The 269,820-nt window shown below is 41.9% G+C and overlaps 6 protein-coding genes and 2 long non-coding RNA genes across 11 annotated transcripts; 3 read left to right on the forward strand and 5 right to left on the reverse strand.

The window, feature by feature from the left end:
• Window positions 1-2,296: 2,296 nt before the first annotated feature.
• Window positions 2,297-179,517, reverse strand: LOC135490654 (NADH dehydrogenase [ubiquinone] 1 alpha subcomplex assembly factor 3-like). Of its 4 annotated transcripts, none has more exons than XM_064775964.1 (8): window positions 179,439-179,517; window positions 144,663-144,861; window positions 121,522-121,588; window positions 110,102-110,202; window positions 97,030-97,051; window positions 96,573-96,712; window positions 96,343-96,444; window positions 62,291-63,678 (listed from the first exon to the last, which is right to left on the reverse strand). In XM_064775964.1, exons 1-8 carry the CDS (start codon window positions 179,498-179,500, stop codon window positions 63,337-63,339), a joined length of 1,035 nt encoding a protein of 344 aa, XP_064632034.1. In that variant the 5' UTR covers window positions 179,501-179,517; the 3' UTR covers window positions 62,291-63,336. The 4 variants fall into 4 exon arrangements, with proteins under 4 accessions (XP_064632033.1, XP_064632034.1, XP_064632035.1 ...); XM_064775965.1 differs by lacking the exon at window positions 62,291-63,678 and adding an exon at window positions 82,751-83,365; XM_064775967.1 differs by lacking the exon at window positions 62,291-63,678 and adding an exon at window positions 83,867-83,975.
• Window positions 17,197-18,832, forward strand: LOC135491571 (uncharacterized). The gene is made up of 4 exons (XR_010447849.1): window positions 17,197-17,337; window positions 18,009-18,144; window positions 18,267-18,347; window positions 18,577-18,832. It is a non-coding gene; the product is annotated as an uncharacterized LOC135491571 (long non-coding RNA).
• Window positions 147,484-150,537, reverse strand: LOC135491361 (uncharacterized). The gene is made up of 5 exons (XM_064777169.1): window positions 150,451-150,537; window positions 149,616-149,727; window positions 148,876-149,124; window positions 148,281-148,560; window positions 147,484-147,975 (listed from the first exon to the last, which is right to left on the reverse strand). The coding sequence occupies exons 3-5, from the start codon at window positions 148,923-148,925 to the stop codon at window positions 147,619-147,621; spliced, it is 687 nt and encodes a 228-aa protein (XP_064633239.1). The 5' UTR covers window positions 148,926-149,124; window positions 149,616-149,727; window positions 150,451-150,537; the 3' UTR covers window positions 147,484-147,618.
• Window positions 151,459-153,479, reverse strand: LOC135491756 (uncharacterized). The gene is made up of 4 exons (XR_010447874.1): window positions 153,296-153,479; window positions 152,870-152,964; window positions 152,373-152,495; window positions 151,459-151,819 (listed from the first exon to the last, which is right to left on the reverse strand). It is a non-coding gene; the product is annotated as an uncharacterized LOC135491756 (long non-coding RNA).
• A 3,572-nt stretch (window positions 179,518-183,089) lies between the features above and the next one.
• LOC135490656 (uncharacterized) lies at window positions 183,090-185,021 on the reverse strand. The gene is made up of 3 exons (XM_064775969.1): window positions 184,106-185,021; window positions 183,971-183,988; window positions 183,090-183,516 (listed from the first exon to the last, which is right to left on the reverse strand). Exons 1-3 carry the CDS (start codon window positions 184,327-184,329, stop codon window positions 183,093-183,095), a joined length of 666 nt encoding a protein of 221 aa, XP_064632039.1. The 5' UTR covers window positions 184,330-185,021; the 3' UTR covers window positions 183,090-183,092.
• Window positions 185,022-244,038: 59,017 nt separating this feature from the next.
• On the reverse strand, window positions 244,039-245,127 carry LOC135491062 (uncharacterized). The gene has a single exon (XM_064776709.1). It carries the CDS (start codon window positions 245,125-245,127, stop codon window positions 244,039-244,041), a length of 1,089 nt encoding a protein of 362 aa, XP_064632779.1.
• Window positions 245,128-251,232: 6,105 nt separating this feature from the next.
• Window positions 251,233-251,910, forward strand: LOC135491065 (uncharacterized). The gene has a single exon (XM_064776711.1). The coding sequence runs from the start codon at window positions 251,233-251,235 to the stop codon at window positions 251,908-251,910; it is 678 nt and encodes a 225-aa protein (XP_064632781.1).
• Window positions 251,911-253,009: 1,099 nt separating this feature from the next.
• LOC135491067 (uncharacterized) lies at window positions 253,010-256,159 on the forward strand. Its single transcript, XM_064776712.1, has one exon. The coding sequence runs from the start codon at window positions 253,010-253,012 to the stop codon at window positions 256,157-256,159; it is 3,150 nt and encodes a 1,049-aa protein (XP_064632782.1).
• Window positions 256,160-269,820: the final 13,661 nt, after the last annotated feature.

The raw sequence follows: 269,820 nt of genomic DNA on the forward strand, positions 1-269,820 counted from the left end.
TGTCAATGTTCATGTCTTTTATCCACTACGTGGAAGGCATTGGCATTGCCCATGAAAAGGGAGTCAATTATCAGCTGTGGCTGTTCTTTCTAATGTTCGCCTGCCACCAGTAAAATCGGCCTATTCATTTGGACTTAGTCATTTTACGATTCAGCCGCGCTCGGTTAAGTGGGAGAAGACGGTATTTATCATTTGAACATAAATAGTCTTCGGAATAAAATTGATCAACTAGAAGCTCAAGATCACCAACCAGATATAATCGCTTTGACTGCCAAGCTTGATGATTCCGTAGCGGTTGATGATATCTTGATTGAGGGTTATAGTAATACCATTCATCGTAAAGATCTTGTATTAGGTAGAGGTGGGATTTGTGTCTATTTTAAAGAGTTTATCAATTGTGAGAGATTAGTACATTTTGAAAATGACGAGCTTGAGGTGTTATGGTGTAAGATTGTTTATAAAAACTGGTTTTGTATTCTTGGTACAGTTTATCGTAACCCCGCCCTGCGAGTCGAGTACTGGGATAGACTGAACAATAACATTAGTAATGTCGTAGACGTGTATGGTTCAAATAACATCATTATTGTAGGGGACCTAAATGAGGACTTGTTAAACCCTAATTTGAGACATCTGAAAAATACTATATCTATGTTCGCTCTGACCCAACTTGTTACAGAGTACTTAACTGGTAGAATCTGGCGGAAGTCACCAGCTAATATGAAAGTTTCCCGCCGAATTCTTTGTCATTAGACATGATATCTTGTAGAGTGCGGTTCAGTGCCTCGAGAAGGTTTCTGTGACTCATGGGTGCTTCATCCCAGATCAAGGTCCGTGCCATTTGAAGGAGACGGCCGTTTGCATCTCTGGGCGAAATGTTGCATGTTGAATGTTCCATTGGTGGGATGGGCAATTTGAATATGGAGTGGGCGGTTCTGCCAAGTTTCAAGACAGTTGCAGCAATACCTGAGGATGCGGTTGCTAGTGCATTAGCATTGTTCTTTCTGACATATGATGTCACAACATTCAAGAGAAAAGTTTTCCCGGTTCCTCCGGGAGCATCGACAAACACCAGTCTTCCTGAGTTACTGTAGATTTTGTTTTTTATCTTGGTGAAGGCAGCAGTCTGGTCGAAATTCAGTTTTTCGATGTTTTGGGTGAACGTTTCATTTGCATTTGGATCCATTTCGTCCGATGCAAGGTCGAGTTGGTCTCGTTTACTGGAATCAGCAGGAGGCAAGTTGTAGTCGGTTGATGTGCAGCCGTGTTGTTGAATTCTGTCATCCGGGTCACATAGCATGTCATTCGTACTTGCTTGTGAAAGGTGTTCTCTTGTTAGGCCTTGCTTTCTGCGGCGGTAATTGAAGTCAGCGGAGAGTTCAACGATAAATTTGTCATACAGACTGAGGGGTTCAGCGGGTTGGCAAACGAGGAGGATAGTGGTGAGCAAATTTCGTAAATATGGTGGGGTTTTGACTTCAGCTGCCTCTGTCATACACAGGAACACTTCATTGTCATCTTCAAGGAGATTGAGGGCTTGGCAGGCCTGCTGGAATGTTTGGCACTGAATACTGTTGACTGTTCGGAGATCCTTGTAGCTGGTAGCGCCGCTTTTGTGGTGCAGAAGAAGTCGAAGGTAGAACGTTTCATCTTATTTGGGATGAACTGATATGATTCGTCCAATCATTTTGGGCACAGTTTGTGTCGTTCTGGCTCTTTTTTTCCAAGATTTGGCTTTATTGTCCCACGTGTAGTGCTCAGGGAAGTTGCAGTACAGTACATTTCGGGCATTTGTGTCAGCTACCAGCTACAAGGATCTCCGAACAGTCAACAGTATTTGCGGAGAAGAAGGCAGTAAGCTTCGCAATGGATGCTTTCTCTAGAGCTTGTTAGGCATTGTTTGGATCAAAGACAACTTGTTGTTGATTTGGTAGATGAACCGGCAATTGATCCACAGTTGGTGAACGGTCTTGTAAATTAAAGCCTAGGATTCTCCATGCTGCCTCTGAGGCACCTATGAACCAGCATTGTTCTTAACGATTGACTTCATCCAATTGCTGCTAGTGGTCAGTGGGATTTTGTGTGTCGAAGGTGACAGTTGCTTGGTCTGAGCCTTTATAGATATATTTGTAAAGGTAGTGCCGAATTGCTTGATGTTGAGGTGAAAGCCATCGGTTCCAAATGGGAGCAGGAGAGGATAGGTAAGCGGGTCATAACTGCGATGAGTGTCTGTGAAGTACTGCAGCACTTGTCCTGTTGATGGCTCTCTGAAGGAGGAGACTATTGTTATTTTGTTCGTTGCAGATGGTTCATTTAGAAGGAGGATTGCGACCTCGGTGCTAGTTGGGAGGTTAAAATGGCGAGAGTGTTCTCCATCTGGGCGTTTGTCAGCATGAATTCCGATATTTATATCATTGGGAACTACTCCTTTGTATATGAGTAGTCTTTGTCCTGGGTATTGAGGAAGGACTGTAGATATGTGTTTGGGGAATTCTTCAACGTCTGCAGTAATGTTCGGTATATTGACGTTTCTGTTTCCAAGTGTGAAGGTTCTGGTGACATTGCTTGGAGGCGTTGCGTAATTTGATGCTGGGGATCATAGAAATAGGTCTGCAGTGACACTGGGGTTGATCCTGAGGAATGCCTTGGAGGACCAATGATTCAATAGACAACACCACTTATTCTCTAGTTTGCAATACCACCTGGGATGGTGGCATTTGTTGTTTTAATGGTAGCCATGGTCATGTTGTTGTTGAACTTACGAATATTGGTACAGAAATACTTGGCTGTAGTTGACTGATTTGTGAGGAGTTCGAAGAGTGGTCGAGGTGGTTGGGGAATAAGAGGGAGTGTGACTTTGCCAGTACAGCAACATAGGCCGAATGTTGGATTGCACATTGAACCTCCTGAATGTTCTTTTAACCACATTAAAGCCTGGCAATGTTGGCACATGGTTTGCATGAGACCACACGTGTGTGTTGTGGAACTGGTCGTGTGTACTGATGAATGTGGTCAATATCATACATTCGGGCAATTTTGAAAAGTTTTGGTAGTTTCTGCTGTTGAAGGAGTGTTTGTATCGTTGTGCGAGCATTTTGTTGCAGAGTATTATTCGATGCAGTGCTTGGCTGGGGTGCAGTTTCTGTTTCATTCGTTCTGTTGCGCTGCCTTCTTTGCCTGTGTTGTTTGGCATTATGTTGGCGGGTGGCTTCTTGGTGTTCTTGAGTTTGCTGTGCTCTGCTTCGTCTCTGTGCAGCTGCATTAGATTCTCAGCGGCGTTGTTGATGTTGTTCTGGAGTGAGGTCTCTAACTCTTTGCATTGTTGAACAGTTTCTCTGAGATATATTCCCTGAAGTGAGGAAATAAAGAAGAATGAGTAATTGTTTTTTATAGTGACATTTATTAAGACATGTGGGAGTAATTATGGTGTTGCATATTGCACTGGTTTTAAAGTGAGCAGTTATGGTAGTGAGAAAAATTATTGATTACAGTGATTCGACTGGTTATATAGGTTTTTCTTTGAAACTTTGCAGTTCTGGGTTATATTGCACTGGTTGAACAGTCAGCAGTAAAAATAATTATAGAGAAGTGAGTATCTGTCAGCAGTGATGTCAGTGGATATTAGTAAGTATTTATGAACGCCAACGGCCACCCACAAGTCCCCACATACGCAGTAAGTCAATACGTCAGAGTAAAATCCTTAACCCTTTCAGTGCTGGCCCTATATACCCCCAGAGTGCTGAGCCATTTTTGGGCTTTTTATAGGCCTTTTGGAAAACTCCTCCTGTGTGAAAACTAGCAAAGATACCATGGAAAAACACATATGGTTGTGTTGGCAACTTGATGGACTTTCACTTTTTGGCAGTTTTCGGGATCTAAATTTAATCACATGGTCATGTGACCTGCTGGCATCTTGGATTAGATGTGTTGATGTAATTTTGTAATAAAATTTGGTTGAAAGAATATTTTTAGTCCGTTTTTCTTGCTGTTTCTTTTATAACAGTTGGCCCCAGATGTCCTCTTCACATTTTTGAAGAAAAAATTCAGAAAAAATTCAAATTTTTCAGAAAAAGTGAACTTTATTGAAAAAAAGTCAAAACTGCAAAAAGACCAAAATTTTCAGAAAATGGCTATTATGTCAGTCTCTCAGTATTTCTATATTATGGAAGCTATTCCAATGCTGTTTTACACATCTACATGATGTCTACTGATCAAAGTGATCAAATAAATTCTAATGACGTCATGACGTCATAATAACATGAATAGTTTGTTCAGCAAATTGCTTCAAATCTACTTTGAGAAATCTAATTTCGTGTGATATTCTTCAAAACAGCCCTCTTCAATGTGAAGTCCTGGCTCATTTGGGCACGTTTTGCAAATCCAAGTGGTCCTGGGTTTGTCTGCCATTGTTTCAGCGAATTCGCGGTCAGAAGTCAAGTTTAGAACACCTCTGCCATCTATAGGGAAACGTTGGAACTCCATTTGAGTGACTGAATCAATGCGAGGAACCATCTCCCAGTTTAGTTTGGCCATCAAATCCTAGATGGCGGTCGGGAGTTTTGTGTTTCAAATGGAATTTGCGACCCGTCGCCCGGCGACAGTCACACAGATTGCGAAGAAGTTTTTTACCGTTGCCCGGCGACGGTCACGCACTGAAAGGGTTAATGGACAAGACAATGCGATATACATTACACAAGGAATACCTCACCAAATATATCGACAAACAAATGATCCCAACCGGACTCCTTATTAAAATAACACCATCTTTATGCCAAGAAAATGAGGAGTTCGTTCATCACTCGGACTCGGACTTAATTCTCCAAGAAACGTCATCACGCCTTATGACCTTACTACTACGTAACATCAGCGAAGCCATCACTCAACTTACGATGGACACAGCCAAAGCAAACCTCCAGCAATCGATCAATGCAACGCTCTATGTCAGATGCATAGCCTGGATTGAAGGGACAATCAACTTCAGAAAACTGGATAACCTGAATCGCAAAGAACGCAAATTCAATGATCAGCTGACCACAGTAACAACCGAAGCAACACCGTCCACATCCTCAAACGACACAACTCGAACACGCAACCGGTCCAGAGAACGTCCAAGTGAACGCAGACGCAGTAGTAACCGCAAACAACAATAAAAAAACGCCAGAGGAACCCCCCAAGAGACAAGACGACGCCGATCCAACTCCAGACAAAGGAATCAAGGGAACCGACAGAACCGCCGACCACAAACAGACAACAACAGGATTCCACGAGGGCCGCAGAACCAGCTAAATCAGCCGCGAAGACAATACCAACAACGACCGGTAAGTCTGAATAATAGCCCTACAGAGGCATTATCAAAATTTGTCGACCATCATTTTAGACCATTGGTCCTAGAGACAACCACATATTTAAAGGACACTACGGACTTTATCAACAAACTTAACACTGTTGATCTCGGACCACAAAATCCAGACAAACCCAAACCACTTCTGGTAACCCTAGATGTCACCTCCTTATATACCAACATCCCCCATGATGAAAGCCTGGTTGCAGTGAGAGAACATCTCAACACCAGACAACAATGCACCATTCCAACAGACACCCTAACGGATGTTGCTGAACTCGTACTTAAAACCAATAACTTCAGTTTCAATAACAAACACTATCTACAAAAATCAGGCACAGCCATGGGCACATCCATGGCCCCATCGTATGCCAACCTGTTTCTGGCTAAATGGGAATCAGATTTCTGGAATCCTCGTACCGACAAACCCCTAATGCATGTCAGATTTATTGACGACATCTTCGTGATTTGGCCACACGGCAGAGACAAACTAGATCAAACTATACGACATCATCCCACCATAAAATACGTGGCTAACATTAGTGAAAACTCAGTAGATTTCCTAGACGTCACTGTTAGTATTGGGGACCACAACAACATAGAAACTTCCCTTTTCACTAAACCCACAGATTGTCATAGCTATTTGGTCTCAACCTCGTGTCATCCAGACCACACCAAAAAAGGTATTGCATACAGTCAAGCAATCAGAATTCGCCGAATCTGCTCACGTATTGAAGACTATGACCAGCATAGCAAACGTCTCATTAGGATGCTGCATGTCAGAGGACACAAGATGAACAACCTCAATGAAGCCATAGCTAAAGCCAGATCTCTAGACAGAGACATTTACTGCAAAAACAATCCACAGCTACCAGTAGAGACACTGTCATTCCTCTAGTCACAACGTACAATCCAGCACTTCCGAATCTACGAGAAATAGTCAACAAACACTGGGATGTCCTGGAAAGCTCTGATAAACTTAGGACTGCCCTTAATTCTGCCAAACCACTTATCAGTCACCGTAGATGCAAAAACGAGACATTCTCACAGGAGCCGAAATCAAAGAGAAAAAACTGTGTAGACCTAACATTGGCACAACCAATGAGTTAGAAAGGCAAATCCTCCTACCTTTCGCACCCCCACTTACAAAAGGCAGCAACAATAGCAAATGCGCCAACTGCAAATATATGCAGAAATCAAACTCTGTCACCAGTAGAGTCACCGGTAAAAAACATTATGTTAAACAAAACATAACATGTAACTCAGAAAGGGTCACTTACCTCATTGAATGTGCCAAGTGTAAATACCAATAAGTGGGCCAGACAAAAAGGACACTCAAAACCCAAATGAACGAACACCGCTCTGGTATATACAATTAGAAACCCACATCTATTGGCTCGCACTTTAATAGTAGTAATCACTCTATTAAAGACCTTCGTATCTATGGACTTGAAAAGTTACCTCAAACGAAAAATGAGAGAACTTATGAACTAGAAAATCATCTGGTAGCCAGAGAATCATATTGGATCTATATCGTGCGAACAGCTCGTCCCCTTGGTCTAAATGTCATGGACCAACTAGTATCAGTCATCGAATGAACATTTCTCGGATGCCTGTCATCTTTACCTACCTCTGTACATGGCGTGGAGTTACTTTCATTTCATATTTTTATGTAATTCGTAAAATTATCCCTTCCCTTTGTAACTCGCTGCATCATTTACTTGAACCACCATTTTCCTTTCTAGTACGCACATCAAGAGCCTCCTATCAGCCGAGATTACACACTATATTTCTAGGAAGCCACACCCCGGTCAAACCTCAGCCAATAGAATTACATGTAAATAACTACAGACCCGAACACGTTATGAGGTCGCGATTGGCTTTTTTAGGACATAGCGTAAACTACAATCTCTTTTCACAGCAGTATATAACTTGGTTGATCAATTTATTATGTCACTCATTGAGAGAGTGCCAAGAACACGAAATGTCTGAGAAAAAAGATTGTTGCAGTTGTTTTATTTTCACATACACAGTAAGTATTTATGATGCCGTGGTAGCTTCGTAGGAGATGTGGTCATCATTGCTGGAGATGTCACTGGATGTTGGATGTTAGTCTTTATCTAATTTGTCTATGGCAGCATCGCATGAGATGTTGTCCTCATTGCTGGTGTCATCATCATTAAAGCTTGAGCTGAGGTAGTTGGTACATCTTCTTGGAGGTTTGGCTTGGTCATGGCTTCGTTGAGGTCTTTGCTGGGTTTGTCATTGTTGTTGCTGTCTGTAGCTGGGTTATGCCTTATTTTGGCACTGGGTTGAATGGTTGCGTTGTCTGGGGTTGGCTCGATTGATGACTGGCTCATTACTGCATCATCAATATCTGAATCCTCGAAATAATAAAGTTGTTTCGGCTTTTTCGGAGGTGGTGGGGTGGATGCAGGTGAATTGCTGATATGTGCAGTTGTTGGTGTCTTGGGAGAGAAGCGGTTTGATGGAGTGGAAGTTGAAGCAGGACTTGGACGTGCAGGCGATGGGTGGGGTGATGATGCAAGGCAAAGGTGAGCGTGGGACTGTAGCTGCAGATTGACGTTTTGCATTTTTTGCAACTGTGAATTGGAAGCACAGTTCTTTACGTAAATTGGCAGCATGGCTGGATAGTGCGCTAACATCCTGGAGCAGGTTACGCGGGAGGTCATGAACTACGGAGTCAGTGGTACGAACACCATCAAGGATATTTACGTGGAGGCTGCTTAGTTTGTCGTGAATTTTCGTTTCTAACTTCGACAAGGCAGTCGAAATAGTGGTTGCAAGAACGTGTGGAGGCGGTTTCTTTAAGATCAAAAGAAATTGTTTTGCACATTTGTTAGCATTTTATGCAGGTAAGTGATGCAATATGGTACTTTATGATGAAGAATAAAGTAATTTATGAGTATTGCAGACATGACAAATGTCCGCGGATTCGGATACAGGTTGCACGAAAAAAAAGGAAAAGAAAAAGGTTAACAAATTTTTTGGTTTGTTGAAAAATGACCTGGAGGTCTCATGTCTGTGGATATAGGTGACGTGACTACCCTACAGTGTTAAAAAATATTATAGAAAAGTACCTGAGTGCGTGCTTGACCCATTGATGCTTTTAACTTCGTAGTCTCTGAAATGCTTTCAACTTTGTGGTATCTGAAAAAATAAGTTTAAAGGTGACTGATTAAGCATGGTTACTTTCAACTTGATGAGCAACGGCAAAAGTATTTGTGTTTAATAGTTAGCGTGCACGCACGCCAGATGACAGCTATGGATGACCAGTCTTTGGGTTTGACCATTTTTGGGCAAAATGTGGAGCACCAGAAAATAGGTAGGTGGTTTTTGTAACTTTGGTGCCCAAATGGTGGTGTGTCACTGTTCAATATTACCAACTGTTACTTATCACTAGTAGCATTTTCAGCTTCATTAATTACAGCAAGGCACTGAATACTTAGTATTATTATTATTGTAATTATCATTATTATTATTATTATTATTACCTGAATGCCAGATGACGCGCTGTGGGATGATTCGTGTGCAGGAATTTGACCAACGGTGTCCAGAATGAGAATATCTGAAAAAATAATGTTATGTCAGTGTACACAGTTGCGGGAAATCCTAAGAATCCTGTACCCACTGTAGACCGAGAAATTTGTGCTATTCGCACGTTTTAATTAAAACACCCAGGAAAATATCCTGGTGCATGTACATTCAGTGTGCAACGCCAAATGCATGTGTACATACAGTTTACGGTGTGGTAATGGCAACTTTCCCGGTGTTTTTTCACTTGACTGCATAATGTACATGCTACATGCATGTGTGTACATTACGTGCAGATACAGTGCGCAATGTACATGGCACATGCACTTGCAACATGCATGTGTACATACAGTATACATTTTGCTAATGGAGTTTTTGCATTGAACCCGAGGACTGCGCTCCACTGCATAATATACACGCCACATGCATGCGTACAGCGGGACATGTATGCATGCGTACAGCGCTATTGCAGTCCACTGTGTGATATACAGTGCACATATAGTATGTGTACAGTGTATTGAACTATCGCCGAACCGCATTCAGGCCCGACGTAGCGTTGATGGTAGTGGATGCTTCATGTATTCATGGTATTGGCACACAATATTTGTAGTGTAATATTGAACAAGAGGCCCAAGGGCCTGGCGCTCAGCTGGATGACCTAATAACATAGGACTGAGGGTGTAAAGTAGTAAATATCAGCTTTATACTACTGTTTGAAGGTCACGAGAACACGTCATACTACTAAGATTTCCAATGCAGAGCTGCCAGCTGGATGAAATATGATTGAACTAATCAGCCATGGTATGCAAATATTACAGGAGGCAACGGAAGATATCCCTAAGTTCAGTATGTTGTATCGGTAGCTTGGTATCAGGCTGTTTCGCTACATTGCCAGTTCGCTACAAGTCGTTTCGCTACATGTGGCGGTCGTTTCGCTACATGGTAGGTCGTTTCGCTACATGGGTGGAGTCGTTTCGCTACATGGATGTAGTCATTATTTTTACTCTATTTTACCCTACTATAATTCCCGATGGTGACTACAAATTTATTATAGCACAGTTTGCCGGTAAAAAAACGCACTTCGAATGGGCCAGTAACCTCATAGACATCCATTCGCGTTGGCTCGCTCAATTACGTACTTATTATTGATTGACAGGGGTCATTCAAACGCACTTCACCGCAGATTTGGAGGCCTTTGCAAGGCCTTCGCGTTGGCTCGCTCGTCTCCACCCATGTAGCGACCCATGTAGCGACCCATGTCCTCCATGTAGCGAAACGACCATACCCATCATGTAGCGAAACGACTCCACCCATGTAACGAAACGACCTACCATGTAGCGAAACGGCCGCCACATTTAGCGAAACGACTTGTAGCGAACTGGCAATGTAGCGAAACGACAGTAATTCGGTAGCTTTACAGAAAAGAAGTGTCAGAGAGGATGAGACTTCTCCATGGACAACTGTGGTATGTCCAGGCTTGGTTGTACAGCACAAGGATACAAAATGCTGTCTGTAATTGAGAGGTATCCTGATTTAACAGAGGTCAAAATAAATAGAAATGACCAGTTTGGGATTAACACCACTGTCTTTTTTTGATAAGGTAGAGATTACAGGAGTCAACAAAATTAATTTTATTGAGAGAAATTGACCTGTTCTGCAGGTGATTGGAATTTACAATACAAAGGGTCGTTTTCATATTTGAAAATCCCTTCATAATCAAGGGCTACCTCTGACTAAAACAGCATCCATAAACAATAGACCACCAATTTGACCCCAGCTCCTAACTGCGGGAAAACCCAAGTCCAGCAACCAAAAGTACCAAAAATACATTTTTGTTTACATTTGAACTGCACACATGCGTTTGTTTACAATTTCCCGCGAAATCTCGAAAATCAGGTGACCTGCAATCATGGATTGAAAATAACATTTATCTGGGTTCAGCAGGTCAGCAGGTATACCGGCTGTTCCAATCATCCCCCTACAGCCAGCTGTTCAAAAGGTAATGTTATTCACCCCACAGGGAGTGCAGGTAATTGATTAAGCCCCTGCATAACTTAACAGCAATGGCTTGGCTTCTGTGAGTGGTAAGGAGAATTGACAGTGTCCGATTAAAAATCCCTCATTTCTGCTCCGCTGAAGTAAATTTTTGAATAAAACCAAGACGTTGCATCAGGGTAAGGTGTCACCACCATTCAGTCAAAATTTCAAGGCGATCCAACGCCTCTAAGTGTGACTTTATTCGTCCCCCTTCTAATATTATTATATAGAAGCTTTAGACCAGCGATGACGTCATTTCTGGTGATTCCCTCGTTGTCCAATGAACGCTTTTTAAAGTGTGCCATTTGGCATGCATTAGCATGCAATGTATTTTATCAGCGCTGACAATTGCCGAACAGAATGCCGTAGCTCCGTCAATTTGCAATCAATTTTTATGGGAGTAACATTATTGTGTTGCTTAAAACGTCTACTTTTTACTCATGTTAGAATCGTAGTACTAAAAACTAATATGCAAACAGAATCATGCCGATTCACTGCACATACTGTGGGAATTCTCCACTTCAAAATACATCGCGAACAGAGCGTGCACTTCCGATATCGTTTTCACAGAATTGTGGCCAAATTTTCAAGAACTAATTTCTGAAAGTATTCCTTTAAGACCTTATGACTACCCACTGAAAGGAACTAGTGATAATATCGCCTACTTGACTACTTTTTAGCAGAAAATTGGTTACTTGTTGCAAAATCAATCTTCCATCTTTACACTGGTCACAGTGGCAATGCTGAAATATAGCCTGGTTCCCTGGCCAATTCAATGCGCAGAATACAACTGCGCAACTATACGTCATAACCCGGGCTTTTGAATCGTCAAAAAATCTGTCAAATGTGCCTGTAGCGCCAACTGGCGGTGAAAACTAAACTAATTCCATTACAAGTCAAAATGAAAAATTATTATAAAATATTCGGCCAGATTTGAAAACAATATTTCCTCTGTGGCCCGAGGTATAAAGGAAAGAAGTTTAAACTTCCCGATGACCTCATTCGCCGAATGTAGGTCGGATCGCGCTGATTTTTGGTTTCTGAGTTCCCCTTGGGCTAATCCTAATTTAGCAGCGTCAACAAAGTGCCTTGGTCTTACGGTTACAAAATGCCCAAAATTGACATGGAAGGATGGCAGGAAGGACGGACACCATTCCCTTAGTAATATTACCAGCTTCGCTGACTTTGTCAGCTGAGCTAAAAAGTTACCATTATCCCCAGGCATTTATTTTGCAAAACACAAAAATGAAAACGCTCACGCGGTACAGGAAGGCAGTACCAACTACTCGGGCGGCAAAATCCACTGACGGAAACATGGTCAACGGGCGTAATTTCACAGCCCGCAGGATGTTGACTTAAGCTTATGCAAAAATATACAAAGGCCTACGGGCAAATATCAGGACCAGTACTGAATTGGCGAAGATTAGGGCAGAGTTTGACCAAGCTGTCTGGTGCTGCTGCTGTGGGTGACGTCACTGCTCAATGCCGATAGTGCTGACGGTCACGAAACATGCCCGCGTTTTATAGTATAGATGTGTGGTCAGCTATATAATATGGCTATATAATATTTGGCGGAGAAATTCGGCACAACCTGTATTCTTACCCCTATCTCGTATCCTGTCAGTTTTTTCATCTCGGTGGCCAGATCGTCAACTGAATAAGACGTCAGTGGATATTTGCGTGATATGCTCACCAGTTGTTCGTCTTCAATATCTTCCTCTATGTCCATTAAACGCATCACTACAGGGAGCATGTCCCTTCCCTTTAGTGAGTGGCTCTCCTTCACCCAAACAAACAGGGGCAAATTGCATGCCATTACGCTAGATGTCGCTGTGCCTCTGCGAAAAAAACAACCAGACGAGTGAGGCCGGCAGGCGTCTTCCACCAAGTTTTATACAGCTTATTAATTGGATCCGAACATCTACTATATCGGCCTAGGCCTAGTATTGTGGCTGAATACACCCTCATCTTGGTTCCTGAGTTACATCATTCTGTTGCCTATACATGACTGCCTTCACACAATCATGGCTTGGCCTTGCCGGCTGTATAGAAAAGTTCGGTTATTAATCCTTTAGACACCATTTTTGGGTGTGAGACGAACCAACCAAAGAAAATTGATTTTATTGTTTGTTTCTACCTAGAAATTGCCTGACAAAACTTGCCAGTGCCCGTAATCGGTAATTTGAATACTGAGCTGACTTCTTTGACTTTTTCATGTATACAGGACCCGTCTTAGCGGTTTGCTGTCAACTGCAGCACCGGGGATACATATGTAACTGTCGTGACCTTGTACATGTACCTCTATCCCCAGACACATAGCATAAAGTGGATCTGTTCTGGCCCACATAGCAGGGATACGACCGGTCTATCTCTCAGAGATGCTGCCAAAACTATCACCGCCATACGTTTGTCTCAGATCCCAACACAGAGACTGTCCCAGAGCACATAGCCGGGACGCCGCCTATCTCCAGTAGGTTCTACTGAGATTACCATCACACACATCCGTCTCAGATCACATAGCAGAGACTGCCCCAGAACACATAGCAGGGACACGGCCTATCTCCAGTAGGTTCTACTGAGATTACCGTCATACACATCCGTCTCAGATCACATAGCAGAGACTGCCCCAGAACACATAGCAGGGACACGGCCTATCTCCATTAGGCTCTACTGAGATTACCGTCACACAGATCCGTCTCAGATCACATAGCAGAGACTGCCCCAGAACACATAGCAGGGACACGGCCTATCTCCAGTAGGTTCTACTGAGATTACCGTCACACACATCCGTCTCAGATCACGTAGCAGAGACTGCCCCAGAACACATAGCAGGGACCGGCCTCTCTCAAGCAGAACCTACTGAGATTACCGTCATTGTCACCCCTGTCCAAGATCACAACGCCGGGACCCGCTCAAACATTGCCTAGCAGTCGTGGTGTACACCAGTGCATAGGCCCTCGACCGACGTTCCAAAACAAACTGAGCGGGATCTGATCAGGACATCACATGCACATGACATAACACCACTTTGGAAATGTTAGCATTCAAGTTTGGAGCAGGCCCTCAAAAATCAGTATTTCCTCCAAAAGGGTTCAGAACTGGCTGACGATTAGCTTGTCCTCAATTTGCATCATTGGCAGCTTGTCTTTGGTTAGCTGGATGTGCCCTTTGTTGGCCACTACCACCTCCTTGACCTCTGCCCCGACCTCAACCTATAGCAAGTGGTACAGCTGGCGCTCCACTCTGCTGACCCCCTCCACGCATCCTGATCCTACCCCTGGCTTGACCTTGACCAAGACCCCTTGGAGCAGGAGTCAGCTACGATCAGAGTCAGGAATACTCGACCATTGTATACAACCATTGTCACTGTCTGAACTATGCCCACAAATTTTTCCTCGCTGACGTATTCGTCCTCCTCGCTGACGTACTCGTCCTAAACCCTGCCCTCCACCCCTTATGACAGGCTGGTCATCACCAGAACCCTCAGAAGAAACATAGTCACTTAGATCACCATTGGTGACGTCACAGGGATAACCGACGACGACTCACCAACAGGGTTGAGACGTCAAGACGTAAGGACAATCCAACGATACTTTTTCTGAATTGATGATACGTCCGTCACAACGGTCTTACCATTGGACAAGGCAGCACACAAAACCTACGTTCACAAATTCTATCTAAATTTTGCTGCTTGAGAGGTCTTTAACAGGACTTCCATGGATCTTCTGGATACACCATCCACCACTGAGGCCGCCGCACACACTATGGGTGAATCCACTGCCCATATCACGAACTGCGACCAAGAAAAAGACACTGTTCCACCCAGAACAACTCTTAGTGCAACGGGAGAAACAACCAAAGCCAGGCGCCTCCAGCCGGTCGAACGTGACCCCTCTGATTTCGAACCCATCGAGATCTTGAGGGATGCCCATCAATCGCTCAGTGATTTTCACACACCCCTCCACAGTAGCACAAGCCTGAGTGCCGCACCACCGGTTGCCAGCACCTCAGCGGCCACCCCGACAATTGTCATTTCGCCACCCACGGCAGATGTAGATAAAGATACCGACGTGGATGCCAAACTGTCAAAGAAGAGATCACGAACAGACCTATCTGAACAGCCTTCTCTGACCAAGACCAAGAGCAAGCACCCCATCAGGGAGGATGCTTTACCTCTTTGAAAGTGGGCCCGAAATAGCCTTTCGACCTTTGCGAAAGCCTCCTCAAGGGCCCACAGCCTAAGGCAGCTGGCGGATGAAGACAACCCACCCGCCTGGTCCCTGGGCCTAGATCGCCCACCACCATTCCTCGTCCCAGTCTCCACCAGGGTAGTGGACTCTAAAAGACAACACGCAGTGAGCCTTCTACGCATTCACGCTGATGAACTCACCGAAAAAGCCTCTATGGACGCCTCAAGGGGAGACGCTCTGTCCGAACCATTAGAACCATATATGGCGAGGACGTTGATGGCTTTAACCTAGCTATTACTCTCCTGAATTCACTGATCGCATCAGACAAGGCTGAAGTCAGAGAAGTGATTCAACGCAGGATGAAGTCACAGACGCGCCTCACCAACGATCAGACACACCAGACTTCAAAGTTGGTTTTTCAAGACGGGCCGGTCCAGAGAGATTACAACAACCAGAGGACCGGTCATCAGCCCCAAGCTACACCAGCTGCAACAGGCAGGAACAACAACAGAACTCAAAGGAGATCATGATCACCACACCTTGGACAGCAAGCACAACAAAGACAACGCCAGACGGCCCAACCACGCCCCAGGCAAAGACCCATCTCCCCTCGACCCAACAGACCGGGGGGAAGAAGGGACTCTCAGTTACAGCTTTCCGCACGAGAAGAAGCTCTAATCAAGGCCTTCAGGTAGTGAAAATCTACACCAATTTATCACATACAAATGTAAATAATAACAGTGACACATTAAACACAAGGGGAACATCCACCCCCAAAGGTTCATCTGAGTATGTTATCAATTTGTCAGACATCTCTCTCACTCCAGCCCAGGAGACAATCCTGAGAGAAGGTCTAAATGTTTGCCTCACACCAGGCGAACCTGATTTCGGAGAACTCTTCAAGGACTTGGATAAATTTCACGTCAGTCTCTGACGCAGGACATTTTTCAATGAAAGTGACCCTGATTTAGACCAAGCCCCAAACCTGGATGACAACACTCTGGAATGCAAGTTCAAACTACCATCCAAATGGAACCCCCCAGGCCCCCCGGATCTAGAGGCTATCATTAGAACCAATGAAAATCACTTCGACCGGATCCCTCTCAATTCACCCCTTCCAACAACCTTACGGCTGCTGAAAGGGAAGCATTGACCCAACTTAAGGCAATGCCTCAGATTGTTATCAAACTCGCAGACAAAGGCTCTTCATTGGAATCATAAACAGAAAAGATTATATCTTGGAAGCTGAACGCCAACTGTCAAACCGGACACACCACCGGCCTACGACAGAGAATCTCACCGATACTCATGCGGACAATGTCACATCCTTCCTTAAAGACATGCTGCAAACAGGGGAAATCACACAGAAAATGTTTGATTACCTAGCCCCAGTGAAACCCAAAAACACCCGAATTCTACCTACTGCTAAAAATCCATAAAGGGATCCTACCACCACCAGGTCGACCCATCATGTCGGCCAATGATTGCCCGACAGAATGCATCTCGCAGCTAGCCGACCATTCAACCATTGGTTAAAACAACCAAATCATATATTAACCCTTTGAGTGCCGGGCCACTTATGTAACCCGTGTGCCGGGGTTTTTTAGGGAAAAATAGGCTTTTTTCGATTTTATGGCAATATGGCAAAATAGACCCTATATTGTAAAGGTTATTACATAGGGATGAATATGCAAATTAGAAATTGAGGGGTTCAGGCGCAAAACCCCGTAAACGCCATTCCTATGAAAAATGAGATAGCTGTACCAATGTACAGCTTTTGGCATGTAGATGACGTTAGTCAAATCATATTGTTGCAAAATCCCGTAACACAGCTGTTTCAGCTAAGCCTAAACATGACATCGAAATAAACCATTCTGCCTACTAGCCTGCTGCCCAACGATTGGTCCATGCAAAAAGCCTGTTAACCGCTATGTAAACATTGTCGCCAATACACATCTCACACATTATCGCAATACCCATTCAGCCAAAGGGTTAATGCATTGGCATCGTTCAAACATCAGCGCGCTTCTGTACACGTGCTCGAATTAGATACGACGGTTTTCATTTGCTCATAAGTTGTGTCACATGACCATTCACCCGGCTTGAAAATTTCATGAAATTTGGACCAAAATTAACGAAACAGTGGCGATTTCCATGTTTTTTATCGATTTTTCGACAAGTTACAGATTTCGGAATTCTTCAAGACTAGATAGCCGGGTAGGCATAATATCATATATCATAAATACCCCGGCTGTTTTGCATAACTCATTTCAGTTTCGTACAGAATCGTGCGTTTATTCTGAAATTTCTCAAACTTTGATCTGCTCAAATTCAAAATGGCCGACTTGCAGACGGAGATTGAGATGGGGTGCCAAGTTCATCGTACAACATCGAATTCCCTTGATCGTTATTTAGCAAAACGAGTTACTTCCAGTATTCATTTAAATCTTTACTTTTAAAATATATATCTATTTTATGTTAGTTTGCTGTCTATTCATGCAGAAAATGCATTTGAAAAACAAATGTCTAAAAATAGTTGAGTTTTGAAGTTCGATGGTCGGGTCTATTTTGGTGAAAGGGGTACAGCATGGGTAATAGTACAATAATAAGTCATGATCGTGCTTATGAACAAGCCATGAGTTAGCATATACCATAGTTTATGTTGAAAATATCTTTACAGATGTAATTGATAAATATAGTCTTTAAGAATTCGCCAAATATAGAAAAGTTCTTGGTATATTATCCACCTGTTAGCAAAATGAACTCGCCCATTGACCCACATTCCAGTTTGTTGTGGTATTTTTGTACAGGTTGATGCCAAAACAGTGCCTTTTGTTGACTGGTAAACATTCCTTCAGTTACTAAAATTCCTTTTTCTTTAATTTCAGCTGGTTGCATGGTGTGTACTGCAGATAACTTCTCGACTTAATCCGGCTGATGTGATGCTTTAGTTGATTCGAGAGGCTACATGTATATAGGCCCAGTACGTCGACATCATTGATCCGGCAGTGAACAAGATAAGTGGTAAGTTAACGATGTTTCCCTTCATCTATGTATTCACAAACAGATGATTGAAATAATTATACTGTATCCCCGTAGGCTTTGTATGCATGTATTCTATTCTAATAAATTACTCTTTATTTCAGGTTCAGCCTCCAAGATGTGTCACCAGAAATGCAACCGACATTATAGACAGGCGTGATTACTACTCTGATTTTGGACTGATGGTAAGTTCCGAGGCTATTTTGATTGCAATTAAATATTATTTGAATCTACATTGAAATAGAAGTGGACATCTGTAGGATACTTCCTTTCTTTCTCTAGATTCAACACTGGTCAGTGTCAGAATTGAATTAGAATAGAAGCTGTGTCTGTTGGAGCCACCCCCAGTTACCCCCCCCCCCCTCCCCCATTTAGCCACTGCCATTATGTTTACACTCGCCTTTACAATTCCAGGTATACTCGTCTTCAAAATGGACCTGACTAGGAATGATGATGGTGACTTCCCTCCTCAGAAAAAAGCTCGGTTGGATTCGAAAGTTGATGCAGGCGGTCATTAGCGATATTTCGGTCGTAAACGCAAGAAGTCCAAGAAATCCACTGACAAATCAGGAAAACGTATATTCAATGTCGGCGACACGTGTTTGTTCAGATTGGACTCAAACGTTTATCTTGGAACCGTTCTTAGTCAAGTTGATGAACATCATTTCCAAATTGAGGACTATACATGAACAGTGCGCACCTTCATTTGTCTGTCACTTTGATTAAAAGAAAGTTAAAGTTGAAACTTCTATAGCAAGGAATATGAAGATGTGAACTTTGTATAATTATTTTTTGAATGTATGAGTCTATTGAATGTAAATTAAATGCATATTGTGAATAATTAATATAATAATAATAATATTGTGTACATTGAAATCATGACTTTTAATTTTTGTGTACTGGTACTGCCTTGATATGTTGTCCTCTGCGACTGTTGTCTCATCTCTCGGAATAACAAGACCCCAAGCTGGATGAGACACCTACATCCCCTGCATATAAAAGATAGGTTGTGACATAATGTCCTCTGTGACTGTTGTCTCATCTCTCTTAATAACAAGGCCTCAAGCGGGATGAGACAACTACATCCCTTGCCTATGATAATAAAGGTTGTAACATATAATGTCCTCTGTGACTGTTGTCTCATCTCTCTTAATAACAAGGCCTCAAGCTGGATGAGACAACTACATCCCTTGCCTATGATAATAAAGGTTGTGACATGTCCCTGGTGACTGTTGTCTCAACTTCACTCCCGGAATTACAAGACCCCAAGCTGGATGAGACACCCGTTGTCCTGCCTATGATATCATAGGTTGTGACCTGTCGATTTTTGCAACTAACTGTCTCATCTTGGTAGGCCTACAATAGGACACATTTGTCCTGCCTATATTATACTATAGGTTAAGACCTGTTCTTTGCGACTATTTGTCTCATTTGTGTACAACAGGGCACCAATCTTTCATACCACAACATAAGTAATGGGCATGGCATTTTCAAATGACGACCATTCTTCACAACGAATAACGAAGTAGGCCCTTTTAAAATGCCTTTTATTTGTCTTTGCCTGAGTGCAAACCTAATCTAATCACAGCCATACAAAGCTATGTTATATGCAGAATATTAAAATGCTTTTTACAGAAGAATTGGTATCTGGGCTGAAACATAATAGAGGTGCAAACAATCATCAATATTTTTACAGAAAAACTCCATCAAAGTCATCTTTTATACACTACACAGTGCAGGCCCAGGCCTATCCAAGATGGCAGCCGGAATATAATACACAAAGCTTGGTTCAGGTCAAGTTGGTTCTAATAACCGCATGCAATCTTAATTACTACTAACACAATTAAGGGGCATACATGGGTGGATTCAGGCCTTTTATGTAATCCTTAAGCGGTTGGGGTGAGGAACTGGGTTGTTTATTGGGGTAGCAATTAACACCTTCATGCCAGCACCTCCCTAAAAAGCGGCGTCTGGTGCCGTCTGATTAAACTTGCGTTTCTATTCTAGCTGAAACAGCTGTGGTAAGTCCCATCGTAAATGCCTACCTTAAACCCAGTTTGTTTGCAAAACCCAGTAAACGCCACCACCATATTGGTGCAGAAACACGTAAGTCCCTGAAAGCCAATCACTGATGAACTGCATGTCACATGACGCACAAAATGGCGGCGCCCACGTTCGCAAGGCTTTCGCTGTAGAATAGCATTTTTTGTCAATTTCTGCTGAATTTACGCAAAATTAAGATGAATAAATTGGATTTTAAAAGTTTGGCTTTATGGGAGGCATTGAATTAAATTGTGCAGAAATTTTCTGAGGTACCCAGTACTGATTTCATTCACTTATCACAGCAGGATGGCTTGGCCTCCCAAGTGACGGACAGTCGGTAGTTTCTGGTCTATAGACTCCTGGCAAAAAACACTAACATTCAAAACTATTCACAGACAGGAATTTGCTCTTTTATTAATCCAATTTGAGTAAATTGCTAACTGTGTTGTGTTCTGTTACATTTTCATGCATATTTTTCCAGTGCTAGGTTTTGCAAACACAGATTTTTTGGACTTACTGAATTATGCAAAAATAGCGCATTTGGACTTACAGAGTTTTGCCGCCAATATCAATCAAAATTGCTTAATAACTACTTTTTATAATAAAGGTTAATTTTTTAAATTCTGGCCTTTTGTTTACCAACCAATAAACTATTTGATTACAATGAGAGTAAACCAGTTACCAATGAACCTACTCCCAAACAAAAATTCTTGTTTTAAAACTATAGGGGTATTATGGACTTACTGGGTTTTGCGCCTGAACCCCTCAATTACCTATATGACGTCAAAAATCGCGGGAAACTTGAAAAACTGAACAAAATGTGTTTTTTCACGCAATAAACTTTATTTATTGTCACCATATTGTCACCATTGGTTCATAAACAGTGTCCAGCTACTCCTAGTATCTTATTTTCGTATGGTAGGCCCTGAAACATTCACCCATGTGTAGTCCAGGTATGGACGGGCAATCAGCGCAATGATAGCGAACATCTCTTCGGTGACCCGCTTTGGTGCAGACTCTACAGCGTTTCTGTGGACGTGCCTTCCTGCCTGTTTGAGGAATCTCTTCAATGAAATGTCTTCCCGTCAGCCGAATAATGTTTTCCGCCAGAGGGTCAGCGTCTGCTGCAGTATCGATGTTCTTGAGAAGACCCCTATTGAACAGCAGACCTCCAACCACCTAGAAAAAAATGGAAATTATCAGGATTGATCCAAACAAAAAGTATACATGGAAATTTGGGATCCTTTTCATGGAACTTACATCATGAACAAAGACCAGGAAGGGCACTTTCTTGACCTGCTTGCAATAGAGAACGTATGCATTCACCATCGTGAGTTGCAGGAGGTACACTGCCAATTTCTTATACCACTTGAGAGACCGTCTGGCCATGTTGTAGGGGTGTATCAACTGAAAAGAAGAAATAGAGAAATTGAAATGAAACTGGGAATAGTGGAAAGAATTTGTAACAAACCAGACTCATGGAACATCATACCTGACTTGTCTTGTCCACACCACCCATGAACTGGTTGTAGGTGTTGATGGCGACTGGTTTATCTCTCATCTCGTTACGAAGACCTATCTTCCGAACTTGCATCACATTCTCAGCATGGAAGTTTGACAGGAACAGAACATCTTTGGAATCCTTGTACTTGATGGCAAGAAGTTGGTCATTCCGTAGTGCAGCAGTGTGATGTAGTTCAACGCGTCTTGCAATGAGTTTCTTAGGAAAGCCAGTGATGTTCTTCCTAGCAGTACTGCATGCGTTCGTTTGGTTCTCATGAAGGTGCTTCAGGAGCTGGGGAGTCAAGTAGTAATTGCCAGTATGGAGTTCATACCCCAAGCCAAGGAATCGCTGCATCATATCAAGCACAAGAGTTTCAGTCTTTGACCAAACCACTTCTTCAAGCATCCCTTGGCCTGTGTAGATCCTGAATCGGTAGGTATAATCGTTGTCCTCGAAAAAATGAACACCTTTATCCTGAACCGTGTTCGTTTAGAGTGGATGAACTGCTTGAAAGAGAGCTGTTCTTTCCAAAGGACCATTGCTTCATCCAAAGACATGTGTTGGCCTGCTACATAGGGGGTTTGGAACTTCTCAAACATATGGTCAATGAATGGGCGCAGTTTATGCAGACGGTCATAATCTGGATTGTCCCTTGGTAGTGCAATGTCATTGTCATTCAGGTGGAAGAGCTTGATTATGATCTGATATCTGTTCCTCAGCATGACATGATCCAGTCATAAACTCGAGACTTGCGTTTCAGAGGAGTAGGAGGGTTACGAATGTAATCACTTGCGTTTCAGAGGAGTAGGAGGGTTACGAATGTAATCATCTGCGTATTTGTTTGTCTGTGTAATAATGTGGTTGATCAGACCATCATCAAGGTAGAGCTTGAAGTATTCGACTGCCTTGAAGTCGGTAGTGTCATCAAGAACCTCAGCAGCCGTTCTGAAGGGGTGAACAACGGGCACCGTATTATTCGCATCAACCCAATGTGCGTCTGCCATGTGCAAGTCAGTCATAACATTAGCCCGGCAATCCCTCTGCATCCTAGTGACATTCCCGCCACCACCGCGTGGACGACCACGACCTCTTTGTCCTCCTGCTTGACCTCGTCCACGTCCTCGCCCCCTGCTCCACAACCACGACCTCTGCCAGCTTGAGCCTGCTGCTGAAAATTACCAGCACTATCAGAGTCATTACCACTAGAGCCATGGTCATCACTTCCAACTTCAGACGTATCAGCATCAGTGTGTAAATTGCATTGCTCCCACGTTACTTTATAGTACCAGTACAATTTACCTGTTATCAACTCCTCCTAAGATTGCGTCTATTGATTCATTATTGTGTAATGCTTGTGTTAAAGGTGTAACTAGTGTTCTGGTTTTGAGCATACATTGTACAATAAAGCACTTCTCCAAAGGCAACCGTAGTGTTCGGTTCAGTCTGTGCATGTGCTGGTGTATTAGGCCGATACGCCAACACGGCAAACCCTCCAAAGATCTCTTCATGGTGCCGTGACTATAAACGTTCCTGAACAAGATGCCGCCGAAAATAGTTGACAAGGATTTAGAAACATTGCGGAACAAACGAACTAGCGCTCGAAGGAAATTCACGAGAACTGCAAACTCCGTCAAAGATGTCGTGAATAAGGTCGATGCAACTCACGCGGATGTCGCCAGGGTCAAGGCAGCAGTCGTTGTCATGAAAGACGTGATTGCGGAGCTGCAGGGCCTTGATTCGGGCATCGAGATGAAGCTGTTAGTGGATGACCCAACTGCTGCTGTAGAGGACACTGATGAAGCATCAGACCTTCTCATGGAAAACCAGCTGAAGATCACCACGGATTTTGTCACAACGGAAACATCTAAATCGAAACCTACCCCAACCAAATCTACGTCATCAACGGATAGCAAGTCAAAGTTGCCGAAATTATCGTTGCACAAATTCGACGGAACGTTGACGGACTGGTTGTCGTTTTGGGAGTGATTTGAAGCTGAAATCGATAGACACTTGGACCTGTCAGACATCAATCGGTTTGACTATTTGTATGGATATTTCAGGGACAGGCATTGGACACAGTACGTGCGATTATTCCATCATCCGACAACTATGGAGTACTCAAAGAAACGTTGAAAGATAATTTTGGTAAAAACAAGAAAATCATTCGAGCGCACGTGCTGAGGTTGTTTCACTTGCAGAAACCTCAAATGTCGGGAGGTAGCCTAAGGAAGTACTACAATGACGTTATGACAGATTTACGGAGTCTCAGAATGCTAAAGATCGACGTGAATTCTTCAGCACCGTTGCTGATACCCATCATCGAGGAAAAACTCCCCGAGTCGTGTACACGGGGATATAGCGGATATTGATCGCAGTGATCATTTCAATTTAGACGGATTTTTGGAGGCATTCAAGAGACAAGTCGAGCGCTACGAGGAGGAGTCAACTGCACAAGTTTTAAGTCTCAGCGTACACACGAGGCCTAGCCTATTAGACACGCCAACGGAGGACACTGCACAAACTGTTGGGGCATTCGCGGGATTTACTTCCCCAATGTGCGCCATTTGTAATTCTAGTTATCACAACACTTTCCAGTGCACGTTACAACCGAAAGTCAAGAGACAATTGATTCAATCTAGGAATTTGTGCAGACAGCTCAGCTCGGCATTGTGACGTCAGAAGGACTCATCGAGATTCCTGTTTTGATCATGAATCGGGAGATCATAGCACCAATAGTTCAACATGGGTGGGAGAAGTGTTTGTCTCTCCCATACTTGAGTGGCATAGACTTGGCTGACGATTTAACCGACGAGTTGTTCGGGGTAGACGTGTTAGTAGGAGTAAACTGTGCGTGGCAGTTCATGAAGGGACAATGTGTGAGCGGTAACGGACCAGTAGCACAATTGTCAAACTTGGGAGCCTTGTTGGTTGGGCCCATAAATGTGGGTAGCCAAGCGCGTCAGACAGCTGGGGAAAGCACGTCATGTGTTTGTACATCTCGTCTGCAGGAGCGTGAATCTATGGAGCCAATGGACTGCGAATCAATGTCAAACCGCGAGCTGGACAAGAGAATGAATATTATGTTCACGTCTGGTGAATTGGGTGCGAACGATGACGTCAATCTTGATATCAATGAGAAATTCAAGGAGAGTTATGCGGCAAAAATCGAATACAGGGATGAACAATATCACGTACCGCTGCCTTGGAAAGAGGATCTGAAAGAATTGCCGTCGAACCTTGGATGTGCAAACGTCGTTTGAAACAGGTGACTGATCGCTCACATAAGCTTGAACTCTCTGACGCGTACAGTAACGTCATTAAAGAACACTTGAGCAAAGGATATACCGAGGTAGTTCCGGACAGTGAACACCCCTGGAGTGAGGATAATTCACATTTTCTTGCACATTTCTTCGTTCTGAAGGACTCACAAACTACGCCGCTGCGTGTGGTTTTGCCGCCAATGCCGGGAGTGTCAGCTTGAACGACTGTCTTGAAATGGGGCCATGCATGTTACGCAATTTGCATGATCTGTTGATTCAGTTCAGGACTCGCCAGTTCGGAATAGTAGCAGATATCGCCAGAGCGTTTCTATCGATCAAGCTTCTCGAACAGGATAGGAATTACGGCAAGTTCCTTTGGTACAGGAATCATGATCCAACTCAGGACATTGTGGTATATCGTTGTACTACAGTAATGTTTGGAAACACGTCATCGCCATTTTCACTTGGGATCATGTTGGATAAACATCTTGGATCGTACAATACCGATACGGCACATGACCTAGCGAAAAAAATGTACATGGACAATCTCGTCACTTGCAAAGTTTCGGAATCCTAAGTCGTGCGGTACTACTATGAGTCACGTGGTGAAATGTGTGATGGTGGATTCGATCTGAGGCAATGGCTGACAAATTTGCCTGACTTGTCCCGGATTATTGACGCTGAAGGTACGGGTACGAAAACCAAATCAATCAGTGTGGTTGGCCTCTTGTGGAACGCGGAGCGTGACGTCATAGGCTTTCCACAGAAAAACGTGTCGCCGGGAGAATCTGACAAGATCACGAAGCGTGTGGCATTGTCTGGCGCGTGCTCAATGTGTGATCCACTAGGACTAGTGTCGCCAGTTGTGGTCACTCCTTTGATTGGGACGTTGAGCTGCCTGAAGAGAAAGCTGAACAATGGAGATCTATTGCTGCGGACCGGAGTAGTATTTCTGAGATCGAGTACACTCGTTGGAATAGGATAGACAATGAACGCGCCGTACAGTTGCATGCGTTCTGCGACAGCAGCTTACGCGCAATGGGAACTGTGTGCTACCTACGTCAGGTACTTGTTGGCTCTAAAAGTAAAGTGGTTGGACGAAAGTCTAAGGCCACAATACCGCAATTAGAGCTATCGGCCGTGGTGATGAACGCTCGTTACGCAAGTCACATTGCAGATACTCTGTCAGCAGATTATCCTACACTGCAGTTGTACCATTGAACTGATTCTCAGATTGGATTACATTGGCTCAATTCCACTAAGGAATTGAAACGTCCAACTGTAAACAAAGTTGCAACGATCAAGGACTTGACACTCGCGGAAAACTGGCGTCACGTGGGCAGTACCGAAAATCCAGCGGATTTAGTTTCACACGGATGCTCAGTGGACACTTTGAAAACATCAAAGTTGTGGAATACGGGACCCATGTGGTTAACGTCATAGCCGGTTTGGAATCCGTGGAACGGCAGCGTCGCGGGGGATATTGTCGCGGCTGCTGCAACTGAGGTGAAAACGGTCACTTGTCACGTGGAGGTCGGCAGAATCGACAAAATTCTTAACGGGAAGCTCTTCAGTCATTTGGAACGTCTACTAAGCACAACCGTGTACGTCATGCGGTTAGCTGGCTTGTCGAAAATTCGTGGAGTTCCGACAGCTGACGAATTGGTACGCGCTGATCTATTGTGGATTCAGTCAATGCAGTCAGAACACTATTCGTACGAGTTGGATTACCTCATTAGGAAACGTGACGGAAAACCAGTCGGTCAATGTCCTGCTATTGTTCGGCAACTCAATCTTGTGCTAGACGATCGTGGATTACTTCGTGGTGCGGGTCGCTTGGGGAAAACCCTCATGCCGCTATTGTTGCCTAGAAAGTGTTTCTTTACAAAGCTTGTGATTAGCCGCGCTCACGCTCAGGCCATGCATATGAGCCTTGGCGCAACCATTGTCATAATCAGACGACAGTATTGGATTCCCCCAATCAGGGCCAAAGTTCGCGATTATGTTCGCAAGTGCGTTGTCTGTAAACTTGTCTTGGGACCCCCGTACGTGCTGCCACCATCACCAGATCTCCCAGACTACAGGATTGATACGTGAAAGCCGTTCAAGAACGCTGGAATAGACTTTACCGGAAGTCTGTTAGTGAAAGAGTATGGCGTACAGGACCCTAGAAAGGTGTACATCACGTTGTTCACTTGTCTTGGTACACGTTGCGTAAATCTTGAGATTGTGACTGATATGTCGGTATCTGCCCATTTCGCCTTAACCTTATTCGCCTTATCCAATTTTGCCTTCTCCCATTTAGCCTTTTCCTAACTTGCCTTTTCTCAATTCGCCTTCTACGATTTTGCCATCGTCTTATCTCGCCTTTGTTCCAATTGGCCTTCTTCCTAACTCGCCTTCCTCTCATCTTGCCTCATCCTAGTTTGCCTTTTCTTATTTCGCCTTTGTCCTATTCTGCCTTGGTTCCATCCTGCCTTATCTCATCTTGCCTTTTCTTGATTGACCTTTGTGTCAATTCGCCTTCTTCCCATTTTGCCTTCTCCCATTTTGCCATATCTCACCTCGCCTTTTATTAATCCGCCTTCGTTAAGCAAGGGGTCTATTATTCGCAGGGGGGGGGGGCAGTGTTTTGAGTAGTTTAATGATTCTGTTCAAAAAAACTTTGGGACTTGTATTATCTCATGCTAAGTTATAGCATTGCTGTGAATGAAGAAAATCAAACGTACCAAAACCATCTAAAGGGAACACTGCTTGGGACGTTCTTGAGAGCTAACTCGTTCTGTGAGAAGGCCTCATAATTCCCCAATGATCAAAGGAATACATCTTCCAGATTGCTGGATTTGAGTAGGCCTATTGACCATAGTCCATAATAAAGAACTTCAGAAGCACTCACACTTTGAATGATCAATAAAATACTTAGCACCCCCATCCCTCCTATATAGTACCAGGTCACAAGTCTTACTCATCAAAGAATGCCAAAACACTATGCCAAAATATTTCCATGAAAGACTTGGAAAACTCTAAGATTTGACAAACATGGGTAAAGATACTAAGTTGGTTTTGGAGATACATGTAAGCTTACATGTAGATGGTTCAGAAGTTATGAAGATTTGAAAATATTGGTAATTAAGCAACAGCCTTGGGTAGGGTACCAAAACATAATTCGTGGAAACACTCTTATATGAAAGACTGGCCCCACAAACATGGGTAAAAGAGACAAAGTCTTTTGTAATATGGTATGTAATGTAATATGACTATAATGGCTGAGAAGTTATCTACACTTGTAATTTTGGCAATGTCCACCGGGTTTTGGTTGGGGGTACCCCCGAATGGACCCTAGAAGCCCTTCAACACTGTTGAAGACACTTTCATATGAAAGATTGACTCAACTAACATGGGTAAAGACACCAAGTTTGTTGCAAAGTAGGAAGAAGGCGAAATGGGAAGAAGGCGAAATAATACAAAGGCGGGGCGGGTAAAGGCGAGATAGGATGAAGGCGAATTAGGACAAAGGTAAATTAGGACAAGGTGAAATAGGAGAAGGCAGATTAAGACAATGGCAAACTGAGACGAAGGCAAGAATGGATAAGGCAACTTGTGATAAGGCAAGATAAAACAAAGGCAAAATAGCATAAGGCGAAAAATGAAAAGGCGAAAAAAGACAAAGGCGAGATAGAATAAGGCGGATTGGGAAGAGGCAAAATTGGAAAATGCGAAATAGGAGAAGGCGAAATGTATATTTTTTAAAGGCAAAATGGGAAAAGGTGAAAAAAGACAAGGCGAAATGGGCATGAACCGATATGTCAAAGACTGCATTCGTACAAGCATTTCGCCGTCATTGCGCAACATATTCAGTTCCTGAGTTCTACATTCAAAAGTGCCGATGATGACATTTAGCGATTGTTGAACATTGTTGAGTGTAATGATGTTCAGGATCATCTTGCGGAGAAACGTGTTCGCTTCCGAAATATCCCTGTTCAGGCTCCATGGTGGGGTGGGGCTTGGGAGCGGCTGATTGGTGTGATGAAAAGTGTCATCAAAAAGTCTCTGGGGAAAGCCTTGATTACTTTGGAAGAAATGTATACTGTAATCAAGGAGGTTCAAGCAGTACTCAATGATCATCCATTGACGTACGCCTCTGGTGATTTAAATGAACCTCAGCTGCTCACACCCGCCATGCTTCTGTTCGGACATGATGTTACTGCTTTGCCTCAGCCTATTGTGGATGATGACGATAGTGAATCATATGGTGATGCCAATACTATCAGTCGTGCAGAGCGTAGGCGCTCTCTGCTTCATCAGTATTTTGTCAATAGATTCAAGACTGAATATCTGTCAGCACTGAGAGAAATTCATTCATATCAGACTCGTAAACAAAATGCCAGTAGCTACAGTATTGACGTAGGTCATGTTGTGTTAGAATTTGACAAAGATGTGCCAAGAACAAAGTGGAAGTTGGGAGTTGTCACTAGTTTCATCAGGGGGGTTGATGATGAAGTGCGTGCCGCCGTCATTGCAGTCCATGCTGATGCACCACTTTATAAGATGACTCTAAAGGCGTGTAGGGAGAATGACGATACGGGGTTTCCCCTGCACGGCCTGATTACGAAACTGATCGGGGATGACACTGCCAAAAAGACGCAGACAGCTATTGAAGCGTGGCAGAAGTCTGCCAGAAAGGCAGAGAAGCTGAAGCTGGAAAAAGGCGAGAAAACGAAAACGACCAAAGCCAAAGTCGACAGGCCCTTCAATGGTCCTTCGGGTAATAGCTACCGTCCACGAGGAGGTAGGGGAACTTTTAGGGGTGGAAGGGGCTTTTGAAGGGTAGTGTTTTTAGCTGTAAAGGTTCGGATCATTACATGAGCAGTTGTCCTAGCAATTCCTATCCGCGGCAGGGTGTTACTCCGAAAAAGGAAAGTGGGGACTGAGTAGGTTATACGGATTTGGTAGGGTGGCAGGTTGGGGTAGGTAGTTGGTAACGGTTCCTTGATGTAATGGCTGGAGGTCTGCCGTTGTTCGGGCTGGTTGGTTAGGTTATCGGTTTTTTCTTATGATATTTGTCTCAGGAGTAGAGTATACTCGGGTATTATCGTCACAGTCCTTGAATTCTCTGCTGTCCGGGGACACTGATGCCTTGTGGGATTTTTTCCACCTTGGGGCAAGCAGGGAGGGCAAGTGAGGGTCAAAGTCAACTTTGGTTTTTGTTTGTACGTTTCAGATGCGGGTACAAGATGTGCCTCGTTGGGAACTTGACTGTGAGTTTAATCCATTAGTGTGTTTGTCCGAAATAAGGACTCTGCGTAATGTCGACTATAAGGGCAGACCGGTGCCCTCCCGTCAGCTAGACTTAAAAGAGATGTCATCTCGTAACTGGGAACTTTGTGTTGATAACTAGGAAATGCTGTTAAAGGATCTGACTCTGCATGAAGTGGCGAGAAGAACGTCTTACGGAGCTGCATCTTGCGACGGATGCGAGTGGGTTTGGTTGGGGTGCCTATTTATCGGACGAGGTCGTCATTAGGGATTTTTGGGCGAAGGATGATTCTAGGCCGATTCATCTTAAGGAGGCAGAGGCCCTTCTAACAAGAGGCCCAAGGGCCTGGCGCTCAGCTGGATGACCTAATGACACAGGACTGAGGGTGTAAAGTAGTAAATATCGGCTTTATACTACTGTTTGAAGGTCAAGAGAACACGTTATACCACTAAAATTTCCAATGCAGAGCCAATCTATCCGTGGCGCAGACAGGTTCAAATTGGCTATATCTTGAATAGATTGAATTGCGATGAAAATCTAATGCAATAAAGGAGCAATATCGAAGAGACAAATTAATCAAACCAATTGTCCACAGACTCAGACCCTGAAATGGCATGATGTATGCATGCATATAAAAGTATATCAATTGGTCCCATAGAGATGATGAGGCAATGTCAATATGCCTTGTTCCTTAGTCAGCAATATGCCCTTTTTTATACGGAGAAGAAGGAGAACCCAGATAGGCCTTCACATGTCGGCTTCCAAATGGCTCGAACCAACTGTACTATCACTACTATAAATTTAAAATGCATGCTCCTCCTACATGTGGCAATATCTCGGCCAAAAAGGCACTTAGTCGACAGGCAAGCTAGAAGTTCAGCACCGTGAGCAGCTCCTTGGTAAGGCTATGTCAGGTTCCGCGCGCCTCTTCAGATACATCTCAAGTATTGAAAGCTGTGGTGAGCTGAGCACATAAAAAGACCATGTTCAACTTAATTTGAAAATCCCTTCATAATCAAGGGCTACCTCTGACTAAAACAGCACAATAGACCACCAATTTGACCCCAGCTCCTAACTGCGGGAAAACCAAAGTCCAGCAACCAAAAGTACCAAAAATACATTTTTGTTTACATTTGAACTGCACACATGCGTTTGTTTACAATTTCATTTCCCGCGAAATCTCGAAAATCAGGTGACCTGCAATCGTGGATTGAAAAAAAACATTAACCTGGGTTCAGCAGGTCAGCAGGTGTACCGGCTGTTCCAATCATCCCCCTACACCCAGCTATTCAAAAGGTAATGTTATTCACCCACAGGGAGTGCAGGTTATTGATTAAGCCCCTGCATAACTTAAAAGCAATGGCTTGGCTTCTGAGAGTGGTAAGGAGAATTGACAGTTTTTTTATGAGAGTAACATTATTGTGTTGCTAAAAACGTCTACTTTTTACTCATGTAAGAATCGTAGTACTAATAATAACTTCAACTTATATTCCGGTTATGATAACACAACACGCATCTTCATGATCATGATCTTTCTCAAACTAACTGAATCATGACCTAATCGCCTTGGACGCACAACCTAACCACATATTAATCTGCCCTGACGATCGACATATCCATTCGATTCGATAACACTCGATAAAGTTTGATAAATAAACTAGAACTGAGATTTCACAGGAGCACCTGTGAATTCATGACTCCAGGGTTGTTTTGAGGGCGATATCGTAAGAATTGGTCTTGAATACGGGGACCTGAAGGTCCGTGTGAGGCACCTGGGGAGAGAAAGACTAGTTGAACGATGGGATCTGACACGGACACTACTATTGATCTCATTATATGAATACCATTTAATTACAAACAAGTGAAAACAGATCATATCATATTCCTTGGCATAAATTAAAATAGGAGTGCGGGAACAAGGTTTTTTAGCAGGAGGAAAGCGAGAACATTTTGCGCCGTCGTATTCCGATTTGACTGGTTAGTGGTGAAATCTACTTTTAATTTTGCAAATTAACATATTTGTTTTTCTAGTTCTAACGTTGTCTGAAATAAAGATGCTTTCCCAATGCTTGACTGGTCTGGCAAGAGGCATTGCCAGGAAAATGTGACGTGTTTTGGCCATTCTTCTTACCGCACGCCCTCCCTCTCCGTAAAACTTCCTGACATGGTGTGAAGTGGAAGGGTGCACAATGGGAACCACACTGCCGCGATGTTAATAGTTTCTATTTATATAATTCAGAGATTTTAAGCACGGAAAAAGTAGATAAACTCGGCTAATCTCAATGGATTTTACCCAGGAATGTTTTCAAGGCGAGAGAAACATCTGATTCAAGTACTGCGCTTATTAGATTTCATGTTCATGCCGAAGATTGACGTAAAACGTGGACGAAAAGAGTGCATTATCGAGTGTTGGAGAGGTCACGGGATGGAAGGCACCGGCACACGTCACCTTTCCAAAAAGAGGGTTCGTACGACAGCTCGATCACCTGCAGGAGGATGACGACTTGCCAGCAAATCTCATTGTGACGTCCTCTGCTACCGGTTGGATGAGACCGGAGACAGCCCGTCATTGGTCAGACCAAGTATTGGAGCCATACGTCACCCCAGAGAACGATGAGCGATTCCTTCTAATAGTAGATAGATATCGTGTGCACCGCACAGAGGAATTCGGCCAGCGAATTACGGAACTGGGAGGGATACTCGATTTTATTCCGGCCGGCTGCACATCCTTGGCCCAACCCCTCGATCTGACTGTTATGAAGTCGTTCAAAAGCAACATGAAAAAGAAGTGGAAGGCCTGGAAACAAGAAAACACGGACGATGCAGGACGCTGTGAACGCATTGGGTTACGTAACGTGGTCAACATCATCAGTCAAGCCTGGGAATCTATACCTGTACAAGTGGTAGAAAACGGATTTGAAACGGCTTTCAGAGCAGCAGCGGTAGACGCAGGACCAATTCAAGAGCTGGACGATGAGGAGGACAAACCAGGACTCGAATTCTTAAACATCCAGGGGGATGAAATAGAAATAGAATAAATAGTCTTTTACTTGGTGGTAAAAAATATGGGATGATCTTTTGAACTACCCTGTATAACGCTCTTTCATTTCAACGAAATCAGTCTGTAGGCCTATCGCTCATCAAACCGATCAGTTTCAAAATGATCACAATCGGTGACTCGGATCACTGCTCTCAGTTGTACCATTCGGACAATCGGTTAAACAACTTCATTATTCCCCACCTTTCAGAGAACCAGCCAGTCGTATTGAAAGGCCTTCGACTTGGCCAGTGCATACGTAATGAATTGGTATTTAATGAAGGGACCATAGACAGCCGAAAGTAAAGTATGTGACCCGCCATGACAAAACAGGTCGCATGTCGCTCTGAGCTTGACAGGTTGAGACAGACTGGTTGTTTATTTCACCATTGTCTGCCTTTTGTAAAATCGGAGCATATCAATTTCTTCTATTATGTCCTGGTGTCATTTTAGGCTCATCTTCTGTGCGACATGCGACTCATTTTGTGGTGGTGGGTCACATATACGCATAAAGGAAAAGAAGATGAAAACAAATATATATAATTCACTACATAAACAAATAAATGTAATAGTGACGATAATAATGATAATAATAATGATGAGAGTGTAATTGTATCAATATATTACTGTACTTAATCGGTAATAATAAGGATACTAAGAATAAATAACATCACAATATGCCTATCAATAAAACTCAAGGCTTGACGGAGTGAATGAAACCATACACATGTACAAGTATAAGGTCAATTTCATATGCATAATCTTTACCTTTTTACTTCAAAGCTGATGGTTTTACTTGACTAGTATCTACTTGTCTACTTGTTTTGTGAGGTCAGCCTATTGAGAGGCCTGGGCAGAAGTGATGTAAGCCCATTTTTGATGTGGTAAGGGTGTTATGCGGCTTAAACACGTACCGCTAGTGGCCAGGCCACGAGTTAATGTATTCCCAGGTAGATATCCTGCTGAGCGGAGTGGGCAGTATTTAGGTCTTGGTGATAGGTATAAATAGGTTGCTACGTCACTCGTAACGAAATACAACGTGGTTTTGGTGCACTTCCTGGATAAAATTCATCTCTTCACACACATAGTATTTGTGTTTTATTTGTGGTTTATGACCAAGGGCAATGTGCAGAATCTGTTATGTGATAGTCTTCCACATGAGATATCCTGGTACAGTATTAGCCCACAGACTCTTGAGTTTTTGAGGGGTCATCTCAGGTTTTGGTGATGTGCATCATATCTTGGTGATACCTGTATCCTGGTGTCTTTCAGTCATTTTCTATGATACACCCCCTTCCTTGGAGGTGGTGGGGTGATAGATCATTTATAGTTCATTGCACTCTTGACCTGAGGAAGTCAAATGATAGCTGGCAAAGTGTGTTACTGGGGGAAAATGGGATTGGGATGGTTTTGCCAGATGCCAAAGGTCTTTGAAGTGCTACTATAACAGTTTTTGAGTACATCAGGGTGCAGGAAGGATTGGGAGAGTCCATCCCTTATTTTGAGATGGGGAGAAAGGTAATTCTTTGAAAACATAATGCAATAGTAGGCTGTGTATCAAAGCTGAATCTTACAATGGCTGAACAAGAAAACTTTCAAAGTCTGAGTTCAGCATCAGTTGCTGGAGGGTCGTCAAATGAACATCCGTCACCAATTCCTGTACCTGTAAGATCGAGAGAAAAGGAGCGTTTGGAGAACCCAAGGAAGAGATTCCCATCTGACAGTCCTTCGAAAGTCCGAAAGAGGAAGGAAAAAAGCCAGAAGACATCATTTATCGTTCGGGGATGCTTAGAATTCAAGGCGAATTCTGAAAACGAAAAAGTCAACCTATTTGATGACATAGACGGCATAAAAAGACATCTTGGTGGAGGAACTGCCTCAAAGATAACCAATTACCAGCTTTTGAAGGAACTTGTCGATTTTTATAAACTGCACAACACGTTTGAGGGGGACAACGAAGATGCATCATCATCATCAACTGATAAATGCCAAAGTGAACCTAGTGGCACTTCTTACCAATACTGCCAGAAGAATGAAACCAAATCACCAATATATTTAATGACAGTTCAATCTTTGGACAATTTGTTGGACAGAGTTTGCTTGCACCACAGGACATGTACATCAAAAATGGCAGTCCGGGAGGAAAAAACTGCAAGAGATGGCCATGTCGGTCTATTTCATGTCACTTGCCAAACAGGCAAACACAACATATATTGGACGACTTCACCCCATGTGGAAGGAGGCAAATTTACGGTGAATCTAAGGATGGCCCATAGTTACTTTGTCTCAGGAATCCTGCCGAATCAGTATGAACGTATATGTGATGCAGCTGACATTGGAAAAATGGGAGACAAGACACTTACTAAATTCCAAGATTCGTATCTTCCTGTCACGGATGGAGTTGTGAAGGAGTCAAAATCAGATGCTTTGTTGGAAGAAATTGCTGCTTCTGTTGAAAGTACCGGCTTGGATGGTATTGACATTGCTACTGACGCTAGACATTGTTGGCGAAAAAATGCCCGCTTTACTGATGTTGTCTGCCTGGGCGAAAAGACGCATAAGGTCCTACAGAATGAGGTAATTTCAAAAGATGACGATCCAATCACTCAAAGGCACGAAATGGTGGGAACACGGAGGATCTATGAATATTTTGACAGAGAGAGTGTCCCAATCAGAGTGCATTCACATGATAACAATGCCTCGATCACTAAGTTTGTCCGTGTGGAACGCTCCCCAACCGTTACTTCTTTAGATACCTGGCATATGACAAAGGGTGTGGCCAAAGGAATGGCGAAACTGACAAAGGGGAGGAAATATTTAGAAGGAAGGTCTTGGTTTGTTGACTTGGCAGATAAGTCAGCATCTGTAAAAACTCATATATATTGGTGCATCAAACGCTGTGAGGGGGACACAGAAAGACTAAAAGCCAGCATAGATAATGTGATTGAGCACTATAAGAACAATCATGCCAATTGTCATCAGGAGTCCCCATGTCGGTCTGATCATGACTATGAACCCAGCAAGCGAGAAATATCTTCAGCCCCTGCAGAGGCAGCCCTCAAGAAGTATCTTCACAGTCTGTTGGTTTATAAATCACCGCATCTTTACATTGGATGCAGGGATACGCATTATGTCGAAAGTTTTAATAATTCTCTGCTCCAATATCACAACAAAAGAATCGTATTCGAAAGGGCCAACTACCAAATCCGAACCAACTTGTCAGTCCTGGACTGGAATGAGCACCAAGACAGCGAGGTGACGTCCACTGTGCTGGAAAAGGACTCTAGAAATCCAAGGCGAATGGTGGGACGAGAAATCAAAAAGAAAAAGAGATTTAATTTTTGGTCAGATATTTGGGAGCAATGGATACAAAGTTTCTATACATAGTAATCTGAGTCCTATATTAGGCCTACCTATCCCCCCTTGACTCAGGACAATTCTATTGCTCGGGTTAGGTAGATGAAATTGCTGACTCTGATTTTTCTCACACACTTAGACTAGAGCCAGTCTTTGAATGCTAACTTTTTTGCCATGTCTCAAAAATTGCTATACCAAATTTATGTCACAGAGGAAGAAAGGGAATTGATAAGAGGTATTTTCACTTTTCATGGGATGGACTTAGTGGAAGCAGAACCACAAATGGTGGATAAAGGGATACAATGTATCAGAACTGAATCAGTCCAGGATGCTGTTGAACCTGTGCCATCATCATCATCTACAGTTGATGGACCTAACATGGAGGATAGCTCAGACGATCATGACAGCGATGCTGGGAACAATGTGGCTCCCTTGGACCCTGTAAATCAAGGTGGACACGATGAAGAAAGAGAGAATGGATTTATTCTGCCGGACCTTGCCAGTGAAGAGTGTACACTCTGTTACTGTCGTCCTTGTGTCACCACCAAACGTCCCAGATGGTTGGGTGCTGGTCAAGCAGCGAAGAAAAAAAACAATACTTTGAGAAAGGGTTTTTATAAGAGGTATTGGAAGATGCTCAAGGACAGGGCTGCATGGATGGATTATCGCTATCTTCAAAAAAAGGAGTTTGCAAAATATGGGTGAAGATGAGACTGTTTGGAGCTGTACCAGTGACCGGGAAATTATCCCTGATTGTGTTATCACATTGGTTAGGGGACTGTATCCGAACCCTCCAGGAATTCCCTATGTTGGCCATCATTGGCATTAATTCTTCTATGGATTAAACAATCATTTATTGTGGATTTAGATTTAGATTTGACTTTTTTTGTGTTGAATTCAGTGAAGGAGTACACTAGTTTTATGTGATGCAAAGCAAGTGGATTAACATGATTGAAGTGGATATTTCATAACATAAAGGTGAATAATATAAATAGGTGAATAATAACATGTTTTGGTGGAATATAAATCATGGAATACATCTGGACTACCCCCAATGAAAAGTAGGCCCCTTTCCACATTTTTTTGGGGATATTTTGCATGCTTTTTCAGGGGACTAATTTTCCTGCACAACAGTCACATGCTTTTGTTTACAATGTCCATATTTAGCCTTACCACATGCCAATCATACCTCAAACTGTCTATCACATAGTACATTTATGCATTATTAATGAAGCAAATTTTCAGTTACAAATCTTTCCCACCTAATTTCTCCGACAAATAGACCATCTCATAAACCCTAAGTGGGCATATGGCTTTCATGAAACTTCATGATGAATGTATCAACTTTTCATTGAAAACTGCCTTTTCAAACTCTTGTAATTTTGAATAAACTGGCCCAAATGGCAGGAGCTCTGAATTCAAAAATATCTTACTGGCAAAAGCCAGCCTCGTCCCAACCCACACCTTTTATATGGCAGCTACCTGTTTAACTCCTTTGATATATCTTTGAAAGTGACGTAATCTTGTCGTTGTGCAAAATGAAGCATGCAACAATTACACTGGGAACTTTTTTCAGCTGTAAACTAACACATCCTTGCAGGATAGGAAAACGTTTCTTTAACTGTCCAAAACACCGTTCAATTACGTCTCTTTCCTTCTGATGACACTTGTTGTATGATCTTTGCTCTGGTAGATTTACCGGGTCCTTGAAAGGGGTCATAAGCTAGGGGGCAATACCGTATCCATCATCCCCTAACAACAAAGCATCCTACTCCGATTTGGCCATACAAAAGTCCCAGGTCAGAGTATTTCCAGATTCTGCTGTCGTGGACAGATCCTGGCCAATTGGCTGCGAAACTTGTGAACCACTCTCCGGGATCACACGTTGCAGCGCCCTTTCAACAAATGTACTCATCTCCGTGGTTTATTGGTTTGAGAACCTGCACATGCGTACAATCCAGTGCTCCAATGGCAAAAGGAAATCGATATTACGCTTGCCACGAATCCTTAGCAGTCTGAATATCTGCTGCTTCAGTTGGAAACTGGATCCAAATATCGGCTTTCTCTACAATCTGTTCAACAATGGCAGCAAAGGTCCTTGATACTGTGCACTGATGTATCCCAATGTCTTTGCCAACGCCGAGCTGAAAACTTGGATCCCAACATGGCTAAAAAAAACCTCCATTTGCTGCTTGGAGGAAAGAGTGCCACCCCTAGTCTCATTTCGCTCTCCAAGAAAATGTTCGGCCATCCAAATGACGTTTTCCTCATTAAATCGAAATACCGATCGAAACGTTGGACCTGATGATGGTCTTCGTGTGTTATACTCCTCCCTCTTCCTTGGTACACCCATAAATGCAGCCATTTCCCAACAATACGTCTCTCCTGTTTGACATCTAAGGTTGGTCTGGAGCTACCTTGGAATTTTGAAGTACTTACTAGAGTATTGGTAGTAATTACTTCGTTTTATGCATACTGATTGAAGTATCTACTTCATCTTTATGCATACAGATGGCAGAAAATACTAGAAATTTCAAGTAAAAAGTATTTACTAGTTTTTATGCATACCACCCCTTATCACAACAGCGTTTGCGGTTTTCAAAAGAATCGAACTAATCAGTTGCGCGGAAGCGGATGTTGATGGCGTCGATGAGTTAAATTGGGTAGCATTGTGCAGCGAAGTATGGTGATGGCATTTGAAATTTGACTCGTGTTGAATGCTTCTTTACAATTCATCCAAACGTTTTGTTTGATTCTTTATATTCTTTAATCTAGCTCGCGATGCGAATCATTACAAAATAAGCAAGACCTACGAGACTGACGAGAATAAGAGTGGGGATGAGATTGAGAATGAGACTTGTAATAAGATTGGGATTGAAAATTTGGCTGATAATGAGACTTGGAATTGGAATTAGAATTGTGCTTTGGCAGATGCAGTTGGAACACTGTACTCATAATCCTGTCTAGAATCACACAGATTCCCACACTTGCCTGCACGCATGGCCGTTATTTCCTTCCGAATAGCTTCACCTTTAGACACATGATCTCTCGAAATGTTCCTTAGAAGTTTTTCTGTGTTGATAGGAATGGGCAGTTCCCCGTATAATGTTTCCCGGCGTCCTATGGCTTGTAGACCCCGAACGTATGTCTCCACGCTGTCATGGAATGACTGTACCGACCACAAAGCTCTCATGTAGTCATTTCTTAGTTTGTGTTGCTCTCCGTATCTCTCGGTTAGGAGCTCCATCGCTTTGTAGCGGTGAGCGGAAGGTATTGAAATTTTTGAATATTCTCGAGTGAGGTATTCGAGTTTTGGCAGCCTCGAAGGCGCCTTTGAAACTTTGCCATTTTTAGAATGTCCCCGGCGAATGTGAGCAACTGCAACTTAGGTAGATTTACCGTTTTTGACCTACGATTGGTTGTTCCGCTTCCCGACGTGGTGTCAGAATCCTCTGTGCTGATAGAGGTGTCCAAGGCTGGGACTGGCGCACGTTTCCTCTCCAGGAAATCCTTGAAACGCTTTACGTCCTCTTGACTCGGCGTAATCCGTTGTCCCAAAGACTTTTACTCGTTAATTTTATCCTGCGTAACTTCAATGGTTTCCAATTTAGCACAAATGATTTCAATGGTATCCTCCAAGAGGTCACCATCAGTAATAGAGAGTTCTTTTGCAAGACAATAAAATTTGATTTTTTATCTGTCCAGTTCCTGTTTTAACTGATCCATCCTGGTCTTCGGCACCAATGTGCGCAGTGACACAAATGAGTTGTAACGTATAGAATGATGCGAACGCCGTGGTTCCATAAAGTAAACTAGAAATATATCACTTAGAAAACAATCATAAAGGTTTACAGGTTACAAAAGGAAAAAGAAGCCCGATTGGCTAATGGTGACAGTATAGTAAGAAGCTGAGGGGCTGTCAAGTCAATATGCGATGTGCGAGTTCCGGTCGACACAAAGTTACATGATGTCAACACGACAATCTTCTGTCTGATGAAGATTGTCGTGTCGAGAGAAAATCTTCTATTTGCAATCGGTCAAAAACGTATTGGTCTGTGAGCGTGCAATAATTCATAATCTATCAGTCTTTAAAGGGTTATAGGTCTACATAGTGAAAGCGAAAGCGAAAGTCGGAGTTTTAGGCAGGTAAACATAACCATTTCTTTTACCCCAATTTGGGAGCTGCTAGGCTATATTGCTAGTTCAAAATTTTGGTCTCAATCCGCCCAAATGGTCTTATCGACTCTGTATAACCAAAATGAGCGCAATCAGTTACGACGACCACCATTGTTGACCAACTTTCATCGCCAGTAAGCTATATCGCTAGTCGAGAGACAACTTACCGTCGTGGAATCTCGAAATTTCAGTTTCAATCTGATTAAACGGTTATCTCGAATCTGTATAACCAAAATGAGCGAGGTCGGTCTTCATGACTACTATTATTAGTGCCCAACTATAATCGCCAGTAGGCTATATCGCTAGTCGAGTGACCACTCGTCATCGCGGCATCTCGAAATTTGGACTCGATCTGTCCGAACGTTCATCTGGACTCTGTTTAACCAAAATGGGTGAGATCGGTCTCCATGACGATCATTGTTGCCCAACTATCATCAGCTAGAGTGACAACTTATCGTCGTTAAAATCTCAAAATTTCGGTTTCAATCCATCAGAACGGTCATCTTGACTCTGTATAACCAAAAAAAAAGCGCGATCGGTCGCAACGACCATCATTCAGGGCTGCTTACCCTAAAAAAAATTTGTGTGTAAGATTTCCAAAAAATGGGTGTATTTTCCCTAAAAATTGTGTAGACATAAGGAATTTTATGTGTAAGATTACTAACAAAATGTGTAGAAATAAACAACAACGTAATGTACTAATTTCAACAGTTTATTATCAAAATTTAATCCTTGTACATCACTACAATAAGCAGATCATAGTTTTGAGAATCATGTAAAATCAAGGAGGAATCATCCCCACGGAAAACATTTGAAACCAAGAAGCATCTTTCTGTCAATGCATGTAGGCCTACATAGCACACGCCACAGGATCACTGACATACGCTCATGCGTTCAACATGGTGCCATTCAAGCCAAGAATTTTCAAACATCATGCTGTAAAAAAAGAATCTTGACTGATATTCGCTTCTGCACATAATATGCACTTGACCTGGGGTGTTATGGATGGCATGATTCCGTTTAGAAATCGGGAAATCCAGATTATCGGTGACTGAGTACATGGAGTAACCATGGAGAAAGCACGCGGGCACAGGAAACTCTGGCAGGTCGGCAATACTTGTAAGGGTCGGAGGGAGGGGGCTGAATTAAAAGAGTGGGGGGCACGGGGTGGGTTACATACAAATCACAAAAAAAACGCGTAGAACACACTTTATAGAAACGTATTCTGACATTTATTTAGCGTATTTTGAGGAAAAATAATTACGTACAAACATGGAGAAAAAACGTAGAGCGTAGAAACCAATTCTGTCTACGTATAAAATACGCAAATTACGTACAAGTACGAAGCCCTGATCATTGTTGACCATCATCGCCAGTAGGCTATATTACTAATTGAGTGACAACATATCGTCACAAAAATCTCAACATTTCGGTCTCAATCTGTCCGAAGGGTCATCTTGAATCTCTTTAACTAAAATGAGGCCAATCGGTCACGTCGACCGCCATTGCGGACCAACTATCATCGCTGGTAGGCTGTGTAGATAATAAGGTGACAACTTATCGTCGTGGAATCTTGAAATAACTGTCTCAATCCATCTGAACGATCATCTTGACTCTGTATAACCAAAAAGAGCCCGATTGGTTGCGAAGACCGTCATTGCTGACCATCAATCACAAGCAGGCTACATCGAAAGTCGAGCGACAGCATAACGTTGCGGAATCCCAAAATTTCGGTCTCAATCTGTCTGAAGGGTCATATCGACTCTGTATAACAACAAGAGGCCCAAGGGCCTGGCGCTCAGCTGAGTTAATATCATTAATATCTTCCCGGTGTTTAGTTCATTATGCATGAAAATGGCATGCTCCATGGTATTTGATATCCTTTTGCGTTCACTACGGTACCAATGTTTTTGGTTGACATAATTATGCCACTGTTCATTCCTCAATCCTGACCATAATTCGGGTGAAATCATCGTATGAAAATATTTACCGAAACATGAAGTTTATGCCATGAATGAGGATACTCATTGTCATAGCCTCGTTTACAAGTACGAAGTATTTTCCCGCGAATATTCAAAACTGCTTGGCTCCTTGCCAGTTAAATAACATGTGACTATACACAAAATAGAAAACTTTGATGGAAATTGTAAATCATTTTTTTATCTATCAGGGGAAACAAGCTGATGATGATCAAATAAATCATTCATGAGAAATCGTTTTGTTGCTGAAGCTTGCATGACGAAGTTAATGCTAAACCTTTTCTTGTGCTCTACTGCGCCACCGTAGTTTTCTATTTAGACCAGCGATGACGTCATTTCTGGTGATTCCCTACGTTGTCCAATGAGCGCTTTTTAAAATGTGCCATTTGGTATTGTACAGTATGCAATGTATTTTTTCAGCGCTGCCAGTTGCCGAACAGAATGCCGTAGCTCCCTCAATTTCCAATCAATTTTTATGGGAGTGACATTATTGTATTGCTTAGAATGTCTACTTTTTACTCATGAAAGAATCGTAGAACTAAAACATAATAGGCGAACAGAATCATGCCGATTCACTGCACATACTGTGGGAATTCTCCACTTCAAAATACATCGGCGATGTCATCGCGAACAGAGCATGCACTTTTGATATCGTTTTCACAGAAATGTGGCCAAATTTTCAAGAACTAATTTCTGAATTTAGTTCCTAAAGACCTTATGACTACCACTGAAATGAACTAGTGATAATATCGCCTACCAGACTACTGAAAATTGGGTACTTGAGTGTCATTGAGCTCCAAGATTATTGCACATGGTGTAAACAACATGCCGCCATTTTGTCTCCGCTTCGGTATTTCGTACGCCGCTTATAATACACCTTCTCAATTAAAACCAACATAATAAGGCCTTACATTGTTGATTGAATAGGAACACCACACAAAACACAATAAAGTGGGGGTACAATCGATTACGAAGCTGAAGTGAACAGTGATTTATTCCTGGAGCTACTGCTTTTGTTGTGTGGCTGCCATGTTTTGAGAACTGGCAAATAGGAGACTTCATTGATGGCTGACGTCATCGGGCGGGAATTTGAATCGGTAGAAATAATTAAAAGGCAGGTAGCGCCCTCTCCTGTTAAAATTTTGAACTTTTTCTCAATAAAAAAGATTTTCAAGAATTTTATCTTAATATTAGAGCATATTTCAACTATTTCTGCTGCTCCTAGGCCGATATAGGCCAGTTTCCTTCATGCACTCTCGCTCGCAGGAAGTAGGTCGAATGGCGACAAATTTTGTTTTGAAAGTAGAGTTTGACCAGAAGTATCCAGAAATGCAAAATTGAAGTCTCTAGGTCTTACGGTTACAAAATGTGCACCATGGGTTTAACGGACGGATGGATGGACAGACGGACGCCACTGAACAACTTATTTGACAAGCTCGGCTGACTTAGTCAGCTGAGCTAAAAATGAGTACGATCGGTTGCGATGACCGCCATTGTTGCCCAACTATCATCGCTAGTAGGCTATGTTGATAGTAGAGTGAGAACTTATCGTCGTGGAATCCCACAATTTCAGGGTCATCTTAATTCTCTATAACTGAAATAAGTGTAATCGGTCAAGTCCGCCACCATTGATGACAAACCATCATCGCTAGTCGCTATGTCGCTAGTTGAGTGATAATTTGTCATCTTTGAATCTCGAAATTTTGGACTCGATCCGTCCGAACGTTCATCAGGAATCTGTTTAACCAAAATGAGTGAGATCGGTCTCCATGACGATCATCGTGCCCAACTATCATCGCATAGTAGGCTATGTTGATAGTAGAGTGACAACATATTGTCGCAAAATCTCAAAATTTCGGTCTCAATCTGTCGGAAGGCTCACCTTGACCCAGTTTAACTAAATTGAGCGAAATCGGTCGCAACGACCGCTGACCAGCTATCATCGCCACTAGGCGCTGAACCTCGAAATTTCTAGGTCTGCCATTTCGACCCCGTATGGCCAAAATGAGCGCAATTGGTTGCAATGACCACCATTGCTGAACAACTATCATCGCTACTATGCTATATTGGTAGTCGTGTGACAACTTATCGTCGCAGAATCTCGAAATTTCGGTTTCAATCCGTCTGATCGGTCATCTCGACTCTGTATAACCAAAAGGAACGCAATCCGTCGCAACAACCGCCATTGCTGACCAGCTGTCATTGCCACTAGGCTATAGCGCTTGTGAAATGACAACTTATCGTCGCTGAATCTCGAACTATTATCGCTAGTAGGCTATATTGGCAGTCAAGTGACAACTAATTGTCGCGGAATCTCGAAATTTCAGTCGGAACGGTCATCTTGACTCAGTATAACCAAAATAAGCGCACTTGTTAAAGACGATTGCCATGAGTGACCAACGATCATCGCTTGTAAGATATATCACTAGTCGTATTACAAGTTATCGTCGCGGAATCACGAATTTCTGTCTCAATCCATCTGAACGGTCATATTGGCACTGTATAACAACAAGAGGCCCAAGGGCCTGGCGCTCAGCTGGATGACCTTATAACATAAGTAGTAAATATCGGCTTTATACTACTGTTTGAAGGTCAAGAGAACACGTTATACCACTAAAATTTCCAATGCAGAGTTGCCAGCTGGATGAAATATGATTGAACTAATCAGCCATGGTATGTAAATATTACAGGAGGCAACGGAAGATATCCCTAGTTCAGTATGTTGTATCGGTAGCTTTACAGAAAAGAAGTGTCAGAGAGGATGAGACTTCTCCATGGACAACTGTGGTATGTCCAGGCTGGGTTGTACAGCACAAGGATACAAAATGCTGTCTGTAATTGAGAGGTATCCTGATTTAACAGAGGTCAAAATAAATAGAAATTACCAGTTTGGGACTAACACCACTGTCACAGGAGTCAACAAAATTAATTTTATTGAGAGAAATTGACCTGTCCTGCAGGTGATTGGAATTTACAATACAAAGGGTCGTTTTTCATGACATTGTGCTCTACTGCGTATCCCTAGTGAGTCGATCGGGAACCAATCTATCCTTGGCACAGACAGGTTCAAATTGGCTATATCATGAATAGATTGAATTGCGATGAAAATCTAATGCAATAAAGGAGCATTATCGAAGAGACAAATTAATCAAACCAATTGTCCACAGACTCGGACCCTGAAATGGCATGATGTATGCGTGCATATAAAAGTATATCAATTGGTCCCATAGAGATGATGAGGCAATGTCAATATGCCTTGTTCCTTAGTCGGCAATATGCCCCTTTTTATACGGAGAAGAAGGAGAACTCAGATAGGCCATCACATGTCTGCTTCCAAATGGCTCGAACCAACTGTACTATCACTACCATTAATTTAAAATGTGTGCTCCTCCTACATGTAGCAATGTCTCGGCCAAAAAGGCACTTAGTCGACAGGGCAAGCTAGAAGTTCAGCACCGTGAGCAGCTCCTTGGTAAGGCCATGTCAGGTTCCGTGCGCCTCTTCAGATACGTCATCAAGTATTGAAAGCTGTGGTGAGCTGAGTACATAAAAAGACCATGGTCACCTCAATTTGAAAATCCCTTCATAATCAAGGGCTACTTCTGACTAAAACAGCACAATAGACCACCAATTTGACCCCAGCTCCTAACTGCGGGAAAACCCAAGTCCAGCCACCAAAAGTACCAAAAATACAATTTTGTTTACATTTGAACTGCAAACATGCGTTTGTTTACAATTTCATTTCCCGCGAAATCTCGAAAATCAGGTGACCTGCAATCGTGGATTGAAAATAACATTAACCTGGGTTCAGCAGGTCAGCAGGTATACCGGCTGTTCCAATCATCCCCCTACAGCCAGCTGTTAAAAAGGTAATGTTATTCACCCCACAGGGAGTGCAGGTAATTGATTAAGCCCCTGCATAACTTAGGCTTACTGTATTTAGCGCAATCATTACGCTTAGCGCAATGAATGGGGGAAAACCCAAAATGTGGTACCTATTTCTCTGCCTATTGAGAAACACGATGAAATGCATGTAATTGGACATAGGGCACGAGATCAACTACTTCCGCTTAGGGAGTGTTCATTATTTGGTTTAATACATTTTACCCACACATGATGATTTACCATGGATAAACGTTCGAGGACGGACCTGTAGCTCCGATATTTTCGATGTATACTAACACTACTAATCCAATAACAAAAAACTGAAGTACGGGTACTGTTAGGTCGACGACTTTCGCGAGTGTGAGTTTTTGTTTACCTTGGTTCCATAATCGTCGTAAGATGACCTTTGACTATTTAAAAGGCCCTCTGGCATTTCTGGGGTCAACACCCACTAAAGACCCATACATGTCCCAAGATTGGTGATGATCGGGCAATAGACTGAGAGGTTTCGTGATTTTGCACTCAGTGACCTTTGACCAGTCATGACCTTGACAGTAGTATTTCGGGGTCAACCTCCTGATGATAGATCTGGGAGCTAGAAAATGATCAATATTGCCTTCCTTATCTCCCCACCAACCCTTATTTCCTGATTCCCTTTCCGTTCCCATCCCCTCTTTATCCATCACTGGCCTTCTCCGCTCACCACACTCTTCTCACCGAGGCTAATCCATTAGTAAATGCCTACTCCCCTGGGGCTTATTAAAGGGGGACTATAGGCCTAGGCAGGAGCAGAGGTGCTAATTTGGCCATCTTCAGGCGACTTTTGCACAGTGAGGGCGCTGGGCCATGTCCGATTCAGCACTAAATATATTCCTTACACAAGCGTGAGATGTGAGAGAACCCTTTTGGCGACTTTGTGTAACTTTATCTTGCTGCCTATAATAAAGATTACCTTAAAGAGACAATAAGATTACCTTAAAGAGACAATATTATTGTCTCTTTAAGGTAATCTTTATTATCCCAAAGCAAAACAGACATGATATTCAAGCTTATAGGTCACCGCCACCACACCATGTACTACTACGTGTACTAGTGTATAATAGTAGATCAATAGGCGCGCCATCTATGAGATGATACAATAACTGACATCTACCCTTGTTCCATTGTATTTTTAGTGTCAGAAAATAATGGTTGCTCCCGAGGCGTAATATTGCGCTAAATAGGCGTAATATTGCGCTAAATACAGTAAGCCCATAACTTAACAGCAATGGCTTGGCTTCTGTGAGTGGTAAGGAGAATTGACAGTTTTTTTATGGTAGTGTGGTGAGCGCACGCCGCAGGATTGTGTATAGTGGCCCTTTAAGGGTGGTACTTGGGCGTAGTAGCGGTCGCGAGTTGGGTGTGTGATATTGTTTTTGTGACCCGTGTCAAGACCGGCGGTCTAATTGCAATTGTCAGAGATAATAGTTACATTAAAAGCGTATAAGTCGCATACAAGTGTTGGTAAGTTTTGTGTTCAACCCCGTGTGTGTTCCAGGAGTAACATTATTGTGTTGCTTAAAACGTCTACTTTTTACTCATGTAAGAATCACTAATAATAACTTCAACTTATTTTCTGGTTATGATAACACAACACGCATATTCATGATCATGATCGCCTTGGACGCACAACCTAACCACATATCAATCCGCCCCGACGATCGACACATCAATTCGATTCGATAACACTCGATAAAGTTTGATAAGTAAACTAGAACTGAGATTTCACAGGAGCACTTGTGAATTCATGACTCCAGGGTTGTTTTGAGGGCGATATTGTAAGAGTTGGTCTTGAGTATGGGGACCTGAAGGTCCGTGTGAGGCACCTGGGCCAGGGAGAGAAGACCAGTTGAACGGTCGATGGGATCTGACACGGACACTACTATTGATCTCATTATATGAATACCATTTAATTACAAAGAAGTGAAAACAGATCATATCATATTCCTTGGCATAAATTAAAATAGGAGTGCGGGAACAAGGTTTTTTAGCAGGAGGAAAGCGAGAACATTTTGCGCCGTCGTATTCCGATTTGACTGGTTAGTGGTGAAATCTGCTTTTAATTTTGCAAATTAACATATTCGTTTTTATAGTTCTAACGTTGTCTCAATTAAAGATGCTTTCCCAATGCTTGACGATGGCACGCCAAAGCGGAATTATTTCAACCCTACAAAATATTAGCAACATTTTAAAAACGATCCAACATTTTCAGAAAACAAGCCAACATTAGCGGAATTATTTCAACCCTGTACAAAATATAAGCATTATTTAAAATAGATCCAACATTTTGAGAAAACAAGCCAACATTTTTTTTCACATTTAGAAAAATTCGTTAGAAAAAAATTATTTTGGGGTTAAACTTTTTTTCTTCATAAAAAACTTTAAAAATTCATTTTTTCGTGAAAAAAATATTTAATTTTTTTTCTTCTCTTGAAAATATTTTCCCGCAACATTTTTTTTTAAATGTTGACAAAATTTTACGGCAACATTTATTTTCGTTCAAGATTTTTTTCTTGCAACATTTTTTTTCGTCAACAATTTTTTCGTCCAACAACGAGCGCCACCTGTGCACAACTAATTGAACTATATCCCCTCGAGACGAGGTTTAGCTACGGGGTACTTCTGGCATGTTTCTTTACACGAATATCTTACGCACGTGGTTGTCACTCGTCATGAACCACAATCCTAGCTGCACACCAATCACCACCAACCAACACGAGAACTTATTCATCTGATCCTATGTGAGAAGTATGATAAAACGCGCTTGTTTTGAGATGGCAACAACTGAACGATCAGAATTCCCGACCTGCTATGAGTATGAAGTACCCCAGCTTAACCTCGTCCCTGCGCGCGAGTTCTATTAGCAGTTCATAGGTGGCGCTCGTTGTTGAACGGAAAAAAATGTTGAACGAAAAAAATGTTGCCAAGAAAAAATCTCGAACGAAAATAAATGTTGCAGTAAAATTTTGTTAAGATTTTTTTTTTAAATTGCGTGGAAAATATTTTTAAGTGAAGAAAAAAATGTAAACGAATTTTTCGAAGTATCACGAAAAAAAAATTGTTGGCTTGTTTTTTCAAAATGTTGACATGAGTCTAAAAATTTTTATCTTTTTTAAAAGATTGTCGGGTTAGTTTTTGAAAGTTTAAATAGTATTGCTTCTCTGTTGCCAAGAAATTTGTAGTTGCTAATATTTTTTCAGGGTTGAAATAATTCCGCTTTGGCGTGCCATACTTGACTGGTCTGGCAAGAGGCATTGCCAGGAAAACGTGACGTCATTTTAGCCATTCTTCTTACGCCCTCCCTCTCCGTAAAACTTCCTGACATGGTGTGAAGTGGGAGGGCGCACAATGGGAACCACACTGCCGCGATGTTAATAGTTTCTATTTATAGAATTCAGCGGAAGAGATTTAAGGCACGGAAAAAGTAGATTAACTCGGCTAATCTCTATGGATTTTACCCAGGAATGTTTTCAAGGCGAGAGAAACATCTGATTTAAGTACTGCGCTTATTAGATTTCATGTTCATGCCGAAGATTGGCCTAAAATGTGGACGAAAAGAGTGCATTATCGAGTGTTGGAGAGGTCACGTGATTGGACGAGAAACCTGAGCGAAAACAATACTGACTCCAGCTCCCAGAGGGAGGAGCGCGGCTGGAGTTATAACAAAGTTTTCGTGCTTTTAGCTGTCAACATCAATGGCTATAATATACTCCTGCAGAATAGTAGAACTAATAGAACTAATTTCCGAAGTTTCCAATAGTTTGAACACAAATCAGAACATCACCCATCAGCTGGACTCGGATCTGCATAAATTACGATAAATAAATGAGGTCGTCGCTTCAATTTCGCAAAGAAAGTTGACTCCATTCGAAGGTTGTTTTGACCATATTCCGTTGAACTCATCGTTATGAGGGCATTTGAACACATTCTCGTTGATCTTTTCTATAAACGTGTGAAGTTTCGTACCAAAATACATTTCCGTAAAGGCTTAAAAAAGAAAATTTGTCACTTACAAAATCATCGCCGCCATTTTCTTGATGTATTGACTTCATAAAGATCTTCACAAAAATCGTATCAAAGTCCCGAAAATCGATGGAATTTTGTCCCGACTTCTCTTATATACATAGATACCACCATTATACATCGTTTTGTCAAAAATGAGATATGTGCATGCTGCGTTGGAAAAACGACGCACAATTGTTTACAGATGGACTGACTGACTGACTGACTGCCTGACTCGCTGACATCGAACCATTTTACAAGCTCTGCTGACTACGTCAGCTGAGCTAAAAATTACTGATCGCTATGGCCAATCAAATTCAGTCTACTGACAGCACCAGCACTGAACACATCTCCACGTCTAACTGTCTGGTGCGCTCCTGTACACAAAAACACCAATAGACATGAAATATTGCAATACCTAGTGTGGATTCTTCCTGCGTAAAAAAAAATTTACAGAGCAGATTAACTTCCACGAATAAAAAAGGAGTTTGGAGTGGCCAAAGTGCGGAAATAATGTCTCCGCTAAAATACACTACGAAATACACTAGGCAATGCACTACGCGATACACGGCAGAGATGCAGTTGAGTTTGTTATTGTTTTGACTTAGAAGCCCGCCCATATCATAATATATTCATGTATTCATGAACTCATTTCTGTCCCATACAACTCTTAAGAACAGTCAATTTCTCCATAAATCATCACCGAAACCGCGATATCCGCAGGAAGATTTGGTTCTAGTGTCCGAAAATGCATGATCTTACAGGGGCGCTTACTCGACAAATAGAGGGGATCTATGGGGATCTATGTGAGTTTTAGGTCGAACTTGTAAAATCTGTAAACATGCCTCCAAATTCCATTATGATAATGAAGAGATTGCCCCATATCTGGGAGACTGTTTTGAAACAATCGCTAATTTTGGAAGATCGGTGCCCGGCTATTGGTTTTAAAAACCCTATTTTTTTCCAATCAAAACACCACTTTTCATTATTCAAATGAAAACTTATTGTCTGAAGACTTATTTCATAGCAGAAAAGTACTAATAACTCTGATTTGATGCGAAAAATCTAACTTTATTTGATGACTTGATTTTCCCTTGGCCGTGGATCGAGTTTGCAGCGCCATCTTGGAAAAGCCGTGACGTCACCGCATAAATTTGTTTCGCCAAGTCTGAAGTCGGTTTTTAATGGTGTTCAGATCATCTAGGGTTTTGGTATGATTTTCGGCTGCAATTTGTATCAGATTTGATTTTGAGACGTGTTTTTGCAAAACTTCGATGACACCTTGGCATGTGATAAAGCTGTATATTCTATAATCTTTATTACTATCTCATCTGAAATGATCACTCAAATACTTACAGATGACACAACTCATTTATAACGGATATCATTATGACGGGTTGAAAAATCTTCTAGTCCAACGCCTGGGACTAGCCATTTCTTAACTTAGTCTAGCATAAAATCTTTGAGCAACTAGCCCGGAGGACTAGTGCCTTAGCTTGGCACCTTGGCCACTTCTTGATGTAGGTTTTATAACCAAAGAGATCCGCTAACTCGGCAAACTCAACCATGCAATCTGTCTATAGTATCAACCAAAAACATTGCATACACGAGCGGCTCCGACTGGATGTAACGGTGGCGCTTTCTCCCAATGCTAGCACTCCCACCGAATGCATTATAATAGATCGTGTGTGTACATGGGGTATGTTAGATTGTTGAAATGCCGCCAATTTGATTCCGATTAATAAGAGACAAGACCACTAATGAATATTCATAGGTTGGAGAGTCTACAGATATAAAGAAAATATTTGATGAAAAAATTAATTTCGAATTTTGCTAATTTGGTAATAGGGGGCGTGTTTTGAGATTTTTCTGCCAGTTGGCTGAAGAGTGGAAATATCAATGTCTGTCTAATTTGACGATTATCAAAAAATTTCCTCGGTCAACTACCAGTTTATTTTTTACCATTTACTTGCCCGACTGTCCGGAATATCATAACAAAATTTCAGATTCACAACCCCACGCAGTATTTGATGCGTCGCGGTCAAACATTGACAATCTAACTGCTAAAAGGCTTAAAAAATCAATTGCGGTCTTAGGGAATCTCCATTGAATCATGCTTATGGGCTTCTGCACTGAAGCTACTTGCAGGCCTAGGCTATATTTGGCAAATTTGGATTTTTGCGACCCCTGCGTGACATTTGCGGAGATTAACATGTCCTATCTATTGTCGGATGACAGCGTGGTGACCTATTTTCAGACAGACAAAACGGCTGGCTTCCTCCTGTAAACATGGTAAAGGTATTGTTATGACTAGGTCCAGCTATCCCTCCTGCCGTATTCTTTAATTGTCATGTTCTTTGCAAATAGGCGCTAAATAGCGGTACCCTACCCTCTGATCTCACACCAGGCATGATTGATGGGGGCGGCCGATTCGGCTGCTCTAGGCTTGGCCAATATGCATTATCTCATACCTGCTCCATGGCATACTACCAAGGAAGGACGTTTCACATACGATCACAATATACAGTCCACAACTTACACCATTTACAGTAGAGTACTAATTGTCAATTTCAAGTTAACCCTTTCGGACCCAACACCTAACCCACCCATCTACCCAGACCCAAAATGGGGATTTTTAGAGCTTTTTTCTGCTCGCCTGGTGTATTGAAAATAAGAGAGATAGAGGAAAATGACTGCTTGGGTTGGATATACAACTAAATAGAGAATATTTTGGTAGGGAAAAAAAATAATTTTTTAATGCTAATGAGGTCATGTGACCTCATTAGCATATTCTCAAAACTGTCCGCAAGTGATTTTTTTTAATTTGAAAATTCTTGGCTCTCTTAGTTTCAAGAACCACGAACAAAAACTGCATGGAAAAGGTCGGGGGGTGGGGCATATTCATTTTCACACATTTTTTTTTCAATTATCTTCGAAATTATGATTTTGGGGACATTTTCCTCATAGGGCGAAAACATCAAAATCTGACGAAAACGACATAATTTCATATTTCAGCCAAAATAAATGGTAAAAACCACTTCTTTTGTTATTATATCTTTATAATAACTATTAGAACTTTGAAACTGTGATAAAAAAATTGTTTTTACCTGATATTTAGGTGAACAAATACAAGATCACCCTGTTTTTGAATTTTTCACACCCGCAACTGCGACATGTAAGATTGTATGATTCATGGTCCGAGTGGTTGAACTCCCAGTCCGAATCAATGTTTTCCCCATCTGACAGCTCCATATCTTCACCCCCCAGGTCTAAATCGGACTCGCTATCATCATCGAGCGCCGCAAGAACATCTTCAGTAGACAAATGTGCTTTCCGTTTTGCCGCCATATCGCCGCGCTGCTGCTCTACAATGCATGGAGTACAAATGTCTACTACGGCCGTATATATCGGTGGGGAATCCCCGAAACCAGCGAGACTGGTTTCATTGATTGTAGACATTGGTTTGATAGGCAGTTCGAAGATGGCAGCACCGTAATTTGCTAGTTATCAACGATCTTCTGCATCAACGGCCCCACGGTTGCTCGGGTAATTGCTGTGGGGTCAAGATCAACCGTGCACGGTTGCTCAGGTCCGAAAGGGTTAATCAGGTGGAGAACGAGAACACTGTTGACCCAAAATGGCGAATGTCGTAAACGATCAGAACGACCGATGTTTTGATGCTGTTCCTCTCGTCAAGAAAAACACAACAAAATAATTTGATTTTCAACACCAAAAGCATTTAGACTTCATCAATTCTTATGTAAGTAGATTGTCTCAAAATAATGAATACGCCTTTAGTTATTTGTTTTTTTTGAAACAAAGTACTGGATACAACATCATCCTCAAGACACCATCTTCTACACACTGGCACATGCACAGTATACAACACAGGGCAATGTTACGAGGTTGGGCTGGTATTGGACACACTGACAGCGTTTGAATTTGATAGTCCCTATCTCGTCTTCGACGGGGGGGGGGACAAAAATACAGAGCGGGATTCCCCGACTTAAAGCTGAAGGCGTCTAATTTTTTGCGACACCATATTTCTATGTGTGGCGAGATCGGGCTGTGTAAAACGGAGGAAAACAATCTCTTGCCGGCCAGCGAAATCAGACCTTAAAGGCTTACACCGTTTACTTTGGTGGTCGTTTCCATAAAATGGCACATGCCACTGCCATGCCTGCACCAGAGAAAATTTGCCGTTTTGAAACAACACACCTTACTTTCATATTACAAACCGAGGTTACACATAACCTAAATTATCACTCAGTTCAATTCAATTCAATTCAAATAAGACTTATATAGCGCAATTATCCAATAACGTATGATTGCTCGGCTGCGCTTTGAAAACATAGTCACCATAATCTCGACTTCAGCACCTTTTTGAATGTGCTCACAGTTGGAGCATTTCGCACATTCATGTCTAGTCTGTTCCAGAGTTGTGTAGCATACACCACAAAACTTCTGCCACCATATGATGCCAGGCGCTACCTGGGTACTTAGAGCAAACCTAGGTTCTGGGACCTCAGGGATTGGCTGGGTTCATACAGTGGCACAATATCTGATAGATAGCATGGGGCAAGGTCAGCTTTGCACTTAAACAAAAGGAGTGACACCTTGAAGTCAATTCTTTGAGAAATAGGAAGCCAGTGTAGCCTCCTGAGCACGGGTGTAATGTGCTGGTCATGACGAGTTCGATTTATTATCCTGGCTGCATGATTTTGTGTAAGTTGGAGTTTGTGCATTAGGTTCTTGGCAATGCCGGCAAGGAGGCTGTTGCAATAATCCAGTCTTGTTAACACAAGGGATTGGATCAGGAGTTTAGCTGCACTTTCGGTGAGACAATTGCGTATCTGGCCAATGTTCCGAAGATGGTACGTTGCAGATTTTACAACACTATTCACTTGATTTTCCATTGACATTGTTTGATCGAAAAGAACTCCCAGGTTTCTCACTGGTCCTGTTGTCACTTGGACGTCAATCCCCGCTACTGAGAGGGACTCTATATTGAGACCATTCAAAGCTTGTTGAGAGCCAAACAACTATCAACTAACAACTCAGGGATCAGGAAACATCATACATGCATCAATTGTATACAAATAACATGCACGCGCACGCCTACATGTACAGTGCATTGAGATTGACAATTGGCATCGCCTGGCGTTAAAATTAGGAACTAGATTAAGGTTCGACCAACAGTTATTCTTTGTGAACGAACGGCGTAGGCCTTTAAAAGGTCAAAGAAGATGTAACTTTAAGTGGATTTAACCGGAAGAGATAACGCCACAACAGTTGTTAAAGGGGTACACAGTTTGCATTTACTGGTGGCTCAGGAAAATAGAAACATAGTTTAACATAGTGCAGGTATCATGCATCCAAATTTGTTTTAGGGTCCTTTCAAGAAGTTTAGGTACCATCTTTATGTTAACTTTAACTAGATTTAAATGGAAAGGAGTTATCATTAATCTGACGAATATGAATGACGAATTACGAATTACGAACTTATAATTACAAAGGAACTCGCGTTCCATTTTGCAGTCAGCTGTATCTGGTGTTATGTTTTAGAAGTTAATGCTTTCGTCCAGTTCTGGTCTTATTGAAAAACGGCCGCTGTGACAATGTAGACTAATTCTTAATGACTCCGCCAGTTTGTCACAACGAATTCAAAACTGATCGCTGCGTCTAAGAAAATACAGCAGAACCTCCCCTTGCGGACACCTCTGCCAGGCGGACACCTCCGCATTACGGACATTTTCGTTCAGTCCCAATTTTTTTCTAAGTCATTTGCTTTAACCAAAACCTCGCTAGGGCAGACACCTCTCTACTCCGAATTACAGACACGGCCATGGTGACTTTTTGGTCCAATCACCACGCAATTACGGACAGTAAACAAAAACAATGGCTTCCCGTGTTTGTGGTGTGGGGGTGAAATTGTTGGGGACACAAAAAATGTTGGCGTGGTTGTTAGGGACGCGGTAGCGCAAGGGATGCTGGGATCGCGCAAACCGGAGCCGGACGCTGACATTTTGGGTGCAATAAACCCCGTTTTAGAAACGATTCATTCTCCGATTTATTCATGAAAACTCGCTCTCCTTCTTTCAGGTCAATTGCCAAACCGGGCAACATTTGGGGGCTCAGCCGGGAAACATAAAAGGAAGAAGTTAGCCAGGAGAGCGCGGAGAATTGGTCATCACATCAACATGGCTGCAGCGGAGAAAATGATTACGCTGAGAAAGGAGCTGTATGGAGCGGAGTTGGGCATTCTGCGGAAATGATTGACGTCGGTGACTGCGGGAAAGGACACCATGGCGATGAGTGGCCCAAATATCCTTGCTGAGTTGGAGAAAATTATCCGTACAAGTGAAGGCGAGGCTGACGGGGGATTGAAGCAGCTAGATGAGATTTCCATGGCTTTGCGGGAGGCTGTGGATACATTCAAGAGCAAGGACCCAGCCGCTGGGGTTACGATGACCAATGCATTGATGGGGGAATTTAAGTTGGCGGGAACCATTGGGGATTCCAGTAGTGATCGAAGTTTCCTCAGTTTACTACACCAAATTGAGACTGGTAAAAAGAAGGGACATGTCGAAATCGAATTAGTCGATGCAGTGATCAAGGCAGTAAAGCCTAGTTGTAAGCTGAGGGCATATGTTGAGGCCTGTGATGAACTGTCTTTGAAAAACCTCACCAATATTATTCGGTCTTTTTATAATGAAGAGACTCCAACAGAACTTTTCCAGGATTTATGTAATCTTAAACAAATTAGCAAGGAGTCACCACAGGCACAGGACTTTTTGTTTAGGGCCTTGGCCTTGCGGCAAAAATTGGTTAGCATCTCACGGGCGAGTGTGGACACTAGTTATGATCAAAAGTTGGTGGAGACCCAGTTTAAGCGGACACTTTGCACAGGTCTGGAGAACGATTTTCTCAGAATTGAACTGCAATGTAATATCGAGGGCTATGTGACTGATGAGGCGCTGATTGAAGGATTTAGTGAGTTGGTCCGAAGACAGGTCGAGATGCAGACTAAACGAGGAACTATGATGAAGGTCAAGAGCCTAGAAGTTCAGGAATCTGAGGGAATGGTGAAAGAGGTGTTGGAAACGGTCAGAGCGTTAAAACTTGAAGTCAACCAGCTGAAACGGAACCTTCCTAAGTCGGTCGCAGGAACATCAAACACGTACACAACAGGGGGTCGTGTGGATCGGCGATTCAGGAATCGGTGTGCAGCGTGTGTACAAGGTGAAGTGCAGCATTGCATCCACTGCAAAAAGTGCAGCAGTGAGGACCACTACCAGGCTTTCTGTACAGTAAATTCGAAGCAGGGAAACTAGTCGGGGCCACCTCTGCAACACCCGAGGATGAGGTGGCCGAGGATTGTGAGCATACTCATCGAACTTGTGTATTCTGCCAGGGGGAGGTACCCGTGTCTGAGGTAAAGCGATGCTCTGCTTGTCATGCAGGGTGCTACTGCTCTAAGACTTGTCAAAAACACCATTGGGTAACACATAAACCAGTGTGTCAAGCAATAAGAACTCTGAACTCTGGTGAGGGGAACTGTAAGTTAGTACTTGATGAACTCAAGGGCAGTGTATATGAACTCACCCCAAAACTGCGAAATAAAGTTGCCAAGTTGGTAGGAGAAAAATGTGTAGTAACTCTAAAACTTGAGGGCAAAAATCACCATGTGCTTTGGGACACAGGGGCTCAGGTCAGGTTGGTTGAAGAAACATGGGTCCAGTTGAATTTTCCGGGGAAGGGAATCCGAGAACTGGGGGAACTGTTTGAAAAGAAGCTTGTCGTAACTTCTGCAAGCGGGGATTCAGTAGGTTTGAAGGGGTGGATTGAGTTGGAGGTGACCCAAGGGTCAGGTGGGGAGCCACTGATGGTTCCTTTTGTCGTCACTTCAACCAGGCTGGATCGACCGATTGTTGGTTTTAATGATATTACTCACATGATGAAATGCAACCCTTACTTTCAATCACTATTTCAGAATAGTAGTCCAGAGACTGTGCAGTCCTTGGTTCAAGTGCTGAGTCGAGTGGAGGATGGAGAGATAGGGGTAGCAAAGACTGGTAAAGCAAATGTGGTAATCAAAGCAGGGCAATGCCAAACACTAAAATGTTTTGTCCGCTCGGGTGCTGCGCATGGGGGCGAGGTTGCTATGTTCTTGCCAGGGGAATATTTGGAGCATCAAGATGGCATACAAATTCCTGAGTCATCAGTCAAACTCACTCGTGGGTCTGTATGTAGCGTTAACATTCCAGTTAAAAACAACAAGGGTAGCCCGGTGGTTATTAGAAAGGGGACTAGTGTGGGGTGTTTGGTTCCAGTAAAATCAGTGGTCACCCTTAGGCCGCCTGAGACTTATGATGTCCGAGATCAAGCTGTAACAGGACAAGTTAATGAGGTGACCGTGGGGACAGGTCAGTATGGTTGTGACTCAAAACAATGTCACATCAGACGAAGGGAGATGAACCAAGATGATGACTTATGGGACCCAAAGATTGAGCTGGACAATACCATACTGACGCCAGACCAAGTAAAGCAAGTAAGGACATGCTACGGGAAGAATGTCATGCTTTTTCCAAGACGGACGATGACATCGGCTGTGTCCCGGAACTTCAACTTTCCATAGACCTGTTGGACCCAGAACCCGTGAAACAAACCTATCGCTCAGTACCCCGCCGTTATACAATGAGGTTAACGACTACATAATCGATTTGTTGAACAAGGGATGGATTCAGAAGTCTGCCTCTGCATATTCTAGCCCCATGGTCTGTGTTCGGAAGAAGGATTCGTCCTTGAGGCTATCCTTGGACTATCGTGCTCTAAATGCAAAATGTTTTTGGGGCAACTTTTGTCTGCAGAGGAGAGTCGGATGGACCCAGCAGATTATGAAGCGGTGAGAGCTCTTAGCGACAAGAGGCCTCAGACGGTGAGAGAGGTCAGGAAGTTGCTGGGCCTACTTGGGTATTTCAGGAAATACATCCCAGATTTCAGCAGGAGAAGCAAATGTTTGTACGACTTGTTGAGAAAAAGATGAGAATTGGCAGCCAAAGAGGAAGACCAAGCCAAGAGTGGGCCAGGCAGACTCGCGGCAAAGTGTGAATTGGACAGACAAACACCAAGAGGTATTGAAAGAGCTGATTGACGTTTTGAAGAGTCCGGAGGTGATGGCATTTCCGGATTTTAACCAGCCCATTATACTGCATGTGGATGCATCTCAAGAGGGCCTGGGGGCGATTGTCTACCAAAAGCAAGCAAATCAACAGCTGGCACCCATTGCCTATGGCTCTCGAACCTGACCCCATCAGAAAAGAATTATAATTATCACTCTGGAAAGTTGGAATTCCTGGCCCTTAAATGGGCCGTGTGTTAGCGATTCCGGGACTATCTTTATTACGCCCCCCAGGTTGATGTTTATACGGATAATAATCCCTTAACTTACATTTTGTCATCGGCAAAATTGGATGCAGCAAGACAGCGGTGGGTGGCCGAACTTTCAGATTTCAACCTGACCCTGAATTTCAAATCAGGTCGGCAAAATATAGATGCTGATGTCTTGTCAAGAATGCCACTAGATGTTGACAAGTATATTGGGGAATGTTCCAACAGTGTTAATCAGGAACACGTGAGGGCCATGATGGGGGGACAGGAGGCTGTGGACTTGGGCTGGATTGACTGTCAATTATTGGGGGCCATCGCGGCTGACGAGCTACGGGAAGATAGTCAGTTTATCCCAGTAGAGACCATAACCAAGACCCAATTCAAGGAAGATCAGGAGCAAGATCCAGTGCTACAGAGAGTGCGAAAGTGGTGTCAAGGGAAAGAAAGACCGACAAAGAAACAGCTTGGTCAAGAGGGACAGTTGGTGAAAATTTGGCTAAGGGATTTTGACCGCTTGAGCATCGATGACAATGGAATCCTGCATCGAACTTACCAGTTTACTGATGGTTCTCAGGTGTCCCAACTTTGTCTGCCCAAAAAGCACCAGAATATGGTCTACAATGAGCTTCACTGTAAAATGGGCCATCCCGGCGCGGAGAGGGTAATTATAACTGCCAAAGAGAGATTCCACTGGCCTGGCATGGCAAGGGATATCACCCATTTTGTCACGGAAGTATGCAAGTGCATAAAAGACAAGAGACTAAACGTCCAGCGGAAAGCAGAATTGAAACCAGTGATTACAACATTTCCATTCGAACTGGTGTCAATTGATTTTCTGCACCTTGAAAAGTCGAAGGGGGCTACGAATATATATTAGTCGTGGTGGACCATTTCACTCGCTTTGCTCAAGGCTATCCAACTCGAAATAAATCGGCTAGGACGGCTGCAGATAAATTATTCAATGACTTTATTCCGCGATTTGGATTCCCAAGTCGAATTCACCACGATCAGGTTGGGGACTTCGAGAATGCATTATTTAGGAGACTTCAGGAGGAAAGGCCTACAGGATGCATACCAACAAGCACAAGAAGCAGCACAGAACGGGTATGACCTGGGATTAAGAAGTGCAACACTGGAAGCGGGTGATCGTGTACTGGTTCGAAATTTAAATGAGCGAGGAGGGCCCGGAAAACTCAGGTCATATTGGGAGCAAGTCATACATGTGGTTGTGAGACGAGTGGTGGATGATGCACCAGTTTATGAAGTTAAACCGGAAAATGGGCCGGGACGGATTCGAACCCTTCATAGGAATCTGCTCTATCAGTGTGACGAGTTGCCCATGGACACAAACAGAGGCATAAAACCAAAACAGAGGACTAAGAGAAGACAGCCTGGACAAGTAGCCCCTAGAGTGGAGCAAGGTGACTCTAGTTCAGAGGATGAGGAATACTTGGTAGTCCAGGAGGAAACCAGCTGTCACGCCCAATGTATTGGTGGAACCTCCAGAGCCGGATAGCTCAGTGGACTCTGATTCAGAGGAGGGGGACCTTCCACCACCAGAAGGGAGACCACAGCGAACGAGGATTGCACCAAAGACATTAACCTATGACCAATTAGGGTTACCAACATACATGTCATATCACCAGCCCCAGATGCATGTGGGACAAATGACTGTTGGGGGACAACCATGGGGTTGGGTGCCAGCTGGGGGTCAGGCGAGGTATAGCCCATGGGTGAATCCATTTTTGGGTCCTCAGAATGATTATTCAGTTTTCTAAGTTCAGGGGCAGAATTTCGCTAATGGTACAATAGAGATTTTTTTCTTAGGGTACATGTTTATATGTTGATGTTATTGTTATTAGTTACCTAATTTAGGTCATCTTGTGCTTTACTCTGGAAGTGCCTTGAATCAAGTGTGGAGTGTGGAGTAGAAAGTTATGTGGGGAAAGTTATGTATTTCTTGGTGTCTCAATCCTGTTGGATACTAGGCTGGAATTTGAGCATGGTCTTTAAGGACAGAAATTGGGATCTAGATGGCCACTGGATTCCTATATTCTTTTTGCTAATTCTAGGGGGTTCGACAACCACAGAATTTTGTGTGTTTTATCAATGACTCTGGCATTACTGTCTGTAGACTCCAGAATACAAAACTTTTCAGATGGGATTCTATGTTCCAATGTCGCGGACGACATTCATTGTGGGGGGGGAGAGTGTGGCGTGGGGGTGAAATTGTTGGGGACACAAAAATTTTTGGCGTGGTTGTTAGGGACGCGGTAGCGCAAGGGATGCTGGGATCGCGCAAACCGGAGCCGGACGCTGACATTTTGGGTGCAATAAACCCCGTTTTAGAAACGATTCATTCTCCGATTTATTCATGAAAACTCGCTCTCCTTCTTCCAGGTCAATTGCCAAACAGGGCAACATGTTCACGTAGGTAGTCGATTAGACCTAACAGGTGTGAAGTTTGCGTAATTGATGAACATAATTAGACACTAAGTTCAGTTAATTGGAGTGGAGTGAATTTAATGTCCGTTGCTCTTCTAATTAAAACAGAATGTTTTGTTTAATTATCTACACTGTGCATCACAGTGCCAAGCTACTGTATATTGTAACATTAATTGCAGTCCATTGAGTTGTTTGTCCCCTTGTGCTCTAATAACAAGTATTACTATAATGATGTACGCTGTCTATGTAATATGTAGCGTGGGAACACAACCTGCATATATCAATGTTGGCAAATTAATATTACCTCCACTAGAAATGCCAATTTACTAATTTCAAGTTCGCATATAAATGGCATAAAATTATTTGAAGTAGTTAATATTTATACAACTAAATGGAATATGTTATATGTAAGCTTCACGACCCCCATGTTAATCCATTTTTTTGACAAACTAAATGGAATATGGAATTTGCAGGCTTCACGACTCCCGTGTTCATAAACACGACTACACCTTTTGGACAATAATGGCATAACCTCCCTATAAAGGACTCCTCTACATTACGGACACCAACGCCCAGTCCCATGTGTGTCCGCAATAGAGAGGTTGTACTGTACAGTAAATTGGTGAAAGAATTTTGGATCCTGAGTGACCCTTTTATGGGTAATGGACGTTGATCAGCGTAATTTTTAATGGTGAGATTTGCGTAAAACACATTATTGACAATGAAGTGTCTAACTTTTCATGAAGAACCAGGCCAAGGTTACTCCCGAGGATAATGCAAACAGTAAACTACTTTAAAGATCAGTCCTGCTCAGATGTTGGTTCTCCCTGTTTTCCTTTTGGAAACATTTTATCCTTCATTTTTTGTCCTTGTGAAAATGAACTTTTAAACCGTTGAAAACCTGCCTGTGAGGCTTCTTCTAAAGTCTTCATATGAGGTGGTATGAGGCGGTCCATGCCCTGTCCATCTTTAGGTATTTCATCGAAGCCTGTATCTAAAGTGTCCAATTCCCGATAATCTAATTGTGACTGAAGGTCTATTGAATCATCAAAATAGTTTTGAACGTACGTTGGAGGTAGGAGAGCAGCTGCCACATACCGTCCTTCAGCATTAAGAAAGTTAAAAGTAGCGCAGGCCTGATCCTGAAAATAGATAAAAAGGTCAGTTCGAATGATGTTCAAGTTTGATTCTGTCTTGGATTAATATCAAGGACAATTAATGCCGGGGTCACACTAGCGTGTTAAAGCAAATTGACAGCGCATTAAAACTTAAATACGCATTGGAGTGTCACACTCAAGTCGGTCTGTATCGTTTTCAAACCGCTTTAACAAATACGGTCCTTAATACTCGTCAATGAAGTCGCTCTGGCCAAGCCGCATTGAAGCTGACATTGCCATTGTCAATTTAACCACAAATACATAAACGTAATTGTCATTACATAAAAACCATCATTTCCATCATTCCATCAGCTAACAGAACCAGCCAATGATGTAACGTTTCTATGCCAATCTTGACATAAGAGGTGCTGATTTTGTTCCTTACAATTTGATTTAAATTTAGTCACTGAGTGTGCCAGCTTGGTTTCTACCCCTCTTTTCTCGTTCGGTATGGATCTCACGAGACTAGAGTGGCAACCATCTTGGATCAAACACGGGAGCGAGTTTAACAATGCAATTATAGGTGGCATATCTTTACTGCGCATTCAATTTCACCAGTTTCAATCCAAATTGAATGTGCATTCGGCCAAGTGTGACGCGACCGGCTTGAAAGCAATTTAACCAAACCCTTTGACGGAGGGTGCTCTATGGTAAAACCGTTTCAATTCGCCTTCAGTGTGAATGTAGTATAAGGTTTAACCCATAAGACAGCTATACTACTGCCAGCTGGCTACCACATTAAATTTGAAAACATCTTCCAGTACATTCACCAGATCTCCTTTCGCCCGAAACCAGATGGTTCCATCTAGAATGCATGGGGTAAGCCGGTCTTATTTTTGTATACCTGTCTCCACAATGGCACTGCTGAAATCTATATTCAGTACCCAATTTCAAATTTTGATCTTCAATTATGAAATCGCATTCTCGAATTGCTCGGTTCAGCTCGCCATCCGCTTATTAAAAGTTTCATTTAACAAGAGGCCCAAGGGCCTGGCGCTCAGCTGGATGACCTAATAACATAGGACTGAGGGTATAAAGTAGTAAATGTCGGCTTTATACTACTGTTTGAAGGTCAAGAGAACACGTTATACCACTAAAATTTCCAATGCAGAGCTGCCAGCTGGATGAAATATGATTGAACTAATCAGCCATGGTATGTAAATATTACAGGAGGCAACGGAAGATATCCCTAGTTCAGTATAGCTTTACAGAATGAAACGGCCAGGGGCCATTGTGCTCACCGTATACATCTTTTAGTAGGCAGGATCATGCTTAGTTTAGAGGTGAATATGGTAAACACAATCAGGCATGAAGACTTTTTTTAGATGTGTATTGATGTCAAGTAATAAGACAGGGCAGTATATATAAGTTTATGATCTAACCAATAATTGTCTACGACATCAACAAGATATCGTGTGATTGCTAAGAGTCCCTGCAATAAAAAATTCATCGAAAAAAAGTCATTAATAAGCGAGATATTGCACGTCCTACTTTTTCAGTTTTGACCCCCTGGTGGCCAAATCAAGAATCAAATCAGGCCAAAATTCGGTGTCAGAGATTATCTGATGTAGGGGGTTACATGTACCAACTTTCAAGTTCATAGCTTCAGCAGTTAAGAAACGTGCCATAGTTACACTCTAATGGCCAATTTACGCCATTTGACCTCTGTGACCTAGAAAAGGAGGTCAAATCCAAATATCGTAGGACATGTGGTGTATCCTTGCTAGAAGTCCCTGCCATAAAAATTTTATCGAAAACAATTCACTCAAATAAGCAAGATATTGCACTTCTTCCTTTTTCCATTATGGCCCCCTGGTGGCCGAATAAAGACTCAGATCAGGCCAAAATTCGGCATCAAAGGTTATCGGATGTAGGGGGTTATATGCACCAAGTTTCAAGTTCATAGCTTTACTGGTTAAGAAACGTGCCATAGTTTACACTCTGACGGCCAATTTACGCCATATGACCTCTGTGACCTTGAAAAGTAGGTCAAATTGAAAACTCGTAAGATATGTGATGAATTCTTCCTAAGAGTACCTACCATAAAAATTTTATCGAAAACAAGTCACTTATAAGCGAAATATCACACTTTTTAGATTTCCACTTTTGGCCCCCTGGTGGCAAAGTTGAGGATCAGATCAAACTGAAATTCAGCACCAGAGGCTATGTGATATAGGGGGTTATATGTACTAAGTTTCAAGTTCATAGCTTTAGTGGTTAAGAAACGTGCCATAGTTTACACTCTAACGGCCAATTTACGCCATATGACCTCTGTGAACTTGAAAAGTAGGTCAAATTAAAAACCCGTATGATATAAGATGTATATTTGCTATGAGTACCTACAACACAAGTTTCATCGAAAACAAGTCACTAATAAGCGAGATATCACACTTTTTAGATATCGACATTTGGCCCCCTGGTGGCCAAGTTGAGAATCAGATCGGACCGAAATTCAGTGTCAGAGGTCACCTGACCTAGGGGGTGCTGTGTACAAAGTTTCAAGTTCAGTTCATAGCCCTAGCGGTTAAGAAACGTGCCACTGTTTTGGAAATAGGATACGACGACGGACGACGGACACTGCGGTATTACATAGACTCCCCTACGGTGAGCCAAAAAATGGGAGCAACATTATTGTGTTGCTTAAAACGTCTACTTTTTACTCATGTAAGAATCGTAGTACTAATAATTACTTCAACTTATTTTCCAGTTATGATAACACAACACGCATCTTCATGATCATGATCTTTCTCAAACTAACTGAATGACCTATTAGTAATCACCTTGGACGCACAACCTAACCACATATCAATCCGCCCGACGATCGACACATCCATTCGATTCGCTAACCGGGTAACCCTCGATAAAGTTTGATAAATAAACTAGAACTGAGATTTCACAGGAGCACCTGTGAATTCATGACTCCAGGGTTGTTTTGAGGGCGATATTGTAAGAGTTGGTCTTGAGTATGGGGACGTGAAGGTCCGTGTGAGGCACCTGGGGAGAGAAGACTAGTTGAACGATGGGATCATGGAGGTATAAATAATTATTTATACCTCCATGATGGGATCTGACACGGACACTACTATTGATCTCATTATATGAATACCATTTAATTACAAAAAAGTGAAAACAGATCATATCATATTCCTTGGGATAAATTAAAATAGAAGTGCAGGAACAAGGTTTTTTAGCAGGAGGAAAGCGAGAACATTTTGCGCCGTCGTATTCCGATTTGGCAGGTTAGTGGTGAAATCTGCTTTTAATTTTGCAAATTAACATATTCGTTTTTCTAGTTCTAACGTTGTCTGAATTAAAGATGCTTTCCCAATGCTTGACTGGTCTGGCAAGAGACATTGCCAGGAAAACGTGACGTCATTTTGGCCATTCTTCTTACCGCACGCCCTCTCTCTCCGTAAAAGTTCCTGACATGGTGTGAAGTGGGAGGGCGCACAATGGGAACCACACTGCCGCGATGTTAATAGTTTCTATTTATAGAATTCAGCGGCAGAGATTTTAGGCACGGAAAAAGTGGATTAACTCGGCTAATCTCAATGGATTTTACCCAGGAATGTTTTCAAGGCGAGAGAAACATCTGATTTAAGTACTGCGCTTATTAGATTTCATGTTCAGGCCGAAGATTGGCCTAAAACGTGGACGAAAAGAGTGCATTATCGAGTGTTGGAGAGGTCACGTGATTGGACGAGAAACCTGAACAAAGTTTTCGTGCTTTTAGCTGTCAACATCAATGGCTATAATATACTCCTACAGAATAGTAGAACTAATAGAACTAATTTCCGAAGTTTCCAATAGTTTGAACACAAATCAAAACATCGCCCATCAGCTGGACTCAGATCTGCATAAATTACGATAAATAATGAGGTCGTCGCTTCAATTTCGCAAAGAAAGTTGACTCCATTCGAAGGTTGTTTTGACCAAATTCTGTTGAACTCATCGTTATGAGGGCATTTGAACACATTCTCGTTGATCTTTTTTATAAACGTGTGAAGTTTCGTACCAAAATACGTTTCCGTAAAGGCTTAAAAAGAAAATTTGTCACTTACAAAATCATCGCTCCGGTAGAAATAAAAAGATCACCGCCATTTTCTTGATGATAGTACTCCAGGTAACCGGCGGGAAATTTAAAGCGGGGTCATCCGGGGTCAAACAACAGTTTTGCTCACTACCGCCAACTGGTGATATAAATCGACACTAATCTATTTTATATCAAAACTTCTGTATCATGAAGACCTTTTCAACTTTATTTCAAGCTTTTATCTGCTTGAATAGAGCGTCAAAAAATTGTTTTTTCATTTACGCATTTCGCCCCCTGGGGAGCTGAATTTGAGTCGAATCGCCCAAATTTTTTTCCGTAAGCAACATTTTCTGCGGTGTTTTAAGCAAGACTAGATTTGAAGTGCCTCGGTTGTATGATTACAAAATGCCCAACTTTGTCTACAGATGGCTAGATGGAAGGACGGACACCAATCGAATAGCCATTTGACTAGCTCCGCTGACTTTTGTCAGCTGAGCTAAAAAAAACACACCCATATCGATGCTATTGTTTTGTACTATTTTTCAAAATTGACACTTAGCGATTCTGCTTGATGTGTGCTATTCGTCTCATATCATGAAGAATGTGCTAAACACCGTCCTGAAGTTGAGAAGAAGATTTTGCCTAGTTTTGAATGCACTAAAACACTATGCAAATACCACTGCTAGTGCTATGCATGCAAATTGTGAACTCTGAAAGTGGCTGTGACTAGAGTGCCTCACATTTTGTGACGTGTTGGATGTCACTTGTTTCTCCTTTTCTATGTTGGACTGAGTTGCTGTTTTTGGAATGGAATCGAGGGGTTGGCCACGGTGAGAGGGCCAGCGAGAAACGATGCATAAATATTGGGGACCATAGGGAGTGTTGGGATATTGCTGTACGTGCCTTTAATGGCAATGGGCCACTACTGAAGACAGGCTACTCACGATTTCAAACAGCACCAGCTCGATCTCCATAACTCTTTTTGGAGATACAATTTTGGTAGTTCTGTGCATCTGCTAATTATGCCAAAATATGGGAACAAAACGCATTGTGGGATTCAAAAGGGGAAGCAAGAGCCATGTGCTTCGCTTCTATGTGCTTTGCAGTGTTCGTGAAGAAAATGGGGAAAAGTAATATGGAAAGGCGCTGGTAGGTTTGTAGGTCTTCTATTTCGGCAATATTTGGAGCAAAAATACAAAGATTGACTCAATGATAAACCCTAAAACCGTCCCAATGCCTTTCCATATTACTACAAAATAGAGACGAATGGGTTAACACATTTATTTCCCAATGTAGTACAAGAGAAAGTCCTCAATGCAACCTTTCCAACGATACTTCATCACCTCACGCTACACACAATGTACAAGTGCGACGTATTGAATCGTTAACCAACAACAAATGTCCAGCACATTCAGTATCGACGGCCAGCATTACGGGACATAGCCGAGTGGTAAACATATTGGATTTCGAAACACCAGCTGGATCTGCTGGCTTAGGTTCGAAGTCAACCGACGGCATGCAGTTGAGTCTAAAGGGATTATCTGTTCGTTGGTTGCTGAGGCATGATGAAGTATAATGGTAATTAGTTACCGCAGGAACGCCGTTCCTGCCGTTGTTAGGGACATAGGGTTTGGCAAGATGGAGTCTCAGCTTAGCTACCGCCGGAACGCCGTTCCTGCCGTCGTTAGGGACATAGGGTGTGGTTAGCAATGATTGAGTAGGCCCTAAAAGTGAAACTTATTACGAAGTAAAAATGGTGATTCCCATGTTGTGAATCAACTTATGCTTGCTATTTGAACAATCATCGTTTGTCTATGTTCCAACATAATGGTGATGATATCATCAATTAGCACAGGGAATTCCATCTGCGTCTTGTGGAGGCAGGAATATTTGAACATAGCCAAATGACTAATAGTGAAACTACATACAGTAGGCTTGAAAGCTCATACTATGATTATTGAAATTCAATAAATCTTTTTAAATTAAATAGAAATGCTTGATAAGAATAAGAAGATTATTTGCCCTACGTGTGAGAAATACATATCATACTTTATAATATGGCTGTTCACAGGAAAACCAAAGAACACCAGACCAGATTAAACCAGGATTATGTCCCTGTTGCTCTACCACCCACATCACCGCAAACACCATCCTTAACACAAGGAGTGCTTGTTCAAAGAGTGAAGCCACTGATTCCTAAACGTGTAGATAAGAAAATTGCAAAGAGTGAAGCCACTGATTCCTAAACGTGTAGATAAGAAAATTGCATTTGAGACTGAAGGGCTTGACGACATAAAGAAAGTGAGTCGTGTAAAAATTGTAAAGGAATTGGGCAAGCCTGTAGTCACCATTGGTTTGAAAATTGACAGAGAAGCGAAACAGGTTCATGAATACAAACATAAGTTAGAAGAAGTGTTATGTAAACTCAATGACTACCACCACAAAATAACCATATCAATGTTCGCTCAGTCCAATAGAAATGGTGAAAGCTTTGTACATCCAATTCAGTCTCCAATGGAAAGCATTATTTCAAGAAACCAAGCTGTCTGTGTAATAACCAACCAGTTAAACTACATAAAGGCACAGATTGAGGAGAGATACTTTCAAGGATCGGGCCTAACACTGAATGTATTAGAGTCATGAGATACGACCATCTGTTCATACAAGATGTGTAAGGGTGGCCATTTTACTTAACTACCATTGAAAACAAAAGCCGTAAGGGAGCGTCCATTAAGTACGTACGCACGAAAATGCCAATTTTGAGACCCCCCCTCCCCCCTGTATGCACCTTGTATGCATTGCCTCATACCCCCTCCCCCCCTGTACGAGCGTACGCCTATAGAACCTTGAATTCCCTAGCAGACGAACAGACATAGTACCTGATTTTGCAACATTGTGGCGCCACAATCGGATTGGCGTCGTATTGGCAAGTTGGCTGCGCAATTTTTCTCCGACGGCGACACGCATTACCTGGACATTAAACGGCGCTGGAAATTGCTAAAACATTGTAGTCTGGTAACATCGGAACCCAAAAGCGTATGAGTTCACACATCTTGTGAAGAACAAGTATGATTATCCAAATAAGAATAAGAAAGAGGAGAATATTATGATGATAATATTTATTTTTTATTTGTTCAAAAAATGGTTCTTGGGTTGCGTACGTACGCAAGACCATTAACCCCCCCCCCCCCCCCCCCCGTACGCATAGTGTACGGATTTCATAGACCCCCCCTCCCCCCTCCGTGTGTATGTACTTAATTGATGCTCCGTAATCAATGTGGAATCAAATGATAACAAATGTTTTTTTCTGGAGTCTACTGGCTGCCAAGTATGACCAAATCACAACTGACAAAGTCACAACTGAAACTCTAGCCAAACTAGATAACGGTAGTATCAAAATTAACTCCTTTCCTGTTTGTGTCCAGAAGGATATCCCCAAGATCGAGCATGACAACAATCTCAAAATAAATGTGTTTCCGTCATAGAATGAATCGGCTAAAAGCACCTGTGAGGCAAAACTGGAACCTCTCTATCTGTCCAAGAACTATGACGATGATGACGTAATCGATCTGCTTTACTTCAAAGATCATTTCATATACATAAGAGACATCCATCTTTTCTTCTGGTCAGTCTCTCATAAAGTGTATCTTTGCAGGAGATGTATGAATTACTTTTACCGGAAATCAACATTAGACAATCATAAAAAGAAATGTGACGAACATGTCTACTGCAAGATCAGTTTACCTACACCGAATAGTAAATGGTCTCAGCATAAGTTTGAAAAACACTCATTCAAGAACAGAGTTCCTTTTGTGATCTATGCTGATTTCGAATCAATAAGTATTCCTGTTTTTAACCCAGTAAATCACTACTATAATGGACGTAGAGCTGAAATAGTTTGTCACACATCTCCTCCGTCAGTTCAGATCGGATGACCTAGAAAGCTTTCCTGAAAGTCGTGGTTGATATGGAGATGGTCCCCGCCAGGTTAAATGGGTAAACTTTGCAGCGATCTTGGAGAAATAGCATTTTTTGTTCTTTCTATATATGGGTATACTCATTAACATAATATATAATATAATAATACGAGTCTTATATAGCGCAGTATCCAACCATCAACTGGCCGCTCAAAGCGTTTGGGGATGTTATTACCCCGGTCTCCTCAGAAATCAATCAGGGGTTTCAAGGAGCAACCCCAGAAGGTGCTCACTTGAACTCGACCAGGAGGGGAACTAAGCAGTGACTCGGCCGGGAGTCGAACCCACGACCTCCTGATCATGAGGCGGACTCTCTTCCACTGCGCTACCGCTGCCCCTTAAGGGCATAAGGGGCCATTTCAGCAGATCTGAATTTGTGCATATGGGGCCATCTATTAAATCAAAAGTGTGGGATTATACGAAAATAAGCCGGGAAAGTATTGGGGCCACTATGTTTGAAACATTCATCCATCTCCGCAATTTTCCCCCTTTATTTTGGCCGTACTCTTTCACCTTACGTTGTTAATCACTCTTAATTTTTCAAAGTACCGTATCTGGGAATTCATCACGTGTTACACTTCACATAATAACAAAACCGCCTCACCCGACCCAAGCACTAGGCGCAAAGTAGCGCACAGCAGCCTATATGAATACCCGGGGCAAATATTAAATATAATATAAAATCCCGACTAACATTTCTTTACTGCAATAAAAACAGGCTAACCACTGCAGATTAACAAGTAAGTGAGTGTTCTGTAACGAGTGGCGTCCGTGCGGAGGGTGTCGAAAAAACCCTTAGCGAACTACTTCCTCCGTCTGGTGCTGCCACCCACTTTGCTCACGGCATTTGTCGTACAAAGTTTGCGCCATTGCCTCTTCACCATTCGCGAAATAGTTCGTCTAAATGAGTCGAGACCACTTTGAAGAGCGGTGGAGTTTGATTTCTCCGACGTTTTCGCCAAAAACGCGTATAGTGTAAGTAATTTGGAGGAAAATCATCCCCCCAAAGCATCATGTTCGATTTGTAAACACTTGGGTCGGCGCGGAGTGCTCCACATCACACATCGACCTATTTTACGCATATCAAAATCAAGACAACATCACAACCCCCAGACATTATCATTTCATTTCACCCAAATTGCCCTGACCCCACAGTAAGCCAACACCCTAAAACAACCCACTCCACGGGTATTATGCTAGTAATGTTAATGAAGTAGTAATGTTAATGAAGCAATCAAAAAGCTATTCAAACAGATCGCATCATCAGTTGGAGTTTTTGTTCACTCTGAATATCCAAAACTCTACAATAGTGAATTCAAATGTCACAGGGGCAATGATGTTGTAGACGTATTCTGTAATTGTCTTATCAAAATGGAAGAACAATTCTCTAATTTATTGAACTTAAACATTCCTTTAATGATGACAGATAAAGACTGGAAGAGATAATGACTAAACTACCCCAACATAAGAAACTTAAATTACTTGCCAAAACAGCAGAACAATACAATTTCACTTCAGTTCAGGTGTTTTAGGTTCTTAGTCTCGTAAAGATTTCGACAGTCAAGTTTAGACAACATAACCAAATCAATGGTAGACGATGACTTCAAAATTACAAGACAGATGTTCCCTGATACTACAGACTTCAAACTATTGAGGAAGAGAGGATCGGTTCCTTACTCCTTTTACACGTCACATAAAATTTATAGTGTTACTTACATAGATAAGTCCATGTTCTTTGACGAATTGAAAAAAAAGGCACTAGATTCAGCCTATGAAGAGGCCAAGACCCTATGGGATAATTACAAGACCAGGAATCACGGGGAGTTCATTGACTTGTACCTTAAAACTGATGTGTTACTTTTAACTGATTTATTTGAGAATTTCAGGGATGTCAATTTAAATTACTTTCAGATTGACCCCTGTCACTGTTACTCGGCTCCAGGACTTACCTGGCAAGCTGGTTTGAAACACACTGGAGTCAACCTAGAACTTCTAACAGATAGCAACATTTTACTTACTTTTGAAAAGGCGATAAGAGGTGGAATTTCGGGAGTGATGGGAACAAGACACGTTAAGGCAGATGCTCCCCACAAACTCCTGTACATTGACGCTAACAACCTGTACGGCTGGGCCATGATGGAACCTCAACCCTATGGTAGTTTTGAAATGACTGAACAGGACACTCTCTATTCATCACTAAAGAGTAAATTATGGCGATACCCCGTGACAGTGAAGTAGGCTATTTCTTAGAAGTAGCTTTGGCTTATCCACAAAACATCAAATTCAAGTCAAGGTCGAAGTTTACGAGCACTACTTAACATTACATAACGATACAGCAAAGGTTGGATTGTCTGATTTTGCCGCTCCCACAAAGTGATGATTTTCCCTAGATTATGGCTAAATAAGGATATGTCCTGAACTTTTGTAAGTAAGAAAAGGAGGACAGACTGTGTGTGTATGTGTTAGAACAGGTTATATTCCTGTCCAGTGGTTTTTATGACCAAAAAACATTATTCTGAAATAGCTGGCTGTAAGGTCTGTGCATTGGAGTGTACATTTTGCGGCCATACATAGAGACCTATGCGCTGGAGAACAGTCGTCACGCATGACTGAACAAAGTACATGTAACATGGTAGAGGAACAGACGAAAGCACTAAACGGAACGCCAAATTCGCAGAAACAAGTTACGCTAGACAGATTTAAGACCCCAAACAGGGTTGGAAATACCGCAGAGAATGAGGATAACAATAAAAGAAAGCAGGACATGTTGAGTCCAGTTCAAGGGATTAGCCCGGAGCATAAAATGGCCAAAGGACAGTCAAATGACGGGGATATTGACGGTGAGAATGTCAAAAAAGATGCCAATAACAGGTCGACCAAGGTGACTATTAATAACGCCATTTTAGCATACGTGGTGTACGCAATGCAATCCGCATCGATTGAGAATATAAAAAAGGTAGTGATAGGTACATTAAACGGTGACGCTATAACTGAAGCAAAACATGCACTATGGGACAAATGTGATGTGAACATTATAGGGAAAAAGACGATGAGACAAACCTCGACGACGAGGTCGGCTGAGGAAGCAAATGTCGTCGATATTCTAAGTGCTATAGGTAAATTGGATCAGAGAGAGATCATGCCCGAGTTCGTAATATCAGCGTTACAACTTGGCGAGATACCACGGATTCATCCAGAGGATATAAACACTATGTCGATCGCTAAACGTGTGAATGATGTGGAGGTCAAGACGGACCGAATTCAGGAATGCTTAGAGACGATACCAAACAAGGGAGGATGCGATGCCTTGACCATTGCTCCTTTTTGGCCTGATGATATTACCATACCAACGTCAGAGGACAACAGAGGCGGTTGTACAACCGATGGCGAAGTGATGTCGTTTGCAAATGCGGCAAAGGGCACTGGAGTTACGGGTCAAAACATGACAAGAGGCCGCCGTGGTCGTGGTCGGGGGGCCAGTGGAGACCGGACGGGGTCGTACAACGTTGGTGATTTTAACAAGTCGTTTCTAAAATTACTAAATCAGGATGTATCGCGATTACGAGGAAGTCACGCGTCATCAGATAGAACGAGCGTTTGTTCAAAGGAAACGAATTCATCGGGCGGTAGTTATCGTCTTCAGAGATATCAACAGCGAAGAAACCAAAGAGCGGAGCAGAGACGGAAGAATGTCATAGTCGGTAAATCACAGTCCAAAAAGGAGGGGTGTGGTTTTAAAGGAGCGCCAGAGCCGAGTAGAATCGCGTTTATTTACCGCGTCGATAGCAGCACCCACACGGGTGACCTAAAGACTTATATAAGTGACCTCGGGTTCACAGTAAGAGATATCAGTCAAGTTTCACATAAGGAAGCAACCTTCAAATCATTCAAACTATCAGTACCGGTCTCACAATTCAAAGATATGTTCAAGGATGACTTGTGGCCAGAAGGCGTATGTGTACGGAAATATATCTCTCCAAGTAGAAACATGGAGGTAAAGCCGAAAGAAAACGCTCAGAATGACGAATAAGTTTATCGTGGTTTCTTACATTGCATTAACTGTGATTATGGCTGTGACATTACGACTTGCATCATTTAATAGTAACGGGCTAGGACCGGGGCGTACCGATTATATCACAGAAATAATGTCATCATGTGATTTCTGTCTGATACAGGAACATTGGTTATTTAATGCGCAAATGTCAAAATTGACACAAAAACTTGGCAACGACTTCAGTGTACTTGGTCAATCGGGTATGGATGATGGTGAGTTGCTACGAGGCAGGCCATACGGTGGTACCGCGATTGTTTGGAATTCTAACATGGAAGCCAAAATAACTCCAATTGTATGGAATTCAAAGAGGCTGTGCGCCGCACGACTAAGTTATGACGGTTTAGAATCTGATTTGTTACTGATAAATGTGTATATGCCAACCGACGGCGGTGGGCCTGAGAATATTAGAGAGTACAATGGTGTGTTACAAGAAATCTCGGCTTTGATCGAAACCAATAACTTGAGGTATGTTATGGTTGGCGGGGACTTTAACACTGACGTTACAAGGATTAATTCTCCAAATACCATTCACTTGAATCAATTCCTACAAGCAGAAAATCTAAGACTGGCCAAAATGAGCAATTTGAGTACAGTGGATTATACATTCGAAAGCAAAATCAATGGTGACCGTTCATTGATTGATCATTTCTTAATGTCAGAAAGCCTACTTGATTTGTTAAGCGCGTACGATGTGGAACATAAAGGTTATAACCATTCGGTCAGACCATTCGTGTTTACGTATCTCTTTCAATTTACCAGCTCCGAAAGTACATTTAGGGGGAGAGAGGGAGAACAATACGATCAAGTTAAAATGGGATAAAGCATCACCTGATAACCTTGATAATTACCGGGAAAAACTGAATGACAAATTAAGGCAAATAGTGATACCGAACGCAGTTAGATGTCAGGACATGGGATGTACGTGCGGGATCACAAGTTCGAAATTGAGTCGTTTCATGATGATCTGATAAACGCGTGCATATCGGCAGGCAAAGACTCAATACCAAAAATTAATCGTAATCGTCCGAATGGAAGAGCAGGGTGGAACCCCGCCCTCGATGAATGTAAACAACGAGCCATTTTCTGGCACACCATATGGAAAGAGAATGGCAGGCCTAGAAATGGTGTTGTAGCAGACATTAGACGTCGAACAAGAGCGCTGTATCACTATGAGGTCAGACAAATCAAGAAGGAGCAAGATAGGGTCTCGGCAAACAAATTAGGGAGTAAAACAAACGTGTGGAATGAAGTCAGGAAAATAAGAGGCAAATCAAACGAATTGCCAAAGACGATGGATGATAAAGTGGGAAATGAACAAATTGGTAACCTCTTCGCAGAAAAATTTAAAACGTTATATAACAGTGTCTCGTACAATCTAGATGAGATGGAGGAACTGCAGTCTGATATTGACAAAGGTGTGGCGGACAAATGTTGTAGAGGTTTATGTCATAGCAATCATAACATAGATGTCGAAGACATTAAAGCAGCGTTAAAATGTCTAAATAGTGGTAAACAAGACAGCATCCCGAGTCTTTCTACGGACCACTTCATCCAAGGAGGGGATAGGCTCTTGATATATATCGGTCTCTTGTTGAACACTATGGTGCGACATGGGTACTGCCCCAATGGTTTCTTGAAAACTTTGGTAATTCCATTTCCTAAGGACAGTAGAAAATCCCTGAGCGCCTCAGAAAACTACCGCGGTATATCTCTCAGTAGCGTTCTAGGGAAGATATTAGACAATGTCATTATCAGAAATCATAGCCAGGCACTGGCGTCTTGCCACGCCCAGTTCGGTTTCAAAAAGAACTTATCGACAGCAGATTGTAGCTCTGTAGTCAATGAGGTCATAAGATACTATAACAATAGAGGATCTCCGGTATATTGTGTCACCCTGGATGCAAGCAAGGCCTTTGACTGTGTAAACTTTGTGAAGCTATTTCGAAAGCTGATTAATAGAGGAATATGTCCATTGATAGCAAGGTTTTTAGCTGGCATGTATACAAATCAACAGATTAGCGTGAAGTGGGCAGATTACGTATCAAATCCGTTCACCGCCACAAATGGGGTGAAGCAAGGTGGTGTATTGTCACCGATATTATTCAATCTGTATTTAGACCACCTACTGGTGAGCATGCAGGAGTCGGGAGTGGGGTGCTGCATAGGCCATGTTTATGCCGGAGTGTTTGCCTATGCGGACGACGTAATAATACTGGCACCCACCATCTGGGCGTTGACAAGGATGTTAACAAGAGGCCCAAGGGCCTGGCGCTCAGCTGAAATATATGAACATGGAAAGTACCCGATAGATCTCTTTCAACCTCAGTTTTGTCAATATATCAGGCAAACATACCAAAGTAAAAAGACTTTTAAATGGTGACAAATATGCCACTTATTAGTCAAATCTAAGTGCCTGAGCCAGGCTGACCTTGAAAAGTAGGTCAAATAGAAAGCCCATGTGATATCATGTAAAGGAGACTTATTGTACACCAACCATAAAATTCATGTCACTCTGGATACAGCAAAGGCTTTAAAATAGAAAAAAAAAACCAAGATGGCCGCCCACCAAATTATTCAAAAAAGTAAAGAAAATGTATTTACAAGTGAAAAAAGTAAAAATTAAAAAAAAAAAAAATTGACCCGAAGTGGGATTGGAACCCACAACCTTCAGAGTCATACAAGAGCGGGAAATTCAAATCAAGCTTAAACTAGGTCAACACAGATTTTGGCTCAGTAACGCCAACTGGTATCAAAACTACTCTTAGTAGTTTCAAGACCTACATGCATGCGGTCCTTTTCAACTTTATTTCAAGCTTCTATCTGCTTGAATAAAGCGCAAAAAAATTGTTTTGTGATTTAGGCTTTTTGCCCCCTGGTGGCCAAACTGTTAATCCTGCCGGACCCACACTTGGTCTATTCAGGAGTCCTGAAGAGTCTAAATGGCTTATAGGGAAAATCTATCGCCTATCCGCCATAGTTTTGAAACGTGCCTGTTTAACGGACAGACAGACAGACAGACAGACAGACAGACAGACAGACGGACATTCATTCTACCATTTACTCATATGAATAGCTCAGCTTGTCAGCTGAGCTAAAAATTGCCAAATTATACTCGTTAGATTACAAGATAACATTCAATGCGAAAAAAAGTAAATTTATTGTGTTTGCCAAAGGTTTAGATATCGTAATAGACTATATAATGTTTGACGGAAATAGGTTATATGCAGTGGAATCGGAGGTCCACCTCGGATTTCTGTTAGGTCCAGATGTACAGCGTAGAAGAGTTGACCTTGGTATTAATGAACTATATAAAAAGACTAATATGGTAATGGCGTACTTCGGTCATGCAAATGCAGACATTCGATATGCTCTCTTTAAGAGTTTTGCTACCTGTCTATATGGTTTTCAGTTCTGGGACACAACATCTCATTACATTGAAAATGTATATACAGCATGGAGGAAATGTGTAAGAAAGATTATGTGTATACCGAGTAGGACTCATAATCAGTTAATTCCGCTTATAATCAGTGATTGTGATATGGAGACACTTTTGGAAAGGAGGACATTGAGATACATCGAACATATATTCAAATCAGATAACATTTACTTAATGTTATGTAAGAACTTGTTACTGGAGGGAAGCGCGTCGTACCTGAGTAAAAACTTTATCAAAATCAGTCGGAAATATGGTTTTCGTAAATATGACGCTGTCCGCATAAATTACTTATATTCAATTGTAAATGGAGTTGATGAGAACACTGAATCATTTAGAATCGCACAGCAAATCAGAGAGCTACTAAAATTGAGGGATTCCGGTCATTGTCTCTTATCAAAGGAAGAGTTAGGACAAATTATAGACTTCCTTTGCACTATTTAATAATACATAAGATACGTTTTTGTAATGCACTTAAGGTTCAAAGACAAGTTAATCTGCACTATGCACAACAATCTGTACTAGTTTTGTACGAATAAACATATATATACTATGGAGCGCAGGAGCGATCGCGCCCGTCAAAAGGCAAGGGTTGACGTAGGATTGTCAAACACCTGAAACTCAGGATGCCGATATGAAGCAACTGATAAATTCCAATGTCTGAAATTTTTTAATATGGGCACTGTGCAAGTTTAGGGACGGTATTGCCTCGAACTGCGAAATTCAAACACAGCTGGCAATGTGCCAACTTACAATTTTCATCCAACTGGTGACATGAATCGAAACTAATTTATTTCATATCAAAACCTCAATACCTTACAATTGATTTAGGAAGCTCCAAAATGTCCAAGAAAATGGAAGGACTGACACCACTCGAATAGCCGTTTGAAGTCAGCTGAGCTAAAAAATGAAGCAGAAATCCTCAAAGAGTAAAATAATGAGTATTATAATCCATTCACAATTTGATAAAATAGGAATAATCATATTGGGAACAATTGCCCTAAAATGGCAGACCGAGAAAAATCCATAATTTGTCTTGTATCAGGTGTTTGTCCTATTGCCAAGTCTTAAAACCGCATTGTCATGATGGCCTTTCGACAAACACACATTTTTCACAATCATGCTGACCTGCTACAGAGCAGATAAGAGTTTCAATTTGTAATCCAGGAGGTGAAAGCAGTCCCGCTTCCACCTCGGGCTTCCAACTACCCAAATCAGTAAATTGCAGAACCGTAGTAATTAGCTGTAGGAATGGTAATACCAAGGCTGTCTACCGTAACCGAGAAAATGAGTCCAAACCCTTGAACATGTGTAAATAACTGTCATTCCGATTAGCAGAAACTGCTGGCACTAAGCAAACCACCAGAAGGTCAGGTAAGCTCGGAAGGTCTAGTGGCATGAATTGGTACTGAAACCAACAGCCGGGTCAAGCTGCTGTAGTGGGACTGAGCCCTAAATAGAGTGGGGCAGAGCCCTGATAGCAAGGGTCTGAGCCCTGTAATATTGTGCACGAGCAAAATGGTCGAATGGGCAGAGCCCAACAGGAGTGGGACTATGCCCTGTATATGCAATTTGTCAGAGTGCAAAAGAGGGGGAACTGCATGGACCTGATCGTAACTAATGATATTGGCAGGTCAGACAGAGTTCCCACTCTTTGTTAACTTGTCTTTTTCATGACTTTTTTGGGACTTTTCATGACCCATTCTTGCACTTTTTAAGAACCCAAGACAGGTGGAAACGATAATTCCACTTTGTTCTTTCACTTAACTGTATTCTACTCGTACAAAATGCCTACACACTACGAAAGTTCTTTGGTTTTTTGTTCGATTTCTGATTGAAGGGTTCCTAATTGAGCCTTTCTCTCTTCGGCTGTGCTTTGCATTGTATTGGACTTTTTCAGTAGCCCCCTAGTGCTTTTCTTCCTCTAAATACTGATTATATCCTGTGGCGTGCCCCAGATGCATGACAGAGGAGCTGTTTGTTGATGTTTACATTGAATATCCCATCAACACTGGACAAATGGTCAGAGATTATGCGAAGTGCAACATTCATCCAGTAAATTATTTTCATTGACAACTGATTGAGCAAAAAAACATGAAATGATTTTAGTTAGATGGAAAAATATAAGATTCACGACTTTTGACCCTATTTGAAAAACTTAAGGACTTTTCATTACTGGATTTTAACAATTCAATGAAACGGCCAGGGGCCATTGTGCTCACCGTATATATATTTGGTGCTTTGGAATTCATCCTGGTTAAGAAACAATGTACATGTACAGTCGGTATGACATGTGATATATTGCTGCTTGGAGTAAGTACCATAAGAATATCATCAAGAACAAATCACTAATAAACGAGATGTTTCACTTTTTACCTATTTAATTTTGGCCTCCTGGTGGCCAAATCAGATCAGATCCAAATTCGGTGTCCGAGGTTACATGACATAGGGAGTCATGTGTACCAAATTTCAAGCTCACAGCTTTAGTGGTTAAGAAACGTGCCATAGTTACACTCAAACGACCAATTTACGCCATTTGACCTCTGTGACCTTGAAAAGCAGGTCAAATCAAAAACTCGTATGATATGTATCCTTGCTAGGAAAACCTACCATAAAAATGTTTTTGAAAACGAATCACTATTAAAGGGAACTGAAACCGCCCACCCATTTCGTATGACCTCGTTTTCATTTCCTGCGTATTGGGTGATCAGAACGAGCCATGAATGAAACATGGGCACCTATCTGTCAATTATTGATGTCACTACTATGGAATTTACTACGAAAACTCATGAATGAAAGATCGCATGACTCACGGCTGTTTGACAGATGTCAAAAGCACTAGGCCTGAGCTTTGTGTATGCGTGTATATGTCTGTTAGCATGGTTAGCAGGCTATCATAGAGCATAGACATAGAGATAAAGATGGAAGCGAAGAGTGACCAAGATTTCGGCGATATTAGCGGAGCCAGAGGCACCAGAGATGTCCGCGGAAGGAGATAGTTTTGCAGAGGGTGACCTGGAGAGGTGGATGTGGACTATTGGTGCAGAGATTAGCCGGACTCTGCAAAAAATGCCGTCCGATGCTGGACATTCGGTACCACGTGGAGAGGGACCTGTGCCGCTGGGCCTAAGCACACCTCAGGCCCAGCGTCTCCCATCCACGCCAGAAGAGCTGCCAGCGCCAACCCCTGGTCCTCGGCCTCGTAACGTTACATGTACTTCACCCAGGCCTGGTACGTCAACGGCTACTGGAGCGGCGAGTTTACCAGTAGTTATTTGCAAGTGCAAAATTCTAGATGCTTTTCTGTCCTAGTCCAAAACTAAAACTTCCCACCAGAACAGTGGCGGGAAATTAGAGCAGAGAGGGGGGGTCCTTGTAACATCCAGATGTTTCTTCAACAGTCACACGGAATCTCTGACAGTAATTGACAAGACAACGCAATAACACCACAAAATGAATACTTTCATTTCAATAACAATTTTATCAATTAAAAATATGTACAAGTCAATAATTATGTTTCACTTTGTTACAGTGTAAACAATCAACTCGAAGCATGGCAAGGCCTGCATCAACACATGCCGCAGTTGCCCTGAATTTATCAACACACCAGGTATTATTTGTTGTCTATACACATTACAACTTTAATACACGACTTGCCAGACATATGACCATGACTCGTCACCTTCATCAGTATCTAAATACTTTGCAACCAGAGAAGGACCAACAATCTACCACCCCCACCAATTCCAGGGAATCTGCCTCCTAATTGCAAGTGTGGGCGCTGTAGGCACATGCCTACTGTCTGTGAGCAAGTGTGCTGCCGCCCGACGTGGCCAAATTGCAAGACATTGGAAAATCAAATCATTCAGATATGCCTGAACCACAACGTCGTGGAAGTTGCGCACAGAAATGTGCAAGATATGTTGGCGGGACCTGGAGAGAGAAACAACAGGGTGATGCGGCATGCATCATACCGCCAATACGTCCTCCACACATATGGCCACTTGGGTAAGGGAGTGGATGATCAGGCAGCACTTTCTTTCACCAGATGGCCGCTACACCGGATTTATACCAGGAAGAATGCTGATCTAAAACAACTAGCAGAACCAATTGATAGTGATAGTCAAAAGTTGATGATGTACCAGTACTTCACCATATAACTTCTTCTGATGTGTCTGAAAAACATAAATAATGCGAGTATTGTAAATTACTGAATGTGAGAAATAATTTCATTTTCATATCAACACTTATTACAATGTAGTTTCCGTAGGTTTCTATTCTTTTGTCTTGTAAAGGGTCTTTGTTTTCTATCAGGTAGGGTCTTAGATTTTGGTTCTAATTTGGGGTTTTCGAACTTATTTCTATGTTGGGGTCTTAGGTTTCTATCTTGGGCTTCAAAAAAATCCATAAAATTGATATAGTGCAATAAATGACTTCTCTAAGTCCTGGGACTAAGTCAGTCAACACTAGTCACCAATTATCAGGTCTATGGAATTTGCTCAAAATATTGGTATTGTTGAAGGTCACATAGTTATGCAAGACTTGAATCACACATAACAGATGGTGATTAATACGTAGTACTGTAGTAGAATATGCACTTTTTAAATTGTTTCCAAGCAGAAATTCTATTGTTATATAGGATTAAGAAGATCTGCAGTAGAAATGCCTTGTACGGGCGCGATGTATGGGGCGATATTTTGCGGATGCTCTGGAGGCAGCTCAACACGCATCTTCAACCGGCCTGGATGCTCCTTCCTTTCTAGAAGGAGCATATACTTCAATGACCTGCAAAAAGAGAATCCAAATGTGTAAAAATAGATCGCAAAGCGAGCATAACCCCTCAGCCTATTAAGGTTGAAGGTGAGATAATGGTGAAGTTGGCTTAGTGGAGTGGCTAGTTTGCATATGGAAATTAAAATTGTGGAAACCTATTTTGAGGATGTGAGCGTGGCGGCCATACTGAATTTCGAATCGCGCTGATTTTCGAAAGGAACCCTCCCCTTACAAAACTGCATTCGGCCTACACCCACTAAAAATTGATTCCATCCTCCAAGCCGTTCTCAATAACATTTAAACAGCACCCTAACCTTTTCAGATGGGCAGGATGGATCATCGATAAGCATCTAAGGCTATTCCTTTATTTTATTCCTACATTCAACCGTCGTTCTTTGCTCAAAATACTCGACAGCTCGCCACTTCCATGACTTCGGCAAAGAGATACCGCCGCCATGATGCATGAGGATATGACGTCACCATTACGGGGCGGAGCTTATGCTAAATGTACGTGTGCTTGACAGAATCGAGTCGGAGATTTGAAAGCAAATCAGAAAATCGGCGCATAAAAACGCTTCAAAGTCATCAAAATTATCCGAATTTCAAAAAAATCTTTGCCAGGTGCACCAGATCGAGTTTAGTTTGATGGGACAGGGGTGACAGTTTTTCAGTTGAAATAGCAGTTTTGCTGGACTACCTCCATAATATAACCTGGGAAGAATGCAGAAGCCTAGTACCTTCTCCTAGTAATCTCAATATAGACCCCACATTTGTTGTAATGTGGGGTGTATAATGACCTTGTGAGCTATAAATAGTAACTTCGCGTAATGCTATTGTGGCGAATTTTTCAGAACTAATTTCTGAAAGTAGTCCCTTAAGACCTTATGACTACCCACTGAAAGGAACTAGTGATAATATCGTCTACTTGACTTCTTTTTAGCAGAAAATTGGTTACCGTGTTGCAAAATCAATCTTCCATCGTTAGACTGGTCACACTCACAGTGGGTATGCTGAAATATAGCCTGGTTCCTTGCGCAGAATACAACTGCGCAACTATACGTCATAGCCCGGGCTTTTGAATCTTAAAAAATTCAGTTAAATGTGCCTGTAGCGCCAACTGGCGGTGAAAACTAAACTAATTCCATTACAAGTAACAAGAGGCCCAAGGGCCTGGCGCTCAGCTGGATGACCTAATAACATAGGACTGAGGGTGTAAAGTAGTAAATATCGGCTTTATACTACTGTTTGAAGGTCAAGAGAACACGTTATACCACTAAAATTGCCAATGCAGAGCTCCCAGCTGGATGAAATATGATTGAACTAATCAGCCATGGTATGTAAATATTACAGGAGGCAACGGAAGATATCCCTAGTTCAGTATGTTGTATCGGTAGCTTTACAGAAAAGAAGTGTCAGAGAGGATGAGACTTCTCCATGGACAACTGTGGTATGTCCAGGCTGGGTTGTACAGCACAAGGATACAAAATGCTGTCTGTAATTGAGAGGTATCCTGATTTGACAGAGGTCAAAATAAATAGAAATTACCAGTTTGGGACTAACACCACTGTCTTTTTTTTTTTAATAAGGTAGGGATTACAGGAGTCAACAAAATTAATTTTATTGAGAGAAATTGACCTGTCCTGCAGGTGATTGGAATTTACAATACAAAGGGTCGTTTTTCATGACATTGTGCTCTACTGCGTATCCCTAGTGAGTCGATCTGGAACCAATCTATCCTTGGCACAGACAGGTTCAAATTGGCTGTATCTTGAATAGATTGAATTGCGATGAAAATCTAATGCAATAAAGGAGCATTATCGAAGAGACAAATTAATCTAACCAATTGTCCACAGACTCGGACCCTGAAATGGCATGATGTATGCGTGCATATAAAAGTATATCAATTGGTCCCATAGAGATGATGAGGCAATGTCAATATGCCTTGTTCCTTAGTCAGCAATATGCCCCTAGTACCTTCTCCTAGTAATCTCAATATAGACCCCACATTTGTTGTAATGTGGGGTGTATAATGACCTTGTGAGCTATAAATAGTAACTTCGCGTAATGCTATTGTGGCGAATTTTTCAGAACTAATTTCTGAAAGTAGTCCCTTAAGACCTTATGACTACCCACTGAAAGGAACTAGTGATAATATCGTCTACTTGACTTCTTTTTAGCAGAAAATTGGTTACCGTGTTGCAAAATCAATCTTCCATCTTTAGACTGGTCACACTCACAGTGGGTATGCTGAAATATAGCCTGATTCCTTGCGCAGAATACAACTGCGCAACTATACGTCATAGCCCGGGCTTTTGAATCTTAAAAAATTCAGTTAAATGTGCCTGTAGCGCCAACTGGCGGTGAAAACTAAACTAATTCCATTACAAGTAACAAGAGGCCCAAGGGCCTGGCGCTCAGCTGGATGACCTAATAACATAGGACTGAGGGTGTAAAGTAGTAAATATCGGCTTTATACTACTGTTTGAAGGTCAAGAGAACACGTTATACCACTAAAATTGCCAATGCAGAGCTCCCAGCTGGATGAAATATGATTGAACTAATCAGCCATGGTATGTAAATATTACAGGAGGCAACGGAAGATATCCCTAGTTCAGTATGTTGTATCGGTAGCTTTACAGAAAAGAAGTGTCAGAGAGGATGAGACTTCTCCATGGACAACTGTGGTATGTCCAGGCTGGGTTGTACAGCACAAGGATACAAAATGCTGTCTGTAATTGAGAGGTATCCTGATTTGACAGAGGTCAAAATAAATAGAAATTACCAGTTTGGGACTAACACCACTGTCTTTTTTTTTTAATAAGGTAGGGATTACAGGAGTCAACAAAATTAATTTTATTGAGAGAAATTGACCTGTCCTGCAGGTGATTGGAATTTACAATACAAAGGGTCGTTTTTCATGACATTGTGCTCTACTGCGTATCCCTAGTGAGTCGATCTGGAACCAATCTATCCTTGGCACAGACAGGTTCAAATTGGCTGTATCTTGAATAGATTGAATTGCGATGAAAATCTAATGCAATAAAGGAGCATTATCGAAGAGACAAATTAATCTAACCAATTGTCCACAGACTCGGACCCTGAAATGGCATGATGTATGCGTGCATATAAAAGTATATCAATTGGTCCCATAGAGATGATGAGGCAATGTCAATATGCCTTGTTCCTTAGTCAGCAATATGCCCCTTTTTATACGGAGAAGAAGGAGAAGCCAGATAGGCCTTCACATGTCGGCTTCCAAATGGCTCGAACCAACTGTACTATCACTACCATTAATTTAAAATGTGTGCTCCTCCTACATGTAGCAATGTCTCGGCCAAAAAGGCACTTAGTCGACAGGCGAGCTAGAAGTTCAGCACCGTGAGCAGCTCCTTGGTAAAGGCCATGTCAGGTTCCGCGCGCCTCTTCAGATACATCAAGTATTGAAAGCTGTGGTGAGCTGAGCACATAAAAAGACCATGGTCACCTTAATTTGAAAATCCCTTCAGCACAATAGACCACCAATTTGACCCCAGCTCCTAACTGCGGGAAAACCCAAGTCCAGCCACCAAAAATACATTTTTGTTTACATTTGAACTGCAAACATGCGTTTGTTTACAATTTCATTTCCCGCGAAATCTCGAAAATCAGGTGACCTGCAATCGTGGATTGAAAATAACATTAACCTGGGTTCAGCAGGTCAGCAGGTATACCGGCTGTTCCAATCATCCCCCTACAGCCAGCTGTTCAAAAAGTAATGTTATTCACCCCACAGGGAGTGCAGGTAATTGATTAAGCCCCTGCATAACTTAACAGCAATGGCTTGGCTTCTGTGAGTGGTAAGGAGAATTGACAGTTTTTTTATGGGAGTGTGGTGAGCGCACGCCGCAGGATTGTGTATAGTGGTACTTGGGCGTAGTAGCGGTCGCGAGTTGGGTGTGTGATATTGTTTTTGTGACCCGTGTCAAGACCGGCGGTCTAATTGCAATTGTCAGAGATAATAGTTACATTAAAAGCATATAAGTTGCATACAAGTGTTGGTAAGTTTTGTGTTCAACCCCGTGTGTGTTCCAGGAGTAACATTATTGTGTTGCTTAAAACGTCTACTTTTTACTCATGTATGAATCACTAATAATAATTTCAACTTATTTTCTGGTTATGATAACACAACACGCATCTTCATGATCATGATCGCCTTGGACGCACAACCTAACCACATATCAATCCGCCCCGACGATCGACACATCAATTCGATTCGATAACACTCGATAAAGTTTGATAAGTAAACTAGAACTGAGATTTCACAGGAGTACTGGTGAATTCATGAATCCAGGGTTGTTTTGAGGGCGATATCGTAAGAGTTGGTCTTGAGTATGGGGACCTGAAGGTCCGTGTGAGGCACCTGGGCCAGGGAGAGAAGACTAGTTGAACGGTCGATGGGATCTGACACGGACACTACTATTGATCTCATTATATGAATACCATTTAATTACAAAGAAGTGAAAACAGATCATATCATATTCCTTGGCATAAATTAAAATAGGAGTGCGGGAACAAGGTTTTTTTGGCAGGAGGAAAGCGAGAACATTTTGCGCCGTCGTATTCCGATTTGACTGGTTAGTGGTGAAATCTGCTTTTAATTTTGCAAATTAACATATTCCTTTTTATAGTTCTAACGATGTCTGAATTAAAGATGCTTTCCCAATGCTTGACTGGTCTGGCAAGAGGCATTGCCAGGAAAACGTGACGTCATTTTAGCCATTCTTCTTACCGCACGCCCTCCCTCTCCGTAAAACTTCCTGACATGGTGTGAAGTGGGAGGGCGCACAATGGGAACCACACTGCCGCGATGTTAATATTTTCTATTTATAGAATTCAGCGGAAGAGATTTAAGGCACAGAAAAAGTGGATTAACTCGGCTAATCTCAATGGATTTTACCCAGGAATGTTTTCAAGGCGAGAGAAACATCTGATTTAAGTACTGCGCTTATTAGATTTCATGTTCATGCCGAAGATTGGCCTAAAACGTGGACGAAAAGAGTGCATTATCGAGTGTTGGAGAGGTCACGTGATTGGATGAGAAACCTGAGCGAAAACAATACTGACTCCAGCTCCCAGAGGGAGGAGCGCGGCTGGAGTTATAACAAAGTTTTCGTGCTTTTAGCTGTCAACATCAATGGCTATAATATACTCCTGCAGAATAGTAGAACTAATAGAACTAATTTCCGAAGTTTCCAATAGTTTGAACACAAATCAGAACATCACCCATCAGCTGGACTCGGATCTGCATAAATTAAGATAAATAATGAGGTCGTCGCTTCAATTTCGCAAAAAAGTCGACTCCATTCGAAGGTTGTTTTGACCAAATTCCGTTGAACTCATCATTATGAGGGCATTTGAACACATTCTCGTTGATCTTTTCTATAAACGTGTGAAGTTTCGTACCAAAATACATTTCCGTAAAGGCTTAAAAAAGGAACTTTGTCACTTACAAAATCATCGCCCCGGTAGAAATAAAAGGTCACCGCCATTTTCTTGATGATAGTACTCGGCGGGAAATTTAAAGCGGAATCATCAAACAACAGTTTTGCTCACTACCGCCAACTGGTGATATAAATCGACACTAATTTATATCAAAACTTCTGTATCATGAAGACCTTTTCAACTTTATTTCAAGCTTTTATCTGCTGGAATAGAGCTTCAAAAAATTGTTTTTTCATTTACGCATTTTGCCCCCTGGGGAGCTGAATTTGAGTCGAATCACCCAAATTTTTTTCCGTAAGCAACATTTTCTGCGGTGTTTATAAGCAAGACTAGATTTGAAGTGCCTCGGTTGTATGATTACAAAATGCCCAACTTTGTCTACAGATGGCTAGATGGAAGGAAGGATGGAAGGACGGACTCCAATCGAATAGCTATTTGACTAGCTCCGCTGACTTTGTCAGCTGAGCTAAAAATGCCCATTTCCTTACAAGAAATGGCCATTTTGTTAGTTCATACTTACCTATGGAACACTTTTGCATGTTACTCCATTTGGGCTCAAACACAAGAGTATCCCTTTAATTTTCTAAAGGGAGAACTGAGTTAACAGCTCGGCCGCCAGGCGGCGCCCTGACCGATCCCGCGAGATCGCGCCGATCTCATGCCGCCATATTCAGTCTTACTCTTGAGCATTAACAAAGAGTATGTCCCGTTTGTGGGGACGGCGGGAGGGCCGTGTTCCATAGGTAAGTATGAACTAACAAAATGGCCATTTCTTGTAAGGAAATGGGCATTTTGTGTCATTCAAACTTACCTATGGAACACTTTTGCATCGAATCCCAGCAACCTATTGGAGGTGGGAAACGAGGACTTACCTAAGGCTGAGCTGTTGTTCCATCAAGGAGGCACCAGCGGCATATTAGCTAAGGAGGACCGCCAGGGGAAAGAAATGGGGAGAACCGGGGGACCGGTATTTTGATCTCGGTATTACAATCGAATTATAGAGAGTAATAGACCCATTCTCCGGAAAGCGCTAGAATTGCGTAATAAAACCATCTTCTTTCCGGCAACAGAGCTTAGAGCAAGTAAGGCATGTTCAAGGGTGTAGAATGAGTTATTGCTAAACAACAATAAGAAATTGCGTCCTTTCTAGTCTACTAGGGGTTGCCTGGATTGTTGAAGATAGGGCATATCAAAAATGGCGTAAGATGCGCGTTTGACTCTTCAATCGGGCTCCCCCCCCCCTCTTTTGATCTAGCCAGGCTCAAACAACATGCCCCGCAGACACAATCGGGCCGATTGTGTGCATGCCATCTACGAGGGAAGAAACGTCTCGTAGGCAGAAACGAGAGAATGTGGAGTGATTACTCCAACATGCAGCGGAAACGACTTCTTGAAGAGCAACTCCTCGGTTGTTAGCCCAGGAGGTGGCTAGTGCTCTAACTTCGTGCGCTGAGATGTTAGCTAGCGCACGAAGATCAGAGGAAGTCTTCAAGGTGTTGTAGGAAAGACGAATAGTCTCCACAATCCACCTTGAAATAGTGGCGGCCGCTATCTCGCGTTTATTTCCCTCCTTATAGGACAAAAACAAACGCTCTCTCCCCTGGCGGATACCGGGAGGTTTTGTCCTATTTATGTAGAACTTTAGTGCCCTGACGGGATATAAAGTTCTGTCAGGAAGATCATAAGAGATCGTTCCTGACAGAGAGGGAATAGTAACCGGGGGCCGAGAGGCGGCCGGTCCCTGGTTCTTCGCCAGAAATCCTGGTATGAAAGCCAGGATAACCTCCCCTCCCTCTCTAAAAGCCAGCTTCTTAAAAGAAAGTGCATGGAGCTCTGATCTCCGTTGGGCGGTAGCCAAGGCTACTAGAAAGACCGTTTTGAGTGTCAGATATTTCATGGATGAAATAGACATGGGTTCAAAAGGATGCCTCATGAGCACCTTAAGGACAACAGAAAGGTCCCCTTTAGGGGTTTTGTGAACCGGTCTAGGACGCTCTAATAACATTCCTCTGAAAAGAGGGGTTATTTGGTCCTCCCAACGAAGATCCCAGGTGCTTAAAACACGGAGGGTAGAAGCGATGGCGGACTTGTACCCTTTTATAGCCGTGACAGACAGTTGTCTTTCCGTGAATAATTCAATAAAGAAATCAACCAATCTGTATATAGAGGGAGAGATCGAATTAACTCCGTTCTCCCTGCACCAGGAAATGAAGGTAGACCACTTTCCTTGATACACATCAAGGGTAGACCCCCTTTGAGGTGCGGACATGCGTTTGACAGTGATGTCCGAAAAGCCTCTCTGGTGGAGATGCAACTGGATAAGTTCCAGGCGTGAAACTTGAAAAATCCAGGGTTCTGGTGGTAGCATCTCCCCAGGGGGTGCCACAGGAGGTGCTTCCAAGTAGGAAGACTCCTGGGGTGGTCTATCAGGAGCTCCAGCAAGGCTGGGAACCAGGCTTGATTTGGCCAGCAAGGTGCGATGAGAGTTATTCTCACCGGGTGGCTGGTCAAGATCTTGTTCAGGACTGGTTGGATGAGAGGGAGGGGTGGAAACGCATATGCGTTCAGCCCGACCCAAGAGGCTGTAAGGCTGTCGACTTCCAGGGCCTCTTCGTCCGGAAGTGGAGAGTAATAGATGGGAAGGCGATTGTTCAGCCTGGTGGCGAACAGATCTACCTTCGGAGATTGCCAAAGGCGACAAAGGTCGTCTACAATCTCCTGATGGAGTGTCCACTCTGTCTGAACTAGTTTGTCCTGACGGGACAGGGCGTCGGCAAGGATGTTGCGTTTGCCCGGTATGTGTCTGGCACATATCGATACTCCAAGGTCGGCACAAAGATGGTAAAGCTCCCAAGTTAGCAGGCAAAGAATGCCGGACTTTGTGCCTCCCTGTCTCCTGACATATGCTACTACTGTAGAATTGTCGGAGAACAGGGTTACTCTCCCGATTCTTCAGGTGAAGGGAAAGAGCCCTCACGGCAAGAAGGACAGCCTTCATTTCCAATATATTTATTGAAAGAATGGTCTCCTCCCTTGTCCATAGACCCCTTATGGACATGTCCCCGTTGTTCAGATGTGCTCCCCACCCTAGTAGAGAAGCATCTGTGAACAGGGACACTTCTGGGGGAGGTGGAGCAAGATCTACACCGCTTTGGAGACGAGTCTCCGACTCCCAGAAGTTCCAGACGTTCTTGTGTAGGTATTGAGGTATCAATACCAACTTGTCTAATGGGTCCCTGTGGGGTTTCCATAGAGACATTAGAAACATCTGGATGGGACGCATATATAGACGGCCACGAGGGATTTGGTCTGTTGCCGAATTCAGAAGTCCCAAAAGGCTCAAGCATCGCCTTGCGGGAGCTTGAGTCCTTTCTCTGAATTCTGCGACGAGATGAAGAATTTTCTTTATCCTGTCTGGGGGGGGGGGGGGGGCAGCATTTTTCCTATGGCCGTAAGGAACTGAACTCCAATGTAAACAAGTCTTGGGATGGTATGAATTCTGACTTTGTTTCGTTGATAATCCAACCTGCGGAAACTACTTTTTGCTTTAGAACCTGAAGTTGTTGCAGTAGTAGTTCCCGCGATTTGCAACGGAGTAGCCAATCGTCTAGGTAGTGATGGAGCTTGAACCCCATCACGTGAAAGGGAGCGACGAAGGCTGTGACTATCATCGTAAAAATTAGGGGTGCCGATGCCAGACCGAACGGCAGGGCCCTGAATTGATACGTCTTTCCTTCGTAATGGAATCGAAGGAAGTGTTGATAGTCTGGATGGATCGGTACATGTAAGTACGCATCCGTTAAATCCATCGATACCGCCCAATCGTTGGGCTGTATCGCCGTTGCTATAGACCTGGTGGTTTCCATCTTGAAATGAGGAACATTCAAGAAGGTGTTTAACCTGGAAAGGTCTATGATCAGCCTCCATGTCCCTGCTTTCTTGGGAACCAAGAAAACGTGGCTGTAAAAGCCGGGGAGCATGGATTTTGAAGGACCTGGATAGCTTGCTTCTCCAGTAATGTCGCGACCTCTGCTTGGAGGGCAGAGGCCTTGACTGGGTCCTTCGGTGACTGAACTGGGGTTGGATATATGGTAGTCGGGTACGGTTGAAATCTAGTTTCACTCCGTACCTCAACATGTTTGGGACTGGGGACCCCTTTGGGCACCAATCGTCCCAAATGTCTGCAAATTTTTGCAGAAGGCCCCCGACTACCGGAGTCGGCTCCTTTTTGCGTCAGGGAGGAGAAAGGAGGGGGGAGTCACTTCCTCCGGCCTGCACCCCTTGGACGAAAGGAGTGCTTAGTCGGACCGGATCCACCCTGGTTAGAGAAGTATTTTTCCTCTTTCCAGTCCGGCGACCCTCCGCTTCCCGTCAGAAGGATCAAGGAGGATCAGGCTGACTAGGTGGGGTAGGCCTAGGCAGGACCTGCCTGGCGTACGGGATTGAACCCGATGCCTGCTGGGGCCTCTCTATCTTTCTAGCGTGAGGTAGAGAGGTCTTGGCCCCCTGTGTCGCATAGGGGGCATATAATTTGTCCCAATCTTTCTGTGCTTGTGCCGCCTCTTGTACAGAATCTGCGAACAGGAAAGAACCGTCCATAGGAGCGGTTCTTAAGGCTCCTTCCAGCTGGAGGGATCTAATGACATTGAGAGAGCCCAGTGCGGCGTCTCTACGGAGTAGGACGCTATTTGCTGCGGTCTTGGCGGACAGAGCAATAGCGTGCCTAATCGAATGTGACAAGGATGTCACAAGCGATTTTGTGTCATCAGATAGTGACTCATTATCCTTTAGGGATCTGGCTAGGGCCAGGTTAGTGTGCTCTGCGTAGGAGAGCACCGCTAACATGTTTTTGGCCAGACCCTCTTGTGCTCTAAGGTCTCGGTAAGCCGAGGAGGAGGTCACCCTAGGCACAAGTTGGTCCAGCTGTACATCGTCCTTTAATATGGAAGTCGATGCTGCAGCTGGACAGCCGGCCAAGCTGACTCGATAATAGTCAGCGCGGTACTGCCTAACGGGAGGAAGTTGTGCCGTGAACAACTTCCCCGGTTTACACCAAGCTTCCGGTCCGACTGCCGGAAGGACAGGGATGGAAGTACGTTGGTGGGCGCCTTGGGAGTCTCTGATTGTACGCTCCAAAAGTTCAGAGACTGCTACCACCGACGGGGAGAGAGGAAGGAATTCAAGTGCCTGAGTGGAGCCCTGAGAAACCTGTGGATTGGGATCCACTTCCTGTCCCCAAAGTGAAAAGGTCGGTGTTGATAAGGCTGGCAGTTCCGGCGGGGTAGGGCACAGATCCTGCGGGAGGTACGCTCTGATCAAGGATCTGAGTGTCCTCATATCCGACAAGATACTGGCCTCCTCTGGTGACAGCTCCTCCTGATTGGGGGAGCGGTAGCCTGGCTGAGAACTCTCGTTCTCAGAAAATTCCTCTAATATAGAGGAGTCGGATGGTGGGTATCCGATGGGACCAGGCGCACCAGAGGAACCGGAACCCTGCTCCAGATGGCTGAGTCTATCAGTAAGACCCGCTACCATCTGGATGAGCTGGGACAGTTGCTGTCCCGACTCGGGTTCCGGACCCGATGTGCGGCTTCTCTCAACGACGGGCGGTTGAGGCGAGGGTGAGTGCATAAGCGAACCCTCGAAGCCGTATGTACGGGTGAATGGGTCTTCCGGAAGCGGAAGATGTCCATAATCTGAACCAGAGTTCAGATGTCCCCTCTGCGTAGCTCGTTCCATGGGAACGACGCCTCTGCTACGAGGAGGGGGTGGCACTTCCGGTTGGCTCCACCTAAGAGGTTGGCTAACGTAGGGAGGTGCCTGCATTTCCGGCAGGACGAAGTCCGAAACCAGAAATGCCCGTAACTCCTTCGCCGGTATGGAGCTACCGGTTGCCCTTCCAGAAGGAGGTACGGAGGGCGGAAACGCTGTTACCGAAGACGCATGGCGTTTCGGAGGTGGCGTTATAAAGTCCTTCCCTACTCTACTGTGTCCGTGAGGACTGGGGTTATTTCGCAGTAAAGACTGAGAAAAACCCCCAGTAGAGTCTTCGGTTACTGATAAACGGGAACCCGCGTCAGCAACCGGAACTGCAATCGGCGGACCGGAAGCAGGGTGCTCCCGCGGGTACAAAGGACCTGTACTCGGGGGAGCGGACGACAGAGGAACCGGAAGGTTCCCTGAGGTCCGGGGTATATTAAACCCTTGGAGACTTTCTGGATGTAAGTCTCCCTTGGGATCACAGACATTGATAATGTCTGATCCCGCATCCTTCGCAGCCGCGGCCGGAACCGGAACTCGGCTGACGGAAGGGGTGGTGGCGGGAGGTTTGGTAGACCTCCGGGTTATATGCCCGGAAACGGAACCGGAAGAGGGTTTAGGCGTCTTCGCTGAATATGGCGGCATGAGATCGGCGCGATCTCGCGGGATCGGTCAGGGCGCCGCCTGGCGGCCGAGCTGTTAACTCAGTTCTCCCTTTAGAAAATTAAAGGGATACTCTTGTGTTTGAGCCCAAATGGAGTAACATGCAAAAGTGTTCCATAGGTAAGTATGAACTAACAAAATGGCCATTTCTTGTAAGGAAATGGGCATTTTTAGCTCAGCTGACAAAGTCAGCGGAGCTAGTCAAATAGCTATTCGATTGGTGTCCGTCCTTCCATCCTTCCTTCCATCTAGCCATCTGTAGACAAAGTTGGGCATTTTGTAATCATACAACCGAGGCACTTCAAATCTAGTCTTGCTTATAAACACCGCAGAAAATGTTGCTTACGGAAAAAAATTTGGGTGATTCGACTCAAATTCAGCTCCCCAGGGGGCAAAATGCGTAAATGAAAAAACAATTTTTTGAAGCTCTATTTAAGTTTGAATGACACAAAATGAAGAATTATCGCACACTTACATTCAGCTTATCAGCATTGCCTTCGCAGGTCTGACAACAGTGCCAAAAATGGTTGACAATTGGCTTTACCCAATTAAGCACCGCTGGCTTCCTCTTGCCTGCCTAGAAATAAAGGAAGCAAATCTAAATTCACAACAACACCAAGCTTTCTTTTGAGCATGAGTTCTCAACTTGATAACTAAAATTCTTTAAAATATAATTTTAAGTTGGTCAAATGACAGTGCTCTTACCACCACTAATGCAGCACCAATTTTCATTGTTCGATGCCAGGTGTCGAGGTAATGCCGAATACCCTGTATGCCATCGACAGCAGCATCTGTCAATTCCAGGAAGTTTGTCTTCAATTTCGCCCTAGATTTTTCTGTATCCCCTGAAAACAGAAATATAAATACATGTACGTAACTTCAAACTTCAAACAAAGCCCAAACTCTATTTGAATGAAGATCACACTCTGGATGAACGATCTTGAAAGGTTAATAATTTTTCATAACCTCCTTATTGAAACAGCTTCTGACCATGGGATTGTCATCTGTGGTGAAGGTGGCTATCTCTATCTTGGACAGCAGGAAGGCCAGACCATGAAAAGCCCCATACCGCGCCATAGTGGGACTTTTCCCATGCGTCTGCCTCTTGTCCTCTGTCATCAAGAGGATGACATAGCCTGCCCCTGCCTCTTGAAATACGTACTGGCAGTAATGTGCCGAGAAACCTGGAACAGTGAAGATAATATCATTGCGCATGGCTATTTCAATTGAGATTCTAAGTTTTCCATCAACCAAGATTTGTCTGATCGAGCCGAGTCAAGGAACAAATCACTTTAAGAATGTACTTCTTACATGTACAAACACTATAGTGTGCTAATGAAGAGTAAAGTGCACTCACCAGGGCTATCACACGGTCATCACCACATATATCTACTGGAATGCCATGTAGGGCCGACATCATCATTTCTTGGGTCTTCCCCCAGAAACGCTCCACAACTGGGTTAACGAAGCAGCCTGTACACGGGAAAACGTTGTTGAAGAAGGGAAAGCCAACTTCATGAACTTTGCCCACATTGCCACTTAATTGTTTCCAGTCATGGTAATTGCCGAGCACATGAGGAAGTTGGCGGTGTATACGTTGCTGGCCTTCTCACTGTTCGCAAATTTGCCAGCAACATGTCCTTTTCCACATCTATGGTTCAGGAGGAGAGTGGCTCCTATTGGGGTAACAGTTGTTCACAAATCTCCTCCGCAAACGCAGCACTCCTCCAAACTGCTATAGGCCTTGTTGAATAAATCAGTGAGATGAGTTGTTGAACATACAACCAGGGCCTCCATTTCAGCAGGGAGACCTTCCTCAAACTGGCGGTGGTAATCCTTTGGAAGTAACCTGAAAATACATAATATTTGGTAGAAAGACAAAATACACAGTAGGCTACCCATAGGTAGCCTAGATAGGCTAGGATGTGGCTCAATCAAACGTTCTTTCAAAGTGTCAATAAGCGGAGATGTGTCATTCAAATCAATTTGAACAAAGGTGCATACCTTCTGGTACCAGATTCCTCATTCAAGTCCACAACATCAATGTGAGAATCGTTCGGGGAAACTGTAGCCGGCTCAGTGAAAATCTGATCGTCATCCACAGCTACCTCAAACTCCTCACGGTCCTGGTCCTCACCTCCTGGCATGTCATCATCTGAATTATCAGTCTGAAGCATAAAAAGACAGTGTCATTGCATCCGCATATGCATTTTGAATTCATAAATTCATATCGATTATCATTACATGCATTATGTGACCATTCTTAATACGCTTCATCAATTGAAAACTTGACATAGTTCAGAAACAAACCTGTATAGTTTCATCCATAGCGATAGCGTCAACTGGAGGTTGTTCATAATCCGAATCCGCATCGCTTTCCGAATCTGACAACATACCAATCCCACTGGTTTCCGGTAGATATTGTTGACCACCACCAGATGAAGTGCTCCTAGAAAATGTGGTGAAAGAATGAGAATCAATTCGAAACAAAGTCAAAACCTGGCCTGCATACCATGCAAACAGAGAATAGGAGTAACAATAGAAGAAGAATAGGCATGATGTTTTCCATCATCCGTCAAAGAGAATGATGTACATTGTATACGAAAATACAATGCAATGTAAACCTATTGTTGGACAAGTGAAATTGATGAATTTGGCAGCGACAGACGCCAAGACAAGTAGATTTCCAAAAGCGAATTGGGCAATTGAGCATTTTAAAAAAAATCCTTGATACTTACCAGTTTTTATTTTCAGAATTGACCAGCATTACTTCATCCCTGCTGCCCCGGATGGCTTGTCGCCCTTCGTCGATCCCGAACGGTATGGGAAGACCAGGCCTTTTCTCGGAGTACAAGTCGGCCAAATGATGGGCAACTTCATCATTTGTCTTCAAATTCAACTCCTTCCGTATTACTTTCCATATCGCCAGCGTCTGACGCGAAATCCATAGCCGCTGATCGGCTTTTGAGACCTTTTTTGGTCGCCCCATTACGCGAACTTTCGACATGATTCTCAATAATAACAAATTGAACTGCGCATGCTCGGGCACTGGGGGCGAGCTACAAATCTGAACTCGAACAGGAAGTCGGAAGTTTACCTTTTTCGGGCGGTGAAAGTCGAAAAGTTGACTAAACCGCTTGGCGGTGTCAGTTCCCTTTAAGCGAGATATCACACTTTCTAGGTTTTCACTTTTGGCCCCCTGGTGGCCAAGTCGAGAATCATACCGAACTGAAATTAAGGGTCAGAGGTCACCTTACCTAGGGGGTCCTTTGTACAAAGTCTCAAGTTCATAGCCTTAGGGGTTAAGAAACGTGCCACAGTTACGCTCAAATAGCCAATTTACGCCATTTCACCTCTGTGACCTTGTCAAGTACGTCAAAACAAAAACCTGTATCATGCGTGATGTATCCGTGCTATGAGTATCTACCATAAAAATTTTACCAAAACAAATCAGTAACAAGAGGCCCAAGGGCCTGGCGCTCAGCTGAAATACATGGGTTAATGCAGGGGTACATGTTTATTGATATTTCATTCAACCATGAGAATGCGGCCTCTTGAGGTCTACAGCCAATGGCTTAAAATGGCAATTGGCAAAGTTGGTGTTAGTGTTAATTTTGGGAAAGTGTTGTAGTTCTTGAGCAGCCCTGAGAATGCATCATTTCCACAAACAAGGCTGTCTACCCTAAGATTACGCCTAATGTTCGTGTTGATCATAGCGTCATTCTGAAATATTGTCTTGTTGCTACATATAAGCCCCAAAATTTTTACAAAATTAACACCAAGACCAACTTTGAAGTCACGCAATGTGTCATAAATGGCTCCAGACTGATTTCACTGTCACAAGCCACACTCGCCAGACACTTTCCTTTATAGACACCTTTGCAAACACCATCATATCCAGCAAATACATTGTTTGGGGTTCTAACATTACCATGTACTAGTAATGTGACTAACATTACTACGTACTAGTAATGTGAACTGATTGGGGGTTGCAGAGAGGGCTTGTTTTGGTTTTTGTTACAATATTGAAACTGTTGATAGGTTCTTAAGCGCTGTTAAGAGGTTTGAATGAGTGGGAAGTCAGTCATTGAGACAAGATTTTATAAAAGAACTAGTTTTATTCAATATTGTGAAAAAGTTAAAAATGGTGATATCCTGGCCAGCAGGCAATTACAGTATGTACATAAATGATTGCAGTCAAAAGAAAAATAAACGGATTTAAGAACACAGGGCTCTTGGCATGTGAGTTGGACTAGAAATTGTTGAATTTGCATACTGTAACCCGGAAAATATTTGCGGCTGGTTATTTTCGCGGATTTGTAAAAAATCAATGAAAAACTTCGACAAATGCTGTATGATTATGCAGCAATAATGACTTTTCTTTTGCCTGCATGGTTTTGACAACTTGTCTGCAGGTTGCCGACCATACTATATATTACTGATCTTGACACATCATCTGGTCTCAACGGCAGGTCAGTGTTAGTGAGACATGTGGCCAAGGATGAGAGTACACTACAGTGCATATACACCAGAGCTATGTTCAAATAGACAATTTTGAGTTATTGTTGAAGGAAATTGCCACGCCATGCAAAACCATACTGCATTGAAAATGTATGTGTACATTCGGGGCCATCCATTTAGTACGTACGCACAAAAAGGTCTGATTTTTAGATCCCCTTCCCCATGCATTACCCCTAAAGACCCTCCTTCCTTATTTTTTCCACTGAATGTTTGCTGATGTTTGAAAATTATAACTGATGTTCAAAACCAGTCACATGTCGTCAGAGGAATTTTTGGAGGCTCTCCATGCATTTCACAACTTATGGCTGTCAAATTGCTACTATAAGATATCAGCATGATATATAATATATATCTTGCTGATTGCTGATATCTTTTAGTAGCAATTTGACAGCCATTATTCCAAAATTTAAGAAATGAAGATTTCAGAAATCTTTCTATTTCCACTTTAGTGACATGCAACTGGTTTTGCCAGAACTTCTGATTACAATTTCCATCCTTGACGTTCATTCCATAACCTTACTTTCCATCCCATTTCCTGAAGAATGCATCGTTTTTCCTACAAAACAGAAAAAAAAAACATCGTGAAATGAATACCACAAGACACTGAATTTCAATGGCTTACCAAGGAGTTCAACCAATGCTAATATTTGCTTGTTGTTCAGGGCCAGGCTGTTCAAAACAATTTTTGTCATTAATGCTGGCGTTAACTCAACTTAGCTTTATAATGCCCTTTTAAAAACTTAATGCCAAGTTAATTAGTTTATGCCAGCATGAGTGACAAAACGTCTCTTGAAGAACCAGGCCCAAGTTTGAGAAACTCTGTAAAGTGATAGAAGCATTGTGGGCGAATTGAAAACGATTTTAGATGATGGGCATGTTCAGTTGTACCTCCTATATGACCACACCAAGTTGATACATATCCCACCAGAACCTCCCGATTTTATGATGAAATTATGTTTGGTCATATTACATTTTAAGGGATTTCTGTTAACCCTTTAGCTACTACGGATCCTACAATTTTCTACCTGCTGCTCACTGAAGTTTTAAAGCCAAATCATGATTTTGACTAGGTAAAGAACTTTTGAAAAAAGAGATACAAAAAGTTGTATTTCATGCACTACAAGTGTTATTTATTTGGTAGAATACATTCATATCTACACGATTTTAGGCAATTTTAGTTGAATTAACCCTCCACGAACCAGAATTAACCCACCATCTTCGAATCTAAAATTTCAGCACGAACACCTCTTTTTATGGATAGAAATGACCAAAAATGTCAATGTATCACCACAGAATGTCATATATTGATGGGTTACTGGCAAAACATATCGATCTTCCACTAATAACTTGCTATTTATGCACTTTTACGGACTTTTTTTAGGTGATAAACACGCACAGTGTATAAGCATGTACATTTACATGTAAGACTACTGTAGTGACCAAGCGGTATCATGCATCGGCTTTCGGCCTATATTACGCCCTGTGATCGTACTTCATGAATGTCCACACCATCATATTCCAATTGTCCAGTCTCCTAACAATGTTTTGAAAGTAGTTAGATGAAAATCTGTCCAGTTTTGGTTCCACAATGACCCAATTTGTGTCACGAAATTTTCGATCATAATCCAACATGGCGGCATTTTTACCAAAGTTCAAGATGTTCATTCAAAGCTATTTTTCTCTATGAAAATACATTGTAGCATACCTGGAAACGAGTTTTAAATGAATTATAAGGTAGGCAACCATGTCCCCATGGTGTTATTAGTGAATTATGTGCATTGGTACAGGCGCAGTGGTAAAATCTTCAAAAACTGCTATACTAATGAACACTGCAAATTGAAACGAGCATTAACAGAAATTACAAATTGTGAAATAACCAAATTGAAATCAAAAGACAACGTTTTAAAAAGAATTACATAAATTACATAATTAAAATTTAAAGACAATTTAAAATCTGTTAAGATGGGTATTGATCTTGCACAATATCGATCAGCTATCGGCCAGTTCGCTTCAAAAGCATTGAGAACCAGTCCCTCATTTCACAGAAATCATTGTGGTTGTTATTATGCGTACAATTTGTGGCAACTTGATCGTTCTGAAATATCATGGATAACAAAGGGAGATGAAGATGACTTTAGATCTATGTGGTATTTCAACTCACTCTGGCTGGTTATGATCCATATGCAGAATACAAAGAAGATCTTTCAAAAAAATCAGCAGCTAAATAACATCAATAATATCAAGGAATTAAATCAAGAAACTGAATATCTTCTACCTGGGCTCACCTACCACATATCAATCCGCTTCCTCTGCACAATCCGGGAAAAGTTCAGAATTTAGACAGGTTTCCAAATTCGAACAGTTCAACGTTAAATTATAGAAACTACATCGCATTTCCGAACGTGTCCAATTTCTGACATTTCCCGACGTTTACGTCACTGGAATTTCTGAGGGAATGCCTCGAACCGCGAAATTCAAAACAGCTGGCAATGTGCCAACTTACACTTTTGCCCAATTACTGCCAACTGGTCACATAAATCAAAATTAATCTATTTTATATCAAAACCTGATTGTTATGCAGACCTCTTCAACTTTTTTTCAAGCTTCGAACTCCTGGCATAAAGCAACAAAAAATATTTTTGTAATTTACGCTTTTTGCCCCCTGGTGGGCTGAATTAGAGTCAAACCGGGCTAAATTTTTCTGTCAGCAGCATTTCAAAGGCTATTCTTCCCACTTGTTAAATTTGAAGTGCCTAGGCCTTACGGTTACAAAATGCCCAAAATGTCCACAGATGGATGGATGGATGGATGGCAGGAAGGACAGACGCCACTCGAATAGCTATTTGACTAGCTCTGCTGACTTTCGTCAGCTGAGCTAAAAATGGACATTTTTGTCTGTAGGTAACCTTGGCATCTCTAGCAACTGTCAATCAAACCATGGCCGCGTTTCAACCCTGGATGCCAGCTTCCCAAATAGTACTTGCTACATATTCCGTTTTGCATATCAATATTTTCAAACACGTGTGACATTTTTCGTTTATTTATAAAATGAAATGAAATTAATGATGATATTGGTTATAACATAGGCAGTAAAATGTAGCGTACCATATGTACCGTATATATCATAGAATATACAGAAAGTGATTGAATGATGTGCAAGCATGTTTTGTCAGTGTATTTTGAAATGTTTTGTGCTGGCAAACGTTGAAATCCTTTAGAAGTCAGTTTGTTTTGGCTACCTGCTCACCTCAAACTGGTGTAAGGAAAATCTATTTGCGCTTGGACATGTTGAAGTTTGAAATATCTGCTAGGCCTAGATTTTTTTGTGGTGAAAGAAGGTTTGGGCTAGAGGAGGCTAGGGAAGTGTGATGGATTCAGGGGAGGGTGGAGAGTGGAGGGATAGAGAGGAGGCGCCCAAGTGATGTTCCGTATGAAAGTTACAGGCTTCTGTGCCTAGGGTATACATGTACAGGTCTACATACGTGCATGATGCATGGATGACGTGCACACTGTCACATAGTGGTGTGAAATGTCAGCAGTGACTTTTTGTTTTGCTGTGTATGCACATAATTTTGAGAGAAATTGGATAATTTAATATTTCATGTTGTGCTATACTTCATGAACAATGAGATTGGCAGTGATTTTTGAGTTAGGGAGGGTTGTAGTGGTTGAATTTGGTGTTACCTTTCAGTGAATGGGATGAATACTCCGATTATTGTGTTCTCTGCAATGCTTAACCCTGCTGTATTCTGACCTAATTTGTACGGTACCGTATTTAAGTTTAACATTATATTCATATTCATTATAATAAGGAACATACAATGCAGTTACCAGGGCTGAAGCCAAATTATTGTTAGTCCTGGAGGATATAGGCCTAGGCCAATGACGTATTATCGCTTAAAGAAGGCTAATTTACCACATTTAAAAAAACAATTTCGGACAAACGCGTAATCACAGCCATGGAGTACGTGTACTGTGTACAAAATTGGAGAACAATAGTCATTATGGTTAAGAAACATGCCAGTTACAGCCTAATGGCCAACTTAAGCTATTTGACCTCTGTGACCTTGAATCCATGAGACACACATACTGTCGTTGCTAGATGTACCTATGATATCAAATTGGTGGCAATCAGGCAAGTACCATAGTTAAGGAAAAATCACATTTCTAAGGTTTTCAGACTTCGTCCCCTAGTGGCCAAATGGTGAATCAGATTGTATCGAACTTTGACACCTGAGATCACCGACAATAGGGTACATGTGTATCAAATTTGGGATCAATGGTCATTGTGGTTAAGAATCATGCCGTAGTTGCAGCCCATCAACCAACTTGCACCATCTGACCTCATTGACCTTGAAAAGTAGGTCAAATATAAAATCCATGTGGCATATACTGTGTCGTGGTTAGATGTACCCATGATATCAAATTGGTGGCAATCAAACAAGTAGTTAAGGAATAATCACATTTTTAAGGTTTTCAGGTTTGGCCCCCAGGTGGCGAAACGGTGAATTAAATCGGACCCAATTTCAGTCCCTGAGATGTGTACCAGATTTGAGATCAACGGTCACTGCCATTAAGAAACGTGCCGAACGGCCAACGTACGCCATTTGACCTCTCTGACCTTGAAAAGTAAGTCAAACCACAAATCCATGTGACATACACTGTATTGTGGTTAAATGTACCCATAATATCAAATTGGTGGAAATAGGGCGCGTAGTTAAGGAATAATCACATTTTAAAGATTTTCAGGTTTGGCCCCCTATTGGCCAAACGGTGAATCAGATCGGACCCAATTTTGATCCCTAAGATCACCGGACTATTGGCTACATGTGTACCAAATTTGAGATAAATGGTCATTGCGGTTAAGAAACGTGCCATAGTAACAGCCTGATGCCAAATTTACGCCATTTGACCTCTGTGACCTTGAAAAGAAGGTCAAATCAAAAACATGTATTATATGTCATATATCCTATCTAAGGAGTACCTACCATAAAAATTTTATCAAAAACAAACACTAATAAGTGAGATATCACACTATTTACATTTTCAGTTTTAGCCCCCTAGTGGCCAAGTCAAGAATCTCTCTTCTTAACTGGTATTACCAATTATGTGTATTATTGGATGATTCACAGATGCATAACAATAGGTAGGTCCTTGTCCTTTTCACCCATTATGCCTCATGTTGGTATGATGATGTCCTAACATTTTCATTGCATCGTCGTGGATACTTCAGAAATTCTGAACAATTTTTAGGCTGGGGGACCTTCTTTACTTGAGGTGTTTAGTTGCCATGGTTTCTTCGACAGTCACAACCAAGCAGATGCATGGTGACAATCCAAGGGACGACCAGCACTTGCAGTCTGGACCTTTATATCAAATCTGTTGGAAGTTCAACTTGAGACAAACCAGCCCAGTAGATGCATGGTCACAACCTTGGGGCAAGCAGTAAAGGCAGTCTGGACCTTAAAATCAAAATCATTTGAAGTGCAGATTGAGACATACCAGCCTAGTAGATGAGTGGTCACCACCAGAAACAGTCTCGACTTTTACATCAATTCATTTGATTGAAGTGTAGGTTGGTTGTGACAAATTAGTCCACTGAACATGGTCCAGCCTAAGCTGAGAAGACCAGTAACAACCAGTCAAGCACCAATTCCAAGGGGTATGATTTTTTACCCTGCATTGATAGCGAGTAAAAAACAAATACAGTGTTTATCAAAAGGTGTTATTCAAATGTTATTTTCATAACAAGAGGCCGAAGGGCCTGGCGCTCAGCTGAGTTATTATCATTAATATCTTCCCGGTGTTTAGTTCATTATGCATGAAAATGGCATGCTCCATGGTATTTGATATCCTTTTGCGTTCACTACGGTACCAATGTTTTTGGTTGACATAATTATGCCACTGTTCATTCCTCAATCCTGACCATAATTCGGGTGAAATCATCGTATGAAAATATTTACCAAAACATGAAGTTTATGCCATGAATGAGCATACTCATTGTCATAGCCTCGTTTACAAGTACGAAGTATTTTCCCGCGAATATTCAAAACTGCTTGGCTCCTTGCCAGTTAAATAACATGTGACTATACACAAAATAGAAAACTTTGATGGAAATTGTAAATCATTTTTTTATCTATCAGGGGAAACAAGCTGATGATGATCAAATAAATCATTCATGAGAAATCGTTTGCATGACGAAGTTAATGCTAAACCTTTTCTTGTGCTCTACTGCGCCACCGTAGTTTTCTATTTAGACCAGCGATGACGTCATTTCTGGTGATTCCCTACGTTGTCCAATGAGCGCTTTTTAAAATGTGCCATTTGGTATTGTACATTATGCAATGTATTTTTTCAGCGCTGCCAGTTGCCGAACAGAATGCCGTAGCTCCCTCAATTTCCAATCAATTTTTATGGGAGTGACATTATTGTATTGCTTAGAATGTCTACTTTTTACTCATGAAAGAATCGTAGAACTAAAACTTAATAGGCGAACAGAATCATGCCGATTCACTGCACATACTGTGGGAATTCTCCACTTCAAAATACATCGGCGATGTCATCGCGAACAGAGCATGCACTTCCGATATCGTTTTCACAGAAATGTGGCCGAATTTTCAAGAACTAATTTCTGAATTTAGTCCCAAAAGACCTTATGATAAATTGTGTTTTATCATAAATTGGCTACTATCCTACTATCCTAGTTTGGCAGGCACATCCTTCTTTCCTCACGCACCAGCACAGCGGAACACAGTGGTACACAGCATGGCAGTGTGCATATCATCGGGATCACTATATTCGCAGAAATATACTTTTTTCGAATCTCGGACAAATTACAATGTCCTGATAAAACTTAAGAGTAATCAACGCTCAAAACTGCTGAAGGTGGAAACGAACACGATCACAACTAAATATCATGAATATAATCCTAATCGTAATGTTCTTGACGTACGTTAGTGCTGTAGTTCACAATTGTTTCTAACGTTTTATAACTTTTTCTTTGTCCGTTCTTTGTGCAGTTGTGCAACAAAGCCTGAATCAGTATTTCGAATGGCCGTCGTTTGTGAACAGGTTTTCCTAAACGCTGTTCCGTTAACGTTAGTATACTAAGAATTACAATTACAATATCATGATCTTTATAAATATGAAACGGCCAGGGGCCATTGTGCTCACCGTATAGATATTTGGTGCTTTGGAATTCATCCAGGTTAAGAAACATTGTACATGTATAGTATATAGGTCAAACCAAAGTCGGTATGACACGTGATGTATCGTTGCTTGGAGTAAGTACCATAAGAATATCATCAAAAACAAGTCACTAATAAATGAGATATTGCACTTTTTACCTATTTTAGTTTTGGCCTCCTGGTGGCCAAGTTGAGTACCAGATCAGATCGAAATTCGGTGTCCGAGGTAACATGACGTAGGGAGTCATGTGTACCAAATTTCAAGTTCATAGCTTTAGTGGTTAAGAAACGTGCCATAGTTACACTCAAACGACCAATTTATGCGATTTGACCTCTGTGACCTTGAAAAGCAGGTAAAATCAAAAACTCATATGATATGTGATGTATCCTTGCTAGGAGAACCTACCATTAAAATGTTATTGAAAACGAATCACTAATAAGCGCGATATCTAGGCCCCCTGGTGGCCAAGTTAAGAATTAGACAGGACCGAAAATCAGTGTCACAAATCATCCGACCTAGGGAGTCATGTGTACCAAATTTCAAGTTCATAGCTTTATTGGTTAAAAAAACGTGCCACAGTTACACTCAAACGGCAAATTTACGCCATTTGACCTACGTGACCTCGAAAAGTAGGTAAAATCAAAAAAACGTATGATATTATGTGATATATCCTTGCTAGGAGAACCTACCATAAAAATTTAATCAAAAACAAATCACTAATAAGTGAGATATCACACTATTTATGTTTTCAGTTTTGGCCCCCTTGTGGCCAAGTCAAGAATCAGACCGGACCGGAATTCAGTGTCAAAGGTCATCTGACCTAGGGGGTCATGCATAAAAAGTTTTGAGTCCATAGCCCTAGCGGTTAAGAAACGTGCCACTGTTTTAGAAATAGGATGCGACGACGACGACAACGGACACTGCGGTGTTGTATAGACTCCCCTACGGTGAGCCAAAAAGCTAACACTTTCTGGGGCATGGTGATTTTATTGAGAACTATAAATGCAGCATAGGGCAGCAATCATTTTCCCGGCCTTAGTGGTGATGCGTTAGCCTTTTTTCAAATCGAAAAACTCTTTTCTTTTCTATTTCCCCGGCACTATTTTTCAAGATGGTGGCAACTTGCCTTTACCAGAGGCATCTTTAGTGTCAAGATTGGTTGCTCGAGTGTGGTCTCGAACTGTGAAATTGAAACACGGCCGGCAATGTGCAAAGTTACATTTTTGCCCAATACCGCCAACTGGTGACATGAATCGAAACCGATCTGTTTTATATTGAATCTGAATATTATGCAGACGTTTTCAACTTTATTTCAAACTTCTATCTGCTGGAATAAAGTGACAATATTTTTTCGCGTAATTTACACTTTTTGCCCCCTTGTGAGCTGAATTTCAGTTGAATCGCGTTGAATTTTCTGTCAGCAGCATATCTTGTGCTGTTCTCCCCGACGGTCAGATTAGAAGTGCCTAGGTCTTACGGTTACAAAATGCCCGATTTTGTCCACTGACGGATGGATGGAGGGACGGATAGATCGAAGGACGGCCTGACCGATGGACGGATGGCCGGCCCGAAGGAAGGACGGATACCATTTGAATAGCTGATGGACTAGCTCCTCTGACTTTGTCAGCTGAGCTAGAAATTCACAACTTTGTAGGTTTTTAAGGACCTGTACCAACACTGTCAGAATCAGAATGAATCCATGTAGTGTGGCACACGGCCACCAGCTCACCAAGCTGAGCCAGGGAGGTTGCATTATTCCAGAAGAAATGCAACAACACAGCTCAACATCGTCAGCAGTAAATCTGAGAGGGAATGGACAAAATCAATCGATTGATTGATGAGATTATGTAATGAGCATGAGTGATGGGAAGGTAGAATCAGACCTGCATTCTGACAGGGGAGTGTCATACCGACGATCAGCCTGTGCCATTATTTATATACACCCAATGGAAAATTTTCTATGAAGTCTCATAAAATTGTCTTGTTCTGCAAGAAACTATAATTGTACCTTGTAATTTAAATGCTTGCATTCGGATCTAGGGAAGATTTGGAATGCAATTTATTCCTTATTCAGCCTATTTGCTAAATTAGACACATTGAAATGACCGTATATTGTGCCAATTCAAAAGTAAACAAAGCAGTATTTTCGATCTTTGAATGCGAGCTTTCGCCTAAATCTACCATATTACTGAACCAAATGTTATATGTAAGGTGTCAATCTCTTGGTTGATGTCTGGAGATCCGAAGGGAGGCATTAATCTTTCGTGGTCAGGCGATTTCTTGATTTTGAAAGGGATTTTCTGGTACTATATTGAAAAATCTTCGCTGGGTGCATATAAAATCTGGCATCGGCAGCTCGTGAGAATGGGAATTGCCCGTCTGTCTGGAGGTCTGAATAGCCCAGATGGGAATAGAGAGGAAAATACCTGAATAAAAAAGTCTCCACCGCAAAGCTGGATACTAATTACATTGTAACCAAGGTGTTTTCTACTTGCTAAAGGTGCAAACAAATGTCTGCTACTTACTGTATTGAGAATTTCCACATTAATCTTGCGTTGCTTGAGATATCGTATGATACCGAAATCAATCTTTGACTCAGGATCTCCTTTACCAACAATAAGAATATCTGAAACACACCAAGGAAATAATCAGAACTGTAGTTTAAAAAATTACTAATCAGTAGGAACTACTGACAGTGACAGTCTCTCTGGATACATCATCAGACCATCCAGACCAACCTAGGTACTGCATTCTTTAATCTTAACTTTAGACCAGCCTAATTTAGGTGCTGCATCTTTTCGTCTTGATAGTACTCATACCTCAGGCAGATAAAGTATTTAAAACATGTTAACATTACACATGCTAACATATTCAGTAATGAAAAGGTCAGGAGCCATTGTGCTCAGTGTATTGATATTTGGTGGTGAAGAATTCATGCTTGTTAAGAAACAAGCTAGTATAGCCAAATGGGAATAGCCCTGTAACCCATGTGAAAACCCATGTGACATATAATACTGTACATGGCGGTTAGATGTACCCTTGATATCAGATTGGTCACAATCGAGCAAGAAGTAAAGCAGTAATCAAATGTTTTAGGTTTTCAGATTTGGCCCCCTGCTGGCCAAGCAGAGAATCATATCAAACCAAACTTCAGCACCCGAGATCGCCGGACTATAGGGTACCATACATGTGCATCAAATGTGAGACCAACGGTCACTGCAGTTGAGAAAAGTGCCATACTAAAGACTAACAACTAGTTTACACCATTTGACCTCTGTGACCTTGGTATTGCATGTAATGTATCCTTGCTTGGAGCATGGGTCTCCAACCTCAGTATCCGGGCTGTCGCACCAACAAGCCCAGAAGCTGTGGAGGCTGCCAGCGACAAGCAGATAAACGTTCCGACAAGCCGATAATCTTGCCGACAAGCTCAAAAATTGTTTTTATTAGGTCCCTTTTTACATGTTTTAATAGCCAAACTATATTGAAAAAAATACAAGCCTATAGGCGAATATGGGTCGTCGCGTTGATGCCAGAACGTCCCCAAAGTTTGGAAATGTTGTTCTTAATTCCTCCGGGTTGGGGTACCTATGGCTTGATCAAATATATATCATAATACTATAAGGCGGCTCGCTAAAGTGCCATTTGGGGGTCGTGTTTCGTCTGGAAATTTTGCACGTTTGCAGGTGATATGTTATCCTGATGCAACGTCATGTTTATTTTCGGAAATTTACTTCAGCGGAGCAGTAATGAGGGATTTTTAATCGGACACGGTCAATTCTCCTTACAACTCACGGAAGCCAAGCCATTGCTGTTTAGTTATGCAGGGGATTAATGAATCACCTGCACTCCCACCCCACAGGGTGACTAACACTACCTGTTGAATGGCTGGCTGTAGGGGGGTGATTGGAACAGCCTGTACACGTGTTGACCTGCTGAACCAAGGTTAATGTTATTTTTCAATCCACGATTGTAGGCCTAGGTCACCTGATCTTCGAGATTTCGCGGGGAAAGAAATTGTAAACAAACGTATGTGTGCAGTTCAAATGTAAACAAAAATGTATTTTTGGTATTTTCGGTTGCTGGACTTGGGTTTTCTCGCAGTAAGGAGCTGGGGTCAAATTGGTGGTCTATTGTTTATGGGTGCTGTGTTAGCCAGAGCTAACTCGTGATTATGAAGGTTACCATGGTATGTTTATGAGCTCACCACAGCTCTCAATACTTGATCTGAAGAGGCGCGCTGAACCTAAAATGGCCTTATCAGGGAGCTGCTCACGGTGCTGAACTTCTAGCTTGCCTGTCGAGTAAGTGCCTTGCCCGAGACCTGGCTACATGTAGGAAAAGCACGCATTTTAAAGTTATAGTAGTGATAGTGCAATTGGTTCGAGCCATTTGGAGGCCGACATGTGAAGGCCTATCTGCATGGGTACTCCTTCTCCGTATAAAAAGGCGCATATTGCTGACGAAGGAACGAGGCATTGCCTCATCATCTCTATCGGACCAACTGATATACTTTTATATGCACGCATACAGCACGCCACAGCTAGGTCCGAGTCTGTGGACAAATGGTTGGTTTAATTTGTCTCTTCGATATGGCTCCTTTGATATTGCATTAGATGTTTATTGCAATTCAATCTATTCAAGGTATAGCCCATTTGAACCTGCCTGCGCCACGGGTACAATGCTAGTGAATATTAATGTGGATAACTGGAAAATATTATACTCTAATGCCCAGTAAACGATTAGAGATATTTGTCAACATGAAATTTTTGGTGAAATCGCAACAAATAAAAAACTCGATGTATAGTAATCTTATGTTTTCATTTGAACTTCAAACATATTTAAATGATATTAAATCAGTGAAACACAGGGCTTGTATCACAAAATTAATGCTGGAAGCCCATTGTCTAAGAATCAAAACTGGGAGACACTGTAGTCTAAGAAAGTGTGAGGTTTGCAAGTCAGGGGAGGTTGAGGATGATTTTCACTTCCTTGCGGTGTGCCCTAAATATGCGTCAAAACAGCAAAACTCATTGCAGTTGTAATAGAAGTGATCTCATTTTCTGTCTCTGTCGGATCTGACTACAATTTTTCTGAAAAATCCTTCACCTCCCTCTGCTGCGATTATCAACGAGTTCTTTAAACTGCGTAACTCTATATTGTCCTGATTTCCATTATTATGTTTTTGTCTTTAAATATTTGTGATCTTATTTTGTATACCCTGTAACTTTATATTGTATATTTTGTAATTATTTTATGTAACCGTTGGCCCCTAGTGGGCGTTTTATAGTCTGGGCTCCTGACCTCACTCTCGCTGTCGTAGGTCAGGCAATAACAAAAATCTATAAATAGAACAATAGCTTAAACCACCATTTCCACAAAAATTCTTATGCCTAATTTTTTTAAATATTATAAACAACCTATCCTGCAAAAACCAACGCAATCGGTCAAGGTTTAGCGTCCCAAATCGTACTTTTGCGAAAATGACAATATCGCTAAAAGTGACGTCATTATATGGGGAAACCCCTTTGTCTGAAACATAAAATAACCGTAATCGCGCATTTTAAGAGTAATTCCGGTATTTCTACAGTGTAGAATGATGTGTTCAATAATAGTGCATAATCCTAGGACAGATATAGCGCTCAATTCGACCGTAAAACGATAACTGGCTCGGGAAATTACAACAATGGCTGAATCTAAAAATAACACTCCTCTTTTCTGCCGTGTTATTTGTAGACGGTTGTTGTTACCTGACCCGTTCCTAAACCCTACCAAAAGCCCGGAGATCGAGGTCAGAGAACCAGACTATTTAGCGTTTTAGAGTAATAAAGAATTTGAATTTGAATTTTTCCACCGCTGTACCTTATTATCATAATTATGCCCACGTGATTAGCTGCTCGGTATTGACGAGCAAGTGACAGTCCTCATTTGCATGTACATTAATGTCATTATTATGGCTGACGCGATCCTGTAAAGTTGTGCGTAATTTCTAATTTCTCGGCAAATACTTGATTGATTTCGTTGAAATTTGAGAGTATTACAGATTAGATTACTGCTTACATTGGGTCTTCGTAGTTTCTTCATACATCATCGATAAAGACACGTAGCTTTGTGAAGAAACTCACCATACTGCTCGCTGGCCAGCACAACATTCCTGCATGCTACCTATACACGCTCATCAATTTTGAGCTCCCAATTAATAATTTTATTCATTTCGCATTTTACATGAGACGAAGGACTTAATGAACAAGATAACGAACTTTAATGAAAACTTAAGTTTTATTACAATAGGACAAATACTGGCAACGCAATTTGCATTTCAATTCAACAACTGCCGAGCATCCTAGGGCTAAAACTATCTTCATTCATACTCAATCTCGCCATTTAGCTAAACGGACCTGAAACAAATCGATTCAGCGTCTACACTTTTACTCTGATTTGTCTCAAAATTGGTGACAAAGAGGCTGAATGTACTGCAAACAATTCCTCGGAACCAAATTTAAAAAAAAATGATTTTAAAGATATTTTTTAGTGTAAAATGCCCGTTGCTAGGCGTGGTTGCTAGGCACATGCTGCCACAAACATAATGACAGAACCTGACAATAAGGGTCTGCTCTCGCGATGACCAACATTTTGCTGCTCAAAGAACATTGTGTCATGTTCCTGGAGTATTTGGCTATAAACATAATAATCCGGTCGCATTACAGACTGACAAGTCGGCTTGAACACAACAAAGCGAGGCCTGCTTTTGCAGTAGCGTGATCTCATTTGGATGACAGCCTTGGGCGATAGCGAATCACATCAAAGCCCACGAATCTGGGTGCCACTCTTTGACAAACTCGCACAGTGGCGAAATAAAATGATTGGCTCTTTGAGTAATGCATTTTCGCTCTTTAGTAATGGAGGCGTGGTTAAAGTTCAGTACCAAAAGCCTCCTTCGGAAGACAAAACTGACGATCTATCAGGCAATTCTGAATGCTATAATCTAGTTCGAAAATGCCTCAGAATGCATCTCAGCGCATCTAACTTTCAAAATCTTCAAATATCCACCCAATATGTGATGCATCTTTGTTAGATGTACCTACCATAAAAATATTATCGAAAACAAGTCACTAATGAGTGAGATATTGCACTTATAATCTTTTCAGTTTTGGCCCCCTTATAGGAAAGGCAAGAGTCAGATCAGACCGAAATTCAGGTTATCTGACGTAGGGAGTCATGTGTACCAAATTTCAAGTTCATAGCCCTAGCGGTGAAGAAATGTGCCACTGTTTTTGAAACAGGATACAGGCGACAACGACAGACACAGCGGTGTTATAGACTCCCCTACGGTGAGCCAAAAAGTCTGCTTCACAACACTCTCGTTAGCATGACTAACATGTAGGCAATCCGGGTAACTGTCACTGGTACATGGTAGCTTGATCTTTTACTCATTGGCAGTCAGTTTTGTACTTTGGCGGCTCTTTCTGCTCATTTGGGCTGGTGTTTCCAGAAAGCTCTGCGATGGGGGATGTGCCTCCACTGTTTGCGGGGCGATTCAGCTGTCCCGTGATGACATTTTCCAGCATGGTTCCAGTTTCGCCACAGGCTGGTGTTCCAATATGGATCTCATCTAGGGGTAGTGTGCTGGCATTGTCTGCTGCCTGGCTCTGGTATCTGTGGCAAACATGTGTCGGTGTGTCTTCTGTTTCACCATTGGTCTTCTTAGGTTTGGTGCCTCCCACAATTGTGATCCTTATTTTTGCCTCTAAATTTTTTTCTTCATTGATTTTCTTCTTGAAATCTATCACTACAGGTCATATTTTTCATAACCTAGCTAAATTTGTATGCAGTTTTGTCTCCCGTCCAATTTATTTTTTGATATAAATTGCTCGTTTTTTGAGAAAAGGTATTTTTTGTGGTCATTTGTCTTTTTATTTCGTGGATATTTTGGGTGATAACTGCATTTAAAATCAAATAAAACGTTTTTAAGGTATTTGATATGAATCATTATTATTATTTGTCGAGTGATATTGTCGTTGGATGTTGACTGTTGAACAGTTACGCGGGATTGACGAAAATATGTCAACATTGTTGACAGTATATTCACTGCATGAATTAGAACCTTTCCCTTAGAGAATGCCGAATTGTAAAATAGAACGTGATTGACAAACCTGGTGTTTTTCGCCAAAATTCGTGTGTGCATGTTTTATATGTTTATTGCAATTTATTTCTAATTTTAGAGGATAATTTCTATGTGTTCTTATAGAGTATTGCGTCATTGATTTTTGTAAGTGCGGACCGCCTTCTAAGTTTTCAAGTCAGTAAAAATTGATTCAAAGGGCTAAAAGCTGAATATTGAATGATTACGGTAGCGTTTTGGTCCGTAAGATTGCTTTTTATTTTCAATGACAACTCAACCTTCGTCATCCTCATGTTTTAAATAATGTATCCAATCTTTTGCAAGAGAAGATCAAGTCGGTCAAAGTTGACAATTTTCATGTCGAAATCTCGCTGTTTACATTTTCTGGTTCGTCCACCATTTTGTATGTCATGTGACTTCAAGCTTTTTCATGGGTTAGTTCAATACCTGGCAAATGGCAATTGGCGATGGCAATGTGCCAAAAGTATATCAAGCTATAAAATAGTACCAAAGTTTCAGTGGCCTGTGGTCTAACCAATCCAATTGTGAACCTGAGGCCGCTAGGCTTGTTCTTCATTTCTACAATTCTCTGTGCGGGAGACCTGTTCAGGGAATGTTCCTCATCTACAACTTTCTGTGCCATGTGATGATGTTGGATCAATAGTGTTCCTAGCTTTTTTTCACATTTGGACCCGGTACGCCAGCTTACGTTCTGATTGTCAAGGCGTATAAAATGTCTTCAGTACATACGGAGGTCTCTCCCTTACATTGAACTTTCCTTCGCACTGCGGGGAGACAGGGCCTGGTGTGTTCCCATATTTTCCACTTTACGAGTTCGCTTGTGGACTATTGATGTTCAGTTTAGCATGATATTTATAATTATTATTTATTTATTTCTCGTACTCTCATACATTTCTGGAAATTGTGCATTGTGCGCTTACATGACTAGGTGCATTGAACAGGACAAATAAGAGATGTAACACTGGTGTATAATAACAAACTACATATATATTAAATAGTGGGGCGGCCACTCATGCGCAAGCCAGATGCGTAATTGCATCCGACAGCTCATCTCTATCAAAGAGGTGCTAATCACCCCTGTCCCTCATCAACAGAAGATCCCTGAGCACGCTACCTATGTCATTCATTTCAATTTCGCCAACTTGGTTACCCCTTCTAATTAGGTTGTCCCTATCCTCTCACAAAGTACAATGATGTTTCCCCCGACAGAGGAAGTACTCCCGTCAAAAACTAATTTTGCAGAAATTTCACCCAATTCGTTATTGCTTCTCAGAGCAGTCTTAAGGAATTTTAAGAACCTGCTGTACAACTGAAACTCCGGTTTGTTATCCTGGCATATAGTAGGCAACAAATTTGAGTGAGTCCTATATGGTAATTTAAATAGTTTCCTTCTACATTTCCTCCAGGTTGTAAGCAATCTACACATGTGCCTAGAAGAAAAGTCCCAGAGCACGCTGCCGTATAAACACATGACATATGTTTTGAACAGGCGATATTTTACATCAATGTCGCAATGACCAAATGCGGAGACCAATGCGTTAGTTCGGGCAATCGTGTTTCTAATAGCTTCGTTAATAAGTGTCTGCTCGGTGTGGGGGCCTATGATATGGCCAAGGTGATTTGCTCTATCTTCTGCCAAAATTCGGTTGTTTTGCCATCTTATAAATGCATTGGCTGCTTCTGTTCCAAACAATAGGAAGTTTGTTTTAATGACATTGAACAATAGTCTATACACCTCGGAAAATCTATCGCAAATCTTAAGCATTTGCTGCATGCCATGTCTGGTGGGGCACAATAGAACTACATCATCAGCATACGCCAATGCCCCTACAAAAAATTGGGCGATATAACATCCGAAACCCGACTTTTTCAAGTCCAGAAGCATTTCATCCGAATAAATGCAAAATAAAATAGGGGACATCACTCCGCCCTGCTTTATACCATTTTTTACATTGATTACCCTACTGAGAGTGTCCTTCCATTTCACTTGAACATACTGACACATGTACAGCGTTGCCAAGAACTTCGCAATCAATGGACAACATTTCTTTTTTACTAACAAAGTGAACAGCCTGGTATATTCAATTCTGTCGAACGCACGACTGGCATCTAATTAGCAAGCTCTGGAAGTGCACAGGGGCAGTATCCTGCTGTTTTCTCTGTTGCCAGGTGAGGATAGATAGCAGTATCATAGTTGTAGATCCCATGGGTAGCTGTTGGGAGACATTGGCAGGTTTCTGAAGTTCCAGGGCCACTATGACTCAGTACCTGTGCTTGCAGATGGTGAGTCAGGTCATCTTGCATTTTGATCTTTTCTTTGAGTTTGTTAACCCGGGCTTTGAGCGAGGCATTTTGCATTGATGTCTCAGTCAGGTCCAGTTCTTGCTTGTTAAATTTTGTTCAGCAGCCTCTCTCTGGCCTCTAGCACCTTTTCTTCCTCCATTTCTGGGTTTGGGTGAAAGGACCGTACTTGTACTGCGTCTTCACCGTCACTGTACTGAGGCAGATCTTGGTGTGGCATGATAAAGCTGAGGGAATCCTCATTTATGGTTTCATAATCATCTGTCAGTGACGTCACTACCCCGTTACCTTGCGTCTTCCTGTATTGTCTGCAGTATATAGAGCTTCGGGCCTTTTGCAGACCTGGTCCAGATTTAGGTTCAGAGACCACCACGCTGCAGTTGCATCCCTGCACGTTGTTACTTGCATTGGCTTGCTAGGTTGGTCTCTGCGTGGCTGTAGCATCAAGCGGTCCCTGGGCGGTTGTAGCATCGGGTGATCTCAGAGTGGCTGTAGCATCAAGTGGCTTCTGAGTGACTGTAGCTGCAGCGGGTGATCTCAGAGTGTCTGTAGCATCGAGTGGTTTCTGAGTGAATGCAACTGCAGCGGGTGATCTCAGAGCGGCTGTAGCATCAAGTGGCTTCTGAGTAACTGTAGCTGCAGCGGGTGATCTCCGAGTGGCTGTAGCATCGAGTGGCTTCTGAGTAACTGTAGCTGCAGCGGGTGATCTCAGAGTGTCTGTAGCATTGAGTGGCTTCTGAGTGGCTGTAGCTGCAGCGGGTGATCTGAGCGGCTGTAGCATCAAGTGGCTTCTGAGTAACTGTAGCTGCAGCGGGTGATCTCAGAGTGGCTGTAGCATCAAGTGGCTGCTGAGTAACTGTAGCTACAGCGGGTGATCTCAGAGTGGCTGTAGCATCAAGTGGCTGCTGAGTAACTGTAGCAACAGCGGGTGATCTCAGAGTGGCTGTAGCATCAAGTGGCTTCTGAGTGACTGTAGCTGCAGTGGGTGATCTCAGAGTGGCTGTAGTATCAAGTGGCTTCTGAGTGACTGTAGCTGCAGCGGGTGATCTCAGAGTGTCTGTAGCATTGAGTGGCTTCTGATTGGCTGTAGCTGCAGCGGGTGATCTGAGTGGCTGTAGCATCAAGTGGCTTCTGAGTAACTGTAGCTGCAGCGGATGATCTCAGAGTGGCTGTAGCATCAAGTGGCTTCTGCGTGACTGTAGCTGCAGTGGGTGATCTCAGAGTGGCTGTAGTATCAAGTGGCTTCTGATTGACTGTAGCAGCAGGTGATCTCTGATGGCCAGGCCTCTCAATTACATGCCGATCATTACCCCCTGCATTTTTCCACCCTAATTTGGGCACCCCATTTTACTTTCAGTCAAGATGACAACCATGCGCACACGCACAATGGGCAATTGGAGGCCAAGATCGTGTGTAACTTACTGTTACAAGAGGCCCAAGGGCCTGGCGCTCAGCTGAGTAAGCAGATACAATTCATAGTTTAGCAGTTTTACTGATACTTTTAGATAGATTTGGCAAGGATTATATAGTTACAATAACCATAGATGCTTCAATTTGTCAACTGTGAAAGATGTAAGTGACATCACATGAAGTAATGCAGTGCGAATACGACATTTCCAATAGAGCCAGGATCTATGTCACAGTGACACACGGACAGGATTGGTTTTCCTTCTGGTATCAAAATTGATGTCCTCATACTAGTATGTCCTGAAAAGGTATTTGGACACTTACATGATCAGTGTACCATTGAGCTTGGGTCTGGTGCAATACCAACTTGAAATGGGGGGTTAGTGGATTTAGCAAAGTGTTTGGGATGCCCTGTATGTGAAGAAGTATGATAAAGAGGCGCTTAAGAAAATTAACTTTATTGGTAAAAGATTGACCTGACCTGCAGGTGATTGGAATTTAACAAAGGCTGATTGCAATCATGGAGTAAATTATATAAGAATCACTGATTTGGCAAAGATTATTACAAGACGTCAAGATGGAAAGTGATTGTACAGTGTTGGCTGTAGCACCTGGTGACTCCAGGAGGAACATGTGAGACAGCTGGCGTGTTGCCAAATCTGGACCTACTTTCCGTCAATGCTGAATACGTCGATGAGAGCTCTCGAACTATCATTTCATGCAAAAAATGATACCAAATTTGGTACACATTTACCCCTTAGTCAGGTGATCTCAGGGACCGAAGTTTGGTCCAATATGATTCACCACTTGACCACCAGGGGGCAAAATCCAAAAACCTTAAAAATGTGATTATTCCTTAACTTCTTGCCCGATTGCCACCAATTTGATATCATGGGTACATCTAACCACCATACAGTATATGTCACACAGGTTTTTAATTTGACCTTCTTGTCAAGGTCACAGAGGTCAAATTGCATAAATTCGCCGTCAGGCCGTAACTATGGCACGTTTCTTAACTGCAATGACTATTGATCACAAATTAAGTACACATGTACCCCTTGGTCAGATGATCTCAGGTACCGAAGTTTGGTGCGATCTGATTTGCCGTTTGGCCTCCAGGGAGGGGGCCAAATCCTAAATTCTTCAAAATGCCATTATTCCTAGTAATGACTTGCCCGATTGGCACCAATTTTATATCATAGGTACATCTAATTCTAACAACCATTCAATGTGTCACCCGGGTCTTCTTTGATTTGACCTACTTTTCAAGGTCACAGAGGTCGAATGTTATGTAAATTGGCCATTATGGGGAAATTGTAATTGCTTGGACCTACATCAAACCTAACACTACATGACACAATACCATGCTCTTTATCCATCTTTCCTCCACATGAGGTGAGCACAATGGCCCTGGCCATTTCATTTTTATTTAGACGAGCGATTACGTCACTTTTGGTGATTCCCTACGTTGTCCAATGAGCGCTTTTTAAAGTGTGCCATTTGGCATCCATTAAGCATGCATTTGCAATGTATTTTATCAACGCTACCAATTGCCGAACAGAATGCCGTAGCTCCGTCAATTTTGAATCAATTTTTATGGGAGTAACATTTTTGTGTTCCTTGGAATGTCTACTTTTGACTCATGTAAGAATCGTAGTACTAAAAACTCAAATGCAAACAGAATCATGCCGATTCACTGCACATACTGTGGGAAATCTCCACTTCAAAATACATCACGAACAGAGCGTGCACTTCTAATATCGTTTTCACAGAATTTTGGCAAAATTTTCAAGAACTAATTTCCGAAAGTAGTCAGTCCCTAAAGACCTTATGACTACCCACTGAAAAGAACTAGTGATAATATTGCCTACTTGACTTCTTTTTAGCAGAAAATCGGTCAATTACCGTGTTGCAAAGTCAATCTTCCATCTTTAGACTGGTCACAGTGGGTATGCTGAAATATAGCCTGGTTCCTTGGCCAATTCCATGCGCAGAATGCAAATGCGCAACTAGACGTCATGACCCGGTCTTTGAATCGTCAAAAATTCAGAGGCAAGTTTTATACTGAAGGAGAGAGCATGGGCACAAACCTACCTAATTTCGGCTCTAAAAGCGTGAACAGTTCTAAGGAGTCGGAAGTGATATCCCCAGGATCTTTGATCTGAAACAAAAAAAATAGCATTAAACGACAGCCTTCGTTGTTTTTGACATACAAACAGTTTTCGTTTAAATTAGTAAATTACCTGTCTAGCAAACAGTTCGAATTGGGCTACCGCGATGAATTGCAAGGGCTAATTGAAGTAAATTGCAATACAAATTCAATGCAACGGGTGATATGCATAAATTAAATGGCAAGGGGCCATTGTGCTCAACGTATAGATATTTGGTGGTTAGAAATTCATCCTAGGATATGTGACGTTTCCTTGCTTGGAGTACCTACCATAAAAATATCATCAAAAACAAGTCACTAATAAGCGAGATATTGCACTTTTAACCTTTTTTGTTTTGGCCTCCTGATGGCCAAGTGGAGAATAAGATCCAACCGAAACTCGGTATCATAGGTTACATGTAATAGGGAGACATGTGTACAAAATTTCAAGTTAATAGCTTTAGCGGTTAAGAAACGTGACATAGTTACACTCAAATGGCCAATTCACATCTTTTGACCTCTGTGACCTTGAAAATTAGGTCCAATCAAAAACTTGTTGGATATGTGATTTATCCATTGCTCGGAGTACTTTTCATAAAAATATCATTGAAAACAAGTCACTAATATGTGAGATATTGCACTTTTTACATTTTTTAGTTTTGGCCCCCCTGGCGGCCAAGTTGAGAATCAGATCTGACCGAAATACGGTTAAATCAAAAACCTGTATGATATGTGATGTATCCTCACTAGGAGAACCTTCCATAAAAATTTAGGTTTAACCCATATGGAGACAAGCACTTAATATTCCTAAACCCTGAACGGGACAACGCATTTCAGGTAGTGGCAACCAATTCAGAAAAACAATAATAACAATACAATAAACCAAGGTAGACCCAATAAAGTATACATTTTCTGAAAGCTTATAATGTTATCTAAATATTCCCAATTTGATATTGAGAAAGAAACAGAGTTTACCCACTAGAAAGAGACTTATTCTCCAAAAAGGGCCCGGGGGGGGGGGGGGTCGGCCAGCCAAACGACCCCTCACGACCAAGAACATTGACCAATACTTACTGTAGTACTCTGGATTGAAACTAGAGATGATATACTATGAAATAAAGTCATAAACTTGCCCCATTCCCTGTACTGGATCTTATAATTCATATTTCCGTAGCATCCCCCATAGCTGTTCTGGTCCCTCCCACAGAAACCCTACAAAAACCAAAAATAATCCAACGAAAAGACTAAATAGCACACAATGGCGAGAAATCATGCTTATTGGTCATTCTTCACGGCTGCACAGTGATAATTGATTCCCCATTGTGGTGGATGATTCAAATAACATACGGAATAAGCTGTAGCTGCCCGTTTTCAGCTTTTTAAAAGGCAACAGCGTACTCTGTAGGTGCACCCATATGGTTTAATAGGTAAGCTTTATTTTCTATCATTATAATGAATAAAAATTCAGAGATGCATTTTCAATTTTAAGGCTTCTTTATTCAATCAACTTGAATAATACGGTAAAACAAGACCAAAACATAAAGGACAAATCAGCATATGATTCAGCATCTTATATCCCAAACCTGTCAATCTGATGGTTGAGTGGTTGGTTAGTTTCGTGTCACCACAGTTCCACAGCATGCACAACACCACTTTGCCTACGGAGACTGCTGGCAATGACTCATTGATAGTAGACTACATCATCATGTAAGAATGAGAAAAAAATCGAACTTTGTAAAAATTAAACGGCCAGGGGCCATTGTGCTCACCGTTTAACCCACTCGTTCGCCAGGTGGTCGCTAGCGACTGCCTATGTGGCATGAATTAAAAAATCAATAATTAACCCCGTAATCCTTACTGGCTGGTGTTGCCGTCCTCGGAACCAACTTTAGATACTGTAACCTACTGATTTATTGTATTTCTGATAGGTATCACTATTTACGGTAAGGTTGGAATCTTTGACATGACATTGTGCTCTACTGCGTATCCCTAGTGAGTCAATCTGGAACCAATCTATCCTTGGTGCAGACAGGTTCAAATTGGCTATATCTTGAATAGATTGAATTGCGATGAAAATCTAATGCAATAAAGGAGCAATATTGAAGAGACAAATTAATCAAACCAATTGTCCACAGACTCGGACCCTGAAATGGCATGATGTATGCGTGCATATAAAAGTATATCAATTGGTCCCATAGAGATGATGAGGCAATGTCAATATGCCTTGTTCCTTAGTCAGCAATATGCCCCTTCATATACGGAGAAGAAGGAGAACCCAGATAGGCCTTCAAATGTTGGCTTCCAAATGGCTCGAACCAACTGTACTATCACTACTATAAATTTAAAATGCGTGCTCCTCCTACATGTAGCAATGTCTCGGCCAAAAAGGCACTTAGTCGACAGGCACGCTAGAAGTTCAGCACCGTGAGCAGCTCCTTGGTAAGGCTATGTCAGGTTCCGCGCGCCTCTTCAGATACATCTCAAGTATTGAAAGCTGTGGTGAGCTGAGCACATAAAAAGACCATGGTCACCTTATTTGAAAATCCCTTCATAATCAAGGGCTACCTCTGACTAAAACAGCACAATAGACCACCAATTTGACCCCAGCTCCTAACTGCGGGAAAACCCAAGTCCAGCAACCAAAAGTACCAAAAATACATTTATGTTTACATTTGAACTGCACACATGCGTTTGTTTACAATCATATCGCGTAATACGAGGCCCAGATGTTTCATTCAAATTTCCCGCCAATGACGTCAACGTGTGTCATTTGTTTTTAACAATGTCGCAATTTTGGTCAGTAGGACACTTTAGAGTAGAATATGAAATTATTCCAAGTAGTCTTGGGGTGAAATTAGGGTTTAACATTGATAAATTACGGAACATGCAATTAATCAATACGGATTGAACTTTTTTGCGACAGTCGTCAACCACGGCGTACAGGCGGGAAAGTCATCATCATGTGTTTCTACAATTTGCGCCCCAGGCCAAGGCCTTCCCGAATCGCTAAAAACTGCGGTGCGTGTGATGAAACTACAAACAGAATCAAGACCAGAAGAAAACAGAAAGGACCGTATTGGCCTTGCGAGGTTAACGACTACGACTTCGACACAGACAAGTAAGTTGCAACTGAAATACTAGCTAGGTGCGTGTGATCGTGCCCCCACATCGGGTGTGTCAACTCACTGTCGTGTGTATACTACATACCATCCATACAACCAATGTACGCACAGGCTACAAAGGCAGACATGTCAGCCTCGATCATGTATGTACAATAATTAAATTGGCCCTATGTCATGTATATGTCAATGATGTTTCACTCCTCAGCCAGCAGGACACAAAGCTGCCTCACAGTATTGGGGAACAGTAGCCTAGGCCTACCGGTATTTGCTCCCCCCCCCCCCCCCCCCCCGCTCACACTGAGGACAATTATTCATTGCCCAGTCAGATGCTTTCCAAGATACTATTTACCCTGGGACAACTCCTACCCAAGACATCTGCTCCCTCCCAAAGAGTACTGGAAACTGCCCACATTAAAAACACTGGCAAGAGATGCATGATTTTTAGCAGTATCCTACATGAAGATCTGCATAGAATGACTCCGACCTGAAGTCTAGTGCATATACATCATGAATTGTCTTTCTTATATTTCCAGGTATTTCGTCCACTACACAGGCTATAGTGGAAAGTGGGACCAGTGGGTGTCAGCAGATGCAGTCAAGTCTATTTTTTCGAGGACAGAGGACACGACATTCATCCAAGAACTACTTGAACTTTTCCAGAAATGTTTAACTATCGGAAGACAAGGCATTAGAAAGGTCCAATTTTCGCTACCGATAACGACAGCCCAGTTCGGAAGGGTATTTCCCAAGCACAAACTTAGAACGCTTCCACAACGTGAACAGAGGGGATTGCTGTACACGGTAAAGAACTTCCGTTGTATGGACAATTTCTTCGGCCAGTATTGGGAAACGCGAATTATGAACAATCATGGTGACCATGCAAGTATCGTATTACCAACACTTCCGATGTGGTTGCAAACACTGAGATGTATCTCAAGACGATTTTACCAAGGAATTGGAAACGCTGGCTACCCCTACGATCGAAAGGACAATATCAAACGACAATTGAGATTGCATGTCTCCTTCGTAAAGAAGCTTGGTAATAAGAATGATCTCCAACAGTCAGCATCCTACACCAATGAAAGAAGGCGCGGTGCGCATTAAAAAGTAAGTTATGAATGAATTTTAAAAACCTCAGAGTCAGACATAATAGTATTTTGCATCTCCTCAGCACCTTCAACCCTACACAGTAGAAGAGATGAAAGGCGCAGGTCTTGCTTCAGCTATAGTTGGAAGCATAAAGGCACTGCTATATGTACTGGTAACTGGAAATTTTCACTTTGCAGCAAATTTACTACAACAACCCCTCTCACAGTATGAAAGAAAATAGGGTGTTTTTCTGATATTCCATACAAATATGTTGTCGTCAACATTGGATTAAAATGTCAGTCTGCAAGCAACTTAATTGCACTTTCCATTTCAGGTCTTTCATACTTGAGCAGCTCATCCAGAAAGATGCTGTGAAAGCGCCATTGACAAAGACGACAGTTGTAGAAATTCTCGTGGCCATCTCCAAAGACAAGTGCATTGACATTAAACAATCAGAACAGACTATGGCAAACCTGAAAAATTGTCTTCACAAGATTCGAAAAGGTTACAAAGAAACCTGCCGAAAAGGCGGTCAAACAAAGATTAACTTTGAAAAAAAACTTCATTCTGGTAAGCTCTACTGGCAATGGCATGTACCATACACTGTTCGACACAGCAACTTGTTGGAAGAATTAGATAACCAAAAAGAAACAACGAGGGTACATCTTCTTGAAAACAAAAAGCTCAAAACTGATATCTCTGCCCTTGACCAATTCAGAGCAAAACAACTCCTTCTCGAATCAAAAATTAACAAGGGACTCAAATCATACTCTCGTGCACAAAAATGGCGCCTAAAGAAGAAACTAATGGTAACTTGTAGAAGCAAGTTAAGTTTTGCAAAAGCCCTGCGTCTTGTACCTTCATCTGTCACTTTCTCATATTTGCCTGAAAATGCAACACCATCTGATGAAGGCTTGATTATTGAAATTCTTGAAGAGAAGGAAATGAAAGAAAACTCTGAATTGGCAAGGAAGGAGGAAGTGAACAAAACTTTGATGACCTTAGACAGGCATAATATTTGTGAGCAAGCATATCATGCATTGGCAATGACTCACCGGTATCTATCTCGTCTTCATCATATCAGAAGTGAAAAACAGGGGCTGAATGCTTCATTAGATATGTCAGCATTGACAACAAATGGCATTGATTTGGTGTGTCAGGATTTCGATCCAAAGTGTCTGAAAGAATCCGAGGGTTGTGTCAAGCAGGCTTTGAGGGTGACCGCATTGGCATTAAGCTAAATGGAGATGGCTCTCCATTTGGCCGAAATGTCAATGTAGTCAACTTTGGTTTCACAGTGCTGCAAGAACAACGCTGTATGGCAGCTACTGGCAACTTTCCTATTCTCCTCTACCATGGGAAGGAAACCTACCAGAATCTCAAGACTGCATTGACTTCTAGTCTCCCAAGCCTAGCAAACAAGGACTCTATTATGGTAAATGGCACCACATACTTGTTAGATCAATATCTCTGTGGAGACTATAAGTTTCTGACGTGTGTATGTGGGCTACAAGCACCATCTTGCAACTTCCCTTGCATTTGGTGCAAATGCCCCAAACAACAGTGTTGCTGAACGAGAATGGTCAATCAAAGATCCGACCAAAGGTTGTAGGACAATGGAAGAAATGAGGCAGTGTCTTCAGGCAAAGGGGAAGAAGCGTTTCTGCATGAAAGAGGAGCCCCTCTTCCCATGGATTCCTGTAGCCAGGATAGTTGTTGACCCTCTGCACACGTTCTTGAGAATTTCAGATCAGCTATTTGATTACATTGTTGATCAGGTCAAGTTTCAAGATGCAGTGGAAAACCCTAAGAAATCTCCTAGTGAAAAAGGTGACCACATGATCAATTTAGAAAATTACATGAACGAACATGGCATCTCCTTCTCATTCTATGTGCAGAAAAGCAACAATCCTGGATTAAAAGCCAAAAGTCTTAGAGGGCCAGAGTATCATGCTTTGCACAAGGTGATTGATGTTGCAAAGATCTTGCCATTTCTATCTCCCGACAAAATCCAAGTGGTTCAAAATCTCTGGAATAGCTTTTATGCTATATACAAAGATGTAACTGGTGAGGAGAACTCAATCACCCCATTGTTAGTTCAGTCAATCAGGGCCAGAACAAAAGCATGGTTGGAAATGTATCTGATCATTCGCCAAGCAAAAGATATCACTCCCTACATGCATATTTTTGCAGCGCATTTACCAGAAATGTTGTCCTTGCATGGTAGTCTGCGCAAGTTTACCCAACAGGGATGTGAAAAGCTAAATGATGTTCTGACCAAATCATATTTCCGTGGTTCAAGTCACAGGGGCTTAGAAGCTCTCCAGCAGATTTTCCAGAAGTGTAACAGACTTGACATTCTAGAAGACAAAGGACTTGGCGTGAAACAAGTCAAATCACCACACTGCAGCAGGTGCAAATCTCAGAAGCATCGGATCAATCACTGTCCTGAGACGATGCCAAAGCAAAGTACTAGCATAGTACAGTAACATTTCAAGCTGACATTGAGGGCAAAGTACCCTGGTATTCGTTTTTGATGATTCAATTACATGTATTACTATGGTTCGCTACTGATAAGCACTTATTTTGGAAGTTTCCTTCATGTTCAAACCATTACTGTAAGATATCTCGGGAGATGATTACTCTCTGAGCTGCTACATATTTTGACTGAGTGGTGGTGGGCGGGGGGGGGGGGGGCAAAGTGCCCTGGTATTATTTGTTTATATTCTTTTTCTAATTTTATTTTGATAACATTCTGTGATTTTTGAAAATTCCATAGTTTATTTTAGTCAATAAAAACAATTGAAGTAAATGAGAAATGTTTTGTAATGTTGTATTTAACCTTGTCATCATTAGGCATACCATTGGATACCAGGATTAGATTGCAAGTGACTTCACCAAAGATTTAAGACAAGCCACCGCAGGAGAATAAGTGGTCCGAGAGTGACCATAGTGGAGGCCCCTTGTGAATAAGCCGAAGAAGTTGTCCCCATTTGGCAACAGGAGTCTGTCTCTAGTCACGCTGTCACGTCCATCCAAAGTGAATGATTCCCGTCGGGACCCCCTCCTACTCCCCCCTCAGTCCTGACCCCCAGGAATAATTTCCTCCTGGGAGAACATGTTTCACGTTAATGCCCCCAAACCATGACCCCTACACAAGCTGACGGAGGAAAATCAGGCCGGATCTCTATTTTATTGGGGCTGGAGATTTAGCCTCCCCCCCCTGAAGGAGGTGGGGGCCTGCTGAGTGTTGGTCTTAGTAATCACAGTCAGTAGTCAAAACAAGTCACCCGTTCAATGTGGATTTGCTTTAAAACCCTAATTGAAATCATTCCTAAAGCCTCGTCGTTCCGGGTCAGTTCTACACTCGATTCCGGCGGCGAATGAGAGCTTATATTCATTTTTTAGCGTTTTTCAGAGAGAAAACCTTTTTCTACACCAATTTAGAATGGATCTAATTATCAAAAGTGTGTGTACGCGACCCAAATTACCGCGAAACCTCATTTAGCCGTCGACTTCAACGATAGACAGCGTAGTTTTTCATCCAGAATACAGACGGCGCTGCAAGCAAATGAAACGGCATTACGCGATGTGTTTCATTTCCCGCGAAATCTCGAAAATCAGGTGACCTGCAATCGTGGATTGAAAATAACATTAAAGAGATTGAGTCGTCTTACAACCGAGAGCAGTAGTGACATCTGTAGCGAAATTACAAACTACTGTGTGACGTCACTAGTTCCATATAAGGAAGCTTATTTACATAACTTTATAACTTTTTGTTTACTACGAGTTGAAAATTCGCAAGCAGCACGTGGATCCCCTGGGTACTGTCAGCTGTTTCCACTATGGGTTACATAATCGGCTACACAGAGGCCAATCTTCTGGTATATAAATAAAGTCGGTGATGATAGCGGAATGCAGTTAGGACATGTTACATCGTCAATAGTAATAGAAGTGATGTTTTAGCAAAGAAAAGATGGAGAATGCAAAGAATAGTAGTACATATATATGGACTTTGAGTCGGGTGGGGACGTGGAAACCATGGAAACCAAATAACCTTAGAAAGAGGACTGATTACGATACGAACATGATATAGACAAAACGCCGTGTATGTGATGTATGCTTTCATGAGTAACGTTACACGTACCTGGGCGCAACAGTTTTCATCGGGATAGCCTACTGTATTTGGCAGCGGAAGGCTAGGCCTTGAAGACTCCAAAAAAGAACTTAGCAACATCAGATGAATATAGTAGGCCTATCCTCTCTCCTTCGATTCCAACAGTAAGGAACGGCAGTGTAACTTATTCGTCTATCCGCAAGCGAAGAAACTAGACTAGGCAGTTTGTCGCAAAACATCCAATTACATGTAGTACCTTACGAATCTGCAAGGGGCCCGTTAACGATAATGTTGTAAAATGAATGTAAAAATTGGTCGCATTGGTCATAAATATTGTCTTATTTTTCAAGATGAGAGTATGTTGATGATAAGAAAACGTAAACCAATGACAGACCAGTATTTCTTAAACCTTGCAAGTGTTTTGGGGTCCTTGAAACTCCTTATATTTATCAATGAAACCTTATTCCCGCCTAAGGTTTTGACCGGGCCGTCCAAAACTCCCCATTTTTTGGCGGGCCCTTCCCTTTAAATTAACCTGGGTTCAGCAGGTCAGCAGGTATACCGACTGTTCCAATCATCCCCCTACAGCCAGCTGTTCAAAAGGTAATGTTATTCACCCCACAGGGAGTGCAGGTAATTGATTAAGCCCCTGCATAACTTAACAGCAATGGCTTGGCTTCTGTGAGTGGTAAGGAGAATTGACAGTTTTTTTATGGGAGTAACATTATTGTGTTGCTTAAAACGTCTACTTTTTACTCGTGTAAGAATCGTAGTACTAATAATAACTTCAACTTATTTTCCGGTTATGATAACACAACACGCATCTTCATGATCATGATCTTTCTCAAACTAACTGAATGACCTAATCGCCTTTGACGCGCAACCTAACCACATTATATCAATCCGCCCCGACGATCGACGCATCCATTCGATTCGATAACACTCGATAAAGTTTGATAAATAAACTAGAACTGAGATTTCACAGGAGCACCTGTGAATTCATGACTCCAGGGTTGTTTTGAGGGCGATATCGTAAGAGTTGGTCTTGAGTATGGGGACCTGAAGGTCTGTGTGAGGCACCTGGGGAGAGAAGACTAGTTGAACGATGGGATCTGACACGGACACTACTATTGATCTCATTATATGAATACCATTTAATTACAAACAAGTGAAAACAGATCATATCATATTCCTTGGCATAAATTAAAATAGGAGTGCGGGAACAAGGTTTTTTAGCAGGAGGAGGAAAGCGAGAACATTTTGCGCCGTCGTATTCCGATTTGACTGGTTAGTGGTGAAATCTGCTTTTAATTTTGCAAATTAACATATTCGTTTTTCTAGTTCTAACGTTGTCTAAATTAAAGGTGCTTTCCCAATGCTTGACTGGTCTGGCAAGAGGCATTGCCAGGAAAACGTGACGTCATTTTGGCCATTCTTCTTACCGCACGCCCTCCCTCTCCGTAAAACTTCCTGACATGGTGTGAAGTGGGAGGGCGCACAATGGGAACCACACTGCCGCGATGTTAATAGTTTGTATTTATAGAATTCAGCGGCAGAGATTTTAAGCACGGAAAAAGTAGATTAACTCGGCTAATCTCAATGGATTTTACCCAGGAATGTTTCAAGGCGAGAGAAACATCTGATTCAAGTACTGCGCCTATTAGATTTCATGTTCATGCCGAAGATTGGCCTAAAACGTGGAAGAAAAGAGTGCATTATCGAGTGTTGGAAAGGTCACGTGATTGGACGAGAAACCTGAACAAAGTTTTCGTGCTTTTAGCTGTCAACATCAATGGCTATAATATACTCCTGCAGAATAGTAGAACTAATAGAACTAATTTCCGAAGTTTCCAATAGTTTGAACACAAATCAGAACATCACCCATCAGCTGGACTCAGATCTGCATAAATTACGATAAATAATGAGGTCATCGCTTCAATTTTGCAAAGAAAGTTGACTCCATTCGAAGGTTGTTTTGACCAAATTCCGTTGAACTCATCGTTATGAGGGCATTTGAACACATTCTCGTTGATCTTTTCTATAAACTTTTGAAGTTTCGTACCAAAATACGCTTCCGTAAAGGCTTAAAAAAGAAAATTTGTCACTGTCCACGCTCCGGTACAAATAAAAAGGTCACCGCCATTTTCTTGATGATAGTACTCCAGGTAACCTCGGCGGGAAATTTAAAGCGGAATCATCCGGGGTCAAACAACAGTTTTGCTCACTACCGCCAACTGGTGATATAAATCGACACTAATCTATTTTATATCAAAACTTCTGTATCATGAAGACCTTTTCAACTTTATTTCAAGCTTTTATCTGCTGGAATAGAGCGTCAAAAAATTGTTTTTTCATTTAAGCATTTTGTCCCCTGGGGAGCTGAATTTGAGTCGAATCACCCAGCAAGCAACATTTTCTGCGGTGTTTATAAGCAAGACTAGATTTGAAGTGCCTCGGTTGTATGATTACAAAATGCCCAACTTTGTCTACAGATGGCTAGATGGATGGAAGGATGGCAGGATGGATGGAAGGACGGACACCAATCAAATAGCTATTTGACTAGCTCCGCTGACTATGTCAGCTGAGCTAAAAATCACTTGACCTGATACAAAAAGCGATTCAGGGAAATGTTGTGTACAAGTATCCTACGGACTATGTTTTCGGGAAAGACACTTTTCGCACAGAATCCTTTAACAATGTTTTTAATGTATTTAACGATAAACGTATTTTGATGGGGAGTGATAATTACCAAATGCGAGCTAATCTTTCTGTCTGCCATTGGAACGAGAACTGCAACAGGGAGGCAACCTCTGTTTGGACCAAGGGAGCAGCCGGAAGCTCACAGCGAAAGAGGACCAAGAACATAACAAAACCATGCTCTTACGGCTATAGGAGGTCCATATGGAAAAGACTCATTGAAAAGTTGTACTAGTCCTGGTACTGTCAAGCATAACTGATTATTTTGTGTTCAAATCCTTGAAGGATAATTATTCAAACTTTGGATAAAATGATGTTTTTCTTCATAATTGTGTTGTGAATAACTTTGGAATAACTTAAAAAGAACTAGGCCTAGGCCTAAGATACATTCAATAAGTATGGATTTATGGGTTTCCTAAATTATTGATGATGAAACAGGATCAAATCTTGCTTGGGGATAAAAATATTCAGTAAGTTTTAACAGCCTGCATGATCTTTCCAACTCCTTTAGTGAAATCTTCTTCCACATGCCTCCTGTTATTGTTTGCAATCCAAGATGCAGTACTTCCTAGCAACGGCTGACCTCATGCCACTGATATTGATTTCCATATCTCCTCCGAGCCTGGTACTTTGTACTGGTGACCTGAATTCTCGGCGGGTGTAAATTCCTCAGTTTAGATCATGGCCTTTAAAGAAACCTCCTCGATCTGACATTCTTGTTCCTCAACGAGAAATACCTGTATCGTCCACTGAAATCCCTCCTTATTCATAGAAATGAAATTACACTCGTATGCTCGTTGATTCAAGTCTCTGGAGGATGTGCTGGCCACTTCCAATCCTCTCCATAATGTTACAGGGTAAGGAGCAGGTTTGAGAATAGGAAGGGGAACTATTCCCTTCCGAATGCGCTATACTGTGTGCTCCCATTAGTCCATATCGGTTTTTAAATCTTGGTTTTGGTTGGATAGTACATGCTTGTCCTTCGATCGATCTGTGAACTTAATTTTTTTCTTGTGTGATTGCTTCAGATAAAACGGGGATAGTTACATTATCCCGACATGCAACACTGGCCTGCAAATTGAACTGAGCTGCGGTATTGATCGATACAGTTCCCAAATCCTTAAATGTAACTTCCCTTGTCCATGCATTTATGATTGCCTCCTGTTTGTGAATGAAATCCAATCCCAAAATAAGGGTATGGGCAAGTCCCTTGATAACATGACAATTGTGACTAACCTTTTTGTTTCCAATTTCAATGTTTATTGTGACTATGCCCATAATCTGCATATGATTTCCATCGGCACAGCAAGTACTATCACCATGTGAACTCAGAAAAATCGTATATTTGTCCTGCGGTAGTATTTTCATAAAATAATCATAATCAATGACACTAATTGAAGCACTGGTGTCCACTGGCGTAGAAATCATTACATCATCACATTTCATCTGAATTGTAGGTCCCCTGTGAAATTTACTCGCAACGATTTTTCTTGTTGTTCTTCTCCTATTTCTATTTTTTTTCTGTTTCTTTTCCTTGACGTCGGGCTGGGTCGATTTCAGTGGTGGTTATTGTTGCTTCGCTGGTCGGGGTAGGCCATCTTGTCATCCCGGATAGTTGGACTAGGACAGTGGTGCGTTTGGTGGATACGGCTGCCTATCTGTTCTCTTGTCATCACACCTTTTCCTGATACAATCCCTCTGAAAGTGTCCTCGCTTACCACAGTAGTAGCAAATGACCTGAGCATTTGCATCACAGCGATTTCGTCCTGGTGCTCCAGCCTTTGTATAATACGGTTGCCGGGAGTCTGCCACCTCTTTCAATTCAGCTAACTCTGACTGCATTGATTCCAATTTTTTTTAGTACTTCCTCCATTGTCCAATCCTGGGTGTTGGCTGCAATACGGTTCGAGCCATCTAGTTTCATCATTTTCACTGCGTTGCGGGCTGCCTTTATGGCTCCTTCGAGATTGTCAGGAATGCTTTGCCATACCAAGGTGGGAAGTTCTTTAGGCAATCCCTCAATGTAAGCACTCAAAGCCAAATAATGCGGCAGTTCCAACTCTCGATTGCGCTTCAATATGTCATCGGTGTAACTTTCAATGCTTTCTCCTGCGTAAGTGTCCGACCGGCTAGTTCCCGACCTCTAATCCATTTTTTGGACTCTTGATATTGGTCTTTAAATGCAGCATGTACATCTCCCAGGTTTCTAATTTCTCTGCTGTCAAACCTTCGTAAAAGGACATTGCATCTCCTCTCAGAAAAAGAGGGAATGCATCCAGTTTGGCTCGTTTCTTCCATCCCATCAGTGTAGCGATATGTAAAAATATTTTTATCCATGCCAAAGCATCCCCAGTACTCATGAAACTATCAGGTTTATCGCCGTAATCCCTGGGACCTTTCGTTCTACGTACCTGACTTTTCCTGGTCCGCCGTGTCCTTGCAATCGTGCCATACTTCCTCATCCTTCTTCTGGAGGTTGCTGCGAAGTATTTCAAGCTTCTCTAACTCCTTTTTCCACTCGTCTGGTTTCGTTATCTTGCTTTTAACTTTTTCTAGAGCATCCTCCGCCCACTTCGAACAGTCGTTTGCTTCGTTGACTTGTCAATACCTCTTGATCTGTCTCGCCTTCATCTCCTGCCTGCCAGTAGCTCCTCCTCTATCTCCTCCCGTAATTCTGCATCAGTTCCCATTTTGGCTTTCCTATGTCTCGATAACATAGGTGGGTCATAAAACCCGGGTTCCAACACCAGTTTGTAACAATGTTTGTTGGGGGGGGGGGGGGGGGTACACATTATGTTTAACTTGTTCCCTTTTCGTTTACTTTTCCTTGCTTGCTACAACACAAAAGTTTTCGTTTTAAACATGAAAGGAAGACAATGGAAACTTTCTATTTTAGAGGCCATAAACTGTGTACATTTGCTTAGACATTTCCACTTAAAGGTTAACTGGAGTTGATACTTTGAAAAGGAGATACCCAACATTCTCACAATATTGCACTTTTTCACTTTTCCAGTTTTTGCCTCCTTGTGGCCAAGTCGAGAATATAATCAGATCGAAATTCGGTGTCCGAGGTTACATGACGTTGGGAGTCATGTGTACCAAATTTCAAGTTCATAGCTTTTGCAGTTAAGAAACGTGCCATAGTTACACTCAAACGGCCAATTTACGCCATTTGACCTCTTTGACCTAGAAAACAAGGTCAAATCAAAAACCTGTACGATATGCGATGAATCCTTGCCAGGAGTACCTACCATAAACTTTTTATCAACAAGAGGCCCAAGGGCCTGGCGCTCAGCTGGATGACCTAATAACATAGGACTGAGGGTATAAAGTAGTAAATATCGGCTTTATACTACTGTTTGAAGGTTAAGAGAACACGTTATACCACTAAAATTTCCAATGCAGAGCTGCCAGCTGGATGAAATATGATTGAACTAATCAGCCATGGTATGTAAATATTACAGGAGGCAACGGAAGATATCCCTAGTTCAGTATAGCTTTACAGAAAAAAATGGGAGTAACATTATTGTGTTGCTTAAAACGTCTACTTTTTACTCATGTAAGAATCGTAGTACTAATAATAACTTCAACTTATTTTCCAGTTATGATAACACAACACGCATCTTCATGATAATGATCTTTCTCAAACTAACTGAATGACCTATTAGTAATCGCCTTGGACGCACAACCTAACCACATATCAATCCGCCCCGACGATCGACACATCCATTCGATTCGATAACCGGGTAACCCTCGATAAAGTTTGATAAATAAACTAGAACTGAGATTTCACAGGAGCACCTGTGAATTCATGACTCCAGGGTTGTTTTGAGGGCGATATTGTAAGAGTTGGTCTTGAGTATGGGGACGTGAAGGTCCGTGTGAGGCACCTGGGGAGAGAAGACTAGTTGAACGATGGGATCATGGAGGTATAAATAATTATTTATACCTCCATGATGGGATCTGACACGGACACTACTATTGATCTCATTATATGAATACCATTTAATTACAAATGAAACGGCCAGGGGCCATTGTGCTCACCGTAAGTATTTTTAGTAGACAGTTACAGAAAGTGCTACAGTATGTAGGCCTCTCATAATTTATACATGCATCTGTGACCAGTTCAGAGCCGGCCCTGGCCAAGTGGTGAATCCGAGACTTGTGGTTCCAAGCTTGTAGAGTCTAGGTGAAAATGATAGTGAAGAAACGTGCCACTCCATGACAATGGTGAATATATTTTTAACTTTGACCTCAGTGACCCTGACAGGTAGGTCAAATAACAAACCAGGGTGATATGTGATGTAGACACATCCACCCGACCATAACAATTTCATCACTCGTTACACTACAGCAATCGGCAAAAAACGATTTCCAAGATGGCCGCCTAATTAAATCTATGGCACCAAATAAATCAAAAAATGAAGAAAATGTAAGATAGAACTCAGAAAAGAAAAAAGGAAAAGATGAAAAATAAAAATATTTTTGGCTGTCCTTGACCGGGGTTTGAACTCACGACCTTTGGATTGCCACAATACGAGGAAAAACCCACAAAACATGCAATTTCGGCCATATTTGAATTCCGATCTGGCTGAAACTTGGCATACAAATAGTGGCTTCTTAGATGCATCATTACACAAAATTAAAACTCTTTACATTGAACAACGACAAAACGTACCAAGAACGGTAAAGTTTTCAACTTTGACCTCTGTGAACTTGAAAGGTGGGTCAAATCAAAAACCCGTAAGATATGTGATGTATCCTTGCATATTGAAAGATAATGCATGCCGCCAGTCGCACCAAACAGGTGACCCAGTAACTGCTGATAGTGACGTGGCTGTTCCATATTTATCTCGGAACCTGCCATAAACACTTTCCCATTCTGAAAATATATTCTAGGCTGCAGTAAGGTCAGATATTTAATACAGACAAAACTTCATATCATGCTTGTTTATTTATCACCTAAAATATTATATTATATTATAATCGGACTCCTTTTTCCACTCGTTGAAACTGTTGTCCCAACCAACGTAATGGACTAAAACCTCCTTCCCAGCATCACTATCCCTTTCTTGGATTATGCGTATATCCCAAAGCTTGGAGATCGGCCATTTGGGTGTGGTCACTCTAAGATGCCTCAAGGATACAGATTCTTCACTGTAATTGACCCTAGCCCTTGGTCATAGAACGATGGGCATCCCTATAAAAGAAACAATACCCACATTAAGTGCACTAAAAAACATTTTCCATGGGAGCCCTATGGGTCCCGTCTAGACCTACTATTTATAATTCCCAAACTTCCCTCTCTTGGCCCAATGGTTCATCAAATTAAAGACCATGAAGACTATAGAAAGAAGTGTCTTTGATGACATATAGTCCCTTTAATGATCTGGCCCTGTCAAATTATGAAGCTGCAGACTCCTATTCAACAAAACCAAAAGAAAATGGGGGTGTTTTAGCATATAAAGTACAGAGACATACAAACTTACATTTTCACAAGCAGAAGAAAATTTCAGAAATCAGAAAAATCGATTAATCTCACTCACCTTTCTCAAATATGTATTCCGAAATCAGAGGAAATGGCAAAAATGGGACTGCCTTGTTGTAGGCTAAAAAGATGACTGTGAAAAGCCAAGTGACCACGTGTTGGAACTTCATGCTGCCGCCAAAATCCAAGATTACGAGGTGATTTCTCATCCAAAGTGTCACATATAAATACGAGCTGACAGCTTGAACTCTGGAGAATCGTTATACACCGTAACTGGATCCATTGTTTTAAACACCTAATCAAGAGCATGTCTAAACCCATCCAAGATCAGACGAAAATGGCCTGACCTGGGTGATTTGTATGTAATTTGGTACATGACACGTGTTCCTACTTGGTGGTTTTACGAGGAAGTTTATGAATGGAATTCCACAAGGCCAGCACATGATGTCTGCACCAGAAGATTCTGTGTAGTTTGCCACCGTAACTGGCTCTATGCCATTAACCCTTTCTGAGATAATGAAGATTTTGTGACAAAAACGCTGCAAATTCCCTCAGATTTGTATTGGAAGGCGGTGACCTAGATACTGTGCAGGTAAAGCTCTCTACAGCGAGATGCATACGCATGTTTCAATATGCTAGGAGTACCTACCATGAAACTTTTATCAAAAACAAATCAGTAATAAGCGAGAAATCACACTTTTTGAGTTTTGAGTTTGGGCCCCCTGGTGGCCAAGTCAATGATCAGACCGAACCCAGTGTAAAAGGTCAACTGACCTAGGGGGTCATTTGTTCAAAGTTTCAAGTTCATAACTGTTGCGGTTGAGAAACGTGCCATACTTACACTCAAATGGCAAATTTACGCCATTTGACCTCTGCGACCTTAAAAAGTACGTCAAATCCGAAAAATCGTGCAACATCTGAGGTAACCTTGCTAGGGGTCCCTGCCATAAAAATTTCATCAAAAACAATTTGCTAATAAGCAGGCTATTGCACTTCTTACTTTTTCTGTTTTGGCCCCCTGGTGGCAAAGTCAAGACTCAGATCAGGCTGAAATTCAGCACCAGAGGTTATCTGATATAGGGGGTTATATGTACCAAGTTTCAAGCTCATAGCTTTGGTGGTTGAGAAACGTGCCATAGTTACACTCAAACGGCCAATTCACGCCATTTGACCTCTGCGACCTTGAAAAGTAGATCAAATTAAAAACCTGTAAGATATATGATGTATCCTTGCTATGAGTACCTACCACAAAAGTTTTATCGAAAACAAGTCACTAATAAACGAGATATCACACTTTTTAGATATCCACATTTGGCCCCCTGGTGGCCAAGTAGAGAATCAGATCGGACAGAAATTTAGTGTCACGGGTCATTTGACCTAGGGGGTCATGTGTACAAAGTTTTAAGTTCATAGGCCTAGCGGTTAAAAAACGTGCCACTGTTTTTGAACTAGGATACGACGGACAACGACGACGACGACGGACGACGGACACTGCAGTATTGCCTAGACTCCCCTACGGTGAGCCAAAAAGTGAAAACAGATCATATCATATTCCTTGGGATAAATTAAAATAGGAGTGCGGGAACAAGGTTTTTTAGCAGGAGGAAAGCGAGAACATTTTGCGCCGTCGTATTCCGATTTGGCTGGTTAGTGGTGAAATCTGCTTTTAATTTTGCAAATTAACACATTCGTCTTTCTAGTTCTAACGTTGTCTGAATTAAAGATGCTTTCCCAATGCTTGACTGGTCTGGCAAGAGGCATTGCCAGGAAAACGTGACGTCATTTTGGCCATTCTTCTTCCCGCACGCCCTCTCTCTCCGTAAAAGTTCCTGACATGGTGTGAAGTGGGAGGGCGCACAATGGGAACCACACTGCCGCGATGTTAATAGTTTGTATTTATAGAATTCAGCGGCAGAGATTTTAGGCACGGAAAAAGTGGATTTACTCGGCTAATCTCAATCGATTTTACCGATGAATGTTTTCAAGGCGAGAGAAAAATCTGATTTAAGTACTGCGCTTATTAGATTTCATGTTCAGGCCGAAGATTGGCCTAAAACGTGGACGAAAAGAGTGCATTATCGAGTGTGGGAGAGGTCACGTGATTGGACGAGAAACCTGAACAAAGTTTTCGTGCTTTTAGCTGTCAACATCAATGGCTATAATATACTCCTACAGAATAGTAGAACTAATAGAACTAATTTACGAAGTTTCCAATAGTTTGAACACAAATCAAAACATCGCCCATCAGCTGGACTCAGATCTGCATAAATTACGATAAATGAAATGGCCAGGGCCATTGTGCTCACGTCATGTGGAGGAAAGATGGATAAAGAGCATGGTATTGTGTCATGTAGTGTTAGGTTTGATGTAGGTCCAAGCAATTACAATTTCCCCAAAATGGCCAATTTACAGTACATTCGACCTCTGTGACCTTGAAAAGTAGGTCAAATCAAAGAAGACCCGGGTGACACATTGAATGGTTGTTAGAATTAGATGTACCTATGATATAAAATTGGTGCCAATCGGGCAAGTCATTACTAGGAATGATGGCATTTTGAAGAATTTAGGATTTGGCCCCCTCCCTGGAGGCCAAACGGCAAATCAGATCGCACCAAACTTCGGTACCTGAGATCACCTGACCAAGGGGTACATGTGTACTTAATTTGTGATCAATAGTCATTGCAGTTAAGAAACGTGCCATAGTTACGGCCTGACGGCGAATTTATGCCATTTGACCTCTGTGACCTTGACAAGAAGGTCAAATTAAAAACCTGTGTGACATATACTGTATGGTGAATAGATGTACCCATGATATCAAATTGGTGGCAATCGGGCAAGAAGTTAAGGAATAATCACATTTTTAAGGTTTTTGGATTTTGCCCCCTGGTGGTCAAGTGGTGAATCATATTGGACCAAACTTCGGTCCCTGAGATCACCTGACTAAGGGGTAAATGTGTACCAAATTTGGTATCAATAGTCATTGCAGTTTAGAAACGTGCCATCGTTACATCCTAACGGCCAATTTACACCATTTGACCTCTGTGACCTTGAAAAGGAGGTCAAATCAAAAACCCGGAGGATATATGATGCACCTTTGCTAGAAGTACCTACCATATTTTTTTCAAAATTTCCCGACTACTATTAAGGGAGATATTGCATATTTTCACTTTTAACGTTTGGCCCCCTGGTGGCCAAACCATGAAACGAATCGGACCGAAACTTGGTCTCCAAGGTGTCATTACATAAGGGTACCAAGTTTCAACTCAATAGCTCTAACAGTTACGAAACGTGCCCTGCTAACGGACGACGGACGACGACGACGACGACGACGACGGATGACGGACGCCACGGTATGGGATAAGCTCACCTCTGCTAAGAGGTGAGCTAATAATGAGGTCGTCGCTTCAATTTCGCAAAGAAAGTTGACTCCATTCGAAGGTTGTTTTGACCAAATTCTGTTGAACTCATCGTTGTGAGGGCATTTGAACACATTCTCGTTGATCTTTTCTATAAACGTGTAAAGTTTCGTACCAAAATACGTTTCCGTAAAGGCTTAAAAAGAAAATTTGTCACTTACAAAATCATCGTTCCGGTAGAAATAACAAGAGGCCCAAGGGCCTGGCGCTCAGCTGAGTTAATATCATTAATATCTTCCCGGTGTTTAGTTCATTATCATGCATGAAAATGGCATGCTCCATGGTATTTGATATCCTTTTGCGTTCACTACGGTACCAATGTTTTTGGTTGACATAATTATGCCACTGTTCATTCCTCAATCCTGACCATAATTCGGGTGAAATCATCGTATGAAAATATTTACCGAAACATGAAGTTGATGCCATGAATGAGCATACTCATTGTCATAGCCTCGTTTACAAGTACGAAGTATTTTCCCGCGAATATTCAAAACTGCTTGGCTCCTTGCCAGTTAAATAACATGTGACTATACACAAAACAGAAAACTTTGATGGAAATTGTAAATCATTTTTTTATCTATCAGGGGAAACAAGCTGATGATGATCAAATAAATCATTCATGAGAAATCGTTTTGTTGCTGAAGCTTGCATGACGAAGTTAATGCTAAACCTTTTCTTGTGCTCTACTGCGCCACCGTAGTTTTCTATTTAGACCAGCGATGACGTCATTTCTGGTGATTCCCTACGTTGTCCAATGAGCGCTTTTTAAAATGTGCCATTTGGTATTGTACAGTATGCAATGTATTTTTTCAGCGCTGCCAGTTGCCGAACAGAATGCCGTAGTTCCCTCAATTTCCAATCAATTTTTATGGGAGTGACATTATTGTATTGCTGAGAATGTCTACTTTTTACTCATGAAAGAATCGTAGAACTAAAACTTAATAGGCGAACAGAACCATGCCGATTCACTGCACATAGGCCTACTGTGGGAATTCTCCACTTCAAAATACATCGGCGATGTCATCGCGAACAGAGCATGCACTTCCGATATCGTTTTCACAGAAATGTGGCCAAATTTTCAAGAACTAATTTCTGAAAGTAGTCCCTAAAGACCTTATGACTACCACTGAAACAAACTGGTGATAATATCGCCTACCAGACTACTTTTTATGCAGAAAATTGGGTACCTGATTGAGCTCCAAGATTATTGCACATGACGTAAACAACATGCCGCCATTTTGTCTCCGCTTCGGTATTTTGTACGCCGCTTATAATGCACCTTCTCAATTAAAACCAACATAATAAGGCCTTACATCGTTGATTGAATAGGAACACCACACAAAACACAATAAATTGGGGGTACAACCGATTACGAAGCTGAAGTGAACAGTGATTATTCCTGGAGCTACTGCTTTTGTTGTGTAGCTGCCATGTTTTGGGAACTGGCAAATAGGAGACTTCATTGATGGCTGACGTCATCGGGCGGGAATTTGAATCGGCAGAAATAATTAAAAGGCAGGTAGCGCCCTCTCCTGTTAAAATTTTGAACTTTTTCTCAATAAAATAGATTTTCAAGAATTTTATCTTAATATTAGAGCATATTTCGACTAATTCTGCTGCTCCTAGGCCGATATAGGCCAGTTTCCTTCATGCACTCTCGCTCGCAGGAAGTAGGTCGAATGGCGACAAATTTTGTTTTGAAAGTAGAGTTTGACCAGAAGTATCCAGAAATGCAAAATTGAAGTCTCTAGGTCTTACGGTTACAAAATGTGCACCATGGGTTTAACGGATGGACGGATGGATGGATGGATGGATGGATGGACAGACGGACGCCACTGAACAACTTATTTGACAAGCTCGGCTGACTTAGTCAGCTGAGCTAAAAAGGTCACCGCCATTTTCTTGATGATAGTACTCCAGGTAACTGGCGGGAAATTTAAAGCGGGGTCATCCGGGGTCAAACAACAGTTTTGCTCACTACCGCCAACTGGTGATATAAATCCACACTAAATCTATTTTATATCAAAACTTCTGTATCATGAAGACCTTTTCAACTTTATTTCAAGCTTTTATCTGCTCGAATAGAGCGTCAAAAATTGTTTTTTCATTTACGCCTTTTGCCCCCTGGGGAGCTGAATTTGAGTCGAATCGCCCAAATTTTTTTCTGTAAGCAACATTTTCTGCGGTGTTTACATACAAAACCATATTTAAAGTGCCTCAGCTGTACGGTTACAAAATGCCCAACATGGCTAGATGGATGGCAGGATGGAAGGACAAACACCAATCAATTAGCTATTTGACTAGCTCCGCTGACTTTGTCAGCTGAGCTAAAAACGAGTCACCAATAAGAGAGATATCACACTTTTTAGGTTTCCACTTCTGGCCCCCTGGTGGCCAAGTTTAGAATCAGATCGGACTGAAATTCATTATCAGCGGTCGCCTGACCTGAGGGGTCCTGTGTACAAAGTTTCTGGTTCACGACGAATGACAACGACAACGGACAATATTGTATAGACTCACCTAGACGGTGAGCCAAAAATGGAGCACTCTAGCTCAAAGCATGAGTAACAAACAGCAATTTTTTTACCAAAAGCCCCCTGGTGGCCTAATTGAATTGCGCTCAAAATCGAACTTGGCCTAGATCTTGGGCCCATATATGCACATATAGAAGAAATGAAGACACTAGAGTTCTGACAAGGCAAAAAGTTTAGGCACAGACGGACGCACAACAGAGCACCACTAACCACCCCGAGCACAGCATAAGCCCTATTGGTCTATGACCAAGCGGGCTAAAAACATATTTTTAAGATGGCCGCCTGGAGACCAGAGAGTATGTCGAATTGCGAAAACGTACTACTGGACATATTGCCAAAGGTATTATCATGCCAAGTTTCAGCCATCTAGCCCAAGAGATTACGAAACATGCTCTGCTGACGGACGAAGATGCCATGGTATCGTATAAGCTCCCCACGGGTGAGCTAAAAAGAAGTTGGTTCTTCGTATCATCTCCACATTACCAAACTTTGTGCCCTTCATTGGGATACCTGAAGAGACTGCATTTGATAGTCGTGGGTAATGCCTTGCAATATAACATAGTTACATTTATCCTGTGTTTTTAGAGAAGGGCTCCAACAACTAAACCAGGTAATATACTTACATTCCAATGTAAAATTGACTTGGGGAATATCGCACATGGTCCTAGTACTCGCATTCCTGTGTTTAGTTTGAATCCAAAAGGACTGTAGGCATCTATAAGAATTCCTGAAGAATGTTCCTTGTTCATGATGGTTACTTTCATTGTCTGGCTGTACTGGCTCGGGGCCTCAGGGACATCGCACATACTCCTCGCCCATTGTCTGGAAAACAATTTTTAAATTACTAGCCAATTACCCATGAAGCAGTCACGTTGAAATGGGATATACCTTGAATTGCATGGGTATAATGATTGAACTGCATTGTATTTAGGGGTGGATTGCTTGCTATCTCAAGTACAATTTAGGCATGTCAAAGACCCATTGCCGAATATCAGAACAATTAACAAGTTTTTTATGCAATCAACACCCCAGTCTTGGGGTCTGACCCCTCCCCCTCAAATTCAATTTATTCATCAAAAAGATCAGGTAAAAAATGTCAAGTATGCTCGAGGACAGAAAAAGAAAACGAAAGTTCAGTTCCAAAAGGGCAAAATAGACATGACAGTGGTGAATGGCACAGATGATTGAATGTAGCATTATAAACATCATAATATACTATACTACCGGAGTAGAGGTAGAGGAAAATGATCAAATGAACTTCAGCCCCATCCCCACTTCATATGGCAGAACACAGCCTTTCTTTCAGATTGTGCCCATTTTACTGCTTGGGTTAATCCATGCACATGCTCCAGCTAGGAAGTATATCTTTATATTCTAAACCAAACTAGAAAGGATTATTTAGCTGAATGTCGCTTCTACTGTACTAGATGATCCATCACAACATGTACATGCTACCAGAAGTACATTTGGTCTCATCAGGGTGGTGAAAGACATGGAGCTGAACAGTCATTGCATCGGCAAAAATATCCCTGTTATGTCCAATCACAGGGCTAGGTACCCATGTAATACTAAGTACAATGAGAACTGTTGAAGGAATAGGTAAGGCCCCCTAAGCCTAACTTGAGGTAGCGTGGCCATCGGCTTCTCGTTTTATATTGTTAGTTTCAGCATCATTTCTTCATTTCAATACAAATCGTGGCCTACTTCCAGCCTTATTGACAGAGATGGAAGAACAACGTGATGTATAAGATTATTTTCTTTTAATATGAAAATATAATGTTATTATAGACTAATTACAAAAAAGATATTGCTGCATCGAGAAATAATACTCTTTACATGATGTATACATGGGCATATACATGGATGTGGTATGTCACCACCTGCAGAGACCATGGAAACAAAAAATGGAATAACCACTTTGAATCAGACCAGCACTCACAACAGCATTAACCATGCCAACAAAAACTGGCTCACTATTCAGAAATTCTGAAACACGTAAAGTACTGTCAATGGTATAAATACTGCTGGGCAAAATTGATGATGGGGAACATGTCTGAAAATTGCACAGATTCATAACTGACATTCCTGATAGTCTTGACTTCTGAGGGTTACTCGGGTAGGCACCTGCCAGTGCAAAGAACCAGCATTATACTGAAACTTCCTCAGCCACTGTCCACCAAGAGATACTGGTCATTCATCGATACAGGCAAGCCCTTCATACTCACATTCTCAATTTTCAAATTCAAAACCAAAATAAGTGGAATTTGGGCTATGGATTTTCACAGCAGGCTTCAACTGTTCATCAACAATAAACCACCAGCTAGGCTATTCTAACCACTGTGAGGGGTAGTAGTCATGATCCTCTTATGGTACCGGTACCGTACATTCCTATTGTTGACTCGAAATGCTTTCTGAATACAATGCACATTATTATTGTACACTCAAGAGGATACTATGCTGATTAGTGCACCCATGATCACTTTAGTCAAGGGTATGGCAAGCTGCAACAAGATTGAGAGATTCATGCTAAATGCAGGGGCATGGCGATCAACACATAAGCTACGCAGCTGAATGGAATGATAACGCTAGATCGAACGAAAAGACTTGACTGAAGACTAGCTGTCTGCAATCCAATCATGATAAAATGGTTCCAAACGAAGTCATCAAAACCAATGAGTTCATAGGTGAAGTTGGTTATACTAGTATCCCTACTTCTGTCATAACCTTTCTACGAAGACTGTAGCGCTTGACTGTCTCCTGGTGTACCTCTTCTTGGGCATCCTCTTGTGCCTCATCTTCCTCGGAGTGGCCAGATACTTCTGAAAGCTGTCCCTGCTTTTGTTTTGCAGAGAGGCGACTGAAGTAGACCATGACCTGTGTTGAAGTCAGCCACTGATCCTTGGGAAACATCATCTTCAGGCGCTTTGCAACATTAGTTGGATTTTCTTTGAACCCAGTTACACCTTTCATAAATTCCTCATACAAATATCTCCGCACTTCTGCAGAAAACCGTCTTGAGGTCTTCTGTCCTCGAAGAGCCCAGCCTGCAAAAAGCAAAGATTGTTCTGAATCTGCATCTGTCTTGCTCCGTACTACAACAGATGCGGCGGGTTGTCCAACTTTGGCTATGGCACCAACATGCCCAGCCCATTTCCGCTTTACCTTGTCCATCATGGTTTCCTTTAGTGTCACACTTGTGTGGGAGCCATAGGCCAAATGTTCTGTCAGGTCCTCTTGTGATTTGAAAAATTGGTCACATCCATTTTCAGGGCACGGGATTTCCACCTTGTTGATTTCACCTTGTGCCTTCATTCCTCCAACACCTACACTAGGCCGCGTATACACACCGAGTGTCACTCCAGTTGGAGCTAATGGAGCAGCTTGCTTGCTCTCCAGTTTGGGGTATGGAAAGAACTCGACAGTACCAATACTGTATGCCTTCCAAACACGGATTCCACCGTCCTCATAACGAAAGTTGGTAAATGACGTGATTCCTGGCCATGTCAGAGCCTTAGATTAGTTAGATGCACCAGCTGCAAGTGTCACAAAAGAAACATAGCAGCATCTGACACCACCATATCACTCCAGCGCATCCTTCATCTCAGATGCATTAGTAACATCATGTCCCTCACACACAAAGCGTTGTATGTGGGACTTCATGGGCGCGATCTTCCTGTCGCAGATGTCCTTTCCTGCCTGTGCTTCAGAAAAGTCATATTGCCTGATAGTGAGGCCTGTGATCTGTTGCAGGTTTTTCATCGATATTACTATTAGTAAAGAAGCATTATGATAACAACTTGCATTATCTGAGCGTAAGAATACGTCCTTCACTGTAGGTGTTTCCAACTTCACCTTCAATAGTGTGGCTTCCACAAGACAGAATACTGCGAACCAGTCTTGTTTGCATTGGTCCAGGACATGGACGAAACAGTGGATCTGAAGAAAAGAAAGCACTACCTAAATAAATGAAGCTCATACGCATGTACTCATAACTACTAAAAGTATCATTTGTATCAAAACACTCGCGTGGAAGGACTGATTGCGCTGCAGGATGTAACCATTGAGACTACAGGTCCAGCAGCGACAGTCAGCAAAGTTATTGTATAAAGACACTTCCTTTCCTATAATGCAGAGTTATAGTGCATGTTTCGAGTTTGACTAAGTAATTTATCTAGATCCAATATCAGTTTTCATTTCATTTTAAGCTTCACTTTTCTCAGAATGTTTGATTCTATACACACCTGAAATTCGTTCCCCTCAACACGAGTTATGACAGCAGACACATGCCAGGAAACACCCTTTTTTCCAAACCAATCCTGCTGCGCTTCCATATATTTCGTTGGCAGAAACTTCATGGCCCAATCCATTGTTATTAGTGCCTGATGTGGTTGCAGCTCTTGAAGAATCTGAACTTTGCATCTCTCTTGGTCCTTCGCTCTCATTATATGGGATTTCAGATGCAGAACTTTTTCTCGGCCGGCTTCGAAGTCGTACTTCAGTTCTTCTAACTGCTTTTCGTACCTACAATGAAGAGCATAACAATTATCAAAGAGAATAAAGTGAAATAGGGCCTACAAAGGCTAGATACACGTACAAGTATTATCAATGTTTGTTCGTGTTCAGGTATCGTATGGACTATGGGTATAGTATGGACTATGGCATCATTCCATTCCAGAACATGCCACTGGTAATGGTTTATGCAATTCTGGGATATCAAAACTACAGGGTATGAAAAGTTTAGATGAGCATAGTTTTACCACTGGTACCAGTATAGGGTCAACATTTTTGTACATTATATTCTGAAAGTTTTTTACAGTAGCAGACAGCTCAATTTACCTGTAAACCACTTCTGGGTTATCAAATGCAACTTCCATCATATCAAGCATTTCTTTCAATTCCTCACAACGTTCACACACCAAGTCATGGTCATGGGAGCACTTGGTTTGTCCATCTGACAGAGCAAAGGTAATGCAGTGGTCTGCACACGGGTTTGCCTCTCTGATGTGCAACCTGTAATCTGTCTTGAGATACTGGTGGAAGAACGGATCTTTTTCTTCAGGTCCTCAAGAGAAGCAGCTGGATACTCTGGAAGTGGAAGCACTTGTATTACCAAACAGTTGTGAGAAAGTAGCTAATTCCAGCAATGGTCTATCCTGAGATGAAGAGTTTAGACGGAAAGAAGTTTGATGGCACAAGAAACAGCCATGATCGTTTACCATCCTCAGTACACAAGAATGTGTTTGAATGATCACGTGTCAGCTTGACAAAAAGCTTTTTCCCTCATTACTAAGTGGTTGATAGTGTGTTTATTTCATATAGAAATTGGGCATGGCACCGCGTAAGCAAGGCTGAATCTAGATGGAGACAACATGTGCCCCTCCTGTTTTCTGCAAAATAATGATTTTTCATGCATTCCTTGGTGATTCAGCAAGGAAGAAGAGCATTATTTCAATAGAAAACCAATTTCATGCCCCCTCTATTATCAAAGTCTGGATCTGGCACTGATCAGGTTATGAAATAAAATGCCAGCTTCCCATCTGAGGATGACACAACACAATATAGTAATTGTTACTTACGAAGATCACCAAGACTTTCTGCAATGGTGAAGAATGAATCAAATGCCTCCGACCCCTCAGCTGCAATGTTGTCAAGACCAGAAAGAGATTTCTGTTGGGAAGCTGCGCAAACCTGAAAAAATATGGTAAGAGAAAATGTCATTGATATCTGACAAGTTTCATTTGAACACTGTGTAGGATATAAAACATTCTATCTGCAAGTAGTGGGTTGTTTAATTTTCCACTCCTCCGCATGGCCTTTCAAAACCAGTAGTGAGAACCGGCTGAGAGCCCCCCCCCCCCCCCCCCCCACCACCACCACCACCCCCTCTGGCTTAACCACTCATCAACAGCAGCCAAAATGGAATCTGTTGACCAACAACAGCCACCACTTGCAAGGCGGCTGTATGGCCATATCTACAGGGAGTTAACAGTGTGTGTTAAACTGAGCATGGTCCTTTTTAAAGGGGTGTCAACTGACTGCGTGGACACGCCCTTGATCCCAAGGCTCACATTGGTCGCAGCCCAGACTTTCCAACAATGCACCTTTTTCCATTCTCCTCAATGCATCAACAATGACACAATGACAGACTGACACGGTGTCACACCATGTGCCATTTACTGCTCATGTGTGCACGACACCCTTTTCCTGAGGTTAAGGTACAGAGTCTACCCTTCATGTACTGTGGAGTGCTACGGGTCAGGTTGTGACATTCTAGAGGGTGGTGTCGTATTAGGTTGTATTATGCATTGCAGTGGCTGTGCTGCCCTCTGTCACCCCACCAGCTGACCCAGAGCACTTCACAAGAAGCACATGCCACTTGAATTTTCACTGAAACCTCAGAGATACACTCACCTGAATGATTGAGTAGAGTGTGCTCCTGCTCAATGGCTCAAAGGCAACCTCTTCACAGTAGGCTTGGTAAAGCTGAATTATTCTTGATGTTATGACTGTTCGTACAACCTTGGGGATTTCAAGCTTTTCACCGTGGCTCAATTTCACAACTTTAGTCCCGTATGCAACATCTTGTAGGAAATCTGGGCGGGAGATGAAATCTAGAAAATGGTCGACCTTCACTTCATTAAGGCGTGAACGAGTAACACCTTCAACCTCAACTGGCTGAGCCTGGCCAACCTCCCTTGCATGTTTACGGGCTTCATCTACCCTGTACTTCGTAAGACCAGGAATCATGTCCTGAAAGATCAAGAAAGTAATCGATAATTAGGATTAAGAAAGAAATGCTTTGTTTCTCAAAGTTATCTCGCTGGCCCCAGTCCGACCATGCATCATTGGTTCCATGGAATGGCCACAATGTTTCTTATTCTACAGTATTGTAAACTTACACGTCACTAAAATGACACCTTTGCTCAGCAGCATGTATGCATGTCATGGGTCCCGAGTTCACCCTGAATTCTGGCACTCAATGCAATGATAAAGATATTTAGCAGTGTGCAACTGCATGAAATGTTTAAGTGCTACCAAAATCATCTGCTCTTTATAGCTGATCCCTGTAGGATCCATCACTGCATCGTGCGGTCAACCTGTGCAGAACCCAAGAATATGTAAAATACGTTGTATGAAAAACTGTAAATTGTGCCTTGCCAGAAGACTTAGGGGTTCCATTGTAGAGGGTTGAAGAATTGAATGCCATTCCCAAATACCAGTAATACTTGCTCTTTCATAAAAGGTGCACCTTTGTGATGAACATGTGTAAATTCTTCTTCTAGCAATTTGTTTTATTCATAACAATAGGGGCGCTATGAAGTATTTTACTCACCATTAGTTGCTCTTTGGTTCTATGTGGAGCAAGAATGGACAATATCTGTCGTCTGATATACCATGACGAGGCATCATTATAGCATTTCACCACAACCTTGTCCAGTTCATCAGCCATTGGAGAAGGCACTGCAGGCTGGATAAGCGACATAAGATCATTTTCTTGTCTAGGGGCTATGCAGTGCAACGTTAAAGCAACCGCTTCCCTTGCCTTCCTTTTGTAATAACGAAGAGTATTTGAGGAAGCATCATCAAGCGGCAGAAGAAGCTGTCCTGAAACTGAACTACATCCCCCTTGCTTCAGAAACTGATTGAGGAAGCCAAGATGCATATTCTTTGGCGCTGGAGTTGGGGCCCAGGACATGTCGAATTCATGTGGTTTATCACCATTATCCAGATTATCGGAGCTGGGTGATTCTCCATTACTTGATGACAAAAGGTGACGTCCCTGAAATTAAAGCGCCGACATTTCAGTTTTTGTGAAAGACAAGTTACAATACACATAATTTCAGAAGTATACAGTCATACAGTCATGTATTCAGACAATATCGAAGGGCATATCCTCATTCATTTTTTATATGAAGCACAAATCTGCCCTTCATTCAAAAGTGTAGATCAATCATGCTTTCTAGCTGAGAAATCTTTTCTCTGATCAATATCTCGACCTCATCCTATGCACTGAAAGAAGCAAGACATTCAATTCAATATGGTGAAAACTGGCTTAGGAAAGGCCATAGTATTAGCTTGGTTGGTAACCCAATGATGGAATCGCACAATAGCAAACAACTGCTAACGCGTAGCACATAATAGCGGGACTGACAGTAAGTACTCAAGGCCTGCTTGGAGTGCATAGGATGTAAATGTACAATGCTCCTTGACCCCTGGTATATGGATGCATGTTTTCACTGGTACATTTTATCAACCTAGCTTCATCATGATCAGACGTGGTGTTGGTAGGCACATGACCTTGGCATTTTCTTTCTTGTCACAAGTGGTCTTACCTGGATGATACATGTAGACCCAGCAGAAGAAATTGATGAATTATCATCACCTTTGCCTCCCATCTCATCAGAAACCAACTTGACTTAATGCCTGTCAGATGTTACTGGTGATCGACTCTGATGCTGGAAAAAAAATACCGAGTACATGCAACTGCGCTGTTTGCTATGATCTTGAGCTTTATTCATTGAATACTACTAGTGGAATTGACTGAGTGGTGTTAGCGTTGGATTTGGATGAACTCTTCAGTGATTGGCTTAGCTGAATACTGATCAGCCACAATGTAAATGTCAGTAAGGATTACTATGATTCACACTTTTCATTGAGTAAAACAATCATCTACCACTTTAGCAGTAACACTAACAGAAACGCGTCCTTATTATCAGTATCACTAGTATGCCCTGTACTGAAAGTGAAAGAACATACGATAAAATTTGACTGTGTGGTACCACCAAGAGGTCCTAAGGTAATTGAGACCATCATGCTACACCAAGCTCACCTCAAGGTCGATATCCACAATCACTGTACCCACTATACTGTACCCTCTGTACTAGAACATGGTAGAGGCTCATCATAGGCGGAGGAAGTGCCAGGCTGAAAAAGCAATTGTGAACTAAAGCAAACAGTATGGACAACAATTTTTCAACATAAATGTACGTCACTGTATGTAGAGTAAACATGGCGTCTCGTCCAATCATCCCATTGCAAGTATTTCCTATTGGCATGTCCAGCCCATGTCATGAATATCACTGGTTACAATGCTGATTTTAAATGAACCTTTACATTGTGACCTTGAAATTAATGAAAATTGAAGAAGGCATTTTTTTGACAAAATCACTCTCCTTTTATTCAAGGAAAACATTTATACTCATTTATACAGGAACATAGCAAGCTGGGTCAGGAGCTCCTTCAGCCACTTGCTTACCTTCTGTTCCATTGAGATATTCGAAGAGGGATGAGGCCTGTGCTGTTCTTTGTCGCAGTCTTTACAAATAGCTGCAATAAATATTAGAATGAATGAACATGAGGTGCTCGAGTGTACTGTGTAGTCATCACCATGGGTGCATAGCCTACATTGTAGGAAAGGCAATATCATGATATCAAGTGGTTTGTCGTCTGGTTGGAGGCGACAAATTTGTTGACCCTCGCTGGGACTCGACCTCAGAGGCACGACACGAGCGATCGATTCTCCAGGTGTCTTCGAGAAAATAAATTATTTTAGAAGGCCCTTCACGACACAGGCCTTTATTAGTAGCCCAAGTGCAAGTATAGTACCGGTATATAAGAGATAGCTAATGAGCTGATGAGCGCTTCATAATCAGAGCTAGATGCTTACCAGAACCAACAGGCAAAAGAACTCTCCACTTCTTGAACACCATCCTGGATGCGCTTGCTGAAATGTCACGATCTTTTTGTGGGCGTCTGGTGGAAGTGCCTTTGTGCAGAGGATGTTTACACATTCTTGACGGAATCCAGCAAAGGCCCAACTTGTAGCGGTGAACTGGGCATATCGTAGTGTCGCGATCTGGGGATTCAATGTCGAACACTCCTGCTCGAAGCGCAATGAGCTGCCATTCATACTCAACCACGTCACTGCATGCAATGCCCATGGTGCCAGCTTCAACATGTTCAACATGCCCACGCCTGCGCCTGCTGGATGACCGAACTTTTAGGCGGGTCAAATGCGCCTGAATATCTTTCTTGCAATGTTTCAGCCCAACTACACTAGTGTCCTTTGGATATTGGGTAAACGGACCACAATCTACTCCACAGCTTATAGCGGAAAATCCGCATTTTAATGATATCTTTGGTTTTTTGGGCTCAGGCTCGCAAGTGTCAATAATATCAGCCATGCTTGCTTGTGTTGTGTGACCACCATGCAGTAAACTTGCGTGATGAATTCCATACTGGCCTTGGTGTTGCCCTGAATCACGCATTCGTGAAGGACTGCGGTATGGGGTGGGGGTGCCCTGGTGCGCAATCACCAGTAGTCCTGAGCACCTGTTGCTGCTTATGTATATTCTTCCCTGATGTTAGGAGGATTATTTAGACAGGAATAAACCAGAAGAGACCAGAGGCCATCTTCCAAATCCATCATGGAATGCAGTGCAAAATACAAAAAGCAGCAAACACCTCGCAATATACATGCAATCACAAACTCATCTTAAGAGCGGCCAAAGATTTTATTTCTGTAACTGAAAATAGGGTCCCATATTGATCTCCTGTAGAAGTGGCGTTGCCAAACACCCTGCAAAGGGTGAGGTATACCCCGTGGAAGTAGGCTATCTTTTAACTTTTTTATGATAACGTACCCAAAACATGTGCTCTTCTGCAAAAGGGGGTGGAATCTATGATAAAACAAAAGTGTCCAAAAATTGTCCATGATGTCCCCTTTCCAATGATACCAAGCAAAGTGGATTTCTTTGTCCAGAAAGTTGTTTTTTTTAATAAAAACTTTTTGCCATTTTCATCAAAACTGTGCATTTTTTCTAATGGTTAATGCATAGAAAAAAATAGGATGAGCAGTGTTCTCGCCAGGCCATTTAAACGGGGTGCTGGCGCCCCCTTTAAATTTGATCAGTGAAAATGCGCCCCGTCTAAATTAGCCCGCCCTGTTAAATTTGCAGCCGCCCTCTTTAAATTCACCTCCGCCATACTTAAATCCAAGCCAATAGTTACACAAACACAGCCGTAAATATCGCATATAAACATTCCGCCGTCACTCAACGATCATTATCCCACCGCAAAACGACTGCCAGCCATCTCAATTACCCGGTACAGCAGTAGGGCCTACTACCATTACTATCCACGTGTTCCGGCAGACGACGGTCGGCCAATAACAATCACCCGTAGCTTGGCAACGAGGTCAAGGGAGTGGACAAAAGCGCACCTGTACGATCGGCTAGCGGCAGAGCGGGGCGGTTGTTTTTAATTATGTCAAAAGAGTGCTTACAGGTGTGCCGCAGGTGGATGATAATAGCTGTCGGCGTAAAATCAGCAGTCTCTTTCAATTGATATACAGGGTACAACGGGATCAAAGAAGAAGGCCTCTACAAATTTTTAATAAAGTAAACATTGTGCATGTATAGAAGCGTCGATCATCATCATGTCATCATGAAGAAGCACATGGCTTGCGCAGTTGGTTACTGCGCATCCGCGGGCTGCGGGATGCGCAGTTGGCTACTGCGCATCTATATTTGGCGCCGCTATCTGGTTACAAAATACCATGTGCTTTGACGATGTCGGGGTCCTGGGAGCAAGCGGGGAGGGCAAGGCCAAGGGGGATCAAAAACTTTTTTTGGAACCAGTGAATTTTTTATTCGTACAACTTCACTTTTTTATCGTATAAACTGTCTTCAGGTGGTTATTTTATGTTGAGTGCCCGTACAAACACAACTTTTTATCTTTCCGTATAATATATGCAAGTATCAATTCGTTTCTTGTACCCCCCCCCCCCTCCTCAAGGGTAGTTAAGCTATCACCACTAATCTTTGCCGATGCTTGAGTAGTATTTATTTTTCCTTTAGTGAAAATTTGGTGAAGCTGGAAAGAATAAGGATGCTAATGTGTCGATGTCTTGTCGAACATACAGCCTTACCCAGTAAAATTAGTCCGGTTAATTTATATGATGGTGATAACTGATATATTGTTGATGGTAATGTCTTGACGAAAGAAAAAGTAGCATTGGTGAAAAAAGGGTGATGCTTGAGTATTAAGATGTCGTTATAGGGTGATAAGGTGTCGTACCCTTGAGGAGGGGGGGTACAAGACACGAATTGATACTTGCAATAGCGTACCCGACCGTACAGCGGTGCACAAACATCGGAAAACGTACAAAATACGGTTGAAACGTACAAGTAAACAGCCATGCGCATGTAACGGTTTGAATACTAGTATTTACGTGGATACCCTGCCATGCGTCCCTCCAGCCGACCGACGTGACGCCGCAAATTGCCGTGAAGCAAAATGTTTTGCCAACGATACTAACGCTGCAATGTCGTTTTATATCATCAGAATTAGGCCTGCAATTGCACCTCAGAGCATCTAGGTTTCAAAATTTTTCCGGGGGAGGGCCCCCGGAAACCCCCCGCCAAAAATGCGCCTGCAGGGCATATAGGAGCTGGCCTCCGGCCAGCTGCGCCCCGTTTGATTGAAATCCTGGCGAGAACACTGATGACCTCTGTGACCTTGAAAAGTAGGTCAAATTAAAAACCCGTATGATATAAGATGTATATTTGCTATGAGTACCTACAACAAAAGTTTCATTGAAAACAAGTCACTAATAAGCGAGATATCACACTTTTTAGATATCGACATTTGGCCCCCTGGTGGCCAAGTTGAGAATCAGATCGGACCGAAATTCAGTGTCAGAGGTCACCTGACCTAGGGGGTGCTGTGTACAAAGTTTCAAGTTCATAGCCCTAGCGGTTAGAAACGTGCCACTGTTTCTGAAACGGGATACGACGGACGACGACGACGCCGCCGCCGACGGACACAGCGCTATCGTATAGACTCCCCTTACGGTGAACCAAAAAGGAGAGAGAGTTGGCTTGGCCGTGAACAGACATCCACCATCATCCACGAAAATAAGACTAAGAGATTATATTATATTCATCATCATGACACAAATTCGGCTGTGGATCTTAGTTCTTGCATCTCATAACACCACTCAACCCCACATACACCTAGAAAGGGCAAGCCTTCCACTTGCAACGCGTACCTATTTGCTCTGTAACCATAAGTTCAATGGCCTACTCGGGAAAAAATCTCAAATGTAGCTGGAGGGATCAAAGCACTGGCTGGTGGAGGTGATGCACTACCATACCTGCCAACCCTAACTTTTGCCAAGTAGTATTTCTACCTTGATTTATAGTATTTTGAGGGTCAGAAAGAGTATTTTTCTAGAGGGGGTAGGAGGTGATCAAATATGCTCAAAATCATCCGAAATACAGCTTGTACAGCCCTTAAATCGGACACAAATCCTGGCACAGTGTTTTCTCCCTTGGGTCTTGTGATAACATTTTGACAAGTGTACTCGACTACGGGCCCTGCAGTGGGATATCTGAACTGAAAATACTACTGCTGTAGCAATACATGTGGCATATTCCATCTCATCTCAACCAGTCGTGCCATCTGTCCGACTCAGATTTTAAGCGTACTTATGCTGTAGGTAGGCTTCCATGTGAAACTCAAAAAGCCCAAATATTTCTCGCCAACTCCTACTACGAAGGGAGTTATGGCCCCTTGTTGCCAATGGCAACGAAAGTGCCACGCCCACCTTGAAAAACACAAAAATCGTTATTACTCCGCAACTAGAAACGCTACAACATCCCAAATTGGTGTCCTGGAGTATTTTTTCATGCAGATTCTAAATCTGCAAACAGAATTTTTCTGTCATTAATATTTTCGGAATTATCTGTCAGTAACCCTTTATTTTAGGCCCTTTTTAAGACCCTTTGAAGTCAATGAGGGTCAAAATATTTTTTTTTCATTTTTGGGGTGTAGATGTCTTTTTGCATAGACTTAATCACATCAGAAAATAGACTCGGTGTTTTTCTTTATTTCTGAGATATTACGTCATTTGTAGAGTCTTGTATATCGTAGTGCATATACATGTACTAATCACCTACATATACATACCGGTATGTATAAGTTCGATTACACATTCTGCCTGTCAGAGAATATAAAGAGCGAGCCACAGAAACCTCAACCTGTACTCCAGATGCTAACAATTCAAGTTAGAAGCCCTAACTTACAGGTGTCTACAGTATTTCTAGATGTGAAATGCATGGAAAATAACTAGGCATAAGAGGTTTGCATTTTGCCTGTTCAGTTCAGATTCCTCTCGACGAACTCATTAAAACACTGACCAATCTTTGAAAGTGTTTCATCACTCAGTCTGTACCACAGTTTAGCCGCTGTGGTTGGGGTTGGATCAGGAACAACACAAAGTATATTCACAACTGGAACGTCAACTTCATACAAGGCACGTGGCCAATACAGAATACTATTGTAACCTTTCCGTTTATGCATGAAATTAACTCTTACATCACAGTATTCATCTGACCTAGCCAAAATGCACCCAACAAACCACTTGTCATCAAACACAGATGCAACATATTGCCCTGGTGTCAAATCATTCGGATCTGGATTGCTACTGCGTTCAGTACTTGACCCAACTTTCACACGGGTGCTAAGACTAGAACTATCCTCAGATAATCGTGACATCTTTAATTCGTAGTGTGACACAGGGACAAATCTGTGATGGCTCCTAGTGCCGGCCACAGTTTTAGCTGATGTCATCCTTGTCTCCAGCAACAGTCCATGTGCTGCAATATCCTTCTTTGAAACATACAACATTTTTATCCCTGCTATGTTTTCATCAGCCCACTTAAAAAGGGTCAACGGATCAAGGATGTGGCCATGCTCTCCTTGATCCGTTGACCCTTTTTAAGTGGGCTGATGAAAACATAGCAGGGATAAAAATGTTGTATGTTTCAAAGAAGGATATTGCAGCACATGGACTGTTGCTGGAGACAAGGATGACATCAGCTAAAACTGTGGCCGGCACTAGGAGCCATCACAGATTTGTCCCTGTGTCACACTACGAATTAAAGATGTCACGATTATCTGAGGATAGTTCTAGTCTTAGCACCCGTGTGAAAGTTGGGTCAAGTACTGAACGCAGTAGCAATCCAGATCCGAATGATTTGACACCAGGGCAATATGTTGCATCTGTGTTTGATGACAAGTGGTTTGTTGGGTGCATTTTGGCTAGGTCAGATGAATACTGTGATGTAAGAGTTAATTTCATGCATAAACGGAAAGGTTCCAATAGTATTCTGTATTGGCCACGTGCCTTGTATGAAGTTGACGTTCCAGTTGTGAATATACTTTGTGTTGTTCCTGATCCAACCCCAACCATAGCGGCTAAACTGTGGTACAGACTGAGTGATGAAACACTTTCAAAGATTGGTCAGTGTTTTAATGAGTTCGTCGAGAGGAATCTGAACTGAACAGGCAAAATGCAAACCTCTTATGCCTCGTTATTTTCCATGCATTTCACATCTAGAAATACTGTAGACACCTGTAAATTAGGGCTTCTAACTTGAATTGTTAGCATCTGGAGTACAGGTTGAGGTTTCTGTGGCTCGCTCTTTATATTCTCTGTCAGGCAGAATGTGTAATCGAACTTATACATACCGGTATGTATATGTAGGTGATTAGTACATGTATATGCACTACGATATACAAGACTCTACAAATGATGTAATATCTCAGAAATAAAGAAAAACACCTAGCCTATTTTTTGATGTGATTAAGTCTATGCAAAAAGACATCTACACCCCAAAAATGAAAAAAAAATATTTTGACCCTCATTGACTTCAAAGGGTCTTAAAAAGGGCCTAAAATAAAGGGTTACTGACAGATAATTCCGAAAATATTAATGACAGAAAAATTCTGTTTTCAGATTTAGAATCTGCATGAAAAAATACTCCAGGACACCAATTTGGGATGTTGTAGCATTTCTAGTTGCGGAGTAATAACGATTTTTGTGTTTTTCAAGGTGGGCTAGGCACTTTCGTTGCCATTGGCAACAAGGGGCCATAACTCCCTTCGTAGTAGGAGTTGGCGAGAAATATTTGGGCTTTTTGAGTTTCACATGGAAGCCTACCTACAGCATAAGTACGCTTAAAATCTGAGTCGGACAGGTGGCACGACTGGTTGAGATGAGATGGAATATGCCATGTGTATTTGATGCTCCTAAATTGATTTTAGTATCAGACATGGCCAAGCCAGATTCATGGTTCCTTGTTCACAACAAAAGTTGTTAATACCACAAACACCAGGTGAGAGTGGATGTGTCAGAGAAGGTGAAAAGCTACCTTCAGAGCACCTAATACTAGTATGCAGAACAAGTATTTTCAGTTGTTTTATAGACAAATTATAAGTTCAATTTTGGAATGTTGCCTTTATTTTTCAACAAAATAAATCAAACTATTACGAGATTGACATGTACATGTATGTTGACTCTTATAGGACTAGAACTCCACAATTCTACAGGAAAAAAAACTATTATGCAAATCTCCCAGGTTTAAGAGACAACATTGAGAAGTGTTAGTCTCAAAGATTTGGCATGAACTCAGCAGCTTTCTTATTTTTCAAAGTTAAAATTACACATTAGGAGTTGAACTCCACACTTCCACAGCAGTAATAATTAAACAAAAATAGACCTGGTAGAAAAGTTTAAAAATACCAGAATATGTACATAATTCTTAGTTAAAAATCAGTAAGATAAACTCACCTGCCCCCAGAATCAAGCAGACCTCATCCATGTCAGATTCCATGGATTCTGGACATGCAGTCTGAACCTACTCTTGAATATCTTATCGAACTGTTTGTTGCATTTTACCATGTATACAAGGGACATGATGAGAGGGGGCAGATAAGTTCAAACAAACACTGAAACAGACTGGTTTGCCCAACAGATATTCCAAACAAGAACTCCAGTCCAAAACAACACAAATTTTTTCAACAGCAGCAACCATAAACACATGCACATTGAGAGAGATTTGGCATGAACTCAGCAGCTTTCTGATTTTTCAAAGTCAAAATTACACATTAGAACTCCACACTCCAAAAATAGACCTGGTAGAAAATTTCAAAGAACTCCAGTCCAAACAACACAAATTACATGTACACATGTACATTGAAAGCAGAATTATCAGAATTCAACAGAAAATAACAAAACAACAGTACCAAAAAACCTTCACAGTTTATCAGTGCTCCCTTGAACACATTGAATAGTTTTGGTCCTCATACACCATGACCACAGCCAACCACATGGCAAGTCTATCATCCTTGGTACGATAGATCTACTTCTAGTTTTTTTCAAGGGATTTTGCTGTGCTGCTCTTAGCCCGACGCAACAGGTTGTCTGAGGGTTTGACTTGTAACATGGTTCCACAGTGTTCTGTTTCAGCTGAAGAATGGACTCTAGCTTGCCACTTTGTAGTGGCCTAAAGTCAGTTTTGTTCTTTAGAACGAGACTGAAGACACGCTCGCAGTCTGCATTACTATGCGGAATCACCAGTATACATGCCATTACAGCTGATAGGTATTGGTACTTGTATTCATTGTTTTCATCCCTTATTTCACTGATTGCCATCCACTGTGAATCTGCTCTGTCTAGGGACTTTATATCAGCTGGCAAGGTCTCGATCTGATAGTGCATGAATTCCCTACGGATTGTGTCTTTTGAGACCCCTATGCACTCCAGGATGCATGGGAATCTACGCAGGAAATAGTCTACTCCTGTGAACTTAACCACAGTTTGTTTCCTAACATCTGCAACCTGAGCATTAACAAGAAGCTCATCACCCAAAGGAAATTTGTTCTTTATGTAAGTACATGCAGTTTGGTAGAATGCTACAACTGACTTGTAGAAATCATCTACCTTCTCCTTCGTGAGAGACTTGGACTGATCAATGTAGCGTTCTACATTTTCCCCCACCAATATTTTCTTTTGGTCTTTGATGTTGCATCTCTGAGTGAGGTTGATCTGGAGAAGATCAGTGCTGGTAAGGGCAGCTGGCTTGATGAAACAAACCATGAGATCTTCTAGCAGTTTCAGCAGCAGCTTCCTCAGGACATGTACCATCGGTTTATCAGCCTGAAGTGCAACATTGGCTTTGTCGAACAGTGGGATGACTGCACGCACGAAACAACAGGTCAACTTCCACGTTGGGGAGTGCAGCTTCTCTTTCACTAGGTTCTTTGGATCGCTGAAAGACACAAAAGAGAGAAAGAGTTAATGTTCTATCTGTGGGCTTCTAAGGCTCTGTATAGTTACATGTATACTGTGAGATATCATCGGTCAAGGGACAAGATGAAGATATTAAAAGATGAGGGATTCATCAAACAAGAACAATGCAATTGCATGTATACTAAAATATCTGATAGTGAAAATACTGTATGAACTGATAGTTATTTTGAAGAAAGTAACCCTACTTTGCTTTGTGAATTACAGTGTGAAAAAGAACTCACTGTTACATCATTGATATGCTGATATTGTGCAATTCTAAACCTGGCACTTTAACTGTGATAACATCATGCCCCATCTGGACCATGCACTATCAACAGATCAACTCACGTTTGTTTTGTTTTCGGATCGTTGTTACACTCATCGGTGAAGAACTTTCTCAGGGGGAGCCACTGCCCCAACAGACGAGGCATGCACTGGCCCATCGAGAGCCACCTGGTGCTGACGTGCTTCAGGATCTTTTGCAGCTCAGTTCCAAAGCGTTCTTGCTTTGCCTTCAACGCTTCCTTTCGATTGGTACTCTTATCCAAGTAACAGTAGATATCTATTAACAGCTGGTCAGCTTTACACCTCAACTCCTCAGCTGCATGACGTGCAGCTAAGTGGACCAAGTGGCAGGGGCATCCTACAAGATAGATGTCCTTATGTTCCTTTCTACAGTGAGCAATGACGCCATTGTCCTTTCCGACCATCGTATTACAATTGTCTGAACCAAAGGCAAGACAGGATGACCATTCGAGATCGAATTGTTCCATTTCGTGGTTCACGAGCTTGAAGATGTTCAACCCAGTTGCCTTGCTTGACAAACTGGGTTACTGAGGAGCACCGTCCTCACAGACAAGTCCTCTTCGATGATGCGGACAACAATAGGAAAGTACTTGTCATCAACCTCATTTGACCCATCAGTCGCCAAACTGTACGGTGCAGCTTTCATTCTTTCCACAACATGCAAGACAGAGTCATGTGCCAATTCGTCCGTGACACAACTGCCAACTGGTCTTTGTGCGGGCACAGGCAAAGTCCTGAGCAATAGCAGAGTCGGGAAACATAACTAGAAGTTTATTTGCATGGTCTGCAATTGCAAACGGGAGATTGTGTTCGACAATGAACCCAGTCCACAAAGTTTCTGCTCTGATGACTTTCAGACTTTGCTGTTCACCCTGCACAAAATGAGCCGCCAGATCCTCATGCCGACCCTTTAGGGCCTCCAACTCCTTATGCTTCGTGGTTTTGATATGCTTTGCGCAGTCATGTTTGCCTGCATGGGCGACGGAGAAGGGGATGTGACACAAGTTGCAGTGTGCGTATGTTGGCCCTTTCGCCGATGCTACAATGTCCGGCCACTTTGCAGTGTATGACTTAAGAAATTGCTGTTCTCTTTTCTTACCAGCAGCCTTTTTACCAGGACCGGCGTTTGTTTTCTTGGAAGCGACGGGGACAACATCATCACTCGAATCTGAATCTGTTCCGTGCGCCCGTGACCGTCTCATTTCGTTCGATCAAAAGGGAAAACACACAAAAATCCGCTCAATCTACCGCCGCCATGCTGCCGATCACGTGATCAGTACTCGAACTACCCGGGTGAATGAAACGACTGCTGTACAGTGCATGCATCCACTATCGAAGAAACGTCACCCGTTAGACGACCCGAGTTACTCGGGTCGTGGAACGGATTCATCGAAATCGGACTTCGGCAAAATACAGGGTGTAACGAAAAAATTAACCCCCATTTTTCAAAAAATCGTATTTTGTTGATTGAAATCTTATTTTTGTATTTTACAATTTTTAACATCAAAAAATCGTACTAATACGCCAAAATCGTACAAGTTGGCAGGCCTGCACTACAAACATCAGGGTCCAAAACATCATCAAAGAACTCATTTTCAGAGTCACTTTCAGCAATAAGATCGGCTAAAACTTCATGTCAAGTAAATATTTTACCTCTTTGTTTGCCATTCTGATGTCAGCAACACGAAAATGAAATGGCCAGGGCCATTGTGCTCACCTCATGTGGAGGAAAGATGGATAAAGAGCATGGTATTGTGTCATGTAGTGTTAGGTTTGATGTAGGTCCAAGCAATTACAATTTCCCAAAAATGGCCAATTTACATTACATTCGACCTCTGTGACCTTGAAAAGTAGGTCAAATCAAAGACGACCCGGGTGACACATTAAATGGTTGTTAGAATTAGATGTACCTATGATATAAAATTGGTGCCAATCGGGCAAGTCATTACTAGGAATAATGGCATTTTGAAGAATTTAGGATTTGGCCCCCTCCCTGGAGGCCAAACGGCAAATCAGATCGCACCAAACTTCGGTACCTGAGATCACCTGACCAAGGGGTACATGTGTACTTAATTTGTGATCAATAGTCATTGCAGTTAAGAAACGTGCCATAGTTACGGCCTGACGGCCAATTTACGCCATTTGACCTCTGTGACCTTGACAAGAAGGTCAAATTAACAAGAGGCCCAAGGGCCTGGCGCATAGCTGAAATATATGAACATGGAAAGTACCCGATAGATCTCTTTCAACCTCAGTTTTGTCAATATATCAGGCAAACATACCAAAGTAAAAAGACTTTTAAATGGTGACAAATATGCCACTTATTAGTCAAATCTAAGTGCCTGAGCCAGGCTGACCTTGAAAAGTAGGTCAAATAGAAAGCCCATGTGATATCATGTAAAGGAGACTTATTGTACACCAACCATAAAATTCATGTCACTCTGGATACAGCAAAGGCTTTAAAATAGAAAAAAAAAACCAAGATGGCCGCCCACCAAATTATTCAAAAAAGTAAAGAAAATGTATTTACAAGTGAAAAAAGTAAAAATTAAAAAAAAAAAATTGACCCGAAGTGGGATTGGAACCCACAACCTTCAGAGTCATACAAGAGCGGGAAATTCAAATCAAGCTTTAACTAGGTCAACACAGATTTTGGCTCAGTAACGCCAACTGGTAGTATCAATCAAAACTACTCTTAGTAGTTTCAAGACCTACATGCATGCGGTCCTTTTCAACTTTATTTCAAGCTTCAATCTGCTTGAATAAAGCGCCAAAAAATTGTTTTGTGATTTAGGCTTTTTGCCCCCTGGTGGCCAAACTGTTAATCCTGCCGGACCCACACTTGGTCTATTCAGGACTCCTGAAGGGTCTAAATGGCTAATAGGGAAAATCTATCGCCTATCCGCCATAGTTTTGAAACGCGCCTGTTTAACGGACAGACAGACAGACAGACAGACGGACATTCATTCTACCATTTACTCATATGAATAGCTCAGCTTGTCAGCTGAGCTAAAAACCTGTGTGACATTTACTGTATGGTTGTTAGATGTACCCATGATATCAAATTGGTGGCAATCGGGCAAGAAGTTAAGGAATAATCACATTTTTAAGGTTTTTGGATTTTGCCCCCTGGTGGTCAAGTGGTGAATCATATTGGACCAAACTTCGGTCCCTGAGATCACCTGACTAAGGGGTAAATGTGTACCAAATTTGGTATCAATAGTCATTGCAGTTTAGAAACGTGCCATCCTTACATCCTAACGACCAATTTACACCATTTGACCTCTGTGACATTGAAAAGGAGGTCAAATCAAAAACCCGGAGGATATATGATGCACCTTTGCTAGAAGTACCTACCATATTTTTTTAAAAATTTCCCGACAACTATTAAGGGAGATATTGCATATTTTCACTTTTAACGTTTGGCCCCCTGGTGGCCAAACCATAAAACGAATCGGACCAAAACTTGGTCTCCAAGGTGTCATTACATAAGGGTACATGTGTACCAAGTTTCAACTCAATAGCTCTAATAGTTACGAAACGTGCCCTGCTAACGGACGACGGACGACGGACGCCACGGTATGGGATAAGCTCACCTCTGCTAAGAGGTGAGCTAACAAAGACACTGCTCAGATCAAAATTCCTCAAAAACTTTATACACATCAAGTGATCAAAATACAAAACATGGGCACAAATGCTACACTAGAGAAGTACACGCAAGAACCAAGACAACGGTGATTACACTGATATCTTGTGTTTAATCATGAAGTTAAAAAGGTATAGGGCTAAGGCAACAATCGTCGCTTATGGTGCTGGCTCCCTTATGGCGACGATCGTCGCCTTTGGCGCTTTAAGGGTTAACTCAGGATCTTTGGTGATGATCCTCGCCGAGTCGAAGAAACCAATCCCGGAGATGACGGAAGAATACGATCAGTACCGTATTTTGCTGCGTATAAGGCGCAGCTTTTTGACCTAAGAAAGCCATAAAATCGGGGGGGTGCGCGTTATACGAAGGTGCGTGTTATCTATGGCCTAGACCTAGGAAGCCACCGAATGATCACAAGATTTTTTCCATCAACTCATTTCTTTTGACGGCTTTTTTGGCTCGCAACCAAGTCGGCACATTTTATATTTTTGCACGAAAGAAAAATCGGGAATATCGATGCACTTTGCATAGTTCACCGATGCTAACTCGCCTGTTCTGTACGCAATACATATTAGTATCCTCATTATCATTTCAGTTACTTCTATAAATGTTTTTGAGGGTCCTTAGCGGCAATATTCAGAGCGTAGATGCGAGATAAATCCAAATCGATAAATCAGCTGATCGTGTGCCGCCATGATTTTTAAAGCCTCGCTTTGATGTTAAAACATCAAAGCGAGGCTTTTACGAAGGAAAGATAGGCAGGGGGCATCTCAGAAGTACTGCGTGTTATACGTAGGTGCGCCTTATGTCTGGATTTTGTCTACGGACTCAATGGGTGCGCTTTATACCCCGGTGCGTTTTATACGCAGCAAAATACGGTACTTATCAAGACGTCCAAATCACGATACATTCGTCCTGTGACGAAAATCTGTGTTCTTCGAAGACAATGCATCATGTTAAAGAGATTGAATCGTCTTACAACCGAGAGCAGTAGTGACATCTGTAGCGAAATTACAAACTACTGTGTGACGTCACTAGTTCCATATAAGGAAGCTTATTTACATAACTTTATAACTTTTTGTTTACTACGAGTTGAAAATTCGCGAGCAGCACGTGGATCCCCTGGGTGCTGTCAGCTGTTTCCACTATGGGTTACATAATCGGCCAGTCTTCTGTTATATAAATAAAGTCGGCGATGATAGCGGAATGCAGTTAGGACATGTTACATTGTCAATAGTAATAGAAGTGATGTTTTAGCAAAGAAAAGATGGAGAATGCAAAGAATAGTAGTACATATATATGGACTTTGAGTCGGGTGGGGACGTGGAAACCATGGAAACCAAATAACCTTAGAAAGAGGACTGATTACGATACGAACATGATAGCGATACCAGACAAAACACTGTGTATCTGATGTATGCTTTCATGAGTAACGTTACACATACCTGGGCGCATCAGTTTTCATCGGGACAGCCTACTGTATTTGGCAGCGGAAGGCTAGGCCTTGAAGACTCCAAAAAAGAACTTAGCAACATCAGATGAATATAGTAGGCCTTTCCTCTCTCCTTCGATTCCAACAGTAAGGAACGGCAGTGTAACTTATTCGTTTATCCGCAAGCGAAGAAACTAGACTAGGCAGTTTGTCGCAAAACATCCAAATACATGTAGTAATTCAGAGATTTCTGGTTGAATATCACCGGGTTGAATTCAAGTGTTCAAAGTATTTCTCAATCCATTACAGGATATCTCTAAATCTATTGACTCGAATTCTATCACACCCTTCCTACAACCAGTGAACACGCTGTTCTGAAACTAATAGGTCTGCGCAACAGTGACAATTCAAGGACTATTCCAAGGATATTATTTCAGACCAGCGCAATGTACATCATTGACTTGTTCTTCCTGCACCACCTGGAATGTTTGAATTAAAAAGTGCAATAACTTAAAAGATGATCAGTTTGATTTTTATGCGGTTTTCACACTTGTGCTTCTCATGTTATGCCCTATACCCCAAGTTAAAATTTTGATAAAAGCATTTCAGGTCACCTTTAAATACTGCACTCGAATGCCTTAGATTGGCCTAAAACGTTCACGAAAGCTAGTGTATTCGGGCCATTTTCAGCAAAGTGTGCAATTTAGAGGTAAAAAGTGTATTATCACATAAAAGCCATTTAAACAAAAATTATTTTGTTGGAAAATACATTTTTCAACTTTAAAAAAATTGTTTGGTCAAGTTTAGGTGAAAATACATCAATATGGGACGGTTTTTATGATCGAAATGTCCATTTTGTTACCCGTATTTAGTTGGGTCACTTTTACTAGAGATGATTTTTCTCACTTCTCTGTGAATCTTTTCAATACAAAACTTTATATAAGTTTTATTGTAATGTTAAGCTGCATAAAACACATTCTGCTCTCCTTTTCCCAGTTTTCTTCCAGAAATATTAGTCTGAAAACCTATGTCGCAAATTTGAGTTGGTCAATGTCTTTTTTGTTACCATCATTACAGTTTGAGGAAAATAATTAAAATAATGTTCAATAGATGTCACCAGTGTTGGTTTCTGAAAGTACCAGGATGTAAGTAATCCATTTTGGCTCCATTTTTGAAATTCAGAAAGCTGTTGGGAGGAGAAAATAGCTTGGTAAGTTTTTCAAACTGATGTGTCTCACAAATAGAACGTCTTTTTTGTTACTGCAAAACAGAGGAGGATACCAAGAAGAATCTGAAACAGTAACCTGGATGGTGTAACTGACACAGTTTGCCATAATTAAAGGCATGTTTGTGTCTACATTTTCTACAGGGTTCCCCAAAAAACTTTTGGGTGTGTCTTTCTTGTTACCATAACTTGTCTTTCTTGCTACTCTCATGGGGTAACATAAAAGACCAACTAGTAACATCAAAGACAAATTTGGGTAAAGAGGCTAGATCGTTTAACCCACTCATTCCTTTTAGTGGAGCAGGCCTAAAAAAAGAGCAAGAGAGGGGAGCTGGGTAGGTTACCAGAGGTACCTAGGTAGGTACCTACTCCTACCTACTGCCTCGGTACAGACCCTGCCCAAATTTTTACCTCTCTCCCCACAACCCACCCATAGCTACCCAAGCCAAAAGGAACCCCACTCCAGCTCCCCCTCTACCTACCTACCCGTTTGCCCTTACTAGGCCTCCCCGAATTTCACCACCCCTAGAGTCTGCCCCGCCCCTGCCAGTGCCCGACCTTTTTTTATGACAATGGGACCCCCACCCCAGACCCACTGCTGCCACCAAACTGATGAAGATGTGACATAATAGGCCCACCATAGAAATTCTGTTCTCTTCAAAACACACAGTCCCATTTCACCCTTTTTATCTAAAATATATAAAAATAAAAAAATGATTTTTTTCAGTTTGTGGCTGGGACCAGATTAGTGGTGTGAAGATGCCCCCTAAAAAAAAGACGAAGACCCAGATGATGAGGGCCCTTAGGGCCAAAAGAAAGCAAGAAGATCCACAGGCATATGCTGCATCTCTAGAAAAACAGAGAGCTTAGTAAGTAAACAAGAGGCAGTTTCATTTTCCAGGGGAGTGTATGATAGTTAGCAGGGGAGGGGCAAAAGCTGAATTTTTGCCCCTGTTTTCAGTACCGATCTGAAAAATGTCTTTCTAAAGAAATTCTCTTGCTGCCTAAAGTTGATGATTGAAGTAGGGGTTGATGTCCGTGTAGTAACTGGTGTTGATAGTGTGTCTTATTTTTCAGTAAGAATAGTTTTTCTTTTCTTCAGCTACCGCAAATGCAAGGCTGAAGGAAAGGTGAAAACAATCAGTGATCTTCAACCACGAGAACAGCGATCACTGCGACATAAATGGAGAAAAGAAAAACGTGAACAGAGAAGGGAAGCCAAACAAGCTTGTGAACGTCGGAAGGCACTCCTCACCCCTCCTTCAACCCCAGCTGGTGCTGTCACACCAGGCCAAGTTCCTTCTCACCAAAAAATTGCAGGTCGAAAGAAACTGCGGAGAGAGTCGAAAAAGGCGTACCGCACGATCAAAGCCCAGAAGGAAGAAATAAAACGACTGAAAGCAGAAATGGCAAAGCTAAGGCGAAAAAACAAAACACTTCCCATGGATACAGAAATACAGGCAAGTGGTACATGCACTCATGCTGGTGTTCCTGCATCCCCGGCAACTAAAGCTGAGCAACTTGTCAAAACAGGGGATAAAGATGAGATAAAAAAGCAGCTGACCTTTGGATTTGTTGTCCAAAGTGGAATCAAGAATAACAGAAATGAAGGTAACTCCAGGAGTAGGAAAAAGAAGAATGTTATTGTTGACTGTGCAAAGAAACTCTTGAAAAAGTATCGCATGATTGAAAAGGCGGAAAAGGAACTGTCAGTGTCAAGGCGACAGCTCCGAAAAAGAAGAAATGAAATCAATGAATCATTACATTTGAATGAGGGACACCTCAAACCCCCTTCTGCCATCACTAAACTGGTCATTGATTTTTTCCATAGGGATGATGTTAGTAGGCCTGCATCTGGCAAAAGGGAAACAATTACACTAAAGAAGGAGAAAAGACAAAAGCGCTACCAGTGTGACACGCTGAAAAACTTGAGGTTTAAGTTTCTTGCAGAAAACCCGAATCTCTGCATTTCGTACACATCTTTCACAAGGCTACGGCCTTTTTATGTGGTACCTCCAAATTTGAAAGCAAGGAATACCACAGCTTGTAAATTGCATGCAAACTGCGAGCTGCTAGCCAACAAGCTCTGGCAGTTGAAAATTCTGAAAACTGACAACATCCATGACATTGTCGAATCTATTGTCTGTTCTCCTTCTGAGCTCAAATGCATGTATTTGAAATGTGAAAGCTGTAAAGATGGAATGAGGAACATCTACACTGACCTAGTACCTCAGTCATTTCCTGATCCCATTGATTATTATCAATGGCAAAGCAAGACAGAAATACGATCCACCACCAAGGGTCAGGAAATCAGTGTGAATGTTCACTGTAAGGATTTGCTGCATGATACTGTTAAAAATGTATGTGATTTATTTGAAACGAAGCTCAAGGAACTCATGCCTCATCAGTTTAGGGTGCACCACCAGTACAGTCAGATCAGGAATCTCAGAAGTTCAATTACACCTGATGAGTGTGTGCTTCAGGTTGATTTCTCTGAAAATTATGAATGTAAACTGTCGAAGGAAATAATGAGCATGCACTTTGGTGCTTCAAAAAGACAAATTTCATTGCATACCTGTCATGTAGCATTTCATAATTCAGTCAAGTGTTATTGTACACTGAGTTCTGACACACGACATGGGGCAGCCCCAATTTGGGCCCCATTTGAATCCAGTCCTCAATGACATTAGGGCAAGAGGTGTTAAGAAACTTCACTTTGTATCTGACGGACCAACCAGTCAATACAGAAATAGAACAAATTTCTGTCTACTGAGTAACATTCCATTCCATCTTGGATTCATATTTGTTTCATGGAACTTCCTAGAGAGTGGTCATGGCAAGGGTCCGGCAGATGGTGTTGGGGCAACCATTAAAAATGCTGCAGATCGTGCGGTAGCATATGGTAGGGATGTATCAGACCTGGAAAGCATGCTCAAAGAGTTAGATGGTAATTTGAATGTCAAGTTGTTTGTTGTCACTACAGAAGACATGTCTGGTGTTGAGTCAAGTTTAGATGGAATTGAGAATGAGATCAAATCTGTCAAAGGAACCCTTAAAATACACCAAATTCATGTCGCATCTCCTGGTTGCTTCAGACATCGCACCCTGTCGTGTTACTGCAAGGGGTCTTGTGGTGTATGTACCTGCCATTCACCTGAACAAATTGAGTTCCCAATAATTCCAAACAGCAGCCAGCATAGCTCAACAGCAATAGAAAAGATAGAAGCCCAGCTTAGTATGGTGCAGAAGAATCTGTTTGAGAAGCGTTTGATAGAAGGGTTTGATGTTGTGGTTGATGACCTTTCCACTTTGTCTCCAGAACAACAGCAGGAATATATGCTGTGGAAGGTTTGGCGTAGTGAAAAGGGCAACAACCACTGCACTGAAGTACCTGAGAATATTGAGACAACAGTAGTGAGTGAAGAAAAAGAGCCCAGTCATGCCAGTGAGTTAAGACTAGAAGAACAGAATTTCTATGCGGTCCTTTTCACACGGGGGCAAACCCGCAATTTCTACATTGGGAGGCTTATTGACATTTTGATTGATGAAGAAAATGTCAAAATCAAATTCCTGGAGCGTGTTGGCAGTCGCACCCAGCATACCTATGACTGGCCAAGGAGAGATGATATTTTGACAGTTGAAAAAAAGTTCATAATTGATAAGGTAGTATTTGATGGCCCCCCACCTTTCACTCTTGACAGTGAATTAGCCACTGCTCTAACAAAGATGATGCTATCGATGGGAAAAGAAGCTATGAAACTGAGCCTGAGGTGTCGTACGATCATTGCATTGATGTAGAGTAGTTTCCAAGTTTTTCTGAACATGTTTAGTCTTTTATACTGTTCATGCTTAGTATAGTTCTTGTTCCTTTTTACTATACACTGATATTGCTCTAAAACTGGTCAGACGTGTGACAGAGAGAAGAGGCAATTTTTTTTAACCTGTTGATAAAAATAGTTTTAACTGTTATTTGGTTTTGTTTGGTTCATTGAAGAACTTGTTTTATTTTTTAAAAGGGTTTTTTTCTATTGTTAATTGTTATGTGAACTTTGGAAGTTGAAAATATTTTAAAACTTGTTAAATAAAAATTTATTAAAACGTCATTGTCATAGTTTGTCCTTCTTGTTACCATAATATGTCTTTTTTGTTACTCGACAGACATAACGCATTTCCCCTTTAACAATTCAATATCTGTTCCTGAAACAAAGTGCAGTTTATCAGAAGCAATGTTTCTGAAATAGATGAAAGTTATTATTTCAGTTTTAACTATTTTAAGCATTTCGACCAAAAAATCATGGTAACAACAAAGACATGTCTTTCCTGTTACTTCGGTAACAAAAAAGACAACACATGAAATTTAAAAATGCATTTTCTTGTAATTAAGAATTGTTCTTGCTTTGCAACTTATTTAGTGTTCTTAGAAATTCACTAAATAAGCAAAATCAGGCCAAATTATCAGGAAAAAATAGGTTTGATTTCTGAAAAGTGTCTTTTATGTTACCGGTACACTTTGCTGAAAATCGCCCATTCCTGAAGTCACGTGATTGTACGAGAAACTGAGCTGAGCAACAACAATACTAACTCCAGGTCGAGAGAGAGCTGGAGTCATTAATATTTACCATTAGCTGCATGATTACTGTGAATTAATTGCAACAAAAACCTGTCATCAGGATTAAATGACAGCCACGTGGATTTGTTTATATGATGGTACTATTTTTAGCAGGTGGCAAAATATCATATTACAATTACAAGAATTTATTTTTGTATGTTCGTGTCAAATATCTTCATTTATGTCTACCATAAAACCTGTTCTCAATTTAAAACATATTTGGTGGGTCACAAAATGTTTTTGCCATACATGTAGAATCAGTAGTGACACGTAACGGCCAACTTGACGGGTCAGAGGTCAGATATACTACGTCACCCCCGCGGCATGTGACGGGTGTACCAGGGGCTACGGGGGCAGCCATTTTGAAATGCTAATCAAGTAGTCCCAGGTTGGAGAGGTTGTATATGAATTCGAAAATGGAACGGGCTGTCGACTATTGTGGAGGTGTTCAATACATGCTCTAAAAATATAACATGTTTGCAAGTACAACGAAGTGTCCGAAAACAGTTAATCTTTAACCTATCAACCTGTCGACCATTGGCATTGATGGCTAACAGGAAAAAATGGTATGGTTTAACTTTCAGCAGATTGGGGAGGATTCATTATTTTAGTAGTAATGCGTGTAATCTGTGGCCAAATTTTGTTATTTTAATTCCGTGATAGTATAAAAGTGGGCACATCGGAGACGTTGCCGGGAATGTGCTCCCCTCGTTTAACCCTTTCAGTGCGTAGGTACGGCGGGTGCCGTTACCAAAAACATGTCATAAAACTGCCCCCTCTAAAACCAGTTAAGTAAAAAACACAACTGCGATCTGCGAAACAACTGCAGAACTAGTTATTGGAACGCTATTGGAGAGACTTGTTGATCTTTTCAGTTCAATTTTTTTTACATAGGGGTCACTGGCATAAAATAAGCGGAAGCAACCAAAAAAGCCTAATTTGGCTCTTGCACTATAGGGTAAAAAATTCTTAGCACTGCACTCTTATCTCAGCTGCATTATAGACACTAGCATATACCCATGGAGCGGGCAAAGTTGAAATGTAATATACATTAGTTAAATGGGCACGATGATTGAACTACATTAAATTTCTAACGTTACTGAAGTTTTATTAAAGGTTTAAAAACACGCAATGAACTGCATTTAGGGACTTATTGCTGCTATCTACATGCAACCCCCAATAGATTGATTGGAGTACGCTATTTTACACAATGCATTGAGACCAGTGACAGCAGGTCCTGTTCCAAATAAGGCCCTCACATATTAGGCATATCACCTACCCACTCCCTTACCCAATGCCACTGTCGGATCAAAGCCAGGTGCATGGAGAGATGCAGAACACAATTCAAACTGACAACATCAGTCAGTAAAGAATAAATCAAAGAGCAAGCGCTGGCCACTGTACATATTTTGTCCATCCTGGCATAACTGTTTCTCGAATAGAACTAAAATAGAATAGGCTAATCATTAATCTCCCTGCTAATACACTGCACCATGGACCAGGTTGTGTAGCACTACATACGTGCTGGAAGCTAATACTGATGTGGCAGGGAGAATATGCGTGAAGTTTGTGTATGCTTTTGAGAATGAGCGGAGCTCTCCAGTCGACGTGCTCTCTGAAAAGTTGTTATTTATTCTAAAACCACCAAGATATTCGACGTATGACACCCTCAGTGACACTCTTACTTATGATCCACACCTACGAAACCAAAAGTTGCAAGAATTCGACGCATTTTCGAGGCCCAATTTTGAAACAAAAATCGCCTCCTATTTAGCGGCCACAACGCGCATTATAGTATAGATGGCCCGTTGATAGTGGGTCAAAGCATGTCAGATATTGCATATTGTTGCATCACCTAGAGTTTAGTTGCCAGAAGCTCCATCTGTTTTGGATAACCCAGGGCCACGGGTAGCGAGAGATCAGCACTTTCTCACGATCGAAGTTTATTTTGATGTCTGTAACATATACCTTGCTTGTGCTGCATTTGTGTGAGAATAAAGATATGGTTCAGTGAACAAGTTGGTATGAAACCATTGTGTTAGGTTCGCCATCAAATCTGCGGCCGCTGCAACTCCAATTTAGTAAATGATTAAGAAACATCTTGCCCTTTAGGAAAAATCACCGAATTTCTAAGATGCCAACGAAAGAGCCCCTAAAGTCTTCTAACAATCATAAATGTTCTAAAATTATACGTGTAATGGACAGATGGTGATCCAATGATTCCGAAAATATGAAATTAAGTTGTAAAAAGTTTATTCAAGATTGACCAATCCTTCATTTAATATTGAGGACATTGACGAAAAGCAAGACATTTTTAGAGCTGCATTGAACATCTGAGTAACGTTGTTGCTGTCGCCAAGAAAGCTGTACAAATAGTCCAATGGCAATGTACCAATGAGCACTGCCACTGGTCCATTGAAATGGAGATGCAAGGCCCAATCTGGGAAACGTTGCCCCACTATGTCTATAACTATAACTTCAGGGGCTCTTTCATTAACATCTTTAAGATTCTGTGATTTGACCGAACATCAACGATGCGTTCAAATCTCATGTCACACACGACATTATGTCATGAAGGTCATGTCATGATCGATGATGACATCTCAACTCGATCGAACAGTATTCTATCAAAAGTACCCAAGAGCAAACCAACGATCCGTTCAATTTGAAGTTCAATGCATACATTATAATTTTGGCGGCAGCGATTCTCACAACGATCCCTAATGCATTTTACATAGAAACTACTGGCTATTATGACGACGACCATTTTCATCTTTGAGCCTTAATCCTAACCCTAGGCCTAACGCTGGCTTATTATAAACAGCGAGATGAGTCATCATTATTTGTGCCACAAGATTTCTACTTCCCTGGACAATGAAAATCAATCACCTTTTCTGATGCTGCTGTCCACTTCTCCAATCAATGATACTGATAGAAGGGCCGAAGACAATACAAGGCTACATGCAACTGCATGTTCATCTTGACCACAAAGGTTTTTGAATCTTATCAAGATACTCTAGTCGAATGAACCATAGACGTATATTGGCTGAGACAATCGGATTTACGCCATATATACGTCGATGCAAGGATATCAGAAATACCGCGTAGATGAAAGCACGTGGAAATGTACATTTGCATATCAAAGAACCCGGAAAAACGCTACGACTATGTGCAAATTTTATCAAAAGTGAACATGTATCTACAGAATCTACCAAATTTTCTTTATGTAGCTGTACAGTGTTTATATGCACCAAATTCGAAATCAACTAAGAAATAAAGTGAAAATCGCAAAGCCGGCATCTTCCACCGTCAATATTATTGTCACGTGCAGTAATCAATTTCCACACCAGAGAGTCGTTCTTTACCCAAGTCTTTCACCCCTGGCAGCACTATGTGAGGAGGTGACCGATAACGATTGAATAAAAACAAAAATTAAATCAAATTTCTCAATAGGGTCATTCCATTGGTGATTGATAATATTCTTTTGTAATTGCAGAAAGATAAAAAGCTATATCGTGATGCTCTTTTTTTGTCACGGCAATTTTGATGATGTTAAAAAGTGCGCCATTTTGCACAAAATGACGCCGTTGTTGTCAGCGGTTTACACATGTAACAGTCATGCAATGACATGTTTTCGCGAGGAGATGTAATCTCATGTTATGGTTTAAGCGCATGCACTGTGTTTATTACGTACTCGATTCGACTACGTCTTTTCTGACTAATGGCTGCTGATGAGAGAGTTAAGACGGTAAAAGAAGCTTCTTTGAAGTATTTTTTTCTTTTATCGTCTTAAGTTTTAAGACTAGATATACTCCGGCTATGTTTAAAAGGGAGTATAATACTGTGAGGTTCAGGATGCTGCTGGGTCATCCTATTTTGCGTCAAGTGGCGACCAGTGGCGTCCAACGCGAAATAATAAGCGCGCAGCAAGTATGGTTAACGTACATGACGTATCCAATGTAAACAATGTTTCTCAAGTCCATGGCTTCGATTCAAATGGCTTAAATTTGACTTAAAATGGCCGCCAAAAGACATAAACGCGCGAATGAAGCAACTCGACTATTCTGAGCTCCGACTCCGAGAGAGGACCACGAGAATATTCACACTGTTTTTTAATCAAACTTCAATTTCAGGGGGGTTCAGGGGGTTTACCCCCCGACATATTTGTTTTGATTTTTGATACTTTAGTAATAATATCCAAAAGATGCTTAAAATGGATATAATCCCGAATTGATGAAGCCAAAGACGGGCAGGCATTTCGAGAAAAAAATTTTTATTTTGAGATTTCATTCAATAAACCTTTTGAACGAATTCCACATGGGCTGTGGTGGGATCCGAAGACACCTTAAGGAGGAATGTATGTTTTTATGGGGTACCATTGGTTTTGCAGATCTGGTTTTTTCTAACGAATAATCAATATTCACTAGCAGGCTTTTTATGCTCCCACCCAGGTATGAAGAGGGTTCAATGTTCCTCAGGTTCTTTGTTCATCAGTCTGGTGTTCCTCAAGAGTCAAGTGTCTTCCAGTCTCTTGGCCTGCAAAAACCCTTTCAAACCAATTTTTTATGCATTAACCATTCGGCAACATGTTGGTAGGGGAAAAACCTGATCCCTGACCCCTTGAATTGGTTGCCCAGGTACGACCAAAAGCAATTGTCTCAAGAAAGCCACCAGTACGACCTCTTGGTAGTCTTGCCAATATCATACCAGTGAAAAGGAACGGTAATGATGGTTGAGGGTTGGAGTTAGGGTACCATCAAAGGAGTACCTCTTCCTCGCTCTGGGTTAAACGTGCCAAAGGACTGCACCATCATGAAGGTTTGGGGGTTCCACTCGAGCGCCCCCGGGGTAAGCAGCTCGGAAGGACTTATTGAGAGGCCAATAGGGGGTTTGAGGGGCCTTTCCCCCAATGCACTGGCTAAAACATGTCAGAAGGACAGGGGTTGGGCTCTCCAGTCCATGTCGACAGTTGCGCGAGTTCAATAGAGCTTGCACTTTACATTAGAATCTGCCAGAGTCCCAGACTACAATAGTCCGGACACCTTTCGGGGGGGGGGGGGGGGGTTTGGGGGGTTTCCCCCCAACCTAAAGGCGCTGCACGCTTACTAGGGCACTGCACTGATAATATCAGGGTGTATATGGTTGGTTAGCCATATGGTTAAATATGTTTTCAAGCTCCTAAAACACTTTCAATAAACAAGATTTAGAAGTTTGGTGGAGTTTGCAAACATAGTTTTGAATAATAATCACCAGAAAACGATATTAGTATGCGTCCAGCAAAAGTACTGGACGCCATGTTTGTTTTAGCTGCCGTTCCTTGGGTTTATAGAAAAAGCGGAATCGGGATCTGACATCAGGTTGGCACATGCCTTACATGGAGATGATGGATGATTATTCAATACTGGGTTTGCAAACTCCACCAAACTTCTAAATCTTGTTTATTGAAAGTGTTTTAGGAGCTTGAAAACATTTTTAACCATTTACACCCTATTATTTCGCGTTGGATGCCACTGGTCGCCACTGGACGCAATTTAGGATGACCGATGCTGCTTGTAATGTAGGCGTAGCAATTATTTTTTCATTACGCCAGGTGGCACAAGTCACCGTAAACATAATTGACCGATAACACAGGGCATGCACCTGGTGAACGTCTGGTCATCCTTAAAGATAGCGGTGAGATAGTCTGATCATATAGCACAGCGGAGTCTATTTGATTCAATGGGCTATAATCAAAACAACAAGGATACCTCCCTACTTCCGTCTCGGTCTCATAGATGTTCGCCATTTCACTTTCAGGTTCCATTTTAGCAAAACATTCTGTGGCGCATGGTTCTCTCACCGAGGTTGGCATCTCGCGGTTTATAATAAGCTAACCCTGACCCTAGCACACAATACATTGCATAGCACTATCAAACTTAACCCTAACCCTTCACTGAATTGCGGATGGCCTGCCTGATCCTCTAAAAGTTGCATAAATCCTAATTTACGACTATAATAATCGTAAGAATAGACAATTTGTATAATTTTTCTGATCACTATACTTACCGAGTATTTGGTGAGAATTTACGAAAAAATGACCAAGTTTTTATGACCGCGGAGGCTGCCATGCTTCGTTAAGTTGGTAGATGCTAAATGCAATCACCTACAGTACCCGCCTCGTTTTGAAATTAACTCAATGACGTCACTAATCTATTCTTGGGCTGAGGGTTTTCCGATGGGATAATTTATTTTTAACTTTTGACACGTGTTTGCTTGATCTGTATTTATAGATAGTAATAACATTAGTTTGTCATTTCTCCACATAAATGAGAGTTACTTTCTGCCATTTGTTGTCAATTTTTTTCTGATAATTTTTTAATCCCCAATCTAGTGCAGAGGGACCTCAGGTAGTGTAGGGGGAAACCAGAGCACCTGGAGGGAACCCTGAACATAAATCCCATGGCTCAAATCAGCTATTAGCAGATAGATATTTCTAATGTGCCACGCCCCTTTTACCTTCAGAGGTTACTAGGACATGTAGGTTGGTCCAGGTTGGTAGGGACCCGGCAGGGGGTGGGGGTGGGGGTGGGTACGACGTCTGCATCCAGCACTATCCAGTAATTCAAGCATCATCCAAGGTGCAAGATCATGGTACCAGATCAATGGAGGATTAATGAGTGAAGTTCAGTTAATGTAGCTCTTTTAGCTCCAGGGCAATCCTGGGCCGCCGAGTTCAGGTGTTCTTCTTGTCCTTCTCCTTGGACTAGGGGGGAGTAACAGCCCGTAGGCCTACTGATTTCCTCAGGATGCTGCAGGGCAAAAACATTTTTTTCTAGTTTATCTTTAGGTGCCAAAATCTTTCAATTATACTAGAATACTGGGTTGGTTGTTCCACGTAACACTAGTTCCAACACCGTTATAAACAGTCCCAAGTTTCTGTGTTGCAAGGGAGATTAGATTGGCACCTCAAGATGACAGGGCAGGGACAATATTTTCTTGCCCTGGAAAGAAGTTGAACTGACAATAACATGAATAATATTGTGAGATACCTTTTTATTTCAAGCTCCAGGCAAGAACAGTGCCCAATGAGAAAGACACAACTGAGGCACAATATTGATTACATGTAATGCAGTTCTTACACCTTCGAGAATGCAAAATTCAATGCATATATTCATAAGGACAACATAGTTTTATACAATACTAGTTACTAATATTCGTTGACAGAGTACAGAATCGAAAGAACTCTCTAGTATTATCCTGGAAGAACTGATTACAACAATCACTGATAAAAATGCAATGAATCCAAGGTGTCATGAACAACGAAAACCAATATTGGAACTGCGCAATAACTTTACAATACATTATATTTCCTGATCTTCTCAAGAATTAGTCCTCTGAACTGACGCTGGTCTAGATGCTGTGTAACAGACCATTGCAAGCCTAATTGGTGGGCAAACCAGCACACATACACACCACAACTAGAACCGTCACTCTGCGTGGAGTGCGGAGGACATGACAGTGCCACACTCTGTATGCCAAACTTCTCTTTGGCCACCCTGGCCATCATTCTTAGGGCAATGATGGCTTTCACACTATTAACACCTGTTGTTCCATCAACAATTTTTTGGGATGGATCCATATAAATGACCACCCTATTCACAATGTCAAGACACACCATCACCCAGTGACCACCACTAGAATTCCACGGCGCAATGATGAGAGTTTTTCCCGCCAAGTTTTCTTTCTCTTCCGTGAACAATGAACCAATACTGGAACCTTTTTCAATGATGAGCATTGAACAAGAGGAGATATATAGTAAGTTCTGGTTTTCACGACACAAGCAATTGAAATAGGCATTGAGTATTTCGTCATATAGCCAACCTTCCCTGAAGACTGGGTCCATTGCTTTCAGTGCCAGAAGTTTCCCTTTTGGGAGTTCAGAACAAAGCGAGTGTAGCTGAAGTGAAGTGATACTGTGAGGAGCAATTTTCACAACAGTTTTGTTCAAAGAGTGCACGGCTGGCACTGATGGCTTTGCGGACACGTTTGGCTTGGAGAACACAGTTGGCTTGGCAAACACTTGCGACTCAGATTGCTTTGAGGGTTCGGATGGCTTGGATTTGAAGGGGACAGATAACTTGGAGAACATGGATGGCTCAGACGAGACGAATTCGTTGGGCGACACGGATGGCTTGGAGGATACGGGTGTCTCTAATGACACAGATGGCATGGAGGGCATAGCTGGTGTGAGCGGCATCTCGTGACTTCCTGCGCAATCACACACGCGTTTTGACGATGCATTGTCCGTTTTTCTTTTTCGAGGTATTTTTAAGTCCACTGGCACATTGACTTGAAAGTTCGTCTTCATCAGATTTGCCCTTTTACCTACGCGCCCTGAAAAATTGTTTTTTCTTTTCAAAGCTGATGGGATGTTTGGTAGTTTGGTGGTTGCCAGCTTTTGGATGGGTTTTTTTTGGTGGTCTGTTTTGAAGAATTTAGCACAGTCAAGCCACAAGGAGGATACCGCGGTGACGTCACGGCTTTTCCAAGATGGCGCTGCATATTGTAAACAAACTCGATCCACAGCCAAGGGAAAATCAAGTCATCAAAAAAGTTAGATTTTTCGCATCAAATCAGAGTTATTAGTACTTTTCTGCTATGAAATAAGTCTTCAGACAATAAGCTATCATTTGAATAATGAAAAGTGCTGTTTTGATGGGGAAAAATAGGTTTTTTAAACCAAATAGCCGGGCACCGATCTTCCAAAATTAGCGATGGTTTAAAACAGTCTCCCAGATATGGGGCAATCTCTTCATTATTAGTATGGGATTTGGAGGCATGTTTACAGATTTTACAAGTTCGAGACCTGTAAGACCTAAAACTCGCATAGATCCCCATAGATCCCCTCTATTTGTCGAGTTAGCGCCCCTGTAAGATCATGCATTTTCGGACACTAGAACGAAATCTTCCTGCGGATATCGCGGTTTCGGTGATGATTTAAGGAGAAATTGACTGTTCTTAGAGTTGTATGGGACAGAAATGAGTTCATACTTCATGAATACATGAATATATTTTGATATGGGCGGGCTTCTAAGTCAAAACAATAACAAACTCAACTGCATCTCTACTGTATATTGCGTAGTGCATTGCCTAGTGTATTTCGTAGTGTATTTTAGCGGAGACATTATTTCCGCACTTTGGCCACGCCAAACGTCTTTTTTATTCGTGGAAGTTAATCTGCTCTGTAAATATTATTTTACACAGGAAGAATCCATACTAGGTATTGCAATATTTCATGTCTATTGGTGTTTTTGTGTACAGGAGCGCACCAGACAGTGAGACGTGGAGTTGTGTTCAGTGCTGCTGCTGTCAGTAGACTGAATCTGATTGGCCATAGCGATCAGTAATATGGGTCGGGATCACGTGATGTGACGTCACCGCGGTATCCTCCTTGGTCAAGCCAGAATCAATATCACAACCAGCCTTCAGGCGATCGAGTTGTTCTTGGAGCACTGCCTGGAAATTGTTCAAGTCCTCCTCATCAGTAACGTCATACACCATATTCTTCAGTGTTGAAAGGTACTCCACACATTTTGAGACAGTCGTCCTCTTCGGGTAAGTCTTTAATGGAATTTGAGGCAACACTTCAACTTCACAATCACTGTTTTCGTTTGTCACGGAAGAAGAATCAGATGGTTGAGGAGAAACAGACGGTATCGGTTATACTGATTCGGATACAGCCGCAACCTCTTCTTTCGACCTAAATATGACATGATTGTCAATACTTAGGAATGGCGAATTCATGTACCAGGCTGGTAAGGAATTCCATGCGTAACCTTTATCAGCATTCCAAATAGCAAAAAAATGCTTGCAGGGCCAGAAAGTCAAGGCAAAGTCAGGACAGGTGCATGATGGAGACTCAGAGTCCATCCCATGGTTAACTTCATAGCAGTTTCTACCATCCTCACTTATCACTCTGAATTTTCCTGGTTCACTGGGCTGGTCACCAACACCTGATGAATTGGTATAGCGTTTCTTGCAATGCTCAATAAACTGCTTGGGTCGCTCATGAAGGAAACGTGGCAGCACGTCTTCCTTGTACCCCCTGTACTCTGACGAGGACACACTGTTCATATCAATGTAGCTGAAAATAGAAAGAAATCCAATCGTCATGAAATAAACCAATCAAGAGCTCATTGTCGAATTCATCCTCCAACAGCTTTGAACACCTTGATGTGTGTGAGCATTGGTAAGTGTATCAGGAAGCAGTGTCTTCGAAATCCCGCTGGGTTATTTCTGTATTTATGTCATAATAATAGATAATAACTAGCAAGTCACAGTATCTTCTGGGAATTTGGACCCTGATAAATTATGATTGAACTCAAATGAGACTTTTGTCAATTGGCAACTGAACAAAAACCATGACCGGGTGGGCGTAAAAGACATGGACAGAAATTTACAATGACATCACACAAAGACCAAAGCATAGCAACCAACACCAAAGCATAGCAACCAAAGACCAATGCACAGACAAGAGGATGCATACACGTGCACAACACGTCGATAAAATGTGCATGATAACATCTTCAATAAAATACCTTTTCAAATTGCTGAGACTGGAATGCAAAAAGAATATATTAAAGTGTTGTTGATCTGCCATTACATTTATCACTCATGCGATATATCATTATCTGCACCCCTGCAAATTACTATTGGGCTCAAAAATGACTTACTGCTCAAGTCTCTCCGGTAGAAACTCCTTGATCAATGTGGTCAACATCTTTGACAGCGACTTCTCACTATAGTGCTTCAGATATGTGTGTTTGAACAGTTTATTTTGTCGCTCCAGACCATTGTTTGTTCGAACCTGAACCAAGAATCGACCATTCTGGAAAGCCTGTACCCATCTCTGAAATAGTGAGAACAAAGATTCAATACACAGACAAGCTGGAAGCATCCTCCTATATTGCCACGTCTAAAATAAAAGATTCAGTAAACACTTAAGTTTCAATCATGTGTGAAAACGACATCATAATTTTTGTTGTTGCCCGAGTACCTGGTACTGATCACATCCCCTCTCATAAAAAGAATTTGATCAACGGATAGCGCAACCAAAATGGGTGCCATTTTTGTTTTAACTTACCTCTGACACAGACACAGACAGCCATTGTTTCGAAAACCAAGATTGGAAAGCATCCGCTGTTTTCCAAATTTCAGTTGACTGCAACTTCTTCACATTTTATGGCTATATGCGTGTAGTCTAGTATAGTAGCCTATAATTTAGGGTACTGGTAGGCTATAACTGCCTTCATACATAACATGCATGAGTATATAATTAGTTTAGCATGTATGGTGCTGCTCCCCAATTTCGAGTCATCCCCAATTTCGCGAAAACCCGTTTTTTCCCGTTTTCTCGCGCGTCACTTCGTTTCCAGAGAAGAAATTTTCTGATTTTTGATTTTCATTTCGTTCCGCAAAGAAAGCGCCCAAAATGCGTCCTAAACAGGCAAGCAATTCTCTAATTACGTTCAAAACACTGGGTCAATACCTAGGATCATGCACACGACACAGAAACACAACAATCAGTCGCGCATGCGCAATACCCGCGAAAATGGGGGAGCCGCTTCGGATTTGTTTTGGTCTGCATCGATCTTTCAGTGAGCGTTTTCAAGATTAATTCATGCTTAAAACATCCACGCAGCACCCCAGATATTTCGTTATTGATCTCAAATTTCGTAATAAATAAGCTTTTGCGTGTATGGAATCGCTGGAAGCTAGTAAATCTGCACTTAGTGATAAGACCCGCGAAAACTGGCTCCTACATGATATATTAGGCCTACATACACTATACTATAGTGTATTATTCACAATGTGATCTTATTTCTGTTCCTGAAAAGTTGTTTTCAGTGTATTTTCTCCTTGAAATCGATCACTTCAGGTACTATTACTGTGCATACCTAGCTAAATTAGTGTCTAGTTTCGTCTCTGATGACATTTATTTCGTAAAAATCGCTGTTTTTTTCTAAAAAGGTGTTTTTGTGGTCATTTTGGCTGTTTATTTCGAGGGTACGGTAGGAGGTCATCGTTCACTCGATAACTCTTTTTAAAATGAAATAAAAGCGTTTTAAGATATACGATATGAATTGATATTAATATTCGTCAAGTGGGATTGTCGGTGGATGTTCATTGTTGAATAGTAGTGCTGGAATTACGAAAATATATCGATATCGTTGAGAATTTATTCATTAGGGGCCTACTCTCAATTTTTTCAACGCCTCTAGCACTGGTAAATTGCCACCATCTTGAAAAGCAGTGCCGCGGATGTGGATATGTAAAAAGGTTATCGCATCGCCACTACGCCTGAGAACGATGGCTGCCCTGCGCTGCATTGATAGTTCGTAATAAATTCACATAAAAACACACCAGAAGATCTCCGATTTTATTTACAAAGATCATATTTTGTTATTTATTGATAAAACAAGCCATTTTACCACAGCAGGTGACACATATTAGGCCTGAATAAGACTTTAGAATTTGAAGTGGTGGTGACGATGCCGATATCCAAGATGGCGGAATTATACCAGTGGTCAAATCTCATCTATTTTGGGTAATTGCATCATTATTTCTTTTTGTGATAGGTGATTTGTAAAATTTTGACAATTATATTTAGCAATATTTCGATAAATGCGGACCTGCTTCTTCCTCTTTTCGCAATCCGTTCTAAATTGTAAAATTTTGACAATTATATTTAGCAATATTTCGATAAATGCGGACCTGCTTCTTCCTCTTTTCGTAATCCGTTCGAAGGGGTGACGGTGTTTCGATAACAGCGGGGCGCAAGCCGTCATGGGGGATGTACACTACAATGCACGTGATGATGGTTGAACATTCACTCTCGTTGACAGTGTATTATTGAAATATTTGATTGTGATGATGGTGTATTGTACTAGGCCTTGCATGCTCCCAACGTGTGGCATATTTCATTTTAGAACCTTGTAGGTCAACACTGCTGAATACTACATACCTCATTTATGATCACCAATCTTCTCCCACTCTTTCTTCTTACCGAATGTGTCCACACTGCACTTACGGTCATTGTACTTTCATCTTATGTAAAATGTAACTTTTTACACGGTTTCAATAAACGATTTGTAATTTGTAATTTGTAAATTATAAATTTCACTAATAATTTGACGCCGCCAATTCCACTGGTCTTCGAAATACGTAAGCTACACTGTTGACGACTATGACACTCCTCACAAACCACATTGTGAATCAGACGCCGATAGGCTTGTCATACACTATAGTCTACATACATAGTACCGTGTATCATTGTATGTGAATAATTACCTTCACCAAAGCTTTTTTCGCTTTTCCAAACTGTGTATGATGTGGTTGTCAACGTTTCAAAAGAGCACAGTATCTCTTCCGCTCTCTCGCATGAGTTTGCGATGCCGAAATGGCTCGAAACAAACTCATCGAACAGGCCCGCCACTTCTGAATTGGCCGCCATGTTTCATCTGGAGGAAATCCCAAGAATCTATTTTCAAAACGAGGCGGGTACTGTAGGTGATTGCATTTAGCATCTTCCCGTTAAGTTACGGTGTTTCGAAGGTCAATGCTGGGGTTGTGACTTTTCAACACGCACTTTCCAGATTTTTTCGGTAGAGGCGCCACTGTCAGTGTGAAAAACAGTCGTTGCAGTCAGGTGGCACTACACAGTGCTAAGGACGGCGTCTCGGGCAGCGTCAAAAAAGGCCTCGGGCAACCGACACGAGGTAGTCTTTCAGTTCCTGCTGAGGCCTAAGCGAGGCCTAATCATACATCATAGCCATAGGCACTATAATCCATACATTTCTGGGTTCATATCTCCCATTTGTACATATGGAGTCGAAATTTGGTCGGCCGAAGATCTTCGGAAAGGCAAGTTTCATGGAGTCTGGTCCACTGAGCAGAAGTGGTATGATTCTGTCATTGAACATGCTAATATTAGCGTTTGCAAATTTCTTCTCGGTGTAAATAAAAAGGCTGGTAATATTCCCACTATGAGCGAACTTCGGAGATTCACTATTGGGATTGATATAATATGTAAAATCTATAATTACCACACACACCTGGATAATACTGACAATCCAGTTTTAAAAGATGCTTTTACTGAATCAAAGTTGTTACACGCCAAGGGCTTTTACTCCTGGTTCTCTTTTTATAAGGAATTGTCGAAGAAAATAAATTTTGATTTATGTAACCCAGACATCTCCTCTAAAACAATCAAGGAACATATGAAGGAGCGTTATAAATCGTTCTGATTTGAAAAGTTCTATCAGAAGTACATTGATTTAAATGAGGGAAAATTTTGTACATATGTAGCTTTTAAAAATAGATTTTGCTACGAAAATTATCTCGTTGATATCCAAAATAGGGAGCACAGGTCCCATTTTACCAAATTAAGACTGAGTAATCATTGTCTTTTAATCGAGAAAGGCCGCTACTCTCGTCCTATTATCCCCAGGGATGAGAGATGGTGCCCTCACTGTTTATCATTGGGAATCAAAGAAACTGAAGATGAGACTCACTTTTTGTGTTCATGCCCTTTGCTCTCTAACCTTCGTGATAAATATTTGAACAAAACTCGAACTGGGTTAACAAATGAACTTTCAAATAGAAATCTATTATTATATCTTTTAACTGCTGAAGGCAATGTAGCTCGCCTCACCGGTAAATTCTGTTATCTAGCATTTCAGGTGAGGAAAGCTCTATAATTATTAAAAATACTGCTGCAATCATTGTAATAATGCCCACCAATTCTCTTGCACTCTTGAGTAATTACTGTATTATGTGATTACTTTTATTACTCTCTTTTCTTCTGACTCTCTATCTACACTGCACTTCTGTTTATTGTATTTTCGTCCCATGTAAAATGTAAATTTTATACGGATTCAATAAACTTTTGTAATTTGTAATTGTAATTTGTAATATGAATCTAGAGTAGAAGTCTGCAGCATTTTCACTGGATTTCATTCATAAGTTCATCAATAGGTGGCGCCACCTTTGACACCAATTGGATCCTGAAAATGGTAAATAATTGACCAAGAAATGACAAGATTATTTGTTGTGAAAACATGGGATAATCTCGGCTCTTTTTTCGCTATTTGGCATAGAATTTAGACGAGAATAATTGACACTCGCACAACTACGCCAAACCTCGCGTGGCAGATGGAAGGTATGTTAGCCTACCTATTGAGGCCAAACTGGGGATTGAGACCCGCTACAATGCATGGCACTGATTCTTGGCTCATAAAATCGCCAAAGATCCCTCTGCACATGGAAACTAGGGCGTCAAAGCAAATAGTATTTGGAACAGGTTGGACCCATTCATGAACATGGAAACGGCCTGCGTATTAAAGAATTACATTTCTCTCGGTGGACAAAACGGATCCCGTCCCCGGATCCCCACTGTATAGTGCCACCTGACAACGCCTTTACAACGCGTATATTTTTTTGGGTTGGTTCTAAAAGCGGCATTGGCACTGACATTGGCATTGGCATTGGCATTGGCATTGGCATTGGCAATCTGCCAAATGAGTACCAAATATGGAAGTTTGATAAGCTGCAGACCATACGGGCAACATCCTTCGTAAGGCTTATTACAGAGCTGCCCAAAATAATTCAAAGACTACTTGCTCGCTCAGGGGAGTTGGTGTAACAATAATAATGACTAATAATAATGACTATGAACTATAGTTGTCTGTTGAGCCATATAACCCTGAAGGCTATTTACTGCCTGCATGCCGGACGCCAGCATCACTTTTGTGCAAAATATGGTCTCCTAGTACGGCCCAGGAGGCCTAAATGACTACATCTCAACTGTAACTATACCCTTTTGTTACTCATCTGTAATTCATAATAACGTCGGTAGAAACCCGGTGACTTCTCGGGGTGCGAAATTTTTTTCTGCAGGATACTTCTGCCATAGTGTACATCTGACAGCCAATCAGAATTCAAGGCAAGCACGTGTCTTTGTTGACATCATCTTTCCACATGGCGCAATAATGTCAACAATGCCACGTGTTCTGATAATCTTGGAAAGAACAAGTTAGCAAATGGTTAGAGGAGTATATTAGCTAAAATATATTTATTTGCAGTATCTTAACATGTATTTTCATTGTCGTCAATGTCGAGTGGACTGTATTTATTGGACTTGTCTGTTAAAGGCGCACTGTGCTCGGCAAAATAGCCGAGGTTGAATGTTTATCTGTCAACCGTGTAACTAGTTCTGCTGTATATGCATAGGTGGCGCCACCATTCAATTTATTTTGTTTGCTTGTCAAAATGTGTTTTATACAATGGCCCTTCAACAATGTTCAAACTACCAAAATAGGCCTGATACCTTCAACAAACAGCAGACATCGGATACACTGTCCCTTTAATAATTATCAACATTGGCAACACTGTCAGTGTCACTGCCCCTTAAAATTTCACAAATCGCGAGACATCGGATACACTGTCCCTTTAATAATTATCAACATTGGCAACACTGTCAGTGTCACTACCCCTTAAAATTTCACAAATCAATGCATGCACTGCAATATCGATCAGATCAGCTGATGCCTCTTTTGTACGCATAATATCATCAATTTTACAATGAATCTGTGCAATTCATTCCTAAACACTACGACACAAACCTTGAGTTGAGCATAATTGGGGTCAGACAATGAACTATTGTCACATTCACAGTTGAAGTGGCACTCGGCATGCGACTCGGTATCGTCCATTGTATTTGCATTATCATGCATAAATAAACAGTGTGACGTCAAAGATCGCGCCAATTGTGATTGGCTGTCAGATGTACACTGTGGCAGAAGTATCCTGCAGAAAAAAATTTCGCTCTCGGCGTTCGCCTCCATGTCTTCGGCCATGCTTTCTTTTCCCGCGTGTGACGTCATCAGGTCGGCGGCAGACCAGGTGCCCACATGTACATATAAATGTAAAACATCGTCGGGAAATCTTTCAATATTAAATTTGGTGTTACTTCTCCCTGTCTAAAGAATATTCATGAACAATGGTCACTAATAAATGGTGTTATTTTGGTGTTATTTCGGAATTTGGCAGATTGTCAATGCCAATGCCAATGCCAATGTCAGTGCCAATGCCGCTTTTAGAACCAACCCTATTTTTTTCACATTAAAAAAATCCGCCATCTTGGATTGGTAATAAGCATGGAAGATTCTCCATGTGACGTCATTAGTCGATTTTGTTCTATTTTAAGCCATGCACGCCATGTGCGTTTGTAGACGATTCTCTTGGCAACTTGCATTAAATTTTACTGTAGTATCATGGTAACTGAAGCAAAACAAAGGCCTAGCACCAGTAGAAAAGCATTCATTCCTATTCTTTTAGAGGATAGCAGAGGGTTTAGTAAATTTTCCCTGAAATGTTAAGATGAAAAAGGCAAAGACAAATTGAAGAGTTTGCTTGGAGCTCCTTTTTAGTCTTTCAGGGAACATGAGGAAACCAGCCCTGTAAAAATTATCTCCTAACCATCCCCCACCAACTAATGGAAAATGCCTTAGATGCCGGGGGATGGATATTTGATGAGGGGAGAGTTTCTGAGGAATAGTTTATATTGACTTTAGCTCTCAGCTTATCTGAGCCAGGTAACCTGCTGAGTTGCCGGACCAAAAGCTGAGGTCAACATATGTTGTTACATAACCGATCTTGCTATCACATCCCGGTTGCCTTGTAGTCGACCAAATTACTTCTAATTTTGCCTCATCACAGTAAATTAGTCATGCGAGTGTTATCACTGGTTACGCTGGCCATTAGGTAGATAAGGTAAATATGCCGATCATCACTGTATGTAGTAATATGTAAAGTCAAGAACTTAGTGAGCCCCCCTTTAGGTCGGGGGAGCTCCCCCGAACCCCCCTACTAGCATATGTTAAGTGCAAGCTCTAACAACTACAGCTGTTACAATGGGGGGACACCCCCCAAACCCCCCTCCGTCGACATAGGTTTTTACCAGTGCGTTGGGGGGAAGCTCCCCCAAACCCCCCGGTGGACAGTCAACTAGCCCTTCTGTGTCATACTGCTGGAGGGGGGGTGCGATGGGACCATCCATATAGTTCCTTCCGACACATTTTTGTTTTGGTAATGTAATACATTGTGATTGACCTTATTCACGGGAATCGGGCGTTTCCAGTGATATACGACACAAATGGGTTGTCCTCATGCATTCACTTTCGAAACGCATTTTAAAATAGATGTTACATCCTGTTAATGGGGCACGTCATCATCGCGTACATTTGGGAAAAACTCCCTAACGAGACCGGAGCAGACGGCTGAAAGTAGTTTAATTATTGGCCGCTAGGGTACAGAATGTACGTCGCTCACCCGAATTTTTCACGCAACTATAGCTAAATAGAGCTAGTTCTAGTTTGTGATTCAATTTGATACTTCAGATTTGGGCAGAAGACCAATATAACTTAGTCGTCAGTGTGGTTTTAAGCTGGAAAAACGTATTTGTTTTTCTTAAAGTGCCTTTTTTGGACGGGTGTGTGCGATTGTTTTGTTTTTATGTCACGTGACCTCGATCATGTCGACACAAAATTGAAATAAACCACCCTTTTCTGTCATTATTTAGGACGGATATTTCTCTGATAAAAATATAAATATAATTGGCCAATTTCTTAGGCATATGATGTAGCGAATTCCCATGAAGATTTAAATTAATTTAAATTAATTTCAACCAATGGGATAGCAACCACCACCGGAAGATCGCGGAGAAATCGGTAAACTCAACGGAGTTAATTCAGAAAAATACCAAAAAAAATTGTTTGTAGGATATACAATCTCTCTTTATTTCTCATCATTCATTTACATTATATACTCCCGCACACACGTGTATCTTAAGAGCCCCTCCTAAAGGGGGTCTTAACAACTACAGCTGTTACAATGGGGGGACACCCCCCAAACCCCCCTCCGTCGACATAGGTTTTTATCAGTGCGTTGGGGGGAAGCTCCCCCCAAACCCCCCCGGTGGACAGTCAACTAGCCCTTCTGTGTCATACTGCTGGAGGGGGGGGGGGGTGCGATGGGACCATCCATATAGTTCCTTCCGACACATTTTTGTTTTGGTAATGTAATACATTGTGATTGTCCTTATTGACGGGAATCGGGCGTTTCCAGTGATATACGACACTTAAATGGATTGTCCTCATGCATTCACTTTGGAAACGCATTTTAAAATAGATGTTACGTCCTGTTAATGGGGCACGTCATCATCGCGTACATTTGGGAAAAACTCCCTAACGAGACCGGAGCAGACGGCTGAAAGTAGTTTAATTATTGGTCGCTAGGGTACAGAATGTACGTCGCTCACCCGAATTTTTCACGCAACTATAGCTAAATAGAGCTAGTTCTAGTTTGTGATTCATTTTGATACTTCAGATTTGGGCAGTAGACCAATATAACTTAGTCGTCAGTGTGGTTTTAAGCTGGAAAAACGTATTTATTTTTCTTAAAGTGCCTTTTTTGGACGGGTGTGTGCGATTGTTTTGTTTTTATGTCACGTGACCTCGACCATGTCGACACAAAATTGAAATAAACCACCCTTTTCTGTCATTATTTAGGACGGATATTTCTCTAATAAAAATATTAATATAATTGGCCAATTTCTTAGGCATATGATGTAGCGAATTCCCATGAAGATTTAAATTTAATTTAACTTAATTTCAACCAATGGGATAGCAACCACCACCGGAAGATCGCGGAGAAATCGGTAAACTCAACGGAGTTAATTCAGAAATTTACCAAAAAAAATTGTTTGTAGGATATACAATAGTTACTCTCTTTATTTCTAATCATTTACATTATCTACTCCCGCACACACGTGTATCTTAAGAGCCCCTCCTAAAGGGGGGCTTATCAGCGGGGTGCTTGAAGTTGGAGGGCGACTGAATATTTTACAGGGCTGGTTTCCTCATGTTTAGGCTACAATTTCCTCATTAGACCATATCCACAACTCCGTGGATATGGTCTATTGTTTTTACTGAGCCGATCGCCAGGACCCGAGGGATGTGGTTTTCGACACGTATCTCCGAAACTGCCGCACGGAACGACCTGAAATTTGGGTAGGTTACGTTTCATAACCTGCTAACGAACAACGTGTACTTTATTTTTGCAGCCGTTGCTTACTTTTTTAGTTTTCGGGTGATTTTTGCAGCCATTGCTTACTTTTTTAGTTTTCGGGTGATTTTTGATGAAAATCGCCGGTTCTGAACCGTTCCGGTAATAGCACTGCCTCCCGCGTTTTTACCGATTAGGCAAGTTGCTCAACGTTGATCTGTCCCGACCTGAACAGGTGGGAGGATACCCGCTACATTGAAGAGCCAACAGACATTTCGTCTACGCATTCTAGACTGGGTGAGTGTGAATTTTTCGTGATTGTAATCGCCCTCAAATTTGTGTTGAAACACTGCATCAGACAAAATTAACTCATCAGAGGTCAAGAAAAGGATCTTAAGAATATATATTCGCTGTTAGTTTGGGTGATTATAGGGAGCACGTCCATCTTTTGAGGCAAACTTGTCATCCGAAAGTTTCCAGATCCCCGCAATGGCGGATATACATTCATCCAAAAAATTACGAATTCGGGCAAGTTTCATCAAACTGTGCGCCTCAAACACCTAAGAATGTCTCAAAATCACCCAGACTCTACACATGAGATATACCTTCACTGAAAATAATTGCTAAAACCTCGCTTAACGTGTCGCGAGTGCTGAAAGCAACAGTTTTGGAGATCGTTTTTCTGTACATCCTGCTCACTCCTGTAGAAATGTACAGTAAAGCACGTATACACGTGCAGTGTAAATGGACACACGAATGTACACACCTTCTGAAAATATTGTCAGCAAAGGTGATAAGTGTTTGTTCTGAATTATGACAATGAAATTCATAGACTATTAGCAGGTAGTCAGTGTCTGTTGGTCTGAATAATGAATGATAAAACTTCTGGTGAAGTTAAAATATTTCCTCGCTCTGTTTTACAGCCTGACGCAGTGACGGGGATGATCAGCATCTGTTCTGTTCTGCGACCGCATCAGTCACGGATATAGGAGCCTTGACCACGAGGAGCTGATGAGGCAAAGTCGTATAACCGTCTTAACCTTGACATCGGTGCAGTGCTGAATTTGCCGTCCGAAGACAAACCAGTATAATATTCCAGCCGTATTTCGTTCTTTTCACTGTAATACTTTTACTTCAAAAAGACTGAATAAATAAACCTACTGTGGCAGTTAGTTTAAAAAGATATTTATTGCATTTTACGTTTTTACTCTTAGTGCTGATCGGTCATACCCCTTGGGCCTGGCCGTAACCTTGCATACTGGTTGTCTCGATGCCGTATGCTATGACCATGTATATATCTACTGGACTGGTTTGTTGCACCATGTCGAAGGAATTTTATGTAGAGATCAAGACACTTCCCCCGCATCACAATCTACACCTCAAGAATGGTTGTAAAAATCCTTGCCATGATTCCCGGTTGCCCCTATGTTGTGACCATGCATGCATCAATGGCCTGGGATGTTGCAACCTACACTTCAAAGGAATGCGAAGTCTAAATCACATTTATTTTTTGTCCCCAGATTGTGACTTTCCTAACAGCAATTGCAGACCATATCCCTGGTGATAGTGTTTTGTCATCTTAAAAATGAGCACCAGGACAAAGCACCAAAAACCTGCCACTTAAGATCAGATCAGAAGTTACCTGCGTGGTGCCAGTACCCACAAGTGCATGATTGACACCTAGATCATTTGAAGAAAAAGTTGGCAGCAGAACCATGTGTGCATGGAGGGAGGTATTATAATATAAATACTGTGGAGACGCAATGTATTATTGGTCGTCCCAAAATTGGGAGCTTTCATCCCCACCAGCCATATCAGATGGCCAACTGGTTTCCCTCACTCGACCAGAAAACTCATCAAAAGATACGAAAGATGTTGAGATTCAGATTACATTTGCTTGTTGTCTGCTGGATTCTGACCATCCATATGCTGAGTTGTTGCAGTCCCAGAACCATCGCTAATTCTAGTATTTATGATGCACCTACTGTCACAACCTAATTCAGCTGGTTATTCAGGGTTATTTGCCTCTGATTTATCTGGTTATATCCTGGTGCAAACCTAATTTCTCAACATGACAAAATACTTTCACCAGGGATATGGTCTGCAATTTGCTGTTAGGCGAATTGCCCAATACTAGTTCACTTCTACTTTCACATTCACAAATTTTTGGCTCACAAATCCCTTATAAATGAATAACCCAAGGCAGTTAATTGCTAAAAACAACACTTTCTTAATCTTGATGATGCTTTTGCTAAACATCATTTAATATTAGTCGTACTTCCACCTATCAAATCCCCGTGTCTTTTGCGCTTACACCTATGAATTGCCGTGTCTAAAAAAATAGACCCGTGTGTCAAATCCCCGTGTCTATTAGCCCCATCGAGCTCGATGGGGCTAATCGGGGGCTAATTTAGACCCGTGTTCAACACGGGTTTTTTGATAGGTGGAATCTGAATAGACACGGCAATTGCAAGTTCTAAGATCCGGCGACAGATGGCGCGGTGTAGTTGCCTCGGTATTGCGCATTCGAACACAGGAGAGCTCCCTACCTACAGCGCACCTGTTGCCGGGGCTATTAACCATTATCTAACACCACTGATAGGTGTAAGTGCTTCCCAGGTTTTTTGACACACGGCGAAGACACGGGTCTTGAAAAAACACGGGGTTTTATGATAGGTGGAACTACGACTATAATCTTAACAAAAAGTTTATGATGCTTATACATGTATGGTAAACATAACCAATACACAACACTTTATTAAAGTGATAGGTTTATGGCCGGAAAAGGGCGTGTTTAGTGCCTAATTGGTACATGTGTAATACTGTATTATATCAGTCTTCATGTCCACAGATTCACTGTTCCAATCCTTGTGACATTGTTGATGAAAAAGGAAGAAATCAAATATATAGAAATGTTTATATTAAACTCATCTGACCAGGTCTACAACATGCATGTACACAGTTCGGGATCCCAAGGCTAACTGAATTTGGAGGGAAACTCAGTAGACCAGGAAAACTATACAAACAATAATAGCTGATAAAGCACATACAATGAAATGACATAAGGCTCAGGGACCGTGAAGGCCCAAAATAACCTGAGCTAAACCATTGGTCATAGCAGACTTAAAGGGGGAATAAACTCTTCAAACTGTTCAAATTGAACCTGTTACACATTCCCCTGTCAAGAGAAAATGGCTCCTGACATTTACCATAGATAAAAAGAAATGTACACCATATATACAAAACATGTAACCCAAAATACCAGGTGAAACTCAAAACGAAACCGAGTTGAGAAAGATGCGAAACCAAAACCTTCAAACAATAAGAAGGGAAGAATGGAACCATCAAAGAGCAGAATTCAGAATCATTAAAGACAAAGACTGAAAAGTGAAAATTTCAATCCAGCATCCTGAAAACTGAAAAACACCATAAGGTAAAGAGCTACAAGAAATGGAATTATTATTGTATTTACAAATTAACAGTAAACTTCTAGAGTTCACACTGAAAATTAATTGTATCGCACGAATCAGAACGAGATTAAGGCGAATAGACAAGATACTGAAATATATAAGTTTAGAATCATTATCAGAATACGGTACTGTGAAGAACTATTGTAGTATTGTTTGATTTGCTGAAGATCATTGCAAGAAGATATAATAGAAGAGAAGGGGTAATGACCTCCTCAATCTTACCATCACACCACAAAACAACAATCAATAAGATGATACAAGATTGGGAAAAAAGGAAAATTGCAGGGAAATGACTTACAAAACATCTGGAAGGTATTAATTAGTAACTGTTTGACCAAAAACCCTTAGTCCAAAAGGGATTTACATTGATAAACTGTCAAACAATACCTTGAATAACTGATATGAGTAGAGATGCAACAGAATAAGTACTGATGAATTATCTATGGAATCTATACAGACTCTAATCATACAGTACAAAATATCAATACCAAGAATTACTTGATATAAATCTCCACGAAATATCGAAACAAAAGAAGAAAACACACACTCAAGTAGAAAACAATCTCTTGATTGACATGGCCTGCCAAAACCAGCCAACATTCAATCAAAATGTTATATATATTTCAAACCAGAAAATAATCACGAGTCTACAGCAAAATTGAAAACCAACTATCATTCAATCCTTCATTAAAGACAGAACTTTGTCAAGAATAGCGGGATTTTGCGCAAACTCAGGCTTGCTTGCAAGCGACATAAAATAATCAACCTTGGATCGCCAAGGCTCAGGCGGCGCGCGCGGCTGTTGCTGATACATCTGATATGGCTTGAAACGGTTAGGCGGTTTATGTTCCCTCTTAGATCTCCTCGGGGCTGCAACAGGGCTGTCCTCCGGAGCACTCTCTTCCTCGTCATCCTGGGATGTGTGGAATTCAGCAGAGGATTCACCAGGGGGAACATCTACAGGGACCGTCTCATCCACTGGACCAACGGTTGAAAATTCCACTGGAGGCGGAACAGTACCACCATCATCAAATTCCACTGGAGGCGGAACAGTACCATCATCGATCGAAGTCACGTCAAGCGCAATTCCTGACGGCGTATCGACATCTATCAGTGGAGGAGGAACGGTCACATCTGTAGTAGGATAACTGGCATCTACGGCAGGCTGGGACGCGCTGACATCAACCGAAGACTGGGACGCAGGCTCAACAGCAGCATGTTCGGACGCACTATTATCAACCGAAGACTGGGACGCAGGCTCAACAACAGCGGGCTGGACCGGAACGACATCTGTAATGGATAATGGTGGGGTAGAATCGGTAGACAAAGTAGACGGAACAATATCAGAAGGAGGTGCAGCATCAGATCTGACAGATGTAAAAGATGGAAGTTTGTCACCATGTGGAACATCGGCGGTTGAAGCGGATGCAAAAGAAGAAGGAACTTCATCAACACGTGGCAAAATCATCACATCGACATCCTCGTCATCACTCATCGCAGGCTGTACAACAACTTCCTTCTCAGGGCGAGTACGACTGGACCGGGCCGGAGTCTTCACAACTTCCTCATCTCTAATCTCTCCAACTGGCATCAACAAATTACGGTGTAAAACACGCGGATTACCTCCTTTCGAGGAGCGAACCGAAAATACCGGAATATTGGGGTTTGGTTGACCCACAACAGTATAAACATCGGTCGACCACTTGTCAGCCAATTTATGTCTACCGCGTAAGTGGACATTGCGGACAAGAACACAATCACCAGTCTGAAGAACAGAAGCTTTCGCTTTGAGATCATATCTCCCTTTATTCTTACATGAAGCGGTATCCTGGTTTTTCATAGCCATAGAGAATGCATAATCAAGACGCTCCTGCAAAGATTTAATGTAGGAACTATAAGATTCACTAGGGCCAACATCAGGAGTACCGAGACCATAATTGATATCTACAGGAAGAAGTGGCTCACGGCCAAACATTAGAAAATGCGGACTGAATCCAGTAGAATCGTGACGCGTACAATTGTACGCATGCGTCAACGTGGAGAGGTACAGCGACCAACTACTCTTCTTGTCCTCGGACAACGTACCCAACATTGACAAAAGGGTGCGGTTATACCGTTCGCAAAGCCCATTGCCCATTGGATGGTAGGGAGTTGTCCGAGACTTGGTCATTCCAGCTAAAGCACACAATTCCTTTATAACAGCAGATTCAAAATTACGGCCCTGATCACTATGTAGCCGACCAGGAAAACCATAATGAACTATAAAATTTTCATAAAGAGCTTTGGCAGTAGTATGTGCTGTCTGATTTCTTGTTGCAATAGCTACAGAGTACTTGGTGAAATGATCTGTAATTACTAAAATATTTTCACAACCCCTGGAAGGTTCAACTGTGAGATAGTCCATACAGACCATCTCCAGAGGCTGCGACGTGGTTATGCTGGTGAGAGAAGCTTTCTCATTAGTAGGTGTCTTTCGGCGTAAACATCGACCACAAGTTTGAATGTAATTCTCTATATCACTGACATAACCCGGCCAGAAGAATCTGGACTTTACAAGATCAATCACCCTATCCTTACCAAGGTGACCCATGTCATCATGCAGCTGCTTCAAAGTAGATGTGTGAAGAGACAATGGCAAGACGACACGATCAACAACTTGATCATTCAACATACTTTGTTTTACTAAAATACCTTTGTCGTTCAATCGATAAGAGTTAAAATGACGTAACCAAGGTTTCAGCTCCGGAGAGGGGTCAGGACGAATACCTCTGGCCAGAGAAGCAATGATATCTGAAATATATTTATCCTGCCCCTGATGATACTTAATATCAACAAAATCCGTAGTGAGCGAATCAACTTGGTATAGGGAATGTGAAGAATCAATATTGGCATTCAGAATTTCAACAGCAGAGAGATTTTGACAAGTGAGGGAAAGTGAAATAGCTTTTACAACATCCTCATTGATCAGACTAGTTTCTCTTGGAAGACGAGACAACGCATCTGCAGCTGCATTGCTCTTTCCAGCAAAATATTCGATGGTAAAGTCATAAGCTGACAACTCAGCTAACCAGCGGTGTCCTGTGGCATCGAGCTTCGCACTCGTCAACACATATGTCAGCGGATTATTGTCAGTCTTGACTCTGAACTCTGCCCCGAATAAATAGTCCTTAAACTTGTCAGTCACTGCCCACTTCAGCCCCAAGAACTCTAACTTGTGAGTGGGGTAGTTCCTTTCTGAAGCGGACAGTCCTCTACTAGCAAAATATATAGGTTTTCTAACATCATCCTGGTACTGGTATAATATAGCTCCAAGGCCATCTCTCGAAGCATCTATTTCTAACTCATATGGCAAAGAATAATCTGCAAAGCCAAGGACTGGGGGAGAGCACAATGATTCATTCAAATTTTGAAATGCGGTTTGTTCTTCCTCTCCCCAGCGAAACGACGGCTTGTCTTTTTGCCTTTTCTGAGTAGAATGACCTTGGAGTAAACAATTCAAAGGTTTAGCTAACTTAGCATAATCCTTGATGAACCTTCGATTGTATGATGTGAAACCGAGATAACGCCTGAGTTCATCAACCGACTGAGGAGGTGGCCAGTCTCGCACAGCCTGAACTTTGTCAGGGTCCATCTCAATGCCTTTTTTGGAAACATAATACCCTAGATATTTGACTCGATTTAAGAGGAACTGGCATTTAAGGCTTTAACTTGAGTCCGGCTTTGTGTAACTTGTCAAAAATGATTTCAAGACGGTCTAAATGTTGCTCTACAGTAGGACTAAAAATGATGACATCGTCCAAATACACTAAACACATCTCAAGATTTACATCGCGCAAAGCCAGCTCCATGAGACGCTGGAATGTACTGGGAGCATTTGTAGCCCCAAACGGCATAACGTTACATTCATAAAAACCCAGCGGTCCCACAGAAAACGCAGTCCTCTCCTTATGTTCTTCCTCTAACTCCACTTGCCAATAGCCTGCCTTCAGATCAAGACAGGAGAACCAGGAAGAACCAGCAATAGAATCTAGAGTCTCATCAATTCTAGGCAATGAATATGAATCCTTGATGGTCCGTTTATTAAGTTCCCTCAGATCAATGCAGAATCTGAGAGACCCATCTTTTTTTCGTACTAGTACAACAGGAGAACAGTAAGGGCTCTTAGACTCACGGATGACTCCCGTGTCTAACATTTTCTGTAAATGAACCCTCACATCCTCGTACATGTTCGGTGGAATTCTCCTATGCCTAATCTTAAATGGCTTATCATCGGACAAATCAATACGATGCTTCAAGACATTTGTCTTGCCCATCTCTGACTCTGACTTGGCAAACACATGTTTCCATTTCAACAAACGATTCTTCAATTCAGAGAAATGTGCTGAGTCCATGTCAGACTGAAACTTGAAAAGTTGAAAAAAATCAGAATCAGGCATTTCATCAGAGGTATCGGAGACTTCTGCAGCAGTCTCGATCCCAGATGCATTGGGAAAAGAAGTATCTTCAATGTCCATAGTAGGCGGAGAAATATCTAAGTTGGCTTCTGAAATACTACAAAGAACGGAACGCTTTGGTATGGTAACTGGAGTATTCGAAACATTCTTTAAAATAACCGAGACTTTCTGAGATGCACTGCGAGAAGACACTTTCTGAAGAGAAGAAACAAGTACAAGTCCACCTGGAAGTGGCCTGGAAGATTCAGTAACAACATTGGCAGAGTGACCTAATTTACAACGAGTAATCCCCTTTATTGAAATCTGAGAGTTGCTGTTAATTGTAACAGACTTACATGTTGTAACATTCCCTACAGTACTACCGGACAGGCAGTAACTGCGTAAAGTATCACGCCAAACAGAATCCTCAACGTTACATCTCTCCGGAGCCAACTCAGCAAGCACATTAGTTCCAAGTAAAAGTGGAACAAGACGGTTATAATTTGTATCTGGCACAACTAGAAGTAAAATGTCGAGGCGACAGGAACCGAGGGTCAAAGGTAATTTGACATAGCCCATATAGGGTAATTTATCTCCTGTCGCACTCTGTATATCTATAAAATCATCCAAAGGATGAATGTCTTCATCGGGAAAATTCTCTGAAAAATAAGTAGTAGAAATGGTGGAGACCACAGAACCAGTATCGAGAAGACAATCAACATTTGTCTCCTTCAATAAAACAGTGGTCTCCGACGCCTTTCCTATCAGAGAATTGTGGGGGTGGGGCTTTACTCTTTGTCCCCTTGACCGCCCCCGATCAAGGGTGCGTTGGCGTTTCCCAACCGCTTGTTCTTATTCTGTAGTTTGAAACAATCATCGATGTGATGACCCTTCTTCTTGCAGTAACTACAAATACCTGCATAATAGGACTTTCCACCTGAAGAAGAATGTGTAGAGGTGGTAGTAGAATCTGCAAAAGAAGAAGTTTGATCTGCTCTCTTAGCAGCCTCACGAGCTTTCTCTTTCTTCAAAGTGGCCAACTCACCTTCAAGAGCAGTAACTTTCTTCAAAATCAAGTCAAGCTTGTTTACCTCCGCGGCAGTAGAGCTATTGCTAAGCTGTTGGACCGGTTTAGGTTTCCCTAAACCCATCTCTTGCTCCACCTGCCGGGCCGCCACTAAAAGCTCGCTATAACCACGACCTGCATCGTAAAAGTGCCTAGTTGCCGACTTCACATCCTTTGACCTGAGGCCAGACCAAAATTTTTGTCTCAACATGGCCTGGGCCTGAGGACCGGTACAATATGTGTCATCGGGGCACCTAGAAAGAATCTCCCTAATTCGGCAACCCCAAGCCGCAACGTTTTCATCCGGTTCCTGCGACGACGCGTAGAATTTCGCCAACACCTGTTCAGATGTTAATACCTCCCCAAACATTTTGTCAAACTCCCCAATGACCTCATGCGGGGCGAAGAGCCCCTCCCCAAACTGCAATAAACATTCTGCAGCCATACCCTTCAATGATCTCCTGATAGCACCTACAATGGTCTGCATAGGTAGTCCAAGGTCAGCAAGTAATCCCTTTACCTCAGCCCTCCACTGGCGATATGACACCTCTGACTTTTTGTCGCCAGAGAAAGAACCTAAACGTGGAGTACTGACTACATAACGAGGCTGCCTTGAACTGTCAGTTTGATTCAACTGAAAAGAAAGTTTCTTTCTCTCAGACCCTATAGGTGGTAACTTTGATCTAATACTATCACTATCATGATCAGCTGAAAGGGAAGATGCATGAGGATGAGGGGTAGATGGTGGCATATGAGGTGGACTGACCCCAGCATACCCACCAGGGGAACGGACAGGGGGTGGGGGCGACTGAGGTGTAGCAGTAGCACCCTGCGGCGTACTATGCCGCAGCAAATCTCCCATCGTTCTACCCCGTCCATCATTAGGCCGAGAAGTAAAATTGAAAATATGTCCACGACCCATTGCATTTGTCTTAACTGGGTTTGAGACGGTAGACGATGTTGCAGGAACTGAAGTTACAGGTTGGTGTGCACTTACAGGTTCAGACTTCGGTTTGGGCTGCGACTCACCCAAGGCCTTAATGAGGGCCTCCCTTTGACTGAAGTCGAGATCTTTTATCATCTCCAAACAAATATTCAAAACTTCTGTCCTATTGGACCCTATACCAGAACCAGTAGTAGCAGTCAAATCCATGTCTTCCGCTTTGAAATTATCACCAGTTGCCATTTGGAAAATCAGGCGCATAACAGCGAAGACAAGGAGTGAATGAAAATATCAGACGACTATCAACAAATATGTATAAGTATGAGGACACCCTCAACCTATCATATGCAAATATCACTAGTATGGTATAATCCAAATGCTAAGAGCAAGTATAGTTTTACCTAAACCTACTAATAGACAATGTCAACGTACGAAATAATATAATATAGAGTAAGTATTGTTTCACCAAAACCAACTGCAAGAAAATATTACAAAGTACAAGATGAAAGAATAGCAAAGAAGTATGATAAATATCTGTAATGTCTTCACCCAAGAAAATACTAACTCCAAAACCTGGAGAGCATACAACACTCTGGGTAAAGAGATGAACAAAGATGACCTGTAAAATAATCAAACACAATGAGATCTCACAGTTGAAAGATGATCGGCATCCACCAGACAGCTGTAACAGTTGTAGTGGAAGTTGCAGTTGCAGATCAATGAACCAGGCAGAAGTCCACGTCAACACGGTGTAGAAATCTTGGAGACCAAGTACCAAACCATCACCCTGCCAAAGGAAAATGTTCACAATTAATGATCAATAATATAAGTGCAAGTACTAAAGACTCACAAATAATACCAATGATGATAAATCAAATCAATCCAAAGTCACAAAGGACACCCTGTATAAATGATAAAGTTGTACTACAATATGGAACACACTTTATGCTGAAACAAAAATGAACTGTAAAGTCCACCAAGAAACATCAAAGTGATTCTACACACTGTAAGATTCACCAAGTACCATCAAAGAAATACATAGGATCACCTGACCAAAACAAAGTAAACTCAAACCGAGTCACCCTGTACCTGACAACTAAATCAAAACCACAAGAAAATCCAAAATGACCCAAGAAATTCAAAGTAGTACCACCAAAGTTATTATCATAATTCAAGCGAACATTATCGAAACCTATTCGATTAATGACGGCAAGTTACGCAACGGCCAGGTCGACAAAGTCAACAAAATTCAAACCGTCTAAATGTCAACAAAAATTACCCTGTCTGCGTATGACCTAAACACATCATTGGAAACCAAAAGAATCTTCATGCAAAATAATACACTACTAAGTACATGCGATGCACAAAGACACCATAGGAAAATAATTGTCAAATAAATTATTTCCAAAATAACTCAAAATCACATGCACTAAGTTTCAAGCATGCAGCATAATGTCACCAGAAAGGAAGGCACCCACAGCAAAACCAAGTAAAGACACAAAGTCCCCAAGTGTCACTAGACACCAAAAACACAGGTACACTTTCCCTTTAAATTTTCAAAAACCCAACTACACTGCATGGCTGAAAATGTGTCAAAAATTCACAAACAGAATTTTACATAAATTGGTTACAATGACATGCAAACTGAATACAACAACACACAAGCATTCTGTTACAAACAGAAAGAAATGACAAATCAAAGATAATATAAACTTAAAAGTTCAAATGAAATGAGAATACATGAAGAATGAAAATGAAATGATGAATGAGTTAGCAAAGAGAACCAAAACTGTCCATGTTACGAACACAGAAAAAGTCAGTTCATAATGTCAGTGTCAATGGTCAAAGTCGGATGTCCACAGCGGAAGTCTTGCACGAGTCAGTCATGTACACGGTGTACAGCGCAATACGCGGAATACACAGTCAAGCCATACACGAAGTCAAAAGTCAAAGCGCGATGCGCGAGACAACGCGAAATTTATGCGGGAACGCGGCGAACACTAAAGATGGACCGGTCAAAAGAAAGAACAGTGTCGCAAGTGCACAATGTATCGACGTCAAAACGACAATGGCGGTCTGCCAAAGTCAAAACATCACGAAGATGTGAAAAAAACCAGACGATCACTGGGCGAATCACTCCCACTACGAAAAACACAACTGCTGGCAGCAGACGATAGAAATTACTTCACGTCGACGACTCCATGACAGCACACACGACTTCCTCCTGAAGGTTTCGGAAACACCCGTCAGCCATCTTGAATTTTTAAATCACAAAAGAATGTCCAAGGAATACCTATACCCAAATAAAGTTCAAACGGCTGAGCCCCCAAATGTAATACTGTATTATATCAGTCTTCATGTCCACAGATTCACTGTTCCAATCCTTGTGACATTGTTGATGAAAAAGGAAGAAATCAAATATATAGAAATGTTTATATTAAACTCATCTGACCAGGTCTACAACATGCATGTACACAGTTCGGGATCCCAAGGCTAACTGAATTTGGAGGGAAACTCAGTAGACCAGGAAAACTATACAAACAATAATAGCTGATAAAGCACATACAATGAAATGACATAAGGCTCAGGGACCGTGAAGGCCCAAAATAACCTGAGCTAAACCATTGGTCATAGCAGACTTAAAGGGGGAATAAACTCTTCAAACTGTTCAAATTGAACCTGTTACACATGCAAGGTTTTTGAGGATCTCAAATACCGGCAGAATCATGAAAGTGTACGCATATATACGCCATAAATGCATACACATAGGCAATTCCGAGGGTATTCCTAATGAAATGACGTCATCTGAAGATTGGCCCCTCCATGCTTATTACCAATCCACCATCTTCAAAAGCAGTACCGCGGATGTAGATCAGGAAAGAATCCTATCAACTTGAAAAGGAGATAGTACCCTTCATCAAACAAGTCTAATTACATCGATTGATCATGTTTTAAGAAATTTACATGACTTTCAATAATAGCATTCTGCGAAGATGACGTCGCTGCAGCTGCTGCCCTCTATTTCCCCATCGCTGAATCACAGGCAATGTCGGACAAACATGCGGTTTCGTAATGGATTCAGGCTTTCTAACTAGGGCAGTTAGATTCAATCTGGCACATGTCCGAGTGTTGGAAATACTACATAATTGTTCTGAATATTTCTCTCTCGGACTCTATGGTATCATTCATGCTAAAAACAATGCAGGGTCAAAGATAATTGACTTTGAAATAAGCTCAAATGCGTAGAAATAAGTGTCGATGTCCGACTGTCACGTGACTAAAACGTCATCTATATCTTATGCAAATGACCTTGTGAGCTATAAATAGTACCTTCGCGGAATGCTATTTGTATCAATCTCAAAAGCTTCAGTAAAATTGACGTATCAAAAAGTTGTTGTTGTACGGCAGCATTTTAGTGCCACTAAAGAAGAAGAAAAAAGAAAATATTTCTCGTAATAACGACTTTTAATCTCGTAATGATGACTTTTAATCTCATAATAACGACTTTTAATCTCGTAATAACGACTCATTCTCGTTATAACGACTTAATCTACTACAACAACTTTTAATCTCGTTATAACGACTTTTAATCTTGTATCGTTATTACGATATTAAAAGTCGTTATAACGAGAAAGGAAGTCGTTATTACGAGATTAAAAGTCGTCATAACGAGACAGAAAGTCGTTATTACGAGATTAAAAGTCGTTATTACGAGATTAAAAGTCATTATTTTGAGAAAGAAAGTCGTTATTACGACATTAAAAGTCGTTATTATGAGAAAGGAAGTTGTTATAACGAGAAATAAAGTCGTTATTATGAGATTAAAAGTCATTATAATGAGAAATAAAGTCGTTATTATGAGATAAAAAGTCGTTATAACGAGAAAGAAAGTCATTATAATGAGATTAAAAGTCATTATTATGAGAAAGAAAGTCGTTATTATGAGATAAAAAGTCGTTATAACGAGAAAGAAAGTCATTATAATGAGATTAAAAGTCATTATTATGAGAAAGAAAGTCGTTATTATAAGATTAAAAGTCATTATTATGAGATTAAAAGTCGTTATTACGAGAAATTTTTTCTTTTTTTTCTTCTTTAGTGGCACTAAAATGCTGCCGTATTGTTGACTGTTCTCGATGGAAACAAAAGATAAGTCGTTTTTTTTGCCTTGTTATTTAGTTCGTTCATCCAGGTTAAGAAACATTGTACATGTATATTGTATAGGTCAAACCAAAGTCGGTATGACATGTGATATATCGTTGCTTGGAGCAAGTACCATAAGAACATCATCAAAAACAAGTCACTTATAAACGAGATATTGCACTTTTTACCTATTTTAGTTTTGGCCTCCTGGTGGCCAAGTTGAGTACCAGATCAGATCGAAATATCGTGTCCGAGGTAACATGACGTAGTGAGTCATGTGTACCAAATTTTAAGTTCATAGCTTTAGTGGTTAAGAAACATGCCATAGTTACAATCAAACGACCAATTTACGCCATTTGACCTAGAGCTGTGATCTTGAAAAGCAGGTCAGATCAAAAACTCTTATGATATGTGATGAATCCTTGCTAGGAGAACCTACCATAAAAATGTTATTGAAAACGAATCACTAATAAGCGAGATATCACACTTTCTAGGTTTTCACTTTTGGCCCCCTGGTGGCCAAGTCGAGAATCAGACCGGACTGAAATTCAGGGTCAGCTGACCCAGGGGGTCCTTTGTACAAAGTCTCAAGTTCATAGCCTTAGGGGTGAACAAACGTTCCACAGTTACGCTTAAATGGCCAATTTACGCCATTTGACCTCTGTGACCTTGAAAAGTACGTCAAATCAAAAACGCGTATCATATGTGATGTATCCTTGCAAGGAGTATCTACCATAAAATTTTAACCAAAAACTAATCAGTAATAAGCGAGATATGGCACTATTCAAATTTTTGGTTTTGGCCCCCTGGTGGTCAAGTTAAGAATCAGACCAGACCGAAAATCAGTGTCATAGGTCATCTGACCTAGGGGGTCATGTGTACCAAGTTTAAATTTCATAGCTTTAGTGGTTAAGAAACGTGACATGTTAACACACAAACGGCCAATTCACACCATTTGACCTCTGTGACCTTGAAAAGTACGCCGAATCGACCTGATTTTTGTCAACATGTACAGCTACATAACAGGTGTCTACATACCAAATTTGAAGACTATAGGACGAATAAAGACAAAACGTGCCACTATCGGTGAAATTTTAGAGTTTGACCTCTGTGACCTTGACCAGTAGGTCAAATCAAAAACTCGTATGATATGTGATGTATCCTTGCTAGGGGTAACCACCATAAAATTTTTAGCAAAAACAAATCAGTAATAAACGAGTTGTCACATTTTTTAAGTTTTTGGTTTTAGCCCCCTGGTGGCCAGGTGAAGAATTAGACCGGACCGAAATTGGCTGTTAGAGGTCATGTGACCTAGGTCATTATGTGTACAAAGTTTCAAGTTCATAGCACAAGCGGTTAGGAAACGATGACGGAAACAGGGCTATCGTATAGACTCCCCTAACGGTGAGCCAATAATGGACCATCGTTTCGGTTTTTGCATAAAATTCTTCCAAAAACGAGATTTTCATCATTTCTGGACCCGTGTGAATAACCCCTAAATGATAACTAATAACTTTCCTGATTACAAAGCTATAAATCCAATATTTTTATGGGTCATGGAAGAGTAGGCCTACTGGTTCTTTACAGGGAAAAAAAATTGTAGGATTGCTAAGCATACTTTTTAAGAATACAAATGAGGAGGCCTACTTGAAAAAATACCTCTTGAATTCGTTGTTGATTGTAAATAATAATGCGCTAATTAGGGTCGGCCACACGATTAATCTCAATAAAATCAGCTTTATCCAATCAATACCATGTTTCTATACATTATCATGTTATCAACTCGTATCTTGTCCCCCCCCTCCCTCCTCAGGCCTTCGACATCTTTACGCCATTCACCTGTAAATGTTCGACGTAAATTGGTCGTTTGAGTGTAACTATGGCACGTTTCTTAACCACTAAAGCTATGAAGTTGAAATTTGGTACACATGACTCCCTACGTCATGAAAACTCCGACATCGAATTTCTATCTGATCTGGTACTCAACTTGGCCACCAGGATGCCAAAACTAAAATAGGTAAAAAGTGCATTATCTCCTTTATTAGTGACTTGGTACCATGAGAATATCATCAAAAACTACTCCAGGCAACGATACATCACATGTCATACCGACTTTGGTTTGACCTATAAACTGTTTCTTAACCAGGATGAATTCCAAAGCACAAAATATCTATACGATGAGCACAATGGCCCCTGGCCGTTTCATTTAGATAGTAACAGTGACAGTACAAGTAAAGTTTAATAACTAGTCAAGATAAAGTTAACTGGATCTTTGCAAGCGTAACACCAAATTAAAAAACCTCAGTAGTTGAAGAGAATCCTATCATACACTTCTCACAAAATGCAGTCATATCAGATTACCTCGAAATATGCTTAAAATCCAAACCAAACAAACTATTTAGAATGATTCACTGCTCAAACTTAAAACTTGCAAATCTGAATTATTTGTCTAAAACTGAACAACAGATATCTTGAACTGAGCCTTATCCTCCTCAAACTATATATATGTCAAACTAAAACACACTAAGGAAATTTTCCTTCAGAAAGTCCAAAACATGTCTCTAATCTAATCTGTAAATCTAGAAGAACAGTGAAATATTGTCCATCTTACACAGTCAATTACAATACACATGAAAGACAAAACTGTTCACTTAGGCACAAAATCTTTAGGATATTTTGGAGGTTTGCTCACCCCAGTGCTGCGCCTAGGTGGCACCTCCATTGGTTGGACTACACCAGAGTGAGATGTACTATCATTTGCATTTGACTCAGTTGAACCATTCTCATTAGCGCTATTTGAAGGCTGATTTACTGGTACACTTCCAGTGGAATGATCAGGTTTCGGATTCACAGATTCTGATACAGTAGGTAATATGAATGGTGGGTCACGTGCAAACAACACAGATGTGGATCACATTTGAGACCGGTTGCACCGGTAGACACAACCCGTGCGACTTTCCACTAAGTATGTGCGGTCACCAAGTATTTGTGAGATTTTTCCCAGAATCCACTTCTCCTTTTCTTTCTTTTCAAAGTAAACACTCTGTCCAACTGACAACTTTGGTAGCGCGCACGCCTTTTTGTCATGGCTACGCTTCTTTGCACTTTTCCGCTTTTTTCTTTTCTCAGATACATCAATCTTGTCCTTTTCGATATATGGAATGACTGACCTAGTTTTTCGACCAAACAACATTTCTGAAGGACTGAGTCCAGTGTCCTCTCTAGGAGTGTTTCTAAGTTCTAGCAATGCAATATTTGGATCAGTTTTCGTCTTCCATGATTTGATCATGAGTTATTTTGTGATCTTTACCGGGGCCTCTGCTCTGCCGTTCGCAGAGTGATGTCCTGGCGAGGACTCCGTGTGTATGATTCCCAACTCTGCTGTGAATCTGCGGAATTCACTGGATGTTAGTTGCGATCCAGCGTCACTCTGAAACACACGAGGGATGCCATATCTCGCAAAATGTTTCTTCAGCACATTGATTACTTGAGTGCTGGTGATTGTAGGAAGAAAATCAACTCCATTTAAGTTGGAGAAGAAATCCACAGTAACTAGGTACTGTCGACCAGAAATCTCGAAAAATGTCAGCTCCCACTTTGTCCCATGGTCCGTTGCCATCACCTTGAGGGATAAGTGGTTCCTTAGGGCTGCGGGCCCTAAGCTCTCGACACGGCTTGCACGTATCGACCATTTGCTTAATATCTTGGACAAGTTGTGACCAAAAAACGAGACCTCGAGCACGTCGAAGCATGCTGTTCAAACCAAGTTGAGCTGAATGCAAACGCTTCTTGATATCCCCACGTAAGTCACTCAGGATGAGGATAGCTTCTCCCTTGAGTATAATTCCAGTCTCACAGCTGCGGGAGTCTCTGAAGTCAAAGTATGGCCTGGCCTCTGTCGGAGTGTCCTGTTTAGTATCTGGCCAGCCATTCTGAATAAGAGACATGAGAGTTTTCATGGCAGGATCACGAGAAGTGACGTCTCGAACTTCCTCTAGTCTTGCATCTGAAACGTTCGGAAAGCAGTTAATGTTCATGACTCAGGGTATCTGCTATAACTAGCTCTGATCCTGTCAGGAATTGAAAGTCTACGTCATACTGATGAAGACGCATTAGTAAGGACTGGAGTCGCTTGGGCGCTTGGCTCTGTGGTTTCTTTAAGATTGACGCCAACAGCTTGTGGTCATTTTCCACAATTATTTTTGTCCCATATGTGTATTGGTCAAAGCGTTCTAGACCAAAACAAACAGACAACAGCTCCTTTTCTATCTGAGCCCAAGATTGCTGTGCATTAGAGAGGGAACGCGACGCATATTCTATTGGGCGCCTTGCATCAAAACAGCCCCCATACCGTCCTTACTGTTATCAGTTTGGAGTTTCACTTCTTTACTTGAATCGAAATATGCCAGTACTGGAGCATCGGTTAACTTTTTCTTCACAGTCTGAAACGTTTGTTCACAGCCGATTGTCCAACTCCACTCGACTTCTTTTTTAGTAAGTGCACGAATGGGTCCCAAATCATTAGCAAGATCTGTGAATTGGTGTCCACGAAGTTGGATCTGAGTTTTTGCCGATCTCCATCTTATCATTGTTCAACACAATGTGTCGCTCATCACTGCGTGTATAGAGTCTCTGCAGTTTTCAATCATTTTCCTTTAGAGCATCTTCCTTTGATGCCCCACAACCCGCTACGGTGATATCATCTGCAATTGTGAAAATGCCGTCCAAACCATTTAGAGCTTCTGCTAGCTTCGCTGAAAAATTTCACTGCTAACTTTAAGACCGAATGGCAACCTTAGCCAGCGAAATTGACCAAAAGGGGTGCTCATGGTCGTCAAAAAAGCTTGAATCATGATCTACCTTCAAATGCCAGAACGCATTTTTCACGTCAAGTTTGCTAAACACTTTCGCCATGTTTAGCATAGGCAAGATATCATCTATTGTTGGGAGTTTGTAATGCTCTCGCATAAGGGCTTCATTCAGTGGCTGGGGATCAATACAGATCCTTAGCTTGCCATTAGACTTTCTGACATTAACTATTTGGCTCATCCATTCCGTTGGTTCTGACAAAGATGTCATGACGCCAAGGTCTACGAGTCTGTCTAATTCTTCTTTTACACAGTCTTTCAGCGCTATAGGCACATTTTTGCATGGTAAAGCTCGTGGTCTCATTTCGGGATTTACCCTGAGGTTCGCTTCCCCAAGGTCCCCAAGCTCAGATTGAGAGCTCATTTGCGCCACAAAACGGTTGTTGTTGACAGTAATCAAACCCATTTTCTTAATTGTGCTCAGGCCTAGTAAGCACGAGAGATCATTTGGCACAATCACAAAATTCACATGTTGCACCTCTTGAGTACGGACATTGTGTAGGGGTAAGAGCGCCTCATTTGGCACAATCACAAAATTCACATGTTGCACCTCTTGAGTACGGACATTGTGTAGGGGTAAGAGCGCCTCCCCCACCGGTTTCACTTTAGTACCATTCCACATGATGAGATTTCTCAACGTAGCTTTTACTTGTTCCTTCCTAACGAATCTCTGGCACAGAGTATTCAACTCTGCACCAGTATCGAGTTTGAAATGCAAATGACAGCCGTTTACTGCCATTTTTGCCGTAAGCTAACGTTTTTCCTTCCGTTTCGAAGTGACACTCTGCATAAAGAAATCATCGTCGGATGAAGATCCATCATCCATCCTGTAACACCCGTTTTACTTTAGGCTTTTTGCATTTTGCCGCAAAGTGATTCCTACCCGTGCAGTTTTCGCAGGTTTTGCCCCAGGCAGGGCACTTTTTTTTCAGCATGTGGTGTGTTTTCCCACAGTACCTGCACTCTCTAGTTTCTACACTTGAACTAGGCTTTTTCTTAGGATGCGAGTCATTTCGGTCACCAACTAGACTTATTAGACTTAGACTTAAAGTCTGGAAAAGGTTTAGGCCTTCGTGTGTCTTTTATGCGTTTTACAGATGAGTCACTTTCATGCCTTAGGGCTTTGCCTTGAACAGTGGCATTTTCGGCCGCTTTGCAGATATTTATGCATGTCTCTAACGCTAGTCTTGATTCACGCAATAAGAGTTTCTGTGTGTCTTGATTGCAGATGCCTAACACGACATGGTCTCGCAGGATAGAGTCGATGCTGTCAACATGATAATTGCAAGTTTTTATTAATGTCCTGATGGCTGAGAGAAATGCCTCGAAACTTTCTCCCTGCCTCTGCTCACGTTTGTTGAAGATGAACCTTTCGTAAGATTCATTTACTTCTCCTATCGCGTACGCATCGAACTTTTCCAGAATTTCGGTGTTTGTCCTCGCGTTCTCAGGCGTTGCGAATTGAAAACCATTGTATATTTTCAATCCATCGTCTCCAAGTGTGTTTAACAGTAGAGCAACTTGGTACGCCCTGTTTTGTTCTGGCAGCTTTGAGAGAATCTCATAGTTTGTCCATTTTTGTTTAAAGAGTTTCCAGTTCTCTGCCATACACAGGGTTCCAGTGGCACCGAAATCAGGTGCTTGTGGAGGTTTAACCTCCGGAACGACTCGCTGTACATGCCCAACGTCCGCCGCAGGAGCAGGGACAGGTACATCCCCTGGTTCATCCATGACGAGAACGGTAGATCACCGGTACAGGTGAATGTACAGCCGTATACACTTCATATACACTTCATATTCGTATACACTTCAGTGCAGACAATCGACCACAGCGGACTTTCCAGACTAGCCGTTTCGGCAGAGATTTCTTGAAATCGGTAGAGTTCTGTAGCATTACAGTTCACTTAGTTAGTAGACGAACATGTAAGTTCCACCACTGCCACCATGTTTCGTGGGCAGATGACTTATCGAGGACACAGACTTTGGTTTAGAAGGATGACATACAGGCTCTCCGCAGCCATGTGCAACAACAACAACAACAACGTTACAACTGATTCCACGAGGACCGCTTGTCTCACACTATACAACCGAAGACAGTAACTTGTACATCACGCAACACCAATACACAGATGCAGAGACTTGTGCTGTGTGTAAATGTAATGTTCAGTTAGTGTCACTAGCGATGTACATCAATGTATAGCGTGATGTACGGCGAACATATCAAATGTCCAAATGAAATGCCAGTTCGTAGAATCGTTCATAAAGTGAGGTTACTTGCCGACGAGATGTAGAATAATCATACGTCGTAACATCTAATATAATTGCAAGATAAGCATAAAGTTATGAAAGTAGTCTGCATGAACCTGATCAATCCACCGAAGACAGAAGAATCGAAGCAGTATCGAACTATCGAAGAAAGTGGGAATTCCCCGAAACATCCAGACACGTGACCTCCACTGTCCAATAACAGCGTACACGAAAAGCGGTGATTGCGTTTCGAAAAACCGAGCGATTTTCCTTGCGGGAATCACAAATATTGAACGTTGCAGCCTGGCATAAATCGAACACCAAAACTCCCGACAACTAGTTCAAACGAATCCTCTGAATCATAAAAATATGTCCATTATCATGATCAGGCAACGACAGTATGTTTCCTGGGTGAAATCGACTTTAACGAACACCACATGAAAAACACGAGATGGGCGCAGCACACCAAACAACACGTGCACCACGGCCGGGCAGATCAACGAAAGGCAACAAACTTCTCTAAAAAATGGCACTGAGTCTTACGGGTTCTCCACCATGTTATGTTCTGCTTCCTTGGGGACTTATCTATCCTACTATATAGATCAAATATGAATCATACGACTAGATTGTCTTTAATGTCTTTATTAAAACACCCAAAACTCTGATAACATGAACATGAATGGTTGTCGTCATGTCGTGTTCTTCAACCTCCTATACGCATGCGTGGACCCAAACGCGGGGAGACTCACATAACAGTATAGTGCATTGGTCATAGGTACAATTCTTGATAGTTTCTCCTCAGTGAGGGGTGTGGCGCTTCGGTCATGGTGGTGCGGGTCGCAGCCCCTGTTTACCTCAACATGTTACATATGATCCATTCCTCGCGCTGGCTCCACCTATCCATCGTCATGTCACAAGATAATAGTCGCAGTGATTTGTACTTGCAGCCTACAGTAGCAAATATATACTCAGTTAGATGCTGGCGCCACCTATCAATACCCATGAACCAGCCAAAATTTATATTCCAACTTAACTACCCTAATGTCACAAGCTCCCTTTAACTGTCAGTGATTTGCACTGGTAGCGCCCTCTATGACCATAAAGGCAAATATATGCTCGGTTAGATGCTGGCGCCACCTATCCATCGCCATGAACTTAGCCAAACTCATATTCCAAACTAACCTTATGTGACAATATAAGTCCCTTTAACAGCCAATTAATCACCTGTAACTAAAAATAGTATTCAATCGCTTCGGCTGCCAGTCCATATTATAAAACCTCATGTGTAACCTTATGTGTACTGAAGTTCTATGTTCATGGCTTATTGTGCTAGAGTTATGTTTGCTAGTTTGATCAACTCCTGCTTGCATTTGGCCTAATTTTTCAATGATAACTCCCCATTTAACCACGATCCTAGGATGACCAGGCTGTGTATTGTATCTGGGAAAATACACCTGGGGACCGTTGCGCTCGTTGCGTTATGTTGTTGTCTTTGCGCAAAATCCAGTAAGCCGTCGCTGGGTGTCCATCATGTTTTTGCGCAAAATCTAGTAAGCCGTCGCTGGGTGTCCATCATGTTTCAAGTGCACTTGGTCGTTTGGAAGTCGGGCGTTTGTGTTTTCTAACTTGGCCGTTAGGGTTTTTATGTGTGCATGTCAGCTTTAACACAAGAATGACGAATTTAATCACATGAAATTGGGAACTTTATCAATGAAATGGCCAGGAGGGGTTTGCAACCAAATTTCATGTGATGGTATATCTATGTACTCTTATCAATATCCCTAATTTTCAGTCAAATCCCAATGACAAATATAACCGCCAGGCCGCAATCTTGAAAATCCAACAAAGTCCTATTACTCCTAAACTGTTGAACAGATGTCAACCAATTTCCATGTGACATGAAACTAGCCAGAAACTGCCCCCCCCCCCCGCCCCCTCATATCCATTGCAAATGACATGCATTACATTACCCAAGGTGAGCACATGGTCCATTGTGTACACCTATCTCTAAATATATTTCATTGTGTTTCCAAAATAGGAAAACTTCACCTTATTACTAATGGCGTTGTTTGCTGGGTGTCACCAACCACTTTATATTGATTGATCTGTGAGAAACATTGTATTCTGCACCATTCTCCTGTTGCATGTTGTCTTTATACCTATTTGCACTATGCACTAGTTTATTGTACATGTATTTTCCATCGATATAAATGCATTTTTATAAGGTACAATAAACTTAATTTGAATGTGAATTTGAATTTGGTCCCTGGACCAATTCATTTAGTTTCGGCCTCCTGGTGGCCAAGACAAGAATCAGATCGGATCAAAACTCGGTGTCAGAGGTAACATGTGATAGGGAGTCATGTGTACCAAATTTCAAGCACATAGCTTTAGCGGTTAAGAAATGTGCCATAGTTACACTCTAACGGCCAATTTACACCAACCTGAGACCTTGAAAAGTAGGTCAAATCAAAATTGCTAGGAGAACCTACCATAAATTTTTATCGAAAACGAGTGACTCATAAGAGAGATATTACACTTTTTAGGTATCCACTTCCAGCCCCGGGTGGTCAAGTCCAAGAATCAGATCAGACTGAAATTCAGTGTCAGTTATTTCAGGGAGTCATGTGTACCAAATTTCAAGTTCATAGCTTTAAGCGGTTAAGAAACGTGCCATAGTTGGTCAAAGCAAAAACCCTTAGATGATGTATCCTTGCTCGGAGTACCTACCATAAAAATATCATTGAAAACAAGTCACTATTAAGCGAGATATTGCATTTTTTACCTTTTTTAGTTTTGGTCCCCTGGTGGCCAAGTCGAAAATCAGATCAGACCGAAATTCGGTGTCAGAGGCTGACGTAGGGAGTCATGTGTACCATATTTCAAGTTCATAGCTTTAATGGTTAAGAAACGTAAAATATTTCAACTCAAACTGACAATTTTCGCCATCCAAACACGATTCAGTCTCAACATTTGACCAAAATATTATTGTCTCTGGTAGTGATACAGAGACTGCCGATACGGTAACAACCTCTATCCTTATCTATTGTGTCTGTAAAGACAAAGACTGCCGATACGGTAACAACCTCTATCCTTATCTATTGTGTCTGTAAAGGTTAAAAGGTCTCTTCCCAAAATTTCTCAGGTCGCAAAGACAATATTAACTCGCACAACGTAGTGAGTCTGATGGTTACGTATACACTGTATGTAAAGTGTAAACAAAATGCAAATATCCATCATGTCCATCGAATCTGAAAAAAATTTGTGCAGACCCATGACAATTCTGGTTCTGGTTTTTCGTGCACAGCTACTGTCACCGTCTAAAGACTCAACAAAGGAATGCACTGAAGTACCGGCAGCGTTTGGAGCAAGTGGCGGCGGCAATGGAAAGGAAAATTCAAAATGAAAGGGGAAAAAAACTCTTCGACAAGACGTGACGGAAAAGGTCAATGTTGGTCTTTTTGCCCCGAACTTTACATTTGTTTTATTGTTGGATTGATGCTAATAGAAAATAAACTAATCAAAAGTCAAATAATTGAAATGATAATCTCTTTTAGTGACAATATTTTATGTTTTTTACAAATTCCATCTGGTCTGAAAAACCAAAAATTACAACTTGTTCATTTCCACACTTGCCGGGCAGCTTGTCTTTTGAAGCAGTTAATTGCTTTTATTAACAAACATGCAATTTCTCTCGGCACAAAGCTGAAAACTACATTGACCAGCGAGCGGATAACTTTCTTCATTTGTCAATTTATCTGTAAACTACCCTCAGTGCACTAAAATCATTGTATTTGTTCTGAAATTGATTGTTTGGTGTGGGTGAATGTTTGGTTTTATCGTGTACTACAGGGTGACCCTCCCAAAAAAAGTACAGTACAACCTCTCTATTGCGGACACCCATGGGACTGGGCCCCGGTGTCCGCAATAGAGAGGTGTCCGCAATAGAGAGGTTATGCCAAATCGTCCGATAGATGGATTTGAAGTTCACGCCTTGCAGGTCTTGGTTTTCTCTGTGTCGACATCCAGCGTAGAAACTTTAAACCTGTTGGCTGATCGGTATTTGCTTGTGATGTTGCGTTGAATGACGTGAGCTACTTTGGAACTCAGAGAGTGAATAATCTCTCTAGTAAAAGGTGCCCCTTTTATTGCAAAATCTCCTCGTCATTTTATAATGTGTGAAAAAACACCATAATTTCTGTCCATCAGCCACCTTTGATTAATAATAAATTTTTTCTAATTTCTCTACTAACGCATATTCGCCGCAACACTGACAAAACCGCGTGGATTTATGAGTGTCCGTTGACACAATAGGCCTATGTAATTAGTTGAAAAGACGAGTAAACAAATGCCGCGGCTTAATTAGGATACAAAAACACAATGCCATGGGGTAATTACGTTGATTAATTACGCAAATATGACACCTGTTGGGCCTTCTTAACTCTCCAAGCGCACGTGGAAAACCATTGTATTTGCCTACTGTCCGTAATTGGGAGGGAATTGAACCAAAAATTGGCCATCGCCCTGTCCGCAATTCGGAGTAGAGAGGTGTCCGCCATACACAGGTTTTTGTTATTGGAAATGACTTAGAAAAAATCGAGACTGGCCGGACGTGTCCGTAATGTAGAGGTGTCGGCCTGGCAGAGGTGTCCGCTAAGGGAGGTTCTACTGTATAACAACTTCATTCATTTTCGATGGAAAGGATGGTTATTGGTTGGAACTAGCACCAGCATCGAAATCAAAAGTTATGGTTGTGTTAGCTATAGCATATGAGAAGGAAGAGTCGTGGTTGGGGTTAGCTATAGCATGTAAAGGCTGGGTAATTGTTGGAGTTTGCGATAGCTTCAAAATCAAAGGTCATGGTTAGAGATAGCTCTAGCATATATGACTATGAAAAGCAATAGCATGAAAAGGAAGGGTAATGATGGTTGAGATTAGCGCACCAATATAAGGTGTCAGAAGGACTCGAGATGGTTTGGGGGTTCCACTCCATCGCCTCGGGATAAGCGTCTCAGAAGGACTTATTGAGAGTCCAATGCCGGGGGGGGGGGGGGGGGGGGGGGGTTGGGGGCCTTCCCCCCATTTCTCTTGCAAAAACATGTAAGAAGAATGAGGCTTTGGGGTACTCCCCCAATGCACTGGCTGAAACACGTCAGAAGGACGGGGATTTGGGGGGGGGGGGCTCCCCATGTCAAACAGTTGTGTGAGTTCACTAGAGCTTGCACTTTACATATGAGCTCTATAGTAACTCACACAACAGGTGTGAGTCTAATGGTTACGTGTATGTTCATAAATGTAAACAAAATTCATTTCTAATCTACGGAAGCTTATTAGTGCCAAGTGCAAAAAGTTTCTGGCATTAATTTAAAAAAAAGTTTTTTATCATGTACGTACGAGAAAGTATCAAGTAATACCGCGATTATTCGCGCTATTGCGTACGTACGTGATACTAACACATAATTACGAGATAACTTTCATGTTATAACGAGAAAATATCACATAATTACGAGATAACTATCGCGTAATTACGAGATAACTATCATGTAATTACGAGATAACTAACGCGTAATTATGAGATAACTATCATGTAATTATGAGATAATTATCACATAATGAGGAGATAACTATCACGTAATTAGGAGATAACTATCACATAATTACGAGATAATTGACGTGTAATTTCGAGATAACTATCAGGTTATTACGAGAAAACTATCACGTAATTACGAGATAACTTAACGCGTATTTACGAGATGACTAACACGTTCTAACGCAATAACTAACATGTAAATAAGCGATAAAACTTTTTTTTTGACTTGGCACTAATACGCTTCTGTACTTGCCCGAGTCTTTTAATAATAATAATAATAATAATAATAATAATAATATTTAAATGATTTATAGTGCCAGCATCCACTCCGAGTGATCGGTGACACTTTACAAAAGAGAGACGTATTAGGAGTGGTAGCGACCAAAGAGATAGGATTTAAGATGCAATTTTTAAGACCGAGATGCTGGCACATTCTCTCGCACTGCGTGGAAGTTGATTCCAGAGCCTTGGGGCGAGTGGAGAAGGCTCGGTCGCCAAATGTTATCAACCTACTCCTTGGTCGCACCAACAGTGGGCCAACAGATGAGGAATGGAGACTGCGTCTAGGTTGGTAGACTTTAAGAGGGAGGATATGTATTGTGGGGCTTGATTGTTTAAACACTTAAATACAAGGAGTAGAATCTTATACTCTATCCTGTCGCGAATACGGAGCCAGTGGAGGTCGTTCAGCACTGGAGTAATATGATCTGACCTGCAAACACCAGTGATGACACGAACAGCACAATTTTGAACTCTCTGGAGTCTGCCAATGGCATTTGCAGGCAGGCCAAGTAGCAGTGCGTTCAGACCATCCAATCTGGAGGTGACAAGGACATGAACAAGGGTTTTTGTGGCATCAACTGTAAGGATTTTTCTGATAAGACCAATATTGTGAATTTGGAAGTAGGTTGACTTACATATAGAATTTATGTGTCGGTCCATAGTTTTAGTTAGGAAATTAAAAAGTCAAATTATTGAAATGATAATCTCTTTTAGTGACGATATTTCATGTTTTAAAAAAAATTCCATCTGGTCCGAAAAACCAAAAAATAACGACTTGTTCATTTTCAGTCTTGCCGGGCAGCTTGTCTTTTGAAGCAGTTAATTGTTTTTATTAACAAACATGCAATTTCTCTCCGCACAAAGATGGAAACATTGACCAGCGATCGAGTGGATAACTTTCTGCATTTGTCAATTTATCTGTTAACTACCATTAGTGCACAAAAATCATTATATTTGTTCTGAAATTGGTCGTTTGGTGTGGGTGAATGTTCGGTTTCATTTTGTACTACAGGGTGTCCCAAAAAAAGTATACCCACCTCATTCATTTTCGATGAAAAGGATGGTTAATGGTTAGCACCAGCATCAAAATCAAAAGTCATGGTTGTGTTAGCTATAGCGTATGAGAAGGAAGGGTCATGGTTGGGGTTTACTATAGCATGAAAAGGCTGGGTAATTGTTGGAGTTAGCGATAGCATCAAAATCAAAGGTCATGGTTAGAGATAGCTCTAGCATGTATGACTATGAGAAGGAAGTGTCATGGTTGGAATTAGCAATAGCATGAAAAGGAAGGGTATGATGGTTGAGATTAGCGCACCAATAATAACAATCTGTGAAAAAAAACAAATTTCCACCCCATGAAAAAGTTTACCCACTACAAACTTATGATACGCATATAATTGACCCAGCCACATGCGCCATGTGGGAATTTAACTATTTGCCAACATTATATCAAATAATCACCTTGTTTCAAACCATACATATGTGACCTGTCACAGCAAAACCAGGAGCTTGTCGCAGATAAGATGAGTCTAAATGATACCAGGAGATAATGGAAGAAATTGATGTGCTCCTATTCCCCAAAAGGGAGACAACAGAGAAATGCCTGGTTTCGCTCTGACGGGTCACATATATTTTTTTGTGTGGTTTGGTCCTATGAAGTTACCGACATTATATGAATTACTCGCCTTTTTTCTGACCATACACATATTTTTGTTTTATGTCCTCCTTTGAAGTACTTTTAAAACAAGGACTCAATATGCATTGATCATGGTTTGCACCCCATGAAAAGTTACCAACTTACAAACTTATGGTATGCTTCAAAGGAGGTTCCACGGTGACGTCAAATCACGTGACCGTGAACCATATTATAGCTGTGCATGTGACATACCACCATCAGAAAGATGGTCACAGCCGTTGTGTCCACATCAAAGTGATTAAAATCTATGTTTTATCAGTCTCCCGCTGCCAGGATTGTAATGTAACACAACACTGCCCTCTGTCTCGGCCAGACCCAAAGAGACAAGTTTCATCGCCACAAGGATAACAAACGAATGAATCACAAGCAACCACAAAATCAGAATCCCAGAGGATAAACGAGTAACAAGAGGACCAAGGGCCTGGCGCTCAGCTGGATGACCTAATAACATAGGACTGAGAATGTAAAGTAGTAAATATCGGCTTTATACTACTGTTTGAAGGTCAAGAGAACACGTTATACCACTAAAATTGCCAATGCAGAGCTGCCAGCTGGATGAAATATGATTGAACTAATCAGCCATGGTATGTAAATATTACAGGAGGCAACAGAATATATCCCTAGTTCAGTATGTTGTATCGGTAGCTTTACAGAAAAGAAGTGTCAGAGAGGATGAGACTTCTCCATGGACAACTGTGGTATGTCTAGGCTGGGTTGTACAGCACAAGGATACAAAATGCTGTCTGTAATTGAGAGGTATCCTGATTTAACAGAGGTCAAAATAAATAGAAATGACCAGTTTGGGACTAACACCACTGTCTTTTTTTTAATAAGGTAAAGATTACAGGAGTCAACAAAATTTCATTTTATTGAGAGAAATTGACCTGTCCTGCAGGTGGTTGGAATTTACAATACAAAGGGTCATGACATTGTGCTCTACTGCATATCCCTAGTGAGTCGATCTATCCTTGGCGCAGACAGGTTCAAATTGGCTACATCTTGAATAGATTGAATTGCGATGAAAATCTAATGCAATAAAGGAGCAATATCGAAGAGACAAATTAATCAAACCAATTGTCCACAGACTCGGACCCTGAAATGGCGTGATGTATGCGTGCATATAAAAGTATATCAATTGGTCCGATAAAGATGATGAGGCAATGTCAATATGCCTTGTTCCTTAGTCAGCAATATGCCCCTTTTTATATGGAGAAGAAGGAGAACCCAGATAGGCCTTCACATGTCGGCTTCCAAATGGCTCGAACCAACTGTACTATCACTACTATAAATTTAAAATGCGTGCTCCTCCTACATGTAGCAATGTCTCGGCCAAAAAGGCACTTAGTCGACAGGCAAGCTAGAAGTTCAGCACCGTGAGGAGCTCCTTGGTAAGGCCATGTCAGGTTCCGCACACCTCTTCATATACATCAAGTATTGAAAGCTGTGGTGAGCACATAAAAAGACCATGGTCACCTTAATTTGAAAATCCCTTCATAATCAAGGGCTACCTCTGACTAAAACAGCACCCATAAACAATTGACCACCAATTTGACCCCAGCTCCTAACTGCGGGAAAACCCAAGTCCAGCAACCAAAAGTACCAAAAATACATTTTTGTTTACATTTGAACTGCACACATGCGTTTGTTTACAATTTCATTTCCCGTGAAATCTCGAAAATCAGGTGACCTGCAATCGTGGATTGAAAATAATATTAACCTGGGTTCAGCAGGTCAGCAGGTATACCGACTGTTCCAATCATCCCCCTACAGCCAGCTGTTCAAAAGGTAATGTTATTCACCCCACAGGGAGTGCAGGTAATTGATTAAGCCCCTGCATAACTTAACACTATAACAGCAATGGCTTGGCTTCTGTGGTAAAGAGAATTGACAGTTTTTTTACGGGAGAAACATTATTGTGTTGCTTAAAACGTCTACTTCTTACTCATGTAAGAATCGTAGTACTAATAATAACTTCAACTTATTTTCCGGTTATGATAACACAACACGCATCTTTATGATCATGATCTTTCTCAAACTAACTGAATGACCTAATCGCCTTGGACGCACAACCACATATCAATCCGCCCCGACGATCAACAACAAAGTTTTCGTGCTTTTAGCTGTCAACATCAATGGCTATAATATACTCCTGGGCCGGTATTCATAAACGTTCCTGAGTTAAGTCGCTTAAATCCTTAAGCGTTACACTATGTCTGGTGTAAGACTTATGTTGCTATTCATAAACGTTCTTATGTGTAACACATTGAGAAGTCTTACACATTAGTTGCGTCTTACACTAAAGTGCTCTTACCCCATGTTGCTAGGGTAAAATGACCACATTACCTGACAAGGTAGAATCAGTTTTTGTGGTTTGGACGAATTTAGATGAATGGGTTCAAGGATAAATGCCATCAATGAATAGTTATGACTGTCTTGTGAGGGCCTAGACCTATATGCACTACATTGTAATCGTAGCTCATCATGGCAGGTAAAAGGAAAGCCAACTTCACAGAGGCTGAAAAGTTTCGCCTCTGTGACGAATATGAGTCCCAATTTAGAACAATAAGATCGAAATTCTCAGGGACCATATCAAACCAAAAAAAACACAATGCATGGACCAAGATTACAGACGCAATGAACAAAAGGAACCCGTCAACAAAACGAACCGATAAAGATTTTCAGAAAAAGTGGCAGAACTTGTGTACTGTGATGAAAGAGGAATATCGAAGTTACCGGAAGGAACTTAGGAAAACAGGTAACAATTGCTTTGATTTCTGGTTATTCCAATTTTATTCCGTACATTTACCTTCAACAACTGTAAAGTGACAATTCTTTAACCCTAACACAATGTTGTTATTTACAGGAGGAGGGCCACCGCCACAAGAGCCATCACTTGTTTCACAGAGGGTGGCCAACATTCTCGGAGAGGATGATCCAACTGTACATGGCATCGAAGGTGGAGTTGACAGTTCAGCGAAGGATGCCGGATGTTCCTACAATGCCGTTTCCCCTGATCATTTATCCGATCTAGAGTCGCCTGTTACACCGAATGCTCCTTCTACATCGAATGCTCCTTCTACATCGAATGCTCCTTCTCCATCGAATGCTCCTTCACCATCGCCAGTTCATACCAGTACAATTCCAAGGTCCCGGTAAGTGTTAATTTTTTACGAGTTTTAAATCTATTTGCCAGCGTCATTTAGCATGTAGGCTATTAGAGTATGTGATATTGCAAGTACATCGCAGTATTTAAATACATCATTAGTGATGCTGTAAGAGTGGTCAATGCAATGACATTTTTAGACAGAAGTCATGTTCGCATGAGATATTTTGCGTTTCAGTTCATCGACCAACAGCCAAGCCTCTGTGACACGTCTAACCGCAACGAGAAGCGAACGACCACCTGCAACACTCCCAATTCCATGTCCACCATTGCCTACAGAGAAAGCTGAAAAGACACCGAAGCGTAAGGCGGAAGATGATGCAGCAGAATTTTCCAAGATACACAAAGAACTTTTGACCATTGAAAAGACTCGCTCAACATTGGAGATTGAAAAACTACAGTTGGAGAAAACCAAACTACAATTGGAGAAAACTAAGCTGGCATTAGAGATCAAGGTGTTGCAGTTAAAGAAACAAAAGCTCGCCTGTACTGACACGTTTATGCCTGCGACCTATGGAAGCAACAATCAACCGCATGACTACACTTATGCAAACCTTTAATTTGTCTTCTGGGTTAATAAATACATTCATAAAGATAATTGAATTTAATTAGCTTTGTGTTTTTCATTTACCTACATTTATGGGAAGTGAGCGTCAACTATCTGTTGTCTTCTCACCGCTCCCGTGTTTCTATCTGGGACGACTACAACATTTTCTGGATCCACATCGGGTTGCGGCCTCCGTTCTATCGGCACTTCATCAAAATCAGGTAATGCCCTGTTAATGGCAATGTTGTGAAGGAGCGCGCACGGATATAATTTCACAACATTTCTGTGGCGAGTATCTCAACATTCCATGGAGACAATGAAAGCGTCTTTTCCAAATTCCGATCCCTCTTTCCACCAAACACCATGTTTTCTTGTGTGCCCTGTTGTATCTGCGTTGCGGCGCCCCGTTTGGATTCAGAAATGGTGTCATCAACCACGGTCGCACTGGGTACCCGCTGTCCCCTAACAGCACTTCATCACCATTACGTTCCTCAAATATGGTTGCAAGACCACTTTCCCTCAGAATGACAGAATCGTGGGTACTCCCAGGCCACTTTGCAACAACATTGATGAATCTGTATCTAGCATCCATTACTACTTGTGTATTAATTGAGTAATAGTTCTTCCGGTTAACATATCGCCACTCGTGTTGGGTGGGGCCTAAAATCCAGACATGTGTCCCGTCAATTAGGCCGACAACAACGGGAAAATTGGCAATTTCGTAAAACTCCTCAACGATGTTGGGGATGCCTTCAGCCTGTGGAAATGTAACGACCTTTGGGAGTAAAGGAAGCAATGCCTGGGTAACTTGACAAATAACACGGCTCATCGTTGGTTGTGATACATGCACTGTGTCTCCCGCAGTCAGTTGAAATGATCCAGTTGCGTAGAAACGCAGAGCTGCCATGACTTTTAGTTCCCGCGGCAATGCATGATTCCGCAAAGTCAACGGTTCCAAGGTGTCTCCAATTGCATCAATCAGATCCAGAATTGTTTGTCTGTCTACTCGACATCGTTGATACAATTCGATGTCATTATACTCATCAAGTGGATGAAATCTGTCCCGAAATACACGTTCTCGACGTATGGCATGCCGTCTAACCAGGCGTTCTTGGGCTATTAAAATGAGTGCCATGCTGTCTGCCTATGCTGTCTGCTCCAAAGTGGACAGAATATGAAGTGAATAGCCCATATGATTGAACTTAAGACACCCCTGGAGGTGTCTCAAATATAAGCACAAAATTTGGTGCAAGACTTGGGATAAGTAGCATATTGAATCCCACTTATTCCTTACACCTATCTTAAGTAGTATTTAGGTGTAAGACTTTGACTTAAGTGTGTTTATGAATACCGGCCCTGCAGAATAGTAGAATTAATAGAACTAATTTCCGAAGTTTCCAATAGTTTGAACACAAATCAGAACATCACCCATCAGCTGGACTCAGATCTGCATAAATTACGATAAATAATGAGGTCGTCGCTTCAATTTCGCAAAGAAAGTTGACTCCATTCGAAGGTTGTTTTGACCAAATTCCGTTGAACTCATCGTTATGAGGGCATTTGAACACATTCTCGTTGATCTTTTCTATAAACGTGTGAAGTTTCGTACCAAAATACATTTCCGTAAAGGCTTAAATAAGAAAATTTGTCACTTACAAATCATCGCTCCGGTAGAAATAAAAAGGTCGCCGCCATTTTCTTGATGATAGTTCTCCAGGTAACCTCGGCGGGAAATTTAAAGCGGAATCATCCGGGGTCAAACAACAGTTTTGCTCACTACCGCCAACTGGTGATATAAGTCGACACTAATCTATTTTATATCAAAACTTCTGTATCATGAAGACCTTTTCAACTTCATTTCAAGCTTTTATCTGCTGGAATAGAGCGTCAAAAAATTGTTTTTTCATTTATGCATTTTGCCCCCTGGGGAGCTGAATTTGAGTCGAATCGCCCAAATTTTTTTCCGTAAGCAACATTTTCTGCGGTGTTTATAAGCAAGACTAGATTTGAAGTGCCTCGGTTGTATGATAACAAAATGCCCAACTTTGTCTACAGATGGCTGGATGGAAGGATGGATGGAAGGACGGACACCAATTGAATAGCTATTTGACTAGCTCCGCTGACTTTGTCAGCTGAGCTAAAAAGCACGGAATCAACAGCAACGTACTTTCATAACCGAAAGTATAGCAACGGTAAATCCGATTGGGAATGAAAACATGTACGGGAGGGGTACAGTCGCTTCCAATTGTGAATGTCGCGTCCTACACGATCATGGTAATTGTGAAGAAATCATACGTACGTGCTCTCATTGTGCCACAAATCACTAGACCTATGCAGAATGGAAGTTGCTAACTTGCCACAATGACGTAATCCTTACTCTTGCACACCCACTTACATACATGGATCCGTTCGAAATCTCCCTTATCTTCAGAGCCGACAATTTACTGGAATATCCTGGGAAATCATATTGTTCGAGGCAACTGCCCTAGTGCTGTGTCATCGAAGCTTGGATATTTGCTATCAGGCCCTTAGCCTAATGAAACCGCTTCAGTGTTTTCGACTCGTGTCATGGACGCATCAGTCACTACCCTACTCAAAAATTCTGGGATATTGAAAACATTGGAATAACTGACAAGACAACGACAAATGAGATTACGTATGAGTATAACACCGAAACCAATTTGAAGACAACCGATATATCGCCAAACTGCCATGGAGAGAGGACCATCAGCCAATCCCAACAAATTACGTTTACCGATCCCGGAACCGAAAGCTGCTTTGCCGCCTAACACCTGACCCCTTAGGAAAGAATATCATTGCAATATCCATGATCAATTCGACAGAGGATTTGTTGCTGTAATAGAAGAAGATGATTCCCACACACCACTTTATCAAAAATGACTCCAAAACAACACCAATAGACGTGGCATATAATTGATCGGGCTGGACAGTGATTTAGCCGCGATACTCCTGCATTTTAGGACTCAGTCATTTGGAATATCAGCTGATTGGATTGGACGGAGGCGACCAAAAGGGGGGACGAAATTTTTATGGATAAGCGATCCAGATGATCCCGAATAATAATTTGGATTACCGATAAGGATGAATTAGCATATACAGACAAACGCGCAATGATAAACCTTTACTATACGCGGGCGTCTGGAGATTACTACCGGGATTAATTCTTTGCGCCAAACCTTTACTATACGCGGGCATCTGAAGATTACTATCGGGATTAATACTTGGCGCCGACACACATTCGTGTTAAAAAGGCCATGAGTTCTGAGCATGTTCTGAGTGTTATTAGAGGGGTGACCCTTGCCTATTATTGTTATGTCATAGGAAAACCCTTTAAATAACACTCACATGTACAATTCCACGCACAGAAATCATGGCAGGCTTATACTTTGTAACCAGCGAAAAGCCGACTCGCTGTTGCAATTTGTTTCGGCTCGGACCTCATTTTGACTGGACTATTTCACGGTGATGAGAATCTTTTCCGAATGCTAGTGATTGTCGTTTTAGGACTCAGTCATTGTCGATTGCAGTCCTGAATGGTTCGTTTTGGCTTGGCAGGCAAGAATGACAAGATATGAGAAATTATTCTACTGCCATTTATTCAGGGAAAAACCCCTAAACAACATATCAACATCTAATTCTGGGGAAAATCGGGAAATTGGTCAAAAATGGTAATTTATGTTAATTAGGTGCCACACCCAGCTAAAATTAGTGATATGCAAAAAATGAATCAATTGTGGTGTAAACTTGTGCAAATACTTTAGTCTTGGCTTTAAATAATCCACGATTACTGCAAAAGCCTTATTTATGAATGGAGGCATGTCTTCAAGCACGAATTCTGTCTGGATTGACTGGGCATCATTCTGGTATTCTGACCAATCACTAGTAATCGACACCATTTCTTCAATGAGCAGCAAAGATAAGATTACACACTGCGGGCCTTTGCTCCGGATTTTGCCTGAACGTTATAGCAATGCTTAATTATAAGCGCCTCATTATTGAAAAGGGGCTGGACATACTACATGCTAAACTGGTCGTTTAAAACCGAGAATAGAACATGTCAGGAATAGATTTACAAATTGTGCCAAATCTGACAATCAACTCATGTCCAAACTTCAGGGAGTACTCTCATCCACTAGGCTGCGAGTTGTCACAACTTAGTCCCTACATGCAGACATGCATTCCAGTCCATGTTTAAGGCATGAACATTTCTGTGTGCTACAGCCACATTTTATTAACTGCAAAAGTTCATTGGGGACAGCTGGGAGATGAGTCAGAGGCCAAATAGGATGCAACTTACCGTCACTAATTTCCATCCCCACTCGGTTGCTTCAAGACAAGTGATGTCTCCCTTCCCCTCAGCAATTTGATGATACACCCGAAGGCTGTCATACTGGGCAGCTGCAGACGTGGGTGGCAAGGCAAACCTCTACCGCTTTGGCAGCTTTCTTTACCCTTTCCATGTATCATTACAGTTTTATAGGAGCGTCCTCCCCGGCCTTAATGACATCATCTTGAGAAGTGTCACCACCACAAAACACAGAAGCAAGTTTATGAAATTTCATGTTCTTGTTTACTAGCTTCCGAGCAACTGCGTTCCAAAGTCTATGTAGACGTGATGTGTGGTATCACAGCCCTCGATGGAATGGACGAATAAGATCACCTAACAGATATCAGGGCCAAGGAGTTGTTTTGTTTTCTTTATGTCCCATAGCCTACATTTGGTGAAATTTGACTTAGGTTGTGGTTTTGAAAAACAAATCATTTAAATTCAAATTGGCATGGTGAATAAGCAGCACAAGAAGGTCCGAGTCATCTCCTACGACGACTGGGCTAGCCTGCGCAAATTCAACCCCCGTAATCGCAATCAGTGTGTCCACATCTTGCTTTGCATGGACTATCGTACATCCTGCCCTCTCCAACTTTGAGCTGCGCATATGAATGAATCTTTGTTTGTTTTCCTCAATCTTCAGGAACTGTTCCTTCTTGCAACAAAGGAATGTCTGCTCATTGAAATGAACCGTTTGTCCTGCACGACGAATCCTTTGTAGATGACCCACTTGAATATCCATCAAAAACAATGGTCGGTTTAACAAATCGTTTGGTCACATAAGAAATGTACATCTGTGCCAAGGTTGAACCTCCTTGCCAAGGCAAACGCTGGAGCAGGGCATCACAGCAGAGCTCGTATTTGAAAGTGTCGGCAGGAAGTGATGATGCTCAACCTCTGAAACAAAAGTTCGGGGTCAATATTACCCTGTTCACCTTGGATGTCAACTGCTGCTTTTGAGCTTATATTGATTACTTGTTGTCCAACCTGTCTTGCATCATTCGCGTTCACCTTGTCACCGGCAATGATTCCATTTACTATACCATGCAGTGATGACACCTCGGGGATTGGATGCCACTGTTTGAATGCTGCAATCACTTTGAGGGTATCAAGTCAACTTTTACCGAGATCTTTGTATTTTTCACTTGTTTCATACCTCAGTCCTGTGTAGGTCTGCATCGAAAGGGGTTGATTTGAGTGTATGCTGGCATTGAGAGGAGCCAAATTCGGTCATTACCCGCCCTCGTATAAATCCACCTTGCCTGTTCACACTCATCATTAGAACCTGCTCAATCACAAGGTCCACTGAAAGTCCACATCAGTACCTTACTGCTTCGAACAACATGGTGCCCATTCTGGAAACTTCTCCAAAGATCTGGGTGCTCTTCTACACAGCATTGTCTGCAGGTACAAGAATCTTGCGAGGAAAAATACAATATTACTTCTTCCTTCACTGTTAACATAATTAACCTGAACACTGATACAAATGCACTTAGGTGCAGCATGCAATTAACATATTTCCCATGCCAAACCTTCTCCAATCTAGTCAATGATTACATATTTAAACTCCTTTGCCCTGAAAACATAAGAATGGACACCTCACATGCCGTAGTTGTCTCATGATTTCCAGGTTTTCAATTTTGGCATGGCACCGTAGTAAATTAACAGTAATTTGCATTACTAATGCAAAACAGGTCTAATCAAGTCACTGATTTGAATTCCTTGACCTTGAAAACATGGGAATAGACACCGCAGACACCACAATTTTTGGCAGATCATTGATTTTAGCCTGGGCGGGCATCTTATTAACATAAATTACTATTTTGACCATTTCGATTTTTCCCAGAATTAGATGTTTGATATGTTGTTAAGGGGGCATTCCGTGAATGAATGGCAGTGGAATAATTTCTGTTGCAATTTTACTTCGGGTTAAGGTCAATAATGAGCTAGATTGACTAGATTAAGAGGTATGTGGCGATCAAATAGTTGTACCCTTGTCGAGAGGGATTAATTAGATCTTTGGATTTAAAAATCTTCTCAATTGAACAGCCCGATCACGAAACTCAGCCATGTTCAAATGCGCCAAATGACAATCAACCGACTATAACCCCTGCCTGTCCCATTGTGCCAGACATTGACAACAATCTTTGCAATAATTCTGGGCCAAGGCGCCAATCTGCTCTCAAGGCTCAGAGCAAGATTTTGATTTGTTTCCATAAACATGTAAGTATAACGTCAGATCAGTTAATGCTGTGACAACAAACTGACACTCACTATATACCCTGCGTTTGCAATCTGCTGCAACAGCATACTTCGTACTTCACATAAGATTATCGATTATATAATTATATCGTTCCTTTTTAATTTTTTGATATATGCATAGACTACTTGAATGATTTAAATCATGTGTGTATTCTTGGTAGTTATCATCGTCATTGATATTCATGTATATGAACAATTGACTTTGCTTTGAATTTCATAGACTAGAAACGTAATCTGTTTTATTTCTTTTAACTGCAACTTATGTATAGCACAATGCACTATTTTAATTATTTTAGGACAACCGATCAGATATCTTAAAAGTTTCAAGGTATTCGAAGCGTACCATGGAACTTGTTGAATGAATCCTGAGAAGGTTTGAACTTAGTAATTGGATCCGTTTCTTCTGAGAATAACGTATGTCCTTTTGACATATCTCATTTGATTGAATAGTCTCTCCTTTGGGAGAATGTAGATCATCAACTATGCGTTGACATTTCTTCCAATGTCAATGAACTGTCAATATCGCTTTCATTGAAGTCTCTCATTGAAAGGTGTAATCGATCAGGTGGCCCGAGGAGCTTTTGCTTGAGTCGCCAAATTCAAATTGTCATCTCTATTGGCCAATTTATTGACAGACAAGTCTAGCCATGCGATCTCAACGACACGCGTAGTTCTCGATCTCCCTTTAACGGATTCGCAGCTCTGTTCATCATATTGATATTTCATCCTATATCATACACCGTCATTTTGCGAAGTCTTCTAATAAAATCCCCTTCCTTTTTTAAGTCAGCGTTTCCACCGCGGAGAATCAACTGCACACACACAGAGATTCCACGCCGGTTCTCACACCTCAAATATCTCCATACGATGCAATATGCAGTTTGATATGATCGTTGCTCTGCCTAAGATACCGATTCATCAATTCGTGCGTCTTTTATTCTGATATTTTTTCGCAATGAGTCACTCAAAGTGTCCCAGTTGTCGAAATTGCAGATACATTTTCTTTCAAAGCAAAAATCTTTGCCGATCGTCCTTTCAATGCACTATTATGATGTTCTTTTGTAAAATTACTGATTTTGCCCAACATTCATTTCTTGAAAGACTGAAATGCAAAACATGTGACTACTTTGATTAATTATGTACTTTCTTTATAGGGCATCTGTTGGCCCAAGCAGGTTGATCAACAGCCCCTCTGAACTGACACAGGCTTCATAACGAGTTTGTCATAGTTTATATACTTGCATGACCATCCTACATGGTCAGTTGCAGCTCGTTTTACTTGTTTCATGTTGGTCGCAAAAATGAGTCGCACAATATCCTCACCTTCATCGCCTTCAGGTTAAAATAGAATTTGTTGTATGAACCTAGAATCATCAATCTTTTTTTTCAGGCCCTGAAAGAATGAACAGGAACAGAAGCTTACAAAATGATGCGGTCTGTCAGTGCTATATACCATGTTAGGATGAACTGAACTTGGTGTAGCTGCCGCTGTTTGTTTTGTTCGGTTGTTTTTCGTGACCGGTGAGCAGTGCAGTACCATCTTCTTTCTAGGGAAAGAAGTCCCATCTTCATCATCTTCATCCGCCTTTAATACAGTTCCCCTTTTTGATCCCTCGTTTGAGGTCTGTTTTCGACTAGTTAGGTCGTTTTCGATTGATATTTAATTGACCTCGTTGCTGTATATCTACATCCAAGTTTCTTTCGTTATCAGGTGTTTTGTAGCCACGACACATGATTTTGGTGTTGTGCTTTGTTTCGGCGCATCCGCCAAGACTTTCGTGCTTAAGACTTGAAGAGGTGATCTTCTTTCGTTCAATTGCTTATTTTCGTATTATCTCATAGTTATAGAGGTCAGCCATGAGGTAAATCTTTTATCAATGTTTGTAGCACTTGTAGATAACATTTGTAGCGATAGTCATTTCTTACTTTTCATGTATTAGATGTTGGTTGAGGCTCGGCCTCCTAGGTGCCCACCAGGCGTGCGGCCATTCTAGTGTCAGCAGCTTAGTGCAGAGGGCAGCACCATTTGCCTCGTGTTGTTTCCTTCTGCTGTGCTCTTTGTGTATCGGGTATTTTAGCAATACCGTTAATTTCGTAACCTTTCAGGGTTATCATAGTTGTGGCTAAGGTCTACCTTTAGATTATTGTCATAGGGCATTTGTGCTGCTGAATTGTATCTCAAAGTCATAGTGAATCTGTATTTTTATATCTTTACAGTTTTACGGTCTCAACAGCTCTTACCTAATGAGCGAATAAAGATAGATCTGTATACAAAACTCGAGTCCTTTCGATGAATTCGTATGGGAATCTACAGCAAAACTCTAGACAAGACAGTGTTTAACTGAGAGGGCATAGGAGACTTCTGTAAATGAGCCCAATTATGGCCCAATGATTGCTATGATAAAACTGAAGCCAATTGGTATCTGTATGCATGGCTGTCAACCCAGCCATGTATACAGATACCAATTGTTTTCAAGGTGTATTTTGTGGCTTGAAGAATATCAGTCGAACAATGATACTGACATCATAGGCAGTAACTTCAGCAAGGGTTGCCCGAAAATCATTCAAGCTGACTGTGGAGCGAAAAATGGACATGTACATGTAGATCACATGCAAACGTTTCTTCGAGAGAACAAAGTTGAACGATGATAACTATTTTCAGTATGGAAAAAGTACTGCAAATCGGGATGTTTAGTTATCTTGGGGGATTCTGCGGAAGCAAAGTGCTGAATATTGAATAGCAATATTGGAACTGGAAGGACAATGCCATTTTAGTGGTCATCGGAAAGACAAGGAGTTGGTACAATTCTGCTTCATGAATCTGATACAGGTAATAATAATTAGCATTTATATGTGAATGTCTTTCACATAAAAGCTTGGTAATGACAATAAATTGAGTGAAAATGACCATAAACTGAATGAAGCATGGACGCCAATTAACACCGCAAAGACCGTTTTCATCATAATGAAGATGGTCTCTGCGGTGTTGATGAAATAAATGACGAGCAATCAGAATGTAGTTTCTCTGATATCATGAACTAAAGTTGTTTCTGGCGAACATTCTGATGAACTTTGAGCTTATGTTCTCCGGTGTGGATTTGGGATCTAATTAACCGCAAACACCGTCTTCATCATAATAAAGACGGTCTTTGCGGTGTTGACAAAATGAAGGTCGAGCAATCAGAATGTAGTTTCTCTGATATCATGAATTAAAGTTGTTTCTGGGGAACATTCTGATCAACTTTGAGCCTTAAATGTTCACCGGCCTGGATTTCGGATCTAATTATCCCAGTAAGCCATGAAACGTGGTAAACGCGTGGAATTAAGACAAAAACGACCCCAAAAACTTCTGACGCACCAAACATTGAAATTATCATGACCAGTCAAAAATTCTTTGGATTGATGTCCTTTGTAATGTCTTTCTGCCCTGCAAATATTTGGTTCAAGTGAGATATTGGGAAAAAGTTATGACAGATAAAGGAAAATGGCTCAAAATCTAGTGGTGTGTAGCGTGGTCCAAATTGAATCCTATCTTTAGGGAAGTCAGAACAGGTTAATCCTTCGAGGCCCTCGAAATAGATAGACCCAATATCCTGACCTATTTACATAATATGTCAATCACAGTGTCATTCAGACCACTTGAATATCTTGACACATCCACAACTGTAGCCAAATGGAAACATTTTATGCCTTAAACTATGTAGTGTAGTTAATCAAATTGGATCACAGATGTCACTGTTGTTTCACTATCGGTTCTGGGCTTATGCTCTAACAATTTTGGGTCTACAGAAGGCACACCTTAGGAGCAGCAAGTGGTTGAATCATGCGTGGCGGCCGCCCCCGTGGGGATGCAAAAATAGTGGTCGATGTGAAACATTGAGGAAACAGATAGGTCATGGGACTTTTACCAGTTGTTTTGTAATTGTTTCATGTGTGTAGAGAGATTTGAGGCAAGTTGGACGACTTTCAATCTATCTGTGTGAATGAGGGTGTCCGCCAATTCGTGGGTAATTTTCAAGGGGGCGGAAAATATAGATTTTCACAACTCAAAGATGAACAGTTTTTTTGAAAAACTAAATAGCAAATAAAAGAGTAAATCAATGGGTGATATGAATAAAGGCTAGCAAATGCTTTTACTTCAATTTTGTACAGAAAGGCCAGGGCCATTGTGCTCACCTGTCGATATGAAAGGGAGAGTGTGAGGAAGAACTTGTCATTGTTAGGGGTTGATCATGCAATAGTTGTGGGATGGTGTGGTTTGTCTTGAAAAATCGTACCATTGCCAAGAAAAGGTTCTTTAGATAGCAATAGCACTACCAGCAGCCTCTGGAGAAATGACCGAATTCTCCACCAAAGTTGGGTTCTCATTCTTGTAGTGGTAGCATGTTTTGACATCGTTTTGTATGCTTTAGCACACAAGATGCACTGTCATGACTGACAAGTGTCACTCAAAACATCACAACTAAGTTAGGTCTACCTCGGGGTAATATCAGCCTCGGCTTATCATGAGCTGCAAAAGGTAAAGTACAAAACACAAATTGCCAACCTACAATATATATTCTATGAGTAAGAGGGATTAAGGATTATGGATTAAGTATAGGTCAGGACACCATGACATCATCGAGACGTTATGACAATATCGGGTCCAACACTTACAGCTATCATTAGTGTCAAGACACTCCCTGAAAGTTTTTTTTCATTCAGCAGGCACAATGGACACACAGAAAGGCCAAGTGTAAATGTACATGGAGTTTTATATAAAAGCATTTACTACTCTTTATTCATATCACCAATTATCTCTCTATAGCTGAAAAATAAAAGTACATTGGATGATTAGTGTCAAGACACTCCCTGAAAGTTTTTTTTCATTCAGCAGGCACAATGGACACACCAATTCGCCACGTCAACAATAAAGCCTGCCCTGCCCAAGGCTTGGGTAGTAAATTACCAGTTGACATCGTGTGTTAACTTATTTACTTTTGGACTTTGGATTCACGTACTACACACTCAGTCATGTCAGTGGATGTGTCTCCCGCATGCATTTGCTACAACGTTAATTCTGTACATTTATACAGCGGGTGAACGGAGCATGGAAATCACTGAGAAAAATGGTTGTTTGAGCACTCGCGACACATTTACAAAAGTTAAAGCAACTATTTTTAGTGAATGTTTACCCGATGAGTAGTGTCTACGTCATTATAACCCATCAAAATGAGTTTAAAAGCGCATAGTGTAACGAAAGGTTCTGGCTTGACTCTAATCTCAATCCAATGACGGTATACGCCATTTTGCCATAATGTCGAAACTTCGGGATCGTCAAATAGAATGGACATCTTATAATTTCTGACACACACTGCTACTGTTTTCTTCATCCATGGAGGTATTATAAAGACATCTTAGGCAAAATTAAGATAAGCATTTCATTGACAAAGAGTGATTACGAGAATCGACTGGAGCTCTGATGTTGGATGGGAGATGCAAGGTTTTTGTTTGATTCTGAATTGAGTGTAGCTCAGCCCTTCTCCCCAGGTGATCTCTGATTGTCATGTGGTCAGATAATGTTGAAATCCAGCAGTCAGCCATCATGTCCCGACCATGTGTGATCGTGCCCGGTTGGCACCTCAGGTTCTCCCAATTCCATCGGCCAAATAAAGGGACAACGTTTCATATCCTCGTATATATACTATGAGATTTAATATAATACTATATCTACTGTTCGTACAAAGGTGGTACAAAAAGGGTCAGAAAAAGGGCAGAGAAACATCTCATATCAGCTGTCCTAGCAACCTGCAATTAAACAATGTTCATAAACAAATGGACCAATTTCAATATATCATGTCTAGTAATGTGAATAGCTGGCAATAATTTCTAACTCTCCTCTTAATAACATATCACCCACCCAAAGCCCCAACATGATTACGCACGCCCATCACAGACATGGGATGTTCAAAGTGATGACGTCATGTTACACGCCCCCAACGATATGGCGGACGCCCAGAACTGATCAGGTTCTGAACTAACCTCAAAAATACGAATTGACTAATAAACAAGATGACCTTGCATTATTATCAATATTCCATTAACAAATCTTCCTAATTTGTTTACCTAACAATTTACTCAGTGGTTTAAAACAAAATGAAAGCACCTGACTGGCTTTACAGTAGGCCTAAACCATTGGTTCCAAAAACCCTAAATATACTTGGAAAAGAGCTTGGGTGGCGCATTGCCTTAAACACAATACATGGAAGACTGGAAGCGTTACCATGGTTCACATTTTGATACCAAGACACAAAAAGTCCAACAAAATAACACTAGCTCAAATAGGCACACAATACCTATGCACTATGGGGTGGGGCAGACCGCAGAACAAAGAATGGCATCAGAATGGCAACAAGATATCTCCAAAGATAGCCAAAATCTCACTTACCTTACTGCATGGACTTTTCCCTACTAATAAGCAATTTTATATTTGTGATAGAAATAACAATTTCCTGAACTTTGCTTCTTATAATAACGAAATCATCTTGAAATATTGGTGTGAGAGGAAAAGCTGCTGGATCCTCCCCCATCCTGACACGAAGTGACTCCAAGAGCCTTTTGCCAGCGTGGCAAAGCTAATGGGGACACGGGGACACTTCTTATCAACTTGCCGGTGTTGCTGATGGCTCCGATACCAAGGCCAAAGGCCTAATACTTTTTTTAAGGTCACACATCCCCCCACCAAATTTTGTTGTTGCCCTCAACAACCCTATTCCGAACCCTATGGACTAAGAAAAATGCGCAATAATTCGAGTACAACTACGATGTGACTATATTGTAATCTAATTTCTAACTTGTCCTTATATAACAGCCAAACTGCTGAAACAGACTATTTCCTGCACATCATTTGGATAAGCAACGTATGTGCCCTCATCATTTCACGGAGTTCACTGTCTCTCACACTAGGCTGACTTATTTCCTGCATCATGGCAGAACGCGGAAGGTGGTGTGGATTGTGATGCACACCCGCGGTAGTACGTGATGATCGACGAACCTTCTCGTCGTCTGAGTCTGAATTGCTCATTTCTGGCTCTCCAATTTCAATATCAACTTCACCTGTCACCTCCGTCTCAACCAATGGCTGGGTTTCAACTTCGGGTTGCACCATGACTTCCTCCTGTTCGTCCGTATTTTCTGCTTGCGGAACCTCTTTTTGTTTGGCGTCACTGACTATGAACCTAAGCATCTCGTCATCCTCATCTGAATCGCTTGTGTCCGATGCTTGGATTACAAGGTGTGTGCTCCTATCCTTATTCTGGCAGCGAAGGAGTTCTGCCTCCTTGCCCAAGGACACACACTTTGACCTGAGTAGGTTGGCGCGGTTCACATTCCTCTCAGCCCCATCATTACCAAGTGGTTTTATTGTGTACACTTCATGGCTGGGATCTGGTTTGCCAACTACTTGGTATGGCTGTGAGTGCCATCGGTCCTGCATCTTGTTACGGCCTCGGACTACCCAATTCCTGAGGTACACTCGCGTTCCAATGGCCAACGGATCCTCCCGTGTTCCTCTCTGTCCTTTCTCTCGTTTTAATGCCTGCTGTTCCAGGCGGGTCTTCGCCCTGTCCATGGCGTCTTGCATGCGAGCAAAGTGCAAGGACACCCATTCGTCCTTGTCCTTTGGCTCCTCTCCCAAGGCTACGGGGAACATCTGGTCCACAGGAAGGCGTGCCTCTCGACCTAGAAACAGAAAATGAGGACTGTAACCAGTGGATTGGTGGGGTGCTGCATTATATGCATACGTGAGCTCAGGGAGATAAGAGGGCCACTTGCGCTTTTTAGCGGGGTCAAGTGTCCTCAGTAAATCATGCATGGTGCGGTTGTATCTTTCACACTGGGCGTTACCTTGTGGGTGATAAGGGGTCGTTCTGCTCTTTTTGATACCATAAAGAGCGCACAACTCCTTTATGACATTGGCCTCAAAACATCTGCCCTGATCACTGTGTATCCTACTCGGAACCCCATATCTCACAAACCTATCCTTAACCAGGGTTTTGGCTACTGTTTTTGCTGTCTGGTTGCGTGTGGGCACGGCTTGTGTCCACTTGCTGAAAACATCAGTCAAAACTAACACGTTTTCTGTCCCATCCGAAGCTGGTTCCAACACTGTAAAATCTACTGCAAGAACCTCCAGTGGACGACTAGCTAGCAAGTGACCCATTTTTGGTTTGACCTTAGGTTGGCTCTTTGCCAACTCACACCTGTCACAGGTCTGGCACCTTTTTTCAACATCTTTGGACAATCCAGGCCAAAAATACCTACGGCTGACAAGACTGGTTGTTCGCTCGGTGGCCTGATGACCTGCTTGGTCATGTAAACATTTCAGCACCTGTTCTCTTAAACTCGCTGGAAGAATAAGTTGCAACACATCTTGGTCTTTCTCCACCTTGTGTCGATAGAGAACACCATTTTGTTCAACTAACCTGTCCCATTGCCTGAACAGGATTTTCTCGTTCTTTTGAAGGGATTTGAATTCCTTACCTGTTGGTATCGTCCTGGTCTTCCAACTCTGTACCAACTTACCAATCTCAGGGTCCACTTTCTGGAGCCTAGACAAGTCTTGATGAGAATAAGATGGTAACGGCCCTATGGCTTGTTGGGGGGCTAAGTTGATGTCAATTGACTCAGCTGACACCACCATGGATTCCTGGAAGGTCAATTTCACTTCCTCTGGTATCCTAGTGCTCAGCACCTTTTCACTTAGCTCACCACCTACCTCCTTGGAGGACATCATCTTATAGTCTAATTCTGGGCTTTCATGCATCCGAGATAAAGCATCTGCAGCTCTATTTTTCTTGCCACTCCTATATTTAATATCAAAATTAAATTGGGCTAGCTGCGCTGTCCACCGCATTTCTGTCGCATTTAGTTTAACCTTGTGAATGTTGGCGAGGGGGTTGTTGTCCGTCAAGACTGTAAAGGACCCCGCACCTAGCAAATACTCTCGGAATTTCTCTGTAACCGCCCATTTAAGGGCCAGCAGCTCCAGTTTCATAGAGCTATAATTCCTATCGTTCCTTTCAGTTGGTCTCAACCCTCTGCTAGCATATGCAATGATGACTGTGTGTCCATCTTGGATTTGTGACAACACTGCCCCCAATCCACAAAAACTTGCATCTGTCTCCACAATGAAAGGCAAGTCAAATCTCGGGTACCCCAGCAGAGGAGCAGAGGTAAGACATACCTTTAGAGCTTCAAATGCCTCCGTACATCGTAAACTCCAGTCTTCCTGAAATTCACGGTCAGACTTCGGTTTTACCTTGGTGTTTGTATTCTTACCTTTGCTTTTGGTCTTTGGCCCGCCCAATAACTCATGTAGTGGGGCTGCTGTGGAAGCAAAGTTTTCAATGAACCTTTTGTAGAAGGAGGCAAGACCTAAGAATGACCTGAGCTCCTTTTCTGACTTAGGTATGGGCCAATCCTTGATCACTGTTATCTTCTCTGGGTCCGTTGAGATACCATCGCTACTCACCACATGACCAAGGTACCTTACCCATTCCTTCAGTAAGTGGGTCTTCTTTGGCTTGATTTTAAGGCCATATTCCTGTAGTCTCTTAAAGACTAACTCCAACCTAACTAGCATCTCCTCGAAGTTCTGCGCAAACACAAGGATATCATCAAGGTACAAGATGAGGATTTGGAGGTTCTCATCCCCCAGGCATGCTTGCATTAAGCGGGAGAAGGTGCTGGGACTATTACATAGCCCCATAGGCATCCGGGTGTACTCCCAAAGCCCAGCCGAACCTACCCTCACCGCAGTCTTGTGCATATCGCGCTCGTCGATAGCACATTGTAGGAATCCATGCGCTAAGTCTATGGATGAAAAATGCTTAGCCCCATTCAAAGCCTCCAATGCCTCGTTTATTCGTGGAAGAGGATAAGCATCTTTGACTGTCTTTGCGTTTAACCCTCTCCAATCCCCACACACACGAATGGTCGAATCTGGTTTCTTGACTAAAACTACCGCACTTGCATGAGGTGAGGTGCTTTTACGTATTACCCCAGCTGACTGAGTTTCAATGTACTCCCGTACTGCTTCCCATTGATGGGGTGGTATCCTCCTGTGGGGAACTTTTACGGGGATGTCATCGGTAGTTATAATTCTGTGTTTTATCTTATCACAGTAGCCAAGGTCATGGTCGCCTTTACTAAAAACAGAGGAATACTTGCCAAGTAGGACTGTCAACCTGCGGGTTTCATCAGGTGACATCTCTGTCCCAACATCCATGGTGGATATCAAGTCTTTTCCCAGCTGGTAATACTCACTCTCGGTTTTTAGGTCATCTGGCTGTTTACATTTTGGAATGGGATCACCTATTCGAACTTCATTCACACTTACCTCAGTGATATCATACTCATTCCTTGACATGACCTGATGGCCTACAACAAGTTGGCCTAGAATTGCTTTCTTAGGGAGGTAAGTGTCTTCATCTCCAAAATTGGCTACCTGCACATGTGTCCTACCCCTGTGAATAGTTGACACGGTAGTGGCCACGCGAAGACCCTTGGGCAGTGCCCTGTCTTCCCTGGTCACTCTCTCTATCACGGCATCGTAGGACTGGCTACTTAGGGTTTTTGGTGCAAGCGCTTCAACTTTTCGCACCGTCCCTGCAGGTATCAGCAACGGCTCTCTACTGGCCACTCTCACAAACCCCATGCGGCCTTCACTATTGGGACATTCAGGTTGCGACACAGCTGTCATTCCCTCGTTGTAGAAGTCTAAGACCTGTCGCCACGTATCAACACCTGTGTCCCTTGATTTTCCTCTCGACCTACCTCTTCAACTAGAGCTACATACCTTTTGGTTCACTAGATTCAGGATGTTGCTTCCAATCACCCCAGGAACATCTCGTTTCCTACTAGCAAACTGAGGGCATTCACTGTCCTTAACTATTAAAAAACCCATCTTGGGATAAGTTTCCCCAAGAATGCTAACATCTAACTCTACGTACCCCATGTACGGAACATTCCAGCCATTGGCAGCCGTTATGCGAAGGAATGCCGAAGTATCCAACAGGTCATGCTCCGCCTTAAGGTGTTCCTGGAAGAAACTTTCCGTTATGGTGGAGACCTGGGCTCCTGTGTCCAACAGACACTTTAACTTAAGCTTTGTACCAAGGTTTACTACAACCGTGGGACATTTACCAATTGCCCTGTCTAGTCTCATTGAGCCCTTGTTCCTTCCATCGCCCGCCACCTGGCTCTCGGCAGAAGGCCTTACTAGTTTAAATCATTACTATGTTGGGGCTGAGTGCTAGTTTGCTCATTGTTGCTCCGTGTCGGCTGGTTGGCCCTTTGCCCTCGATTTGGATAATTGAACCTTCCTCTTCCTCCCCTACCATAGCCGCGACTGCCACGGCCTCTGAAACTCTGACCTGATTGTTGGCCTTGATTGGCCTCATTCTGGGGACAGTCATAGCGAAAATGATCAAGCGCTCCACACAGTTAACATGCCTTGTTGTTGTTATCTTGGCGGACTGCTTGTGGTGTGGGAGCCGCCTTTAACTCCTTTAGGGCCTGAGTTACTTCTTGTTGGGTTTTCAACTGTGCCTGCAACAGGTCACTTTGTTTCTTAATTAAGTTGATGGCTTCTAGCAGGGGTTCACTATCCCCACTTTGCATAGATTCAATAGAGGTAGAAGTTTTTGTACTTACCCTATTTTTCTTAGCAACTGCCTCCTGCCCTTGGCCCTGACGAGTCCACTGGTTTGCCCATTCTCTCAGCTCGAAGAAAGTGCCTTTTTGCTCTCGTGTCCACCGAAGGGCCTCCTTCTGCAGCTCTGGATCTCGCACACCATCCACTAGCTGTGACTTCATGGCGTCGTCCCGCTCCTTTTCCAGCTTAGGATCCATTTGTTCCATCCTCCTATGGAGCCTACTCAAGATGTGTGAAAATTGCAGAATGGATTCCCCCTCCTTTTGGGTCTTGGAGTAGAACTTTCTCCGCAACTGTGGAAGCGTCTCCCCGAATTCAAAAACCTCCCGAAGAATTTTGAAAATGTCCTCTGGTGTTTTGATTGATCCTGTGTTTCGGCTCACAATTTCCATCCGGGCATCACCTCCTAGGTGATCTTTGATAAACTGTACCGCCTCACTATTATCCAGTTTACGCCCCTTGATCACTCCTGTGACATCACCGATCCATTCGTCAATTTCAGGGTCCCTAGACCCAGGTTTAGGACTTCCCCTGAGCTTCTCGATTTTCTTATTATGCGCAACATATACCACACGATCCTTGGCAGTGGATGCAGTCGCACTGCCAGTAGCGCTTGCCTCGAGTTCTTTGACCCGTGCGTGGAGGGTTTTAGCCTCATCTTTCAAACTATCGTGCGCCTTACCCAACTGGGCCTCTCTTTCTTTCCCACTTGTAAGTTCTGCTTGGAGGTTTTCAGCCTCATCTTTCAACCTATCGTGCGCTTCACCCAACTGAGCCTCCCTCTCTTGCCCACTTGTAAATTCTGAGGCAAGTGCCGCGAATTTTGCTTTTAAATCCCTAAAGGATATAGAGGTCAGATCTACATCTTCGGTAGCCATTCTGATGCCTACGTTTCACTAATCGACCCACACAGAACTATTTCTGGGAATGCTCTATTTCACCAACCCTTGGTCCAAGCTCAACGAACATCTAGGCCTACTTAAGGTGTGGCTTAAATCAAATGGTTAATCCCATCATTCAACCTCGAATTCAACCTCGACCTAAGCCTACATTAAAACCTAGCAGAAAAGAACTTGCATGCTCAAGTCTATACCAGTAACTTTCAAGTGTCTCAATAGGTAAAGAGTTCACAATGTCAGAATGTCCTCTTCTAGGAAGCTTGGATAAAGCACATAAACAGTCATTAATAGTCTCTCGTCCTGGAAGTCCTCACGGTAGCCTAGTTAAAGTTGCAGGTCATCTTAGTTCATAACAGGTCAGTCATGTAAGTGTCAACAATCTGGTTGAAGTTATTTCTACTGACCTCGGCAGAAACCACAAATCATACTGGACATCCATGTTTATATTAAGGCAGGCCTGACAACGTTTACAACCGTCCTCAAATTTCATCCTACTATCCTGCGGGTATTCTTCGTATCCTTAGAATTGAGGTCACAGACGAGCAAGGCCCGACCTCAGCAAAGTTCATATCATTGGTGTAATGGAAAACAACATGGAATCCAAGCATTAATTTTTAGTCCAGTGCTTGAGGAGTTAGTCCGACATGAATCACCACCATTCACACTCCATCTGATAGAACCCATTTACAGCTCAATACTCCTTCTCTTCCACTGGACTGGACTCTCTCATTCCTCAGACAATTACTCCTGAAGCATATTTCTCTGCCCTTATAAACATATATTTTACGTCCACTTTATAGCCGATCCTGCCAACAACGCCATTTGTGATCGTGCCCGGTTGGCACCTCAGGTTCTCCCAATTTCATCGGCCAAATAAAGGGACAACGTTTCATATCCTCGTATATATACTCCGAGATTTAATATAATACTATATCTACTGTTCGTACAAAGGTGGTACAAAAAGGGTCAGAAAAAGGGCAGAGAAACATCTCATATCAGCTGTCCTAGCAACCTGCAATTAAACAATGTTCATAAACAAATGGACCAATTTCAATATATCATGTCTAGTAATGTGAATAGCTGGCAATAATTTCTAACTCTCCTCTTAATAACATATCACCCACCCAAAGCCCCAACATGATTACGCACGCCCATCACAGACATGGGATGTTCAAAGAGATGACGTCATGTTACACGCCCCCAACGATATGGTGGACGCCCAGAACTGATCAGGTTCTGAACTAACCTCAAAAATACGAATTGACTAATAAACAAGATGACCTTGCATTATTATCAATATTCCATTAACAAATCTTCCTAATTTGTTTACCTAACAATTTACTCAGTGGTTTAAAACAAAATGAAAGCACCTGACTGGCTTTACAGTAGGCCTAAACCACTGGTTCCAAAAACCCTAAATATACTTGGAAAAGAGCTTGGGTGGCGCATTGCCTTAAACACAATACATGGAACACTGGAAGCATTACCATGGTTCACATTTTGATACCAAGACACAAAAAGTCCAACAAAATAACACTAGCTCAAATAGGCACACAATACCTATGCACTATGGGGTGGGGCAGACCGCAGAACAAAGAATGGCATCAGAATGGCAACAAGATATCTCCAAAGATAGCCAAAATCTCACTTACCTAACTGCATGGACTTTTCCCTACTAATAAGCAATTTTATATTTGTGATAGAAATAACAATTTCCTGAACTTTGCTTCTTATAATAACGAAATCATCTTGAAATATTGGTGTGAGAGGAAAAGCTGCTGGATCCTCCCCCATCCTGACACGAAGTGACTCCAAGAGCCTTTTGCCAGCGTGGCAAAGCTAATGGGGACACGGGGACACTTCTTATCAACTTGCCGGTGTTGCTGATGGCTCCGATACCAAGGCCAAAGGCCTAATACTTTTTTTAAGGTCACACATGCATGCATGCCATCACTGTTATACTGATATAAAGTAGGCTATTGTATAACATATGAAAAAACAAAGTTACAAGACAGCCCTATGGTCGGATTCATAAGTAAATGTCACTGCCCTTTTGCGTTTGGGCCGCTGCGCAAAAACTACTGGGCCGATTTCTTCAAAGTTTAGTTTTTCTTGAATCTAATTTCGGGACCCAAGAGGATTTTCATATTTCAGTAACCATGGTTACGAAATAATTTTTTTTGTATGTATTGGTGTACATTGACATTGTGTATTGATTTTGACATTTTCTCCTCTGTACTGCTTATTTCTGGATGCATTTTGCTGAAATGTTCAGGTTAATTTTTTTTCGTGTGTATCTTTAAAACTGCCAAGTTTCATTTAGAACTATCCATCAAAAAAAATCGGGCCCTCCAGATTCCCCCAAAATGGCCAACCCAAAGGGCTCCAAAGTTGACAATTTTTTCCTTTAATAATTTGCAAATCTCTAACCTGGAAATTGTGTTGGGTCCCGAAATTAGATTCAAGAAAAACCAAACTTTGAAGAAATCGGCCCAATAGTTTTTGCACAGCGACCCAGAAGGGCAGTGTCAGTGACATTTACTTATGAATCCGACTATAGGCCTAACTATGAAAGCTGTGCTACACTTTGATCATTATCATCATCTACTTTAGTCAACCAGCTCAGATGACCTTTCTTGGGGCAGTGATCGGTAACGGTACACTCCTTCCGACCCAACAGGCAAATGTTTACATTTGTGTCTCCGTGTATCATGGATTCATGTGTATACTAACACCGTTGTTGTGTTGACACGCTCTGTGTAGGCCTACATTTCTACAGCGACGAAAAACGATCACAAAAATGGTTCTTTTTAAGCACTCGTGACATGTTTACAAAAATTAAAGCAAGTGTTTTTAGTAGAGGTTTACCTAATGAGTAGCGTCTGGGTGATTATAAACCATTAACTTGTGTTTAAAAGCCCACATTGTAACGAAAGGTTCCGGCTTGATGCTAATCTCCAATGACGGCAGCAGCCATTTTGCCATACTCTCGAAACTTTGGGATCGTCAAATGCAATGGAAATCACATAATTTCTGACACACACTGCTACAATTCATCATTTTATTGTTCTTTCACAGTATTATTACGCCACCCCATTTCGGATTCGCAAGGCAGCTTGTACCAACTGGCTCTACATTGACTATCCCCATTCCAAGCCGAAGAACAGTGTGACAAGTTTCTCATTTTACCTTCCAATCACAGTCAAAATTTTCTAAAACAACCGGCAATGAGGACAAACTAATAATCTAAAAACCAATCACAAGAATGTAATCAACACATACGACCTCATCCGAAGAGCGGATGATTAAGTTTTAGCATTGATTCAAGGTGATTTAATTCCTTCTTCGTCTCGCTTCAAATTCATAAAATGGCTGTCTTCCATACTTGTAGTATGCAGATCTAGTGGCGCAGTACAACACTGCGCATCTGGGAAACCCGACGGATTGCCTCGAACCGCGAAATTCAAAACTGCTGGCAATGTGCCAACTGACATTTTTGCACAATACCGCCACCTAGTGATATGAAACGAAATTAATCTATTTAATATCGAAACCTCTATATCAGGCCGACCTCTAAAATTTCATTTCAAACTTCAATCTGCTGGAAAAAAGAAAATGGGCTTTTTTAACCTTGACCTACTTATACCTGAATAGTAGGTCACACTGCCCTAAATCTGTGTCAACATGTAGAGATGCCCAATAGGTGTCTACATATCAAATTTAGAGAGTCTATGACCAATAGCAAAAAAACCTGCCATGATCAAAGAAATTTTAGAGTTCGACCTCTGTGACCTTGAAATGAAGGTCAAATCAAAAACCCGTGTGATATGTGATGTACCTTTATAAGATACACCCACCATAAAATTTTCATCACTCTTGCTTTAACCATAAGCTTCAAAATGACAAAAATAGGTTTTCAAAGAGCGCCCCCTATATGGCAGACCAGCAGTCAAATTGCGCTGATTTTCATTCTGAAGGAAGGTCTTGCCTAGGGGTACCCACACACCAAGTATGAACTTTCTGGGTCAAGCGGTTAAGAAACGTGCCACGATTTTGTCAAAAGTTAACGGCGGACGCCAGACGCCGCGGTATCGTATAAGCTCACCTGACAGGTGAGCTAAAAAGGCTATTGTATTTTTCTGATTTATACCACAGTCTGTGTCCTGGAATGATCAGTCAATGATTGGCCATGTTGCGGCCAAAGTTGCCTTTTATTGTAACTAGGCTCTCAGTAACCAATTTAGTAACTTGTTGTTGTTGACGCAGCTCGCCCAGCAACTGCGTCGGGACCCCCCACGTTGGAATGTTAATTGACGTCATAAGCGCGTTGGAATGCGCTTGGTATGTGCTAATTGGTTGGGTGGCAACTTGTTTGTCCGTTCGGATTGTATAAAAGGGGGTCCCTGGCTGATGAGAGTCAGTCGCTCACAGGAGCTTGAGGGTTACGCTTGGTAATACCCCAGGAGTTCAGCTTGTTGAAATTCTGCTGTATGTAGTCAACGCAGTTGTAACAGGGACTTTGAGTAGATAGTGACGGGAGCTATGCCCGAAACGCCAGTGTATCAAATAAAGGTATATTAAACTTCCGAAGATCTGTTTAATCACGAGTTGTTACAATTCCTGATAAGCATCTCAATATTCAACCCTGAATCAAGTTAATCCAAGCACGAGTACCCCTCACATTTCTATTTCAACGAGAGAATCAAATATCCAGCTTGTACACAGCAGAGAAGCCATAGTAGTACAGCTGACCCAGTTTCCAGTTTCCGAGATCCAAGTTGGCACAAGTCCAAGCTCGAGCCAGGAAATTCTACGGTGGACCGATTGGTAAGGAATCGAACAAGATGTCGAACGCCGTACAAGAAGTTCGCAGAAGTGAACGTAAGCCAGTGCCCCGGAGTGGACCTGACCAACAGGACATCCTAAGAGAGGAATGGGTGCAAGTAGGACGGGAAAGAGGCGGACATGCGGCCAATGTCTCGAAACTGTACGGCCAGTTTCGCAAAGCTTCTGATAACCGAGAAGCCCCGATAAGAGACCTCGAGCCCCATCTCAAGAAGCTGGAAGATGCCTGCAGCCGATTTCAGGTGGTTCACGACCGTTATGAAGAGCTTTCAGCTACAGTTGCGCCAGCCAGATTGGATCTTTGCAAGACCCATTTCCAAGACGTGTGTAATTTGCTGGGTGAGGCGCGTGCCAGATTCAAATATTTAGCAGATTTGTCACGCCTCCACGAAGGTCAACCTCAAGATGAAGATACAAGAGAGGATGGTGAAATAACGCCAGATGACAGCGTGTCTCAAGCGGGATCCAGAGTTTCCTCGAAAGCCAGCAGATCGAGCAGAGCTTCAAGCACGTTGGCAAAGGCCGCAGCTAAGAAGAGCCGTGCTTGCCGCCAAGTTGCGACTACAAGATGAAATGAACAAGAAGCAGCTAGAGATCAAGCGGCAGACGATGGAAGTGGAGAGAATGAAGATTGAGGCAGAACTTGAGATGGCAACGATTGAAGAAGAGACGCTCACTGAGTACGTGGAAAAGCGCTCCGTCCGAGGATCTACAGCAGCGTCCGTCCGAGGATCTACAGCAGCGTCACGCACCTCCAAAGCCATCATTCCTGAGACGACCCCCAAACAGTCGACTACCATGAGAGAGGGACCACCTCAGGATTTTGTCACATCGACAGCAGCCTGTTCCGGAGATTCGAATCCGCAATTCCCAGATTGGTCCCCAATTAGGCATCAAGCACCAAAGGCGTCAAGACAAGCGCCTATACAACAAGACGTCCCTCAGAATCAACAACCAGAAAGGGATGTGGCCTACAGCACCGACCCAGCTACAGCTCCAGGGATGCAGCCGTGGCCAGCCACGATGCCACAGTCAACAGCAGCTGACCACTATGCAGCCCCACCGGTGTTGTCAACCAGTTTCCAGCCATGGCCAGCCACGACCTATGTCCCAGTCCATTATGCAGCGCCACCCGTGATGACCACCAGTTATCAACCGAATCAGTCTGCCATCAGCGAATTTCAGATGCAAGCCCAGAGACAACTCTTCGACGCGATGTGACTTCCAAAGCCAAAGATCATGTCATTTGATGGGGACTGCCTGATGTACCACGCCTTTTTGAACTCCTTTGACTGCACCATTCATCATTCTACGGTGGCCGATGCTGACAAGCACAACTGTCTCCTTGAGTACTGTACCGGGAAGGCCGCGAGAGTAATTCAACCATGCGCCTTGATGTCGTCGCCAACACAAGGTTACCTCAAGGCCAGAGAGCTTTTGAAGAAGCGGTTTGGAGATCCACATGCCATCGCCAAAGCATGGATAGCCAAGATCGTGGATGGGCAACCCGTTAAGCCAAACAACGGTGAATCTCTCCGGGAATTCGCAGATGATGTAACCAGCTGTTTAGAGCCGCTGCGAGCTATGAATAAGCTGAATGAAATCGACTCGCAAGACAGAATGGTGAAGGTGGTGTCGCGGTTGCCAGTATATCTTCAAAGCCGATGGAGAAAGAAAGCCTTTGAAAGCAAGGACAGCAAGGACAGATATCCGACCTTTGAAGAGCTGAGCCGGTTCCTGGACAGAGTGGCGGACGAAGCTTGCGATCCCGTATTCGGAAAGATCGATGTCCAGAGACCAAAGAAAGGCATGAAATTAAGACCTACAGGAAGGGCGCCAGCAATTTCAACGTTCGAGCTGAAGAAAGCAAGGCCAATCATGCCAGTGCTACGTTCAAGTCAACTAAATCTACGGTAGCCGAGAAGTACGAAACCAAGAAGATCCAGTGTAACATCTGCAGTGGTGAGCACAGAATGAAGGATTGCCGACAGTTCAAGTCTACGACACCTACCAAACGACTAGAGATCGTCAGAGAGAAGAAACTGTGTTTCAACTGCCTAGATCATTCGAATCACAGCTACAGAAAATGCCGGAAGAATGACGGATGTTCCGTTCAAGACTGCTCCAAGAAACATTCAAGTCTCCTCCATGACGCACTGTCAACTCCTGACAGGAAACAAGATGCTGTCAAGAAACCTGAAGAGGTCAAGAAAAAAGACGAAGTCAAAACTGGCTGTGTTTGTGGTCCTGCTGCCTTTTCCAAGACCACCCGAATAGCCTTGCCAATCGTGACCGTGTATGTCCGGGGAAAAGACCAAGACAAGTTTATGAAGACGCAAGCGCTACTTGACACAGGGAGCAATAGAACATTCTGTTCTGAAAGTTTGGCGAATGATCTGCAGCTAAAAGGGCAGAAGACCAAGTTATTTTTAGAAACCCTTGGAGAAGACCAACAGTCAAGTGTCATCGAGTTGCAGCTTGAAGCCTCATCCAACCCGTCTGGAAAGGGAAGACTGACGCAGCTGCCCAGAGTATACGCACTGAAAACGTTTCCGAAGTTGACTCAGAAGCTGGCTCACACAGACATCGAGGAATGGCGCCATCTACGAGACTTGAAGATAACTAACAGCACTGAAGACAACATTGGTCTACTCATTGGTCAAGATGTGCCAGCAGCACTTAGACCGTTAGAGATCAGCCGTGGAGGGGATGACGAGCCCTATGCTACGCGATCAGTGTTTGGATGGTGTTTGAATGGCCCGATATCAAGTCCAGCTGAAGAAATCGCCAGCAGCAATTTCGTCCGAACTGGTTGTGACAGCGCAGAGCTCAAGTTGAACAGTTCTGGAAGATTGATGGAGGCCCGCCGATTTTAGCAAAATCGAGACCTCATCCCTCCCGCGAAGACCAAAGGGCACTCCAGATATGGGATCAGTCATGCTGCCAGCAAGATGGTCATTACAACCTAGACATTCCGTTCAGAGATGATCAGCCGAGATTGCCGAACAATAGACGGATGGCCGAGAGAAGACTCCACAGCCTGGGGATAAAACTTTCAAAAGATCCTCAACTCCATGAGAAATACAAGGCCGGAATTCAAGACTTGTTGAACAAGGGATTCGCAGAGATGGCCCCCGAAGAAGCAGCCCAGGATGGTGTTGAATGGTATTTGCCGCACCACAACGTCGTAAACCCAAGCAAGCCAGAAAAGTTTCGCATCGTTTTCGACTGCTCAGCTGAATATGCAGGAACGTCTCTCAATAAAGAAGTCCTTCAAGGCCCAGACTTAACAAATGGATTGGTCGGTGTCCTCTTACGATTCCGGGAAAGACCTGTCGCTGTTATGGGAGATGTTGAAGCCATGTTCCATCAACTGAGAGTTACTGAGAAACACCGCAACACTTTGAGATTTTTATGGTGGAGTGACGGAGAAGTTGGCGCCAAAGTTCAAGTCTACAGAATGACGTCACATCTATTCGGCGGGATATGGTGTCCGAGTGTTGCTGGTTATGGTTTAAGACGAACGGCAGACGACAACTCACCTGATTTCGCTTCGGAGATAGTCGAGACAGTGAAGCGAGATACGTACGTTGATGACAACCTTTCATCCCACAACTCTACAGATGAGGCCTTCAAGACAGTACAGGGTGTAACAGAATTGGTAGCCAAGGGTGGTTTCCACATGCGAGGATGGTGTTCCAATGATAAGTCAGTGATGAAGGCGATTCCAGCAGATGAGCGGGCCAAGGACATGAAGACCATTGACCTTGACAGAGACACACTTCCTGTTGAGAGAGCATTGGCCACCCACTGGGACACAGAAACAGACATGATTGGTGTCAGCATTCGTCAGAGAGACCCAGTCTACACAAGAAGAGGACTGCTGCGAATCACCAGTTCCGTGTATGACCCTCTCGGGTTAGTCTGTCCTTTCGTCTTACGAGCTAAGATGATATTCCAAGATGAATGCAAGCGCCACCTTGGATGGGACGAAGAAATGACTGCCGAAAATACCAAGAGATTCAACAAATGGTTGGGTGACCTACCAAGACTCAAAGACCTGAAGATTCCGAGATGCATTCAGCCGAAAGACCATGGTGAAATCGTGGAAGCCAGCTTACATCATTTTTCCGATGGTTCAGCCACAGCCTATGGTGCCAGCAGCTATTTGAGAACCGTCAACAGGCAGGGAGGCATCCACTGTACGCTAGTCCTGGCCAAGGCAAGATTAGCTCCGCTTTCAACCATGACGATCCCGAGACTAGAGCTTTCAGCCGCCGTGACTGCAGTACAATTAGACGCCCAGCTGAGAAGGGAGATGACTCTGCCTTTACAGCCATCAATGTTTTGGACAGACAGCACCACGGTTCTGCATTACATCAGGAACACGACAAAACGCTTCCAGACGTTTGTAGCCAACAGGATTGCCGTTATCCATGACGGAACTACCCCAGGACAGTGGAAATACGTGCCTACCAAGCAGAATCCCGCTGATTACGCCTTAAGGGGTATGAGCGCCAAAGCAATCCTCAGCGACATGAAGTGGAGCCAAGGACCAGATTTTCTCAAGGCATCCAAAGATATGTGGCCGGAGATTCCCATCGACAGCTCTGGTGATCAGCTAGAGAATGACAGCGAAGTCAAGAAAGATGTCGCCACCTGTGCAGCCCAGTTAAAGGAAGACAACCCCACAGAAAGGCTGCTGACCCATTACTCCGACTGGTACAGGGTTCGTAAAGCCATCGCATGGTACCGCCGATTCTGCCACTGGTTGAGGAATAACAAGCCCAGGATGGACCGATTGCTGAAAGTTGAAGAAATACAGTCAGCAGAGACCGCCATCATCAGATACGTACAGAACGTCACGTACGCCACCGAGATTAGCGACTTGAAGACCGGGAAGCCGATCGCCAAGACAAGCAAGGTATACGATTTGGAGCCATTCTGCGACGAGGACGGTCTCCTAAAAGTCAAGGGACGATTGAGCCGAGCAAGGATATCCGAGACAGCCAAGCATCCCACCATTGTTCCCAGAAATCATCACCTGACAGAGCTGTTGGTTCGTCACATCCATGACTGGAACTCGCACAGTGGAAGGGAGTACGTCATGGCTGCTCTCCGCGAGAAGTACTGGATACCGAAGGCACGCCCTCTCGTCAAGTACGTACTGCGAAGATGCGTCCTGTGCCAGCGTTTAAAGGGCGCACTGCAATCACAAAGAATGGCTGATCTGCCGTCGGACAGAGTCACCCACGCTGATTCCCCTTGGAACGTCACGGGAATCGACGTTTTCGGTCCTTACTATGTGAAGAAGGGCAGGAAGACAGAGAAACGTTACGGCTGCATTTTTACGTGCCTGACTATGAGAGCCATCCACCTCGAGAAGCTGTGCAGCCAAGAAGCCGATTCGTTTGTCAACGCACTGATCCGATTCATCGCCAGAAGATCGAAGCCCAGATGCATCCGGAGCGACAATGGAACCAATTTTCGACTTGGTTGTAAAGAGATTCGAAACGCTATCCGGGAGTGGAACGACAACCACAAGACCAGAGAAGACCTGCTGATACGTGGGATTGAGTGGGACTTCAATCCACCTGCTGCATCCCACATGGGCGGAGTGTGGGAAAGACAGATATGTACGGTCCGAGCAGCGCTGAATGCCATACTTCGTGGTCAAGTCCTTGATGACGAACGATTGGATACGTTGTTTGCTGAAGTCGAGAATGTTGTAAATAACCGCCCTCTGACGCCCGTATCGGAAGATCCAACTGACCTGCAAGCTCTAACGCCGAACGATCTTCTACGTCCAGGCAAGGGATTTACGTCACCACCGGGTGAATTTAGCAGACAAGACGTATACGGGAGACGTTGGCGACACGTGCAGTACCTCGTAAATGAATTTTGGAAACGATGGACCAAGGAATATCTGCCCACCCTGACACGTTCAAAGTGGATTACCGAAAGACGAAATATTCGGGTCGGAGACATTGTTATCGTGCTAGACAAGTCCCAACATAGGTTGTACTGGCCACTCGGTCGCGTAAAGCAAGTGTTTCCTGACAAGGACGGAGTTGTACGATTCGTTGAACTGAAAACTCGGAATATGGACAGTATGCGGCGACCGATCCACAAACTCGTTTTGTTAGAGGCCGCACAAGAGGATTAGCGGGAACATTTGGATTACCGTCGATAAAGGACTCATTATCACTTGGAGTATCGATCTGTTTTGGATAGTTCTACTGTTTGACATTTCTATTGGATTATTGGTTCGCATTTTTGGACTATCAGATATTTGGCTTCATGCCTTAAGAGACGATGTGAGATTTTGGACTCTTATTTTGGGTTACATTGGAAATTCTAGATAAGGAATATAAGTATTTCAAGGGGCTTAGGTTGAAGATATTAAGTAGGATTGTTTGCCTAGTTACGCTTTAATATGCGATACTGTAAATACTCCCTTATAAGCTCGTATTTGGGGGGCGGTAATGTTGCGGCCAAAGTTGCCTTTTATTGTAACTAGGCTCTCAGTAACCAATTTAGTAACTTGTTGTTGTTGACGCAGCTCGCCCAGCAACTGCGTCGGGACCCCCCACGTTGGAATGTTAATTGACGTCATAAGCGCGTTGGAATGCGCTTTGTATGTGCTAATTGGTTGGGTGGCAACTTGTTTGTAAGTTCGGATTGTATAAAAGGGGGTCCCTGGCTGATGAGAGTCAGTCGCTCACAGGAGCTTGAGGGTTACGCTTGGTAATACCCCAGGAGTTCAGCTCGTTGAAATTCTGCTGTATGTAGTCAACGCAGTTGTAACAGGGACTTTGAGTTGATAGTGACGGGAGCTATGCCCGAAACGCCAGTGTATCAAATAAAGGTATATTAAACTTCCGAAGATCTGTTTAATCAAGAGTTGTTACAATTCCTGATAAGCATCTCAATATTCAACCCTGAATCAAGTTAATCCAAGCACGAGTACCCCTCACAGGCCAAGCAATGAATCAGATCGAACCCAACTTCGGCCCCTGAGAACACCTGACTATAGCTACAGTACACGTGCACCAAATGAGAAACCAATGGTCACTACAGTTTATAAAAGTGCCATTAAAGACCAACGACCAAGTTACACCATTTGTTAATGTTGGCCCCTTGGTGAGAATGATATTGGACCGAAATTCTGTGTCACATGTGAAATTAGGTGGATACGACCGTCTTTTAATTTTCGTGTGCCATCTTTTTTAAGGAATCAAATGTGTTGGCTAGTTTATGTCGGGGTGGTTCACTTCAGCCTGGTGAGAGATTATCCCCATTTCCAAAATGAAAGCATTTGTGTAATCGAATATGCTAGAAATATGAGCTGTAGGTTAGCACATATGTCTTTGAACATGGTCCAGACATAAATATGCATTGTGACCTAGAGAGGAGAGTCTGCTGGAATTCGAATTTGTCGAAAATACTGCCTTCGGCAGAAACTAAAATGTAATAGCTGGCCTTGTAGGCCTTTTGCATGATAAAAAGGGAAAGCAGTGGAGACATTCATTAGATGATTTAGAATCCATGTTGTGGTCTTGGGTCTAATTTCGCACTAACATCGGTTGGAGTTGCAGAATGTATAAACATTGATGAAGTTTAAAGTTTTCAACGCACAGATCAAAACCTTAACCCTTAAAGCGCCGAATTAACAAAATCATATTACCCCTGAGCGCCGAATTAACCGAGCATTTTTGAAAATGATTAATAACAACGTTATTTTTGTTACAAACACCATGGAATGTACTGATGATTTTATACAAATGGTAATTCCCGTCGATTTTTGTGACATTTCCCGCCAAAATTTACTAATTAGGGGTTGATTAGTGCAAATACCCATAATCAACAAAAATATGGCCAGAACATACCTCCATCAGCTTTTTATACCTCCCTTGGTATTTTAATATGAAGTCTGGGTCTAAATACATCGTTTCCATCCGATTCCTGGTCGAAGCATCCGTCTAATAAGTCGTAGCAGCGCTAATTACTCCTGATGACGTCATTCCCGCGAAAATGGGGCTTCAAGTTTTTGATAAAATACTCAAAAGCTTGTATAGAAACTTGAAATTTGTTCGATGCCATTTTGTGCTAAGCATCACTGTCGAAGTACCAAAGAGCGTACATGCACACTCACTGCCATCTCTTAGCAGACAGGTGGAACTAAATGTCTGCTGTCGACGATCGTCGCCTCTGGCGCTTTCCCCCTTATGTCGACGATCGTCGCCTCTGGCGCTTTAAGGGTTAAGGTGAGTATAACCTTCCACTGATAAATGTGAGCAGTTTCGAATTCCCCTCAGATAGTTGATTTTGGAGCCAATGAGCTGCAAAAGAAGTAATTACCAATTTAGTTATTATACCACGTTCTGCTAGTCCAAATAAAGCTTTGGCAAAGCTTACGCAGTGTCCAGAGATGATAAAAAGGGAAAAGAGGTGTGGTGAGCCATCCATTAGATGAGTCAGTATCATGTTCAGTGTCGTGAGGAGCCGTCTTGGTCTAACTATCGCCCTAACATCGGTTAGAGATTGCAAATGCATATTACCCTTTTCAAGTAGATGCACCCGCGTGAAGAGTGAATAGACTTAAAGCTTTAACATCAGACGGGGAACAGCGTCATTGAATGTGCGCATTGCCTGTGTCAGCAACCCGATTCAGTAGATGTTGCAGGAATGTTATATGAAGTTAATGAATTGTCCTGGGAAGTCATCTTGTCATTAGATATCCTCACACAAAGTTTCAACTTTCTAGACTCCGTAGTGAGCAAACTTGCCCCTATTCTTGACGGCCAGCCGGACGACGGACAAGCCGTGATGATAAAGCTCACCCATGTGAGCTAAAAATAGTATCACAATCGAGCATAAACCCCTCAGCCCATAAAAGCGACGTTTCTGGCTTATGAACAAGAGTGCAGATGGTACAATTAGACCATCACATAACTCAAAAATGCAAATTCCACTATGAATAGTTATGGAGAAATGTTCCAGAAACCAAAAACAGTCAATTTAGGCTATTTGGCCCTTGTGACCATGAAAAGTAGGTCAAATCTAAAACCCCGGCATTATTATGTGATGCAGTCTCATGAGCAGTTTCAACAAGAACATCATAAAATCACCCACAAATGAAAAGCCTGGCATTTATGGGTACAGAGATAGGCTCCGCAAACCATGTACGCTATTTGATCCCTGTGACCTGGAGAACCCACCTACCATGTGATGAAGTCTCATATGCAGTGTCCACAGTAAAATGTTCATGATTTTAGCTCGCATAATTCATGAGATATAGCCAAAATGTAGTTTTTCTCATGAACCGCCCGGCAACTGGGTCTGATTGTAGTTTCTAAATCATCAAAAGTGCCAAAAGGCACATGGAACAATAATACCTTCAAATCACCAAAATACTTGATCCCGGTACTTGATTATGTTACAGTCTCATGAGTACTGACCCTCGGACTACGGACGGACAGATGACGTACAGACAAGAGGTGATGTCATAAGTTCACCCATGTGAGCTAAAAATTGAGCTCTCGTTTTTCCCGAACATTGATATATATTATAGGGATTGTAAAGTGTAATATCATGACCCAAAGTTGATATATGCCGCTAGAATGACAGGTTATATTTGTAGATACCTTAGGGCTAGGGTCATTGGTTAGAGTCAATTTAAAGCGCATAAAAGACGTTTATTAGGAATTGAGTATCGGGAGCAGGGGATGTTGATGGGTTCCAAGAATTACATGCTAGGAGAGCATGTGAGGCTTGGCTGATACGTTCCCAACTGGGAACCTACTTGTAATGTCCCTTCTGTTGATATGTTTTAATCAAGAACACAAGGTATAATACAACACATTTAATATACGTCTTTGATAGTATCCTCCGATACATCCGGATAATATAACTAACATATAGATACATACATACAGGACGTCACATCTCCTTCCCTATAGATAGAACATAAGAAATGATCAACTGGTAATCTTTGAATGAAATATATTTTTGGTTTTCTCTCATCAACATTCATCTTTACTGGAAATAGTAATCCAAAGTAGTTTAAAAACTTTTTATTACAGCTTAATATAATATATATTATAATTCGAATCAAATCTCGATTCCTTGCCAGCTCGAGTATAATAACACTGAGCGGAAGTGACGTCAGAGCGCACGTGCTGGCTTAAATCTGAATTCTGTGGATTACTGAAAATTCCGAAGAGTAGTCCTCGCGGGCCATTAGACTGAGTGAAACAGACACCACCAGTCGTGCGAGAGCCCTCCTGCCCGACTGACACAGCTACCACAGGAGGAAGTACACACTCGGCGTACAAACCTGTTTCAAAACTAACCAACCAACCAACAAACCTACCAACAAGAAACTTGACACAAGACACAAAGGACATATCTAAGAAAAAACAGACTGTCAATCCAGTATATCTCATCCCGTATGCTTCATGCAACAGAATCTTATATCGGAGAGCCCGAGTGTGCTCTCAACACCAGAGCACCGCGCCCCAGTTCAGTCAGCAGTCCTTAGCCTCATCGTTGATGCTGGTTCTATCAGCATCTGATTCTGATAGCTCTGATTTCTCCCTTAACAATAGTTTCCGGTAACATTTCTCCCATCTGCATTTGCTGTTTTCTTAGCTATGAAAGTTAATGGTGTTATTTCGGTGAATGGGCTTTTCACAAGCACGGAATCACCTAATGCTAGATCGTTCGGTTTCACAAAGGATTTATTGTCTTTCTTATTGTATTTCTTTTCATAATCATGCTTTTTGACTATTACAGTAACTGGATAAATTTCTGGCGATAGTTCATTTCAGACTGAACGCTCTAAGAACGATGTTGCAGGAGCGATGCTGGTAGTATCATGAAGTGAAGTTCGATTGTCTCTCAAGAACAATTGCAATCCTCTTTCCAGTTGGTTGCTTTTTGGTAGCAGCATGCAGAAGAAAATTGGGGGTAATTAGTTGAAGGCCAGGTTTATTTAGTTTCTTATCCCAAGTGTTTTAAGGTGATGGTCGGAAGTTGTGATCAAATGCATTTCTGCTACTGAAATTCCGATTCACCTCATATTAGCACAGATGGTAGTATCAAATATTGTGATGATCAAATATGTTGAAAATAAAGAATTACAATTACCCAAACCTAATTAAGAGAGAATTTCTACAGAGCCTTAAAATCACTTTGCTGTCAGTCGTCTTGTTTATTAAATGGGGTATGACGAAATCATTGGACAGACAGTCATTTTCAGGTGAAAAGTACTGACAAATCATTTAAACAAGAGGCCCAAGGGCCTGGCGCTCAGCTGGATGACCTAATAACATAGGACTGAGGGTGTAAAGTAGTAAATATCAGCTTTATACTACTGTTTGAAGGTCAAGAGAACACGTTATACTACTAAGATTTCCAATGCAGAGCTGCCAGCTGGATGAAATATGATTGAACTAATCAACCATGGTATGTAAATATTACAGGAGGCAACGGAAGATATCCCTAGTTCAGTATGTTGTATCGGTAGCTTTACAGAAAAGAAGTGTCAGAGAGGATGAGACTTCTCCATGGACAACTGTGGTATGTCCAGGCTGGGTTGTACAGCACAAGGATACAAAATGCTGTCTGTAATTGAGAGGTATACTGATTTAACATAGGTCAAAATAAATAGAAATGACCAGTTTGGGACTAACACCACTGTCTTTTTTTTGATAAGGTAGAGATTACAGGAGTCAACAAAATTAATTTTATTGAGAGAAATTGACCTGTCCTGCAGGTGATTGGATTTACAATACAAAGGGTCGTTTTCATATTTGAAAATCCCTTCATAATCGAGGGCTACCTCTGACTAAAACAGCACCCATAAACAATAGACCATCAATTTGACCCCAGCTCCTAACTGCGGGAAAACCCAGGTCCAGCAACCAAAAGTAGCAAAAATACATTTTTGTTTACATTTGAACTGCACACATGTGTTTGTTTACAATTTCCCGCGAAATCTCGAAAATCAGGTGACCTGCAATCGTGGATTGAAAATATCATTTATCTGGGTTCAGCAGGTCAGCAGGTATACCGGCTGTTCCAATCATCCCCCTACAGCCAGCTGTTCAAAAGGTAATGTAATTCACCCCACAGGGAGTGCAGGTAATTGATTAAGCCCCTGCATAACTTAACAGCAATGGCTTGGCTTCTGTGAGTGGGAAGGAGAATTGACAGTGTCCGATTAAAAATCCCTCATTTCTGCTCCGCTGAAGTAAATTTTTGAATAAAACCAAGACGTTGCATCAGGGTAAGGTGTCACCACCATTCATGCAAAATTTCAAGGCGATCCAACGCCTGTAAGTGTGACTTTATTCGTCCCCCTTCTAATATTATTATATAGAAGATTTAGACCAGCGATGACGTCATTTCTGGCGATTCCCTGCGTTGTCCAATGAACGCTTTTTAAAGTGTGCCATTTGGCATGCATTAGCATGCAATGTATTTTATCAGCGCTGACAATTGCCGAACAGAATGCCGTAGCTCCGTCAATTTGCAATCAATTTTTATGGGAGTAACATTATTGTGTTGCTTAAAACGTCTACTTTTTACTCATGTAAGAATCGTAGTACTAAAAACTAATATGCAAACAGAATCATGCCGATTCACTGCACATACTGTGGGAATTCTCCACTTCAAATTCAAAATACATCGCGAACAGAGCGTGCACTTCCGATATCGTTTTCACAGAATTGTGGCCAAATTTTCAAGAACTAATTTCTGATAGTATTCCATTAAGACCTTATGACTACCCACTGAAAGGAACTAGTGATAATATCGCCTACTTGACTACTTTTTAGCAGAAAATTGGTTACTTGTTGCAAAATCAATCTTCCATCTTTACACTGGTCACAGTGGGTATGCTGAAATATAGCCTGGTTCCCTGGCCAATTCAATGCGCAGAATACAACTGCGCAACTATACGTCATAACCCGGGCTTTTGAATCGTCAAAAAATCTGTCAAATGTGCCTGTAGCGCCAACTGGCGGTGAAAACTAAACTAATTCCATTACAAGTCAAAATGAAAAATTATTAAAAAATATTCGGCTAGATTTGAAAACAATATTTCCTCTGTGGCCCGAGGTATAAATGAAAGAAGTTTAAACTTCCCGATGACCTCATTCGCTGAATGTAGGTCGGATCGCGCTGATTTTTGGTTTCTGAGTTCCCCTTGGGCTACTCCTAATTTAGCAGCGTCAAAAAAGTGCCTAGGTCTTACGGTTACAAAATGCCCAAAATTGACATGGAAGGATGGCAGGATGGCAGGAAGGACGGACACCATTCCCTTAGTAATATTACCAGCTTCGCTGACTTTGTCAGCTGAGCTAAAAATGGTGTTTTTAGAGTGAGAACCAATAGTATAGCAGCCAGTGACAATAGCCCTCTGGATCAATTTTAAATGTGCACTCACTTCACTCAGGCTTAATCTGATTTCGTTTCAGACCAGAACCCTATTATTAAAATGTATAAAAATAAGATTATGAAGGCCACAAAAACTCTCCACATATATCAGGTCAGTTAATTTTCAGACAAAAATATAAGGTCAGTACATTTTCAGAAAAAAATGCCCTTACAAAAGCAGATTGCAATGCTCTATCTTTTGGGTGACTGGTTGATCATTCTTCATTGCTAGGCCTTGCATTACATCTTTTTTTCATGCAGAGAAATAATTAGAAGTTTTTGCCACCGACCTTACACAAATCCAATTAGGCACTCAACAGATTCATTCATTGGACTTTAACCTGATCAAGGCCCTTTTCACAAAGTTAGATTATAAATGGATGAATAAATATAAAATGAAACGGCCAAGGGCCATTGTGCTCACCGTAAAGATATTTGGTGCTTTGGAATTCATCCTGGTTAAGAAACATTGTACATGTATAGTATACAGGTCAAATCAATATCGGTATGACATGTGATGTATCGTTGCTTGGAGTAAGTAACATAAGAATATCATCAAAAACAAGTCACTAATAAACGAGATATTTCACTTTTTACCTATTTTAGTTTTGGCCTCTTGGTGGCCAAGTTCAGTCAGTTGGCCGCGCCCCCGTTCGCAGCGCCAAAAGAGCGTTTCTCTCTGCGTTGCGCTGCTACTGTCACCTATCGGTAAACATTTGATACTAACTCGCGCCATATTTGTGGCAGAGACTAAAACCTCTGTAGCATGCACGACTGTTTGGGGAGAGCGATTGATCAAAGATGGCGAAATTGTTAGTTATTGAAAGAAAAAATTGGTGTTTATTTCATCAAATTCCAAGCAAAATCAACCGAGTTTGATCAATTTTTCGAAAGATGATATTTTCGCAATCTTCGCTGAACATACCTCACTCAAAGATATTTTCCAGCTTTGCGGCGATATTTGGTGAATTGATTTTTTGCGAAGTGGTTGACCAATCCTAAATGAATTCATATCTTTTAAAACATTTGAGCACCCGGTTTCCTAAATATTTCTTTTTTAGCACTTAATTTGGTGATTTTTCGAAGAAATCTCATTAATATTTATGACGTTTTGGATCACGTGATGTTAATCAAGCTGTTTTTCGCGGCAATTGCGTGCACGACGTGATATTGTAAAAATATTTTAATGCACAGCGTGTCTCAAAAAAATTGTGGTTAAAAGTGAGAATGGCATGATGGTAGCCTGTTTGAGTTCTGTTGATGAATATGCTTAGTCTGACTATAATTTCTACAACTTGTGGCCAAATGACCAGATGATTTTGAGCCTTTTGATAAAGCTACTGGTAGAATAGTCGTCAGAAATGTCAGAGCGACAGTGACTGAGTGAGTGTTATGTTATGTTATGAGACTGGAGGTATGTCATGTGTTCCACCATATCGTCATTGATATTGACCAGGAATACTATCGATTTGTGTGGATGTGCTCAAACAGTAAAGCATGAGCCATGATGCTTTACTTCCGAAAAGATCCAGGTTACTGAGATGTCTACTACTACTGTTGGGCAATCCGGCTGATTCTTCAGAAATTTCTCTGTATATCCTCTGTGAAAATAAACTTTCTCATAATGATATATCTTTTGTTTGTTTGGTAATTTTAGTTGCCTATGTTTAGGCACTTTTTTGCCAGATTTGCCTATAAAAGGCTGCCATAGTTCAGGAAAAGAAATCATATACACATTACAATGTGGATCTTCACGGTCCAAAACACCAGGGCCTACTAGGTGACATGGCTCAATAATAGGCATTGTCTGGTAATTTTGGACGACCTTTGGATGGATAGTTTATTTTCCCTGACCCTGGCCTGGGTCTGAACGGGCTTCCAAGCCATCAATGATGCTTATAAAGCCGGGAATAGCCTCATCAGTACCCCCACAAGAGTTATTTTGTGCCAGACATCGCACACAGAACTTGCCATCATCTCATTTTTAGAGTTGCTGTATCAGTAAAAGATAATACCAAAAAGCTGATAAAGTATGTAATTTGAGCAGCATGACCAATGCCAGTGTTAAAGGTGTAAACTTAACCTATTACAGGACATCTTCCTGCAAGATTGTGATTGGTTTAACTTGAAGTTTGTCATCAATTTGACTGTTGTAATTGTACATCCATGCTGTTGTCATTCAGGAAAAATCTGCTTTATCTTTCAGCTAATACTTTCACTTCTCCAGTCAATCGGGTTTGATGAACATGTCAAGCTGTTGAATGGTGTAAACAATCATTAGCAAATAACGTCACGAATGAAAATAAGTTTGATTCCTTCCACTTGAAAAGTTCAACAGCACCACTTGCAAGAATTTGAATTTGGCATTGTGTTTTACACCCTTCAACAATTGACTGTCTGTTTGTTATTGGTGTTCTTGTTTCAATGTTAGCGGTTCACTGTTAAAGAGTTTCAAGATGCAGAAGAGAGGATTAGTTATCTTTAATGTTAAGTTTCTTCTTTGCATCATTTTGTCATTAAATTTGGGCAATGGTGGTCTCATGAAAGGAGGGATGGGACGGCAGGATGGGCTATTGGACAAGTTTTCATAATCAGTATTCTAGAACACGTTTTGTAGCGATGGTGGCGATCCTAGTGTTCGGGCCTCTACGGCTCAACTTCGGGTGTGGTCGGAACCTAAATCCGGCTGCAACATTTTCTGACAAAAATCAGAGGCAACTTAAACGTATTTTCCAGCCGTGCGACAGAAATAATCATTTTTACTATCGTGTTATTCAGTCAAAGATACATATAACAATAAATATCAGTCATTACTTCTGAGCACGCGCGATGTTTTTGATGAGTTAGGTGCATTTATTCAACAAAATTACGTGAAAAAATTGCAAATTTTCGGGCGACGACCGCTGTTCAAAGTCACGTAAACAGCAAACCTCAGGACTTTTTACACTTTTTTCTTAATGAAACTACTAATTAATGTTTTATCCAGAATAATATGTTCCGTTTACATGTCATTCAGAAAGATTTTGGCAAGTTTAGGATCGATTTCCGACTTCATATTTTTCACGCCTAAATGTACGCGATAATGAGCTCGTAATGATATGCAGTGACGTCATAGCGCAGAGAGAATTACGCAGAAATGGGGACTCGGCCAACTGACTGAGTTGAGTACCAGTGACCAGATCAGATCGAAATTCGCTGTCTGAGGTAACATGACGTAGGGAGTCATGTGTACCAAATTTCAAGATCATAGCTTTAGTGGTTAAGAAACGTGCCATAGTTACAATCAATCAACCAATTTACGCCATTTGACCTCTGTGACCTTAAAAAGCAGGTTAAATCAAAAACTCATATGATATGTGATGTATCCTTGCTAGGAGAACCTACCATAAAAATGTTATTGAAAACGAATCACTAATAAGCCAGATATCACACTTTCTAGGTTTTCACTTTTGGCCCCCTGGTGGCAGCTAGAGTCGAAAATCAGACTGGACTGAAATCAGGGTCAGAGGTCAGCTGACCTAGGGGGTCCTTTGTACAAAATCTCAAGTTCATAGCCTTAGGGGTTAACAAATGTTCCACAGTTATGCTCAAATGGCCAATTTACGCCATTTGACCTCTGTGACCTTGACAAGTACGTCAAATCAAAAACCCATATCATATGTGATGTGTCCTTGCAAGGAGTATCTACCAAAAAAATTTTACCAAAAGCTAATCAGTAATAAGCGAGATATGGCACTATTCAAATTTTTGGTTTTGGCCCCCTGGTGGCCAAGTTAAGAATCAGACTGAAAATCCGGACCGGACCGAAAATCAGTGTCACAGGTCATCTGACCTAGGGGGTCATGTGTACCAAGTTTAAAGTTCATAGCTTTAGTGGTTAGGAAACGTGCCATATTTACACACAAACGGCCAATTCACACCATTTGACCTCTGTGACCTTGAAAAGTACGCCACATCGACCTGATTTTTTGTCAACATGCAGAGCTACGTAACAGGTGTCTACATACCAAATTTAAAGACTATAGGACGAATAAAGACAAAACGTGCCACTATCGGTGAAATTTTAGAGTTTGACCTCTGTGACCTTGACAAGTAGGTCAAATCAAAAACCCGTACGATATGTGATGTATCCTTGCTAGGGGTACCCACCATCAAAATTTTAGCAAAAACAAATCAGTAATAAACGATTTATCGCACTTTTTAAGTTTTTGGTTTTAGCCCCCTGGTGGCCAGGTGAAGAATCAGACCGGACCGAAACTCGCTGCCAGAGGTCATGTGACCTAGGTCATAATGTGTACAAAGTTTCAAGCTCATAGCACTAGCGGTTAAGAAAAGTGCCACACAGGATACGGACAACGGACGGACGGACGTCGGATGAAGGACGACGACGACGACGAACACGACGACGACCCTACGGGAGCCAAAATCTTTAAAAGGGCTTTTTATTCATCATTGCTTCATATTTTCATATCAGTAAACTATCACCGATCATGTCAAAATTATTTCGTTCTGTAAAAAGATTTTTCATATCAATTTTTTTTTCGTTTTGTAAAGACATTTTTTATATTTTATATACAGAAAAATGTTTATCATACAAATATTTTTATCATATTAGAAATTTTTTCGTTCAGTAAAAGCATTTTTATACCAGTAGCCTGGACCTTCCAGGAGCACGTGACCGCAAAAATTGATGACGTCATGTTTGATACTATTGTCGTGTTGCAAAAATGATTCCATGCTTCATAATGTAATCCTCCTGTATCATTCAATTCCTCCCGAAATCTGAGTCGTGTACCGGTAATATACATGGTATAAATGACACAAAGACGACATCCAGATGATGAAATACAATTCTTATTGTCTCTGCCTCGTTTTGCGGCCGAGTACCAAAACGTCACGTCAGCAAATTTTGTGGTCACGTGCTCCCGACTGATCACGTGCTCCTGGAAGGTCACGTGCTCCTGATGTGAAAAATATTTTACTGAATCTAATCAACAAGAGGCCCAAGGGCCTGGCGCTCAGCTGGATGACCTAATAACATAGGACTGAGGGTGTAGTAAATATCAGCTTTATACTACTGTTAGAAGGTCAAGAGAACACGTTATACTACTAAAATTTCCAATGCAGAGCTGCCAGCTGGATGAAATATGATTGAACTAATCAGCCATGGTATGTAAATATTAGAGGTCAAAATAAATAGAAATGACCAGTTTGGGACTAACACCACTGTCTTTTTTTGATAAGGTAGAGATTACAGGAGTCAACAAAATTAATTTTATTGAGAGAAATTGACCTGTCCTGCAGGTGATTGGAATTTACAATACAAAGGGTCGTTTTCATATTTGAAAATCCCTTCATAATCAAGGGCTACCTCTGACTAAAACAGCATCCATAAACAATAGACCACCAATTTGACCCCAGCTCCTTCCTAACTGCGGGAAAAACCAAGTCCAGCAACCAAAAGTACCAAAAATACATTTTTGTTTACATTTGAACTGCACACATGCGTTTGTTTACAATTTCCCACGAAATCTCGAAAATCAGGTGACCTGCAATCATGGATTGAAAATAACATTTATCTGTGTTCAGCAGGTCAGCAGGTATACCGGCTGTTCCAATCATCCCCCTACAGCCAGCTGTTCAAAAGGTAATGTTATTCACCCCACAGGGAGTGCAGGTAATTGATTAAGCCCCTGCATAACTTAACAGCAATGGCTTGGCTTCTGTGAGTGGTAAGGAGAATTGACAGTGTCCGATTAAAAATCCCTCATTTCTGCTCCGCTGAAGTAAATTTTTGAATAAAACCAAGACGTTGCATCAGGGTAAGGTGTCACCACCATTCATGCAAAATTTCAAGGCGATCCAACGCCTCTAAGTGTGACTTTATTCGTCCCCCTTCTAATATTATTATATAGAAGATTTAGACCAGCGATGACGTCATTTCTGGTGATTCCCTACGTTGTCCAATGAATGCTTTTTAAAGTGTGCCATTTGGCATGCATTAGCATGCAATGTATTTTATCAGCGCTGACAATTGCCGAACAGAATGCCGTAGCTCCGTCAATTTGCAATCAATTTTTATGGGAGTAACATTATTGTGTTGCTTAAAACGTCTACTTTTTACTCATGTAAGAATCGTAGTACTAAAAACTAATATGCAAACAGAATCATGCCAATTCACTGCACATACTGTGGGTATTCTCCACTTCAAAATACATCGCGAACAGAGCGTGCACTTCCGATATTTTTTTCACAGAATTGTGGCCAAATTTTCAAGAACTAATTTCTGAAAGTATTCCATTAAGACCTTATGACTACCCACTGAAAGGAACTAGTGATAATATCGCCTACTTGACTACTTTTTAGCAGAAAATTGGTTACTTG

Source organism: Lineus longissimus, chromosome 7, assembly GCF_910592395.1.
Source record: "Lineus longissimus chromosome 7, tnLinLong1.2, whole genome shotgun sequence".
Taxonomy (NCBI): domain Eukaryota; kingdom Metazoa; phylum Nemertea; class Pilidiophora; order Heteronemertea; family Lineidae; genus Lineus; species Lineus longissimus.

What these genes read in the sequence shown, in the direction of transcription:
- LOC135491361 (XM_064777169.1), bottom strand. Translation starts at nt 148,925, where the DNA reads ATGCTTGATATGATGGAAGTTGCATTTGATAACCCAGAAGTGGTTTAC. An exon ending in AACCCAGAAGTGGTTTACAG is followed by an intron (nt 148,561 to 148,875) that starts GTAAATTGAGCT and finishes TCTTCATTGTAG; the next exon opens with GTACGAAAAGCAGTTAGAAG. An exon ending in TTGAGGGGAACGAATTTCAG is followed by an intron (nt 147,976 to 148,280) that starts GTGTGTATAGAA and finishes TCTTTTCTTCAG; the next exon opens with ATCCACTGTTTCGTCCATGT.
- LOC135490654 (XM_064775963.1), bottom strand. Translation starts at nt 179,500, where the DNA reads ATGGCAGCCTCCGCGGTCATAAAAACTTGGTCATTTTTTCGTAAATTC. An exon ending in ATGTGGAAATTCTCAATACA is followed by an intron (nt 8,928 to 110,101) that starts GTAAGTAGCAGA and finishes TTATTTTTTCAG; the next exon opens with ATATTCTCATTCTGGACACC. An exon ending in TGGGTCAAGCACGCACTCAG is followed by an intron (nt 3,347 to 8,439) that starts GTACTTTTCTAT and finishes TCCTCACTTCAG; the next exon opens with GGAATATATCTCAGAGAAAC.
- LOC135490656 (XM_064775969.1), bottom strand. Translation starts at nt 184,329, where the DNA reads ATGCTTCCAGCTTGTCTGTGTATTGAATCTTTGTTCTCACTATTTCAG.
- LOC135491062 (XM_064776709.1), bottom strand. Translation starts at nt 245,127, where the DNA reads ATGGCTACCGAAGATGTAGATCTGACCTCTATATCCTTTAGGGATTTA.
- LOC135491065 (XM_064776711.1), top strand. Translation starts at nt 251,233, where the DNA reads ATGTCATTTGATGGGGACTGCCTGATGTACCACGCCTTTTTGAACTCC.
- LOC135491067 (XM_064776712.1), top strand. Translation starts at nt 253,010, where the DNA reads ATGGCCGAGAGAAGACTCCACAGCCTGGGGATAAAACTTTCAAAAGAT.